This window comes from Saimiri boliviensis, chromosome 10 (assembly GCF_048565385.1).
Source record: "Saimiri boliviensis isolate mSaiBol1 chromosome 10, mSaiBol1.pri, whole genome shotgun sequence".
Classification (NCBI taxonomy): Eukaryota; Metazoa; Chordata; class Mammalia; order Primates; family Cebidae; genus Saimiri; species Saimiri boliviensis.
The window spans coordinates 31756024-31999816 of record NC_133458.1 but is presented as its reverse complement, the minus strand read 5'-3'; the positions used below and the strand labels follow the sequence as shown (position 1 = coordinate 31999816).

Below are 243793 nucleotides of genomic sequence, written 5' to 3'. Positions count from 1 at the left end.
CTTAGGAACCAAACCCTACTCCAATTTGTCTGGAAAATAAGGCATAGAGTTAAAGACAAGACATATTCTCAAGTTTTATGTGTGTGTGTGTGTGTGTGTGTGTGTGTGTGTGTGTGTGTGTGTATTTAATATATATATTAAATGTGTATTTAATATATATATTTAATAATATATTATTTATTATTTAAATTATCTTTAACTTTAAGATTTAATGTACTTGCTTTGCTAAATTTTTGACCTACTTGAAATATTACTCCTTTTTTCTTTTCTATTTTTCCCTTTTGGAAAGAGATTGTCTATCTAGGCCTGTCCCTTGTCCCACAGTTATATTTTGGAATCATATAACTTGTTTAATTTCATAGGTTCCAGCTGGAGAACAAATTGTGTCAGGATGAATCATACCTTGAGTGCCACCCAAATCTGATTTAGATGATATTTAGATAAAACTCTGGATTTTAGACTTTGGAGTTAATATTGAAATGAGTTAAGATGTTGGCGTGTTGGGATGGAATAAATGTATCTTATATGTGAGAAGTACATGAACTTGGGATGCTCAATTATGGAATTGCTATAGTCTGAATGTGTCCTCCCAAATTCATATGTTAAAACCTAATCCCCAATGTGCTATTAAGAGATAAGGGCTTTGGGAGATGACTAGGTCATGAGGACTCTGCCATCATGAATAGGATTAGTGCCATTATAAAAGATGCCTGAGAGAGTTTGTTCAACCCATCTTCTTCTGCCATATAAGGATGCAACAAGAAGGTACTATCTCTGAAATGGTGCTTACCAGATACAGCTAGTGCTCGACTTATGACCACGGTTGGGACCACGGAACAGTCGTAACACGATTTGGTCATAAGTTGAGTAGGCTATATGTACAGTTGAAATGGTGCATGCGGAGATGGTAGTGCTGCCGGAAGCTGGTCTGCACTGTTGTACGCCCAGCTGGGCAACGTTTGCACTGCCAGACGCGGAGCAGTCATGGCTAGCGATTGTGGTCATAAAGTCGAATGGTCGTAAGTTGCATAGGTCGTAAGTCGATCAATACCTGTACTGAATCTGCTGGTGCTTTGATCTTGGACTTCTCAGCCTCCAGACCTGGTAGCAATAAATTTATGTTGTTGATAAATTACCTAGTGTAAGGTGTTTTATGATAGCAGCCTGAATAAACCAAGATACCCTCTAAGAATATGTAGCCTACATTAATGGAAAGAAGCTCGCCCGCCTCTTATAGTCATGTATCCCACTTTTGGAAATAGTGCTTAATGCATACCTGATACTCAGTAAATTAATAGGTAAATGGATGAAAGATTGAATGAATGAGTAAATGTCATTATCTTTGGCAGAGGGCATTTAGCATATTAACTTACATAGTTCCATGGAACAGTTTCATGGGCTGCATTTTGAGGCTTCAATTTTTTAAAACCTCTTCAAGATAACTGCTTCTTATTCATGTCATGCAATATTAATTGTTGTGGCAGAAACATTTAATCAAATTCTCAGTAGCCTCCTCTCCTATGGGCAAAAATAAGTACTTTCCTTCTTTGTGTCTTCTCATGTTTTCAGGCTGTGCTATCATGGGTTTTCTGACATCAGAAATCTCAGGGAATCTTATCACATAGCTCCTTACTGGCAGTGACCATTTGTCAATACACCCCAAAGAGAGATACTGTGTAAGAACCATAAGCACCTTGCATTCTTGTCCTCAGGAGACTAATTCCTGAATTGTGCATGAAAGAGTGTTAAATCACTCCAAACGGGAAATCTGTTTAGCTAGGAATTTTGTGTGTTCCACAATTAAAGCTTCTTTCTTAAGTCTTTTTGCCTATGTGATTTCTATCCAATATTTACTAAAGAAGAAAAAGTGCTTAGAAAATGAATGCAACAAATCTGAATGGTCTTCCCTTTGTCATCAAAATAAATGTTTATTCTTTTGCCATTTCCTTTCAGAAATTTATTTTTTTTTACTTTGAAAATGAAATACTCAGTAAGATATGAATACGCCTAATAGAAATTGGGTATAAGAGGTAAAACATTTTTTGGGATGAGTGACTTTATTGCTTTAAAATACAATGTTTAGAATAATTTATAAATTTTAATCCTCTGGACAGGGAGAGAACAATGCTGTGACTCATGCATATTTTTCCTAATATCTGTCTCTAACAAACGGCTTGTTTATTTGATGACCTTTGCTGAGAGCCTTTGATAATAGGGTTAATTATTAAGACATCGTAAGACAGTGGTGCACAGATGGGCTTTAGCTGATACTTCAGAAAAATAATATCTTCATCTTCCAGCTATTTATCCATAAATCCAGGCCACCTTTCTGTTTTACAAATAACTTACTTTTTAATGCTACTGCTACTTTTTGCTGTGATTAAAAATTGTCCTGCTATTCCTGTCCTCTGAGTAATTGTATAAATAAAAGGCACAAGGTGAAGCGACTGAAATCTCATAAGGGCAATAGCTTTCCCAGAGCAAACATACTGAGTTTTTTAAGGGTCACTTTAAGTTTCTGGTAAGCTTCTTTACATTGTACCACCACAGGTCTGAAAATGAATTAGCTGCTGCATTGAGTCACCTCAGGAAATTAAGTTTCTGTGTTTTTGCTATCTCTGGGACTTGAGCAATAGGTTTCATTTTAGTGAGATGGAAACTATACTACCAGAAATAAGGTTCTCCCTACCATATTCCCCTCGGAGCTATTTCAGGTGATCAAAAATAACTAATAAACCAGGAAAGAAAATAAAACTAATATCACCCAAGGCTGTAAATAAATGAGAGGAAATTATCAAATTGGTCAGCAAGACAGAAAACAAATGTTTGAACCTGTCCACTCTCAATTTTGTATATGTATGAATGTGTGTGTGTGTGTGTGTGTGTGTGTGTTTGTGCTGAATATTTCTATCATACGTGCAAATTTGATCTTTGAAAGAGGCAGAATCACCAAAGCTCTTTATGATTTGCATTTAGAAATTTCAGTTTAGAGTGTCCTACCCTTTTCCAAATCACTATCAACCTATACCCTTAGTTGTGTGACATCATTTTAACATGTGAAAAACTTTTAATTCGGCTCTTGTACTTCAGGATTAAAATGCAAAAACAGATTGATTTAGGCCGAGATAATAATATAAAATATTCTACATTAATATTAAAGACACGAGCATAAATCATTTCACATGTGTTCAGTGACAATTACATGATGAATATATTAACAGTAGTGTTTTCTTATTTTGCACTGATGATATTAAGATGAGAGGTTAAGCAACTTTTCTAAAATCACAGAGTCAGAATTATTGCAACAGAAAATCAAAGCTAGACTTATTTGCACTACGATGGCCCTGGGCCTTATATTATTGCTTTGTTTTACATGGATAGAAAATATGGAACAACTGTTGGAGGAAGAAGAGAGAAGAGAATTAAAGGTGAGCTTTTGATGCTTTACAATTTTAAATAAATGTTTTTATTCATTGAAGCTATAATTACATATTTTTGGCAAATATTGGATATTTGAAGAAGTCTTAGGAACTCTTTAACATATGATATATATAATTGATCACTGATATGTTGCTATATATGATATATAATATATATCATCATATGAAATGTGGTATATATCATATGTTATCAATGATATATATATTATTTATTTAAAATAACAGAGGATATGTGTTCAATTGAGAGATAAAGTTTATAAACTGTAATTTGTCTTTCAGATTTTAGTGCAACATGTTACACAAGATGGCCTCAAATATAGTTGACTTTTTATTTTCAGAAGAGCTTAATACATACTTTTGAATATTGTAAGTGCTCAGTAGTTCACTCTTTTTCACCGTTGCCCTAGCACACACATATATTTTCAGATATTATTTTAATAGTTTATTTAGTAGTGTGTATACACATATGCATTTTTCTAACCCATTTTAAGATAGTTCTTCACTAGTTTGTCTATACCTGATATCAGAGGTCAGGTTATATCCTTTTTGTTGGTGTTTCCTCATTCATTTCATTTTCCTTTTGAATCCTCATCATACTTGTCATTATTGGTTTAATATCCATCTTTTTGGCAAAAAGTCATTTTCTGGAAAATAAGGCCATGACTGTCTTGTTCACTATCATATCATCAGCCTCTAACAAAAGGAATGATATATAGTAGGAATTAAATAAGTATTTAATGAATTGACTTGGTATTAAAATGAAGTATTTTTCTTGTAGACTATAACTGTCCCTAGGATGAGTGTTACATGAAGTCATGGTCAATTAAAACTATAGATATACATATATATATGTGTATATATACATATATATTTATACAATATTTAATATATAAATATATATATTTATATATTAAATATATGTATATATATAAATATATATATAAATACACACACACACACACACACACACACACACACACACATATGTATATATTTCAATGGAGTCTTGCTCTGTCCCCCAGGCTGGAGTGCAGTGGTGCAGTCTCAACTTACCACAACCTCTGCCTCCCGGGTTGAAGTGATTCTCCTGTCTCTGCCTCCCGCGTAACTGGGATTACAGGCGCCTGCAATTGCACCCAGCTGATTTTTGTATTTTTAGTAGAGATGGGTGTCACCATGTTGCTGGGCTTGTTTCGAACTCCTGACCTCAGGTGATCTGCCCGTCTGGAGCCTCCCAAATTGCTGGGATTACAGGCATGAGCCACCAGTCTTGGCCTGTATTTTCAAACAATATCCTAGAAGCCAATGTTGAACAAGTAAGTGATCTATAAATGATATAAAGATGTTTCAGAAAGTAAGTTGCTGAAATTCCAGTTTAGCTTAGGACTAACTTGTGTTTGTAATGCTGTTTATTCTCTTAGAAAATATTTTTGAGCACCAAATATCTTCCTGGAATTTTGTTAGTGGTAAGCATTGAGAGAAAAATAAATAGATTAATTAAGGGATTTAATTCTTCAGGCAGATCAGAAAACCTCTGTAAAGATGAATATTGCATAGACCAGAGGTCTCCACAGTTTGGGTTATGTATACTCATGGAATATTTAGAAAAAGTCTGGGTCTCTTTACATATTTAAAAATTGCCATTAAGATTTTGTCGTATGTTTAAAAAAAGCAAATAATGTTATTTCAGGCATATTTTAAATGTTAACACTTAAAAAACAACAAATATCACATAGAACCTTTACCTTTATAATTTCAGTAGCCTCTAAATACCATAGCACTTAAAATTTTTTTTGATTTAATTTTAAGTTCCAGGATACATGTTCAGGACATGCAAGTTTGTTACTTAGGTAAACATGTACCATGGTGGTTTGCTGCACCTATCAACCCATCACCTAAGTATTAAATTTCACATGCATTAACAATTTGTCCTGATAGTCTTCCTCCACCCGCCCCCCCACCCCCACTACAACAGGCCCCAGTGTGTGTTATTTTCCTCCTTATTCATGTATTCTCAATGTTCAGCTCCTACTTATAAGTGAGAATGAGCGGTGTTTGGTTTTCTGTTCCTGCATTCATTGCTAAGGATAATGCCTTCCAGCTCCGTCCATGTCCCTGCAAAGGACATGATCTTGTTCCTTCTTATGGCTCCATAGTATTCCATGGTGTGTATGAGTCACATTTTCTTTAACCAGTCTTTCATTGATGGGCATTTGGGTTGATTCAGTTTCTTTGCTATTGTGAATAGTGCTGCAGTGAAAATCTGCATGCATGTATATTTGTAATAGAATGATTTATATTCCTTTGGGCATACACCCAGCAATGGGATTACCACAGCACTTTTATATGTACATCTAGCCGTTTAAAAATTCATTAGAAAACTCTTCTTTCAATAAAAATGTTAAATAATTTCTTTCATTTCTTAAATGTTATTGACATTTCATTTGCCTTAGATATTTTTATAATAAAGTAATACACATTTATATCTATTTTTTGAGTTAGGGTCTTGCTATGTTGCTCTGGCTAGAGTACAGTGGCATGATCATGGCTTACTGTAGCCTCAACCTCCAAGGCTCAAGCAATCCTACCATCTCAGCCTCCCAAGTAGCTGAGACAATAAATACACACCATCACAGCCAGCTAATTGTTAAATTCTTAGTAAAGATGGATTCTTACTTTATGCCAAGCTGGTCTGGATCTCCTGGGCTGAAGCAATCCGTCCAGCTCAGCCTCCTTAAGTCCTTAAGTCCTAGCATTACCTATGATCCCAAGATTCTGAGTGCTAAAATGTTTCTCCTGAACTGAGTTATAGTTGTAATTATAATTAATGCACAATTGATCAAATTAACATTTATATAAATCTTCACAAGTATAAATGTATAAAATAAAAATTTAAATTTTGATATATTATATAAAGTATAATTTGTATTATAAATGCAACTATTAATTTTTAAAAGGGACTATATTTTTCACATAGTTCATGTGCTCAAAAATAATTTTTTAGCCATAATTAAAAAATAAAAAACATAATAAATGTTAGCATGAATATGATGAAAAGAGAACATTTTTAGGCTGCTGGTAGGAATGTGAATTAATACATCCACTGTGAAAAGCAGTGGGGAGATTCCTCAAGGACTAAAAGTAGAGCTACTATTAAAATTCCCTAAAGTAGAACTACCAGCAACTCCATTACTGGGTATCTACTTAAAGGAAAAGAAGTCATTATATGAAAAAGACAAATGTATATGCATGTTTATGGCAGCACAATTTACAGTAGCAAAAATATGGATCCAGCCTAAATGTCCATCAATCAAAGTGTGGATAAAGAAAATGTATGTGGTATATGTACACCATAGAATACTACTCAGCCATAACACGGAATGGAAATAATAGCTTTTGCAGCAACTTGGATGGAATTGGAGGCCATTATTCAAAGTGAAAGAACTCAGGAATTGAAAAACAAATGTTGTATGTTTTCATTTATAAGTGGGAGCTAAGCTATAGGATGCAAAGTCATAAGAATGATATAATGAACTTTGGGGACTCGGGGGCAAGAAAGGGAGGGAAATGAGAGATAAAAGACTATATATTGGGTACAGTGTATACTGCTTATATTATGGGTGCACCAGAATCTCATAAATCTCCATGAAAGAACTTATCTGTGTAACCTAAAACCACTGCTTCCCTAAAGCTATTAAAATAAAATTTAAAAAATGATCCTTTTAAAATGTTATAAGACAGGATTGAAAATCCATTCTATTCCTTTCTTTCATTTTTTAAAATAGATGAACACATTATGTTTTCTAGTTAACTTAGTAAATTATACATACATCACATATTTTTCTGAATTACTTTTAAGTTGTTATTATTTTTGATACTGTATCAGCTGATGATTCAATTATGTCTTGCATATTTGATGCAAGCAAAGAGTAGAATACAATATGACTTACAAATGACACCCTGAAAGAAGATTCAACCTCTTCTTTAATTTCTGGAAAAAATATCAAAAATTCACCAAAAATTATTCACCAGCAGTTGTCATTTTACTTCATATTGTAGAGGCAGCTTGTTTAACCTGATTTACTCAGGAAAGTTAGAAAATCCAAGTATTGTTAGTTTCAACATAACTTTGCTAATAAAATAGTTTTGGTAAGACTATTTTATTTTAAATGTTTTGAATGAATTATTATCCACCCCTTGGAGTTACTGATTTTGTTTATTTAATTTATGAGAAATATTTGCTATAAATCATCATTGGAAAAGCCAGTTCTCTTTCTGAACTCACCAATCAAATTAAAATTACTTCTTATTATTAAAATTCTAACTTCATTTCTTATTTTAAATAAACATGTTAATATGTTTCCTGTGACAATCATCTTGAGTCTGAATTCTACCTCTAAGATGAATAGATGGAGGAAGTCTAAACTTTTTCTTTAATAGGTTGTACCATAGATGAAATAAGGTTCCATTGTTTTTAACTTTTCTTACCAACGTTCCTTCTGTTTTTTATTCGTAAGATTGTCCCACAGGAGAAATGCATGAAAAAAGTTGGAAAAGAGAAATTGAATTACATCCTAATTGTAGTATTTTCTGGAGCAGATCAATTTTAGAAAGAGAACATTGACTTGGAGAACTGAAGAGTAATTATTCTAAAATGGTTGTAAAGTTTACTCCTTTTATTTTTGTTTGCAAACTTCCAGGATAAGTGACTTGCATAAAGTCACATAATTTATTGGGTTGGTGCCAAAGTAATTGTCATTTTTGCCATGAATGAAACCACAATTACTTTTGCATCATCCTAATATAAATGAATAAATTAATATTAGAACACAGGTCTAATCAAAAGATTCTGCCATGTTTTGTTCTGTGAAACACAGAAAACAATCAAATGGTTAACTACAGAAAAATTTTGGATATAAGATTAGGAGATAATTGTCTCCCTCCTTTCCTCCCATCCTTCCTTGCTTCCTTTGCTTTCTCATTTTTCTTTCTTTTTTTATTTCTTTCTCTCTCTCTCTCTTTTTTTTTTTTTTTTTTTTTTTGCAGTGTGAACTCTAAAAGGAAAGTTCAAAGGCAGACATGGCATGAAGCCTAATTGCAAGATTTTTTGCAAACATATTAGCTTTAGGAAATAATATCTGAATTTAAATCCCTTAAAATTCTCAAGGTCTTTGTTTCCAGGTCTCTGTATATCTGCAGGGCTGTGTGCAATCTAGACTGCACATGCTTGACCTAAAAACATCTGGAAGTAACACCTGGGACAAAGCAAGATGTGCACCATAGTCTTCTCTCCTCAGTGTGTTAAGATAGAGTTGGTCCCCGGAGTAGCCTACCATCACTTACTCTGAGAGATGGTGGGCTAATTTTGATAGAAGAAGCAGAGGTGGTGGTCAGGAGGAAGGTGACTCTTTGTCATTGCATCAGCAGGCCTTGATGATTGGAAATATCAGGGGGCACAGCCTGAAAAAGAAAGGCTTAATTGGAATCTATAATGGGATCTTGGAAATCAGTATGTATGTACTGAGGAGAAAATGGTATGCTATAATCTACCATAAACTGTATGTGAAACCCAGGCTCCAAATTTTCCAGCCCATACAATGCCCCATAAAGTTTCTCTTAGTTACCTTTTAATTGCAATTTAAATGTATTCTAGAAAAAAAAAAAAAGAAAGAAAAAGTAACTAAAGAAAAGTGGAAATGTAAAACTTTGTCTTTATTAATCTTAAAATATATTTTGATCAACTTGCTATTCTTTTTTTTAATTGCATTTTAGGTTTGGGGGTACATGTGAAAAACATGCAAGATTGTTGCATAGGTACACACATGGCAGTGTGGTTTGCTGCCTTCCTTCCCCTCACCTGTATCTGTCATTTCTCCCCATGCTCTCTTCCCACCTCCCCACCTCCCCGTCCCTCCCCCATTTCCCCCCAACGGACCCCAGCGTGTAGTGCTCGCCTCCCTGTGTCCATGTGTTCTCACTGTTCAACACCCGCCTATGAGTGAGAACATGTGGTTTTTGATTTTCTGCTCTTGTGTCAGTTTGCTGAGAATGATGGTTTCCAGGTTCATCCATGTCCCTGCAAAGGACGCAAACTCATCGTTTTTGATGGTTGCGTAATATTAAAATTGACCGCTCTTCCCTCCTTTGTCTTTTCCATGGATTATAGGATTATTTCCAGGGTTGTGTGGTTGGTGTTACATTTGGCAACTATGCTTAATGCTGTTTGGCTTCTACATTTAAGCATTGAATAAAAATACTTCATATTTCTCAGTGTGTGATTAAACTGAGATGACATCCTAAGCCTCTTCATTACATAAAACCCTAACTTCTCCAGAAGCAACAAATAGAGATGCCAATAGCATATGTTACTTCTCAGCCATATCCTATAGCCTTTTTTCCAACATCTTTTTCCAAAGTTGCCCCTTTTCTGAATCCCTTGAAAGCAATCAAACAACAAAACAATGTGTAATAAAAGATTTTTTAACTTTTATTTATGCTCTGAGATGTATGTGATTTTGATAAATAATTAAATAAAAAGACAAATGGGAGTGGTGCTCTCATGAAAAGCCCATGCCTCTGCCCACAGACTATGTGGCTTGGCCTGGAGCTCTTATTTTATTTATAGACTTCTAAGCAGAATAATTCAAGAATGTCTCTTACTTCAGGTCTTGCAATTTGGACAACTAAGAAAAGGAAGCTAACAAATAAATTTGTCAGAACATGATTCTCAGTTTCACTTATTTCAAATTAAAGGTAAGCTGGATAATAAATTAGGAAAACAGCCTGTAATCAGAAGAGTGACCCCAGTGAGACCCTGTCATTAAAACTTTAGTGTTGAGCCTGCAAACCTCTCTTCCTCTGATTAGGCAATTTACTCCATTTTCACCTTTCTGTCTGCCAAAACATTGAGCGGCAAAACATTTTCTAATTCTCTAGACTCATAAAATGTTGTTTTGAAGAAAAGTAAAACAGAATGGATTATCTTTTTAAGCTATCTATCATAATATAATTAGAAAAAAATGAGGAATTTATAGATAATATTGTAAAGAGGCAAAGGCAGCAGATTTTATTTAGATGAGCAGAAGGTCACAGACCTCTGCTGAGGATTGAAAGCTTGAGGTACATGCCTTTGTTCCTCAGTGTGTGTGGATCAGAGTGTACTGATATCAGTTAACGTGTCGGAGGGGACAAACTGGGGCCGCATTTTCACTATGTTTATTATTGCTCAAGGTCAAAAAGTGACTGTGTGATGCCTCAATTTTTACATCTTTGTGTTATGAATAATTCTTTCCATTACCTTACAAGTTTGTTTTGATGCTGTAATGATGAGACAGTGTTTTGAAAAGTTCTAAATAAATAAAAAGATATTCTCTAACATTTAAATTCTGACTTTGATATTTTAAAACCTAGCTATGTTGGGGCATTATTATTATTGAATGTCCATCAACACGTATTTAATTAACTTACTGGCTAAAGATGATACTGATTCAAGAATTCTACAGCAAATGCAATTATTGAGAAATTTGTATTTATAGCTTTCATGAAAATGTCCAGAAACTACATTTTATCTCCATTAGGGGTGATTGGGGACATTAGAAAGGACTCTATATTTCCTCTCATCTTATTTTCTAGGCCTATATAGGAAGCTACACTCAGAAACAACTAGATATTATAGATTACAGAATCTCTCAGATGTGTTTTCTTCTCTTTTGGTTTAGGTGAACTACAGCTAGGGTGTTTATCAAAAACATGATCATAGTTTGATATAATAGATTTTTCCAGTCGTTTTTCTTAATAATGCAAATAAAATCCCCTAGCATCTTACTGGTTAATCTGACCAGATGCCAATCCTCAGCTCCTAGGAGACATTCCACTGGCTGTGAGGAGTGAAGAATTAAGGAGACAAGGCCAACTTGTCGTAGATACAAAACACAAATAATGAGCAAAGATGAAACACAGTTAGAAATATGACGAAGATATCAGAGGGTCACCTTTCCTTGGACTAAGAACATTCTAAACTGTTTTACGCAAGCTTTAACCTTTCCAGTAGAGGTGTCTATAAAAGAAGTGTTGTTTGTGACCCTCATTCATGATGATTTTATAAATCAAGAAAATATCTTCAACAATGGAAATGTCTTACCGGCTTTTGAGCCATGTTTAGTAGAGTTTGTTTTTCATGCTTTTTTAATTAAGTAATTTGTTCACCTCTAACCTGGCTTTGGATACCATAAATAAAACATGAATATTGTGAAATGTTAGGAAGACTGTTAGAGTAGCAATTTTGATATGTTAAAAAGTAAAATGTAATATTTGACATTTTGTGAGTGGTTCTTTCAGATGCAATTTTAATACGAAATAAGTTGCAAACATAGGCTATATTTAATGAACATTTTAAGAGGGTAATTTTTTGTGTTGTAACCATAAATTGCCCACCTATCAATTGCTTCAAGAAAGCAATAAGTTCTGGTGTTCTATTGCATAGAAGGGTGACTATAATTAACAATAATGTATTGTATATTTTGAAAAAGCTAAAAGAGAAATTTGAACACTCCCACCACAGGGAGTGGATAAATATTTGAGGTTATAAATATGCTAATGATACCATTTTGATTATTATGCAATGCATACATATGTAGAAACATCACTGGGTAACGTCTTAAGAGAAACAGAAAATGGAATAGGCAAACATTTTAAAAGAATTAAAGCAAAATTATTAATGAAGAAATTATAGACATAGAAGATTGACAAGAAGATAACACATATTATGAAATTATAGATACCAAAGGATGGCATTCCTTATTAATCCTGCTTGCTTTTTCATGATTAAATCTGATTACATTTCCTCAACACTAATGGCTTCACCTTTAACATACACTTTAATATACACTCAAATGTTGGTGAGAAGAAAACTACAAAGGAAATTTTAAAAGACTGTGAAATCAGATAAACATGTTACTATGACAGAATTTAAATACATAGAGACAGACAAACAGAGCATTTGGGGTAAGTTATACCAGCAGTGGCATAAATTTGACACCCTCCACTAAAAATAATATTCACACAAAAGAACAATCAATATCTACAAAAAGTATGTTTAAATTCTCAGAAACCAAAATGCAAATGTGCCAGCCAACACACGAAAAGCAATAATTTACTGATTATTAGAAGCTATGCAGGAGAAAAGACAGAAAAGAAAAGGGACTCTGAATAGGAAATGAACCCCCAAATCCCAGTTAGCCTGGAAAGTTCAGCGAGTGCATTTCAGGAGAGCAGTGTTAATTAAGAAGATGTGTGAAGGCTTCAATTCAGAAATGAATATAGAAAGATTATAGAAAATTTAAGGGTTTTGGTTCAGCCTGGGCAAACAAACTGTCATACTAACCAACTGATGCTCTTTTCCACTACCAAGCCCTGCAATGTAGAAATATTGCTGAAACTAAAGTCTGACTGAAAAGAGTAGGAGTAAGGAAAGAAAACATTCAGAAAAGGTGGAACAAGAGAGCAAAGCAGGCAGATCTCAAAAATGCTCATACCAAATTTTTGAAGCCTTCATAATATTAATACTAATAACACAATACTACTGAAGCTATTATTGCCCAGTTTTCTCTATTATTATTGTAGGAAAACCTATCTTGCTAAAATATAAGCAAAATAAAATGATTAAAGTAAAATTCCATCCACAGTTACAAGGAAGAAGATAATAATGATTAGAACAAAATTCCTACAAATAATGAAAAATGAATGTTTCAATATGATCTAACAGGACATAAGAAATATAAGTGGCAAGATAATCAATCAATTGGACTTAGATAAACATAGATGAGAAAAAAGATGGTTGGAGAAAAGGAATATATCTAAGGTGATCTGACGAAACTTGTGAAAGAATTAAAAATAAAATACAAAGTCATTTAGGAAATAAACTCCCAAATACAATTCCAAAAAAAGCAAGCAAATACATTGGGTAATGTGTTAAGAGAAACGGAAAATGGAATAAGAAAACATTTTAAAAGAATTAAACCAAAACTATTAATGAAGAAATGATAGGCACAGAAGATTGGCAAGGAGATAAAATATATTATGAAATTATACCACCTGTAAGAAGACAAAGCAATGAGAAAAAACAAATCATAAAATTCAAAAAAAAGTGCAATAAAACATGTTGTACCTATATATTGAGAGAATGTACAGTGTACTTTGGGAAAGCAAGTAATAGGCTAATTTGAAATAAAATCTAGTAAATTCTTTGTGTTTAAAATACAAAAAAAACCACTTTGGAAATCAGTCTGATAGTCCAAGCTACTAATAAAAAATGAAAAGCAAATCATAACATTTTGATACCATCATTTTTGTTTAAGAATATTGAAAACCATTTTTAAGATACTCAAAGGAAGAGTAATGTAAGCTAAGAATTTTATATCTACCTAAACTGACCTTCATGTATTAAAAACAGTAAGCTGCTAAAATCATTGAGAAAATCAAGAAATGATGATTTCATAAGAACAGCCTTTAAAAATGAATACATCGACTTTCAGAAAACAAAATTGACTGCAGAGCATCTGCATAAATTCAGGTAGTGAGAAATGTGTATGTATCTGTATTAACCTGTAGAATTAAGACTAACTTACGGATATAAGAAAGACAGTATAATATGTAAAGGGCACATATTCTAAAAACATAGCCATGGTATGACTATTTAAAAATAAGGGGAGAAGCAGGCAATATATGGAAAGTAGTATAGGTTCAGCTATTATATTACCTTATAGGAATTAACAAGGAGTGAAAGAATATCATTAACATTTAAATGCCTGAAAGAGAGAAGAAAAGGATAAGAGGGGTTTCTAGTTAATTTTCATTTTGCTTATAGTAGGAAATCAATATGGAATACTTAAGGGTATCATGTAAAGGCACAGATATAAACTAGTAGTTGGAAGGAAAATGCAGACCTTTCCGAATAAGAAAAAATGTATTCCCCTTACCCCCTCAAAGACAGCAAATAAACTACATAAGGAAATACACACAGTAGGACGGAATGTGCCTAAACATATCAAGAAACCTAAAGGGATCAAACAGATAGGTCATGCAACGGTAAATATACGGAAACTGATATGTATATTTGCTATACTGACATGTAAAGTATTCCTTGAAACTGTATTATCACACATAGAGACACTGCATAATGATTAAAGAGTCAATTTATCAAAAAGAGATAGCAGTCCTAAATGGTTGCACACTAATAACAGAGTTTCAAAACCTATGGAGAAAAATCCCAAATAGAACTCAAAAGACAAATGGGCAAATCTGAAATTTCCATGATTACTGGGGATTTCAGCACTCCTCTTCCAGTAGTTAATAAAACAAGCAGACAAAAATTTAGAAAGACTATAGAAGACTTGAACATACTATTGACCAAATTGGCCCAGTCCTCCAGTAGTGGGAATAAAATGAAATATTAAAATAGTCAAAGCAAAATAAGACAGGTCAAGAGTTGAACAATAATAAAGAATAGATATGACAAATGAAACAAATAACAATCTGGTAAACTGAAAACCAGCTATATCAATAATATAGTAAGGGAAAAATACTCTAAACGTAACAGAAGTGTTTAAGATTTGAAGACTGGATATAAACCAAGCCTCAATGGTATGATATATACAAGAAATATATTGTCAACATAAAGATATAAACAATTAAACATATAAGTGTAAAAATCTATGTAATACAAACACTAGCCATAAGAATGTGGCTATATTATATCAGACACAGACAGAGAATATTATAGTAGATATAGAAGAACATTGCATATTGATAAAATAAAATGCCAGTTAGATCAAGTTATTTATGGTATTTATCAGGCTTTCAATATTCTTCCATGTATATGTGTGTATGTATATATATATACACATACACATGTATATTTGTACAATATACTTTGGGAAAGCAAATAATAGGCTAATTTGAAATAAAATCTAGTAAATTCCATATATATGCACATATATATAAGAAAAAAATATAATACAAACACTAACCGTATATATGTGTGTGTGTGTGTGTGTGTGTGTGTGTGTGTGTGTGTGTGTGTACAACTTGTATCGAGTACAGATACTCCTTGACTTATGATGGAATTACATCCAGATTTTAAAAAAAAGATACTCTTTGACTTATAATGGGATTACATCCAGATAAAAATATCTTTAATACAAAAAACATAATTTAAAATGTATTTGATAATCTGATGAACAAATTGCAAAGTGAAAAAAATCTAATTCAAATCATCATAAGTAAGAGACCATCTATAGAAATAATTTACAACTCAATAAAGGGACTAACACTCAATAAAATGATGCAAGATTAGAATATACACTGTATAAAAAACAGGAGTGTCCAACAATTACATTAAATAATGCTCAATGTTAATATTTAACAGAGAAATGTAAATTAATATCACAGTGAGCTAATGTTTTAAATTCTCTGGAACAGACACAATTCAAAAAATTGACAGTACCTGTGTAGGTGAGGAAACAGAGGAGCTGAAATATGTTATACATTGCTGTTGGTGGTATAAAAACACTTTAGAAAAAAGTTTCGTAACACTTGGCAAGTTAAAAATACTCTTAGCATGTGACCTAGCAATTCCTAGTTATTTGCTCAAGAGAAATGAACATATGTATTCATACAAGCAGGATTATTAATAACACAGTGTAGTCTCAACCTGAAACCATCCAAGTGACTAGTAACAAGTGATTAAATGTATAAATTGCTTTACATTCATACAATGGAGTACATCTCTACAATAATAAATACTGATATACTCAACAAATGGGAGGGATTTCGTAGGCATTGTGGTGTGTGGAAACATCCAGACACAAAAGGTGAAATACTTTGTCATTTCATTTAAATGAAATCCTTAAACTGCTGAAACTAAACCACAGTGTGTCGTGTTACAAGAACTCTAGTGCCAACATGTAAAGGTTTTCCATTAGCTAAAAATGGGCATCTACGATAATAACTGCAATAGATTGCAAACACATCAAATATGTTTACATATAAGACTTTCAAATGACAACAAAAATAATTTCTTTATAATTTGGAAAAGGCTAAGGAACAAACTTTTGAATGCTTTTAAACAAAAGAGAAGCTATCAAGCACTTATTCTGCCTTTCCTATATCATCAATACTATACAATCACTAAGAAGAGGTTCCTTTTCACAGAAACATTATAGCTAATACATAAAGAAAATGTGATGGAATTAATGACCATTTTTAAACCACTACAGAAATAATGTATTTTGACACTGAGCATCAATGACTGCTAATATCAAATACAGGCAAACAGAAGACAGCCAGATGTTATATTACTTATGATGGATCTGTGCTCTGACATGTATGAAGTGTCCTTGACAAAAAAATAAATGTGATTCGGCACCACCTCTCTAGCTATCAAATTACAGAAAATATAGGTAACAGAGGACATGTTAGATGACACCAGAAGACTACTATCAGAAAAATTAAACTGTGGAAAACTACAAAAAAATACTGTTTCTTCCATATGTAGATTGCAAGAATAATGTTTGGGAGAATTTATTAAAAGAGACTTAAGAGATATTTCTGTCATTTGCAATGTATGAACTTTACTTGGATTATGATGTGAACAAATGCTTTGTTAAAATTCTGTGTGGCAGTTAGGACAATCAGGAAATATGAATGGTGGCAGAATATTTGTTCATATAAAGAAATGTTTGTGAATTTCAAATTATTCTAAGTATATTGTGGTTGTATTTTTGAAGTGTTCTTAGTTTCTACAAAAATTACTAAAATACTTATAGATATTATTTTATGTTATGTTAGGGATTTGCTTCAGAATAATTTGGTAAGTGGTGTTAGTGTGGTGCTGGTTATACATGAAACAAGATTTTCTATTAGCTGCCAGTTATTAAGTCTTAGTTAATAGGTAGTTTGAGGTCTTTTATACAATTTTCTCTGCTACTGTATATATTTGAAAATTTTTACAGTAAATTGATTTTTTTTTAAAGTAATAGGTCACTCTATTCCTGAAGTCAGGCATGGATTTTAGTTGGTGAATCACTGAGCACCATCAAAACAAAGTGGTAGCTGACAACAGCATATACAACAATATAATGCTAAGTGAATGTCCAACAGATACTTGCAGATGTTATTCACTGCTTTCCCATGACTTTTAAGCAATAACACATTTAGCATCACATAGTTCTCATATCCAGTTTACCATTCATAGAGATCCTATCTGAATTGTTTAAAAAAATGTGTTCTGTCTTTGTTGATATTTCAAAGATCACAGAAGACATAAATGCCCAACTTATTTCTTCTTAGTAATCTGTCTAGTCAGTATGATCATTGCCTTCTTGAAATAAAATTTTATCCATTTTAGTAAGACATTCTGTTCATTCTGACTTAATTGCTTTTTTTTCCTTTATACAATCTTGAAACATAAGTGTTATCCAAGAGTATACCCAGGCAATCTTGTTGACTATACCCTGTGAAAAAACACAAGCCAAATGAAGAAGTCATTTCAGGAATGTTCAAAAAGGTTAATACAGAAAGGCTGTATTTGGCTATTTACCTTTGGGCAGGGAGGAGGAGGATGGTAGAGATGTAGTGGGTTTTCATTACTGAGACCCAGCAATGATCAGATACTCGGTAAATCATTACAGAATGAAAGAGTAAAATACAGGATAATTAATAGTGCCATATATTGAGGAGACAGTGAATATAAACATAAATATATGTTGTAAATTATATTTAGATACTCCTCAATTGTTTCAATAAATATATTGCAGTGAATAAAATTAGCATGATTATTGTGAGACTATGGTGAGGTGAAAAGCTGGTAACAGTTGTTTGAGGAATGATCAGGAGTTAAGAAGGTCTATTCTCAATAGACCAAAATAACCTAATGGGTCAACTTCTCAACCAAGAAGATATATTTTCTATAGATATTTATTAAGTTTGCTTATAAATACCTACAGCTAAATCTATTATTATTGTGAAACTTTCAAAAATTCCCTCTGGCAGAAATGATGTTTTTTCTTTGATCCCTCAAACGTAATTGCCTATTGCTATTTAGCTTCATTCTATTTTGTCTTATATGGCATTTACTAACTCATAAGTAAAGATGAATTCTTTGTATGTGTAATACAGTTCTTCAGTACTGTACTAAATGTCCAAGAAAATAAATTTAATCAAAGAAATTTTACACCTGTGAAAATAACTTCTAATTTTAAGGTCTCCAGAAAGAAGATTCTACAGATTTTCTTAAAGTAAACGAAATAGCTAATATCTGTTTATCTAGTTATCTTGTTTACACTGACGCCCAATAGCAGTTGGCAACTACTTAGTCACGAGTGTTCAATGCAGCACTGTTTACAATAGGAAAGACCTGGAACCAACCCAAATGCCCATCGATGATAGACTGGACAGGGAAAATGTGGCACATATACACCATGGAATACTATGTAGCCATAAAAAACGATGAGTTTGTGTCCTTTGTAGGGACTTGGATGAACCTGGAAACCATCATTCTCAGCAAACTGACACAAGAGCAGAAAATCAAACACCACATGTTCTCACTCATAGGCGGGTGTTGAACAATGAGAACACATGGGCACAGGGAGGGGAGCATCACACACTGGGGTCTGTTGGGGGAAATAGGGGAGGCACAGCAGGGGGTGGGGAGTTAGAGAGAGAGAGCATAGGGAGAAATACCAGATATAGGTGATGGGGAAGAAGGCAGCAAATCACACTGCCACATGTACCTATGCAACAATCTTGCATTTCCTTCACATGTAGCCCAAAACCTAAAATGTAATAAAAAATAATAAAAAAATAAAAACCTGTGAGGAAGGCTGCTAGTTGCTTACTAACCATCTGTCTCTTCTTTTTCAGTAACTGAACCTCTGTGTTATTTTGGATGACAATGTGCCCAGTGGTTAGCAACTACCGCTATAATTTTCCCCTGAATAAATAGGGTTTGCAATGGAATTTAAGTGAAATTCTGATACAGCATCTAAGAAAACTCACTTCCTTCTTTCCTTCATTGACTGTGGACGTGATGGTTGGAGCTCCTAATATATCTGTAAGGTAAACTTGAGAACAGAAGCCAAATGCTAAGGATGGAGGAGGACAGAGATAGAAGGAGACTGAATTGTAGCTTATATTGCAGTTACCATACCTGATATATAAGAGAAAAATAGACACTGAGTTTAAGGCATTGTGTTGACAGGGAGGAAGGGTTTGACTACCCACTAAATGAAATTCCTCTGTAATATGCCCCACATATATTCTAAGAGATAGTAAATCAATTATATTTTCCTTAGAATTATTACTTCCAGCTCTTTAAACCTTAACTTGATGATTAATTTACTGGCTATTAGCATTTCTAGGACTGTTGCAGAATCTATGCATATTTTCCATTTTGATGATGGCTCTGTAAAAGACATAAAAGTACCAGGAGGCTTTCATGTAGAGAAAAGCAATGTGTAAGATTATATAATGAGATATTTTTTATTATGATATGGATAGCTAGTTATGTTATTTGCCATTCAGAAATACAAGAAACATTGCATTATTCTTAAAGACTGAAAGAAAAACTAATGCAACGTTTTTGAAGATAATAACATCAAAAGTAACTATGCAGTTTCTCTAAATATACATTAAGCCTTAAAGACTGAAAATGAACAACATGAATTTGGCTCCTGGTTGCAAATCTCATATTTTTTTTCCAAATTGGAGCCAGATGTTTCTAAATATCTGTCCTCACAGAATATTCACGAAGATTTTTACATGTGTAGTTTTTTGCTGCAGTTTGAAGTTAATTAGATTTTTTTTCTATATTGAATGCAATTAAACTACATACTGGGCATACATAATTCAGACTTTTAGAAAATTAATTCAGTTTAGCTAGTTTATGGATTAGTTGGCATTTAATACATTTTATAAAATCTATTAGAGTTTACAGAAAGCATTAAAGAGTAAATAAAATGCAGATAAGGGGGTTAAAGAAAATATTTCTATGCACTTGATATGATTAAATAGAAGGTAAACTTAGAAAAGAATCAGCTTTATCAATAATGCCTATTCAAAATGATTTGCTTTTTATGGTTCAAAGTTCACTATAAAGGATCTTTGAAGAGTCAATTACATCTGTTAATGATTTTCATATTTTTATCAAGGATGATGTGGTTCTATTAGCGGTCAGGCTGTTAGGTTTATATATTGAAGCATACTTTAATACCCTATTTGAAGATATACCTTGGGCTTCATTTTTTTTTTAATTTGCAAAGTAGTTATCAGAATAATCCTTCTGAACCTACCTCAACAACCAATTTTCTCAGAGTATTTTGTTTTTCTCTGGTAGGTAATTCCATGAAACTATCTTTTATTCTCCTAAAAATATTGGTGTAAAGTCTTTGGAAGGAAATGGAAAGAGTGGATAAAATGAGAATTGAAGTTGACAGCTGGGGACCTAAGGGGATTCAGGACTGTCTGCAAACTACAGGAAGGAGGAAGGAGTTCTCCTTACAGAACAAATATAGAGATGAACTTAATGTTTTCTTGCAGTTTGTTTTTTGTTTCTAGTCTTCAAAGTTGGAAAAGTTTTCTGTTTTCCATTTGCAAAGAATTGGACTACAAAATTGATGAATTATAAATTAAAGTACATAGTTGTAATGTTTAGTTTTATTTTTGAGTTGTGCATTTTATAACACAGGTTATTTACTCCAAACTTACTTGCGCAAGTTTCTCAAGTAGTGTGCCATGACTTACACATTTACCACGGTCATCCTTAAAATGGGACAAATTTGAACATCAACATTTATTTTGAGGCACCAACATTTATTTCCTCAAATGTTGTGCCATGACTTGCACATTTATCACAAGGAAGGGCATGTAGCTGAAGCTGCCTTCCTCAGCTTTCAGGCAGCAATCTTCCATTTACCGTTGGCAGCAATGCAGATTATAAAATGCACACCTGAGCTAAAAATTTGGGGATAATTCAGAAAAAATTGTGAGGTGTCTATCCTAAAGATGATGTATTATTTACACTTATATAGAGGCAAATTAAACTTGAGAATAATCATTAAACATAAAATAGTTCCTGGGATCTGCTATATTCAATTAAATAAATCCAATTCATTTTTCTCCAGTTCTACATCAGCTTGTTGGGGAAGAGTGAGAAATTCTGGATTTGGAGCTTGAGATCCTGGATTCAAGTTCCAACTCTGCAGCTTATTATCTCTACCACTTTTGAGGTACTGCTATGTCTCAGCATAATTCTTATCTAAAAGGGCATGATTGAATAAGTGTATAAATAGCACACTTTCTGTGTTCCCAGTGTTCAAAAGTTCACAAGTATTTTGTTTGTATGTTGCTACTATGAATCAATATTAAGTTTGATGTAACGTTAACCTTAACATTTCAAATCACTTTCTGAGTTACACTTTAAGCCTTGGCTCTAAATGCATTATTGTGAAGTAATATCCATGTGCTAATTTTCTCATTAATTAGTATGCCCTTAGCATATGGCACCATATGCTGCAACGTTACAAAAAATTACCATAGCATAACTTTATTACTGCAAATCATAACATTGACAATGCATGATTTAATAAGCACAGTGATATTTAACAGAACCTTCAAACAATTATTATAGCGTATTTAGTATGCACTTTTTCATAGATTTGTGTGTAGTCTCAAAGACAGTAACCAATTTAGTTATACCAAAAAACCATGTAAGGCATGAAAAATAAGGTCAATAATTGCTGTACATATGTACTTTCTCTGTAGTATTTAAGAAATGTGTATATTACTATTTTCAGGTAGTCTGGTTAAAATGATGTCCTCTAAAATAAAAGATTACCCCCAATCATAGAAAGAAATAGAATATACTTTCTGAAAATGTTTAAGTACAGTTTTGTGCATATCCTAGAATTAATATCTATGTAAACATTTTTTATTAAAAACACGTTTGCCTATTAATTTCTTTTCTTGAAATACTCATTAGATTTTTTCTACAAATATAGGCTTCCATACTCCTGCAGGAGACTGCCACTTTTTATCCTTGCTTTTTAGACATAGATGTATTCTGTTAAAATTAATTGGATATGGTTTCTAATTAGCAAATTGAAAAGTGTGAAGGGACAAGAGTAAACGATGGCATTATATCACTAACCACCTGATATGGTTCGTATGTTTGTATCCTCCAAATCTTATGTTTAAATGTGATTCCTAATGTTGGAGGTGGGGCCTGGTGGGAGGTGATTGGATTAAAGGAGCAGAACTCTCATGAATGAAAGCATATCTCTCATGAGTGAAAGCAGATCTCTCATGAATAAAAGCAGATCTCTCATGAACAAAAGCAGATCTATCATAAATGAAAGCAAATCTCTCATTAATGCACCATCCCCTTGGTGATAAGTCAATTCTTGCTCAGTTAGTTCATAGGAGATCTGTTTGAAAGAGTCTGGGACCTCCCCTGTGTTTCTCTCTTGCGCTCTCTTTGGTCATGTGATGGCAGTTATGTTCCTTTACCTTCTTCCACCAAGAGTAAAAGTTCTCCAAGGGCTCACCAGAAGCCAAGAAGATGCTGGTGCCATGCTTTCTCTATAGCCTGAAGAATGTGAGCCAGTTAAACCTCTTTTCTTTATAAATTACCTAGTCTCAGGTATTTATAGCAACTCTAAAAAATGACCAAATACCATCTGCCATCTTTTCAACTGGTAAGTTCTGTCAAAGTTTGTTGCTTCAGTTACATGAGCCTGTTCCCCAGGTGTAGTCACTTACATACCTCCTGTGTGTCTATATATTATAATTTATACAGTTTTAAATATTTTGTAGGGTAAAATATTGTTCCTTTGTGTGTTTCTATATCCTAAGGGGAGGTGAAACTCCATCTCCATAAACTTTTAATTGAAAAACCCTTAAAGCCAAAGATTCTTTTAAAATAATATATTTTTTAAATAGAAGGAAACAGTCTTAGGAATAATAAAATTTACTTGGTTAATTTTACTTTTGACAGGAATAAAATCCAGTGAGACTCAACAAATTGTCAAGTTACACACCTCAGAATGACAGATTTGGGACCAGACTCTAGATCTCATGTATCTAATGGTGTTCTTTGAACTGCATCCAAGTATTCTTGTTCAAAAAAGAGGAATGTGGAACAAATCAAGTAGGTAGGCATGAATATTTATTATTACCAGAGAGTAAGGGATCCAGAAGTTCTGAGGTGTTATCTCTTTTTGACACTTACTGCCTATTATTGGAATTCATCTTTTGAGTAAGGTATGAGAATGGCATTATATTCTTGCTTAAATTTTGGTCCTTTTTAAATAAATTGTTTAGCATTCTCTGCTACACATTGTATTGGTAGAAAACATAAAGGTTCTGTGTAATATCAACCAACATTCTATCAGTTATGTTTATGTAAATGTACAAGACTAAATTTATATTAAAAATTTAAAAACTAAAAGTAGCCGTGATTATCCTAAAATAGGGCAAATTTGAATATCATCGTTTATTTTAACTAAATGATGATTGGCACAATGACAGACAAATAATTTAATAGAATAGGATACAGGAATAGGTGTACACATGTGCAGTGACTCTTGATTTATGATAAAGATGTAGCTGCAAATTATAGGACAAGAGTGGTTTTTCCCCGTGAATAATGCTAGGTCTAATGTACATACAAAAACAGAGAAAAATCCTCAATCAGTAGTTGACACACTAGACATATTTCAATTCCAGGTCAATTCTGTGTCTAAATATAAATGATAAATAATAAGGCTTCTTAAAGATAATAACAAATATTTTTTATGAATGATTACAATATAGGACATAAACAATACTAACAAAAATATTAGTAATGCTTTCATTAAAATTGAGAATTCCCATTTATCAAAAGACACTATTATTAAGAGAGTAAGAAGTCAAGTGAAATATACCTACTATATTTCAGTAGGTAAATATGTTTTCAATATAAGTAATGGTTAGAAGTTTCATGTTTAGTATACATTAAGAGCTCCTCCAAATGAATAAAAATGAGACAGATGGTCCAATAGAAAAATGTATGAGAGAACTGAACAAACTCTTCACACAAGAGGATCTCCAAATGGCCAATAAATATATTAGAATATGCTTAACTTCATTCCACAGCAAATAAATGAAATCTTAGTACAGTAGCCTGCATATCAACCATAATGACTGAAATTAAAAATACTAATAATACCAAGTGCTCACAGTAATATAGAGCAATCGTATTTCTAATGAGACAATAACTTGTTAAATCTTTCTAAAGGTTAATATATATGTACTCTATAACCTAAGAATTCCATTCCAAAGTATATTCTCAACAAATGTGTACATATGTATGCCAAAGGACATGCACAAAAATGTCAGAGAAGCATTATTTTTTCTATATTTTTATTGTGGTGAAATAACATTAAATTTACCATGATAACCATTTTTAAGTGTACAATTCAAAGTATGAACTATATTTAGATTTTTGAGCAACTGATCTCTAGATATTTTTCATCTGAAACTCTGTACCTATTAAACACTCTCTCTTCCATATGTCCCTCCCCCCATGCTTGGCAACTACCTTTCTGCTGTTTCTATCCCTTTGACTAATTCAAATATTTTGTAGGAGTAGAACCGTATAGTATTTATCTTTTTGTGACTACCTTAATTTGCTTAGCATAATATGCTTAAGTTTGGTCCTGTTGTGGCATATGATAGGATTTATTTGCTTTATAAGGCCAAGTGATCTAATGTGTGAACATATCACATTTTCTTTGTGTATTCAACTGTTGATGAACATTTGATTTGCTTCCACCTCTCTTGTGAATGATAATGCTATGAATATGTGTTTGCGATTATAACTTGGAGATTCTGCTTTGAATTCTTTTGGTAAATACCCAGAAGTGGTATTGCCAGATCACATGGAGCTTCTGTGCTATTTTTTATAGTGACAAAACCATTTTACATTCCCACCAGTAGTGCACAAGGGTTTCAGCTTCTCCACATCCTTGTTAATGCTTGTTCTTTTCTTTTTATTTATTTTTTGATAGCAGCCATCTTAATACATGTGACATTATAACCTCATTGTTGTTTTGATTTTATTTCTCCCACAATTAGTAATGTCAGACATCTTTATATTTATTAACTATTTGTATATCTTTTGGATATTGCTGATTCACATTCTTTGCTCATTTCTAATCAACTTTTATTGTTGTTAAGTTGCAGAAGTTCCTTATAAATTCTGGATACTAATCTCTTATCAGATATATGATTTGCAAATTTTTTTCTTTGTAGATCGCCCTTTTACGCTGTTGACTGTTTCTTTTGATGCATAGAAGTTTTTGAGTATGATGTGGTCATGTTTGTGTATGTTTGCTAAAAGCAGCATTATTTTCACTAGCTCCAAAGTGAAAACATCCAAAATGTCTATTGTTAGTGGATGAATAAATAAGGTGTGGCATATTTATGTCTTAGAATAATATATAACAAGAAATATGAAATAACTGCTGGTAAATCAATAGTGTAAATCTATTCCACAAACATATATTCAGTGAAAGAAACCAGCCAATGTCGTATACTGTATGTTTCATTTATTTAAAGTTTAAAAATAGGAAAAATTAATCAAGTCTATTATAATTCACAGAGAAAATACTGTTAGTAATAAAGGGTCACTATTATAAAAGGGCAGGAGGGAGGCTTCTGGTGTGGCTGCAATACTAGCTATTTTTCTTGACTTTGGTGGTAATCATCTTTGTATACTTATTTTGTGATAACGATTTGAACTCTGCACATTTGAATTGAACATATTCTGTGTGTATGCTACACTTCACTGAAAAATATCAAGAATAATGCTTATCAAGAAATGAAAAGTTGAGTATTATTTCCACAGCCTGCTCATAAACTCTGAAGCTCTAGTCCTTTCCTTATTTAATACGATTTTCAATTCAGACCAACTTTGATTTCTCTGTATCTATTTTTATAACTACACCTTATATAAAATTAATCCTATTGTTGATACCTATTACTATCAGCCACTTCACAGTATCACAGATATTTGTAGCACACGAAGAAAGAAAAATTTGAAACATTTCTAGAAAAAATTTTGTTTAGCTGCATTTATGTCATTTGGAGAAGAATATAATCATTTTTCTACTAAATTACCTACACAGATAATTTAAGGCCTAGAGTGCAATTAAATCAGCTTGGTAGACATTTAATCACAGGAATACAATATACTGAGAGATTCGAGAGTGAGTTGAGAGCCTTATTTGCAGCCTTATTTCTAAAAGGTTCATTAATTTTAAGCCACATTCTGGTGAGTTTGGCTGCCTAGTTGATACTGGGAAAGGAACTGAAGGAAATGGCTTTTATTTACTCTGATCCATCTATATCTGAAATGGAATTATGATAATATTCTTTAGTATATTTTATATCTCCAGGCATCTAGAAATGATTTCTCTGAAGCAGCACCCAGACAAAAATCAAATAGATGGCTTTTTAAAAATTTTCTATCTCAAATAAATAACCCAAATGAACAGAAGTTTATATAAGGAGCCTAAAGACAACATTTAGGTCATCCACTAGCATATGAATAAAATGTGAATACCTAAAGCAACTATTTCTAAGCAAGATAAATTATATATTGGTGTAAATACTAATGATATGGATGGAGATTTTAAATTTTTGTTGAGTTCAAAGTAAATGGTACTATTCAATTTCTCTCAATAGTTCATGTTTGCTTCTATGGATAATATTTATATTTGCTATTTTTTGTGGCAAGTAATAGAAATAATTATGAACTTAATATAGTTTGTGCAGTCCCACATTTTGTTGCCTTATTTTTCACTTGAGTTCATTTCATCTGCTAATACATACTTTGTATTTTTCTACATTTCTATGTTCTTTACTGCAAAAATAACATTTTTGAACAGATAAATATAATGGCACACAATCAAGGTAGAGTATAACAATCTACATGTTGATGCTGTGTTAGAAACATCTTTTTGTAGAAGTAAAACAATATAATTTTCTTAACAAAAATTACAACTGGCTTGATATGTATAATTGTAAATATATGAGGATATTCATTTATTTAAATATCTGAGGTATTTAACAAATTCTTAAATATGGCATTGAGAATTTTATTAAAAAACATGTATGTTGGCATTGGTATGTGATACACATTTAAATAAAATGTACCTAAATTATTGTGTAAAATCATTTTTTACAAAATCTTAGGACTGCAAATGCATTTAATGATGTTATACTCTACCATTTTACTGAAATGACAGATTTTTAAAACTCATTTATCTAGCATATTGCCAACTGTAAAGTACTTGAAAGACAATGATTAAGATATATATCAGAGGCAAATTCTATCAGTTTTCTCCCACTGCAATGCTAATAATAGAGCTTTAAATCAGTGTTTGATTATGTTAGTAAGAATCTGGATAGGCCCTGTGCCTTTAATGTACTCCTCATACTACTTGAGGGGATTTTAATTATTGCTTAGGTAAAAATATAATTTTCAAAAGCAGCAAAATCATATCCTTCAGGCAAATATAAAATAAATGTGTCAAATATTTTATTTAACTCATTTATTAGTTAAGGGACCTGTAAGATGTTCTCACTGGTTCAAAATGCACTTAAGAAGTTAGGGTATTTGTAGTCAATTTATCAAAGAAAATTTAGTATAAGATTGCTGAGTTGGATATGAAACTCTTTAATTTTGAGTAGTTTATAAATTTTGGGGGTCTAGCAGACAAGTTGTTTCCACCTTTATCAGACAAAATCTGCAAAATTAGCAAGTAACTAAGTCTGTGACCATTAACAGTAAAATGAACCAGGCACATTCTCCTAGACAATGCTTGCGTAGCTTTTGCCTTTGTATAAAACTGAAAGGATGCATGACTGACCCACGTATTTGCCCTATTATTAAGTTTTGGAAAATTTTCTGTTATAAGATAGATATGCAGCTTATCTTCATTCAATATACAATTTAAAATGGACAAATAGAGTTTTCTCCACTTAAGAATATTTGGGCAGAAGAGGTAAAATTATTCCCTAATTCAGGTGACAGGCTGCAGGTTATTAAATACCAAGAAGGAAGAGATGTAGTTTTAAGAGGTGCAGAGAACTGAGGGCATTTATACTTCAAGTGATGCGATGAAATTGACTGTAACTAATAGAGTGTGAAATAGTCTCCCAAAGAATGTAATGAAGTCCTAAAGAAAACAGTTGAAAGCAGGAGTGGATGGAGGTCTTGAAAATACAAGCAAAGAAAATCGCTTCATTGGAGGTCGATTTTAAGTTGTTACAAAATGTTGCTGTATCTAAATTTATTATTTTTATTCATGACTGGCCATGTGTCATCTTAGTGCTGATTTACCTAATTTATATGTACTCCAGAAAACAAAATGGAATCACAGAATCCAATACTTATTGGATTCTCTAAATACCAATAAGTTACAGCAAATATTTGCTACTTTGATAGAGTGTTGTCTGGAGACTTGCATTATGGGAAAAGTTACTAAGCTGGTTTCCTTAACCGGTCTCAACACTAATTTCGGGCATAATTGATATTCTTGTCATGTGTCTTATTAAACATAATGGATGGCATAATAGTCTTGTGCTGTGGACAATTACTCCTGAAGGTCTTTACTAAGAGCCTAAACTACTTCAAAACTAACAGAATTAGATATAAATGAGTTTCTGTTATAAACAATATATCTTATATTAATGAAAATAAACTCAGCACATTATAATAAATATAGTGATAATAAATAGGAAGACATTCCTAGGTGTTAAATAAAAGCAAATTTTATATTAGAGGTAGATTATTTGTATTTATTATTAGCATTTCACTAGTATTTTCTTAAAAATGATTTCTGTCATATATCAGTATCTTTTAAAAAATAAATTTTATCATCAGACCATTTTTTCATCTAAAATCTATTTTTTAATTAAACTTGTTTATCTCCCAAGCATGGGTTTAGTGTATATCAGCTAAATTATTTTAGAACTACTTAAAACACACATAGTTAAAGCTGAATAAATCATTAATACTATCAATGTTTCTATGGTCAATGAATTTCCCCAGTTTATCTATATTTAATTCTATTTGACCAGTGATGTTGCAGTTTTCTAGTAATTACAGAAAAGTTGGTCTTGTTTCCATGTTTGATTTAGTAATTAAGCTTGTATTGATTAATATGACTATATACCTGTAGTCTTTTAAATTTATGTGGTATTGAAGTACATTTTTTGGAAGTAGAGTTTAGTATTTATTTCTTTTATATATAAGTAATGCTCTTTTTTATTATACTTTCAGTTCTAGAGTACACGTGCAGAACGTGTAGGTTTGTTACATAGGTATACACGTGCCATGTTGGTTTGCTCCACCCATCAACCCGTCATCTACATCAAGATTTCTCAATGCTATCCCTCCCCTATTCCCCCACTGCCTGCTATGACTCTTTTTTTTTTCAATTTTGCTTTATCTTTTTAAAATTATACTTTAAGTTCTGGGGTACATGTGCAGAACGTGCAAGTATGTTTTTGTTACATAGGTATACATGTCCTATGGTGGTTTGCTGCATCCATCCCCTCATCATCTACATTAGGTATTTCTCCTAATGTAATCCCTTCCCCATTTCCCCACCCCCTGCTGTCCCGCCCCTAGTCCCCCACCCCCCACTATTACTCTTTATAAAAATTGTGATAGTCATGCTCATAAAAGTTTTTTCTATGGCATCCGAAAGCAAACATACTTTGCAATTATTTTAAAATGCCCTTTTAATATTATAGCACAAAGGTCTGTGCCTGTAAGCAGTACTCCACTGTGCATCATAACATTAAGGCTAATTTTGAATACAAAGAGTTATGAGTGGAGTAATGAATCACTTGACTTAATACACATCATTTTTTTTAAATTTATTTTTTTATTGCATTTTAGGTTTTGGGTACATGTGAAGAACATGCAAGATTGTTGCATAGGTACACACATGGCAGTGTGATTTGCTGCCTTCCTCCCCTTCACCTGTATCTGACATTTCTCCCCATGCTATCTCTCCCTAACTCACCACCTCCCACTGTCACTCACCTGTTTCCTCTGCGACAGACCGCAGTGTGTAGTGCTCCCCTCCCTGTGTCCATGTGTTCTCATTGTTCAACACCCACCTACGAGTAAGAACATTCAGTGTGTGTTTTCTGTTCTTGTGTCAGTTTGCTGAGAATGATGGTTTCCAGGTTCATCCATGTCCCTACAAAGGACACGAACTCATCGTTTTTGATGGCTGCATAGTATTCCATGGTGTATATGTGCCACATTTTCCCTGTCCAGTCTATCATCAATGGGCATTTGGGTTGGTTCCAGGTCTTTCCTATTATAAACAGTGCTGCAGTGAACATTCGTGTGCATGTGTCCTTACAGTAGAACGATTTATAATGCTTTGGATATATACCCAGTAATGGAATTTCTGGATCAAATGGAATTTCTATTTCTAGGTCCTTAAGGAATCACCACACTGTCTTCCACAATGGCTGAACTAATTTACACTCCCACAAATAGTGTAAAAGTGTTTCTATTTCTCCACATCCTCTCCAGCATCTGTTGTCTCCAGATTTTTTAATGATCGCCATTCTAACTGGCATGAGATGGTATCTCAATGCGGTTTTGATTTGCATTTCTCTAATGACCAGTGATGATGAGCATTTTTTCATATGTTTGTTGACCTTATGTATGTCTCCTTTTGTAAAGTGTCTGTTCATATCCTTCGCCCACTTTTGAATGGGTTTATTTGTCTTTTTTTTTTTTTTTTTTTTTTTTTTTTTTTTTTTTTGTAAATCTGTTTTAGTTCTTTGTAGATTCTGGATAGCAGCCCTTTGTCAGATGGGTAGACTGCAAAAATTTTTACCCATTCTGTTGGTTGCCGATTCACTCTAATGACTGTTTCTTTTGCCGTGCAGAAGCTGTGGAGTTTGATTAGGTCCCATTTGTCTATTTTGTCTTTTGTTGCCAGTGCTTTGGTGTTTTGGTCATGAAGTCCTTGCCTATGCCTATGTCCTGAATGGTTTTGCCTAGATTTTCTTCTAGGGTTTTTATGGCGTTAGGTCTTATCTTTAAGTCTTTAATCCATCTGGAGTAAATTTTAGTGTAAGGTGTCAGGAAGGTGTCCAGTTTCTGCTTTCTGCAAATGGCTAGCCAGTTTTCCCAACACCATTTATTAAACAGGGAATCCTTTCCCCATTGCTTGTTTTTGTGAGTTTTGTCAAAGATCAGATGGTTGTAGATGTGTGGTGTTGCCTCCAAGGCCTCTGTTCTGTTCCATTGGTCTATATCCCTGTTTTGGTACCAGTACCATGCTGTTTTGATTACTGTAGCCTTGTAGTATAGTTTGAAGTCTGGTAGTGTGTTGCCTCCAGCTTTGTTCTTTTTGCTTAGAATTGACTTGGCTATGTGGACTCTCTTTTAGTTCCATATGAAGCTTAAGGTGTTTTTTTCCAGTTCTGTGAAGAAAGTCATTGGTAGCTTGATGGGAATAGCATTGAATCTGTAAATTACTTTGGGCAGTATGGCCATTTTCATGATATTGATACTTCCTAACCATGAGCATGGAATGTTTCTCCATCTGTTTGTTTCCTCTCTTATTTCGTTGAGCAGTGGTTTGTAGTTCCCCTTGAAGAGGTCATTTATGTTCCTTGTTTGTTGTATTCCTAGGTATTTTGTTCTTTTTCTATCAATTGTGAATGGCAGTTCATTTTTGATTTGGCTCTCTTTAAGTCTGTTATTGGTGTATAGGAATGCTTGTGATTTCTGCACATTGATTTTGTATCCTGAGACTTTGCTGAAGTTGCTTATCAGTTTCAGAAGATTTTGGGCTGAGACGATGGGGTCTTCTGGATATACAATCATGTCATCTGCAAATAGAGACAATTTGACTTCCTCCTTTCCTGTTTGAATACCATTTATTTATTTTTCTTGCCAGATTGCTCTGGATAGAAGTTACAATACTATATTGAATAGGAGTGGTGAGAGAGGGCCTCCTTGTCTAGTGCCAGATTTCAAAGGGAATGTTTCTAATTTTTGCCCATTCAGTATGATATTGGCTGTTGGTTTGTTGTAAATAGCTTTCATTATTTTGAGATACGTTCCATCAATACCTAGTTTATTGAGGGTTTTTAGCATAAAGGGCTGTTGAATTTTGTCAAAGGCCTTCTCTGCATCAATTGAGATAATCATGTGGTTTTTGTCTTTGGTTCTGTTTATGTGTGAATTATGTTTATAGACTTGTGTATGTTTAACCAGCCTTGCATCCCTGGGATGAAGCATACTTGATCATGGTGAATAAGCCTTTTGATGAGCTGTTGCAGTCAGTGTGCCAATATTTTATTGAAGATTTTTGCATCTATGTTCATCATGAATATTGGCCAGAAATTTTCTTTTCTTGCTGAGTCTCTGCTGGGTTTTGGTATAAGGATGATGTTGGTCTCATAAAATGATTTGGGAAGAATTCCCTCTTTTTTGATTATTTGGAATCATTTCAGAAGGAATGGTACCAGCTCTTCTTTGTATGTCTGGTAGAATTCGGCTGTGACCCCAACTGGATCTGGGCTTTTTTGGTGGTAGGCTATTAGTTGCTGCCTCAACTTCTGCCCTTGTTATTGTCCTCTTCAGGGTTTCAACTTCTTCCTGGTTTAGGCTTGGGATGATGGAAGTGTCCAGGAATTTATCCATTTCTTCCAGGTTTACTAGTTTACGTTCATGGAGTTGTTTGTAATAATATCTGATGATGGTTTGTATTTCTGTGGAAATCTGTGGTGATATTCCCTTTATTGTCTTTTATTGCACCTGTTTGATTATTCTCTCATTTTTTTTATTTTTTTTATTTATTTATTTATTTATTTATTTATTTTTTTTTGGTTGAGACGGAGTTTCACTCTTGTTACCCAGGCTGGAGTGCAATGGCGCGATCTCGGCTCACCGCAACCTCCGCCTCCTGGGTTCAGGCAATTCTCCTGCCTCAGTCTCCTGAGTAGCTGGGATTACAGGCACGCGCCACCATGCCCAGCTAATGTTTTGTATTTTTAGTAGAGACGGGGTTTCACCATGTTGACCAGGATGGTCTCGATCTCTCGACCTCGTGATCCACCCGCCTCGGCCTCCCAAAGTGCTGGGATTACAGGCTTGAGCCACCGCGCCCGGCTCTCATTTTTTTTTTTTAAATTAATCTGGCTAGTGATCTATTTTGTTGATCTTTTCAAAAAACCAGCTCCTGGATTTATTGATTTTTTTGAAGGGTTGTGTCTCTATCTCCTTCAATTCTGCTCTTATCTTAGTTATTTTCTGTGTTCTACTAGGTTTTGAGTTTTTTTCATCTTGCTCCTCTAGCTCCTTCAATTTTGACTACAGGGTGTCAATTTTAGATCTTTCCTTGCTTCTCATGTTGGCATTTATAGCTCTATATTTTCCTCTAGAAACTGCTTTAAATGTGTCCCAGACATTCAGGTACATTGTGTCTTCTTTCTCCTTGGTTTCAAAGAACATCTTTATTTCTGCTTTCATTTCATTGTTTATCCAGTCAACATTTAAAGGCCAGTTATTCAGTTTCTATGAAGCTGTGTGGTTCTGAGTTAGTTTCTGAATTCTGAGTTCTATCTTGATTGTGCTTTGGTCTGAGGGACTATTTGTTATGATTTTCATTCTTTTGCATTTGCTGATGAGTGATTTACTTCCAATTCTGTGGTCAGTTTTAGAGTAGGTATGATGTGGTGCTCAGAAGAATGTCTATTCTGTGGATTTGGGGTGGGAGTTCTGTAACTGACTATTAGTTTCTATTATTGTGTGAGAGTCTGAGTCTCTTTATGAGTCATTAAAAACTTGCTTTATGTATCTGGGTGCTCCTGTATTGGGTGTGTATATGTTTAGGATCATTAGCTCTTCTTGTTGCATTGATCCTTTTACCATTATATAACGTCCTTTTTTGTCTCTTTTGATCTTTGTTGGTTTAAAGTCTATTTTATCAAAGACAAGAATTGCAATTCCTGCTTTTTTTTTGCTCTCCATTTGCTTGGTAAATCTTCTTCCATCCCTTTATTTTGAGCCTTTATGTATCCTTGCATAAGAGATGCGTTTCCTGGATACAGCACACCAATGGGTTTTGGCTTCTTATCCAATTTGCCAGTCTGTGTCTTTTGATTGGAGCATTTAGCCCATTTACATTTAGGGTTAATATTGTTATGTGTGAATTTGATCCTGCCATTTTGATGCTAGCTGGCTGGTTTGCCCATTAGTTGATGCAGTTTCTTCATTGTGTCGATGCTCTTTACCATTTGGTATGTTTTTGGAGTGCCTGGTACTGGTTGTTCCTTTCTATGTTTAGTGCTTCTTTCAGGAGCTCTTTTAAAGCAGGCCTGGTGGTGATGAAAGCTGAGTACTTGCTTGTTCATAAAGGATTTTATTTCTCCTTCACTTATGAAGCTTAGTTTGGCTGGATATGAAATTTTGGGTTGAAAGTTCTTTTCTTTAAGGATGTTGAATATTGGCTCCCACTCTCTTCTGGCTTGTAGGGTGTCTGCTGAGAGATCTTCTGTGAGTCTGATCGGCTTCCCTTTGTGGGTAACCTGACCTTTCTCTCTGGCTGCTCTTAGCATTTTCTCCTTCATTTCAACGCTGGTGAATCTCACAATTATGTGCCTTGGGTTGCTCTTCTTGAGGAATATCTTTGTGGTGTTCTCTGTATTTCCTGGACTTGAATATTGGCCTGCCTTTCTAGGTTGGGGAAGTTTTTCTGGATAATATACTGAAGAGTATTTTCCAGCTTGGATTCATTCTCTCCATCCCATTCAGGTACACCTATCAAACATAGATCAGGTCTTTTCACATAGTGCCATATTTCTTGGAGACTTTGTTCACTCCTTTTTACCTTTTTTTCTCTAATCCTGCCTTCTCTTTTTATTTCATTGAGTTGGTCTTTGACCTCTGATATCCTTTCTTCTGCTTGGTCAATTTGGCTGTTGAAACTTGTGCATGCTTTGTTAAGTTCTCGTCTTGTGCTTTTCAGCTCCATCAATTCACTTATATTCCTCTCTAAGTTGTTTATTCTCGTTAGCGTTTTGTCAAATCTTTTTTCAATGTTCTTAGTTTCTTTGCATTGGGTTAGAACATGTTCTTTTAGCTCAGCAAAGTTTCTTACTATCCACCTTCTGAAGCCTGATGCTGTCAATTTATCACATTCATTCTCCGTCCTGCCTTGTTCCCTTGCTGGTGAGGAGTTGTGATCCCTTGTAGGAGGAGAGGCATTCTGCTTTGGAGTGTTTTCATCCTTTTTGTGCTGGTTTCTTCCCATCTTTGTGGATTTATCCACCTGTTACCTTTGTAGTTGTTGGATTTCAGATTGAGTCTCTGAGTGGACATCCCGTTTGTTGATGATGGAAGTTTTTTTCTTTTTGTTTCTTAGTTTTCCTTCTAACATTCAGGCCCCTCTGCTGTAGGACTGCTGAGGTCCACTCCAGGCCCTGCTTGCATAGGGATCACCTGCAGCGGCAGCAGAACAGTAAGGGTTGCTGCCAGTTTCTTCTTCTGCTCTCTTTGTCCCAGAAGGATACTTGCCAGATGTCAGTCTGAGCTCTCCTTTATGAGGTGACTCTTTGGATATATGAGGGTCAGGGACCTGCTTGAGGAGACAGTCTGTCCTTTATAGGAGCTCAAGCGCTGAACTGTGAGCTCTGTTCTTCATTCAGAGCTGCTGGGCGGGTATGTTTAAGTCTGCTGCAGCAGAACTCATAAACCTCCTTTCTTTTTTTTCCCCCAGGTGCTCTGTCCTTGGGAATTTGGGCTTTATTTATAAGTTTCTGTTATGCTGCTGCCTTTTTTCAGGGCTGCTCTGCCCAGCGAGGAGGCAGCCTAGTCACCATCTGCCTGCAGAGGCTTTGCTGAGCTGCTGTGGGCTCTGCCCAGCTGCCATGTGAACTTCCCTGCATTCCTGTTTATACAGGTATAGTTAGAACTGCCTCAGCAATGGTGGCTGCCCAGGCTGGAGTGCAATGGCTTGGTCTTGGCTCACTGCAACCTCCCACTCCCACATTCAAGTGATTCTCCTGCCTCAGCCTCTCAAGTAGTAGGGATTACAGGCACCCTGTACCACACCCTGCTAATTTTGTATTTTTAGTAGAGATGAGGTTTCACCATTTTGGGCAGGCTGGTCTCGAACTCCTGATCTCATGATTTGCCTGCTTTGACCTCCCAAAATGCTGGGTTACAGGCCTGAGCCACCATGCCAGGCCTACACATCATTTTATAACATTTTTGGCATCCTTTTTTTTTTTTTTTTTTTTTTTTTTTTTCAGGAATCCTCCATTTCCTCAGGGAGCTCAGTAGCTTGGAGTCCTGAAACAGATTCTTTTTTTTTTCTGACTGAGTCAATTTCAGTGTCATCTGGATTTTCTAAAATCTGATGAATCCTCCCATCATCATCAGCAGCAGCAGCAGCAGCAGCCTCTCCAGCTATATTGCCTTCTTCATCATGATGTACTTCACTGAAGCCACAAATTCACAATGTCATCTGTATCTTCCTGAAAACTGACTATTGACACCTGGCTGATATTGAAACTCCAGTTCCTCATCAGTTTTCTTGTCATCTTTCCCCTTTTCAGAAGTAAGATATTGATTTTTGATCTCTTGCAACAAGACTGTCTGTATGTTCTTTCTTTTCTACACCCATGTCTCAAGAAAGCTTTCTTTCTTCATTACCTAAGTTTGCTAATTGCCAGTTGCTAGATCCAAGATTGTTGTCTGTGAAGACTGAACACTTCACTCTGTGAGGGTGAGACTCCCTTGGCCGTGCTTATCATTGTGGGATCTGGAAGGGAAACACTGTATCTACTTCCAGTTCTTAGCATTGTTGCCAGCAGCTTGTACTCTGCCATGGCTTGAGCTGGGCATTCCAGAATTGCCTTCACAACTCATTCATTTTTAAGGTATTATAAAAAAAATCATGTAAAGGAAAAGGAAACACTTCTATTTGGTGCAAATTCTCTAATATTAATGTTAACTACTCAAGACATGTGAAAGCATTCTTTAGAAATATTTTACCATATAAGAAGGATCAACCATAAAAAGTCTTCCCTTCTAAAAAATGATGTTATTTAAATATATAGCTGTAATTTCATAATTTTGCATTCAATTGTGATGCAGATACTTATATTTCATTCATCTACACAGACATAGACATTTATATATGCTCATTGTTTTTATTAAATTGTGAAGTACAATATTAAAAGTATGAAACATATAGGTGTTTTCTTCATATTTAAACGTTTTTCTATTGTAACATACTTTTAACTTACTGAAGGTAATCATAAAATATAGCCAAGCAGTTTCTAAAATTTGTAATTATCACTAGAGAAAATATGACTAATTTGAGATGACTCACGAGAAAGATGAATAAATTGTCTGTCATAATGTTATGTATCTATTAAAATGTTTTTAAAAATTCACTGAACACACATTTTAAGTAATTTTCAATTAATAACCATTAAAATGTTAAAAAAAATCTAAATATCTAAGGGACCTCATTCAAGTTATAAATTAATTGTGAAAGATTATCTTTAAAAATGAATGTAATGAAAGTGGCCTCTGAATTATAATACTTTAAATAAGGCATTGGAATAGCCAATTATTTTTATATCTATTTGCAAATTAAAAGTTATAATGAAAAAACAAATCTGGGTTGGGCATGGTGGTGCATGCCTGTAATCCTAGCACTTTTGGAGGCCAAGGTGGGTGGGTGATGAGGTCAGGAGTTCGAGACCAGCCTGGCCAGTATGGTGAAACCTCATCTCTACTAAAAATATAAAGAATTACCTGAGCATGGTGATGTGTGCCTGTAGTCTCAACTACTCAGGAAGCTGAGGCAGGAGAATTGCTTGAACCCACAAGGTAGAGGTGGCAGTGTGCCCAGATTGCACTGCTAGACTCAGGCTGGGTGACAGTGAGACTACATCTCAAAAAAAAAATATCTGTAGAATAATTATTAAACAGATTTTAATGGTTAGGGATAATCTTAAAACCAGAGTGTCACTAGAAAATTATATCAAGCAAACACTGCTTTCCAGCAGCAATAGTATTAGTTATAGGTCTGTACTTCATGACTAGGCATCATTAATTAATAGTTGAAGAAGTGCTATTTGAAAATCAATTTTACTATAATGTAGAATGAGGATAGTATTTCTTAATTTTTTTTTCTGAAATGAGAACATTCTATGTGTTTTATCATTGGTGAAATAATCCAATGTGATTAAGGATATGAGTATTGTCTATGAATGATTTCATATGTAGCGTTTCAAAATGAAATTCAGAAAACACAGTCATTTTATAAACATTTACCTAGCATCTAGTATGTGTACTGTATAAGCATTATGTACCACAAGAACTAAAAATGAAGACAATATTCGGTCTTCATACAAAATGTATTTAACACCTATATATATGAAATAGCTAGAAGTTCTATAAAAACAAGTGATAAAGTAAGTAGATTTATGAATTTATTATCAGAATAAAATTGTGAATCTGTGGTTTGAGAATAAGCACAGTTACATTTAAGCATATTCACTGATTATCCATGTTTTTAAAAATTTAACAATCTTCTGAATATCTTGTTATTATAGAATGTATCAATCTACAGCACATATATATTTACATTTAAAAGGGGTGAAGATGTTATAAGTTTTATCAATCTAGATAAAATTAGATAGCATTAAGCCTCAGCATGGTAAAGTTTTAATTCTGAGGATTATTACCACCACTGAATCTGTCTGAAAGCATTTGTATTTCCTTAAACTGAAGGTAATAAAATTTCTTTTACTTCCAATCAGATTATTTTCTTTTACTTCCAAGAAATTGCAGACTCTTCAAAGAAGCAGGATTCGTGATAAAAAGCAGAGGAAAAACGTTCTATAATGAACAGAGATCAACTTAAAATTGCACAAGACAGTTTTACCTTATTTGTTTCTTTATGATGAAGTCTCACCCTCTCTCCCAAGCCGGAGTGCAGTGGCCCAATCTTGGCTCACTGCATCTTCTGTCTCCCAGATTCACGCGATTCTCTTGCTTCAGCCTCCTGAGTAGCTGGGACTACCAGAACACACCACCCCATCTGGCTAATTTTTGTATTTTTAGTAGAGACAGGTTTCACCATGTTGGCCAGGTTTGTCTCGAACTCCTGACATCAAGTGATCCACCCACCTCAGCCTCCCAAATTGCTGGGATTACACCATTCCCAGCCCCTATTATATTTTTTAGGAGTTTTGTAAGTTAGCTGTTAAATAAAGTTATGACTAAATAAATTATATTTTAAAAATTAATAAACACAACTTTCACTACATGCTAATTATTTTTACCACATTTTACTATTATCTATGTGTTTGAGGCTATCTATGTATTTCTTTCCATAATGAAAGTATTATCTAATTGCATGTTCTATATTCAGTGGTGTAATATTGAGGTACTGTCACTTTTTTCTAAGACCACCATTGTTCTCTGATCACATTAATAGCTTTCTTATTCATCTTCCTTCTTCTTCAGCTTTTGTTCTCCACACAGTAGCCAGAATGATCTCGCTGAAACATAAAGCATGCCATGTAGACTTCTCTAATTAGAGTCTTCTAATAACTTCACATTGCACCAAGAATAAAACCAAAAATTGTTACCCTGGCCTCCCAAACTCTGCATAATCTTTTTCACAGTCAGCTTTCCATAGCACTCTCCCTCATGCTCACTGTGATCTAGACACACTGGCCATCTACTGTCTATAAGATACACGAGCCCTTTCCTATCTCAGCGTCTGCTACTTCCTCCAGTTTTGTTTCCAGCCATCCAGAGTGACTCCTTATCTTTCAGACTCCTTGCATATATCATCTATTCAAAGAGTTCTTCTCTGATCCTCTAGCCAAAGTTGATTTCTATCAGTTACTCTGTCATCTCCTTTTGCCTTATTTCTTTTTCTTTTTTTTTTTTTTTTTTTTTGAGACGGAGTTTTGCTCTTGTTACCCAGGCTGGAGTGCAATGGCACGATCTTGGCTCACCGCAACCTCCGCCTCCTGGGTTCAGGCAATTCTCCTGCCTCAGCCTCCTGAGTAGCTGGGATTACAGGCACGCACCACCATGCCCAGCTAATTTTTTGTATTTTTAGTAGAGACGGGGTTTCACCATGTTGACCAGGATGGTCTCGATTTCTTGACCTCGTGATCCACCCGCCTCAGCCTCCCAAAGTGCTGGGATTACAGGCTTGAGCCACCGTGCCCGGCTCTGCCTTATTTCTTTATCAGAACTTTTTACAACCTGTAATTATATTGTTGATATCTACCATCTATTTTCTTGCTTATTGTCCATATCCCACAGTAGGATGTAAGTTTCATTAGCTCAGACATGCTCTATCTCTTTTTCTATAATCCCATTCCACTGACTATGGAAGGGCAGGTACAAAATGTTTGTCCTTAAAAAGCAAGAAAAGAAAAGAAGGGAAGAAAGAAGAAAATAGCAGGAGAAAAAAATAGCTCTTACTACTATTAGCTTTACTATTTTTCTTACAGATCAGGTTCAACAAATCAGCTCTTTTGTTGGGTCAGGCTGAGCACTGTAAAATATTTTTTTATTTAGTGGTACATTTGGAGCCAATTATTTCTTCATTCTGAATTTTTAATATTAATATTCTGAACATTAATAAATAATTTGCCTTTATTTAGGAGCAAAAAGTTATCTCTAGAGGAAAAAATTCATAACAGAGGCTGAAGCTGTTTCATTTTTAAATGTGAATCAACAAATTTAAATATCCACAAATATAAATTTTAGAAATACCTTTTACAGACAAACACAATGTGTGACTATTAAAGTAAATGCTATAGGACTGACAGAAGTGGAGGTTGACAGACTCAGAAAGAGTTAGGGTGCGCCTTCAGAATGGTGTGGTACCAGGAACCTTTGGTTATGTTAACTAGGTGAGTAATGAATCTCAGATATTTTGTGACCCTCATTCTCCATGAAACAGACTGAACCAGCTAAATTACTTTTTATTCTCTAATCTGCTAATATAGCATACTGATTTTTAAAATACATACTATTACCAGAACATCCTTAAAAAGAAAAATATATATGAATTTTTTCTCTATTAATACTTCTTCTACCAGGTCCTTCTTCTCCGCATACGGATTTATGTAGAGATGAATGCAGACATATGCAAAATTGGGCACTTGTTTTCATCCTGCGTTCCTATGCACAGGCCCAAAGTCCCTTCTATTTCATTATGATTAATTTAAAGATGGAAAATCTAGTGTCCTGGATCACCTCTTCTTTCCATATCAAGTAACTTGCACATGTGAAGGAGATCATGGCAGGTGTCATCTCTCCTAAGACATTTGGAGTTGACCTCAGACTCGCACATAGAAAATCACACACATCTATTACTTGGGTGAGAATTAATTTTTGAAAAAAATTTATTTAAAAGTCATGTGAACACTGGAGTTGTGTAGGCTAGTTTTGAAACAATATGTAAATTTCCCATCTCTTCTTATGCCCCTATCTAGGTCTTTATGCTACTCTGTTTAAAAAGTAACTCAGTTGAAATCAAACATAATTTTCACCTTTATTATATTAAGTATTAAAATGCTCCACACATTTTCTCCAAAAATTGAAAGCTTCTTAGAAAAGCATTAAACTGTTTTCAAACTTTTCTGCTTTTTAAGAACTTTTGCATAGGGTGAAAGTATTTGATGCTATTTGAAGAAATTTACCAGTAATACATAACTTCTAAAATTCTAAATAATTTAGAAATTATGTATTTACTAGTAATACATAACTTCTAAACTTTGCTTCTAAAGCAAAGCCATCAATGGGAAGAATAGTAGAAGCAAGGCAATTTTATAATTGAAGTTATATTTAATATAATTGTTTTATATTTTTTAAAACAATATATCTGAGTTCTAGAGTTATGTTTTAGTTGTAAGAAACAGTGAATTATTTTGGCATAATTTGGTTAACAGGTTGCCTATGAATTTATTATTAAGAAGATAGCATGATGGCACTATAATTTAAGCAGGAGCAAGTTTCAGATTGTTGGTATCCAAAAGTGTAATTGATATTATTTTCATTCAGTTATGCAGTCATAAGTAGGTAAAATTATCAGAGCACTGGCCCAGGAATCAAAGTATTTAACTCCGGCACAAACTGGCTCTGCATCTTTAAGATAAACAAATCAACTTTCTGTGCCTCAGTTTTTAATCTGCAAAATAGAAGGGTTGGATTTAATGACCTCTAAATAATTCTCTTTCAGATTTAAAACTGGAGTATTTCATTAATCTCTTGCTACTCTTTTGGAATAGCTTTAACTCAAGAGATACACATTGAAGCACTTAGGATGATTCGGATAAATTAAGTCTATATCTCTGTATCTATCTGTCTATCTGTCTACATCTATCTATCAAGTCGGTGCAAAAGTAATTAAGGTTTTTGCAATTACTTTTACACCAAATTTCTATCTATATATTCTCTATCTATTCAACCATCCATCTGTCTACGAAGACTGAGACAGAGAGTACCAGAGAAAGGGGGAAAAATTGCAAAGTATTACAACTGGTGAATAGAAGTAAAGAATATTCTAGTGTATATTATAACATTCTTGCACCTCTTTAAAAGGCTGAAAATTTTTTAGAATAAAAAATATGAGAAAGAATAAATAATCCTATCAAACAAAAGAAACAAGCAAAATTTCATATAAATAAAAATATGTCACTTGAGAATTAGTTACAAACACTCCTCAATGCCTGACTCTTCTAAAACTTGGAAGGATATTGTTATGAACTACCTGTTTCTGTCCTTCCAAAGTTCATGTTGAAACTGTGATATAGTTTGGATATTTGTCCCCACCCAAATCTTATGTTGAATAGTGATCCCCAATGCTGGAGGTTGGGTCTGGTAGGAAGTGTTTGAATCTTGGGGGCAGATCTTGGGGGCTTGGTGCTCTCTTTGTGAGAGTGAGTTCTCATGATATCAAGTAATATAAAAGTGTGTGGCACTTCCTGCACCCTCCTTGCTCCTGCTTTCACCACATGATGTGCCTGCTCCCTCTTTAGCCTTCTGCCAAGATTGTAAGCTTCCTGAGACCTGCCTAAAAGCTAAGCAGATGTCAGCACCATGCTTCCTGTAAAGCCCATAGAATCGTAAGCTAATTAAACTTCTTTTCTTTATAAATTACCCAGTCTCAGGTATTTCTTCATAGCAATGCAAGAAAGGCCTAATACAAACCCTCATATGCAATGGGATGACATTAGGTAGTAAAATTTTTGGCAGCTAATTACGTTTAGATGAACTCAGGATGAATCTTCCATAATAGAATTCATGCCCTTATAAAAAGACACATATGTGAGGATCCATTAAAGATATTAAATTTTGCCATCTGCAAACCAGGAAGAGAGCCCTCACCATAGGCTGAATCTGCTGGCATTCTGATCTTGAACTTCCCAGCCTTCAGCACTATGAGAAATACATTTTCATTGATTAAATGACTCTGTCTGTGGTATCTGGTTATAGTAGCTTGAGCTGACTAAGACAGACATTCACATTTCTTACTATTGGAGTAAATCCATATGATGGGTCTTACCATACTCCAGCTGTTTATATGAGAAGAAAAAAACAAAGAGAAGTAAGCACAGTGACAGGACATGCTGTTGGCATATCCTGCCTTGTTCTTCGCCACATGTTGACAGAAGAGGTAAAGGATCCAGAACATATGAGATTTACATTTAAATAAGTATGGCTATAGTTATAAACACAGTCCCATGAATACTCAACAATCCTATTTGCATTGTCATCTCTCAGAAAGGAGTGAGAAAGAAGATGGGAGTAAAGCATGCAGAAATTGGCTTGCATAGTGGCTCAGGCCTGTAATCCCAGCATTTTGGGAGGCCAAGACAGGCAGATGATTTGAGGTCAGGAGTTTGAGACCAGCCTGGCCAACATGGTGAAACCCTGTTTCACCATGAAACTAAAATATAAAAATTAGCTGGGTGTGGTGGCAAGTGCCTGTAATCTCAGCTACTGGGATGCTGAGGCAGGAGAATTACTTGAACCTGGGAGGTGGAGGTTGCAGTGACCTGAGATCGTACCACTGCACAATCCAGCCTGGGCAACAAGAGCAAAACCCCATCTCAAAAAAAAAAAAAGAAAAAAAGAGAGAGAAAAAAAAAGAAAAAGGAAGGAAGGAAGGAAGGTAGGCAGGCAGGCAGGCAGGCAAGCAAGCAGAGACTACCTCCTCACTGTATAGCATCAGCATGGGTAAATAATCTATGTGTTATATTAGTGGCATGGCAAGTACAGTAATCTGATGGATATACAGTGTATGTGAATATCACTTGAAAAGTTACTTAACTTAAAAACTTCTATAACTCTTTGTTTTCTACCCCAGTGTATTAGTTTATTCTTAAAGTACAAAGTCAACTTTAGGTTTTTATTTTCAACTCAAGCTATTCTGGCAAGTTCAATTCCCATATTAGGTGCCCCACTGTCTTTTATACTCACCTCTAGCTTCTTAATATTTCTAATTAGAATTTATTTCTAAAATATATTTCTCAGAAGTTCTGAAGATTTCTGTGTTTTTTTTTTTTTTTTTTTTTTTTTTTTTGCCTTTGTGAAGTTTTAGGAAAAGACTGTTTTTCCCTCTGGCTTAATTCTACTTGGAAAAACATCCTTAGAGACAACTTTAACTGCACGTTTTTATAAAGTCTCTTTGAAAGTTTGTTGGTGAGATTGATAGTTATAGATTATAAATATTTGATTGCAAAAGTTCTGTATTTTTAAAATGGAATAATTTACAGTGATCAAGTATGCAATTATAACTACCTAAAACAAACTTGCAGAGGCAGTTTCTGATATCTTATTATAATCAAGTTATTAGCATTTTGACTTCTCGAAGGAATGTTATGTACTCAAGAAGTACATAGGTTGGTTCTAGGGAAAGAGAGCTATCCTACAATACAGGAAAAGGTAGCATGTTCTGAGTATGGCTAGCTAAGGAATACTACTTAACATGTTGAATATTCTGCAGTGAGGTTTTGTACCTAAGTAGAAACTGTTGAGTCAAGAATACTTTAAAAACTGAAGGAGATTAAATAAATTGTAACATAAGCAATGCCAGATTACAGATTGGCTCAAAAATCCCAATTTTCTGTATTTAACATTTTGAGATTATTGTCAGCCAAGGTCTACACAGATCATTGGAATAAAGATGATGATATAGATGATGATTCTTTTAACAAACTGGAACAAAATTTCAACAGTGGAATATTCCACATTGGAGAAAGAAGAATAATAAAATACATACCCTCTAAAAGTATATGTTAAAAATAATCTATGTTGAGAATTACAATTGCAGAATCAGAGGGCTAAGTTGTTATGAGCATATCTTGGTAATATTGGAAATGACCTACATGGGTGCAAAATTTTATGAGTGTAAGGAGATCTCTGAAGTTGCCTAAAGGGTCCTCAGAGGCAATAGATATAAAGAGGCACTGGAGCTGGTGCCCTCATTTAGTCATAGTTTGGCATGGTTTCTGAAACTGAATCATGGGAGCTCCTAAAGACCAATGTATGTGGTCGAGGGGACAATATCTTCTAACAGATTATCTTGTTTGACTTTATATGCAACCAGTACTATTTGAAAGCAAGTTTTATTAGTTGAGTTTTACATGTAAAGATATCCAGACCCAAGAGAGTCTTGATATTTTTATTTTTTTTTCATTTAGATTTTACTCATTTATTTATACTGTGTCTAGTACAAAATTTTGCCACTTGGATTTGCATTAACACTTTCTCAGTAACTTCAAGGCTTTCAACAATCATGCAAAGCATCAATTTAGAGTCCACAGCATCCTATGAATGGAGCCCAAATTCTTTCAGCAATTTAATTCTTGATGATTGTGTGTTACTGTTCCTTTTTAGAACATTTTACAAGCTTAATGGATGTAATTAGCAATATCTAAATGTGTCTGTATACAAGTGAATTTCTTTAATTTTTTTTCAGCGTAGTAAACTCAACCAAAAGCCAACTAAAATAGGTAGAACCTGAGTCAGAATCTCTTAATAATGAGACCTAGACATGCATATGTTTTAAAATCTCTGTGAGTGATTCTGAAAAGTTTCTTATGTTCAGAAACTTGGCTTTAGAGGATAGAGGAGTGCATGACTCATGCCAGGCTCATAGATTCATTTCTTTTGCTGTTGTCTTGAATGGCTTCTTAGTTTTTGAACAGGAACAGAAATCTCTGTCTTGGGTGAGCTCATGATGGCAACAACTATGGTTTCTTAGAATTCTCTACTGTTATCACAAAGAGCAATGTAGAGAGTCCCTCAGTAACTGCTTGCTACATTTCATTGCCTTACTCAAATTTTCACTGTTATAATTATATTGCAACTAATTTCTTCAAACCGATAAAATGGTCTTATTTTGTATTTTTTTTTTTTAGATTAAGTTTCATGAGTGAGATTCATAGTTTTTATGGCTCTTGGTGCATTTCATCAAATGGATTTCTAAAAGTTACACCAATTAATACTGCCATACAATATAAAAATACAATCATTGTATTGCACCCTTAGCAGAATTGATTACTAGCACAAAATTACAGTTTTATCAATAGAAACACATCTCACTACTTTAATGCACTTTTTCTCACTATCTAGGTTGAACACTTTTATGTTATTGTCCAAGGTTGCACAATATCAAGGGGACAGGATGAACATTCAGACCTACAGATTCTCAATCCAAGTTCAATGCTCTTTCTGTTACATAAGGAGATAAAATTGCCACCCCAAGGTATTTCACATCATTTATGTTTCAGCTTTTAATTAGCCTGAATACTAAATTATTCAGAAAGCTTCTTTCCTTAATAATGCTATTTAATAATTACATATTTTTATAATGGTTTAACTTCTTTTTGGAAGAAATTTAGTAACACATGAACTTTGCATACACTGAATATAAGTGTTCTTCAGGGCTACATGGGACATGCCTACTATGTATGAAGGAAAAAACTCAATATTTGGTGGCAAAATAATTAAGTTGTACTTAGAAAGTAGTCCAGTAGCTCCTCCTTCCCCCTTTTGTTTCCATTTGCATTCCTAGCACTTTAATTCTAGTCTAGTTTTAAATTTAAATCACTCTGTTGGAAGCTTTTGTGTACCACTCCAAATTATCTTAACTGAACATGTTACTACAACCATGATATGGTGCCCTATTCCTTGAAGATGTCCCTCAACCTCACAGGTGCAATCTGACAGTGTCTCATCTTGTACAAGGGCTTTTTCTAACTTTCTGAACCACATCATTTTTGAAGACACAGCTTGAAATTCCTAAAGGGTCTTATGGACAATCATGGATAGACAGCTATGAGTGGGTTTCAATGCTGATGTTCCTATCTTCCATCAGTAGCGGACAGAAGTTACTGGGAAAAATTTCTTCCCTATTGTCCTCTGGGTTGCAAGTTCTGACATGAACTTCATAAACTTCACAATATCTGGCAAGATCATATACTATGTCCCAGCCTAATGGGTAATGAACAAGGCAACTTTCATTTACTTTTTCTGTTTTCCTGCTAACCTCTTCTAAGCCTCAACATCTTGGGTGGGATTACATTTCTTACCTGGCAAACCTTTGTCTATGGCTCTGGCTTTGAGGAAACTCAAGTTAGAAGCAAACATATAGAGAAGAAGTTCAATTTTCTCCAAATTTAGTGTACTATTTCAATGGTACTGAATGGAGACCCAAGGGACCAAGACAGAGTGCTTAGTAGTGAACCTTTAATGAGCCCTGGCATTCATCAGACACAGAACTTTAAAGAGAACTGGCCCCTAAAATTTCTGTCCATCAGGATAACAATTTGGCAGGTTTCCTTGCCCAGTATTAAGAATCTAGAGAAGAGCAAATTGCGGGTGAGACTTCTGTATTCTCTCCTGCCCCACAAGCACCTGCTTCCTGTCTTACATCAAGCCTACTAAAGTTGAATTGTCCGACTGAACTTAATGGAAAGCCCTAACCCTGAAACTGTAAATCTCAGAGCCAAAAGCAAAGCTAGTAATGAGCCCTAGGTGGTATGCTCGTTTGCTTCTTTGCTTCGCAAGTTAAACGTGGCCAAAGAATTTTATCTTGTGCTCTCATTATGCATTTTTATCCTGAATTTGCAACTAAATTCTAAATATATTTTTCTTCTGCGTATTTTTTCCTATGGTGTACTTACTTAGGTATGAAATTACTTATTTTTCCTATAAGGAATCTGAATGCAGCTCCAAACTTCTACTCTACTGATCAAAATAATGTCCAGTTTCATTATGAGCAACAATTATAGTATGTGCAGTAAGAGATTATGTTCATTTTAGAGACTCACTTTAATTTTTGCCTAAAAAAGTACAGTTTTTGTTATCATCGATAATGATTGCTATCAGTGTTCAGATTGCTAGTAAAGTACAAAATAGCGTATGGTTAAAAGTACTTTTTTAAAGTTTCATTTGATTTTTTAAAAGATTTGTAGTGGTAATGAGTATGAAGTTTGGCTTATTAAGGAAAAATATTTTATACAATTAGCTACAAAATAGGAAAGTATATTATTAAACTAGTGTTATTTTAAAATGGACAAGGCGACATGCCTTAAACTTTTACTGGGTCAAATGGAATTTCTATTTCTAGATTCTTGAGAAATCGCCACACTATCTTCCACAGTGGTTGAACTAATTTACACTCCCACCAACTGTGTAAGAGTGTTCCTATTTCTCCACATCCTCTCTAGCATCTGTTGTCTCCAGATTTTTTAATGATTGACATTCCAACTGGCATGAAATGATATCTCAGTGTGGTTTTGATTTGCATTTTTTTAATGACCAGTGATGATGAGCATTTTTTCATGTTTATTGGCCTCATATATTTCCTTTGGAAAAGTGTCTGTTCATATACTTTGCCCACTTTTGAGTGGGGTTGTTTGTTTATTTCTGGTATATCTGTTGTAGATTCTGGATATTAGCCCTTTGTCAGATGGGTAGATTGCAAAAATTTTTTCCCATTCTGTTGGTTGCTGATTCATTCTAATGGTGGTTTCTTTTGCTGTACAGAAGCTCTACCCAAAGAACTATAAATCGTTCTACTATAAAGTCACAGGCACACGTATGTTCATTGCATCCCTGTGTACAATAGCAAAGACCTGGAACCAACCCAAATGCCCATCAATGATAGGCTGGACAAAGAAAATATGGTACATATACACCATGGAATACTATGTAACCATAAAAACCGATGAGTTCATGTCCTTTGTAGGGACTTGGATGAATCTGGAAACCATCATTCTCAGCAAACTGACCCAAGAACAGAAAGCCAAGCACTGTATGTTCTCACTCATGAGTGGGTGTTGAACAACGAGAACACATGGACTCAGGGAGAGGAGCATCACACACAGGGGATAGTTGGGAAGGGTAGGGGAGAGACAATGGGAGGTGGGGAGGGGGTAGGGTGGGAAGGGATAACATGGGGAGAAATGCCAGATATAGTATGCACCAAAAGTAAAATAAATAAATAAATAAAAAGACTTTTACTATTATTTTCCTTCCATTAGATGGACATATCTAGTGTTGGTAAGGCTTACTGAAAGGTAAAATTAGTGTATTTTTTTTGTATTTTTCTTTTCTTTTTTATTTAAACACTAAAGCACCCTGAAGGTAGACTCTTTGATGTATGAGCCATGTCAAGTTGAAAACTATATTTTACACATTGGCCTCTACAGCAGAAACAAGAAATTTGCTAATTAATTTATTGGTAGCTTAACTGTATTTTTAATGTCATAAGCCTTAAAAACTTAACTATTTCTCTGAAAACATATGCAAATTTAAATTACATATGGATTTATTGATTTTCAGTAAGAAAATACCATAAATTGAAATATATTACTATCAAAGGTTATATTTAATTTTTTTTCCTGCACACTGAATTTTTGCATCTGCCCTTAGGCTAAGTCAACACGTTATTAGCCTGTCACTTGTTGATTCACAGAGTCTTACTAAACCTAAATATTTTTGACTTTCAAAACAGAAATTGTCTTTGAATTTTATTCATGGATATTTTATAGTGCTTCTTCAATGTACGTTAGCTATCCTTTTATCATTTTCTCTTAAGATTCATACACAAAAAATAGATTCTAAGCTTGAGGGTTGCATAATATTAAATTATACAATTTTTAAATTCTTATGGAAATTCTTCTCAAGTTTTTTATCTCAACTGCAGTGAACATAACACAACTAGCCTTAAACTTCATACTCATTTCCCTAATGTGATTTCAATGGCAGTAAAGCATAGTGCTTATGAAAGTATAGTCACACTTTCAATTCTGGAGAGATCTTTTAACTTTGCAAAGAAAAAAAAAACTATAATTTGACAAGTACCAACTTCGTCATCAGCTCTGAAGGTATAAAAATGTACCATAGTTTATAAAAAACAATGCAGAGAGGACAAAAATAGCATTATGTAACCTATTTATTGAGAAATTGAGACTGATTGAGACTGTAATACTGTCAGAAGCAGTCTGTTCACCATCTGTTTCATTTGTTTGATTACATTTTTGAGCCCCTAGAGTTAGTCAGGATAATATCACTAGTAATGACCAAGGGGTTATGAACAGAAGTGAACAGAGTAATACATAATTTCAGATAGTGCAACTCACATGGTGGAACCTCTGCTAGCCTGAGTGGACTGTGGATGACAATTTTGCTATAGAGTTTCCTGGAGACACACCAAATTTTATGTGATAGGAAAATAAACTTTTGTTATAAGCCCCTGAAATTGAGGGTTGTTAATGCAGAATAATCGAGGCTGCCCTGACAAATACTGATGGTGGAACCAGAACTAGAAAGCTTTTGTAACAAAAATCTGAAATACAAGCAGAAAGAAACTGATATCAAAGCCTTAAAAAGATGGTAATTCATATTATACAATAGTAAAATGTTTGGCAAAGTGCATAAACCCTTGCATTTTGCAAATCCCTGCAGGGTTTAGGGAGAGAGATCATACACCTAAAACAAAACAAAACAAAATTTAAAAGTAAAAACACCATTAATAACAACAAAATGTGTGGCTTTAGGAAAAGAGAGATTGAAAAATTTATGATTTTGTGTAGTTGTAAATGACTGTGTTTGGCAGGACTTTTTAAGACAATGGGTTCAGGTGGTGGCTTGCTGGTTGGAAAGCAAATAGGTATACTCCACAAAATCTAGGTTGTTCAGTATTGAGAAAGTTATTGTTTTCTGACCCCCAGCAATAAAAGATAAGATTGAGAAAACTTTGAAGACTAAAAATCCAGTAAGATCTTTAAACTGACTTAACTGACTTAGGGCAAAAATCTGATTGGAATGCAGAAAAGCCCACAGCCTCAAAATTTCCTCTCTTAGGCTGGGTATGGTGGCTCATGCCTGTAATCCTAGCACTTTGGGAGGCTGAGGCGAGTGGATCACGAGGTCAAGGGATTGAGACCATCCTGCCCAACATGGTGAAACCCCATCTCTACTAAAAATACAAATCTTAGCTGAATGTGGTGGCGCTCGCTTGTAGTTCCAGTTTCTAGGGAAGCTGAGGCAGGAGAATCGCTTGAACCCATGAGGCAGAGATTGCAGTGAGTCGAGATCATGCCACTGCACTACAGCCTGGTGACAGAGTGAGACTGTCACAAAAAAAAAAAAAAAAAAAAAAGAAAGAAAAAAAGAAAAAGAAAAGATAATGAGGGCAAAAAAGTAGACAGTAAATCTGAAATTTACCTTGGCAAGGCTGTTGGGCATATGAACATATTGGAACTGAGTATAATAAGGCTAGTTTTTGAGAGGTATTATATCTTAAGGCAAACATCTTAAGACTAAGATTCAAATCACTCTCAGGCACAGAACACTTTAGATTAAGGAAATTAGCTGAGATACCTCCTTCATGACCAAATGCCCTCTTCAGACCCGGGCAAGGAGGATAAAGATGGGCTCAAGGTCTACAGAGAACATTGGATAGTTGCTCCTCCCATAGAACATGATTAGAGAACAATTTTGGTAACTTTTCACTCTCATGGCATGAAGACCTTTATAATGCCTGTCCAGTGGGGAAGCAGAATAGATATAGGGCTGACATTACAGTATATACGGAGATGTAAAGAAACAAAATGGTCAGTATTCCCAACTCTCATGGTATTATATTTTCACTTTCTTCATAAATTCAATAGACTACATTACTTTCTGTCTCCCATTCTTCTTCTAAATGGTAGTGACTGTGTAGAAGCTTTATTATGACACTTGATTGTGAACTTGTATTTTTAGTTCATGTGTCTCCACACCAAGCACAATCATACCTTGACTTTATGTAGACACTGCTGAATGTCACTCAGAGATGTCTTTGAACTGGATGTATTAATAGGAATCTCAATCTTTAAGAATTTCCTATCTTAAATCATTCTTAGAATGTTTCCTCAAGTTACATTTCTCTAATTTTTCTTAGGTGCTTGTGCCAAGAACATATAAAAAAGAAGCAAGTGTATCCTATAAATGCAAACAAGTACAGGAATTAATATGATGAATTAAATCATGTCATCAACATGCAATTTTTAGATGCAAGTGTTGATCACAAAAAGCAGTTGAATAATCTACATATTAAAATGAAAAGAAATACAGTTGTTACAAATAAATTATTCTTGCACCAATTGCATTTCTAATCTTGGCGTAATAAAAAGAGATATAAGAAGCTATCCAGACATATTACTTTCCATCCTTGCCCCTATTGATCATAGGTCACTGATACCCAATGTAAATGATATCTCTATGTTCCCATCAGGTGTGTAGGTGGACCTGGCTTTCCAAACTTAGGAATGGATTGTCTGTCATTGAAATCACATTTTAAATGGCACAGGAGAGTCTTTCTTTTTAAAAATATTGTTTGTGATGTAACAAACCTTAACTTGTTGGTTAAATTACTTTTCTAATAATTGCTGTTTAAAGTGGCACTAAGCCTGCATATCAATAATTTAAGGGCTTTATGAACCTTTAATTGGCTGAGCCTCAATATTGATTTCAAGCAATAATAATACATAGTGGTCAAAATAGGGATATGGAGTATGACTGACTGAGTTAATGTCCCACATCCACCGTTCACTACCTGGATGAGCTTGAGCTAGTTACTGAAATTGTCTGTATATTAGATTTTTCACCTATAAAATGTGCAGACTCTTGTTAACTAATTATAAGGTTTTGAAGATTAAACAAGTTATATATAAAATTGCTTACAAAATGTCTGTGATGTACTAAATGCTATACAAGTGTTTGCAGCTTTTATCACTTAGGAACATTTTTGTTCAATGTAAAAAAAAAACTTTTTCCCATATTGTCCACATACAAACTTAAAACAGTAATTTAAGTTTGTATATGGCCAATTAAAATATTTACATTAATTAGATTATCTAGAGTAAATTCAATGTCTCTACAAAAGTCATTCTAAAATGTACTTTTAATAATCTTGTATTTGTTTTAACAATTTTACAAAGAAGCTTAAACTACAATGTAATAAACACATTTCTCGCTGCCACTCTTATATTGGTTAGGGCTGATTAACCAATTGTTCCTGTTTCAGTCAGGAAAGGCCTCGTAATGCTGCAATAACAAAAATCCTTCTTGTATTTCTTGTTTCCAATGTTCTCTGTGGACCTGGACAGCAACCTCTTTCTATATGGCTATTCAGTAATGTAGAATCATTGAGAAACTGGATGTGCAGCCTCTTTGGTCAGAGGAAGAGAAAATAGAGGATCACACCTGTGTCAGTCTTTCAGTGACACAAATCACTTCTGCTCTCACCTCATTATGGGAACATTATTCATATGGACCTGCCTAATGAATTAACATTATTCATATGGCTCGCCCTGTGCATTACCTGCAAAGAAGATGGGTAATGAGAGAAGGACGGGATTTATTTGCTGACCATTGTATCTCTGATTTAGTATAACTTTTTGTCTTCCAAATATATCTCCTTCCTTCTTTCACAATATGAGATCTTTCCTCAAGGGAGAGCCAACAAAGTTAAAAAGGAAACAAAAACTTATTTGAGGTTATAGAAGAAGGTCCATATGGACACTGCTTTAATGATTATATTTTTTAACAGACTCGTGGGGAAAAAAAAGAACAGTGATAATGAAAAATATCACAGAGAAGGTGTGAATGGGGAGAAAGAAAAGTAAGACTATTTATAGCAGATACAGATATATATTTTTTTCCATGAGAATAATGCAAAGTCTAAACCAGCATATATTTTTGATACTCCTATTGTGTGCCATCTTTAAAAGAATATTTGCATTGCACTGAAGCAAAGTCTTCTATAAGAAAGATTTTCTTTAGGGAAGATGGAGAATGTCAAAGTTGACTATAGCTTGCTGGTGCTTGTGTGATAGAACTTTTGTGATATGGATGTTTAAACTCTTCTTTCTATTCACTGAATGGTAATGGCAGACATGACTAAAGCTTTAAAATTCTTAGACTATTATATGCCTTACAATAAAAAATGCATATAAAAATCTCACCTTCTCCCTTGGAAGGCATTTTATTTGACTAAAATAAATCCCAACTGATTATATGTCTGGGCAATGGTATTTAAAGACTAGATATCTATAATAATAAGATGTTATTACCAACATACCAAAGTATTTAAAAGTTTCTTCGCCTAGCTATGGAATCTATTATATCATGTGTGGAGAAAGAATGGGTGCTTTTCTCCTAAGATCAGGACAAAAACAAGGATATCCACTTTGGCCACTTCTAATCAACACTGTAATAAATGCTCTATCCAGAGTGATTAGGAAAAAAAAAAAGAAGAAGAAAAAAAAGAAAGAAAGAAAACAGAAAACAAATTAAAAAGTATCCATAATGGAAAGGAAAAAGTAAAACTACCTCTATTGACAGATAACAGCCTTGTGTATAGACCTTGTGTATTGATGGATAACATGATTTTGGAACCCACATCACCCAAAATACTATTGAAATAATAAATGAGTTAAGCAAGTTTGCAAGATACAAAATCTATATAAAAATCAATTGTATTTCTATATACTGTAAATTAACAATCAGAAAATAAATTTAAGAAAACAATTCTGTTACAAAAACATCAAAAAATAAAATACTTAGGAATATATTTAACAAAACATGAAAATTTTTACACTGAAAACTAGAAAACATTGTTGATAAATTTAAGAATTTCTAAATAAATGGAATGACAAAGATCCTTGATACCAGAGATCCTCAGTATTATTAAGTTGGGCATTCTCTCTAATTCAGTCTACTAATTGAGTATGATCCCTAGCAGCATTCTGGCTAGCACCATGCAGAAAGTGCTAATATAATAATAAGATAGGTATAAAAATGCAAGTAATCCAGAATCAGCCATATTTCAGCTCAATAGACTGCTGAAACATGCTATAGGATGGGTGAACCATGAAAACATGATGCTAAGTGAAATAATCCATCTATAAAAGATTACGTATTTTATGGTTTTATTTATATAAAACACTATTAGTCAGGACAGGGAGTGGCTGCTGACAAACAATTTTCTTTTTTGGACTAATGAAGGTGTTCTAAAATTAGATTGTTGTGATGGTTGCAAAACTGAAATACTGAAACCACTTAAGTACTTATTTTAATGGGTAAACTATTTAGTATGTTAATTATATCTCAATAAAGCTATTAAAGAAAGAAAAGCGGCTAGTTTATGTTATTCATTAGGCATTTTGATGCTTATTACTTTTTTTTTTTTTTTTTTTTTGAGACGGAGTTTCGCTCTTTTTACCCAGGCTGGAGTGCAATGGCACGATCTCGGCTCACTGCAACCTCCACCTCCTGGGTTCAGGCAATTCTCCTGCCTCAGCCTCCTGAGTAGCTGGGATTACAGACACGTACCACCATGCCCAGCTAATTTTTTGTATTTTTAGTAGAGACGGGGTTTCACCATGTTGACCAGGATGGTCTCGATCTCTTGACCTCGTGATCCACCCGCCTCGGCCTCCCAAAGTGCTGGGATTACAAGCTTGAGCCACCGCGCCCGGCCGCTTATTACTTTTATATTTTATGTTAATTAATTTTAAATTCCATGGTATATGTGCAGGATGTGCAAGTTTGTTACATAGGTAAACATGTCTCACTGTGGTTTGTGGCACCTATCAATCCATCACCTTGGTGTTAAGCCCGGCATGCATTAGGTGTTTTTTCTGATGTTCTTCCACTTCCAACCCTTATAGGCCCCAGTATGTGTTGGTCTCTTCCCTGTGTCCATGTGTTCTGATTATAGGTGAGAACATGTGGTGTTCGGTTTTCTGTTCCTGCATTAGTTAGCTGAGGATAATGGCTTTCAGCTCCATCCAAATCCCAGCAAATGACATAATCTTGCTCTTTTTATGGCTGCATAGTATTTCATGATGTATATGTACTATATTTTCTTTGTCCAGTCTATTATTGATGGAGATTTGTGTTGATACTATGTATTTGCTATAGTGGATAGTGCTGCATTGAACACACACATGCATGTATCTTTGTAATAGAATGATTTATATTTCTTTGAGTATATTACCAGTAATGGGATTGCTAGGTCAGATAGTATTTCTCTCTTTAGGTCTTTGAGGAATTGTCATGCTGTCCTCCACAATGGTTAAACTAATTTACATTCCTACTAACAATGTAAAAGTGTTTCTGTTTCTCTGCACCCTGCCATCTTTCATTTCTTGACTTTTTAATAATCACCATTCTGACAGCATGAGGTGGTATCTCCTTGTGGTTTTGATTTGTATTTCTCTATCGACCAGTGATGTTGAGCTTTCTTCCACATGTTCGTTGGCTGCATGTATGCTTTTTTTTTAGAAGTGGCTGTTCATTTCCTTTGCCCACTTTTTAATGGGGTTGGCTTTTACTTTCAAATTTAAGTTCCTTGTAGATTCTGAATATTAGACTTTTGTCAGATGGATAGATTGTAAAAAATTTCTCCCATTCTTTAGGTTGTGTTTTCATTCTGATTATAGTTTCTTTCACTGTACAGAAGCTCTTTAGTTTAATTAGATCTCATTTGTCAATTTTTGCTTTTGTTGCAATGACTTTTGATGTTTTCACTATGAAATCTTTGCTTTGCCTGTGTCCTGAATGATATTGCCTAGATTTTCTTCTATGGTTTTTATGGTTTGGGGTTTTACATTTACATTTTTAATTCATCTTGAGTTAATTTTTGTATAAGGTGTAAGGAAGGAATCCAGTTTCAGTTTTCCACAAATGGTTAGTCAGTTCTTCTAGCACCATTTATTAAGTAGGGAATCCTTTCCCCATTGCTTGATTTTTGCCAGAATTGTCTTTGTTTGCAAAGGATACAATCCTATATCTAGAAAATTTGATTGTCTCAGCCCAAAAGCTTCTGAAGCTGATAAGCAACCTCAGCAAACCATATTTAAAGATAAATGACAATTTGGAAAATATTTTAAACCCTTATAACTGACAAGGTATTTATATTAACTTTCAAAGAGTACTTATACATAATTTATAATAAGAAATACCAATGAAAACAGGTAGATAATATGTACAGGAATTTCAAAGAAAGAAGAAATAGAAATGGGCAAAAATAATATAAAAGATGTGTTTAAATTAACTAAATTTAAAAAAGCAAGGTAAAGCAACACTGAAATACTGTATTTTTGTTTATCATACCCATTAGATTAAAAGGAATAATGATATCTAATAAAAACGGAAATGGATACTCTACTTCATGGCCTGTGTCCGTTTAATTAATGTAAACTCTGGGTCAACGTTTGATAATGACTATCAAAACCTAAAAATGTTCTTATCCTTTGGTCAAGTAATTTCTCTTTTAATATTATAATAAAAAACAATTAGATCACTAAGCAAAAATATATGTACCAACATGTATATGACAATTATATTTAATACTCTTGGAATATAGTATCAACCTAATGTATGACTATGCAAGACTATCTAATAATGTTAAACTTCATTCATACAAAAATATCATGCACTAAATTAAAATGATGCTATAAACAAAGATGTCTATTCTAGTTTCCCTGCAAGTCCCTTGATGGGCTTCAAAAAATTTGCGAATCCAATGATAGCTTATTTAAACAGTTTGTGTTTCTGTAGAAGTATACGTGCAATTAAACAGACATAGGGTCATAGCATCAGTGCCTTTATTTGCGTTTCAAACAGTTCTGTGGCCCATTGTTTAAGGAACCCTGAAGGTAGTGTTCATAATTTATTGTCAATTAACTATCATTTTATTATCACATAACAGTTCTGTGTATAATGTATACACCCACATACATTAAGTGTTCATTGGTAGAATGTAATTTTTCATATTGTGTATCTATTTTGCCTATTTTTTTTCCAGAAAATGCTATATTAACTTTAAGCTTTACAGATAGCTAAGCCTAGACCCACAAGATGGCCATATGAAGTGTTTTTTTTGTTTTTTTGGTAAAAAAGAGAGAAAAAAAGAAAGGGAGAGAAAAAAAGAAAGAGAAAGAAAGAAAAGAATGAAAGAGAGAAAGAAAGAGGAAGAGAAAGAGGGAGAGAGAAGAGGAGTATTGCTTTATTGCCCAGGATAGAATGCAGTCTAAAAATGGGTATTGAAAACCTCTTTTATGCCAATAATTGTGCTTAACAATGGAGACAGGAAGGAATAAAGGAGGAAAATAACAAACAAGCAGCTAACTAATATTTAAACCTGTGAAATGCTATGCAATTACTGAGGAGTGATTTACTTCCAATTATGTAGTCACTTTTAGAGTAGGTGTGATGTGGTGCTGATAAGAATGTATGTTTTATGGATTTAGGGTGGAGAGTTCTATAAACGTTTATTGAATATAGTTTACTTGTTCCAGGTCTGAGTTCAGGTTCTGAATATCCTTGTTAATTTTCTGTCTTGTTGATCTGTCTAATATTGACAATGTGGTGTTAAAGTCTACCACTATTGTTGTGCAGTAGTCTAAATCTCTTTATAAGTCATTAAGAACTTGCTTTATGTATCTGGGTGCTCCTGTATTGGGTGCATATATATTTACAATCGTTAGTTCTTCTTGCATTGGTCCTTTTACCATTATGTAATGACCTTCTTTGCCTCTTTTGATCTTTGTTGCTTTAAAGTCTGTTTTATCAGAGACTAGGATTGCAACTACTACTTTTTTTTACTCTCCATTTGATTGGTAAATCTTCCTCCATCCCTTTGTTTTGAGTCTTTTGTATCCTTGCATGTGAGTTGGGTCTGGATGCAGCATACCAATGGGTTTTGGCTTTTTGTCCAATTTGCCTGTCTGTGTCTTTTGATTGGGGCATTTAGTCGATTAAAATTTAGGATTAATAATAATATATGTGAGTTTAATACTGCCGTTTGATGCTAGCTGGCTGTTTTGCCCATTAGTTGATGTAGATTCTTTATTATGTTGATGCTTTTTACCTTTTGGTATATTTTTGGAATGGCTGATACTGGTTGTTCTTTTCTATGTGTAGTGCTTCTTTCAGAAGCTTTTGTAAAGCAAGCCTGGTGGTGATGAAATCTCTGAGTACTTGCTTGATCACAAAATATTTTATTTTTCCTTCACTTATGAAGCATAGTTTGGCTGGATATGAAATTCTGGGTTGAAAGTTCTTTTCTTTAAAGATGTTGAATATTGGCCCCCACTCTCTTCTGGCTTGTAGGGTTTCTGCTGAGAGATCTGCTGTGAGTCTGATAGGCTTCCCTTTGTGGGTAACTGACCTTTTTCTCTGGCTGCCCTTAGCATTTTATCCTTCATTTCAACCCTGGTGAATCTGATAATTATGTGTCTTGGGGTTGCTCTTCTTGAGGAATATCTTTGTGGTGTTCTCTGTATTACCTGGAGTTGAATATTGTCCTGTCTTGTTAGGTGGGGAAATTTTCCTGAATAATATTCTGAAGAATATTTTCCAACTTGGATTTATTCTCTTCATCACATTCAGGTACACCTATCAGATGTAGATTAGGTCTTTTCACATAGTCCCATATTTCTTGAAGACTTTGTTCATTCCTTTTTACTCTTTTTTCTCTAATCTCGCCTTCTTGTTTTATTTCATTGAGTTGGTCTTTGACCTCTGATATCCTTTCTTCTGCTTGATCAATTCAACTGTTAAAACTTGTGCATACTTTGTGAAGTTCTTGTATTGTGTTTTTCAGCTCTATTAATTCATTTACATTTATTTCTAAAGTGTCTATTCTCATTAGCATTTCATCAAACCTTTTTTCAAGGTTCTTAGTTTCTTTGCATTGGGTTAGAACATGTTTTAGCTCACAGAAGTTTCTTATTAGCCACCTTCTGAAGACTGATTCTGACAATTCATCACACTCATTCTCCAACAGGCCTTGTTCCCTTGCTGATGAGGAGCTGTGATCCCCTGAAGGAGGAGAGGTATTCTGGTTTCGGATGTTTTCAGCCTTTTTGTGCTGGTTTCTTCCCATCTTTATGGATTATCCACCTGTCGTCTTTGTAATTGCTGACTTTCAGATTGGGTCTCTGAGTGGACGTCCAGCTTGTTGGTGGTAATGTTATTTCTGTTTTTTTGTTTTTCTTCAGCAGACGTCCCTCCCCCACAGAGCTGGACCTTCCTGGGTTCAGCTGTGTTTGCTGTGAAACTCTCAACTGTCAGCATTTCCAATTGCTGTTTTTTTGTTGGGGTGGGACCAGCCGAACCTGATCACCTGGCTCCCCGCCTCTGAGCCCCCTTTTTTTCTTTTCCTAATTGAAAGATCGATTCTCTCCCAGATGCCCCAGTTGCCTGCCAAAAAGGCGCCTGGATCTATGCAATTTCCTGTGTGGCAACTGCGCTGGCTGAAACAGTAGCTCCGAGATTCATGGCACTTTTCTGCCTAGGAATCTCCCAGTTTGGCTCCCGGCTTTAGTCCCCCTTTTAATCAGCTGAGTGGGTGACTCTGCCTTCCCAGAGCTCCAAATGCCAACTAAAAGGGCACTCAGTCCCGCATACTGTGCACTGAGAACTGCCACACCAGGACTCCAGCAAAACAGCTGCATTGGCCAAAAGAGTCGCGCTGGCGACACGTGGGGCTCCTCCGCTGGGAATCTCCTGGTCTGTAGGCAACAAAAATTTGTCTGGAAGTCTGGCGACCACTCACTCCCTGCACCTTCACTGGGAGCTACAATCCTGAGCTGCTGGTAGTTGGCCATCTTGGATTTCTCTCCCCATATGAAGTTTTTTTTTTTTTTAAACTGGGGAGAGATGTCCATTTATAAAAGTATTTGCTTGCCTGTTACATGAATATACAAACTTAAAAAAAAAATCTGAGTAGGTACCTCATGTATAATTGGCCAAAGTTTGGTGATTTTAAAGAGGGCTTGTAAGTCCCCTGCTCAAATAGATGTTTAGCCAGCCTCCATTTGTAACTGAAATTTCATTAAAAGATTATTTTGGTTCATTAATTGTCTTCAAAAATTCCTTATTAAAATATATATGACTAGGGAGGAAAGCAAGGGTTTTAAACTATAGCATTTGCATGACTTAAGGCCTTAGAGAAGCTAATTTTAGGAGGTAGAAGTCTTCCAGTACATGCAGCAGATAAAAACATTCCAGAGGTTAGGAGAACTCAGAAGACCAGGATAGGCAGACATTTCTTTATTAATGTAAATTAGGACTCTGCAAGGAAGGTAAGCACCAAGGAGTTGGACAACTCTGAAATAAAAACTATAATTGATTTGCTAAGACTTTAAAGTGACCTTGAAGTCATGGAGATAGACAGGATCATCAGCCTATTGAAGGTCCTTTCAGTCCCATAATTAAAATTTAAGAAGATTCAGCTGGGCCTAGTGCCTCACACCTGTAATCCCAGCTACTCAAGAGGCTGAGGCAGGAGACTCACTTGAGCCCGGGAGGCAGAGGTTGCGGTGAGCCGAGATCATGCCATCTCACTCCAGCCTGGTCAAAAAGAGGGAAATTCTGAAAAAGAAAAAAATTAAGACTCATTACATTTAAAAATTTTTCTCACATTTTATGAGGATATTAACAATTTTTTTTATTAAGAAATGTATACATGTGCCTTTTAAATAACAAATTTCTCCATAGAAAAGAACTGTATAACTTAACATATGTCCAAACATAAGTTCTACACAATTTATATGGTCTGAACTATATTAATATTTATTGACCTATACACTGAATGTTCCCTAGTAATTAAAATAATTATGTTATCTAAAATAGATATTAATTTTACTATTTAGTTTAATCCCTAATAGTCCATAAGAATAAAAGTCTATTGTTATGATGCTCTGGATGCCAGGAAAAATTTTCACTTTTTCTATTTAGTCAGAAAAACTGAAAAGTATTTAAATTTAAATTTTGGTGCTCTTTATTATGTTCTTTTTTCTTTATTACTTTGTACGATTCTAAATACATAACTTTCATCTGTTACTATACTTTTCTCTTTTACAGTTGGACAGGCTAGACTTAACGAATGGTTTGCACTGAACTCTTAGATAAAACAAACAAAAAAGTCTTCCATTTCTTATGCACTTTATATTATATTCTCAAGTAGTTTTAATGTTACTAATATTATTAAGGGTAAACTTTTAAATGACATTTCAGATTATTTTTGCTTTAAAAGAACTATAAATTTGCATTTCTATATCCATTATTTCTTCAAAGAAAACATGAAATATTGCAGATAACAAACAAATAACAAGAATGCCAAACCTAAGACTAACTTTTACTAGTAATAAATCTATTAACTTCCAGTTGGCCATAAGGTGTCATGAGTTTATGACACTCGTGTATATAAAACTTAAGTATGTAAAACTTACAGGTTTTCAACTTCTATTCCTCCCACCTTCCGCTGTGTTTTGACAGACTCCTTTGAGGATCTGATAAAAGCTGAGATTATTAAATACACAAGAAACTTCATATACAATTAGTCAGGTCCAGTTTCATGCCATGTGAACTATGTGGTCAAACAGGGTTCATGCTTAGAACGACCTCTCAATTGCATTACTGTACTATTGTTACTTTCTTGGAATTCTTAATTTTTAAACAAGTAGTCCCATTTTTTTTTCTCTTTTTTTCACTATTGATTTGAATAAACTTTCCTCCCTCCCTTTTGCTGTGCACAGGATTCTATGAATTATGCAAATGGTGCAGCCCAGAGCTCATGGAACTTTGATCTAGGTGGTCTCTAAGAAAGAAAAATGTGTACTTCAGATCTGCTCCAATTTTAATATACCATAAATCTTTATTGATGTCCATGGTTGCTCTTGAACTATGGGGAGAAGAGATCTGAATCTTCTTTAACCCTATCTAAAACGTGTACTCTGTGTATCAGAAAGCATTTGGTCTCTGGTTCAAAGAAAAGAATTTTTTATAGGACTGGCTTCATTTTAGAAAATTCTATTAGTATGATAATATGCTTTTAATCATTTTTATTAGTTTTGAATCAGAGAGAATTTCTCACGTATAATGATACATTTCAAGATAACTGATTTGTATAGCTAGTATTAAAATTAAAGTAAGAGGTCATATTTTTTCAAAGAGCAAATTTAGATGATGAACAATATCTGAAGCTATGTTAGTCTATAATCTCTAAGAATCAAATCCTAAGAAAGAATGTTTTAAAAAAAACAGAATGCTGTTTGGCTTTTAATGATTAAATGAGCAATTTTCTTTTTAAAACATTTTTTCTACTTATTTCGAACCATAAGTCTCAATCACAGAAAACTTGAAACTGTATAAAAGTGTGATGTAAAAATAACTCTTCATTCTGAAATTTACTCCATAATTGGAAATGGGAGACAGAGCAACTTTTCTTCGAATTCTACAAAATCAAGTATGAAAAGTGACTAATGTATCTATGGTTTGAGATTTTTATTATTTTAATTTCATGAGTTGTCCTAAAATTCTAACTGAGTTAATAATAAAATACAGAATTGCATACAAGAAAAAGTGAACATCAGAACCTCGTTTGATTGTTAAACTTTCAGATGTAGCTGAGGAAAAGAACACCTAGTTGACAGGTTTGGAGGAGATGAAAGGAATCTGCCTCTGTCCATTGCTCTGTGCTATAATATGTGGTGCATTTCAATGAACTTTAGGGACAGATGATTGTCACAATTTGATATCTAAACCTAAATCAGGAGTGGTCATATTATTGGGACTTCACACGTCAATGTGGAAAGTGGTTTGACTACTAATGTTGTAGGAATAAAAGAAATTTGAATTTTTGCCTATCCTTCAGTACTAGGAGTTTCTTTGAGGTTTTTAAGTAAGTTTTGGAGTCATGTTTATAATGATGGCATAGGGATTTTTAGATAAGAAGTTACTCTCTAGCTTATCTATATTCTAGAGTCTTAATTTTTCCTGGATTTCACCATTTTAAATTTCAACTTATATTCTGTAAACTTTTATATCTCTACTTTTCCAAGAAATCCTTATGCTTGAATAAATGACTTACAGATTTCAAAAGTTGTTTCTGAATGATGATTGGATAAACTTATCAAGTTATATTTGTCACCTAAATTCTGTTAAATCTAATGCAGAACTGGTTTTTCAAGCTGATTGTCCAATCATAAAGAAGATATCAGTGACAAAATCTATTATACTGAAGTGAGAAATAGTTCAAATAAATTTACTAGAAAAAATAATCATTGTAGTAATCATTAAGAAAATATTAACTTCAATGCATTGATCTACTAAGAAGCCAACTTCTTATAAATTTTATTTCTTATAATCTTCCTACTAGGAAAGGGATAAACTTAAGTCTATACCCTTGAGTCCATGTGCATATTTCCACATGTTAATAGAGACCATATCAGTAAATATTTCTGATTGGCTATTTGATGAGAAAATTCAGACTTTACTATTAAAACAGTTGTATGAACTTCTCTTCCCTGAGGCAGAATTAATAGATTTAAAATTTTGTAGTTCAGAAACACTAATGTTCACCACTTAGAGGTTTAGCTCTTCTTGTAATAGAAACTCATTTTGGAAAATGCTCCTAACTACTTTCAATTGTCTCTCTTTGTTTAAGCAGAAGCATATAATTAAATGCAATATTTGAAAGTGTAAATATGCTGTGATTAGAGTACTCATTGTTCTCTATTTTCATAAAGTAAAGAGACAAATGAAAGGAAATATTCTTTTTGAAGCATTAGTTTTTTTCTAGAGTATACATTCTGAGACACTGCAACTCTAATATCTAACCCAGTCCTCAAAAAATTTAAAGAGCAGGAAAATGAGAAATAAATATATATATGACAATTTATATGTAAAATTGGATTTTATATTTGAAAGCAAAAGCTGTTATATGGGCGTACATTTCATTGGATTAGAGACATGGAGTAGAAAAGATATAAAAAGAGGGTGTGAAATTTCAAAAAATATCTGTTCTCTGTTTAATAAACAAATATTCAGTGTTGTACAATGTTTATTTCTATTAGCAAATTACAAAGCATTGTATTAATCTTCCATCTAATTATATATTCTTAAGTATCATATGTATTATGAATATACACTTTAAATCAGTGTTGTTTGCAGGATTCCAAAAGAAACTTTAATCTAATAGCAATCAGGTCTTATTAAAAAACAGATGCTGGAGAGGATGTGGAGAAATAGGAACACTTTTACACTGTTGGTGGGAATGTAAATTAATTCAACCATTGTGGAAGACAGTGTGGCGATTCCTCAAGGACCTAAAAATAGAAATCCCATTTGACCCAGCAATCCCATTACTGGGTATATATCCAAAGGATTATAAATCATTCTACTACAAGGACACGTGCACACGAATGTTCATTGCAGCACTGTTTACAACAGCAAAGACCTGGAACCAACCCAAATGCCCAACGATGATAGACTGGATAGGGAAAATGTGGTACATATACACCATGGAATATTATGCAGCCATCAAAAACGATGAGTTCACGTCCTTTATAGGGACATGGATGAACCTGGAAACCATCATTCTCAGCAAACTGACACAAGAGCAGAAAATCAAACACCGTATATTCTCGCTCATAGGCGGGTGTTGAACAATGAGAACACATGGACACAGGGAGGGGAGCACTACACACTGGGGTCTGTTGGGGGGAAATGGGGGAGGGGCGGGGGGTGGGGAGGTGGGAAGAGATAGCATGGGGAGAAATGACAGATACAGGTGAGGGGACGGAAGGCAGCAAAGCACACTGCCATGTGTGTACCTATGCAACAATCTTGCAAGTTCATCACATGTACCCCAAAACCTAAAATGCAATAAAAAAAAAAAAGAAAAAAAAAAAAAAAAAAAAAAAAAAAAAATCAGGTGAAAATTTATTTACCTTTCTATTATTTTTTATCTTTTTTTCTCACTAAAATCTAGGTTTATTTTTGAAAGGAATTTGCTTCTGGAAGGTTAATTTAAGTATGATCTAAGAAAATGGGCTTTAGATGAACAGTAGCTGAAAAATATTTTTGTATGTGAAGTGATACTAGAAAAGATTCATATAACTTTGTTGGGTGAAAAGGAAAGCTGGATGAATAGACTGTCGAGAAAATTATTGACAAGGTGTTGTTATAGTCATGAATAAATCTGCTAAAAGATCCAGATTTATCATTCTCACTGAAGACGAAGAAGTTTGAAGATACACAGGATTAAAGCAAGCTCATGTCCATTTGTCATTGTTTTCTGTTTAGTCTGACTATTTTCTCTGTTTTAGAAAAATGCTAATTTGGTAACTGTAACTATATTCTTTAAGTATTACAAAATACTTAAAGAATCAGTTGCAATTTCAAACCCCACAAAACAACAGTACTGTTCTTTATAAAGCCTTGGATATTGCTCTGGTTTTCCACTGATAGCATATACTCAGATTCTTTCTTTCAAAGAAATTGTGTTCTTTCTGTCACTTGATCTTCCTGATATAGTAATAGAATAATTCTCACACAGTACAACAGATCTCCAAGGTTTCATATCTTTATTATTGAAGATTCTGAGATGTTCTGTGATAATTTTTGTATTTATAGTTTATTTTACAATGAAACTAAAAAATACCCTATAAAAACATTTTTAGGATTATGTAGATGACATCTTATAAGATCACCGTCCCAGTTTTAATAGCCATGTTTGAAGATTTTAGATGGCATTTTATGAGCTCACTATTCATAATTTCAATACCGTTGTTTAAATTTTGTTTAAATCCTGTTCATACCAGGCATATTAATTTTCCATGGCTGAGGATAAAATACTGAACTAGGTTTAATGTAAAAATGAGGTAAATGATGAATTGAGGACTAGTAAAAACCAAATGGTATCACAGTGACCTAGTAATGAAAATTTAGTAAGACATGAGGGAGGGTGGTTGATCACAACAATGTAGACAAAAGAAACTCAAGAGAACATGAGATGAATAGCTGTGACCAGTCATCCCATGTATGTTCATTTCTATTGTATTACACCTTTATTTGTGCTTAATTTATAAGCCAGTTTTAAGTTCCTTTTTGTTTGAGAGCTGTAAACAATTTCATATGGAACTTACATGCATTCATATATTTAAAATGCAATAATAATTTTCATCAACTACTAGTGAATCTTTTATATTCTATTTTATCTTACCGGGGCTATTACTTAAGTTTGGAAAGATTTTCATTCTCTTATAAATGGAGCTTTTTTATTCTAATTTTGGAACTGGATCTCTCATCTTCCCACAGTCTGAAGCATCAATTCCAAATTCTCTGTAAATTCCAAAACTAAAATGTAGAACATGAATAGGGTCCAAGACAAAGGGAGTGAAAGGATTGTGTTTAAGCCAATTTGAGTGGGTAATGTCTGTGTTTGTGAAACATTTTGACAATCACTGTATTTTACAAGAATGGGTTTCTAAATATTTTGAGTAGATTTTCCATTAATTTACAAATATGTGTGTGTGTGTGTGTGTGTGTGTGTGTGTGTGTGTACAAAACCCGGGAAAATTACTGGGATAAATCCATACATCTATACTGTTTTAAAGTTGGAAGTCAGAGACACAACTAAATTATTTTTGTGTATAAGTCAAGGTAAAGAGCCAATGTGAATTATGTCACAGCCTCAAGATATTCTATAAGCAAGCAAGGTCATTATGTATAGTTGTGCAGAGTGCATACTGCACAACCCTAGTGATCATCCTTCATATCGGCTATGCTAGAAATATGACTCCTGTGACTAAAAAAACTATGCATAGACACTTTGATTAGGCATACCATTTTTTATCGCAAGTGAAACTATTTTCATTTTAAATTTTTCGTAAATTTCATATTTTTTACAATCTTATGCTGGAGGCCTTTCTCTTTGGAATTGCTGTGCAGACAAGATGAACTTTTAGCTTCAAAAATCAAACTCACTCAGATTGATTTTAATTTATAGTCACTTTGTACCTCTTCTGGTGTGAGTGGTACAACAGAGGTGAATTTCAGTTGTTATATGAGTTGATAACAAAGTCTGGGCATCATGGTGACAAATTCTACTGGTACTTTTCACAAATTATTTCATTTAATTTGAATCCTCACAAAAATTGTGATTGTCAGAGAATTTGGGTGACTTGCCAAAGTTAGTTTAAATAGCAGGTCAGTCAAGCCATAAAACATGTGATTTTGCCACTTTGACACACTGTCGAAAAAAGAGTGTCTTCATGGTAGTAAAAACTGAGGTCATTTTAGTTCAAGAATGATTAACAAATATTCATGATTAACATGCAATCACTCATAAACCCTCAGAGCCTGTGTTAGCATGATGAAATTAATCTTTCAAAATTATTGTTTTTCTTCTTTGTAGACCCATACTGTCCTCTTGTGGAATAAAAACTCTGGCAAAGTTTGGATCTTAACAATGTACATTCTGTTTCACCCCCAAATTATTAATGATTTAAGAAATGTTACCCTACTAATTATGTTTCAAAACATTTAGAGATTATGATAAAGTATGCCATAGTTGGTCTGTTAATGTCTGTGGTGTGATTAAAGTCCTATAAATTCAGGTATCTGAAACTCAGTGGCTACTATCCTCCCTAACCTTTGGGGAATTTCCAAACTTTGCTGATTTCACTCTGTTTAAGACAAAGTAGTCATTTGCATCTGATTTTAGAAAGTTTGAGTACTAAGAATTATTCTAGATCACTTCATAAAAGCAAATTATATTAAAAGTGAATTATATAAGCTTGCTAATTTTATTTGTATTTATAAATATAAATATATTTATAAAATATATATACTTAGATTCTATTAAACAAATTATATAAGCTTGCTAATAATTTTATTTATATTATTTTTATAAATATAATTGATATATTTATAAAATGTATATTTTATTTATATTAAAGTGAAGTATATTATGTAACTAGCTAATAATTTTATTTATAAACAGATGGAATAGAATAAAATTAAGCATACCATTACTACAAACAACAGAAGCCAAGAGGGCTAATCATAGATGCAATGTATCTATTATTCTTAAAATATAGGGCTATTGCTATTTCTGATACAACTGACTTAAGAATATTTAGTTTATAGATATTAAAGATGACAAGATATTTACTTCACATTTTAAGTCCAGAGCAACATTATTTTATTAAGCTACATTTAAAAATATTTAATTGAGGCATTAACAAATGATCAGGTTCTTTAATGGTTTTACAAGTGATATTGTTAGGTTAACAAATCTTGTTTATTTTTCTGTTATTCCACTTATTGAACATATATACTGTACATTTGTACAGGTCACTGGGGAATAGAATGTAAAGAGGAATTACCAAAACAATATCATAGGTCAAAACCGAATAGTCAAAATAATTGAAGAAGTCTTAACTTACATTTCAAAACTTACTACAGAGCAACAGTAATTAAGACAGTATGGCACTGCTATAAGGACAGACATATATGAATGAAAGAGAAATTAGATTTTGGAAATTTCAAAGAGTGTCAAGACCATTCAGCAAGAAATGAGTAGTCTTTTCAACAAATTGTGAGACAATAGATATTCACATGGAAAAAATATACCTGGACTCTTACCTCACACCATATAAAATATTAAAATAGATTATGCTTGAGGAGATGAGAGGAGAGAGTAAAGAGGAATTTGTCTTGCAATTTGGAAACCAGCTTAGCCACAATAGAATGGGGCACCAGGAAGTGTCCTGAGACCTTCATTCCAGGCCAATTCCCAGGCATTTCTAGTCATACCATGAACCATAAGGTAATCTGCTACCTTGAAGGGAAGGACCTCTTGTTCTAACAAAACTCATCACCTGCTGACTAAAGAGTGCTTGGGTCTTGGATAAACACCAGTGGTAGCAAGGCAGTTTTTGCCATGAGCCTTGGGTGAGACCCAGAGCCATGCAAGCATCACATGTGACCCAGGACATTTCTAGCTGTGGTAACCACGGAGAGAGACTCTTTCTGCCTGAGGAAAGTAGGAGGAAGAGCAAAGGAGACTTTGTCTTGCAGCTTGGGTACCATCTTAGCCACAGGGCAGAAGAGTACCACGTGGGCTCTTGGGATCCCTGATTCCAGGCCTTGTCTCATAGACAGCATTTCTGTACCTGCCCTGAGCCAGAAGGGAGTCCATTGTCCTGAAGAGAGAGACACAGATCTGAAAGCATTTACCACAAGCTGATGGAAGAGCCCTTGGACCTTCAGGAAACATTGGTGACAGGCAGTATTCACCATGGGCCTGGTGAGTGGAGGTGAGTGTATAGTTGCCTATAGAGAGAGACTTCTTCTGCTTGAGGAAAGGAGAGGAAAAAGTGGGAAAGACTTTGTCTTGTGCCTTGGGTGTCAGCTCCGTTGCAGTAGACTAGAGCACAAAGTACATCCTTAAGCTTCCTTACTTGACTGGCTCCTCAATGGCATTCTTTGGACCCTTGTGGACTGGAGAGGGGGTTGAACTCACCACCTTGAAGGGGAGAGAATAAGCCTGGGAGGATTCAACACATTCTGACTGAAGAGCTTTTGGGCCTTAAGTAAACATCAGTGATATGCAGGGAGTGGTTGCCCTGTACATTGTGTGAGACCCAGTGCTGTGCTGGCTTCAGGTCTGACACAGCACAGTCGCAGTGGTGGTGGCTACAGAAGTACTTGTGTCACCTTTGTCCCAGTTCTAGACAGCTCATCAGGAGTGTGAGATTCATTTGTTTGGAAAAGTAAGGAAAGAGAACCAGAGTTTTCACCTGATAATTGAAGGAATTATCTCGGATCTTACTTAAGACCACCAAGGTGGTACCTCTAAGAGTCTACAAGACTCATAGTGCTTCTGGGCTTGGGGTGTCCCCTAATGCAAACAGCTGCAGTGACCAGAGACTTAGATAACAACACCCATTACCCTTTGAATACTTGGAAAGCATTCCCAAGAAGGATGGGAACAAAGAAGCCCAGACTCTAAAGACTACAATAAATACATAACTCTTCAATGCCCAGACATTTATCAATATCCACAAGCATTTGGACCAGGCGCCCCCAAACTATGGCGCATGGGCTGCATGCGGCCCCCTGAGGCCATTTATCCGGCCCCCCGCCGCACTTCAGGAAGGGGCACCTCTTTCATTGGTGGTCAGTGAGAGGAGCACAGTATGTGGTGGCCCTCCAACGGTCTGAGGGAACTGGCCCCCTGTGTAAAAAGTTTGGGGACGCCTGATCAAGACCACCCAGGTAAACATGATCTAATCAAATAAAGGAAATACAGCACAAGTGGCCAATCCCAGAGTGACAGAGATATGTGACCTTTCAGACAAAGAATTCAAAAAGCTATTTTGAAGTAGATCAACAAAATTCAACATAATACAGACAGGATATTTGAAAATACACAATCAGAGGAAATAAAAGAAAAAAGTATAAAAAACAATAAAGCATGACTATAATATCTAGAAAATAGCCTCAAAAGAACAAATCTAAAAGTTATTGGTCTTAAAGTGAATGTAGATAGAGACAGTGGGGCGGCAAGTATATTCAAAGGCATAATAATAGAGAGCTTTCCACATCTAGAGAATGATGTCAATATTCAAGTAAAAGAAGTTAACCCAAATAAGTCTACCTTCAGAAAATTAATAATTAAACTCTCAATGATGAAGGACAAAGAAAGGATTATAAAAGTGGTAAGAGGAGAGAAACAAATAAACAAACAAACAAAAACACGCAAAAGAGTTCCAATATGTCAGTCATCCAACAGCCAACTTTTCAGTGGAAACCATACAGGCTAGGAGAAAGTGGCATGAGATATTTAAAGCACTGAAGGAAAAAAAACTTTTATCCTAGAATGGCATATCCAGTGAAAATATACTCCAAACATTTTTCCCAGACAAACAAAAGCTGAGAAATGTCATAAATACTAGACCTGTCCTACAAGAAATGCCACAGAGAGTTATTCAATCTAAAAGAAAAGAGCATTAATGAGCAATAAAAAATAATCTGAAGGTAGAAGACTCTCTGGTAATAGTAAGTGCACAAACACAGGATATTATAACAATGTATTTGTGTTGTATAAACTATTTATATCTTGAGTAGAAAGACTAAAAAGTGAATCTATATAATAACTACATAATTTTTTAAGACACAGCATACTAAGATAGAAATAGCAAAAAGTTAAAAAGTGAGAGATGAATAAAGTTAAAGTGTAGATTTTTAAAAATTTTTCTTTGCCTGTTTGTTTTTGCAAGCAGTGTTAAGCTGCCATTGGTTTAAAATAATAGGTTGTTATTTGCAAGCCTCATGGTAAGCTCAAATCATAAAACCTACAATAGAAACACAGAAAATAAAAAGAAAGGTATTAAAATATACACCAGAGAAAATTACTTTCAAAAAAAGGAAGCAATGAAGGAAAGAAGGGAGGAAGAGAAGACCATACAACAACCATGAAACAAATAACAATATGGCAAGCGTTAGTCTTTACTTATCAATAATAACTTCGACTATAGCTAAACTAAACTCTCCAACCAAAAGACATAGTGTGGCTGAATAGATAAAAACAACACCACACAATCTGTGGCCTGCAAGAAACACATTTCACTTATGAAGACACACAAAAATAGAAAATTAAGGGATGGAAAAATATCCCCTGCAAATGGAAGCTGAGAAAAGAAGAAATAGTTATACCAGATAAAACAGATTTCAAGAAAAGAGCTATAAAAACAGATAAAGAAGATCATGATATAATGATAAAGGGGTCAATTCAGCAAGTGGATGAAGTGTAAATATATATGCATCCATCACTGAAACATCTAAATATATAAAGCAAATATTACTAAAGCTAAACAAAGAGACCCCAATACAATAATAGGTGGAGATGTCACCACTCTACTTTCAGCATTGAACAAATCTACATATCTTCTTGTCAGAAAATCAACAAAGAAACGTTGGATTTAATCTTCACTGTAGACCAAATGGATTTAATAGCTATTTATGGAATATTTTACACAATGATGGCAGAATATATATTCTCCTCAGCACATGCACTATTAATAAGGATAGATCATATATTAAGTCACAAAACAAGTCTGAAAAAATTCAAAAATAATCAAATTATATCAAATATTTTCTCTAACCACAATGTAATAAAACTAGTGTTCAATAACAAGAGGATCTTTGGAAACTATACACACACACAGAAATTAAACAATATATACTTGAATAGCCAGTCGTTTAATAAAAATTTAAGAAGAAAATTAAAAAGTTTTGAAAGAAAAGAAAATGGAAACATAATTTACAAAACCTATGGGATAGAGTGAAAGCAATAGTGAGAGACAAGTTTATAGCTATAAAAGCCTACATTAAAACATAGAAAAACTTCCAATAAACAATCTAGTGATGTATTTTAAAAAATTAGAAAAGCAAGAGAAAAGCAAACCCACAATTAGAAGAAAATAAATAATGAAAATCACAACAGAAAAAAATGACAATGAAATAAACCCAAAAGATTAACAAAATGGAAAAGTTATTTTTTTGAAAAGGCAAACAAAATCAACAGATCTCTAACCAGCTACCAAGATTGTAACATGAAGAAATCTAAAACCTGAATAGATTTAAAAAAAAAAAAAAAGTAATAAGAAGAAAACTGTAATATAAAGTCTCCTAGCAAAGAAAAGTCTAGGATCCAATGGCTTTGCTGCAGAATTTTACCAAACACTTAAAATCTACCAATCCTACTCAAATTAATCTAAAAAATAGAGAAGGGGAGACTATTTACAAACTCATTTTACAAGGCCAGTATTACTCTGATATCAAAAGCAAAAACACACTAAAAGAAAGAAAGAAAAAGAAAGAAAGAAAGAAAGAAAGAAAGAAAGAAAGAAAGAAAGAAAGAAAGAAAGAAAGAAAGGAAAGAAAGAAAAGAAAGAAAGAAAGAAAGAAAGAAAGAAAGAAAGAAAGAAAGAAAGAAAGAAAGGAAAGAAAGAAAAGAAAGAAAGAAAGAAAGAAAGAAAGAAAGAAAGAAAGAAAGAAAGAAAGAAAACCACTAGCCAATATGCCCCTAATGAACAGTGATGCAAAAAAATCTCAACAAAATATTAGAAAATCAAGTTAAACAACACAGTTTAAAAGTAATTATTCATCATAACCAAGTGGGATTTTTCCCAGGGCTGCAAGAATGGTTCAACAAACACAAATCAATCAACATGATACATCACATCAATACAATGAAGGCTAAAACTATGTGATCATTTCAATAGATGCTGAAAAATCATCTAATAAAATTCAACACCCATTCATGATAAAATGCCTCAAAAAACTGGGTATACAAGTAACTTACCTCAACACAGTAAAAGCCATATATGACAGACTCATAGCTCATGTCATACTGAATGGGAAAAAAATGAAAGGCTTTCCTCTCCAATCTAGAACAAGACAAGGATGCCCACTTTCACTCCTGTTATTTAACACAGTGCTGCAGGTACTATTGCTAGCTCCAGCAACCAGACAAGAGAAAAAATAAAGAACATTCAAATTGGAAAAGAAGTCAAATTATCCTTGTTTGGAGATGGTATAATCATATTTGAAAGAAACCTAAAGACTCCACATAAAATGATAGAACTGATAAACAATTTTAATTTAAAGTTTCGAGAAAAAATATCAGCACACAAAAATCAGTAGCATTTCTCTATTCCAACAGTGAACACTCTGAAAAAGAAATGAAGGAAGTAATCCCATTTACAATACCTACAAATAAAATACTTAGGGATCAACCAAAAAAGTGAAAGATTTCCATGATGAAAACTATAGAACATTGAGGCAATAAATTGAAAAGAATGTTAAAAAGGTAGAAAAATACTCCATGTTCATGGACTGAAAAAAATAAATTGGTTAAAATTTTCATACTACCAACAGCAAACTACAGGTTTAATGCAATCTCTCTCAAAATACCAAGGACTTTGTTCACAGAAATGAAGAAAAGAAGAAGAAGAAGGAGAAGGAGAAGGAGGAGGAGGAGGAGGAGGAGGGGGAGGGGGAGGGGGAGGAGGAGGAGGAGGAGGAGGAGAAGGAGGAGAGAAGAAGAAGAAGAGGAAGAGGAAGAAGAAGAGGAAGAAGAAGAGGAAGAGGAAGAGGAAGAAGAAGAAAGAAAAGAAGAAGAAGAAGAAGAAGAAGAAGAAGAAGAAGAAGAAGAAGAAGAAGAAGAAGAAGAAGGAAGAAGAAGAAGAAGAAGAAGAAGAAGAAGAAGAAGAAGAAGAAGAAGAAGAAGAAGAAAGAAAAAGATCCTAGAATTTACATGGAACCTCAAAAGATGCAGAAATAACAAAGCTATCCTGAGCAAAATGAACAAAACTGAAGGAATCACATTCTTGACTTTGAATTATACTCTGGAAATATAGTAACCAAAGTAGCATGGTACTGGCATAGATCAATGAAACACAATAGGAGAACCCAGAAATAAATCCATGCAGAAGATTGAAATTAGACCTCTATCTCTCACCATTTACAAAAATTAAAAAAAAATGGATTAAAGACTTAAGTCTAAGACATGAAATGGAAACTACTAAAAGAAAATAAATTTTGCTTTTCTGCCACAGAGTCTCAGCCAACACCATCACCTGGAGGCTTATGATGTTCATAATTCATAGATGTGAGTTCCAACTGATATGGTTTGGCTGTGCCCTCACCCAAATCTCATCTTGAATTATAAGTCCCATAATCCCCATGTGTAATGAGAGGGACCTGATGTGAGGTAACTGAATCATGGGGGGAGTTACACCATGCTCATCTCATGATAGTGAGTGAGTTGTCATGACATCTAATGGTTTTATAAGGGGCTTTCCCCCCTTTGCTTGGCATTTCTCTTTCCTGCTGCCCTGTGAAGAAGGACGTGTTTGCTTTCCCTTCTGTCATAATTGTGTTTCCTGAGCTCTCCCAACCATCCAGAACTGTGATTCAGTTAAACCTCTTTCCTTTATAAATTACCCAGTCTGAGGTATGTCTTTATTAGCAGCATGGGAATGAACTAATACAATAAATTGTTACTGATAAAGTGAGGCACTGCTATGAGGAGACTTGAAAATGTGGAAGTGACTTTGGAACTAAGTAACCTGCAGAGGTTGGAACAGTTTGGAGGGCTCAGAAGAATATTTTTTTTAAATGTGGGAAAGTGGGGAACTTTCTGGAGACTTAGAGGGCTCTGAAGACAGAAAGATGTGGGGAAGTTTGGAACTTCCTAGAGACTTGATGAATGGCCATGACCAAAATGCTGACAGTGATGTGGACAATGAAGTCCAGGCTGAGGTGGTCTCAGAGGGAGATGAGGAACTTATTGGGAATTGGAGTAAAGATGACTCTTGCTATGCTTTAGCAAAGAGATTGTTGGCATTTTGCCCTGACCTAGAAATCTGTGAAACTTTGAACTTGAAAGAGATAATTTAGAATATCTGGCAGAAGAAATATCTAAGTTACAGAGTATTTAAGAGGAAGAAGAGCATAAAACTTTGAAAAATTTGCAGCCTGATGATGTGATAGAAAGGAAAAACCCATTTTCTGGGGCCAAATTAAAACTAGCTGCATAAATTTGCATAAGTAATGAGGATTCCAATGTTAGTTGCCAAGAAGTTGGAAAAATGTCTCTAGAGCATGTCAGAGACCTTCAGGGCTGCTCCTCTCATCACAGACTCAGAGGCAGAGGAGGGAAAAATTGTTTCTTGGGCTGAGTCCAGAGTCCCCCCTGCTCTGTGCAGCCTCAGAGCATGGTGCCCTGTGTCCCAGATTCTTCAGCCATAGTTAAAATGGGCCAAGGTACAGCTCAGGCTCTTACCTCAGAAGGTGCATGCCCCAAGCCTTGGCAGCTTCCATATGGTGTTAGGCCTGCGGGTGCACAGAAGACAAGAATTGAGGTTTGGGAACCTCTACCTAGATTTCAGAGGATGTATGGAAAGCCTGGATTTCCAGGCACAAGTCTGATGGTAAACCTGTGTTAGGGCAGTGCGGAAGGGAAATATGGAGTCAGAGGCCCCAAAGTCTCCACTGGGGCAATGCTTACTGGAGTTGTGAGAAAAGGGCCACCACCCTCCAGACCCTAGAATTATAGATCCACTGACAGCTTGCATTGTGCATTTGGAAAAGCCACAGCCACTCAACACCAGCCATAAAAGCAGCCAGGATGGGGACTGCACTTTGCAAAGCCAGAGGGGTGTAGCTTCCTAAAACTTTGGGAGCCCACCTCTTGCATCAGTCAGTGTGAACTGGATGTAAGACATGGAGACAAAGGAGATCATTTTGGAGCTTTAAGTTTTAATGACTGCTGTATTGGATTTTGGACTTGCATGGGGCCTATAGCCCCTTTGTTTTGGCCAATTTCTCCCATTTGGAATGAGTGTATTTACCCAACACCTATATCCACATTGAATCTAGGTAGTAACTCACTTGCTTTCAATTTTACAGGCTCATAGGTGGAACGGACGTGCCTTGTCGCAGACGACACTTTGGAATTGGACTTTTGGGTTAATGCTGGAATGAGCTAAAACTTTGGGGGACTTTTGAAAAAGCCTGATTGTGTTTTGAAATGTGTGGACATGAAATTTGGGAGGGGCCAGGGATAGAATGATATGGTTTGGCTGTGTCCCCACCCAAATTTCATCTTGAATTCTAGTTCCCATAATCTCCAGATGTTGTGGGAGAACCCAGTGGGAAGTAATTAGATCATGGGGCCAGGGATTTATCCTCCTGCTACTTTCATGATAGTGAGTGAATTCTCATGAGATCTGATGGTTTTATAAGGGGTTGTTCTCCCTTCTTCCAGCACTTCTCTCTCCTGTCACCATGTGAAGAAAGACGTGTTTGCTTCCCCTTCCACCATGCTTGTACATCTTCTGAGGCCTTCCCAGACATGTGGAACTGTGAGTCAATTAAACCTCTTTATAAATTACCCAGTCTCAGATATTTCTTCATAGCAGCCTGAGAATTGACTAATATACCAACACAAGCATAGTATCTAAAAGGAGACCCAGTTTGCAGCACAAGAGGTACAAAAATGAGCTTAAAACTGAATACTTATTTCAAATACTCAAAACAACTATTTCTATTAGGAACTTTTTTCTTTATTTTTCAGCTATGTCCTAAGAGTTTCTAAAGTTATTTAAATGGTACAATGAGAATTTAATCAAGGTCTGCTTTATATCAAAATTTATGATTTTTATTCAATGCCATATATAGAATTTTTTCACCTACCATCAAACACACTCATGTAAGTAAATTCTATTAGAAAAGCATGTTTTTCAGTGGGTCAGAATATTTTGGGACTTTAGGTTAAAAATAAATAAATGACAAAGTTGAAACTCAGGTTAAAAATACATAAATGACAAAGTTGAAACTCAGTTTGCTGTTTTTTATTTTTAACAGGCATGTGCATGTTCCTACTTCTGTTCATTGAGTCATTTTTGTTGGTTTAATTTTTAAATAGTCTATAAATTTTCCTCTGGAATAGTGCTTGGCTAGTTTGTCAGCCTTGGCAGTGTTTCCTGGGTGAAAAATAGTTTATAGCGTTGGCTTTTAATGTGAGAATCAAATGAATTGCAAACCTAGGCAGTGAATAATCTTAGCACATAGCACTCAAATGACATGCAGTCTGAGGAAAATGTGTAGGAGAAATTAAGTCTTACAGGGCTCCACAGCTCAGAGGTAAAAATATAGAACATTTGGGATTGTATAAGACTTTCTAGTGTATAGTGATTATTGAGTGTTTATGAATGGTTATGTAGTGGATGTGTAAATAAACACATCCTGTTAAGTATAAGATGCCACTGGAGAGAATTCATGAAAATGAAAGCCACAGGAATTACAAAAAATTAAATGATTTAACTCTTTTACTTTTACATTTGTCTATGGACAGTGATATTATAATTACACACAATTAGTTCTGATGTTTTGAAATACTCTTCAAGAACAATGAAAACATCACACTAGAAGTCCAGAGGTTATCAACGAGATGCCTGTTGACAAATTGTGGGAAACACGTTGTTTGTTTTGCATGACAATTTTTATTGGATTGACTATAGTCAGTATACGCATTCTCCCACCTGCTATAGTTCTCATCAGTTTCTAATGTATTCATTTATTAATATCTTTTACCTGGTGTGTGAATAGGGTTGAGATTGTTTACTTCAGTAACTTTGGCATTTCAATGTGATGCCATTTTATTTTATTTTTTATTTCTTTATTCCTCTATAGAAACAAATGTAGGTAATTAGACTGACACATAATATAAGCAGAGCTCTTTTTTCTGTTAATTAATAGTCTTTTTAGTTAACATATCTTTGGACAAAATAAGCCAATTGCATTAACAGTATACTATTCCCTCAGCATGGCTATGAAAAATTTGGTATATATGGTGCATATTAGAAATGCATGCTTATTCAGAAATTTATTTTTAAAAAGGTTACAGAAAATAATGTTAAGCAGAACATAAGGCAGGTTATGAAATTATAGATAAAATTATTTTCTTTTTAAAATATATCAGATCAAAATTTTTAGTAGGAAGTAATTAAAAATGTCAACTATGTTATATTATTATTATCTCTATATTTCTCTACTTTCTTGATTATGTTTGGAGATAAGATTAAGCCAAAAAGAATAATCAGTTTTCATAAACAAATACAAAAATATTTATTCCATAAAAATGTAGAATGATGGTGGTATTAACAGGATTTTTTAAATTGTAAAGATTTAAAGATTTAAATAATTCATAGCTCGAAAGGCTATGAAAGCTAGGTTTCTGGCTAAATAAGATAGAGAAAAGCCATAATTTTAATTTTTTTCTATGTGTATTCTACTTGCATGTTCTTCACATGTACCCCAAAACCTAAAATGCAATAAAAATTTTTTTTTAAAAAAAGAATTATCTATGCCTCTTCCGGGGAGTAGATCAACTATTGAGCTGTGAGGTTTTCTCTCATATATAGTACACAGCCTTGGGGAAAATTCACTCTTCAGTGGCACTATTACTTCCAGTTGTGCTCTCTGTCTCATCAGGAACTAGGCTGTAAACAAACAGCTTTTCCACGATGTCATTCTAAAATTATTTACATAGAAGTTAATCTACAGTATTTTAATACTCTTTGTAAGGGTGCATATCATAAATTAGAAAGATTGAAATTTTCTATTCAAAGAGAAATTAGAGTAGTATGATATTTCTGAAACTAAACAATTGTCAATGTTTCCATTGAGTATGCTAGGATATGTTAAAAAGCAAGTAAGACCCTTATTTTTTTTTCTGTCCTTAAAATTTTTGTATTCTTTCCTATGCTAAAATAAAAACAAAATCATTAATTTTGATGATCAAAATTAATTACATCTTTATTCTCTCTTTTTTTTATTTTGAGACAGAGTCTCACTCCATCACCCAGGCAGGAGTGCAGTGGTGCGAAATTTGCTCACTGCAACCTCCACCTTCTGGGTTCAAGCAATTCTCGTGCCTCAGTCTTCTGAGTGGCTTGGACTACAGGCATTTGCCACTATGCCCACCTAATTTTTTAAAATAGTTTATTTATTTATTTATTTATTTTGAGACGGAGTTTCGCTCTTGTTACCCAGGCTGGAGTGCAATGGCGCGATCTCGGCTCACCACAACCTCCGCCTCCTGGGTTCAGGCAATTCTTCTGCCTCAGCCTCCTGAGTAGCTGGGATTACAGGCACGCACCACCATGCCCAGCTAATTTTTTGTATTTTTAGTAGAGACAGAGTTTCACCATGTTGACCAGGATGGTCTCGATCTCCTGACCTCGTGTCCACCCGCCTCGACCTCCCAAAGTGCTAGGATTACAGGCATGAGCCACCGCGCCCAGCCTTTCTTTATTTTTTTAAACTTTTGGTAGAGATGGGGTTTTACCATGTTGACCATGCTGGTCTAGAACTCCCGACCTCAAGCTATCCATCTACTTTGGCCTCCCAAGGTGCTCGGATTACAGGTATCTCAGAGCCACTTCAGCCAGCCACATTTTTTACTCTTTAATGTATGAATGCAAATGAAACATGTAAATATCTTTTGATGACACAATGTGGAAGATAAATTTTATACTTCATTTAAAAAGTATTAATACCCCCAAATTCCTAATTAAATGCTTTTGCTTTCTCAGTCATTAGTGAAAATAATTAGTGAGCAGAGAAATATAACATGCTTTTCTTTGGGTTGATTTTCATATCCCCACGAAAAGATTGAAGTCTCCCCAGTGTGATCAGCCTCACAGTTTGAGAAACACTGTCCCAGTTAGGTAGAAAATCAGATAATTGCAAGAACAATTTGCAGTCCCCAGGTGATTTTGAAAGCAGAAGTAGACTGGAAGCTATATTATTAAGTAAAATGACAAAATATAATTACTGCCTGAGAGGGCTTTGCTTTTTGAAGCTGTAGTCTTTAAAAATACAAAGGCGAAGGGAATGACTCTCGGCTTGCTTTCTGTCTCTGAACCTGTATCTGTGTTTAGCCTCTTTGATCAGACTGAAGTTGATAAATAATGCTCCTTTTTATAAACTATGTTAGAAGTCACAATAATGAAACAACATATATGGCAATCAATCTTCTGGAGATCTGTATTCCGCAATAGCAGAAACAGTTTGCATATTGCTGATAATTTTTGTGAAAACACATTAAGTCATAAATGTAAAGTGATCACAAGGAATTTTTTTCTTAACTACTTATTGGCTATTCAATAACCAATTTATCAGTTATATTGAGTATTTTGAGTTGACATTTCACTTCTGGTTTGGAATTAAGCTATTTTAAGACAGGAGTCTTCTGATTCAGCCTGTCGAATCATGGACTTATTCCTGTCATCATTCCTGTCATTTAGCTTTGACTTTGGTATTTATGCATGGATGAAGTTTTTATTTTGCAAGGAATTGAACAATAACTTCCCGAGGAATCTAAGGGAAACTCCACTGGTGTTTTACATCTGATATTTCCTACTTCAGGAAATTAATATTTTCTAATTTAGATTAGAAGCTACATTACTAAAGATTATTTGTAGTGATTCAAAGTGACACATATGATTTAAAGGCACAGTCTTTCAGGTTTCACATGGTGTAATTTTATAATTATTTAATTTCTGATACACTCAAACCTTCTCTAATAGTCACAGTATATTAACAAAAGCAATTTCGTTATTTGAACTTTTAATAATTTAACTGGAAAATCAAATGCATTGTTTTAGAGGCAACTTACAAAATACAGTAAAATATTATTTTTAATTGAATAAATAATGACTCCTCAGTTCCATGTCTATCTTTAGTATAAGTATTTATTTGCAAATCTAACAAACATGCTTTTCAAAGACACATAGACCCTCACCTTCAAACTGAACAAACTGACAAAATTTGGTGGTGGGTGGAATGAGATAGTATTATAGAATTATAGAATTAACTCAAAGTATTACTATAAATACGAGATAAATTGAGTTATGTGAGGAAAAATAACTCTCACATTGTTTATATTTTATTTTTCTTTTATGCATATGCATAATTTAAAGAGTTAAAATGTCCCCAAAGTCTTAGAACCTCAAAACTACATTCACCCTTTCCATCTCTCTTCACCCTAGAATCTGCAGAAACTGACATTTCCAACTCTTTGCAACTTCTTGTATTTAGTTCTGTATCATACATAAAATACTTGATACTTCTTGATTTTTAAAAATGTAGAAGCATTACAATTTTAGTTTGAAGACAAGGGTTTCTCTCTTGTATCCCCTGCTCCTCACACTGTCCTCCCTCTCTCTCCCTGTATAGTTATATTACAATTATTTGTCAAACAATGTTTATATTATTGTGACTTTGTAGATATTGTTCACATAAATCTTGTAATATGTTTTTACTGCATTTTCTTTCCTGTATAATTGTTTGGCTTTTATTGATGGTGTTAATAGCTACTTGTTTTTTCCTTTACCTGGTTATCTATACCTATTACTTGTCTTTTAGAGGCTTTTGAGGCTTTCCTCAAATATTATGTTATGCTAGCTATCCATTCATATTCGAGAGTGGGGCATTAAAATGAAAATTGAAAACTTTGTATTGAACTTAGCTTAATGGGCCGGGTGTGGTAGCTCATGCCTGTAATCCCAGCACTTTGGGAGGCCGAGGCGGACAGATCACGAGGTCAAGAGATGGAGACCATCCTGGCCAACATGGTGAAACCCCATCTCTACTAAAAATACAAAAATCTGGGCGTGGTGGTGCACACCTGTGGTCTCAGCTACTTGGGAGGCTGAGGCAGGAGAATTGCTTTGAACCCAGGAGGCGGAGGTTGCAGTAAGCCGAGATTGTGCCCCACTGCACTCCAGCCTGGCGACAAAGTGAGACTCTGTCTCAAAAAAATAAAAAAAATAAAAAAATAAAAAGAGAGAGAACTCAGCTTAACGATTGATCAGCAGATGTAAACACATTTATTTGTTTGAGAGCTGGTATTGGATAAAGTAAGGCCAGCTTTTATAAACAAATAAATCCTAAATGCGTAAAGGCTTAAATGCAACAGAAATTGTTTTACTATTCATGTCTCTGGTTAATGGATTAATGTTCTCTTTTTAGAGACTCAAAACCAGATTTTCTTCATCTTGCATTCCTACTGGCCACAGGATGTTGTAGTACCCCCTATGGCAAAAAGGCAAAGAACACTTACTTGGAAGAGGACATACTACTTTTTCCGTCCTGGGCCTGGGGCTGACACATGTCTGGTCAAACTAGAATGGCCAAAATAGTTCAAGGCTATACATACAGTACAAATTGAGACAGGAAATGCAGTTTCAGCCTCGGTTACTGGTTCCCAATGACAACTCCATGTGGTAGAAGAGTATTAATTTTGTTGGCAACTAGCTGTCTCAAGCATAGGAAGTTTCCCAAAATGTCAGCGTCCTTGCTCAGGACAAGCTTTGCTCAGGGCTGTCCTATATTGCACATTTAGTAAATTAATAGTCTGTGCTTCTTAAACAATCTACATACAAATATACGGTAAAATACAGATTCTGATTCCAGATATCTAGTGATAGAATTTGAGTTTCTGAATTTCTAACCAGGTCCCAGGAGTCATGAATTCTGCTAGTCCATGAACCATACTTTGAATAGCAAAGACCTAAGTTACAACACTCTCCCTTCAGCTATTCCTTTTGTTTATTAGTACAGAGCTTTTGATTACATTTGTCCAGAGAATACACATCATCTTTAATGCAAGCATACATGAGGGTGCTCTTCTGGTTGAGGGTAGGGGTGAGGACCTGTAATTATCTACTGGCTTCCTATGCAGCTTTTCAAATAGACTTCTTATCATCAGCTGCCCTGCTCTCCTACCTTCAGAGAGGGCTTCTACTTCCTGAACTTTGTAGAATTCTTTGGTGCACACCAACTTGTTTCTTTTAGACGTGTAAGGGAAAGAAAATAATATATTCTCTTTATCCTCACAAGGCTTAAGGCTGACACCCCTATAACAAAAGAAAGATTAACAAGAGAAAAGCATATCGCTCTGTTTAATATAAGTTTTATGAGACACAGGGCTTCAAAACTGAAGACTCAAAAACTCAGGGAAAACTGTCTTTTGTTACGGACAGTCATGCAGGAGTGTGATTGCAGGCAATAAATAATAATAACAATTATAAATTTAATATAAATTTAAGTAAAACAATAATAATAAATAATAATAAATTGAGAGAACTTTGTAAAGCCTGTTTTTTCAGATTCTTCTTGGCTTCTGGGTATAAAGCAGGACTCCTCTGGAATGAGGATCTTAGAACCTGTTTTCAAGGCAAGTAGGTAAGAGAGTCTTGTATGACCATGTGTCTAGGGAAAAAGGTGGGAGAAGGTCAAAGAGGGACCTTTCTGCTCCTGTGTTTTCCTCAGTTTGTTTTCCATTTTAAATACTCAGTATGTCAAGGTACCATATTTTGGGGGCATCGTGTTCTGAGTCCCGAGCTACTTAGATTTCTATTATATCTGCTCTCATAGTTACTAGTAACCTAATTCATTTATAACTTCCAAAAGTCTGTTGATATCTCTTGTTCTAATCTCTGTAGTTGAGTATTTAAAAAAAAATAGATATCTTACTGTCATTTAGTAGAATTTCAAAGGGAATCCAGTTAAAGCCTTTCTATTATATAATTAATTATGACAAATTAAAAAATATCAATTGCTTGGAATATAGCAATACCAGAAAAAACTACTTGATAAAAGAAAACAAAAAACTAGAACAGCTGATTCTTATTTTGGCTACATAATTTTTTTTTTTTTTTTTTTTTTTTTTTGTTGTTGAGACAGAGTTTTGCTCTTGTTACCCAGGCTGGAGTGCAATGGCGAGATCTCACCGCAACCTCCTCCTCCTGGGTTCAGGCAATTCTCCTGCCTCAGCCTCCTGAGTAGCTGGGATTGCAGGCACGCTCCACCATGCCCAGCTAATTTTTTGTATTTTTAGTAGAGACGGGGTTTCACTGTGTTGGCCAGGATGGTCTCGATCTCTTGAACTTGTGATCCACCCACCTCAGCCTCCCAAAGTGCTGGGATTACAGGCTTGAGCCACCACGCCCGGCCCTGGCTACATAATTTTTCACTAAGAGCCTCCATGAATTTTCTTTCATTTGTACTACATTATCCTGAGTACTTGATTGTCTGTTACAAATGTGGGATCACTATCTCTCTTTTCTGTTAGCAAGATTCCTTTGTCTTTGTAGTTCCAGGTTAGATTTTTCCATTAAGAGAAGTTGCATGAGGCATAGCAGTCAGAAGTAAAGAGGAAGCTATTATTGTTTGGAGTAGCCGCTGCAGTCAGATGAGCAGGCAGGCAAAAGCTTTATACTGCTTTCCCAGCAAGCTCTTCAGAACCAACCACTTTATTGTTGCAGGCTGAGCGGGCTGGGAAAGCTTCTTAAAGACTTTTAAGAATTGCAAAGCATCCAAGCAAGCTTTTTGTTTTTTTAATTGAGGTAAAATTTAATTGCTGTGAAATGTATAATTTGATGAGTTTTGACGCATGTACACACCCATGTAACAACAACTCAATCACGACCTAGAATAATTTTATCACTCTTCAAAGTCCTCTGGTGTGTCCTTCCAGTCAATTTCTACCCCACAGGCATTCAAACTTTGAATTACCATATAGATTGGATTATTTTTAACTTCGTATGAAACAGGATATACATCTAAATCTAACTTCTTCTTACCTTGATGTTTTTGAAATTCTTGGTGTTGTTACAAATACAACATTTTCCTTTTATTATTAAAATATTATCCATTATATTAATGTCCCATAATTTACATTATAACACTTCTTTAATGCACAGGTATTAATATTCTGGTACAACTTCTCTGGACATATCGTCATTTATCTCGGGTAAATGTTTAAGAGAGTAATCATTTAGGTAGAGGATAAATACATGATTAGCTTTATAAGAAGCTGCCAAACAATTTTTTATCTCTACCAGCAATGTCTGAGAGTTCCAGTTGCTCCACATTTTCAACAAATTTAGTGTTGTCCATGTTTAACTTTTACCTAATCAAGTGTGTGTAAAGTTGTCTCAGTGTGATTTTATGTAATTTGAAGACTAATTATGTTCAGTTAGTTGTCATATACTTATTTGTTATTTACATATCTCCCTTTTAACGATTTGATATACTTCATGTACAGTAGAACTTGCTGTTTTTTAGCAGGCAGTGCTGTGATCTCTGAGAAATGCATAAAATCATGTAACCACCATCAAAGTCAAAATATAGAACAGTAGTGTCACTCCCTCAAAATTTCTCTGTGCACCATTTTGCTACTCAGTCTTCATGCCCTAGTCACTGATTTGTATTGTGCCTCTGTAGTTTTTCCTATTCCAGAAAATAATATAAATTAGTCATATAATATGTAGTTTTTTGGGACTGCCTTCTTTCACTTGACATAATGCATTTGAGATCTATTCATGTTGCTTGATGATCATTAATCTGTTCTTTTCATACCCAAGTAGAATTCTGTTGTATAGATGTATTGTAGTTTACTTACTGATTTCCTAGGTGAGAGACAAGTTTATTTTTTTACCTTTGGAATTATGAATAAAGATGCTAGAAATATCTGATATAGTTTTTAATATAAATATAAGTTTTTCTTTCAACTTGGGTGAAATCATACGGGTAGAATAAATTGCTGGGCCACATATTAAGTATGCTTTATTTTATAAGAAACTCTAAACTGTTCTCTATACTCATTTCATTATTTTGTATTACCACCAGTCAAGTACAGCAGTTCTGGTTGCTCTACACACTCACTATTGTTTGCTATTGCCAGTTTGTTTGTTTAAGTCTATCTGTTTTCATAGGTCAATAATGGCAGATCATTGTGCTTTTAGCTTGCATTTCCCTGGTAACTGAGGATGCCAAACATTTTTCCATATAATTAACTTTTTGTCTGTGAGAAATGTCTATTGAATTCTTTGCACAGATTAAAAATTAGGTTGTATGTTTTCCATTAATAAATTTTTGATAATTCTTTGAAACTCTTAAAATGTCTTTTTGAGAGCAAAATTTACTAATTTTGATAAAGTCCAATTTACCAATGTTTGAGTGAATTGTATTTTGTTATCTTATCTAAGAAATCTTTGCTTAATCAAAGATGATGAAGATTTTTCTTCTATGTTTTCTTCTGGAATCTTTTAGTTTTACTCTGTCTGTGGTCCATTTTGAGTTAACTTTTGTATATGGCGAAAGGTGTAGTTTGAGACTTGTTGTTTTTTTTTTTTTTCCTGGCCCTCCTCCCTTTCTCTTCCCCTCCTTCTTTCCTTTCTCCTTTTCTCCTTCTTCTTTTTTTAGTGTTCCCTTTATTTTGTTTGATGATATCCAATTTTTGTAGTGCCATTTGTTAAAAAACATTTTCTCAATTGAATTAACTTTTTCTGAAACTTAATTTGTCATATATATGTGACTCTATTTCTGGAATCCCTATCTATTCTATTGGTCTGTGTCTGTGCTATGCAACAGTATGCCACAGTAGCCATGTGGGACTGGGATTTTCCTCACTGAGAGGGTTTTAACTATAAATGTAACATCTTTCATTGATGTAGGACAGTTCAGATTAGCTATTTTTTTAATACCTATGGGCAATTTGTGTCATTCAAGGGATTGGGCTGTTTCACCTAGTTATTTGAATTTATGATCAGAGGGTTTTCAGAATATTGCATTGTTATTATATTAATGCCTCTAAAGCCTGCAGTGGTAGCCCCTCTTTTATTCCTGATATTTGTAACCTTCATCTTCTCTTTTTGTTTTTCTTGTCAGCTTTTCTAGAAGCTAGTCAATGTTACTAGTATTTTTGAAGAACTACCTTCTGTTTTAACTGATTTTCTGTATTTTTTTGCTCTTATTTTTGTTCATTTCTGTTCTTAATCAAGCACTTCCCTCTTATTTCTTTGGACTTGAATTTAAGAGACTATGTTAACTTTTCTTCCCAGGTGTTAACTTCTCCTCCAGGGTCCATAAGGGGCATGGTTTCAAAGGTAAGAACTTCCTAGCACTATGCCTTCATCCACCTCCCCATCCAGGACCCTAGAGTTCTTTGTCTAACTTTCCTGCACAAGCTAGCTAGGCAGCCCAGGTGAGCTTCCTTTGTTTAGTTAGTCCACCAAAATCTCCTAGATAGGAGGCTTTGGTTGCAGGCCAGGCAACCAATCCAATATCAGAGTTGAAGATCAGTCACTCCAGAGGAAGTTTGGAAAAGCCCCTCTCACTGGACAAGAACTTAAATGGGGCGGGAGTAACTCTGGGGTTAAATTCCCCCTACTCTCTTACCTATACGGATTTCCCTCTCTGGGATCCCCTCCCATGGCAGCATGGGAGCCTTTTCTCTCTCTTTCTCTCTCTCTCTCTCTCTCTCTCTCTCTCTCTCTCTCTCTCCATGTGCAGACTCCATCTCTAGATCCCCTCCCATGACATCATGGGAGCTCTCTCTCTCTCTCTCTCTCTGCCTAATCACTTTCTGCAAAACTCTCTGGGTCCCATACATACTTAAACAAGCTCACTATGCTGCAAGGGTCCTCCTCCCCATTCTTGAGTGAGTGAGAGCCCAAGAACCTCAGGACACATCCCATCAGGGAAGGTTCCAAACCACCCCCTGCTCCAATGTCCCATGACCCTGATTACAAATTGTGCTTCTTTTCCTAATTTATTAAGGTGGAAAATTAGTCATTGATTTGAGACATTTTTCTTTTTCAGTATAAACATTTAAGTTTCCCTCTATGCTCTCTTTTAGCTGCATCTCCTAAATTTCAGTATGTTGTTTTCTTCATGCAATTTAAAATATTTTTTCATCTGCCATGTGACTTCCTCTTAAATCCATGGGTTACTTGGAAATATGTTATTTGATTTTCAAATATTTAAGTGTTTGCAGATATCTTTCTGTTATTTGTTTCTAGTTGAAATCCACTCCTATCTGAGAACAGACTCTTTATTATTTCAGTTCTTTCAACTTTCTTAAGATTTGTTTTATGAGACAGAATATAGTTTATCTTTGTGACTGTTCAATGTAAACTTGAAAAGAATGAATATTCGCTTTTGTTGGATGTAGTGTCCTATAAATGTCAATTAGGTTAAGTTGTTCAATATTGTTGTTCAGGTCTTCTATATCCTTACCGATTTTCTGTCATCTTGTTTTATTGATTACTGAGAGGAGAGTGTTGAACTCTGGTGATGGTATTAGATGCAGTAGAGCTGTGTAGGCTAGGTTACTCTGAGGAAAATTTAAAACTATTAGAGAATTTTGGGCAGTGCAGAGATATAATGTGCCATATATTTAATAAAAACTGGCTGCTAGAAAAATAGATTCAAGAGAATTGAAGATTGAATCAAAGACACTTGTTAGAAAGTTAATTTTAATTGCCCATGTGAGGAAAAAAAAAAAAGATAACATATACCATGGTGGAAGTTGTGAAAATAGTTGGATTTTTTATATTCTACAAAAATAAAGTCAGTATAATTTAGAAATAAATTGGATGTAGCTTGTGAGAGAAAATAAATTCAAAGATGAAAGCAAAGTTTTTGTTTTGAATAATTTTAAAGGCAATGCTATTAATAGATCTGGGGAATGTTTTGAACAAAATGGGACTTACAGGAATTTTGTAGCTATTCAGTGTGGGAAGCTAATTTAAAATTCAAGAAATCATTAGGCTGTGTGAGTCTGAAGTGTCAAGGAGAAGCAGGGGCTGAGACGCAAATTTGAGGATTATCAGTATATATTAACAGATGCATCTTGAAACTGGATGATGAGAACAGATATTTTAAAATGAAGAGAAGTACAAGAACAGAGCTCTGAGGCTCTGCATTATGAAGAAATTAGAGAAACAATTTTAATAAGGAAGTGATTTATTGCATCTCATGTTCCTTGAAAGGTTAAATATAATGATAATTGAATTAAAATGAACCCTAGATTTAGCAACATGGGGTTATTGGTGACTTCAATAAGAGAAGGTTACCTTCACTATATTTGTGAGGACAAAGATCCAGTTCATACTGGCTTTAAGGGAGAATTAAAAGATAGTTGAGAGAGCCAATAAATTAACTATAATATGAAATAGGTTTGGGGAAAGGAATCAAAGAACTTTTAAAATAAGAGAAATAATGCATATTAATATGGTAAAATAGAGGATGTGGTAGAAAGACAAAGACAATTATAATTCAGGAGAGAATGAGGATATTTGAGGAAGCAAAACTTGAGCAGGCAAGAGGTAGTGAGTTACGGTTCACCACTGCGAAGCAGGCTTTTTTCCAAGGACAAAGTTTAGTTTACGGCGACAGAAGAGAAGACAGGTACAGGTAAGTAAGTAAATACAATAATGGAAATTTGTGAAAATTATCTTTTGATTGCTTCTATTTTCCCAGTGAAATGAGAATCAGTAATTTCCACTGAGTGCACATGTGATGGTACTATGGTCTCAATGTTTGTGTCCCTTCTTAAATTTGTGAGTTAGAATCCTAGTTCCTGAGATGATAGTCTCAGGAGGTGGGGCTTTTGGCTGGTGATTAGGCAGGAAGATCGCAAAATGGCAGTCTCATATATGGGATTAGAGCCTTTATAAAAGAAGACCAAGGTAGTTTGGTGGCCCTTTCCACCACATGGAAAAGCATCTAGAAGGCACCTTCTAGGAACTGGAAAGTTGGCCCTTCCCAGAAACCAAATCTGTCAGTTCCTTGGTTATGGACTTCTCAGTCTTCAGAATTGTGAACAATTAATTTCTGTTATTTATAGGCCACTCAGTATATAGTATTTTATTAACAGCAGTCCAAATGGACCAAGGCAAGTCTTGTGAGATTTAAAAAGAAAAGGGAATATATGAAATACTTATCTGGAGGGGTAAGAGATTAAATGGCCTAGGGATTTGTCCTATGTGTCCAGATAGCATTACAGGCCATTTTAAGAGAAACTCTTATCAACAAATACGACCAGTTTGCATGGCCATTGCTTTTCTCCATCCATGGATAAAGAGAAGAAATAGGTGGAGAATTGAGGACCAGAGGATTATTAAAAAGGGATGAATGGGAAAGTGGCAAGACAGTTGAGAGGATAAGCAAGTGAGTAATTTGAAATATTGATTGTAAATTTCAAGCTATAGAAATGGGATAATAACATGAATAGTGTGAGTGCTTGTGAAAATTTAGTAAGATAAATGGATTCTAATTCTGGATGGGGTGGAAGAAATGAGGAGGAAGACTAGAGAGCTTGAGCTGAAAAGACAGAAAGTGATGATTGGAGAGTGGTAGGTTTGAAACAGACTATGGATGGGTTACATTGATTGGTAAAGACAAACTTTACAGTATGAATATGGTAGTGAGTGACTGTGGTGGAGTTAGAAAAAATTAATTTGCAAATTAAGAGGCCAACATATGAAGAGAATTATCTTTGTGATTTGATATCAACAGAAAATATAGAGGCGTAATTTTGAAGACAATAATTTTGAGTCAGGTGTCAAATCTTCAAGGGATGAGGAGAAAATGTCTTGAGTCATTTGAACTCAGAGTTTTTAGAGAGAAAAAGAATACATTGGAATGGATAATTAGAATAAGATGAGTATCTACTACAACTTCAGGCCCAGTAGTTAGAGGTGGTAAGAAAGGAGACAAATAGCAGTTAAGTGAGCTGTGTGAGAAGCCAGAGGGCATTAGAGCAGGAAAATGTCAGGAATACTCAAAAAAGTTTAAGAATACAGTGAGGTCTAAAGACCAAAACATAGAAAGGTTTCAGGAGTTCAGAAAGGGAGAAAAAACAGGTAGAAAAGAGGATATAGAGCATTCCAGGAATTAGAATGTGGAGAGTGAGAAATAACCCAGAGCTCTGAGATTCCTGGAGATTAATATAAAAAGAGACAAAGTTTAATTATGCTGCATATGGCAATCCAATTTTCCCAGAATCATTTGTTGAAAAGGGTGTCCTTTTTCTAGTGCGTGGTTTTCGATTTTGTCAAAAATTAGTTGACTGTAAGTATGCAACTTTATGTCTGGGTTCTATATTATATTCTATTGATCTATGTATCCATTTTTATATCAGTACCATGCTGTTTTGGTAACTATAGGCTAGCAGTGTAATTTGAAGTCAGGTAGGTTGGTATGTAAATTAGTATAACCTCTGTGGAAAGAAGTATGGAGAGTTCTTACAGAACTAAAAATGAAACTACTATTTGGTACAGTAATCCCACTACTGAGTATTTACCTGAAGGAAAAGAAGTCATTATATCAAAAAGCTACCTGCTCTTGTATTTTCATCACAGCCCTATTCACAATAGCAAAGATATGGACTCAGACTAAGTGTCCATTAATGGATATTGGATAAAGAATATGTGGTAGATATACATAATGGAGTACTATTCAGCCATAAAAAAGCATGAAATAACATCTTTTGTAGCCACATGGATGGACCTGGAGGCCATTATCTAAAGAAACAAGTCAGACACAGAAAGACAAATACTGCATGTTCTCACTTACAAGCAGGTGGCAAGTAACACATGGACATAGAGTATGAAATGATAGATATTGAATATTCAAAAGGTTGGGGGTCTGTGAGGAAGTGGATGATGAGAAATTACTTAATGGGTACGATGTGCATTATCCCACTGATGGATATACTAAGAGCCCAGACTTCACCCATGATCTGATTTGGCTGTGTCCCCACCTAATCTTATCTTGAATTCACATATGTTATTGGAGGCACCTGGTGGGAGGTTATTGAATCATGAAAGCATGTCTTTCCCATGCGTTCTCATGATAATAAATAAGTCTCATGAGATTTGATGGTTTTCAAAAGGGGAATTTCCCTTCACAAGCTCTCTTCTCTTATCTACTGCCATATGAGGTGTACTTTTCACCTTCCACCATAATTGTGAGGCTTTCCCAGCCACATGGAACTGTAAGTCCACTAAACCTCTTTCTTTTGTAAATTGCCAGTCTTAGGATGTCTTTATCAGCAGCATGAAAACAGACTAATACAACCCCTTCACTAAACTGCACTTATATCTCTTAAATTTATACAAATAGAAAACAGAGATAAAGGTTACAATTAGTTTAGGCCCGATGATTCCAAATAGATAGCAATGAAGTTCAGGGAAAGAGGAAATGGAAATAGAGGTTGGCTCATATCAAGAGGAAGTTCTGGACTGGTCCTCACTGGTGGAGGTCTACAGAAGGTAAGTCTAACTTTGAGTATGTCCAGAAAATTTATGAAGGAAATGAAATAATGTACCTGGCATGAGAAAGAGAATTTAGGTAACATATAATACAGAAATTCCTCATATTGTGCTCATAGCATATAAATTACACATCTTTCAGTTTATATTTGACATATTTTCTTTACAAAGGTGAATGTTATATTTCATTAAGAAATTATATTTTCTACATGTGGCTAATTTATAACATTTTATAAATTATTTTAATAATTTTATAACATTTGTGGATGATTTTGAAAATGATATGACACTTCTAAAGATATGTAATATTATATAAAATTTAGGCTGAAAATATTCCAAAACCTAAATCATAACTGATCCATCAGTGTCTGCTCTGTAAGTTGGTTATTAAAAAATAAATAAATCATAAATTCTGAGAGCAAAGTTAATAACAAATATAAAGGCTGTGCAGGAGCCAGACCAGCCTCTCTTCTGATTAACTGAGAGAGATTGATTTAAAATTTATACTATCAAGCAAAAGGCAATTTCTGTGTTATCCCCAGGCAGTTAGTTACGCATTGGTGAGAACATGGCTGTGCTCCAAGTCTCTCCACTATACACACTTACTTTGAAATTGTTAGTTCATTTCATCATCAGTCACCTACTCTTTCATTCAAGAAACATAAACTAGCAATGCAGTTCATTTGTGGAACACTTTTCATACTTCACAAAGTGTGAAACTGAATTCTTCACATTGTTAAATTCAGCTTTATTTTTCACAAGGGAATTGTAGACACATGTAAGGAGAATTGACAAAGTGCTCAGCAGGCGGAGGGTGAACACAGAAATTATTTTCTTGATTCTTCTCTAAGCACAGTACTCTGAAATGATGATTTTTAGTTGTAAACTGTCTTTTTGTTTTCTCCTAATGTAAAGGAAACCCAGGGTTTAAAACCAGATTTTCTAAGCATTTAAGACCATGAAGTTAATATATTGAAAAAAAAAAAAAAACAGTCTCTCATTTCCTCTTTATCATTTGTAACTGCTTCTTTATTCAGTTTTTTAACAGGGATTTCCGAAGCACACAGCACATAGCACACAGACATAAAATGAAAGCTTATGTAAATTTTAGAATGCTCAGTCAGGCCAGGTGAGATGGCTCACTCCTGGAATCCCATCACTCTGGGAGGCTGAGGCAGGCAGACTATGAGGTTAAGCGATGGAAACCATCATGGTGAAGCCCATCTCTACTGAAAATACAAAAATTAGCTGGGCGTGGTGGCACGCAGATGTAGTCCCAGATACTCGGGAGGCTGAGTCAGGAGAATGGCTTGAACTGGGAGGTGGAGGTTGCAGTGAGCCGAGATTGCACCACTGCCCTTCAGCCTGGTGGCAGAGCAAGACTCTGTCCAAAAAAAGAAAAAAGAAAAATTCTAGAACACTGGAATAAAAGGTAGAATATTTTAATTATGTAAAACACTTTCTATCATTTAGAGCCTTGGCTCTTCCCATTATTAAATGGGACTTGTTTAAAAACATTCCAAATAAATGATGTGCTTATAAATTTAATAATCAGTTTGACAAAATTTGAAAAAGAATGCATTCAAGTCATACTTTGGTGTGTAGGGGGAAATGTTTCCAAAGAATCAAGTGAGGAGATTTTTTTCTCCTTAACAATTGCTTTATATTGAAATTCGTTCCTGTATTGAATTGTTTTTTCCTTTGGACTGGTGATCTAATTGTCTGCTGGCATATCCATTATCTTTTATGGTCACTTCAAATAGCAAAAGGATTCATTTCGTATAATTTCATCACTTCTTCTCTTGGACTTGCAACTAGTTCTCCCTAATTGCTTCATTTTAATAGCCTACATATTACACTAGAAAGCTCTAACACCACATTGGTGCAAGGTGACTGTGACTGATGGAGAAGGCAAATTAAAGACCTTGAAAATGATATTGTGTACACCAAAGAAAATTACTTTCCTTGGGGGGAAGCATGAACAAGCAAAGTCTCAAACAGCTAGAATACAGAAAGGCATTACAGGGAGAAAGAAAAACAGAAACGTTTTTATTGAGACTCATGCCATTATTGCAAACTTCCAAAGTTGGTTTGTCAGCCACATATGTGAGATTATGAAACGTATTTTCAAGGGCAGAAAAAAATGCTTTTATTAGCATATCTTTCTATTTGAATAGAATATATGTCAGCAGTCACATCTTCCATGATTCTAAATTATAGAGTATAGTGACACTTTTGAGGATAATAGTCACATTAAAATAATTCTAAATTCCTTTAAGACTATAGCAACTTCAATGAAATATGTCCTTGTGAAATCAACACAAATGTTTCTTTTTTAAGACTGTGAACCAATAAGTATGTTTGATGCTGTGTAGACATCAGCAAAGTGCTGTTATTGTTTTTTTTGTTTGTTTTTTGTTTTTTTTTTTTTTACTTTTTCTTTTTTACTTTTATTTTTTCCAAAATTTCATATACTCTTTCCTTAAGTGACTTGGATGGTTCTATGTCTCAAAAGAATAAATCAACTTTATTTGCAAGCAAAGTGCCTTAACACTGGCTATGCCCACTGGAAATCAAAGGATATATCAAATATTCAAAACTATATTTTTTTGCTTCTCAACAATTCCATGAAAATTTCTATTTGATTATTCAAAACAGGAGTCAGAGCATTTAATGGTGGAATCTATTCTTAAAGCAAGATCAGAAACTTTTTAGCCTTGACTGCTAGCAGAAAACCAAAAGTTAGTTGGGGGAGGAAGAGAAAAAGGAGTGAAAACAAAATCGGAAAAAGAAAACTAAGACAGTAAGAAAGGTAGAAAAAGCAAATGACTTTTTCAGTATGTTAGTAAGTGAATGACACAAAGGTATCATGATGGTACATGAAAGAGTGCCACTGAGATCATTTCATGCATTTGTATATGACACCAGCTCATTCACCCACCAACTTTTATAGTGGGACCAGTATTAGCAGACTATGCTGCATCCATAGAAGGATCTTGGTTTCTAGGCTTTTAAGCTTCTGTTTGATAAACAACCACACAAACAAAGAAACCAAATGTCCTAAGGTAGGTGAGAACAGAGCTTAATACAAGTAAAAATGCAATTGACATCAATGACTGAAAATCTAATTAAAGAAAAGATTAAAAAGACACAACTGGGAGCTGGCAAAGTTAAAATACGAAATTTAACCAGCAAAAATGGGAGAAGATTGAGTTTGAAAAGCATGATGAAACAAATAAGCACTCTTTAAGATGGAATGACTGCTTTAAACAAAGCACAGGTTAGCATAGAAATTCAGTTGTCAGAGTTGAAATTTATCATTCATATTTCATCAGCAACTAATTCTTACTACAAGGAACTAGAGAACTTAAATTTAAAAAGAAAACACTTAATGAGAAGGAAGTGCAGAATTTATTGGTCTCTCTGAATTCATAATATCCAATGGCTTAGGAGGTGATCAGGAAAAAGAATGTGTTAGTTTAAATATTTGTAAAGCAATGAATTACTTGATATATTTAAAGGAAAAAGTGGCAAATCTTTTTTTTTTTTTCTTTTTTCTTTTTTTTTTTTTTTTTGAGACGGAGTTTCGCTCTTGTTACCCAGGCTGGAGTGCAGTGGTGTGATCTCAGCTCACAGCAACCTCCGCCTCCTGGGTTCAGGCAATTCTTCTGCCTCAGCCTCCTGAGTAGCTGGGATTACAGGCATGCACCAACATGCCCAGCTAATTTTTTGTATTTTTAGTAGAGACGGGGTTTCACCATGTTGACCAGGATGGTCTCGATCTCTTGTCCTTGTGATCCACCCGCCTCGGCCTCCCAAAGTGCTGGGATTACAGGTTTGAGCCACCGCGCCTGGCGACAAATCTTTTCTAATTCAAGTTTTAAAAGTTTTTTTCAGTTCAAACAATGATCACTTTTAAGTTACCATTAAGAATTATTTAATATGGCATAATACTACAATTTACTGGAAAACAAAAAATAAACAAGCTAATTCAATTTTTCAGTCAAGTATGTACCAAATATCAACTATATAATCAATATATTTTAGAAGTATTAAAAAAACTATATTCCTAAACTCAGAGAAAGAGTAATAGGAGATGCATAATTTGTTTTACTGGAAAACTGAGTCAAATATTTTGAAAACAAATTTAAAAATATCTTTTGGTGGATTGTTAAAATCTCCCACTATTATTGTGCAGGAGTCTCAGTCTCTTTGTAGGTCATTAAGAACTTGCTTTATGTATCTAGGTGCTCCTGAATTGGGTGCATATGTATTTAGGATAGTTAGCTCTTCCTGTTGCATTGATCCTGTTACCATTATGCAATGCCCTTCTTTGTCTCTTTTGATCTTTGTTGGTTTAAAGTCCGTTTTATCAGAGACTAAGATTGCTACCCCTGCTTTTTTTTGCTCTCCATTTGCTTGGTAAATCTTCTTCCATCCCTTTATTTTGAGTCTATGTGAGTCTGCATGTGAGATGGGTCTCCTGAATACAGCACACCAATGGGTCTTCACTTTTTACCCAGTTTTCCAGTCTATGTCTTTTGATTAGGGCATTTAGGCCATTTACATTCAATGTTAATATTGTTATGTTTGAATTTGATCCTGCCATTTTGTTACTGGCTGGTTGTTTGGCCCATTAGTTGATGTGGTTTCTTCATTTCATCATTGTTCTTTACCATTTGGTATGTTTTTGCAGTGGCTCATGCTGGTTGTTCCTTTCCTTGTTTAGTTCTTCCTTCAGGAACCCTTGTAAGGCAGGTCTTGCAGCAATGAAATCTCTCAGCAATTGCTTGTCCATAAAGGATTTTATTTCTCCTTCACTTATGAAGCTTAGTTTGACCGGATATGAAATTCTGGGTTGAAAGTTCTTTTCTTTAAGGATGTTAACTATTGGCCTTCACTCCCTTCTAACTTGTAGGGTTTCTGCCAAGAGATCTGCTGTGAGTCTCATGGTGTTTCCTTTGTGGATGACTCAACCTTTCTCTCTGGCTGCAGGATTTTTTCCTTCATTTTAACCATGGTAAATCTGATTATTATGTGCCTTGGGGTTGCTCTTCTTGCGGAATATCTTTGTGGTGTTCTCTGTATTTCCTGGATTTGAATGTTGGCCTGCCTTGATAGGTTGGGAAGTTCTCTTGGATAATATCCTGAAGAGTGTTTTACAGCTTGGATTCATTATCCCGGTCACTTTCAGGTATGCTGATCAAGGGTAGATTAGGTCTTTTCACATAATCCCGTATTTCTTGGAGGCTTTGTTCATTTATTTTCACTCTTTTTTCTCTAATCTTGCCTTCTTGTTTTAATTCATTGATTTGGTCTTCAATCTCTGATATCATTTCTTCTGTTTGATCAATTCGGCTGTTGAAACTTGTGTATGCCTCACAAAGTTCTCATGCTGTTTTTCAGCTCCATCAAATTGTTTATGTTCTTCTCTAAGCTGATTTTTCTAGTTAGCATTTCATCTAACCTTTTGTCAAGGTTCTTAGTTTCTTTGCATTAGGTTAGAACATGTTCTTTTAGCTCAGAAAAGTTTGCTATTACCCACCTTCTGTAGCCTGCTTCTGTCAATTCATCAAACTCATTCTCTGTCTTGTTTTGTTCCATTGATGGTGAGGAGTTGTGATCCCGGGGAGGAGAAGAGATGTTCTGGTATTTGATGGTTTCATCATTTTTGCACTGGTTTCTGGCAATTCCTCAAGGATCTATAAATAGAAATACCATTTTACCCAGCAGTCGCATTACTGGATATATATCCAAAGGATTATAAATCATTTTTCTATAAAGACACATATACACAAATGTTCATTGTGGCACTGTTTACAATAGCAAAGACTTGGAACCAACCCAAATGCCCATCAATTATAGACTGGGTAAAAAAAATGTGGCACATATACATCATGAAATATTATGCAGCCATAGGAAAGGATGAGTTCATGTCATTTGTAGGGACATGGATGAATCTGGAAACAATCATTCTCAGCAAACTGACACAAGAAAAGAAAACCAAACACTGCATATTCTCACTCATAAGTGGCTGTTGAACAATGAGAACACAGGGTCACATGGAGGGGAACATTACACACCAGGGCCTGTTGGGGGGTGGGAGGGGCTGGGGAGTGATAGCAGGGGGTAGGGGGATTGGATAGGGATAACATTAGGAGAAATACCTATTGTAGATAATGAGGGGATGTATACAGCAAACCACTATGGCATGTGTATACTTATATAACAATCCTGCACAAGCTGCCCATGTACCCCAGAACTTAAAGTATTAAAAAAAAATACCTCATCCTAGAATGGAATTCAGAATAAGTGAGATCCATCTAGAGCTTCAAAAATAATTTAAATATAAAAATATTAAAATAATCTCATTGTGTTTCTCCTATATTAATGTAGTTCACAACAGATTAGTCAGGGCATTACATTATAGAATGCCCATTACTTTGTTGTGGCACAAGTTTGCAGATAATTCTGACAGTGCTTGCTGAAAGAGTCCCAAGTTATCTGGATGTGTAATTTATGTGAATTGATTTGAATCCAGAATACAAGCAAAGTGAAACTCAAAGCTGAATGAGGTTGATAAAAAATAATAATAAAAGCAATTGTTCACAGTTTGAATTGTACTTTATTTGTTAAATTAAAAAAATATATGGGTTGCATTTTGAAGCATCAGTAGTGAAAATCCATAACTGAACTACATAAATTAAAAATTGATTTAGATGAACCAGGTCTGGCTCTAATGTTCTAATGTCTAGGATACATGATATGCTAAAGGTGTTTAATGACCCATGCACAGATGCAGCAGTGAGAGGCTTTAACAAAATTGGCATTGGCTTTTATTAAATCTCACATGGTCAAATAGCATTTATCTGATGTGAAGAATGGAATCAGTGAATTATCAAATCAACAGATGCTATTTTTTTTTTGATGTGGTAAACCTCTTTGTATTTATAATAGAATAGCTCACTGGAGAACATTGCAACCTCTAAAATTTTGCTGCAAGGTGAGAAAATATCAGGCAGAGACATGTTATTAAAGAGAGAAAATACATCACTTTGAACTCTAAACACTTGTTCTTAACACATGATGCCTCTTAGAGCAACAGATTAGATGACAGATGTATATGATTTATAAAACATTTTCGTGTTTAGGAAAACAAAGTGATAAAATTGAGTTGATGGATGTAGTAACTGTGAGACAAAATCATTGTGTTTCTATGTTAGCCATATGCAATAAAAACTCTAAAATAATGTCCTTTATGTTTTAAACTCAGTAGCTGGTGCTTTTTATATTATTCAGTCATTTGGCAAGTAAATCTTTCAATATTCAAAATCTAAATATTACCGTTGACAGTCAGGAAATTGAGAATTATGATTGCTAACTCATAGGAAGGTGTCAATTGTGTGTGTGTGTTTTAATGTAAACTAAAGGAATGTTGTGGTAGGTAGAAAAATGGCCCTCCAAACATGTCCATATCCTAATCCCTGAAAACCCTTAATATGTTACCTTACATAGCTGAAAGCATTTAGTAGATGTGCTTAAATTAGGGGTCTTGAAAAGGAGAGATTATCTCGGATTATCTGGGTGAACCTAATGTAATCATAAAGGCCCTTGTGAATGAAAAATAGATTCAGGAGAGGCGGAGGCAGAGAAAGAGATATGACAACAAAAGCAGAGGTTTCAGTGATTTAATTGCTGGCTTTTACTGAAGATGGAAGGGGCCCATTAATCCAAGAATAAAGCTAGCCACTAGAAGCTGGAAAAGGCAGGGAAACTAATTTTCCCCTGGAGTTTCCAGCATGAATGCAACCCTGCTGACACCTTGATTTTAGCCACTTCAAAATATTTTTTGCACTGTTTTAAGCCATTAAACCACTAGATTTGTGGTAATTTGTTACAACAGTAAAAGGAAACAAATGTAGTCATTTGCCTTATGGCTATTGTTGTATTTTTGCATAAAGAACTCTCTCATGTTTGTCATCATTGTCCTGCTGTACACTGGAATACATGGAGAATCATCACAGATATGTGCACTTAAATATTTGGTATATTAAGTTCTGTATGTGCCATAATATTCTGCTCAGAAAATTGCTCAACACTTTTTCTGAACATGTTGTGCAATCCTACCGGGAGATTTTTTTTGTTCCTGATTCTTGTATATTTTTTACTTGAGTAAATGAAAGACATTCTTTGTGGTCAACAATTGAACATAGGTGTATACTAACAACATTCTCCAAATTAACACTACAACAACAAATAACACCTGTTTCCGATGGATGCTTGTTCTTTGAAAACCAAACAATATTTTTTCTACCCTTAAAAAAATCAACTTGAAACTAACTTAAAAGCACCAAAGGTATAAGTGTAAATATACACTTTCTGTGGTTTAAATTAGATTGCAATTAATGAGTGAAAATAAAATGTCTTTTTTAAAATGATTGTACAAGCTTCACACCACTTGGCAATAAAGATGAAATTATTTAAAAAATATATAAGATGAAATTATTTTAAAAAATAAGATGAGTGCCCCCCAAAGTTTGCTAAGAGAAGTTATTCCTAGGACATTCACGGAAAAAAAATGGACTTTATGTATTTGGCAATCAATGCATGCTGGCTTTGCCCCCTTTAAATTTCTCAATAACATAGTAAGTCCCTGATAAGGCTGCAAGTAAAGAATCTTATCCAAATGTAACTAAACTTTTCTTTAAGATATTTAAACATGAGTTACTCTTATTTATTGACTCTAAAAAAGTATTGAGCTAAATGATGATCAAACTATTCTCTAAAATTCATGGCAAACAATATAATGTAGTCATAAACTTGGAATTCCAGAAGGCATCCTTAAAATTATTGTGATAAGACGTAATAATTTCAATCAGTTTTATCTTGAGATTATCTTCTTATTCACATTCTAGAGTTGTAAAAACTGAAACACAGGTGGGTTACATACCTCTTCATGATTATTTTATATCTGAATAGTGAAGACAGAATCAGTGGGAATAAAACCAGTCAAAGCCCTTGTATACTCTAATATATTGTTGTTGTTGTTGCTGTTGTTGTTGTTGTCATTTTGAAGTTTTTATTGTCTGTCATCCTATATTTTTTTAATCACATGAGTAAAAAGCTTTCATTTTATTTTAAAGCTAACAAAATTCCAGGGAAAAGTGAAAAGAAACATATTGTGTTTCAAGTGGTTTATGTGTCCCCTGCAATTGTCAAAAATAGTCCTTTTCAATACTGTAAATTAGGGAATGTGATTAATTTTTGTGGTTTTGAATACAAAGTTAATACCAAAGCAGGCAGTTATAATTCATACACTCTAACATAATCAACAATCTGATGGTAACGTTTTCTCTATGTGTATTGCAGAGATGAATTTTCAGTCTTCATACAATTTCCATGATTTCCAATTCAGCATTTTAGAATCCTAATCAATTATTTAGTTAGCATTTTTACTGCGTTCAATTTAATACTTAATTGGTCAAGATAGGGTAACTAGTTAGAGTCTAAACAGTGTATGTTCCAGATGTGAAAAACAGCAACTTTTTATATAAGCAATTTACAGATTTTCTGTGGTTCAAGGCAATGACAGCCATATCCTGCTTGCAGGAGGCAAGTATAGACGGCAGCCTTGAGTCTGTGTTCATTCAGGTCCATCATATTAAAGTGCTAAAGTATAGTAATGGCTATGACAGTTAAGATTGTTTTGTACCAAGTGACTTTATTATTCTTGCAAATATGAAGCTTAAAAATTGTACCATATATAGAAAGTTCAGGGAAATTTGCAATAGTATGATATAGTACTTGTTAGTCATAAATGACCATTTGTGTAAGATAAAATCATGGTAATGGTTTATAAATACATAATAAAGATACTTTCTATATGAGTTTTTATAAGACTTGTGGTGCCACAAGCAGAATTGCTGAAAGTGACCCCACATGCTCACTTTGTGTTGCCTGTAGATTAGCTACCTGAAAGTAGGACTTCCCTTACCAAATTCATCTTCCCATAGGCCTGGGGCTTCCTCTCCAATAGAGGGATTTCTTGAGATCCAAGATCTCCAAGTGTTGAAATACTAGTTCCAGAATATCTTTGGAAATAGAAGAACCCTAAATCCATCAATTCATTTATTCCTTCTGTGATGACACTGTTTCCCTATACTTGTTATATAAAAAAGGAGACTCATAAGAGAGAGAAAACTGAATGATTTAACAGGCTCAGAGATTGAACACTTTTCTCTGTGGAATGATAGGAGGATAAGGGGCTCCTAAGACTTTGCTTGCTGACCTTGGTCATGCATAAATTTTCTCAATAAAGTCTATTCCTTAACTCATGTTATACATTCTGAAATTCATCTAGACTTCCATTCCACTACAGATAAAGATGAAGAAAGGATATAATTTGTACAGCAATACTCTCTGTGATTGTTCAAAACTTAAATTATAGTTTCTGTGTTGAAAAATAGTTACATATTGATTTTTTAAAAATAAATGTTGTTATGTATACTTAAGGTATAAACATGTTGTGGTATACATAAGATAGTAAAGAAATCACTATATTGAAGCAAATTAACAAATCTATCATCTTAGATAGTTACAGTTTTGCTTTTGTGGCAAAAATGACTAAAGTCTACTCATTTTACATGAATGTCTTACACCGTACAATTTTATTACCTATGATCCTTATGCTATATAAATACTTGCTGGTTATTTTAATCAGTTCAAGCTGCTATAACAAATTACCATAGATGAGGTGGCTTAAACAACAGAAATTTATTTCTTATGATTCTGGAGACTGAAAAGTCCAAGATAAGGTGCCAACAAACATGGTGTCTGATTAGGACAGTCTTTCTGATTGCGTAACACCTTCTTCTCTTTGTGTCCTCATATGGTAAAGAGCAGAGAGACAGACAGAGAGAGAGAGAAAGAAAGCAAGTTTTCCTGTCTGTTCTTATAAGGGCGCTAATCCCATTCATAAGGGCTCCACCCTCATGACCTCATTAACTCCCAAAGGCCCCACCGCCTAATACCATCACATTGAGGAGTAAGATTTCAACTGGTGAATTTTAGGGGGACACAAATATTTGGTTCATAACTATGGTTTTTTTAATATCCCCAGTGTCTAATGAGAAGGAGAGTAAGCACTCTGTCTTAATGTGTGCAGCTTTTTACACAAGTGAAAAAAAAAGTTGAAAAATGAATGGGAAATTGTTGTGAGGCAATTAACAAATGAACAATAGAAGGATGCCGCTACCACCTCTAGGCCTTCTGGACAAAGAGATGAGGCAACATGAAGCTCAAGGGTGAAGTCACATGATTACAAGCTGCTACCTTGAAGGAGTTGCAGCCACTGCCTGATCTTGATGACAAGATGATGATAAATGAACAACAAATATCTTGCTTTCTTCCATCTTTTCACCTTCTATCCTCCCATTCAAGGAACCCAACTAGAAATCAAGTGATAAGAGAAACTTAAAAATCTAGCTCATATCAGCTTGCCAGTTGTACAGAGCATTAAGGGACAAGGCAAAGAATAGATCTGAAGGCAAATAGGCACAGACTCTGGGCTGCATTAGTTATTATTGTTAGAATTATTATTGCCAACATTTCAACCTTTCTCCACTCTATTATTAAATGTAATTCAAAGGATTTTTCTTATTTCCTTGGGATCACCTACAAATTAGTTTTTATAGTATTTCATTTTAAAGCAGAAACCATACTTACTAGTTTTAGTATAACCCATGTTGCAAAGTGCCTCTCTCATGGAAAACACTCCTGTTCCAGGAATAAATGAGATTGAATCTGTAAAACCATATTCGTACTTTATAATTAAACCTTGACCATTTCAACTGCTTAGCTGTACACCTACATACCTCTAATTTCATTTTAAACTTCCCCATTTTAGAATAAATTATTATTTTTATGCAAAGCAAATGAGTGTTCCATTTCCATTACTGATTCTTTATATCAGAGAAATTGTGTGATGAAGGGTTATTATCAGAATAGTTTCTAACATTTTTTCTCTTTTTGCTCTTTAGCAGTTGTTACAAATAAATGATTCCTTATATCCAGATACTACTCCATGTGTGATTTTCAAAAGCTAATTAATTTTAACCTTAGTTAGTAATATTTTCTTAATCTCATTTGAAATATTATCTGTGTGTTTAAATTCTGTTCATTGAACAAATAGAAAGTTTCAAGAGTACTCCCCCATCAAACACTTTCTAATTCATAAAATTTTATGTTGCCTTCAAAAAACAAGCCTTATTTTTTAATTTTAAAATGTTTTTTTCAGGGTTTCCTCAAACATAATTTATTTCAAACGCAGTACTATTTGTACATAAGACATTCCACTATAAACCCTCTACCTCTCCAGGTTTTAAATAAAAGTCTGACCTAAAAAAGACACATCTGAATATATTACATTTCTCAAATTCCTCAGCTGTTCATAATAAATAGTGGTTGTGTGCTTAAAACTTTTACAGATTGAAAACCTATTTCGTAATGTTATGATCAACATAGTACACAGTCCCTCTGGTGTTTAGACCTCCTATATTTTACTCCTTGCACAAATACATTGGTTATAATTGTGAGGCTCTTATGTTATACACCAGATATGGAATTTCAAGGATAAAGAGGTCGAAATAAATAGGAGTTCCAATTTCTTCTATTAAATTGAAATTTATAAGACTGATATTTTTTAGAACAACTACAACCCATATTTATGCATTTATTATAAATGAATCTCCCTCTAAAGACTTTTTAATTCCCTTCTTTATTTCTGCTAGGATATTTATAATACCAGGTATGTTTTGAATATTTCCAGAAAATTGCCCACTGTTTCAAACATTACTGGTAATTAGTGATATATAGTGAAACATCTTTCATCATCCTTTTACCATTCCAATTACCATAGCTGTATTTATAGGATAAAGAACAGAGAATCTGCCGGGCGCGGTGGCTCAAGCCTGTAATCCCAGCACTTTGGGAGGCCGAGGTGGGTGGATCACGAGGTCGAGAGATTGAGACCATCCTGGTCAACATGGTGAAACCCCGTCTCTACTAAAAATACAAAAAATTAGCTGGGCATGTTGGCACGTGCCTGTAATCCCAGCTACTCAGGAGGCTGAGGCAGGAGAACTGCCTGAACCCAGGAGGCGGAGGTTGCGGTGAGCCGAGATCGCGCCATTGCACTCCAGCCTGGGTAAGAAGAGCGAAACTCCGTCTCAAAAAAAAAAAAAAGAACAGAGAATCTGAATATTGCCTAGGTGCAAAGCTATGGCTAAGCAAGAGTGTTTCAAGTAAAGCCAGGAAGACAGTAATTAAAGACAAAATGTAAGGCCAAGGCAAGGTCATGGATAGAAAACAGATTTTGATTTTTTTTTTCTTAAAGAAAAATGAAACGAGGAAAAATCTAGAATGTAAGAAATGTATGTAGTAAAAATCAGTAAAATGTTCAAGAGCAAAAACATGAATATTATTAGTAGAGCATGTAAGGGTCTATGTTGCAGATTGCTCTGGAATTTTTTTTTTAGCTTTCTCTAAGTTTGGTTAAAATTTTATATATTGATGAGCAGAAGTTCTGCAGAATGATGATATATTCTGTGTCCAGCTGACATAATGAAGATTTTGTGAAATCACATGTATTTGTAGTATAATCGATGTGGATTCGGCCAAGAAGAGGAACTGGTTCCAGTTACCCTGTTGCTACGGGAGGAGAATCAATCTAATTCTTAAAGAACCAATTGTTTTGTTTTGTTTTTACTCTTTGTGGCTCATATCCTCCGTAGAGCTTTCAATAGGAATAGATTGTGAGCCACAAATGTGAACCACATATTTAATTTTAATGTTTCTGGTAGTCACATGGAAAGAAAGTAAAACAAATAGGTGCTATTAATTATAATAACACAATATTTAATCCAATATATACTATATATTACAATTTAAGTATGCAATCAACATAAATGTTATTAATGAGGTATTTTACTTTAAAAAATTCTGTGTAATTTTTCACATTTTAGTAGTGACTCAAAGTGGGACAATCAGAGTCCAGAATTCTGTGATGAGTAACTAATGGAAGAGGTAGGCCATCTCTGGGATTAGTGGTTCAGGAGTTGTTTGGCAGATTGTCACATGTTAAAAACGCCTTTTAAAGAAAGCAGTTAAAATCTGCTGAAATTCCAAGAAACACAGCGGAGAGCAAGTCCTAATGATGTTAGAACATCTTTACTAATATTCTTTCACAAATGACACTCCAAAATTATGTGAGCTATCTCGGCGTCATCTGGTTAATCTCCTGCTTACTTCAGCTAGTTTAGGTTTCATTCCTGTCAATTGCCATATTTGCTTGCTGCAGCTGCAATAATCAAATACCACAGATGCAATGACATAAACAACAGAAATTCATCTTCTCATACTTCTAGTGGCTAGAGGTCAAAGATCAAAGTGCTGTTGTGAGTTTGTTTTCTTCTGAGTCCTCTTTCCCTTGCAAATAGGCATCATCTGTCTACGTCTTCGCCTCGTGTTTTCCTCTTTGTACACGTCTGTGTCCTAATCTTTTATTTTTACAAAGATTCTAGTAATATTGCTTTGTAGTTCACCTAGATTACCTCGTTTTACCTTAATCGACCTTTTAAAGATTCAGTCTTCAAATTCATAGTCACATTCTTACATGGTTAGGACTTCTACTAAAAAATTTTGGGGGACACAATTCAGAACACAACACTTAAAAAAAAAAAAGTCTTGACAAGTATACTCTCCATGGAAGATGCTGAATTTATGCCCAGCTTTGTGGGTGATTTTACTTTTGAAATTTAGATTTTTTAATTGAATGGAAAAACATGTCTATAACACATATTCAAGTAAGAAGGAAAGTGTCAATAATTGATTATATTTTATAATATTTTTTGAAAGATATGCTGACAAACAGATATGGCTCCAGAAAAAGCACAATAATTGTGAAAGCTGTCAAAAGTGTGGCCTTTCAGGGATTGTTAAATTATCAACCTGGAAGGCCGGGCACGGTGGCTCAAGCCTGTAATCCCAGCACTTTGGGAGGCCGAGGCGGGTGGATCATGAGGTCAAGAGATCGAGACCATCCTGGTCAACATGGTGAAACCCCGTCTCTACTAAAAATACAAAAAATTAGCTGGGCATGGTGGCACGTGCCTGTAATCCCAGCTACTCAGGAGGCTGAGGCAGGAGAATTGCCTGAACCCAGGAGGCGGAGGTTGCGATGAGCCGAGATCGCGACATTGCACTCCAGCCTGGGTAACAAAAGCGAGACTCCATCTCAAAAAAAAAAAAAAAAAAAAAAAAAAAAAAAAAAAAAAAAAAAATTATCAACCTGGACAAGAAAAATAAAGGGCAAAAAGTAAAAGTAACCATTGACTATTTGAAGGCCTGCCATTTTAATGAAGGTATTAGATTATGAAAAAGAAGATCAAAGGGAAAGAGATATAAGAAGGCACAATTTAGTTCAACATGAGAAAATATTTTACGCCTAAGAATTGAAGCTGCCGTAGAATAAGTCATTCATAAAATCAAGTGTTCAGAAAATGAATTATCATAAATCGGGGATTTCTATGACTATTTTATAAATAGCTATTGAGAATCTTCTATGACTTTTTGATACTGCTTTAAGTAACAAGACTTCATCATAAAAACACATGTTTCAGTAAAGTTGGTTAACTAGTATAATTTTAAACAAATTGAACTAGATAAACTTAAATGTCTCTACTCTTTCATTTTGTGATTTCATGAACTTAATCTCTTTTTTTAACAACTCTTTTGAGTAATAATATACATGCAGTAAACTACATTCATTTAAACTCTACAATTTAATGAGTTTTACATTTATACATGTCCTCTAAACCACTATTTTGAGTACAGATTATTTTCAGAAATTCCAAAAGATTACCTGTGCTGCTTTGCTCCTCATTCTCCCTGGGCTCTGGCCCAAGAGAGGATCTAATCTACTTTTTATCATTATAAACTTGTTGTAACTTTATGCAAATGGAATCATACAGAAAGTACCCTTTTATATCTTCATTTATTTCACTTGGCTTAAAGATTTTGAAATTAATCAATTTGTAGTCACATTAAGAAATTTCTTCCTTTTTAAACTGCTGAATGGCATCACATTACTCTATAGATTTATCACAATGTGTTTAGTCAATCAAATGTCAATGGACATTTAGATTGTTCCTTTTTTTTAATCTTGTTGACTGAGCCACTAGGAGTATTCATATGCAAGTTCTTATTTTGACATATGTGTTAATTTCTGTTGGCAAATACCTAGGAGAAGAATGACTCAGTATTATGGTAGCTATATTTGTAACATTTTTAAAAAACAACTTCTAAAAAGTTTTCATCCATAGTTGCATCATTTTATATTTCTGACAATCAATAAGTGAGTATTGCAGTTGATCCTTGGCAAACTAGGTACTGCCAGTTTTCTTAATATTTGCAGTTCTGATGAGAATGTAGTATTATCTCACTGTGGTTTTAATTGGCATTTTCCTCATGATTAATGATGTTGACTATTGTATAAAATTCTTATCCAAATGTATATATTATTTTATGAAGGAGCTATTCAAATATTTGTCAGTTTTTAAATTTGAACTGTTTGCCTTCTTACTGTTTATTCTGTTAATATAGATGTATTGCATATATTTTCTCCCATTCTGCAATTTGCTGTTTAGTTTTCTCAATGGTGTCATTTAAACAGAAAAAGGCCTAAAATCGGATACAGTAAAATTTGTAAATTTTAAAGGTTTACATTTTATTGACCTACCTATTTTACACAATTTTCTCTTGTATTTTCTCATTTTATTTTTGCTTTTATTATTATTTTTAATTAACATAAAATAATTGTACATGTTCATGAGGTACAGTATGATATTTCAAAACGTGTATAAAATTTGCAATAATAAAATAATCAGGGTAGTTATCATATCCATCACTTCAAATATTTATCATTATTTGAAAATCCACTCTTTTCCTTCAATGGCAAAAACCACAATTACTTTTGTGCCAATCTAAGATAAGATAATGTAATCTGCGAATGGACAGTTTGACTTCCTCCTTTTCAATTTGGATACTCTTTGATTCTTTCTCTTGCCTAACTGCTCTGGCTAGGACTTCCACTACTATGTTGAATAAAAGTAGTATAATGAACATCATCATCTTGTTTCCAGTTCTTAGAAGAAAAGCTATCAACAATTTTCCATTTTGTATAATATGGGCTTTTGGTTTGTCATATGTGGCCATATTTTGTTGGGGTATGTTCCTTCTATACCTAACTTGTTGAGAGCTTTTATTATAAAGAAATACTGAATTATATAAAATGCTTTTTCTGGATCTATAGAGATGATTCTATGGTTTTTGTACTTCATTCTATTGATGTGATGTATTATGTTTATTTATTTATGTTTGTTGAATCATTCTTGTACCCCTAAAATAAACCCCATTTGACAATGATGAATAATCTTTTTAATGTGCTGTTAGATTCATTTTGAGAGAATTTATTTGAAGATTTTTGCATCTTTGTTTTTACAGGGATATTGGGCTAAAGTATTCTTTTTCTGTTGTGTTCCTGTCTGGTTTTGGTGTCAGGGTAATGGTGGTCTTACAGAAGGAGTTTGAAAGTATTCCATCCTCTTTACTTTCTGCAATGATTTGAGTAGGGTTGGTAATAGTTAATCTTTAAATGTTTGGTAGAATTTAGCTGTGAAGCCATTAGGTCCTGGGTTTTCTTTAACAGAAGGCTTTTTATTATTGCTTGTGTCTTGTTACTTGTTATTTGTTTGTTAGGTTTTCTAATCATCATGGTTCATTGGTAAGTTGTATATGTTTAGGAATTTATTCATTTCTTCTGGTTTTTCTAATTTATTGACATGTAGTTGTCATAACAAGCCTCTAATAATCTTGAATTTCTGTGGTATTTATTGTAAAGTCCCCTTTTTCATGTCTGATTTTGTTTATTTGGATCTTCCCTTTTTTTCTCTCTCTTAGTCTGGCTATAGATTTTTAAAAATTTTGTTCTCAAAAAAACAACTTTTTGATTCATTCTCTTTTTTTTGTATTTTTGTCTCAATTTTATTTATTATGCTCTAATTTTTATTATTTATTTTCTTCAACTAATTTTTAGTTTGATTTTCTCTTCCTGTCTTGTATTTTACAATGCATTGTTAGGTTGCTTATTTGGTCTTTTTATTTTTGATATATTAATAAATGTTTATTGATATAAACTTTTATATCAGTAGTGCTTTTGTTGTGTTTCTGTTTTTATTTTGCATTTTCTTTTTAATTTTATCAACTCATTGGTTGTTCAGGCACGTGTGGTTTAATTTCTGTGAATGTATGCAAGTTCCTCTTGTTATTGATTTCCAGTTTTATTTCTTCATAGTCAGAAAAGATATGTGATATTATTTTAATTCTTTAAAAAATATACTGTGATTTGTTTTGTGACCTAACACATGGTCTATCCTGAAGAATGTTCTGTGTGCTATTGAGAAGAAGGTATTTTCTGTTGTTTGTTAGATGGAATAGTCTGTAAATGTCTGCTAGATCCATTTGCTCTTAATTGAAGTTTAAATTCAGTGTTGTTGGGTCTTTCTTTTTCTTGTAGTTGATGATTTTCTTTCTACATAATCTGTCCATTGTTGAGAGTGGGGTGTTGATGTCTTCAAATACTATTGTAGTAGACTATACTCCCTCTATAGATTTAGTATAATATAAAGCAATTTATAATAATTGCTTTATATATCTGTATGACCTACTGTTGGGTATATGTGTATATATATGAACACATATTTATATGTGTGTGTGTATGTGTGTGTATACATATATATAAAATTGTTAGATCCTCTTGCTAAATGATCTTTTTGTCTCTTCTTAGAGTTCTTGTTGTAAAGTCTGTTTGATCTGATATAAGTAAAGCCACTTCTGCTCTCTTTTGGTTTTCATTTGTGTGGAACGTTTTTCCATTCCTTCGTTTTTAGTCTATGTATGTTTTTACAGATGAAGTGAGTTTCTTGTATGCAGCATATGGTTGGGTAATTTTTCTTAATCTATTCGACCAGTCTGTATCTTTTAAATGGGGAAGTTAAATTCATTTACATTCACGGTTGTTATTGATAGGTGAAGTCTTGCTTCTTTCATTTTGTTAGTTGTTTCTGGTTATTTTCTATATTATTTCTTTCTTCTCCCCCTCTTATTTATCATTTCCGTTAGAGTTTTCTGTAGCGTTAACGTTTAATTCCTTTTTCTTTCTTCTTTGGGTTCTCCCAGTCAGTTTTATAGTTTCCATGTTTTCATGATAGTGATTATTGTCTTTTTGCCTCTAGATATAAAATTTCCTTGAGCATCTCTGGTAAGACCTGTCTAGTAGTGATGAATTCCCTCAGATATTGCTTATCTAAGAAATACTTTATTTCTCTCTCATTTATGAAAGATAGCTTTGCTGGGGTCATCTATATTTTCTCTTAGAAATTTTATAGTTGCTCATTTATAACTATTATTCAGTTTGTGTTAACATCATTTTAAATTTTGTGTAGGTAAAAAGTCAAATGCTTAATTTTTTTCTCAAATGTTTGTATAACCAGTTTTTGTAGCACCATTATTTGTAAACATATCTCTTTCCTCATTTGAATTAATCTATATTTAAACTTTTCAGAAATACTTAGCTTTGCAGTAAGTCTTGAAATAAGTTATTGTTTTGCCACCTACCACAATTTGTTTATTCACTCATCTATTGATGGACTTTTGAATTATTTCCACCAGTTGGCTATTATGAACATTGCTGCCATAAACATTTCTATACAAGATTTTTTTGTGGAGATATATATGGAGTTATATATATATATATATATGTGTGTGTGTGTGTGTGTGTGTGTGTGTGTGTGTGTGTGTATGCATATGTCTGTTGCCAGTCTCACTCTGTTGTCAGGCTGGGGTGCAGTGGCATGATTTTGGCTCACTGCAACCTCTGCCTCTTGGGTTCAAGCAATTCTCCTGCTTCAGTGCCCCGAGTAGCTGGGTCTATAGTGCATGCCACCACAACCAGCTGATTTTTGTATTTGTCGTAAAGATGGGGTTTCGCCATGTTAGCCAGGATGGTCTTCATCTCTTGATCTCATGATCCACCTACCTCACGCTCCCAAAGTGCTAGGATTACAGGCATGAGCCACTGTGCCTGGCCATGTTTTTATTTCCTTTGGATATATACCTAGGAGTGGGATTGCTGGGATATATAGTAATTTTATGTTTAAATTTGTAAGGAATAGCTAAACTGTTTTCCACAGTGGCTGCACAGTTTTACATTTTCACCAGCAAGGTACAAGTGTTCATATTTCTCCATATCCTCATCAAAATATATTACTTTTGTTTGTTTTTTTTCATTACAGCTATTTGAATATGTGTGAAATACTATATATTGTGGTTTTGACTTGCATTTTCTTAATGAACAGAAATGCAGAATATCTTTTTATATGCTTGTCCACTATTTATCTATTTTTATTTAAAAAAAGGAGTCTAAGTTTTTTGCCTATTTTTTGATTGAGCTACTTTTTTATTGTTGAGTTGTGTTTTTATATGTTCTGGATATCAACTCATATAGTATGTGATATACAAGTATTTTCTTCTGTTTTATAGACTTTCTTTTCACTTCCTTTACAATGTCTCTAGAGGCACAATATCATTAATTTTGACAAAATTAATTTATGTTTTTGCTCTCTGTTGTATGTGTTCTTGGTGTCAATCTTCTCTAAGAATCAATTGCCTTATCTGAGGTCATAAGGAATTATCTCTGTTTTCTCCTAGAATTTTATGATTTGGGATGGTATTTCATTAAGAACCTAATTGACCCTATTTCATTGAGTTATTATTTCATTTTGTGTGAATTTTTGTAAGGTAGGGGTCGAAGTTCATTGTTTTGTATATGATTATCTGATTTTCCCACCAACATTTGTTGAAGAGACTATTATTTTTTCATTAATTGATCTTGGCACTTTTGTCAAAAATCAGTTGTCCATGAATGTTTGGATTTATTTCTGGGCTATCATTTCTATTCCATTTGTCTACATGTCTATCCTTACGCCTGTGTTACACTGTTTTGATTAATGTCATTTTTTTGGTAAGTTTTGAAATCAAGAAGTATGATTCCCTTAACACTATTTCTTTTCAGCATTGTTCTTATTAGTCAGGGTCCCTTGCACTTCCTTATGAGTTTGAGAATCGGCTTTACTATTTCTACCAGGTGTTTGGAATTTTTAACAGGAATTGCAGTAAATCTGTATATTGCTTAAAAATATTGGCTGGGCATGGTGGCTCACGCCTGTATCCCAGCACTTTTAGAGGCCGAGGCAGGTGGATCACGAGGTCAAGAGATCAAGACCATGGTGAAACCCCATCTCTACTAAAAAATACAAAAGTTATCTGGGCGTGGTGGCGCCCACCTGTGGTATCAGCTACTCGGGAGGCTGACGCAGGAGAATTACTTGAACCCAGGAAGTGGAGGTTGCAGTGAGCCAAGATCATGCCACTGCACGTCAGCCTGGCGCCTGGCAACAAAGCAAGACTCTGTCTCAAAAAATGAAAAAAAATAATTGCCATTTTAACAAGATTACCTTCTTTTGGAGATGGAGTTTCTCTCTCTTGGCCAGGCTGGAATGCAGTGGTGCAGTTTCAACTTACTGCATCCCTGCCTCCCAGATTCAAGAAATTCTCGTGCCTTAGCTTCCCGAATTGTTGGGACCACAGCTGGGTGCCACCACGCCTGGCTAATTTTTTATATTTGTATTAGAGATGAAGTTTCACCATGTTGGCCAGGCTAGTCTCGAACTTCTGACCTCAAGAAATCCACCCGCATCTACCTCTTAAAGTGCTAGGAACATTGCTTTGTAATCCATTGGCATGAGATATCTTTTGATAGAATTGTCTTTTTTAATTAAACAAAAATATTTCGTAGTTTTCAGTGTAAGTCTCTCAATGCCTGGTTAAGTTTGTTCCTAAGTATTTTGTTCCTTTGGGTGTTATTTTAAGTGGAATTGCTTTATTAATTTGCTTTTTAGATTGTTCATTGCTGGTGTATAGAAACACAGCCGAAGTTGTGGACTAGAGGTTTTCATTCCAAAGGGAAGAATACTTCTACCAGGAGACAAAACAATATGATTTCATTGAACTGGAGGTACGACTGCTGACTGATCACTTTGAACTCCTTGTGCCTCTGAATCAATAGACTAAAAAGGGGGTTATGATGCTGGTGGAGGTGAGTGATTCTGACTATCAAGGGGAAATTGGACTGGTACTCCACAATGGAGTTAAGGAAGAGTATATAGGAATATGAAACAACCATTAAAGCAGATCTTTCAATTATGTGTATGAAATATATGGATCTATAGTTTCCATTTCTAACAACGGACCTTTCTGGTTTTATTATCAAGGTTATATTGATTTTACAAGATGAATTAAAAAGTGTTTTATCCTGTTTATTCTAAGTTTGTGTGAAATTGATAATATTTCTCTCTTAAATATTTGGTAGAATTAATTAATAAAGTCATTTGGGCCATAATTTTTTTAGTGAGATAAAGTTTAAAATACAGCTTTAATTTATCTAATAGGTTTATAGAAAATTAAGACTATATTCTTGAATAAACAGGTAATTTCTATCCTTAATTTTTAAAAATTTCACAATAGTTTCTTATTTTGTTGATGTAATTCTATGCATAATGTTCTTTTATTTACCCTTTAACATCTGTAGGATGTCCTGTGATATTTCCTTTTTCTCTCCTCAATTGATTATTATCGTCCTCTCACAGTTTGTTCGTCATTTCATATTGCCAGATATTGGCTTTTGACTTTCTCTATTTTTTTCTTTGTTCTGATGTTTGTTGATTTCTGCTGTTGTTTCCGTGTTTCTTTTTTCCATTCTTTTTTTGTCTAATATTGACAGAATTTTAGTTGTTGGTTGTTAATTTTTATAAAAGTTGTATTGTAGCATTAGCATGGAACAATGGAAATTGTCTGGTAAGTAATGCTTTAACTGTATCCCATAGTTATATTTGGTTTTCATTATATTGAAGGTGCTTTCTGATTTTCATAGTAACATGTTACTCTGAGACATGAATTGTTTAGAACTGTTTAATTTTTTAATATTTAGGGGCTTGACAAATAACCTATTTTGAGTAATTTCTATTTTAAATATTTTATCCCCCTTAAATATATTCTGCATAATCAAAATCTTTTCACTCTTAAATGATTTTGTTTATGTCTAACATATATTTTTTGGTGCATCTACCATGCACATAAGAAAATAATATATATTTTGGTGGTGGGTAGTGCTGGTGTAAAAGCTAGAGCAAGTTATCCAGAAGATCCAGCTAACATCATTAATGTTGATGGCCACACTAAATAATGATTTTTTTTTTTACATTTTTAAAATTGTACTTTAGGTTCTGGGGTACACATACAGATCATGCAGGATATTGCATAGGTACATACATGGGAAGGTGGTTTGCTGCCTTCATCCCCCCATCATCTATATCTGGTATTTTTCCCCATTATCCCTCCCTACCCTCCCCACTCCCACTGTCCCTCCCTAGCCCCCACCACCCACTGACTGAAGTGTGTGATGCTCCCACCCTGTGTCCACATGTTCTAATTGTTCAACACCCGCCTTTGAGTGATAACATATAGTGTTTGGTTTTCTGTTCTTGTGTCAGTTTGCTGAGAATGATTGTTTCCAGGTTATTCCATGTCCCTACAAAGGACACAAACTCATCGTTTTTTATGGCTGCATAGTATTCCATGGTGTATATGTGCCACATTTTCTTTATCCAGCCTATCGATGATGGACATTTGGGTTGGTTCCAGGTCTTTGCTATTGTAAACTGTACCACAATGAACATACGTGTGCCTGTGTCTTTATAATAGAACAATTTATAATTCTTTGGGCATATAACCAGTAATAAGATTGCTGGGTCAAATGGTATTTCTGTATCTAGGTCCTTGAGGAACCAACACACTGTCTTCCACAATGGTTGAACTAATTTACACTCCTATGAACAGTGTGAAAGCATTTCTATTTTTTCACATCCTCTCCAGCATCTGTTGTCTCCTTGCCTATGCCTATGTCCTGAATGGTTTTGCCTAGGTATTCCTCTAGGGTTTTTATGGTGTTAGGTCTTATATTTAAGTCTTTAATCCATCTGGAGTTAATTTTACTGTAAGGTATAAGGAAGGGATCCAGTTTCTGCTTTCTGCACATGGCTAGCCAGATTTCCCAACACCATTTATTAAACAGGGAATCCTTTCCCCATTGCTTGTTTTTGTAAGGTTTGTCAAAAATCAGATGATTGTAGATGTATGATGTTGCTCTGAGGCCTCTGTTCTGTTCCATTGGTCTATGCCTCTGTTTTGGTACTAATACCATGCTGTTTTGATTACTCTAGACTTCTAGTATAGTTTGAAGTCAGGCCCTGTGATGCCTCTAGCTTTTTTCTTTTTGCTTAGGATTGTTTTGTCTATGTGGGCTCTCTTTTGGCTTCATATGAAGTTTGAATTTGTTTTTTTTCCAGTTCTGTGAAGAAAGTCATTGTTAGCTTGATGGTGATAGCATTGAATCTATAAATTACTTAGGGCAGTATGGCCATTTTCATGATGTTGATTATTATTCTCAACCATGAGCATGGAATGTTTTTCCATTTGTTTGTGTCCTCTCTTATTTCATTGAGCAGTGGTTTGTCATTCTCCTTGAAGAGATCCTTCACATCCTTTGTTAGTTGTATTCCTAGGTATTTTATTCTCTTTGTAGCAATTGTGAATGGGAGTTCACTTTTGATTTGGCTCTCTGTTTGTCTGTTATTGGTGTATAGGAATGCTTGTGATTTCTGCACATTGATTTCATATCCTGAGGGAATCCTCCCCAACTCATTTTATGAGATCAACATCATCCTAATACTAAAGCTGGGCAGAGACGCAACTAAAAAAGAAAACTTCAGGCCAATATCCATGATGAACATTGACACAAAAATCTTCAATAAAATGCTGGCAAATAGAATGCAACAGCAAATCAAAAAGCTTATTCATTATGATCAAGTATGCTTCATCCCAGGGATGCAAGGCTGGTGCAACATTCACAAGTCCATAAACGTAATCCATCACATAAACAGAACCAAAGACCAAAACCACATGATTATCTCAATAGATGCAGAAAAGGCCTTTGACAAAATTCAACAGCTCTTTATGCTAAAAACCTTCAATAAACTGGATATTGAGGGTACGTATCACAAAATAATAAAATCTATTTACGACAAACCCACAGCCAATATCATGCTGAACAGGCAAAACCTGGAAGCATTCCCTTTGAAATCTGGCTCTAGACAAAGATGCCGTCTCTCACCACTCCTATTCAATATAGTATTGGAGGTTCTAGCCAGAGCAATCAGGCAAGAAAAAGAAATAAATGGTATTCAATTGGGAAAAGAGGAAGCCAAATTGTCTCTATTTGCAGATGACATGATTGTATACTTAGAAGACCCCATTGTCTCAGCCCAAAATCTCCTGAAACTGATAAGCAATAACAGATTTTTAATGCAGTCAAACAACCTTCTGTTGAAAGTAGATACCATCTTGGACTTTCATATCTAGAGAGGAGAAGACAATGGTTGGCTTCAAACTTTCAAAGGACACTGGTACTCTTGTTAGAGTATAATGAAGCTGCCAACTTTAAGTTGAAGCTAACATTCATTTACCATTCTGAAAAACCCTAAGACTGATAAGAATTACATGAAATTGACTCTACCTGTGCTCAGTAAATGGAACAACAAAGCCAGCATGACAGCACATTGGTTTACAGGATGGATTTCTGAATATTTTAATCCCACTGTTGAAAACTACTACTCAGTAAAAAAGATTCCTTTCAAAATATTACTTCTCATTAACAACGCGCCTAGTCACCCAAGAGCTTTAATGGATATTTACAAGGCAATCAATTTTCATGTCAGCTAACAGAACATCTATTCTGTAGCCCATCGATCAAAGAATAATTTTGACTTTCAAATCTTATGATTTAAGAAATGCATTTTGTAAGGCTACAGTTGTCATAAATAGTTATTTCTGCAATCAGTCTGGGTAGAATAAATTGAAAATCCATTAGAAAGAATGTACTATTCTAGATGCCTTCAAGAACAGTCATGATTTGTGTGAGGAGGTCAAAGTATCAACGTTAACAGAAATTTTGAGGCATTCAAGACTTCAGTGGTGGAAGTAACTGCAGATAGAGTTGAAATTGCAAAACAACTAAAATTAGAAATGGAACTGATAATGTGACTGAATTACTGCAATCTCAAGAAAAAACTTAATGGATGACTAATTGCTTCTTATGGGTGGGCAAAAGAAGTAGTTTTTGAAATGGAAACTACTTCTGGTGAGGATGCTGTAACATTGTTGAAATGACAATAAAGAATTTTAGATAAACGTAGTTGATAAAGCAGCAGCAAGGTTTGAGAGGATTTATTCTAATTTTGAAAGTTGTTCTATTGCTGGTAAACTGTTATTAAAGAGCATCGCATGCTAAGAGAAATGTTTCTGAAATGATGTCAATCAATGCAGCTAATTTTATTGTTTTATTTTAAGATATTACTTCAGCCATCTCAACTTTCTGTAGCCCTCACCCAGATTCATCAGCTGTCATTAACTTGAGGCAAGACCCTCTACCAGCAAAAACATTTTAACTCATTGAAGGTTCGAGTAATTCTTAGCATTTTTGGCAATAAATTATTCTTTAATGAAGGCATGCACATAGTATTTTTAGACACAATACTATTGGATGCTTAATAGACTACAGTATAATGTAAACATAATTTTTATATACACTAAGAAACCAAAAAGTTAGTGTGACTTGCTTAATTGTGATGGTCTGGAACCAAACCTGTGATATCTGAAGTATATTTATGTAATAATTACATATATTAGGAACCCAGAGTCAAAATTATGATTTTTAAGTCGTTATATGTATTTTACATAAAGAAAAATCCTGTTTTATACACTCAGATATTTATGATTTCTGAAATTACTTTATTTTGACCATATGATTTTTCTGTCTAATAGTCATTTCCTTTTCATGTGAAAAAATTCATTTAGCCTTTGCTAGAGTGCAGGTCAATTCAAGACTATTCCCCTTAGGTTTTTTAAAATGTGTTTTGTTTCATTCTCAAAAAATACTTTCTTGCCTTTTTTCCTGAAGGATAGCTTCTCTAAATATGAGGTATTGGGTTGACATTTCTGCCTCAGCACTTTAGATCTAGTGTGTCACTGTATTCTAATCACTGTAGTTCTAATGAGAAGTTTGTACTCATTCAAATCATTGTCTTCTCTATAATGTATTCTTTTTAACTGTTTTGATACTCTGATAAAAATACGTAAAATACACAGTTTATGCCCATAACATATCCCTTTGGCCTAACTTGGATTTTAGATGTAGTTATAATGGATAGTTTCCCCATACACGGGACATACACCCATCTGAAGTGCTTATGACCACTCTCTGTTTTGCTTTTTCTTCTTTGTCCCAAGACTTTGAAAGTATGATAGTTTACTCATCAGAATTGCAGGTGCACCAAGAAGGTGGCAGATAATTTAAGTTGTAAAACACCCTTGGAATTGAGATAACTGCCCCACTCTCACATCATTTAAGGAAAAATTCTTAGGTTCGTTTTAGTTTCTCCAAAGATTTTAGTGGGAATGAACCCAAGTTGGATACAGTAATGACCAGCTCAATGATATACATTTATACATTGGATTTTCTTTCATGTCACTCTCTGCCTGATTACTTACACTGGTGTTTTGAGACCGATTTCGAAATAAACCATCTGCAAGTAAATCCTTGTCTCAGGCTCCACTTTCAAGAGAATGTAAGCAAATTGAGGTTAACTTTGTCATGATTTCTGCTTTTACCTGTATCTTCAATATGCAACCAAATAGCTTTCTGGGGCCCACCCTACCACCCTACACAGGATACCACTGTTTACATGTTATTGAGAAGACCTAAGTTGCATCACATTTACAATATGTAGTCTATTGTGCCTGGCTTCTTTCACTAAGCATAATAATTTTGAGATTCCTTTTCACTGTTGCATTTATCAGTAGTTAATTTCTTCATATTATTTATCTATTTATATGTAATATCCTACAGTTAGGATATATCACAGTCTGTCCTATTAATACTTATCCTACTATTTGGTGGGCTTTTGAAGTGCTTCAAATTTTGACTGTTATGCATAAAATTGCTCTTAATATTGATTGACAAGCCTTCTGTATGTATGTATTTTCATTACAATTACATATGTGTTTAACATTTTAAGACACTCGATTGCATTTTCCTTATATCCTATACCTGAAATTATTGCCCCTCTGTACAAAATTAGGATTTCTGTTGGTGAGAAAGAAATGAAAAATAGCTAGTATTTCGTCAATAAAATGATAAGCCATGGAGTATTTCACCACATGCTGATATAGTCTAATTGATGAGCTTTGAGCCACCATGTATATTTATTTTAAAATTGTAGGTACACCACAGAGATTGCAGATTATTTAAGCTGTAAAGTACCCTTAGAATTGAGATAATTGTTCCATTCTCATGTTATTTAAGGAAAAATTCTCATTTTCCTTGTTTATCAGATACCATCCAAGAGTGTTGATAAATTTATACTCATTTGCCAGAACCTCTTTACTTTTCACTATCATTTTTTGATCGTCAGAAGCTCTCTTTAAAACAATCTCATGACAATAAATCCCAACTGAACATCAGATTACACTTTATGTTTATAATATTTTAGAATGTTTGCTGCTGATTTTCAGTGTGTGTGTAGTTTCAGTATTAATGTCAATCAATTTTCATTTATTTCACTTTCAGTTCTCAAAGTGGAATTTTCTGAGTTTCTAAAAGTATGTGCTTTTTCAGGTTACTATACTGTTCTATATAATATACAGATGACTTGCAATTCTGTAGAACAGAAAATCCAGGGCATGTTTATGTCCATGATTGATAGTGATCCCTTTTGCTCTTAAGCTCTACTGTATACATGACCCTAGGGAAAAGCCAAATGAGTGAAGTCTGCCTTCATTCTATACTTATTTCTTGATTTATGTTTTCTCTCTTTCCCTTATGAAAACCTTTACTGTGGAAATACTTTGAGGAGCCTTATCAACACTAATCACTTTAATTATTATTCTATTAAAGGGAATTTGCTTTACCAGAAGTTAGACAAGTAAAGAAATAATAATAGTGAAATTTTAGCACTTTCAAATCAGCTGGAGGAGGAATCCTTAAGAAAATGTAGTGCAAAAGAAGAGAAAGAGGATGATGCTTTTAGAAACATGACATTTGGGAAATTTCCCCATTCTGACTAAGCCAATTCAAAAGAACGTCCTACACTAAGCCACTTACCTTGAATCTGTTTTTGCCTTAAAAACAAAAAGCTGAATATACGCAAAATCAAATGTAATGCACAGTCATCAGCTATTTTTATTTATCAGTGAAGAGTCTTAAATCATCACTAGATTTTAATATCTAGGATAGTATTTTTATCTGATGCTAGATAGTTATTCACTGTCTCTGGATTTAAGGCAACAGAAAGCTGACTGTACATCAGATACAGTAGGATTACAAAAATCAGAATATAAAATAGAGTTCAAATAATAATGTACTGCTTCAATCAAATTCAATTGTATATTTTTTAATCAAAGAAGATTTTGATAAATATTAACTGATTACTTTTATACTATTTTAAAAAACTCATTTGGATGTATCAATATGGATACCTCTGACACTGAAAGATAGGGTGAAAAAGTTTATACCAGAAACCAATTCTTTATATTCTGTTTACTAGACAATGGAGAAACTATCAATTGATTAATACACGAGTTTCCAAATACCAGAATGTGGAAATTTATAAAGCTCCTGGGATATGTGTCACCCAGCAAAAAGAAAATAACTTGTCTGGATACCAAATATAGAAGAAAAATACAAATTTTTTGAAAGTAACATACTAATTCTTTTTGTTTTTTTCTTTCTTTTTTTTTTTTTTCTTTTTTGAGATGGAGTCTGGTTCTGTTGCCCAGGCTAGAGTACAGTGATGTGATCTCAGCTCACTGCAACCTCCACCTCTTGGGGCCAAGCTATTCTCCTTGCCTCAGCCTCCCAAGCAGCTGAGATTGTAGGTGCTGCCACCATGCACAGCTAATTTTTGTATTTTTAGTAAAGACGGGATTTTACCATGTTGGCCAGGCTAGTCTTGATCTTCTGATCTCGGGTGATCTACCTGCCTTGGTCTCCCAAAGTGCTGGAATTACAGGTGTGAGCTACCACACCCAACCAATTATTAGTCTCATACTTGTTACTAATTACTAGTAATGTCATTAGTATGTTACTAATGTCAATTAGTTTGTTACTAATGTCAACATATTTTAGTATGCTACTAATATTTAGTATGTTACTAATGTCAATCTGGGATTTATGCAATTTATTTCAAAATATATGTTGTTGGATTATCAGTGGAATCCAATGAACCAGTTATACAGTTTCCAGGATGCAAACTCTTTCAATAAAAGTGGCATATAATATAGATATAAAATATAAATAACATACATATAAACAATATACATATTGTTATATATAAAGTAGCTCAATAAATAAATGAATCACTAAATAATGGTTTTTTCTGTGTCAGTATACATGATCACATATTTGGCTGATGGCAGAGAAAGTACCATCATGAGATTTCAAGAGTAAATAATCTATGTTAGTTATGCATCACTTTTTACTTTCTTGACTAGTTTTTCCTATGAAAAGGTGCTGATCTCTTCAAATCCGATAGTGAAATGCATGCAAAGAAAATTATTAGTTACATGTGGTGAAACCTTAAAGATTAAATGAGATTATACTCAATCCCTTGAGATAAACCTTAAAAAAGTCAATGGTCTTCATTGATGTTCAATAAAAATGTTAATGTACAAGGGATCAAAACTACTCAGACCTGAGTTTTAGCAGTTTTTGGCAATTGTTTTAATACTGACACAAAATCTATGTGTGGCAAGGAGAATGATACAAGGAACAACAGCATGGTAACCTACTGCAGTTTTATAAAATTACTGTCCATACCACTGGCATTAACTTCATGTTCAATTTGTTTATGGAGTCTTTTTTGTGCCAAGATGGAGAATCTGGCTGAGAAGATATGTACCTGTAAAAAGTCCACTTAGAGGCAACACTTTACAATGACTACAAAGAAAAAGAACAATGAGCAATAAAAGCACATTGTGTTTTGGGGGAACAGGACTTTGTTCCTTTTATTTAATTAGATGACTATCAAATTATGTTGGTAACTAAAAAATAGTAATCTGCCAGGAAAGAAAAAGAATGCTGGTAGTAGAATTCTGCTAAACAGTATTCAAATACACTTTAATCAAAAGATTTCTCAGTTCAGCTGACCTTCATACTTTTTACTGGTACAGATAAAACATACAGAGTTTAAGCTGCAGTTTTCCCTGACTAGTTACAATTTATGTGTATCTTTGTTATATTTAGCTAATACTATAATTCATTGCATGCAGGATTCCCATTTGTCTGGGACCCATCTCTTAACTGATATTTTGAATTAGTAGGTTTGAATTAATTGCCTGATATTTCTCAGGCATCATGATGTAAAATAATCAGAAGGCTTGTGCTGATTGTTGAATTTACTAGCAGTCAAAATAAGAAATGTCTCTATTTCTTAGTGTCCTAGTTCTCTCAGCTGTTATATGTGAATAATTTGCATTACATTCCCTGAAGATAAAATATCATTATAGATGGGAAAATAGCTTTTACATTGCAAAGTGATGTACAAATGTGAGGTCCTATCATCATCATCAACCTGCTGACATAAGCATCTCATTTCAACCACTCAGTGGCTAAACAGAACTGTCTCCTCTTTTCTTATATTGCTGATAAAATCTCATGCATTGGGGATATTTTCAGGACTGTCACCTGTCATGTATGGGATTGGGACAAATGTCACATGTGATAGGATGTGGTTTAAAGAATTATCTGTGTGGTTTGAATCAACAAGGCAGAGAATGGAAGCAGTCCCAAGTTTCCCATCATCCCATGGAGTGTGAGATTCATTCTAATACTACTTATACCTCTGGATCTCTTCATATAGAAGACATTCAAAGAAGGACCTGCTTAGGAAAAAATAAGTAGGCTGTTTGGCATAGACAATTTCTATTAGAGAGTGTTGCTTGCCTAACAGAGTGTCTGGGAAAGCCAGGTAATCTGCGTTGATCAAGGGACAGCTGAGAAACAAAGTCCTTGGGATGCTGCATGCCAAAGAGAGAGCACCACTGATCCTATGATAAACCAAGTTTGGTTTCTCCTCTAGCTGAGATAATAAGTCTGCTGAAATCCAGCTAGCCCTGGGTTTAAGGAACGTAGAGTGAGCCCCTAAGATCTTAAACAGCCCCGATTCTTGTATGATACAGTCTCAGTACTCATTCTCTAAGAAGTGAGTATTTTACTCCTTAAATCACCAAAACTAGGTCTGTAGGAAAGCATCTCTGTCTTCTGCTTCCTGCCAAGCTGTGTCAATCCTACCATCTTTGTAAGAGGTGTTTGGCATGTAGGGTAAGAGTGTAAAAGTGCATGTACTCTGGAGAATGCTGTGACTCAAACCCGGCTCCTCTGCTTGTGCACTCTGTCATCTTCATCATGTTACTGTCTCTGGACCTCATTTGCAAAGTACAAATAACAGAAATACCTATATTACAGATTTTTATAGATATCAAATGATATAAAGATTTGAAGCACTGGGAAGAACACCTACTATATATTATGTACTCAATAAAAGTTGCTATTTTTACAGACTTATACAAATTTGATCACTACGCATTTAGGGTCTTAAAAAGCAACACTTGCTGACTGAGGTAGGAACCTTCCATTTATTGATCACATAAATTGATTCCCTACACTGTGCAAAGCATTTAATCCTCAGATAATTATATGCATATTTTATTTGCAGATTAAAAAAAAAAAAAACCTGAAGCCCTAAACAATGCTTTGAGGTTACTTAGCCAGTAGCAGATGGAGATCGCAGGATCATCTGACTCCAAAGCACTGGCTTGCTTTCTTATTCTATGTTAGAAGCTCTGTTCTTCCTTCAGTTTTCTGTTTCACTTCCTTGTGAGAATGATTTTAAAGCATGCTAGTTTTCATGTGCATGCACAGAGGCACTCTAGGAGAGACATAATTACTGAGAAAAAGATGTGCATATCTTCTTTATAATCCTTATATATCTATAAAGAAAAAAATCCTTACAAATACACATACATATTCCAGTCTTTACAATTCCAATAGTAGATACTCGCATAGAGATAGAAGCAGGCATTCTTTCATTCACTATTGTGGGCATGCACATAAGCATATGAGAAGGTGTCTGTGGGCCAGGTGCAGTGGTTCATTTCTGTAAACTCAACACTGAGAGGCAAAGGTGGGAAGATAACTTTCAGCCAAAGAGTTTGAGACCAACCCAGTAAACATGGTGAAAGGCTATCTCTACAAATAAGCAAACAAAAATCAGGTGTGGTGATGGATGCCTGTGGTCCCAGCTACTCAGAAGGCTGGGATAGGAGGATCATTTGAGCCCAATAGGTCAAAGCCACAGAGAACTGTGATCATGCCACAGCACTCCAGCCTGGATGACAGAGTGACACCCTGTCTCAAAAAAAAAAAAAAAAAAAGGAAAGAAAATAAAAAGATTTGGTGTAAGACGAACTGGCAGATAAAGCAAAAATTGGTCATGGTATGTGAGATTATGCAACTCAAACTTGGCTGTTTAGACCCGATTGTCATGAAAAATTAATTTTGAATCTAGTTTGCTGCTTGAATGTTGAGGGAAGTAGCTGACCAATAACTACAAGGAGTAAGAATCAAAACTGGCTTCTGGGAGAAAGCATGGAGGAGTTCTGTGGAGGACAGTGGGGAATAAGAACAAACATTGCTTTCTGATCTGTGAAGGTTACCAGAAATTAAACAACAACAAAATCCCAGAAAACAAAATCAAGCCTATGGTAACAAAAAACACTCGTCTGTGTGCAGATACGGTCTGACCTGGGCTCTAGGCCTATGTAATTTAAATTCTTTGAGTGAGTTTTTGATGTCGGGGGAGGAGAAAGGAAATGTGAGCAAGGGCACAACACCTCTATGTGAGGAGTGGTGTGTGACCCATTCTAACAACTCCAGTCCAGCAGGACATGGGTAGGAGGATCATTTGAGCCCAATAGGTCAATAGTTTGCTAGCCTTTGTTAGGATAAGTGACGCATATACACCTGTAGGAGTTCAGCACGTGCAGTGACCACAACAGAACATATAACCAGTGGCATCCTTGCAAGACTAACATATCAGCTCACTTGGCGCTACATTCCAATACATATGGGACCTGGAGAATGACAGCTTTTAAGAAAATATAAGGACTTTCTGTGACCCACAATAAAAACCACTGAATCAAAGTAAATGAATGGACTGGATTGGGTTGGTATTCCTGGATCCCAGATACAAAGCAAGGCATTTTAAATTTGCTTGTACACTGACTATATATCCTGGCTTTTGTAGCCTGAAGGACCAATTTTTATAAACACACTGTACAATATGGTCATAAATATTCTTTACAATGCATATATATCTACTTGAGCCAAGGGTCAGAGGAGTCTTCTACTATAATTTAGAAGTCATCCATAAAAGGCTGATAATGAAGGTCTACATCAGAGTCCTGAGATGATAGATAAAACTACATTTCAATATGATTGATTTTTAAAATAATCCTTTGTATTTAATTTAATACAGCTAAAATCAAAATTCTGAGAGGGGCTCCATAGGCTTTGCCCAACTATCACAGGGTAATAGTGATAAATATATGAACACAGGAAGAGAAATTGGCAGCTATTAAGATGCAATTCAAGCCTCAGAAATCCAGAAGTGATAGGTAGGGCAGGATCCGTGATCGTGGTAGATACATACCATGTTAACAATACTTCCTTTAAAATGATGGCTGGCCCCCACTATTAATATAAACATCTTCTCTCTTATTCTTTCAAATAATCCATATACCATGTTTTCAGTTTTATCTCCTGAGGCCCTCTTTTGTGAAATGAATATTCTATTTATTTCAAATAAAACTCTTTTAAAATTGTCACATTATTTATACTAGCATATCCACTTATTAGATTTGTAATAGCTCTCCAGAGATGGTTGCAAACATGCATGAGATTAATTTAAGCATCTACTATTTTTCACACATGTCAAAATAAGTTATATCAGGGAAAATAACGCATATTTCTTACCTGATTAGAATTTTCAGTAGCATATATCATCTTCAGTGAGTACTAATTGCTACTAACTGGCATTTGATTGAAGTGGTAAAAAGGTGGATTCATTCCATTTCACTAACTGATTCAAGTTGGATTTTGGCCAAGTCTTATAAACTAAATATCCAATAATAAGGGAATGATTAATTGAATCTCAGCACATCCATATGACAGAATAATGTGAAGCCATTAAAATGGTATTTTAGAAGAATGCTTATTAAAATTGGGAAATGCTTATAATAAATTTACTATTACCACATGGAGAATAGAATCTACATTCATCATTCTGGACTCTGAAGTCCTGCATAATCTGTTCCCTGCTTAATTCTATTTCCTGTCTTACACATCTGTCTCCCTCAGTATCACAATTCAGTATCACAGTTTATCCACACTGGTCTTTGTTTTACTTCAGGAACATACCCTGAGTTTTCTGCTGTCATAACTTCGCATTATCTGTTCCCCATGTCTGGAATACACCTGCCTACATCTTCACCTGAATGATACCTTCTTTTCACCAAAAAAGGTAAGCACTATATTAAGTATAGTAATATACTAGACTCACTTTCTGTCGTGGACCATCTGGGACGGGTAGGCACGTCTGCCGGGGGTCTCTCAACCTGCAAGAGGGTCCCAATACCTGGAAGAGGGAGTGCGCCTGGAAAATTAATAAAGACAGAGAGAGAGAAAGTGAGGCGTCTGGAGGGCTGATAGGCTGTACCTAAACAGCAAAATTTTATTTTTCAAAGGCCAGGAATAGATACACTTTCTTGGCTCTGGTTTACCTCATAGCAAGAGGAAATGCAAATGTATGCCTCACATGGCCTATACAATAGAGAAGTCAGATATGCAATCAGTGGTTGTAAAAAGTAACAGAATTTCCTGTAATCACAAAGCTTGTTTGCATCCAAACATTATTCACAAAGCTTGTTTACATCCAAATATTATTCAAAAAGCTTGTTTACATCCAAACATTATTCCTCCTGGCTGCAGGTATCTCTGGTTTGACCTTGTTTTAGAACTGAGATGTGAAAAGGTTTTCTGGTTTTGCTCATCAGAATATCTTTTAACCAGATTCTCTTTTGTCTGCTCCTGACTCAACTTATCTCAACTTCCCCATTCAGGAGTCTGAGTCAGAAATCAAAGCCATCCCTTATGGTGGCATTTGCTTTGCAAATATCGACAGTTAAACCATTAGGCAGTCAGGTAAGTAAAGAAAAGGTTAAAACTTATTCTTAAAGAGAGAGTCATAAAAAGGTTAAAAGCAGGAACTGGTTGCTGGCAGGGGGTCACTCGGTCTAGCAGCACCGCATAGTTTTAGGCCCAAACGATATTGTGGTTGATATTAGAAACTGATCATTCATCTTTAAGTTCCTATATTTCCGGATAGCTCGACTGCCTCCAGTAGGAAACTGTGTTTGGGATCAAACTCACCGTATAGTGAGACTCACGCCTTTTGGGGGTCTCACACGGGAATGTTCCCCACAACTTTCTAGTATATCACGTATCTTCTAGTATACTACTTATTAACTTCTCATTATCTGACATCACCTTCCTTATTTTTAGTTTACTTTTCTACACTTCCTACTAAAATGCAAGCTTCTTGAAAGCAAGGACATAGTCTATCTTTTTAAAAAATGTTTTATTACATAATAGGTGTATATACTTAGGGGTTACATGAGATATTTTGATATAGGCATATGATGCATAAGAATCACATCAGGGTGAATGGAATATTCATCACCTCAAGCATTTGTCCTTTGTGTTACACACAATCCAACGTTTATTTTGAAACATACAATTAAATCATTATTAAAACATACAATTAAATCATTATTGACTATAGTCACTCTATTGTGCTATTGAATACTGGATCTTATTTATTCTATTTTTTGTACACATTAACCATCCCCACTTGCCCACTCTCCTTACCAGCCTCAGTAACCATTATTCTGCTCTGTGTCTCTAATGTTGTCTATCTTGTTCACTGTTTTATTCATAGTACCCAGGAAACTGCCTGACACTTAGTAATGGTCCAATATGTGCTTTTTAAATAAATACACCTGTAATCTTTTTTAAGTTTCAAAAGTAAAAAAATCTCATTTTAGAATTCTTAAAAATGCAAAGAAGTAAACAGAGAATTCACAATTACCAATAATAACTTTATCTGGAGGTACTCATTACACCTGTTGGTGTATGTTAGGGCACAGACAAGTAAATGTATAGCAGTTGGAGTCATCTAGCTGCACTTGTGTTTTATTGTCTTCTTTTCCTTATATTCTTCCCTCTTTTCCCTCTAGTAAATCAAAATAAATTTCCCTCCTAGACTTGCAGATAACAGTCGAGTGATAATTTCCTGGGAATCACTCTGCATAGTTTGTCCATGTACTTTTTGCCAATAATAAAAAAAGAAAAAGCAAAAAACAATACTCTCCCAACGAGGAATTTTGGCACTTGTATTTTTCTGCACTTCCAAAATGTGGAATAGAGCACGATGTGGAGATGGTGTTGAATGCTGTGGGGACAGACAAGAAACACAAACACTTCTTCCTTTTTGGTGGGTCAGAGAACACCTATGTTAAGGAGGAAGTGAGTTCTCAGCTGAGACCTGAAGTATATCTAGATCAGCCACACTAGATTCATAAGGCCTGGAACCTGAAGGGTGGGAGAGGCAGGGAATTCTAAACAGAGACAATTACCATATGCTCACAGTCCCAGAGATGAGAGAACATTGAACTTTAGGAGAAATAAAAGCTTTTCCATGTTTCTGAGGCATGATGTGTGAGGGGACATTTGAGGCTTGGGATGTAGGCAGAAGCCTGATGGGGAAAGCTCCTCATTAAGAAGTTTACCTCGAGGGCAATAGAAGCTTTTAAGTGCTTCCAGCTCAGAAATATCATGATGGATTTTGTATTTTACAATGACAATCCTAATTGTTCATAAAGAAAGATGGAAAGGGAAAAAATATTTGTATCTTGTGCACCTATGCAAATATATTTTGTATTTTGTGTGTGTGTGTGTGTGTGTGTGTGTGTGTGTGTGTGTGTGTGTACTTGTACCTAGAAGGAGAAGACAAGGAAACTTATATGTGTTGTGGATTTACTTCAACCATTCAGGCATTCAGTAACAGAACAAAAGGGATGAGTAGGTTGTCCTTGGTAGCTGCTTCTGTTGACACTCTTACTATTTGTCTTAAAAGTTACATTTACTTATTATTATGCCATCATCAAGTTAAGCAGAATGGGCCTCCATGATTCACCTGGCATAGTGGCTATCATAAGGGATGGTGAAAGATTTTTCTCATGTATATCAGGACCATATGCAGCTTTCCTTTTCTACATGCATGGCCTTTTCATACTCAAAAGCACCAGCAGGACTTCTACCTCCAACCCCATCTCACTGTGCTCCAGAGATGCTAAATATTAGTGCTTTTTCCTGGTGACTGTTTCACATGCTGACCCATCAGCATCAATCTTACTGCACATGTGATCCATTGCAGACTGACTAAGCTTCCCTCTGAGTTTTTCTCTGCATCATGGCTTTCAGAATTTACTTGGTATCTCTGGTATCCTGCCTGTCTTTGTTTTTGTTACTTATTTGCATCTCTCCTTGACTCATTGTTATAAATATTCTTTACTATTTTTCTAAGACTGTGTCAAGCAGGGATTTAAAAGGGACAAGGTAGACAATCAGGGTGAATGTGCAAGTCAGCATCGTGTCTTAGAAATTTACATAATTTTTCAAAGTATGGATCAGATTGGCCTATGATTTGTGGGCCACATATAGCCTTTTATAATCCACCAAATATTTACTGATTTCCTTCTATATATAATTAATGAGGGTCAAAGAAAGCAAAAATCTCTTTAAAAGAAAAGCCCATGCTTTTGGTCTGGTGTCGATTTCCTCACAGCTAATCAAAACCTTCACTCTTTTCACGGTTCCTGTTTTGTGGTAATTTTCTATTAATGTTATGACAGATTATACAAACTTTGTCATCATCATTGTTCATTAGGGAAATGCAAATCAAAACCACATTGAGATACCATGTCACGCCAGTTAGAATGGTAATCACGAAGAAAATCTGGAGACAACAGATGCTGGAGAGGATGTGGAGAAATAGGAACACTTTTACACTGTTGGTGGGAGTGTAAATTAGTTCAACCATTATGAAAGACAATGTGGCAATTCCTCAAGGATATAGAAATAGAAATTCCATTTGACCCAGCAATCCCATTACTGGGTATATACCCAAAGTATTATAAATGCACACGTATGTTCGTTGCAGCACTGTTTACAATAGCAAAGACCTGGAACCAACCCAAATGCCCATCAATGATAGAATGGACAAAGAAAATGTGGCACATATGCGCCATGGAATACTATGCAGCCATAAAAAACAAGTTTGCATCCTTTGCAGAGACATGGATGAATCTGGAAACCATCGTTCTCATCAAACTGCCACAAGAACAGAAAACCAAACACCACATGTTTTCACTCATAGGTGGGTGATGAACAGTGGGAACACTTGGGCACAGGGAAAAGAACAACGCTCACTGGGCAAGGTGGGGGTATGGATGGGAGGGTAGAGGAGGGACAGCGGAGGGGGAAGGGATAACACCAGAAGAAATGCCTTATGTAGGTGAGGCAGGGCATGGGGCAGGGGGATGAGGACAGCAAACCACCATGGCATGCAGGATGCAGGATCTGCACTTGTACCCCAGAGCCCAAAGTACATTTGAAATTAAAAAAAGAATAATGTTTCTGAGAATTTCAAATTCATGAAAAACAACAACAACAAAATTTATCATTTTGCAGTTTTAGACATCAGAAATATGAAATGTGTCTTAAGGGTTAAAGTCAAGATGCTCCTTCTAGAGACTCTAGGGGAGAATCTGTCCTTTACCCTTTTTGGCTTTCAGAGGCTGCCCACATTCACTGGCTTGTGATCAAGGCACTCTGACCTCTGGTTCAGTAATCTCATCTTTTCTGAGCCTGGCTCTCTTGTCTCCCTCTTACAAGAATTCTTGTGATTACACTAAACCCACCTAGAAAATCTAGGATAATCTCCCTATCTCAAGGCTCTTGAGTTAATCATATGCGCAAAATCCCTTTTTAGTTGTAAGATGACACATTCGCAGGTTGTGAGAATTAAGCCGTGAACGTCTTGATTGCGTCGGGGACGTTATGATTCTGCCTACTGTGATTTTGTGTCATCAATCAGATCAATTCAACAGGGACTTCATTTCTTTTACTTTTATGCTGTCATTTCCTCATCTGTAAAAGGTAATAAGAGTTCCACAACTCTTATTACCAAGAGTTCTCTTATTACCAGAACAACTTAGGTTTGTTCTGAAGAATAAATGCTTAGAAGGTTCTGGCACAAATCAGATACTTAAGAAGCTATTATTATTATTGTAGTGAATGATATAATTTTACAGTTATCCTTATGAAGTTAAAAATTCTACAATCCATATATATTGATGGACCGTGGTAGGACTTATGAGGCGATATATGAGAAATTAATAAGATATAATACCTTAGTAATTGATTCTAGGTACATATATACTCAAATTATGAACGATATGGTTTTTGAATTACCCTTGAAAAGTCATTAGTATTTTAGCAACTCTAGCAGAAAATGAACAAGTTTTTTGGAACATTGGCTTCTTTTCCCATCTTTGACAAGGTTAAGATATCTACATTTGCATGTTTTTAGCCTAGTTTTTTTCTCTATGGTCAAGAAGATTCTTATGTTTTCTATTTTGATCCTATATCCCCATCCACATCTAGTGAGTACCTGCTTTGTGTCAGCTATGCGTTTGGGCTTTTTGTCAAATAGATTTTTTTTTTTTTTTTTTTTTTTTTTTTTTTTTTTTTGAGATGGAGTCTCACTCCATCACTCAGGTTGGAGTGCAGTGGCTCAGTCTTGGCCAACTGCAACCCCCACCTCCTGGGTTCAAGTGATTCTCCTGCCTTAGCATCCCAAGTAGCTGGAATTACAGGTACCTGTCACCACACCTGGCTAATTTTTGTATTTTTAGTAGAGACAGATTTTAACCATGTTGACTAGGCTGGTCTCAAACTCCTGACCTCAAGTGATTCACCCTCCCAATCTTCCCAAAGTGCTGAGATTATGGGTGTGAACCACTGCACCCAGCCTGTGATGTACTTTTAAGGTAACAAATAGAGGTAGAAACAAGGATAGTATCATGAATTTAGGACAAAGAGTAGAAAGAGACACACACATACATTGAGCTTCATTGGAAAGGGCCTGTGTACTCCACAAAGTGGAAAGAATTGTGGCTAAAAAAATGCAGTAGGGATTCAGAGTAGTAGTCAGTTTGTGGAGGAGATTTTGAGGAAATCAGTTGTAATTCAAATGAAAGGTATTGCTAATGACAGAAGTATAACATTTGGGTAAAGATGTTGAGAGCAAAGAGAATACGTTTCTTACCCTTTGACATTATTTGAGAGATGACAGTAAACAGCCTTTTTTTTTTTTTTTTTTTTCATTACTTTCAGTTGCTAGATTCTATTTTGTTCCATCCAGCTTCAGATTTGGGCTGGTCCTGTGGGGTTTCACTTTTGTTTGAATTCTACATTGTCCAGTGCATGTGTTATATTCTCTTCAAGTCTCATAAACCCACTGAATGTCATTCATGCTCATCAAACCATTTACAGTCCATCTGTCCTCTCCAGCAATCTTTAACCTTCCCTATACCTTTTGTCTCAGCAGAGGAACTGATCCTTCCTCCGTTTAAGTTCACTTTTTCCAACTGTTCAGAAATATTAATCTCACCTTGGATCTACAAACATGTCCTCTAAACACACCTCTACACCTTCAGTCTACAGATACGTCCTCTAAAACCGTGCTTCCTTGCAAGCAGTTGCCCTCTGTTTTCTCCCTTCTATAAACAAACTTTGTTAGAAAGCCTGCAAAACCACTTATTTTCTCTCATTTCCCATTTTCTAGTAAACTCACTTGGATATGATTTCTATATGCCAAACATGCATGTTTGTCATAGAGATTTAAAAAACCATTAGATTAAGAAAAAATCATATAGATTAAGAAAAAATCATTAAATCCAGTGACTGTCCTTTATTTAGCTAGACTAATTTATAGAATGTTAAATTGTTCATGCTTTTCTTCCTTCACCATAGTACATTATTTTATTACCCACTCTTCAGCTCACTGATCATTTTCTTTCTTGCTTTTTTCTACCTCTATCCCAATAGTTGGTGCATTTCGTGGTTTCATCTTTGCTCTTTAACTCATATAGACATAATTTGTGTGTGCTATTATTCTCTTATGCAGATTTTTTAACAGCAATGGACATTCTTAAATAAGCAAAATTAAAAAGGCTAAAGTAAATTCATTGCTAAAGTTTTCTGTGTTTCCTGTTTCTTTAAATGAAGCCAATGACATTATTATTCATTGAGGTGTCCAAATATAATAGCTCAAACATTTCTGATACGCCTTCCTTCAACCTCATATCATTTGGTTACCAAGTCATTCCTATCATTCTGCCTTTGTTAATATGAAATCCCTTTCCTCCACTCCATAGCTCTATCAGTGCAGACTTCTTTTCCCAATTGTCTCAACTATCCCTGAACTGAGAATTCTTGCAATGTCTCACTCTCTACCTTCCTTTCCACAGATTTGAGCACAATATTGTCTACTTTAAACTTATTTCAAATCTTGGACAGAAAAAAATGCTATGTAGGACCTTTACAATATGGCCACTGATATAAATAAATGGTTGTATCCCCTTATTTTCCAATTAAAAAATATTATTATACTTTAAGTTCTGGGGTACCTGTGTAGAACATGCAGGTTTGTTACACAGGTATACTCATGGTTTGCTGCATCCATCCCCTTTCATCTACATTAGGTATGTCTCCTAATGTTATCCCTCCCTAATACCCCCACCCACTGCTATCCCTCCCTTAATCCTCCCACCCCCCAACAGGCTCCAGTGTGTGATATTCCCCTCCCTGTGTCCATGTGCTCTCATTGTTCAACAACCACTTATGAGTAAGAACATGTGGTGTTTGGTTTTCTGTTCTTGTGTCAGTTTGCTGAGAATGATGGTTTCCAGCTTCAACCATGTCCCTGCAAAGGACATGAACTCATCCTTTTTTATGGCTGCATAGTATTCCACGGTGTATATGTGCCACATTTTCTCATCCAGTCTATCATTGATGGGCATTTGGGTTGGTCCCAAGTCTTTGCTATTATAAACAGTGCTGCATTAAACATACATATGCATGTGTCTTTATAACAGAATGTTTTATAATCCTTTGGGTAAATATCCAGTAATGGGATTGCTGGGTCAAATGGTATTTCTAGCTCTAGATCCTTGAGGAATCGCCACACTGTCTTCCACAATGGTTGAACTATTTTTTGTTGTTTTGAGATGGAGTCTTGCTCTGTCACCCAGGCTGGAGTGCAGTGGCATGATCTCAGCTCACTGCAACCTCCATCTCCTGCATTCAAACAATTCTCCTGCCTCAGACTCCTGAGTAGCTAGGATTATAGGCACTCGCCACCACGCCTGTGCTAATTTTTGTATTTTTAGTAAAAACAGAGTTTCACCATGTTGGTCAGGCTGGTCTTGAACTTCTACCTCATGATCCACCCACCTTGGTCTCCCAAAGTCCTAGGATTACAGACATGAGCCACTGTGCCAAGCTTTATTTCCAAATTTTTATGTAGTGGTCCTAATCCCCAAGGTGAACATGTTTGAAGGTGGGGTCTTTGAGAGATTGATTGGATTTGGATGATGTCATGGGGATAGAGGTCCTGTAATGGGATTGGTGCCCTTATAAGGGATGAAGAGATCAGAACTCTCTCTGGGAGATGTGAGGATGTAGGAGAAGGTGACTATGTATAAGCCATGAAGTGGGCCCTTAGCAGAGCCTGACCATGCTGGCCCCTTTACCTTGGACTTCCAGCCTCCAGACCAGTGAGAAATAAATATTTGTTAAACATTTAAGTTACCCAGTCTATGGTATCTTATTATATCAGCCTGAGAAAATTAATACCAGAGATTCTCTTTCTTAATTTGCCAAGGCACATCTTATTTTTAACTATACTGACTTATTTTTTAAAAGTATGCAGAGCTGGCCAGGTGCAGTGGCTCACGCCTGTAATCCCAGAACTTTGGGAGGCCGGGGCAGGTGGATCACAATGTCAGGAGTTTGAGACCAGCCTGGCTAATATGATGAAACCGCATCTCTACTAAAAATACAAAAAAATTAGCTGGGTGTGGTGGTGGACACCTATAATCCCAGCTACTTGGGAGGCTGAGGCAGGAGAATCACCTGAACCTGGGAGGCAGAGGTTGCAGTTAGCCGAGATGGTGCCACTCCACCCCATCCTGGGCAACGAAGCAAGACTCCATCTCAAAAAAAAAAAAAAAAAAAAAAAAAAGCAGAGTTGAGGGATACCACTACTCAAACATCAATAAAAAACTTTCTAAAGCACAAAAAATCGTGAGTTCAGGCAGTGTACCCCAACTGTAAATGCTGGACAAAAGCTCTAACGGACAAAGCAGTTGAGCACCAGTAGCAAGAGGCTGGTTGACTCTGTGACACTCTAGAGGCATGATCATAAACATTTGACAGCACCAGTAGTGGCTCAGAACGGGCTAACCACTGGCAACAGGGGGAAAAAAAATAGTTACTCCCCATTTTTACAACCGGCATTGCCATTTCTGAAACCTTCACCATCTCTCCCTTTCTCTTTTCCTCCTCTCTTCTCTTTTTCCTAAGAAACATGCATAATATTTCTCCACTAAAGGGCTTATAAGCTGCCCAAGGGTCCTTTCTATGTATTGTTCACCTAGACATTTCTTAATTCTCAATTTTTGCCCAATTCATGTACACAGGATAAGCAAAATACCTTCTGTGGCAGATTACTTACCAGGAATCTCCCCCTTTTATGTATGGCAAATGGGATTTTCCAAACATGGGTATTTTCTAGAACCTTGTTACTCTCCCATTGAAAGATAGAGGTGAATTCTGCTCTTTTGGTTACTGGACAGACTTGTAAGTCATGTATATCTAGAAGAATGTGGCTATATATATACCTATATGTATATATGTGTGGGTGTGTATGTATATACTATGTGTATGTATACACACATATTCATAAGCCACACACTATATGACCTTAGAGGCTGGTTTTAAAAGGGGTGCAGAATCTATTTTGTTAGCTGAGACACTCATCTTTGAAGCCCTAGGCTTCCATGTAAGCAGTCTAGTTGTTGAGGCTGTCATGCTGTGAGAAGCCCAAAGTAGCCCATGTGGAGAAACCATAGGTAGAGACACTGAAATTCCATGGAGAGAAAGATAGAGAGAGGGTGGGGTGCTTTTTCTTTTTAGCTCTCAATGACTTCAGTCATTTGCTCTTGTCTTACTACAACAACATGAGACATCCTGAGCCAGAATTATCCAGCTGACCCCAAATTCCTAAACCACAGTAAATGTGAGAGGAAAAAAAATTTACCATTTTAGGCTAGTAAATTGTTTTTGGATAATTTGTTATGTATCAGTAGTAACTGGAACCCTGTCCCAACATAGATTTTATTCATGTGCCCTCTTCCCCATATTGAGAGTAAATGCTGTTTTGTCTAAATCATTTGAGGATTTTCTCATTCTTCAACTCGGTTTAGGAATAAGAATAATTTAATAGTGACTTAGTTATTGTCAATAAGACATGAGGTAACATTTGCTAGGGGACTTCTGAGAAAGAAATGACACATGTCATATAAGCTGTACTTTCTTCTACTATATATTTTCTCTGAGAAATGGTGCTAATTTATGAAAAGCACACTGAGGCTTGCAGAATCAAAAGTCAGAAGGAAGCTGGGTCTTTGACATTGTTGATCAATTGAATTAGCCAACCCTGGAAATGCTCTATCTCATGCATATGAGGGAATATATTCTGATTTATTTCAGAGATTTGATTTGAGTTTTCTGTGATTTGCTGTTAAATCATCATAACTTCTAGAACACCTCAATATAAATGCATATAGTCATGAAGGTGTTATCATCATTATCACTTGCATTATCATTAAGAATAAGGATGCTTGGAATAACTAGAGAAAGAAAAATAGTGAGAACTTACTTAGCAAAATAAGTGAAAACCAGGCAGGGAATTGGTTATAAAAATTTACCAGGCTGCAAAATGACCTGACATATAATCTGCTAGTGCCAGGATATCCAAAGGAAGGCAGTGTTTTTTAATTAGAAAAATCATCAGAAATTATCCAAATGACTAGTCCCCAGGGTCGTGGCCAGAGGGTCTAGCATAATGGGAAAAAAATGAAAGCACACACAGAGACAGCATTCTAATTCTATAAGGTAACCAGAAACATAGGCAAAATGAGGGAGTTACAGTGAAAGAACTGGAGAAAAGTAACTCAAGACATTCACCACATGGTGGGCCATAAGAATTGGGAAGAGCAATAAGATAGCCTACTAGTACTGACTACATGAGCAGGCTGTAATAACTGATCTTAAATTGTGCTTATTTTGTGTTAGGAATTGTTATAAGAATTTCATATTGGCCAGCTCATTTAATTCTAAGCAAAACGCTGTGAAGCAGATGCATTCATTCTTTTCCAATTTTCAGATAAGGAAACAGGTATAGAGAGGCTCATACAGAGTTTGCTTATGGTCCTAGGGCTAGTAGGTACAATTCCGAGGCTTAAATCCCACACATTCCAGTACTAGAGCCTATGCTTTAACCTTTGTACTATAGTTTGAAGATATTTCCATGGTTGAGTTTGTAAGAACTTTTCCTGTTTCTGTGAGGTTTGGCTCAGGAACTAGGAATGAATTAACCCTTCAGGTGGTAGACATCATGGATCAAACTGTGAGAAGATAAGGACTCACCTACAGTGTAAATAAAGCAATTATAACATCCCAGGGAAATGTTCTTATTTTAAACAGAGCCATTTTGAATATAAAATTTCTTATCAGAAAGAATGACTATGTTGTCATAGGAATTTAGGTATTGACTTGTCTCCAGTATGATTAATAAACAATTCATAGATGAAATAGTCTATGAATATAAAAATTATTTGAGGGCAAAGAGTGATTACTTTTGTTCTAATTAGTCTTATAATGTCAGCCTGTTCTGACATAATTTAGTTCTGGCTAGTCTCAATCAAAATATGTTCAGGTACAGTTCGTGTGAAGTGTTAAGTTACTCTCAAATAGATAATATCATCTACAGTAGCATGTTCAAACACTGTCATACTCAATTAGTGTGGGAGCAATGAACACTGAAGATGATTCAGGTGAATATATTGCTTGGCTTTAGAAAATGGCGCTGAGAAACGGATTCTTAAGAATGTGAGTCTAGTAAAAGAAAGAATAGAGAATGAGCACCGACAAATAAGAGATGTGCATTGGCGGAAGGTATTAGAAGTCACAAAAGTACTTGTAGAAAAGGAAATTAGAGCAGAAAAATTCAAAAAGTAACCCTGGCAACAACAAAAGAATGTAAACATTTTTAGAGATAGGAAGAAAGAGAAAAGAAAAGAATCATGGTAACTGAAAAAAAAAAACAAGTCCTTTACATTAGAGAAGTGTGTTTCTCACTCACATATTCACTCATAAACATACTCAGAATAGGAAATCTATCCAGCAATTTCAGCAAAAGATGACAAATTCTTTTACCAAAGCCAAAAAATAAAATGTAAAAATTAAATTCTGAGTAATTTTTTGGAAAAATATTCTGATATCAGGAGTTTGTTTTCCTTTTACTAAAAAGAAAAAAAAAAAAAAACTCTAGAGTTAGAAGTTAACCTTTAATTGCAAGTGTCATTTTACATTCAGCATTACATAATTTGAATAGTCTTACTCAATTTTATAAGCTGCCAATTATAAGGAGTTTGCTTTTAAATGGCCTCAGGCTTTAACTAGGCTAGGATCCTCTGATTTGGAAAGCACATTTCCCATTGAGCATTACCCAGAAATCTGATCATTATTTCAAAAATATCTCATTTTTATGGCCAGAGAAAATCAGATTGAAGAATTTCTGCCAGAAAATGTAATTGTATCATCCAAACTGATGAGGTGGAGGGGTAAAATGTTATAACCATTTGAAAGACAGTTTGCCTGTGCGTTATGCAAAGCTAAACATAGATTTACCATAAATCCAGCAATCACACTCCTGGTTATTTACTCAACACCCAAGAAAGGGTGAAATTGGGCCCAAAGGTGTAGAAGAATAAATGTGAAAGCAGAATTGTGTCAACTCTTTTAAATTCCTAACCATACACTCAGTGCATTTAAAAATTATCACAAATGAAATCCTGATACAGATGTCTCCAATGGTGTATTCTTCCATTTATTTCAGAATAAGTTACTTCAATCTTAAACTCTTCTGAATTATAAGAAAATGGCTTTTTATGAGATCACCAAAATCTTGATTATAAAATTTGACAAAGATGTCACTCACTCTGTAATTACAGAATAATTTCTCTCATAACATACTTATAAAAATCCTAAACAAGATAACAAAGCAAACTCACAGAATGATTTAACATTAAAAAGTATGTCAATGTTATTTACCATAAAAACTACAAAAAAGGTTAAAAAAGATTATCTCAAAATAAGTTTTTAAGATGCCTTTGCTTAATTCAATATCCATTCACAATTTTAAATCAATTATTAATATGTTAGGTGTGCAAAGAATTGTCTTTTATGAGATACAGACTATCTGCAAAAATCCAAGAGCATTCATACTTTGTGGTAAAATATTAAAACTCTTTCTTTCCTTCTACCCTCCTTCTTTTTCCACTTCTTCAGATAGTGCACAAAGGAAAAATCACTCCTACCATTTGTTTTTTTTTCCTTTTTTATTTTTTATTTATTTTTTAATTGTACTTTGGGTTCTAGGGTACATGTGCAGATCATGCAGGATTGTTGCATAGGTACATACATGGCAATGTGGTTTGCTGCCTCCATCCCCCCCGTCACCTACATCTGACATTTCTCCCCATGTTATCTCTCCCAGACCTCCCCACCCACCCCCGCCGTCCCTCCCTTGGCTACCCCCAACAGACCCCAGTGTGTGATGCTTCCCTCCCTGGAGTGTAAACTAGTTCAACGATTGTGGAAGACAGTGTGGCGCTTCCACAAGGACCTAGAAACAGAAATCCCATTTGACCCAGCAATCCTGTTACTGGGTATATACCCAAAGGGTTATAAACCATTCTGTTATAAAGACACATGCACATGTATGCTCATAGCAGCACGTTTACAATAGCAAAGACCTGGAACCAATCCAAATGCTCATCAATGATAGACTGGACAAGGAAAATGTGGCACATATACACCACGTAATACTGTGCAGCCATAAAAAACGATGAATTCGTGTCCTTTGTAGGAACATGGATGAATCTGGAAACCATCATTCTCAGCACACTGACACAAGAACGGAAAATCACACACCGCATGTTCTCACTCACAGGCAGCTGTTGAACAATGAGAACCATTACTTTTGTTCTACATCTCACTGTAGGCTTTAGCCAGGACAATATAACAAAAGAAACAAAACAAAAACAGAAAAACAGGGGAAAAAAAGAATAAAGAAGTAGACATCATGTACATAGAAAAGTAGAAAGAAAATTATTATAATTTGCATATAAGTGGTTATATAGTTAGAAATTTAAAAATCTATGAATTATAATAAATTTAACAAGATTGCTTTACGTACTGTTTTGCACTGTGCTTACAGGTGCTTTAGTAAGAAAGGTGAAAGCAGTAAACACACAGAACTCTGTGTCAGCATCTGGCAGTATTTAGCTGTCATGAGGCTTCCTGAAGGTAAGAATTAAATCAGTAGTTCATGTAAACTGTGCTGGTGTGCAATGTTAATGTCACCCGTCTCACTGCAATGTGAGTGCAACACGATGCTTTACAGGGCTGACAGTACTAGAGTGCGTTCTCATATTTTCAAATTAATGTAAATTCTATCTCATTTTAAATGTAGACATTTTATCACCAGCTTTTTTATCAGCAAGGGAGATTCTCTAGTCTTGGCAATAGCCTCAAGTCTGATTTCAACATTACCCAAATGGTAATGCTGAGAACCCACTCTTCTCAGCAAATGAAATTTTCATCTGTTTTTAAAGCAATCTACAGAGTATTTATCTCTCAGTTGCTTCATAAAAAAGAACTCCCAAGTGGTGATATAAATTATTTTCACACTACCACAGTGAGGTTTAATGACATTTTTAATAAATAACAATATCCTGTTTACATATAATAAAGTATTACCATTTATAGGGCTTCTGCTTTAGATTTATAAAAATGTACTAAATCCGTGATGAAAATCATGATTTATAATTGTTCTATTAATATTTCTGAAAGTATTTATGGTAAGAAAGGTTAGTGATTGCTGCTGGCACTGTGGTAGCAGAAAGTTAATGATTCTCTTGTCTTTTAGTGGAGTTAGACTGTAGTTCATGTGTAAAACAATACCTCCAGGCTGTGCTTTAAATGCTGAGCTCATTTATCTCTCATCAGTTAGGTAAATGAGATGCGGAAATGCTCCTGGTTTCTAAATAACTTTTTATACACTACTGAAAGCCTTAAAGGGTACTAAAATGCTTTCTCTCGTTAATGAAATTTCACTCATATAATCTGTTCCTTAGTCTAAGAGACTATTTTTTTTTTTTTTAGCCTCCTGGCAGGCTGCAGATTTCACACTAAGTATGCCAATGTTTATAAAGTTCACTTTTACTACATATTTACTTGTTTATATGAGGATAATTTCAAAATATATGTATCATAGTTATGTAAAGGGTTAACATTAGGGGTAGCTGAGTGAAAAGTATACTGAAACTCTTTATGCTGTCTTTTCAACTCTGGTAAATCTGAAATTATTTGAAAAGAAAAATCTAAAAAATTACACACCAAAATACTCTCCTTTTACCCCCTCCCCCAAGATAACAGTATCATTCTGATTAGTACATGTTTTTCTTATTTTATTATTGTAATGTGAAATGCTTTCAAATTTACATGTCCTGCATCTGTGACAAGAATAAGTTTTGAAATGTGTAGTCAAGAAGTTTATAAAGATTTCCACAAAAATATGCCTAAAAAGTAGCTACAACCCAAACATTCCAACTACCACCCTACACTTCTTTCTCATAAATCACTATCAATACCATGGTAGTTGAAGACCAAAAGTAAATAACATTGAGTTGAATGTCTCTGTGTAATCTATACTATGATCCTCAAGGGCATCCTTACTGTGCTGGAGAGAGCACAATGTCTTTCATTCACAGTAAGACAGAAGATTAATTTTATTGCTGTCCCTCAACCTTTTCATGATTTCTATTCCACAGACAAAAACTCTCAGGCAGAGAGACTCACATTAGAATTCACACCATCAGCTTTACCAGTCTCAGACCTTTAGACTCCAGACTAGTATGATGGCATTGGCTCTCCTGAGTCTTCGGATTGCTGATGACAAGCTGTGGGACTTAGTCTCCATAAGCCAAATCCCTATAAAAAAATTCTGTGTGTGTGTGTGTGTGTGAGTGTGTGTGTGTGTATCAGACAAGATGTACATAGATAGGTGAATGTGTGTTTGTATGTATGCATGTATATTGATATGATTCTATTTCTCTGGAGAACCCAGACCAATACTGAGATGATTAATAATTAAGTTATAATTAAAATAACTCTGAGCTTTTTTAATATGCTGTTTAAATATATTTGAATGAAATGGGTCAGAGATTGTTTTGGATTTTAAACCAAGGATGAGTTATAATTTGGTGTTTGTTATGATTTTCTTTGGAAAAGTGTTATGTCATTGAGTCAGTTAAAAGTGAAATTTACCCATAATCCTTGGTCAAGGGTTTTATAACCCTCCCATCTTTGAATTACTTATAACTTACTTTAGAATTATTGCTCCTCGTGTAACAGAGCTATAATTAATGAGGTTTACCAAGTCTATTTATTGAGTCTGTATATCTAGGGGGACATATATTTCCATATAGCATCTAATGTTCTAAAAATGCTTGTCTAGGTTATTGGGTTCCCACATCAGTCATTCTGTTTCCATATGGAATTCTGAAATTATCATGTCTATAATTTACTGTAATTTCAATTATAGTACGTACTGGTGGAATCACCTGACTTTTCTTATCTTTTTGCCTAAACATCCTTCTTAGGAATAATAACTTCTCAGGCCTGAGCTGAATTCCAGCATCCAGAGCTAATCTGAGTCAGGTAGATGAGCCTGTATCAATAAGACATGAAATTAGAAACTAATGGCAGACAGGAAAATATGAGCTCTTGGACAAAGAGGGACCTTCAAAGATGACAAAACTAAATCAAAGATGGAGATACAGTATAAAAATTAAAAAGCTGGCTTAGCTACAGCTACAGAGGACTTGCAATGATGTTCAGTGAGATTGATCAGAAAGCATCAAAGGTGCATAAGAAACTCATTCATTAAGAAACTCCCTGACAAAGGAATCCACTCATAAGACACTTGGGCTTTTACCCATGGATAGTGAAAGAGATAAGGTATGGCTTTGAAAATGATATTATTAAATATTGACCCTTCTAATATACTCAGCAAGACCTAATTGTGCATTAATTCTAACTTGCAGAATGTTTTGTTTTTCAGAAACAATAACATAAAGCAGTGAACATTAGTAAAATTTTAGGACAAACAGTATGAAAAGTATACAAGCGTATATAGCACTTTTTAATAGTTTTCCTTATTTAATTAAGAAAAAGAGCAAGAGTTATATTTCCTTAAGTGCCACTTTCTTTGACAACATGTTTTAATTAGTAAAAGAATGGTAGAATATGACAAATATAGAAGATAATTAATTCAGGCATAGAAACATGTTAAATGTTGTATCTAAAACTATTATTTATGAATTACTAATTTAGAAAATTTTGACATTGTGTTTAGGAATATTAAGCCTTTTAAGTAGTATTTCTTAATTTATAGTTACTTACACATTCCACTAAGTATGAAGATTTAGAAGAATATTGTTTAAAAATATAGATGACAAAGATAATAAAGTTGCACTGTTCATGTAGTTTTGGAACTCAGAGTAGGAAAACACCAACGTGAAATAGTAGAGTTTATTTCAATGTTTTAAAGTCCTGCAAGCTTCATTATGTAGCTATTAAAAAGCAATTTTTTGTTCATATTACTTTGACCATATCACCTTAGGCCTTCCAAGGGTGTTATCCTGCCAAGAAACAAATTAAGCATTTATTAGAAGGTCACTAAGGCATCATTACAGGAGTAATTGCTCAATATAGGTTCTCGCCATTCGTTCATTTATTACTCTCTCTGTCTCTTACAAGCTTTATAGAATCATGGATTTTTAATAAGTCTTGCACTCTGTGGTGATCTCAGATTTGGCATTGCTCCTATAATTTGTTTCCTTTTTGATTCTGACAGCTTGCTGTTTACAAAATGATAAGTTCTCCTTCCTACAAGAAAGCCTATAAAATGGCCTGAAAGATGGTATAAAATTGCTGGCAATGTAGAATATGGATTATTAACAATACTCATTCTTTGTCTTTTCTGTGACAATTACATTCCTTCTTGTCTTTATCATCTTACAATGTCCAAATTGTAAGTAGATTATGTAGCTTTATAGTAAACCACAATGCCATCCATAGGCTCATTCTGGAAAGCTTCTGTACTTTCCACTAGTGTGGAAACTGCCCAACATGGAACTCCCTCCACCCCTCACTAAAGGCCCTACCACTGTGGCTCAGACAAGTACTAATTTCCTGATGCATCATTATGTTCTTTTTTCACTTTTCTGAAAAGGAAACTCACTGACTTTACATATAAGGTTGTTATTATGCTACTAATTTTTTTTTTTGAGGCGGAGTTTCGCTCTTCTTACCCAGGCTGGAGTGCAATGGCGCGATCTCGGCTCACCGCAACCTCCGCCTCCTGGGTTCAGGCAATTCTCCTGCCTCAGCCTCCTAAGTAGCTGGGATTACAGGCACGAGCCACCATGCCCAGCTAATTTTTTGTATTTTTAGTAGAGACGGGGTTTCACCATGTTGACCAGGATGGTCTCGATCTCTCGACCTCGTGATCCACCCACCTTGGCCTTCCAAAGTGCTGGGATTACAGGCTTGAGCCACCGCACCCGGCCGCTACTAATTTTTATATGAAAATAATCTCCTTATGAGATAGTGCAGCATCTTTTCATACAGATGTAAATAAATGTGGTAAAACTAGTTTACACTCTCATTTTCTAAAGCATTAGCACTATTGCATGATAAACAGTGCCATTTTATACAAATATTATAATGTATAAAAATGATGTTTTAATGACTTCCTCTAAATTTCTTGAAATATGGGACTAGTTGCAATGTAAAAAGAATCCAAGCATAGACAGAGTAATGGTTTTATCATTAAGATTCTGTATCATACAGTACAAAGAAATTCTGTTGCTGTGCTTTGCATTTCAGAACATCAAACAGTTGAATACTGGTGGTATGCAGCTATGAATAATGCCTAAAGGTTCTCTTTAACTGTATGGTCTAGGTTGCTTTGAACAATGATATGTGAACAGATGCGACTTGTATTATTTATGAACTGAGACTTTTGAACCAGCCATAATCCATACATTTTTTTTCTCTGCCACAGTGATATGGTTTAGCTGTGTCCCCACCCAAATCTCATCTTGATTTATAGTTCCTATAATCTCCACAGGTCCTGGGAGGGACCTGGTGTGAGGTAATTTAATCATGGGGATGGTTACCTTCATGCTGTTCTCATTATAATGAGTGAGTTCTCACAAGATCTGATGGTTTTACAAGGGGCATTTCCCCCTTTGCTTGGCATTTCTCCTTCATGCCACTATGTAAAGAAGGACATGTTTGCTCCCCTTTCCAACATGATTGTAAGTTTCCTGAGGCCTCCCCAGCCATGTTGAACCTCTTTCCTTTGTAAATTATCCAGTTTTAGGTATGCCTTTATTAGCAGCATGAGAACAAACTAATACACAGTGACCAGGAAATATTCCAGAAAATATCTTCTTTCTCAGCCCAGGTCCCAAAATAAGAATAACTTAGAGAAGAGCCCTTAGCTAACCTGCATAGGACATAAAATGTGAGGAAAGAACTAACCTTCAGTGCTTACATCATTAAGTAGTTTGTTGTGCATCTTAACCTAGTATAAATGAATGTTCCCATAAGGGGAAACACTTAAATATGTGGTATTTGTTTAGGGTCTGACTGGTAGATAGTAAATAAATGATGACTGGACATTGGAAAGCAAGCAATCTATGCTATGTAGTGGTGAAAATGTTGGTAATATTGTTGCTGTGATATCTTGGAAGGCAGGTGAATAACTAATGAACCTTCAGCTTTGAGGGAAGAAGTTGGATGTGCAGGATTAGGAGCATATATTGATTGATACTGGCTATATTTGGTGATGTATTAAAAGAAAGAGATAAAAAGAGGAAATGATCAGTTTTCAAGTAGAAATGAAAGATAATACAGAAAATCACAAAATTAGGGATCTGTGATGTTGCAACAGGCAGATCCTTCTCAATTACCAAGTAAATAAGGTAAAATAAAAGTGATAGAAGGTATTTAAAATAATTTGAAAAATTATTGAGATGTCACTGAATATTGGATATTATTTCAATATGAATGAGATTTAAAATATTTGAAAATAATAAAATATTGCAAACAATTTGGACACTGAAGTCTATTTGAACCTCAGCCTTTCTGCTCAGATCCAATTAATGCTAGGAGTACAATAATGATACTTAAAAACTTCGAGTGGATTAAAGTGGTGTATATTAGGTCCATTCAACTGAACAAAAAAGCACAGGGAAAAAAAGGTCAAAGGTATCCTTTCCCACTGTATTAGTTTTTCATTGGCACTGTAACAAATTACTACTAACTTAATACTTTAAAACAGCACAGATGTGTTATTTTTACATCTCTCTTGGTCAGAAATGTAACATTGATCTTATTAGATTAAAGTCAAGCTATCAGCAGAACTGGTTTTTTTAGAAGTTCTGGAGAAGAATCTGTATCCTGACTTTTATAGCTTTTAGAAGCTGACCTAATTCCTTGGCTCAAGGTTCCCTTTTTAAAAACCTACAGTGGCCAGTTGGGTCTTTCTCAGGATCCTGACTTCTGCTTCTATTCTCACATCTTTTTATCTGACTCTGCCTATCCTGCCTTTGTTTTTCCTTTGAGGATTCTTGTGATTACATTGGTCCACCTGAATTATTCAGGACAGTCTTTCTGCCACAAGATCCTTAATCACATATAAAAAGTTCCTTCTGTTATATAAGGTAACATGACCAGAGGTTCATGGAATTAAGATGTGGATCTCTGGGAAGTCATTATTCTGCCTACCATAGTGAATAAATAATGAATGGATGTTGGAAAACATGAATAAAATCTATCTTTTGTAGTGGTGAAAATGTTGCTGAAGTTTTTGCTGTGACAACAAAACAGGACAATACCTAATGAACCTGTAGAGCTAGGAAAACAGGTTGGAATTTTCAGTATTGTATCCAAAGATTTATGTCCATTTCACATGCAAAATATATTCACCTTATTTATTCCAATATCCTTAAAAATCTCAACTCATTACAGAATCAACTTAAAGTTGAAAAAAATCTCATCTAAATTTTATTAGCTCAGAGTTTCAGATCTCATTATCCAGATAATTGAACTCAAGTATGGATCAGAATCTGGGTAAAATCCATCCACAGGGAAAATGTTTATCTTTAGACTTAATGAAACTGGAAAACAAGTTTTCTGCTCCTAAAATATAATGATGGGAGAGGAATAAGACACCAGTTATAGATACTCACATTCAAAAAGGAAGACAAGGGAAGAATAAAGGAGTTACCAATTCCAGTCTCAAAATCTCAGATGGAAAACTTGATTGAGTTTAAAGGCCTGAGAATAATCCCCTGAGACTACTGGTTCTGTCCTTATAATTGTCCTTCCTTTTTCATGAAAGGCAGCACAGTAGTTGAGTAGTTTTGCCAGCCTGTTTTCTGCTCTCAGAATTTTGGAAGACAACACCTTTTCATTACTTCATCTTTCTATTCCTTTCAGTCAAAGTTGGCTATGTTTCTGATGAGCCTGTTATACTCCTCAAAATTCTTCCATCCTATGCTCATCGCCTAATTCCAAAGCCATGTCTACAGTGTAGGTATTTGTTACAGCAGCAACTCCCTTCTTGTATGAAAATTGGTTTTCATTTCCTGTTGGAGCAAATGTTAGTTCTCCTTTCAGTTCTTTAAGGATTCTCCATACTGTCTTCCATAGTGGTTACATTCCCATCAGCAGTGTAAAAGTGTTTCCTAAAAAGGAAATATGAATGATGTGGTAAACCATATCCATCACAGCATCTATTGTTTTTTGATTTTTAAACTATGGCCATTCTTGCAGGAGCAAGGTGGTATCTCATTTCGGTTTTAATTTGCCTTTCCTTGATATTTAGTGATGTTGAGCATTTTTTTCATATGTTTGTTGGCCATTTGTATATCTTTTTTCAAGAATTATCTGTTCATGTTCTTTGCCCACTTTTTAATAGTATTATTTGTTTTTCTCTTCTCAATTCATTTGTGTTCCTTGTAGATTCTGGATTATTAGTCCTTTGTCAGATGCATAGATTATGAATATTTTCTCCCATTCTGTGGGTTGTCTGTTTACTCTGTGTATTATTTCTTTGGCTGTGCTGAAGCATTTAAGTTGAATTAAGTCCCACACATTTATCTTTTTTTTTTTTTTCACTTGCTTTTTGGTCATGAATTCTTTGCCTAAGAACATCTATAAGAGTTTTTCTGATGTTATCTTCTACAGTTTTTAGGTAAACTGGCCTCAGGTTTTAGGTTTAAGTATCTGACGCATCTTCAATTGATTTTGTATAAGTTGCGAGGTGAGGATCCAGTTTCATTCTTCTACATGTGGCTCGCCAATTATCCCAGCAACATTTGTTGAATAGGGTGTCCTTTCTATCACTTTATGTTTTTGCTTGCTTTGTCAAAATCAGTTGCCTATAATCATTTGGGTTTATTTATGGGTTCTCTGTCCTGTTTCCATTGGTCTGTGTGCTGATTTGTTTTTTTTTTTTTTTTTACCAGTACTGTTCTGTTTTGGTTCTCTCTTCTGTTCCATTGGTCTGTGTGCTGATTTTTTTTTTTTTTTTTAACTAGTACTGTTCTGTTTTGATAACAATAGCCTTTCAGTATAGTTTGAAGTTGGGCATTATAATGCCTCCAGATTTGTTCTTTTTGGTTAATTTTGCTTTGGCTATGCAAGCTCTTTTTTGGTTCCATATTGATTTAAAAAATTTTTTTCTAGTTCTGTGAAGAATGATGATGGCATGTGGCAAATAAGAAAGGAGGAATTATCTACAGGTTAGAGCTAGAGCATAAGAGACTGATGAGGCCTTCAATGGAGAATTAGGGCCTAATTATGATACATTTCATAATCAAGTGTAGAGGACGTTGCATCGTAGGCAAACAGGTCACAGATTTTCCATGCATAAGTGACTTACGCATGGAAATCTAGAACTAAAAGACTGCTGCTTCTTTCATCATTTTCCATTAAATGGAATATTTACTGTGAGTTTCCATTTGATGCTTCATCATCATATATTAAGAGCATTGGAAGCAGACAAATTGAATTTTAAGTTTATAGATTTCTGTACCAAGAGGAATGGCATCCAAATCAAATGAAAAGACAACTGATCATCATGCTTAGACATTAGACTTTGTGACTGATGCAGAGATTAAGTAGAATTTTTGGTTTGTCCTCATGCTCTGAAATGTAAAAAAGGGGCATAAACTGCATATTTAGTAACCCAAAGGGCAAATTGTTATAGTCTTTGATGTTACCTGAAAACACTCCTGCTTCTTTTCCTTGGCGAATTGATAGGCTTACACTTACTTTCTACTTTGAATTTGGGAATGGTCATATTTCTTGATTCGACCAGAAAAAGTGCAGGGAGTGCATGAGTCACTTCAAGATGGACATTTAGCCAAGTTATCACACTAAACTCTCTCTTCCTTCTGAGGTGGAAATGATTTTCCAGTTAGTGGCTGTTTTACCACTTTGGGTCCACAGTGAAGGTAGCTTGGTGCAAGAGCCCCTAGCTAAATTATACGGGACATGAGGTATGAACAAAAATGAGCAGGAAAGAAAACTTTGCGGCTTGAATTGCTGAGACTTTAAGGCTTTTGTTTGTCTTTTGTAACTGTAGCATGATAGAGCTCATGCAAATATCATTGAAAAATATCATTTTAATTTTTCATATGAGACCACATGGGACAATAAAAATAATCAGTGTGTCCTTGTCAGTCATCTCAATGGGCTACCTCAAGTTGATTTGAAATCTGAGGGTAGACTGAAAAAAATTTAGGTTTTTGAAAAATACATGTGTAGTTTATAAAATATGGGTCATAATATATTTCAAATCTACTTGCTAAGATGTCAGTAGTTATGTTTGTATAGTTTGCCTTTTTCAGATCCAGTTTTCTCACTGCTTCTGAGCCATAATTCTTTGCAGTTGAGAGAATTTTTAAAATTTACCTACATAAAAATATTAGATATTATAAATTTATTTTGATTTTTTGCTGCAAAATAAAAATTGAGTTTTCCTTTTCTCATCCAAATTGATATGTTTTCAAATATAATGCTTGATATCTTACATTTCCATATTCCTCTGATTCTGATGACAGATAGAAATGATCAGCCTATTTCCAGCTCAACAGTTTCTTATTAAAGACAATAAATGACTTCTTATTGTGTTAGCTGTGGATTCAACTTTTATGTTAAAAACATGTGATTCAAATTTCTGCTTTATCTTCACTCCAGGTCCTGACAACCACTGTTTACTCTCTGCTTTCCAGTGTTCAATTTATTTTATTTTTAATTTTTATTTTATTTGTATGAATGTATGAGGTGAAGTGTAATTCTGTCACATGGATATATTGCATAGTGGTGAATTCAGAGCTTTTAGTGTGTCTGTCATCAGAATAACATATATTGTACCTGTTAAGTAGTTTCTTGTTTTTCACCCTTCACAGCCTCCAACTCTTCCAAGTTTACATTGTTATCATTCCACACTCTATGTCCATGAGTATTCATTATTTAGTTTCTACTTATATGGTAATTGACTTTCTGCTTCTGTGTTATTTCACTTTCAGCCTTCAGTTCCATCCATGTTGCTGCAAAACACATGATTTCATTCTTTCTCATGGCTGAATAGTATTCTATTGTATGTGTACACAACACATTTTTTAAAAATATAGTAATCCTTTGATGTACACATACAGTGATTCCATATTTTGCTATTGTGAGTAGTGCAGCATGAACATATGAGTTGAAGTATCCTTTTGAAGTAATAATTTCTTTCCCTTTGGGTAATTACCCAGTAGTGGGATTGCTGGATCATATAGTAGTCCTATTTTTAGTTCTTTGAGAAATCACCTCACTTTTTTCCATAAAAGTTGTACTAATTTACATTCTCACTAACAGTGTATAAATATTCCCTTTTACCTGCATTCTTGCAAACTTCTGTTAATTTTTGTTTTTTTAAAATAATTGTTATTGGTATAAAATGTTACCCCACTGTGGTTTTCATTTGCATTTCTCTAATGATTAGGGATAATGACCTGTTTTTACTGTGCTTGTTGGCCATTTGTGTATCTTTAGCAAAATGTCTGTTCATGTCCTTTGTCCATTATTTAATGAGACTATTTATTTATTTATTTGGATAAGTTCTGTGATTTTCTTGTCAATTTTGACCATCAATCCTCTGTCAAAGGTATAGTTTTGCAAACAGCTTTTATTCTGTAGACTGTCTGTTCATTCACTCTATTGATTATTTCTTTGGATGTATACCAAATGTATCTAGTAGACGTTTCTGGAATATTTTATCCAACGATTGAATATAAATTTTTATCATAAGAACATGTAACTTTCTCCAAGATACATAATATGTAAGGTTAAAACAAATCTCAAAAAATTTTAAAAAATCAAAATAAGTATCTTCTCAGATTATAGCAGAATATACTAGAAATTAATACCAAGAGGAACTTCAGAAACTATAAAAATATATGGAAATTAAATAACATGCTCCTGAACAATTTTTGAGTGAATGAAGAAATAAAGACCAAATTTAAACATCTTTTTGAAATGAATGAAAGTGGAAATACAACATACCAAAATTTCTGGGATACAGCAAAAGCAGTGCTAAAAGAAAAGTTTATAGCATTAAATGCCTACATTAGAAAAGAATAAGTCAACAACCTAACCTCACTCCTCAAGGGAGTAGTAAAACAAGAATGAACCAAACTCAAAGTCGGCAGGAGAAAAGAAATAACAAAATGAGCAGAGCTAAATGAAATTGAGACCAAAAACAGAATATGAACGATAAACATAACATAAAATCAATTTTCAAAAGCATAAAATGGATTAACTGCTAGCTAGACCAACCAAGAAAAGAATAGATGATCTGAATAAACAAAATCAGAAAATCAAAAAGGAGACATCACAGACTACTATGAGCAACTACAGGCTAACAAACTAGAAAACCTAGGAAAAATGAATAAACTCCTGGAAACACAAAACTACCCAAGCACAAACCAAAAAAAATAGAACTCCTGAACTGATCAATAATGAATGAGATTAAATCTGTCATAAGAAATCTTCCAAAAAAATAATAAAATCCCAGGACCAGGTGGATTCCCAGTTGAGTTTTTCCAAACATACAAATAACTGATATTAATCCTCCCAAAATTGTTCCAAAGAATATGGGAGGAGGGACTTCTTCCTAACCCATCCTGTGAGTCCAGTATCATCCCAATACCAAAACTAGATGAGGACAACAACAAACTGCAGACCAATATCCTGGACGAATATAGACAGAAAATCCTGGACATAATACCAACAAAATAATTCAGTGGCACATCAAATCGATAATACACCGTGTATTTGTTTATTTTAGAAACCTTATTTTAGACTGTACTGAAAGATTACTTATCAGCATCCTATAGTCACCAGTCAAGACTACATGTTAGTTGTTTTATTTTTTCGTGTTAGTTTTATCATTTTTTTAATGGGTTTTGTTGAAAGCTGTGAAGGAAAAGAATTTAAAAATCTTTCTTCCTTGGTTCTACCATAGTTATCTCTTGGAATTAAACCCAAAAGTATTAAAAAACCATTAATAAGCAGAGATTTTGCTCTTGAGCATATAAAGGTGTTAAATAAATTCATCTGTGTTTCATAGAAAATCCCAGACTGAAGATAGTAGTGATTTTATTAAAGTTGTTTCACAACTTATAAAAGTATAAGTAAAAGATGTTAGTTCAATATATATAGGAGAACAAATTATTTTTAAGCATGAAGAATATGCTTATATTCTATCATTTGAAATACCACTTGTAAATTCTTTTACATCTCTCTATCTGAATCCTAAAGTTACTTTCTAAATTCTCAATATTTATTTGGTCATGGTGGAATTATTAAATTAAGAAATTAACTTTTTATTTTAAAATTTAGATATCAGCAAAGTCAGATTTTTTTTATTATTTCTAGGTAAGAACTTAAAGAAGTTTCTATGCAGAAGCTCTCTCTTTGCCTGCTGCCATCCACATGAGATGTGACTTGCTCCTCCTTGCCTTCTGCCATGATTCTGAAGCCTCCTCAGCCATGTGGAACTGTAAGTCCAATGGAACTCTTTCTTTTGTAAATTGTCCAATTTGGGTATGTCTTTATTAGCAATGTAAAAAATATTAGTCCGTTTTCATGCTGCTGATGAAGACACATGGCTGGGGAGTCTTCACAATTGTGACAGAAGGCAAGGAGGACCAAATCACATCTTGCGTGGATGGCAGCAGGCAAAGAGAGCTTGTGCAGAGAGACTTCTGTTTTTAAAACCATCAGATCTCAGGAGACCCATACACTCTCATGAGACCAGCATGGGAAAGACCCACCCCCATGAATCAATCATCTCCCACCAGGTCCCTCTCACAACATGTGGGAATTACGGGAAATACAAAATGAGATTTGAGTGGGGACACAGAGGCAAACCACATTATTCTTCATATAATTATTCATATATTTTTATTCAGATACTGAGAATAGGCTCAGTGATTTACTTGGCATACTGAAAGTCACACAGTTGTTGGTAAGTGATGGTAAGTCATGGAGCTAGAATTCCAGCCCACTCTGTTTTATTCAAAACCCAATTCTGCTGACTGCTATGCCTTGATTCCCCCTTTATCATTATTGAAAAATAAGTTTTTAAAAATATTGAACCTGTTCAGCATGCTATGTTATTAATAGCTCAAAATTCAATTCTTACCATATTATTTCAATATAAAACAATATAGTACTAATATCTACCACTTAATGTATAATTAATAGATAACAGCTTCTGTACTATGTGATATAATATGCACTCTTAAATCTTAATATTTTTAATTACCATTTGAAGAAGTAGATAGTGGTTTTTATTCACATTTTACAGATGAGAAAAACAGCCTCGAGATGGGAATATATTATTCTTGGCTAGCAAATGGCATAGATATGATTTAAATACAGAGCTTTCTGACTCTAAAAGTATTTACCACTTTAGTTTCTTGCTTGTTGGTTTCATGAAGTTATATATCACTTAATAATTCTCACAATGAGAGAAACATATTCCCTTTTGGAGGCTGAGGCAGGTGGATCACTTGAACCCAAAAGTTTTAGACAATCCTGGGCAACATGGCGAAACCCCATGATTGTAAAAACTACAAAAATTAGCCAGGCACTGTGGCCTGTCCCTGTATTCCCAGCTACCCAGGAGGCTGAGAACAAAGGATCACCAGGGCTGAGGAGGTTGAGGCTGCAGTGGGTCATGATTACGCTACTGCACTGCAGCATGAGCAACAGAGTGGGACCCTGTCTTAAAAAGACAAGCAAACAAAACAAACAAACCAAAAAACCTGCACCAAACGAAAACATATGCAAGAACTGAGAGAGGAAGTTCCAGACATGAAACAAACTGAATACTCTGACGGATAGTTGCTAATAAGCCAAAATTCCTTAAATCAAGATTTTCTGAGCTGTATATTTGTGTTAAATTCAAAGACTAATATTAAGTGCAAAAATCACAAGCATTCCTATACACCAGTAACAGACTTAAAGAGAGCCAAATCAAGAACGAACTGTCATTCACAATTGCTACAAAGAGAATAAAATACCTAGGAATACAACTAACAAGGAACATAAAGGACCTCTTCAAGGAGAGCTACAAGCCACTGCTCAATGAAATAAGAGAGGATACAAACAGATGGAGAAGCATTCCATGTTCATGGTTAGGAAGAATCAACATCGTGAAAATGGCCATACTGCCCAAAGTAATTTACAAATTCAATGCTATTCCCATCAAGCTACCAATGACCTTCTTTACAGAACTGGAAAAAAACAGCTTAAACTTCATATGGAACCAAAAGAGAGCCCGCATAGCCAAGTCAATTCTAAGCAAAAAGAACAAAGCAGGAGGCATCACACTACCAGACTTCAAACTATACTACAAGGCTACAGTAATCAAAACAGCATGGTACTGGTACCAAAACAGAGATATAGACCAATGGAACAGAACAGAGGCCTCAGAGGAAATACAACATATCTACAACCATCTGATCTTCAACAAACCTGACAAAAACAAGCAAAGGGGAAAGGATTCCCTGTTTAATAAATGGTGTTGGGAAAACTGGCTAGCCATGTGCAGAAAGCAGAAACTGGACCCCTTCCTGACATCTTACACCAAAATTAACTCCAGATGGATTAAAGACTTAAACATCAGATCTAACATCATAAAAACCCTAGAAGAAAATCTAGGCAAAACCATTCAGGACATAGGTGTAGGCAAGGATTTCATGACCAAAACGCCAAAAGCAATGGCAACAAAAGCCAAAATAGACAAATGGGACCTAATCAAACTCCACAGCTTCTGCATGGCAAAAGAAACAGTCAGTAGAGTGAATCAGCAACCAACAGAATGGGAAAAAATTTTTGCAGTCTACCCATCTGACAAGGGGCTGATATCCAGAATTTACAAAGAACTAAAACAGATCTACAAGAAAAAAAACAAACAAGCCCATTCAGAAATGGGCGAAGGATATGAACAGACACTTTACAAAAGAGGATTTGAAAGTTTAAGACACCCAGTGGATGACATGGCCCGGTGATTTGGAGTTTTGGTCATCTATAAACGTGTGGGTGCAAAATGGCATACTAGAGACGTAGGTAATCACCCAAACATCTGTGTCAGTAGGCTACTTGGTTCAGTAGTTATAAAAAATTATGGAGCTAAACTGCCTGGGTTCAAACCTCTTTATAGGTAAGTGACCTTACACTTTTCTATTTATGCCCCAGATTTCTTCATCTGTAAAATTGGTATGATAATAATAACAATAAAGGTTCACAGATGATTGGTATTAGAATTAAATGAGTAATGTCTGAAAAAATATGTGGAATTACATATGGAACAAATATTTGCTAAATAAATAAATAAAAATAAAGTCTTCATTGATGACCCGGAGTGGAAGTGGTCTCTCTGTCTTCTTTCTTCTGAATATATTGGAGTCCACTCATGGACGTTACCAGATTACCCTTCCTTTTAATCACTTATTCACATACCTTTTTGTTATGGTAGGTTTTAAGCTTCTTAAGAAGAGAGATTTGTTTTTCCTACAGTCTCAGAATATTGCCCAATAAGACTCATGCATAAGAGAATCAATGACTCTCTAGAGGCAGGAGTGTGACTTCTATTTCCTTTCATGAATGGGAACATTGCTGATCATTGTAACAATATTACACCATCTGTCAGAATACAGTGACAGTTAACACGGGTGGAAATTGCTACCTTCTGATGTAATCATTTAGTGCTTTCTATGTGTATGGTAGATGAAGCAATATGCCTACAAAGTTGTCTGTGTCCTAATCACTAGAAACTTACATGGCAAAGAGGACTTTAAAAATGTGATTAAATTAAGAACACTGAGATGAGAGATCATCCTGGATTATCCAGGTGGGCCCAATATGATCACAAGGATCCTCATAAGAGGGATACGATAGAAGCAGAGTTCAGAGAGGTGCTATTGCTGGTGAGGAAAATGTGCCAGGGGATGCAGGGAGCCTCTACAGGCTGAAAAGAAAAAGGAATAAATTCTGTCTTGGCGTCTCCATAATAAAATCACTCCTGCTCACATACTAATTTTCAGATTTTTGACCTCAAGAACTATGTATGCTACATTTGTGTCATTTCACACCACTAAATTTATGGCAAGTTTCTACAACAGCAATTGAAAATGTATAAAATCTGCTTCTGGAATAAAAGAAAATTTTAGAAAAAAAGATCAAAAGAAAAGAAAGAAACAGGATGCTTTACTATAAATAAAATCTCTGGTTGGTGTGAATAAAGGAGCCAAAAATTATAAGACAGAAGAACTGATTATCACAACTGATGATGGGCAGGAAATAACATGGATTGTTGCAAACAAAAATTTAAAACAAGTACATTAAGTATTTTCTTCTTAGAAGTTAGTAGAAGTTTATATAAAAATTACTTTAGTATGAGCATGGTAATGTAATAAAAATAAAATCAATTTGGTTTATAAAGAAAATGAAATAAAATTAATTGATTATAAAAATGCAGGTGTCACAAACCAAGTGCAGAGTTTCTTTTTATAAACACAATATTGGAAATGGTAAGTAAACGTTTTAAATTTTTATTATAAACTATAATATGTAAATGTTTCTATACATGCCTCTCTTCCCTTGCCTGCTGTCTCTGATACCCGATTTCAAACTGAAGCAATTGTATTTAGGGTTGTTGTGAAGGGATAGCAAACAGAACAGCGCTGGAGGAGATGATACTGTCAGTCTTGTTTTAATAAAGTGTCTTCAGAAATGCTGAACAGAAGCTTTAATAGCATTCCTGGCAATAACCATCTCTGTTCCCCATGTATTTTGAATCAGATTTAATTTGAATTAAATAGAAATAAAAACTCTTTACCATTACACCCTAATGACTGTAATTTTCTCTCAAGCTGTTAACTTACAGACACAGTGTGCTGCACCTTCGAAAGAACATCCCTATGCTTTTTAAAATTGAGTCTCAAGACTAATGTTTTAAAAACTAACTTATGCTCAAAGGATGAACTTAACTTTAATACCGGGAATTAATATTGAATACAAGCCTTTCTAACTTCTTCAAAAGAACAGAAATTTCCAATTTAGATGGCTTCCTTTCATTACAATAATTCTAGCTGGTCTATTGATATCACCCAGTTTGTCTTTTTCAGGGCTGTAATACTCCTGTCAGCATCTCTGTGTGGAGCATTTAACTCACCACATAGCTGTAACCCTGATTGCCAGAACCAAAATGTCTCTCCATTATGACTTCAAGGAGCTCAAGTGTCTGGTTCCAGATGGTATGCAAATTGGTCCCTTTCCACAGATACAGATGTCACCATGCCCAGAGTTTGTTCGAGTGTCTACATCCACCCCTGCTGGGAGTATAATTTGCTGGAATAACTCTTTGGCTTACCTGCCAATGATCTGCAGGACGTTGACTCATTCCCAGATGACAGCTTTTAAAAATACATCTTTATATGTATCAGAATGACAAAGAACCAAGATTCAAAATTGAGGCTGAACATACATTTTTTAAATATATGTGCTGAATGAAACATACACTAGTTGAAAAAAGAAATTTGCTAACAAATTAGGATGTTTGCTAAAATGACATTTCACCAAAATTAGAGCTCTAACGTATCTTTCCTCTTCTTGTCTAGAAGAATATCAGTTGTTCATGGCAAATAAACCAGGGGAACTGTTTGCTCCCGTGTACCACTTCTTTCATATGTAAAGGAAGGCAGGAATGAAAGGAAGAAGCATCAGTGTTAATGAAAGTTACTTGGCCTACCTAAAGATTTTTAGAATCAATAGCTGAATTTAAGCCCTATATCCTAAGTTTTCCCTTTGTTAACATCTAAAATATATATCCACTTTTAAAGATATTTCTTTTGTTCCAGTTCTAGCCTATGGAATGCTGGAGTAGGATAATAATTTTTTTTTCTATTTCCATGCACTTTATGGTCATCCTATGACCTAACAGATTATTAAAATAATTATATATTCAAAAATAGGAAGAAAATTTTAGTGTAAGACTAATATACCTGGGAAGATAAATCAGCTCCAAAATAAAAGTGTTGATACTACAGACCAATAAAAAATAGTTTAAAATTGTTTACAATTTAAAATTCTCCATATCACTGTCTCCTTTATTTAAAAAACACATAAAGTCTGAGAGTATTTTAGAGACCCAAGCATAATCCTGGGAGTGAAATGTAAAGCTACAACAGAAGTCTAATTATATTTTCTGTGTTCTTATCATTTCTCTAAAATATGCTTCAGTCTTTAGCATGGACCTTAGTCTTCAGCATGGACAAATAAAGCATATAATTATGCTTTTGCCAGGGTTGTAAAATTTGCCATCTCACTAAATTATTGCAATGCCACCAAAATATTTTTAGAAATTATCATAGAGAAAATCCAACAATTATATCCTACACTTAAGCCAATAGATTGGTGTACAGACATCTCTTAGTGGAATTTGTATGCTAGTTTAAATTTGAGGTATAATATTTGGTATTTAGGAAGAAATGAATCACTATGTTTGTATGGAAACTATGAACTTAGTCCCATTTTATAAAGAATATGTCTAGAAAGAATTAACTCAATAAATATATTTTTTAATTTCATAAGCAAAAACAATATTCTTTTATTTGGATATTTAAACTACTATACATTATTGATGCTAAAAATGATCTACTGTAAGTACAGTATATTTTTTCAAACAGTCAAAACATATCTAATAAAATAAATCACAGTTAAGAGATTAAAAGAACAATGTCGGGCTTGGTGGCTCATGCCTATAATCCTAGCTCTTTGGGAGGCTGAGGCAGGCAAATCACTTGAGGTCAGGAGTTCAAGATCAGGCTGGCCAACAAGTTAAAATCCTGTCTCTACTTAAAACACAATAATTAGCCAGGCATGGTGGCACATGCCCGAAATCTCAGCTACTTGGGAGGCTGAGGCATGAGAATCACTTGAACTCAGAAGAAGGTGGAGACTGCAGAGAGCCAAGATTCCACCGCTGCACTCCAGACTGGCAACACAGCAAGACTGTCGTCCTGCCCCCCTGGAAAAAGGTAAAATTCTACTAATGGATTAGGAAAAAACAAACACCCAGGTTTCTAGTCTAATTTCTAATTTCATATGAGCTAAAGGTAAATTATTTGATTTTATAGTAAGACTGTAGGAAACTCTGAGAGTCTTAACTTACTTATCTGTAAATTGTAGAAAACAGCGGCCTGAAGAAGTCGATAGACACATTACGGTGTTAGACCAACCATAAGTACTTAGTGATTTTTAGCTATGGTGATGTTGATGATGATGGAGTATCATAGATATCTAATAACACTACATCTATAACAGATGTTTTTGTCCATTTGACTTTAATACATGATCATTCTTATTTTAAAATACCATCTTTTGGATGGTTCTGCTTTCTTTGCCTCACTGTCAAACATATTTTTGTGGCTTTTAGACTCCTTACTAAAGTACATGAATGTCCCTTTACTGCCTTTCTTAATAGGACTTAGGCAGCTCTGGCTGAAAGTACATGTAAATTTATATTGTGCCCTCACTTTCTATGTCTTTTTTAATTTCACATTTTAGTGTCCTATTTTTCAGCACAGTACAGTTGCATGTTCTCTTTATTGTTCACTGGTGAAAATGGATATTCACTAAGTCCAGCCTCCAACTCCCATCAAGTTATCTTATAACTAATGAGTTATGCTCAGATAAGAGAAAAAGTTTTTCCTAAAATTAAAGCATAAAAATTTGATTTGGTTATAACAATTGCATAATAGAGATATACTGTTCTTCAGTTTGCCTAATATCATGCGAAAGGCCATTGTGAATATAAAACAAATTAAAGGCTTGCTTTTAAAAAGTTGGAAAAACTAGATCAATTCTTTCTACTCTGTTCTGTGGGATTTGCAGTGTTACTGATTTTTAAACACTAGGGCCATCAACATCAATTAAAAAAAAATTAGAGTCGTTAAAAAGTACTTTGGAAAGCATAGTCAATATGCTGTGCTTATTATACCAACAGAACTGTTCTTCTATATGGTTGTCATAGATTTCATTTGTCATTTGATATAAAGGCAACAATTTGTAGTAAATGTTAGTATATGTTTCTTAGGCCACCTTCTCCTACCCACCCTCTACCATTTCAAGAAAATCAACACTATCATGTTCTGTTCAGAAAACTTAGAGGGTTTCTATTGTTTTATACCACAAATTACAATTGATATAGATTATCAATACTTCTTACTCTATGTTCTTCTCTACCTCTTATATGATTACTATTGCATTAAAAATTGAGGCTTATGGAGACAGCTGCTGTAAATTAGTAACAATATTAATATTCTATGCCTCTTAAATTGATATAATTATGATTGAGATCCTCAACAGCCCATGTATAGAGAAGATAAGTTCTGCACATCTATATTGGCATTTAAACAAATTAAAGTTTATGACTATAGAGGCTGCTGAGAAAGCTTAACTCGTTAAGATCAACCTTGTGGGAAGAATCCGTTTTGAACAGTTATTTCTAGAAAAAAAAAAACACACTTTAACTTTTTTCTATTGTCCTAAAATGGTAAATACAAAACATTCGAAAGGAGTGATTTTCTTTAATTTTGACTATTTTATTATTATTATTGTTATTTATAGTTCTGTATTTAGTTGTTTTTAGTTTCAAACACTGAGAACACAGGGCCTTTTGTAAAATATAGTGACAGGTCTTTCACTAGGTATTATTTTTATTTTAGCATCTTGTCCCAGACATTTTCTCCAGAGACAGTAATAATAGATCAACAACATTTCACCAAAATCTTAAGACTATGTGCCTATGGAAGGAAGGGAAAGGCAGTGATGGTGAAAGATGAAGGAGAAACACAATCAAATAAATTAAAAAAGGAGTCACATCTTGTAATGAAGGTGATATGTCATAAACTAAGCAGTAAAATTTACGTAGTTTCATGCATCAAAAATTCAAATGAATAAATAAGCAAACGCACAACTTGAAATGGGTAAAAATAGCACTGAAACAGACACAACCAACAATGCCAGTATACAGGTGTCAAGCCAACCTCCCCATTGTGGTTAAACCTTAAAAATCATTTCATAGACATCTAATATATCATTATTTCCCACAAATAGATTAGCAGTACGAGTGTGCAATCAAATTGAAAAGTGTACATTTTTACCTATTTAGCATGTTTATTAGTGTTTTCTGTAATTTTTGTTTTTAAGATATATTATTTTTTAAAGCACTAAAACCTGCCAGTAAGATGTTTCAAACATTTATGCCATGAATTTATTTTTGGTGCTTTAATAGGAATGACTAAATTAGCATACCTTTTATCTATTATGTTGCTGTACCTTTTGTGTTAATTTGATGTTTGAAATTTCAAGATTAATATATTTTGAAATAATTTATCCATTAAACAATGCATATAATTTTTTGGAATGACCAGAATATAAGAAAAAAGCCATGAAGCCAGGGATGTATTCATGAAAGCCAAAATTACCTTCTGCAGAAGACTTTTTGTTTCTTCACTCATTTTTACACTTTACAGAAACTTCAGAGCCTGGGGAGATGGGTCAGGGAAGGCATATGTACTTCAGGCTTGCAGCCGTGGATAGAATTTGGTTTTATCTTTTCTTTTGTTACAGTGATATTTTTACTAACTATACGCGTCTCCTCTCAGTAAGCAGCTTGTATCTACATTTAGGATGAATCAATATGGGAATGCTTTAATAACTATCACCTTTGACAACTTCAGACTGAGACTAAAGTCTGAAATCAGCTGTCTGTAGAGGTTATGTGATCTTCCCTTAGAATTTTTAGGAATACTTGGATAGGAAAATTTGGTTTGAAGAGAAAGGAAGGAAAGTAAGGCAGGACAGAAGGAGGGAACAATAAAAGGAATAAAACAAAACCCTCAAATAACTGAAAACTATACTTTCTGTGGTAAGCCATTAAAGGAAGTGTTAGTTTTAAATAGTGAAAAAATATGGCACATCTTGGTTACAATTGCAAGATCATCTAAAGATAAATCATATAGCAATTGAATCTGTGTTTCAGGGAATATGGGTATCTACATGCCAAAATGTGTATTCCATGTTTCAATGTAATTGGACAAAATACATTTGACATTTTAACAATTAATCATTACTCTTGCTGCAATTTTTCCGGGTGTTCGGAACCACTTTAAATGTTTAAATGTTTTATGTGGGAGCTTGGAATTATTTTTTAATCCTCATTTTCACAAAAATGAAACTCAATCTCAGCAAAATTAAAGCACTTCCCAAAGTTCTCACTGAGGAATTTTAGATACTTGTTAGAAGCCGGCTTCAAACTAAGTATTCTAACTCCAGAAGTCCTGCTCTTTGCCACTATGATATAATTTTAGAAATATGTTCCTTTTAGCTTAAAAATCGTATTTGAAATCTTCAACTTTGATATCTCATTATTCTAGGTACACACATCTGTAACCTCTATTTCTCTATACCCCAATGACCTACTCAGAATTTGATAAAATTTAACTGTACTTACTTTTTCTATAAATGATATTCTAATAGCTGATGTGTTGAAAACATTTCACACCAAATTGTCCTCAGTATACTTCACTATAATGTCATGGCAGCTATTTAGCTCTCCGAAATGATTATAGCATTTAAGTTTGACTATTATCAATTAGATGCTGAATAGAATGTTCTGAATCTAAAGTACATGTGAAATACTAGTTATTAAATAAATGGATTTGAAAGACTCAGTTATGCATCCTAAATTCTAAGTTTCATACTTGTACACTCAAAATCTACTAAGAATATGCAAGCCTAAGAGAATATTTTCTCTTGATTCTTTTATTCTGTATTTTTCCACTAACAATGCAGACAAGGTACATGTTGCAGAAAAGGTGTCAATAAAACCTAAGGATCACGTGAAGAGGCTAAATATGTATTTGCAAATTTACGTATTCTTCCAAATATAGAATCACAGTCTGTGCAGTCTGATGTGGGTATTTTCTTTTTCTTTTTTTTTTCTTCAATATATTGGCTTCTGTTTTCTGAAACTGTATGACTGCTTATAGTCAGAATTCCAGATTTGTTTGATTTCTGTTTAACCTTTTTTGAGGGAAATAGGAAGAGGAGGGACTATTTATGAGTAATTGAGCAAACTGAATTTCATGCAGTGGAATTTTCTTGTGCAACCACATAAACAGGGTTATATTTGTTACAATAAAGAAGAATGACAACAACAAAATTTGATCACTGATAATTTAGGAATATTAAATACCCCTGCCTTATGAAATAATCTCATTCATCTAAAAATTAATTAATGGTTTGAGAGAGACTTTCAAAATCATCAAGCAGTTTCTTATGCCATTATGATATTATCTTGTGAATATGAGCATGACTAAGCAATGTATTGCCTTTCATGGTATAAGTAAAAATCCAGCATTACTCTATTACTTCATTGTGTAGTTCAGTATGATAATTAGAAATGTAGGTGGTTACAATTTACAATAGAATCTCCATTTGAACTTGAAGCTTCTTTTCATATGATGTCAGCAATTGAATGTGGACTAGTGATACATCTTAGTTGAAACATCTTACCTGTTTTTGTCAGAGTTTAAGACAGATGCTTTAATGGCATAGGCATACAGTTTAACTGAAATCTCACCAAGGTGTTGCTAAAAATCTATTTGGTCTTTATACAAAAATTAAAATCTAGAGAAAATTAGAATATTTTCTTACCTACTTCTAGGCTTGGAAACCAAATTGGGTCAACAGCATTCAAGTAGAACTAGAATTTAAGGTAATATTTTCAGGAATAGTCTTATCTCCATTTCTAAGGAAGAACTCATATATGGAAGCATACAGATAGAAAATTATAGTTAGAAATATTATGGAACTATTTTTCGTCTGTAATGGAGGGACCCTGTGTCAGAGACACTACGCTCTTCTACCCAGCACTCACTGTCAAAGCTGAGAACTAGGTTTTCTAGAATCCTCTTAAGTATATGGTGTTGGTTTAAGGTTTGCCAATGAGAGGAGCTTAGGTGAGATTTAGAAGCCATTACTCTTGGGAACCAAGACATTGCAGTCATGCTGTTCTCCAGCTAACTCCTTTTTGGTAGTAGACGGTGAATGTAATGACTTCTTAGTATTCTCTACAAGCTCTGCCTTCTCTACCTCCTCCAGTTTGAAACCATTAGCAACTGTCTCTCCATGCCTTTGGCTAAGGTACTCCACACCTTTCCTCTAACATATCCTTCTACATTTCTTTAAGCTCAAATTCCTTTATTAAATTTTTCCCTGAAAAATTGTAGTGGCTCTAGTTCCTTGAATATACCAGGATTAATAAAAGTTTCAGTACCATAAGTGCTTTGGTGAGTACAGACTTAAGTCGTGAAATTAGAATTAATCATCTGACCTGATTCGATTGAAAGGCATAAATAATCTCATTTTCTGATAATTAGGATATGATGAAGGCCAATATTTTAAAAATATGTATACTTGAGATGCTAGAAAATGTTTCGTGCTCAAAGTTAAAGAAGGTAGGAATGATGGAGTGGATTTATTTTATGTAACCTGATCCCTTATTCCTAACTAGATCCCCTGAGAAAATCAAGAGGACAACCTCTTCAGCACAGCCTTGTGAGACATATTAGTGAGGGAGTTTGCTTCTTAGGTCTGTCTTAATATGTTACCATACACTTGGCAGTTTAAAATAACAGAAATTTACTTCTCACAATTCTATAGGCTAGAAACCCGAAATCAAGCCATTGGTAGTGCTGTGCTCCCTCTGAAGGCTCTAAGGCATGGTCTTTTCTTAACCTCTTCTTGATGCTGTTTGCTGTCAATCCTTGGCACTCCTTGATTATTTGGCATTGTAACTCCAATCTCTGTCTCTGTCTTCTCATGGCCGTGTTCTCTGCATGTCTCCTCTGTGTCTCTTTTTCCCTAAATCTCTCTCTAAGTACCCCAGTCATTGAATTTGAGGCCCACTGTAATCCAGTATGAGCTCAACTTAACTCAATAATATTTACAAAGGTTGTATTTCCAAATGAGGTCACGTTTACAGCTCTTCAATGTGTTTTTGTTGTTGTTGTTGTTGTTGTTGTTGTTGTTGTTGTTTGAAATTCAACCCGCACAAGGAGGGAAGCAACAGCACTTCAAAAGGCATGGCAGAGGTTATTCTCTACAAGCAAAGCACAGTGGTAGGAAATGCTGTTATCAAAATGAGATTACTAAATATAATGAAATGATGGAATTTTATAATGGTGGGGCCATACAGTGTCACTTAATCACTAGAGACAAGCTACATAGAGTGAGCCTAATACATAGCAGGACGAGAGTACTACCAAGAGTGGTTTGACCCGCAGGGATCTTGGACAGTCTTTTGCTAGTATATCATGAAATTCTCGGGATTGCCTTGCTGTCCTTTCACCTTATGCCATGATTGTAACTTTCCTGAAGTCTTCCCAGCCATGTGGAACTGTGAGTCAATTAAAACTCTTTTCTTTATAAATTACCCAGTCTCAGGCAGTTCTTTATAGCAATGTGGAAACAGACTAATACAGTAGACTTCTTAAGGATTTACATAAATAAGGTTTTATAATAGTCATGGTTCCACATGTTATTTCCAGAATTGAGCCTGTTCACAGGCCCAGGAATCTTTAAGAGAAAAAGAGTTTAGGTCCTTAATGAAGGGCTCTCTTCCTGTGCAGTAAATAAATAAATACAATTTATTCTCCCAATTGCTTTTCTAACTCTCTCTAAATGAACTATGGTCACATTTTTTAGTGATTGTATATTGAAGAAAGGATGATACTCAATAGTTAAGGGTTTTATTGGATAATAGGTATATACTTATGCTCATTTTTGTGATATGATATGATACAATATGATGCCATACCATACCGTACCATACCATACCATACCATACCATACCATACCATACCACACCACACCATACCACACCATGCCACGCCACACCACACCACACCACACCATACCATACCATACAATACCATACCATAACATAACTTACCTCTGCCCACCAGACTGAGTCAGGCAGTTGTGTACTCATAAACTAACTCCCCTACCGCCACTTCACTCAGAAAACCCCCACAAAACCCAAAAACATTACTGCCTTTTTCCACCAGAGTTCAAAACTATGAAAGCTGAGATGGCCAGAAGGTCAATTTTGGCTCCTTATACCAATGAACTACTCTACAAATAGCAGGGATACTGCACTGACTGTAGAATTTGATCCCACTTTACATATTATATGTGAAATAAATATGGTTAAAATGGTGACTATAGATGCCAAGTTGAAAAAGGCACAGGCTATGCTTAATTTCCTGGTGGATCTCTCTCTCTCTCTCTCTCTCTCTCTCTCTCTCTCTCTCTCTCTCTCTCCACTCCCTCTCTCTCTCTCGCCATATATATATATATATATATATATATATATATATATATATGCACTCCCTGTGAAGGCTGGAAAGCATTGCCCAGAATCCCCTTCTCTATATGGTTCTGGGTTTGACTTTGCCAATAAAAGGAAATTCTATGAAGGTGTATATGAAGTAGAAGCTAATATTCTTAGAAAGTTATGAAAGTATAAACAGCCATTCTGTAGACCTTCCATGAGCTCTCATTTTGCAGTCATGGTGGACATATTTGACAGTTTGGAGATATTTCCATTAGCTCTCATTTTGTAGTTTTAATGAAACAGAGTAGAGCCATCTCAGACTTCTCCATGAGTCTTGGCTTCTACAGTCACTCCCATATATTTTTCTCCTATTTTTCAGCTACCACCTTCCAGAAAATTCATATCAACTCTTTGATGTTTATTTCAACTCTAATTTTTATTTAATTCCCTGATTCTGCTAAAATCTGTAGTAGTTCTGTTACTCAACAGTACCAAATTGACAAAAGCTTTGAACTCTGCTCTTTGAAGAGTTAAAAACAAAATTGTTCTACTTGAAAAAATTGAAGGAGTCATGAAAAAATACTTTAATTTAAAAATAGTGACTAGTGCAGTGGATTAAATACTGTCCCCTCCCCAAATTCATATCCATCTGGAGCCATAGCATATGATCTTATTTGAATATAGAGTCTTTGCATATGTTAATAGTGAAGGATCTTAAGACGAAATTGACCTAGATTTAAGGTGACTGGTGTTCTTAAAAGAAAAGGAGAGGGCAGATACACTCACAACGAAAAGGTGACTTGAAAATGATTGAAGTAATGCAGCTACAAACTCGGGACACTAAGGATTGCTGAGAGCCAACATCAGGTAGATAAAAGCAAGGCAAGCTTCTTCCTTAGAGCTTTCTGAGGGAGCTTGGCACTGCTGATACCTGGATTTCAGGCTTTTAGTCTTCAGAACTGTGAGCAAATAAATGTCTGTTGTGTTAAGGCACCAGATTTGTGGTAATTTGTTACAGCAATCCTAGGAAATAGTGCAGCCGCTTTGAAACAAAGCTTGTCAGAAAGAATTGCATACCAATACATGTATTGGTATGCAATACCCTCGTGCATCATGGAACACAGAGTATGGAATAAATATTTGATAACATAAATTCTAGAACTTTTATATTGTGAAAATAATACAAAGTGTATCATGTCTTCAAGATGTGTTACACAAAAGATTTTGAAAATGAAAGCAATCTTTTTACATTACATTGCACTAATGTATAATATACCACTGATCCAAGTATGTTCACTAAAACAGGAATGGGTAAAGTACAACCTGGGGGTAAATTCAGCCACCTGCTTTTTAAATATTTTGTAAATAAAGTTTATTGGAACACAGGCACACCTATTATGAAAAAGTTGAATGGCTGTCAAAGAGATGGAATGGCGCACAAAGCTGAAAATAATTATTATCTGGCTCTTGGAAGAAAATAAATTTTCAGCTCTTGTATAGAACTGTAATTGAATATTTAAAAAAACTATTTCATTATACATGGTTTGTGTGAAAATACCTGTTAGTGTTTCAGCATTATTGAAATTATAACATGGTTCAATTGTGGGCTTTTTTTTCCATTGTTCAAGAGATTGCAAATTATTGTCTTTGGAACTGATTTGTCATTGTCCCACAGTCTTCATCTAATTACTGTAGTTGCAGATAAATGTTTGTTGAATTCAGTTTGTTCGTTTAATCAGAAATGTGTCAGCTGTAATATATGGTTGAAATGTTAGTATTAATTATATACTGAAGTGTTAATTATAGGTTTGCAATTGTACCATCAACACTAGGATAAGCATATTAATTACAGAGATTCTTGAATCTGTTGACAGATATGTGCAGATAGAAGCTGTTAAGTCAAGATAGATCTTGTTGATATTAGTGCAAGGAAAATCAAAGATGCTTGCTTATTTATCAGCAAGGATTTGGGGCTGAGACCTACTGGGGAGTGGAAGAAAACTCATCATCAGGCACTTGGGATTGTTCCTTGAAACAGAAACAAAATTAAGCACCTTGCACCACACAAAGCAGATATCCAAGGGGCAGAACTGTGACAAGAATTAGGGCAAGACACTAAGAGAAAAATTCAGTGGGAAAACAGAAGAAATGAAATTAAAATCTCTAGATGAAGAGGAAAAAATTAAGTCAAGCATAGGCTGACTTTATCTGTACCATGTTTCCACCCTAAAACAAACACAGTGAACGTTAGAATGACCTTTCTTTATCTGGTTATTGTTTGAACAGGTCTCACTGTAGTGCCCAGGCTGGAGTGTAGAGGTGTGAACTCTGCTCGCTGAAGCTTTGACCTCCTGGGCTCAAGTGATCCTCCCACCTCAGCCTCCCAAGTAGCTGAGACTCCAGCTGTTTGCCAGAATACACAGCTAATTTGTGTGTGTGTGTTTTTTTCTTAGAGAGGGGGTCTCATTATGTTGCCCATGCTCCCAGTCTCTGTTTGTTTGTTTTTTGTTTGTTACAATACAAGCTTATAGGTCCTAAGACTCTAAAAGTGGAATTTGGGATTTGTATGCTATGAAACACCCAGTCATGTTGATAATCATGCAGGTTTGAGATTCACTAGAATATAATTATTCTAAACTAAGGCAAGAAAGTTAATATTTTACCACAGATATTTGGGGTTTGATATCAGGACTCTCTCTGAGACTGACATTCTCATTAACATCCCAATTCTCACAATTCTTCTTCAATATTTCCCTTGGACTGTATTCTTGTTTTAGTAATCATCTAATTGTTCCATCTGTGAATCCTTGTTTGGTTTTTGTCTTTTTTTTGTCCCATAAACTTTCAAAATTTCTAGACCTCTGTATGGCAACAGATACTGCTGGCTGCAGATAAATTTCTCTGACTCAGGTTGTTGAAATGGGTTTTCATGAAAATCCCATTTTGGGCTTATCCTTTTGTCACTCTAATGCTTCTTTTTGCTTTTTCTTCTTTTTGCAAAACCCTACATATTATGTTTTCTACAAATGGCTAATTCCTTCAAAACCCTCCACAAATAATTCTGGGTTATTTGCAGACTAAATACATAGAATCTCCTTTTGAAAATGACAAACTCAGCCTCTTTTTTTCTTTTACTATACCTATTGATTCAAAGTTTCTTAATACGTGCCTTGAATTCTTCAGGTGAAAAAAAAAATGCCAGGCGTGGTGGCTCATGCCTGTAATCCCAGCACTTTGGGTGGCCGAGGCAGGTGGATCACCTGAAGTCAGGAGTTTGAGACCAGCCTGGCCAACATGGTAAAACCACATCTCTACTAAAAATACAAAAATTAGCTAGTCATGGTGGTGGGCACCTGTAATCTCAGCTACTCGAGAGGCTGAGGCAGGAGAATCGCTTGAACTTTTGGGACAGACGTTGCAGTAAGCCAAGATTGTGCCACTGCCCTCCAGCCTGGGTGACAGAGTGAAACTGTGTCTCAAAAAACAAACAAACAAACAAAAATGATTATATGAACACTACTGATTAATTTAGTTGTAAGTGTAGAATATTTGTGATAGATGTGATTTTACAAAGAGACTGCACATGTTTAATATATACAAACTGGGGAGTCTGGACATACGCGTATACCCATGATTCTATCACCAAAATCAAGTTAAAAAAATATATCTATCACCTTCAGAAATTTCCTTATGCACTTTTGTGTTTTTGTGGTAGTGGTATGTGTGTAAGAATACTTAATATGAGATCTAACCTCTTAACAAATTATGTTATTTTATTTATAATTAACACATAGTATTATAATGGTACATATTTGCGGGGTACAGTGTGATGTTTCAATACATGTATACATTGTATACATGTATGCATATGTGATCAAATCAGGGTAGTTAGGATATTTATCACTTTAAACACTTATTATTTCCTTGTAGTAATATTCAAAATTCTTTCTTCTAACTATGTTGATATATACACTACATTAATATTAACTATAGAAACCCGTCTGTGTAGCAGAACACTAGAATTTATTCTTTATGTTTAATCTGATTTTGTACTTGTTGACCAATCTCTTTCCATCTCTTCTTCCACCTACTCTCTCCATCCTCTGGTAACCACTATTCTAGTCTCTACTTCTATGAGATCAACTTTTTTAGATTCCATACGAGTGAGATTATGTAGTAGTTGTCTTTCTGTGTCCAGTTTATTTCACTTAACATGGTACTCTCCGGGTTCATATATCTTGCCACAAATGATAGGATTTCATTCTGTTTTATGGTTAAATAGTATGTCATTGTATATATGCATACCACACTATGTATTTATTTATTGTATGGAAGGGATCTTGCTATGTTTCCCAGACTGATCTTGAACCTGTGACCTCAAGAGATCCTCCCACCTCAGTGATCAAAAAAGAAAATTAAGAAAGTAATCTGACTGACTATTGTGAAAATGTCCATACTATCCAAAGTGATTTACAGATTCACTGCTATTTCCATCCAAATCTCAATGGCATTTTTTACAGATATAGAAAAAATGATCTATGAATTAAAACCACGCACACACACAAAAACAACAAAGTAGGTAAAGTGATCTTGAGAAAAAAGAACAAAGCTGGAAGCATCGCACTTCTTAATTTCATATATATTACAAAGCTACAGTATTTAAAATATGATGGTACTGGCATAAATACAGACATATAGACCAATGGAACATAATAGAAATTCCAAAAATAAACCCATGACTTCTTAGTCCACTAATGTTGTTCAACAAGGGTGCCAGACATACACAATGGTGAAAGGATAATCTGTTTAATAAGTGACATTAGCAAAACTGGATATCCACATGCAAAATAATGTAATTGGATCTCTAGCTTACACAGACATACACAAAATCATCTTAATAGACCTACAAATAAGGCCTGAAAATGTAAAACTCCTAGAAGAAAACGGGCAAATGTTCATAACATGGGTCTTGGCAATGGGTTTTTGGATATACCACCAAAAATAAAAGCAACAAAAGCAAAAATAGAGAAGTGGAGCTATATAAAACTACAAGTTTATGCAAGCATAGAAAATAATAAATAAAGTGAAAAGGCAACCCAAGGAAGGAAAAAAATTGCAAACCATAAATCTGATAAGGGGTTAATATTCAAAATATGTAAGAAGTGCCTACAATTCAATAGCAAAAAATAAATAACCTAATTTTTAAAAATGTACAGAGGACTTCAATAAACATTTACTAGAAGGAAAGATGTATTATATATTTTGAGAGAAATTTTAACAAATTAATAAAAGAGTAGTTACTTTTGACTTATAATGGAAAATTTCACAGAGAAACTAACATTTGACTTGGTTCTTACAGAATATCAGCAACATCAAAAGTGGTTTGAAAACGGCTCTTTTAAATAGAGTGACAGAAAGACCAATATGAAGAAAATAAGCCACAAAAGTTTACAGCACATAATTAAACAAGACAACAAATAAGATATGTTGAAAGGGAATTAAGATAAAGTAGATTGGAACCAGATTAAAATACATGCAAATATATCTAAAAGTATTCAAAGCACAGTGAACAACCAGCAGCATATTTTGTTTTGGAAAATGACATCCTTTAATTTTAGAAGATGGCTAGGAAAATGAAAGATACTTTTTAGTATTACTATTCTTCAGTTATTTTTCACTCCTTCATCCTGGGTTATTGTGTTTTATGTTTTCTAAATATTCCACCTTTCCTGTTCACTTAACCTAGGTAATTTCTTCAAGTTCTTTGAATTTATTGACCTCAAACTGGGATTCCACTGATTGATTTTCAGATTTTGCATTATGCTTAGGAATAGAGTTTTGAGAGTCATACATTTGAAATTCCATATCATAATTATTGTATTTATTCATCATCTACCAGTTGTTCTCTTGCTGGTTTTATTACTGACCAACTACATATCTTGATTTCAGACAACTCAATCAGGGACAGCTACCTGCTCAATAATCGTCTTGGAAGGACCAGAAAGTGTGTCCTATGTGTGGAACTTGGCCATTGCTCATCAGAGGCAGTCAGTGTTCTCTCATGTGTTTGCATCCAGTTTACCACATTCTCTCCTCAGCCGTAGAAGTATATTTCTCTTCATTTTTTACAGTGAACAGGATCTCCTCTCATGTCACAAACCTCTAATTTAGTTTACATCTGTCTCTTCAGCTGATTATGAACAGTGGTAGAGCTCCTCCGCGGCCTTTGGAAGCTTCATTTCAGGTGTGAGGATACATTCCATCAAATGAAGATGATAACAGTCAGTGTTTTTATTCCAGTTCTGTTTTCTTCAGTGCAGGCATTGTTATGCTTTTTATAGATTGTTACTTTCTACCAGGGAGAGCCGAAAACTGATAAGAAATTCAGAGAAGAATGTATTAAAACTTGGCGGTGTTCTCCAATTTGATTCAAATTTCAGCATATGTGCCAAATGCTTTCTACGTTTTGTAGTTTGGGATATGGCCATTTACAGATTCTGATGATCACCTTATTTCTTATATTTGTTTTGAGTTCCTGCTATAAGCCTTGAGAAGAGAAATAATAAAAACATTTCTGTTTCATAGTTTTTAGTGGAAACTCTAAACTGGGTTTATAATAGCTATTTTTTACGTGATTCTCCATGTATTAGAATGGGTATTGGAATACTTAGGTAATAAATAATTGCTAACATTATTAAATTTTGTATACATGTAGCAGAGATCAAACCTCTGATTGTCTTTATACTCAAAACACCCAAGCCAATTCAAACTAAAATTTACAATGAAGGTACATTCTTTACAATAGGCTTTGATATATTTTCCAGTATAAGCAAAGCCATTATATTCATGGGAAAGGTCAATTATACTGTAAAATATGTTTAAGTCAATCCATTACCCAAATTAACTATGCTAAAAATATACAAAGTATTCTTAAGGGGAAATATATAATATGTAATTTTTGAAACAATAAGTTCAAGAATTTACATTATGATGTAAAATTTGAATAAACAACATATCTGAAGTTACATACCCTGAGGGTAAGATTATTGTACTACAGAAATTAATGTTTAAAATGTGATTCTGGTCCTAGAGATTCTCATAACTGGCAATTAGGAGAAATCTATTTAACAACCCAAGTCTTCATTTCATATTCTAGAAAACAAATGTGAACAAGTCGTTTAAAAGCTTGATCCACTTTAGAGACTTTGTAAAGAGAATAATAAAAGAATTTCAGAATTTGTGGGACAGTTATTTTTCTTAAAATTTTTTGATGGTGCTTATTGTCTTTCAAATTTGTTATATTGGAAATCAAATATTGAATAGTACATACTGAAAAAAATCAAAATGAAATAACTGCACATCACAGATATGACACTGTTCAAAAATTAACATTTTATAATCACATGATTGCAAATTTAACTGAAATTCGGATGAAATTACTTTTATGTATTTTTCTAGAAAATACATAAAACTGACCAGAAATGGTCAAGTATTGGAAATTTCCTGTTTTAAAGCTAATGTTCCTAGAGAAGACATATTTTTTTTCCTCTTTCTCACACACATACACCCAGATGCTTACATACACATTAAAAAAAATAAGATAAAAGAGTACGTAGCATCTGATCACCCGAAAATAAGTATTGTTTTATTAAAGTGCATTTCCTTCTCATCATATATTTGTGTGTTTGCTTACTGTCGATTACATTGGGATAATATTTTATGTAGTTATATATACGAATTTTTATAATTATGTCTTGGACGTTATCCTATGTCAGTTAAGATTCTTGAAATATGACAAATTTTTTATTGTATTTAATAAAATAAATCATGGTAACTTTTAGTTGACTTTTTGGCTTAAATGTTTTTCTTTTTTTTGCAATTGTATAACTTTATTTGATGTATTTGATGATCAGCGATTAGTTCACAATCACATTATATATATATATATATATATATATATATATATAATTGCACTTTAGGTTCTGGGGTACATGTGCAGATCATGCAGGATTGTGGCATAGGTACAACCACATTAACAGTAAACTTTTGAAAGTGGTAACAGGTAAATTGGTAGGTAACCAAAGCATGGAAGTGATTTGGTGAATCTTCATCTTCATTAAGTTTCCTGGACAACCTCACATGGATATGGTGTGGAACATCCTATTTTTTTGACCCAGACAGCTTTGTTGAGACTGGTATCAATGCGCACATCTGGAGTTACCATCTCCCTCGTGGAAAATTTCCGAATCTCTTTGAGTGCCTGGGGGGCATGCTTCTTGAAGCCCACTCCATGGATGCGCTTGTGAATGTTGATGGTGCATTCTCGGGTCACCATCTCCTTGATGGCAGAACAGTCTTTTTTCTTCTGGACCTTTCTTTGTGGGAGCCATTCTGCTTGGTCCAAGTTGGAAAGCAATTTTATTGAAAGACTGGCTTTTTCAGTTTGAGTAAGTCAATTAATACAACTATATATATTTTCCTATGAAATAGCAATTTTTATAAACAATTATGATAACAGGCATAAAGTTAAAGTTGAAAGTGTCCATGGTAATATGTTCTTCCATAATAATACCATTTCCAGTCTCATAGTGTATGCACACAAAGGAAAGAGAGGAGCTTTTTATCATATTCTTGGCATTTATCTGTTAGTGCACTAGGGCTCATTTTACACTTTCTATTTTAATACCTAGAGAATTCTATGAAGACAGACATTGTCCACAGCTTTCAAATGAGGAAGCTGAGTCTTCAGATGTTTCATACCCTCTAAAATAACAGTTTTTTATGTGACAGAGCTAAAAATTAAACTGATCCGGAAACCCCAGTTATTTTCTTACCAAATCTACATCAACCTAGTTTTTAAAAATCCTTGTGCTAATAATACAGCTCAACTGCCTGATGAACATTCCTAGAGGCTCCTCTTCAGGGAGAGCAGTTTTCTGATCTTTGGAATATATATGGTCTGGCAGATTCTATGTGAACTCTCCTTAGTATCATTTTATCCTTGATCCATTGATACCCTATTATTTTGACATCTCTGCTGTCTAAGAAGCATTAATCATTAATTAAGGGACAGATATTAATCATTAATGACTGTCATATATAGGAAAGTAGAAAGCCTGTGATAGCAAGGGAGCAAATACTGGATTTTGACACAATTTAACCTCCTCCTTCACCAATCCCACATACAATCTTTATCCTAGATATATAATAGAGAACTGGAGACAAGATTAATTAATGAAAAATAATTCAAGAGGAAAAACAATGTTGGGGAATAGTAACCACTCCATCCTTCATATGGCCTTATGAATGCCTTTATGTATGCTAACATGTTTCTACCTTCTAAATATTTCTTTGACTGAATTGTAAATCAGCTCATTTAATATATATATATATATATATATATATATATATATATATATCACTTACCATGAATATTCTCATGCAAAATAGGTAAAAGAAAATCCAAAAAAAGATAAACATACCTACAAACTTTCCATTCAAATCTAATATCTGAAACTGCATTAAACATAAATATACCCTAGTATATGTTTGGCTTTTTCAATAAGTAGATGATGAATATATAGTAGTCTGCAATATGAATTAAATCTTAAGAAGATATTGTCCTCTTTAAACAAAACCTATTTCACTTTCTTTTCTAAAAGTAGAATGTAATTTTACTTTTCCCCATAGTAACCTACTTATATGTCTAAGGAACAGGATTTAGCACTCTTCGTAAAAATAGAAGTAATAAATGTGTCACTATTATCTTTAATAATTTTTAATAATATTATTTTCATTAGAAAACTTTCTGTTGATATGGTGAAAGTACAACTTGAGCATATGTCCAGAGAACAAAGGGCTATTAAATATTACTTACTTCTGACTTACAGAGAGCCCCATGAGCTCAACTCTTTGAAATTAAACAGATGTGGATTCAAACACTTTGTCTATCTGTCTGATCTTGTAATTCCTGTAATGTAGGGGTCAGAGTGTCAAGGTATTGCAAAGATCCAAGAAAATGATCTGTAAAAATAATTGCATCTCTCAAATGTCTGTACAATGGTAGGGATGCAAACAATTTGCTTCCTTTCCCATTCACTATACGTTTTTATTTCCTCCACCTTGTTCCAGTCTTTGTGAAGAACTTACTGTATGACACTGGAGAGGTCAGTATGTGTATTTATTTGTGCCTTAACTATTTCACCTGTTCCCACCATTCACTATAGACCCTCTCAACTGTACAACTTTTATGGATCAAATTCTTTCTTTTAAAAATGCATAGGGCAGTAGAAAGCCTGGGCCAAAGATAGCAAGGGAGCAAATATTGGATTTCCACGCAACTTAAAATTATTTATTTTGATCTTTTATTTCTTTCTCCAGTATTGCCTAGAGTTAAACCACTACTTTCTCTCAAATTAAAAAAAAAAAAAAAAAAAAAAATCAACTGGTTTGCGCCTGTGTCTTAGAAAGCTAAAATCAGGAGACATTTTACTACAAGAAATGCTTCCTAACAAAAGTAGTCACTAAGTAAGTTTATGTAATTCGGTTAAATATAAGCTATCAGGAAAGGGAAGAACACATATCTGGGTAAAGTTATGTGTAGGACATCTGGCTTGATCTACTGTTGACTGTTGTGTCTTGGGGAATTTGTGCTTGGTCTGTATATCTGTGCTTCATTCAGTCAGATTCATTCTGCAGATGTTAATTCCACACTTAAGGTTAAAGTACCTACAAAATACACTAGAAGGTAAACTTAATGAAGGTAGGGAATTTTTTCTGTTTTGTTCATCAGCAATACCCCAGAATCTAGAAACATCCCTGGCATAATTTAACGGTATGTATTTGTTAGATAAAGCAACTTTCTTAAAGATAAACTTCAAATTTCTTAATATGGTTGACAACATTTTCCTCAATGAAGTCCCTGTCCAACTCTTCAGAGTAGTTTCATGATAACCCTCATGCTCTCCCATTGTGGTTCAATCATACTTGGTTCATTTACTTCTTCAGATATGTCACTTCTCTTCTTGAACTATTTTTTTTTAATCTGGAATACTTTCTTATTTCACTTTTACTCCTGATTTCTGCTTGGTAAATTACACACAAAGTTCAAGTTACAGCTCAAAGCATCCTCAGGAAAAACCTTCCTAATCACTACGAATACATCATTCTGTGCCAACCATCCCATAAAATGTATGCTCTTAAATTACTTGCCTTAATTCTGTCTTCACCATTAGATTAAAAGCAGCAAAAATTAGGAGCCACATCTTTTTTTGTTCACAATTCGTACTTCACTATTAAATCCCCAAATTTATGTGTAAAAGTGAGAATTAAAATGCAATGAGTCTAATGAAGTAGGTGTATTAGAATAATAGACCTTTTTAGTGGAAGAGAGTATTCAAAATTAGACAGAAATTGATGACACTGTTAGAATGGTTTCCTCAACATTCTTAAAGAAGATTGATAATTCTTAGTATTTATATTATGTTTGTTAAGTTTTAATATTACTACTTGCTAATTAAAAAAATAATTTTGAATCGTTACTTCTCTCTGCATGTTCTAAAAGAATTTCAGTAGAGTAATTTACATATCCACTATGGACTACTATGTAGCTATAAAAAAAATGAAATCATGTCCTTTGCAGCAACATAGATGGGGCTGGAGGCCATAATCCTAAGCAAATCAAGGCAGGGATGGAAAACCAAAGGCCACATGTTCTCACTTACAAATGGGAGCTAAACATTGAGCACACATGTACATAAATGTGGGAACAATGGACATTGTGGACCACTAGAAGGTGGATGAAGGAGGAGGTTAAAAAGAAATTTTAAAAACCTACTTATCAGGCAGGCACTATGCTCACTACCTGGTAACAAGATCTACACTTTCAACCTCAGCATCACACAATATTCTCATGTAACAAATCTGCATGTACCCCCTGTATCTAAAATAAAAGTTGAAATTAAATAAAAAACATTAACAGTAAAAGTAAATAAAAAATAGATCAATTATTATCTGTTTATTGAAGGTTTGAAAAATAATGCCACTATCCCTATCTGAGACTAGTGCTTGTGAGTGTAATCTCTCTCTTCTTTTTCTTTAATCTCTTCTTCCTCTTTCTACTTCTTTAAGTAACCATTTTTTTCATTGATTACAGAAATAAAAATTGCAGATATAAAAAAATCAGTTTCAAAAGTGAAATACCTATTGCCAAATCTTCTTCCTGGTGGAAATGAAGAATTTCTTGTGAATTATTGAAAACATTCTATTTATATATAAACATTCCAAAGGAATACGTATGCACTATATATGCATACGTATTCCTTTGGAATGTGTATATATGTGGTATGTGTTTGTAGATATTTTCAAATGGTGGTAATCCAGATACATAAATAATGCATATGAAATTAACAGATTTGAGACATCTGTTTAACTCTCTGTCTCCATGAATATACATAAATTTATATTAAATACATATCTGCACATATGTATAGAGCTATATAGACACACAAATATACATACACAAATGTACACAGATACATGCACAAACACATAGAGTATAAAGTTTCTGGCACAGAGTAAGTTCCATATAAGGATTAATTGGCATTTTCATTCTTATCATCAGATCATACATTTCAAAATACATATTTAAGTCACATGTTTATTAGGATCTATAAAATGATCATTCTTGCATATCCCCTTGGGAATGTAAATGGATACAAATTCTTGGAAAGGCAATTTGGCAAAATTTTAACTATTCAAGTAGCAATTAATTCTAAACATATACTTTGATGTCCATGTATAGTTGTATGCATATAAATGCTTTTTTGTTATCAGTTTCAATAAAATATACAAACAACTTAAGTGCCATTATAGATATCATATATTTCTACCATGAATTATTATCCAAGCCTTAATAAAACTGCAATAAAAATGTATTTGCTACTATGTGAAGGTATTCAAAGTGTATTTTAAGTGGAGAAAGTACAAAATTATGCATAGCATTTATTCTATTTGTCAACAAAATAAAAACGCATACCTGCATATGTGTCAATATCTGGTAACTGAAATTTTCTGGAAGGAAAACAAACTATTATGACAGTAGTCTTAATGAATGCAAATAGGATCTTTAATGAGAGATTTTATTTATTTTACATATTGTTGTGAACATATATATATATATATATATATATACACTTTTAAAATCAGATATACTTTTCATAATTAAATAATTCCAACTATCAAAGTAATTTTTAAAAAATTGAAACTAACCAAGAGCCTCTCAGGTGAAAACAGCTGAAATTTCTAACTTGTGTATCTCAAAATATGTACTTACAAAGCAGTTTGGCTCATATTATAGGAGCACAGGCGTTGAAATGCAACTCTATTCATTTGCTCTAAAGAATGAGTTTTTACTACATCACGTAAAGAAGATTGCAAGGTTAAATATTTATAACAGGCTGTTAGGAAAACACTGCCTATTGCTATTCAAATTTCTTTTTCAATAATATCTGTCTTAATTGCAAGAACATGTGAGTTTGAGCAACATTAAACTAGCAATAACGTCTTCAACCGGAGTACTTTATTTGTGAAAGAGGTATAACCTAAATTGCTGTAGCTATAGCTACAGCAACATACATGTCTAGTATTTTCTTTGAATTATCATAAAAAATACTCTATTAAGAATAGTAAATGGCCTTTTAAATTTCTTTTGAGTAGTAATAGCATTTGTTGGAACAAGATGGAAAGGAAATGGAAACTGATTTCTGGATAAAATAACCCCAGGAAATTTTTACAGTGTCATGTTTTTACACTAAATAATACAGACACTAGAGAGGTGAAAAATTTCAGCTAGATACCAATAATTATCATTTTGAACAAATGTCTCATCATCGTATGTTATCAGTATGTAAGATCATCACATGGTCCACAAAAAGATGATTTGATCTCACCGATATGTGCCAAGGAGTGATATAAATTCTAGGAAGATAATAGTTAACAAAACATAAATAGTTCTTGCTCTAATGGATACTACAGCCTGAAGTATTGATGTGGAGTTGGGGGAATGGGGGTGGGAGAGTGGTTGCAGGGGTGGAAATGCTTTCAGGATGAAACTGTTCCACCTTAGATTATCAGGCATTTCATTGTCATGTGCAACCTAGATCCCTCACATGTGCAGTTCACAATAAGGTTCGTACTCAGAATCTAATGCTACCATTGATCTGACAGGAGGCTGAGCTCAGGTGGTAATGCTCACTTGCTCACCTGCCACTCACCGCCTCCTGTCCTGTCTGGTTCCTACCAGGCCACAGACTGGTACTGGTCTATAGCCCAGGAGTTGGGGGACCCTGTTGTACAATAATATCCTAGGCCTTCACATTCACTTACTACTCACACACTCACTCACTCAGACCAGCTTCCAGTCCTACAAGCTCCATTCATCATAAGTGCCATATTAATCTTTCATATCACAATTTTACTGTACCTTATCTACGTTTAGATATGTTTAAAGACACAAAGCTATCCATGTGTTACACTTGCTCATGGTATTCAGTAAAGTAACATGCTGTATAGGTTTGTAGTGTAGACGCTATAGGCTACACCACGTGTCCTAGGTGTGTAGTAGGCTATACCACTTAGGTTTGCATAAGTACACTCTGTGAGTTCACATAACAACAAAATCACCTAACAACACATTTCTCAGAACGTGTCCCTGTTATTAAGAGACACATGACTGTACTTTGTGATCTTTTTAGATGTTCTTGTGGCAGCCTGCCTTCTGAATGCTGATCCTTTTCTGTGTTAGATATATGTTATTAGCCCCAGATATTTTTCATCCAATTTTGGTTAAAATTAGAGTGGATATCTGAGGCCACAGATGCCAAGCTAATATTTGGTGATAGAATTTTAATAATAATATTAAGAAGCTATGCACACAAGTGCTTTTGACCATGCCCAATCACGGATTATCCATTGCTTTCATTTACAAGATATATAGCAAAGCCTAGCAAATATTTACATGGCAGTTACTATGAAATTCAAGAGAAATCTGTACTTAGTCTTTGTCTTTCTTCTTGAAAATGTTTTTTTTTTTTCTAAAAAGGGGGAAAGATCTTTTCCACAATATGAAAAAATTTGAATAGTACAATTACAAGCACAATTAACCAGCAACCTTGAGATTTTACATGCTTATTTTAGAAAAGTACAACTTTTAGGATTATAAAAAACTGTTCATTTAAAATGATAAACTTTGTTTAGCATATAGATTGATTTTTGCACTACTCATGATAAATAGCATGATTCTGACCTTTTAATCTGGCTCTGATTAATTCAACTATTCTAAAGATGCTGAGTGTTTTTATAGCCTGGTTGACTTCAAGTAAAATAAATATGGCTAACTAATCCAATTTTGAAGCATAGTGGTGTATAGTGATTCATCCATAAGATTGTTAAGGTTCAAGTTATAGTATATTTTAATTATGCACCTGAAACATACCGGGTTTTAGCAAATACTTTCTGAATGAGTGTACAAATGGCCATAGGAATATGAAAATAATAAAGGGCTACTGAAATAGGAAAGATTATTGTTTTTGAACAAGTAGGGATATATTTAAAATGCTGAATAAGTAGGAGTAAATAATGGGTACATATCAACATAGTAAATAATGGGAATAACATACATTGGACACTCAGAAATGTAGGAGTGTGGAAGCCAGGTGAGAGAAGAGAAATTGCCTTCTTTTCTACGTATACATTGCAGAAGGTGCAATGTATACTATTTAGATGATGGTTACTCTAAAAACACAGACTTAAACATTATGCAATATATTTATGTAACAAAACTGCACTTGTACCCCCAAATCTATAAAAAGAATAAAGCAAAAATAAACTAACGAGTAGTGATTTAATTTTTATTTAGGATTCGTAATACATATGTATCTACTGCAGTGATTTTTGTTGCCAAAATGTTGGCCCATGAATAGATGCTTAAAATATGTTTGAGTCTTTCAATAAACTAGCACAAGCTGGTAAAATCCAGAATATGAAGGATGACAAATTTTTCTGCTTTGGAATCCTAATTCTACCTCTATGGTGAGCATTAATATAGACACAGACTATTGCAGTTACTGAATATAGTGGATTATAAGAGAAAGCCACTTCTAGAAAAATAGGGCATTCATCAGAATATCCAGACAGGACTCATTGCTATTGTAAATGGCAGAAATACCAGCTGGAACACACTTAGAGAAATTTGTGTCTTACCTAACTAAATTTTAGGAATCATAAACCATTAGCTATTCTCTGCAATGTCTAAAATGGATTTGAAAAATATCAGATGCTGACTATTCTCTGCAGTTTCATCTTGGTACTTTCTCTCATTATTCAGACTTCTAATGGTGGACTACCTAATCTATTATGGTGGAGAAATGTGGCATTGGTAGCTCTCAGGCTAGTGTGTTTTCGGTTTTGCTATGCAAGGGATAATTCACATCTTACTTAAGCCCTTAGTTTTAAAAAGTCAGTGGAATACACTTATTAGTCTGATTTTGCCTAAGTGACCCCAAAATTGCTGGAGTTATTGGGGAGCAATTACTGATAATTCTTTCTACAAGGTGGTTAGAGTCAGGGGAGACATGCTCCCCCAAATAGGGTGCTAGGCTATTTCTGGAAAGTTCAGTAATTAAGCAAATTTATCAATTTGAGAGCATTAGCTAGAAACTGGTTATAATTTAATATAAAAAAGTAATCTACCAGGTTCTAGAACATTCCAAATAATATAAAAAGCGGCTGCCCAAAATCAGCTCTCTCTCCCTCTTGCTCTCTCTCTCTCTCTCTCTCTGCACACGTGTGGCAGAAAGAGGGAGAGAGACTGATTGATTTTATGTCTTACTGATTCTGAAAAAAAAAAGTATTTACCAGGAAACATAAAGAAGAAATAGAACTCCTATTTGTAATGATAACATTGTCTACATTTGGGCACTGTTGATATTTTGGGCAAGATAACTTTTTTTGTGGGGGATGTCTTGTGCATTGTAGGATACAGCACCCAATCCAAATGTGTGTGGCAGTAAAAAATATGTCCAGGCATTGTCAAATGTTTCTGGGAGTGAAAAATCACTCTAGTTGAGAACTTCTAATTTACATGAAAATCCAAGAGAATCTTGAGACAAATTATTAGAATAAGGACAGTTAATCAAGTTTGTCAATGTAAGACTGATTTTAAAAATTAATTGTATTTTCAAATGTCAGAAAAAGCAAAAAAAAAACATAATTCAAAAAAATGGCATTTATTATACTAATAAAATATATGCGCTATCTTAAAAACTACAAAATCTACAAAATGTTTATGGGGAAACACCCTATTCTGGAGTAATTCAAAAAGACCTAAATAAAGGGAAATTTGTGTTTATTTGTAGATAATTACTCAAAATGATGAATACATCTATTTTTCCTAAATTAAATTATAAAATTTAAAACATTCTAATCAAAGTACCAACTAGGTTTCCACAGAACTTGAAAAGCAAATTTTAAGAATATCAACGATGCTCCTGAAGAAGTATAAAGGGGAGGATGTGTCTTTTTCAGCCCAAATATAACAAGGCTATATTAAATTAAATACAATATGGTATTGAAACAAAGATAAAAAGATGGAGCAGCTAGAAGTATACTGGAAACACAGTCTTAAATATTTGCAAATTTGAGATATGAAATAACTCAAATGTCAAATTAATGGGACTCTGGAAATATGTTGGGGCTACTGGTCATCTATAGAGCAAAATGTAAATATAAAACCCATATAATCAATTCCAGATAAATTAAGTATCAAAATATAAAAATAAAGAACTTTAATTTTAGATGCTGAAATTATATTATTGATCAAAGATAGTGGATAAGTTTTTATTTAAAAGTTGAAAAATAGTCCCTAAATAAATGATTGATCAAATGTAATATAATGAATGTAAAAACTGTACAATGAACGATGTTATACAAAGTGAAAAGCTATGCTCCAGACTTTTAGGAAAGGTTTACAATGAACTATACACAATGAAAAATAAAACATGACTAAAAATTATAAACTAGTAATTTATTATAGTAAAACCCAAATAACAAAAAGTGCACAATTTCAGTAATAACTAGTAATTTAAAAGTGAAAACCACAGTGAGAGAAAATTTTGTAACCAACAGACAGGAAAATGTCATCAGTCTGAAAATACTAATGTTGATTTATATAAAGTGTTATGTGTGAATTTCATACACTCCAGGTAAATTGTAACAAGAATTTTCAGTATAAAGTTGGTAATAGCTAAGTAATATGAAAATATGCAAAACTTTTAACGAGGCAATTCCTTTCCTATAATTATTTTTGAACAACTCGTATTAGTCTTTATTTAGGGTTCAGAATAGTTCCTTTTACTATTAAAAGTAATCCATTATTCATAGTGTCAATATATTTGGTATTTTTATGTTGCAAAAAGCCTAACATATGCATGATCTAGTTTTCTATCTTTATTAAATTTATCAACATGCTGTCTTTGCCAAAAAGACTTTGAATGCTTTCTTTTTATTTGCCCTTTGGAATGAATTAAATTGTATTAAAGTTATCTGTCCCTTTTATGTTAGTAGTGTCACTCATGACAGAGTTGAGAATGTATTTATATTGCATGTGGCAAAATAATTTCTGGTGATTTTTCTAATATATTCTGTAGATATATTTTCCATTCTACTTTATTTTTTTCTTTCTTCTGCTAAATTAGCTTAGCTAGTGGTTTATCTATTTTGTTTTTTCCTATTTGCTTTTTCATAAAACTACATCATAGATTTATTTATTGTTTTTGATTTTCTGTTCTCTAGTTCATTAATTTCAGCTTGTATATCACCCAGTTTCTTCCTCCAAGTTTTTTAACTTTTTTGGTATGCTTAAGTTCATGGGTTTAATGGTCAATAAATTTTCCTCTTTTCTTAAATTAGTATTATAAATATGTAAAGCTGCATATTTTTTCTTTTCAGAGCTATATGGTTTCCCTTTTCAAATTTAATAAGGATAGAAAACTAGTGATTCTAGTATGTGATTTTTCAATATCAATGTTTTCTAAATATTCTAATATATTGGTTTTGATTTATTGTTTTATTTAAATGTGTCTTAAAGCTGTTTTTAACTTTTCCATTCTGTTTCATTTTTCCTATGAATTTCTACTTTTACTGCACTGTAATCAGAATGTCATTTTAATATTTAGAAAAAATGTTTTTTTGTACTAAACACATTGAGATGGTCATTTGTACTTCTGAAAAAAAGATTGTTTTCTATTTTCATAGTATAAATTATAAAATACCAATTGATCTTTCATATATTTCACTTTTTTATTTAATTTTCACATGCTGATGAAAATAAATTGACATCTTCTAGTCAATCCTTGTTTCTGTATTTCACCTTGCACTTACTGTAGTTTTTAATTATGAAGATTAAACTTACATTGTTTGATTTAAAAGTCATTTAAAAATCTTCTCATTACAGCTATCATGATCCTATCTCAATTTTTAACTTTTTTATTCTTTTAAGCTTTTACAATTAATACTGATACTTATTTGGGAGACAAATACTTATAATTGATATTCATTATTAACTTTACTCAATTTCTGAATGTCCTTTTTGTCTTTGGAAAAGTTTTCTTCTCTTAAATTCAAAATTTCATTTTCCAAATATATCTTTGACCATCAAGTTTTAGCCATTTTTCATATTTAACAAATATTTGGCTTTTCTTTGAACAGCCAGAGCTGGTTAGTAACGTGTGTGTGTGTGTGTGTGTGTGTGTGTGTGTGTGTGTGTGTGGTGTGTATACATTTGTATATAGATATAAACTTGACCTAATATGCTTGGCCTTGTTTTATATTATGTTTCACTGTTTACTTCTTTCTTTTAAAATCGAAGATTTTAAAGGAAGACTGTCTTTGTCTTGTTTTCTATGTTTGTTCCCCTTCTGACAGCGTGGGAGGCATTTATACTCAGTGCCTTGCTTTATTTATGATTGTATTTATTAATTTTATATGTCATGTTAGCTTTTAAATAGTGCCTCTGATATTTCGGTGTAAATAAGGAAACCATGAAGAAGTAGCAATCTCTCTGTCCTACTACTTCTCATCCTGCCCCTAGCTTTTGTTTGGTTTAACAGCAGAATTTCCTATGGTGGGGCATGGAGGAGAGAACTTTAAAAACATTATGATGACCTTTAAAAATATTATAATGCAGCCAACAAACATATGAAAAAATTCTCACCATCACTGGTCATTAGATAGAGATGCAAATAGAAACGACATTGAGATACCATCTCACACCAGTTAAAATGGTGATCATTAAAAAATCAGAAGTCAGCAGTTACTGGAGAGATTGTAGAGAAATAGGAACACTCACACTGTTGGTGGGAGTGTAAATTAATTCAATCATTGTGGAAGACAGTGTGGCTATTCCTCAGGGATCTAGAACTAGAAATACCATTTGACCCAGCAATCCCATTACTGGATATATATCCAAAGGATTATAAAACATCCTATTATAAAGACACATGCACACGTATGCTCATTGCAGCACTATTTACAATAGCAAAGACTTGAAACCAACCCAAATGACCATCAGTGTTAAACTGGATAAAGAAAATGTGGCATATATATGCCATGGAATACTATGCAGCCATAAAAAGGGATGAGTTCATGTCCTTTGCAGGGACATGGTTGCATCTGGAAACCATCATTCTCAGCAAACTGACACAAGAACAGAAAACCAAACACCACATGTTCTCACTCATAAGTGGTTGTTGAACAATGAGAACACATGGATACAGGGAGGGGAGCACCAAACACCAGGGCCTGTTTGGGGGTGGGAGAGCTAGGGGAGAAAAAACAAGGTGTTGGGGCATCGGGAAGGGATAACGGTGGGAAAAATATCTAATGTAGATGACAGGAGGATGAATGCAGTAAACTCCCATGGCATGTGTATACCTATGTAACAATCCTGTATGATCTGCACATTACCCCAGAACTTAAAGTATAATTAAAAAAATATTGTGATGTATGAGTATCACCCATAAAAGGACAGGGTAAGACAGCTGAATAGAAGTGCCCACTAATCCCAAACTTTGGGACAGAATGGATCTATTTTATTCACTATCTAGTGGGGTAGTATTCCATTGATATGAAAATCTTGATGGAATTCAATGTTTTATACTTATAAAATCTAATTATATTTCATAATGTACTAATTATATTAGTCTGTTCTGACACTGCTGTAAAGATACTACCCAAGACTTGATAATTTATCAGGGAAAGAGGTCCAACTGACTCATAGTTCCACATGACTGGAGAGGCCTCAGGAAACCCCCAATCATTGCAGAAGGCAAATGGGAAACAAAGACCTTCTTTACATGGTGGCAGGACAGAGGAGTGGGGAGTGAAGGGGAAAGTACACATTATAAAACCATCAGACCTTGTGAGAATTTGCTTACTATTATGAAAATAGTATGGGGGAACCTCCCCCATGATCCAGTCATCTCCTACCAGATCGCTCCCTAGACACGTGGGGATAAAGGGGATTACAGTTCAGGATAAGATTTGGGTGGAGATGCAGCCAAACCATATCAGTTACATTCCTGGGACTCCTTTAAATGGGCCTATTTTCTATGAGGCACCTTGCATATAAGAGCTTTCCCATGGTACATTATGTAAAGTACTGGAGATGGCCACAGACCATAGAAGACCCACTAGTGCTGGCAATAACCTGTGGTGCACCCATTGACCAGTCTTTTAGGTCTCCATTCTACCCGCAATTATCACTATTAAGGTAGAGGAGAGATTGGGGAAAGGGTGAGAAAGAGGATGTTAAAGGCCGTATAGCTGAATATTTTAACAGTTTTCAAGTATTCTTTTTTTATTTTAATTTTTTCATTTATTGATTTTTTTATTGCATTATAGGTTTTGGGATACAATGAAGAACATGCAAGATTGTTGCATAGGTACACACATGGCAGTGTGATTTGCTGCCTTCCTTCCCCTCAGCTATATCTGACATTTCTCCCCATGCTATCTCTCCCCACCTCCCCACCCCCGTCCCTCCCCCATTTCCCCCCAACGGACCCCAGTGTATAGTGCTCCACTCCCAATGTCCATGTGTTCTCATTGTTCAACACCCGCCTATGAGTGAGAACATGCAGTATTTGATTTTCTGCTCTTGTGTCAGTTTGCTGAGAATGACGGTTTCCAGGTTCATCCATGTCCCTACAAAGGACACGAACTCATCATTTTTTATGGCTGTGTAATATTCCATGGTGTATATGTACCACATTTTCCCTATCCAGTCTATCATCGATGGGCATTTGGGTTGGTTCCAGGAATTTGCTATTGTAAACAGTGCTTCAAAGAACATTCATGTGCATGTGTCCTTATAGTAGAATGATTTATAATCCTTTGGATATATACCCAGTAATGGGATCGCTGGGTCAAATGGGATTTCTATTTTTAGGTCATTGAGGAATTGCCACACTGTATTCCACAATGGTTGTACTAATTTACACTCCCTCCAACAGTGTAAGTGTTCCTATTTCTCCACATCCTCTCCAGCATCTGTTGTATCCAGATTTTTTAATGATCACATTTCTAACTGGTGTGAGATGGTATCTCAATGTAGTTTTGATTTGCATTTCTCTAATGACCGGTGATGATGAGCATTTTTTCATATGTTTGCGGGCCTCCTGTATGTCTTCTTTTGTAAAGTGTCTGTTCATATCCTTTGCCCACTTTTGAGTGGGCTTGTTTGTTTTTTTTCTTGTAGATCTGTTTTAGTTCTTTGTAAATTCTGGATATCAGCCCCTTGTGATATGGGTAGACTGCAAAAATTTTTTCCCATTCTGTTGGTTGCCGATTCACTCTAACGGCTGTTTCTTTTGCTGTGCAGAAGCTGTGGAGTTTGATTAGGTCCCATTTGTCTATATTGGCTTTTGTTGCCATTGCTTTTGGCGTTTTGGTCATGAAGTCCTTGCCTACGCCTATGTCCTGAATGGTTTTGCCTAGATTTTCTTCTAGGGTTTTTTATGGTGTTAGGTCTGATGTTTAAGTCTTTAATCCATCTGGAGTTAATTTTAGTGTAAGGTGTCAGGAAGGGGTCCAGTTTCTGCTTTCTGCACATGGCTAGCCAGTTTTCTCAACACCATTTATAAAACAGGGAATCCTTTCCCCTTTGCTTGTTTTTGTCAGGTTTGTCAAAGATCGGATGGTTGTAGATATGTTATGTTTTCTCTGAGGCCTCTGTTCTATTCCATTGGTCTATATCTCTGTTTTGGTACCAGTACCATGCTGTTTTTTATTTATTTATTTATTTATTTATTTATTTATTGATTTTATTGCATTTTAGGTTTTGGGGTACATGTGATGAACATGCAAGATTGTTGCATAGGTACACACATGGCAGTGTGCTTTGCTGCCTTCCATCCCCTCACCTGTATCTGTCATTTCTCCCCATGCTATCTCTTCCCACCTCCCTACCCCCCCTCCCCCATTTCCCCCCAATGGACCCCAGTGTGTAGTGCTCCCCTCCCTGTGTCCATGTGTTCTCATTGTTCAACACCCGCCTATGAACGAGAATATACGGTGTTTGATTTTCTGCTCTTGTGTCAGTTTGCTGAGAATGATAGTTTCTGGGTTCATCCATGTCCCTACAAAGGACGTGAACTCATCGTTTTTGATGGCTGCATAACATTCCATGGTGTGTATGTACCACATTTTCCCTATCCAGTCTATCATTGTCGGGCATTTGGGTTGGTCCCAGGTCTTTGCTATTGTAAACAGTGCTGCAATGAACATTCGTGTGCACGTGTCCTTGTAGTAGAATGATTTATAATCCTTTGGATATATACCCAGTAATGGGATTGCTGGGTCAAATGGGATTTCTATTTTTAGGTCCTTGAGGAATCGCCACATTGTCTTCCACAATGGTTGAATTAATTTACATTCCCACCAACAGTGTAAAAGTGTTCCTATTTCTCTACATCCTCTCCAGCATCTGTTGTTTCCCGATTTTTTAATGATCGCCATTCTAACTGGTGTGAGATGGTATCTCAATGTGGTTTTGATTTGCATTTCTCTGATGACCAGTGATGATGAGCATTTTTTCATATGTTTGTTGGCCTCCTGTATGTCTTCTTTTGTAAAGTATCTGTTCATATCCTTCGCCCATTTTTGAATGGGCTTGTTTGTTTTTTTCTTGTAGATCTGCTTTAGTTCTTTGTAAATTCTGGATATCAGCCCCTTGTCAGATGGGTAGACTGCAAAAATTTTTTCCCATTCTGTTGGTTGCCAATTCACTCTACTGACTGTTTCTTTTGACCTGCAGAAGCTGTGGAGTTTGATTAGGTCCCATTTGTCTATATTGGCTTTTGTTGCCATTGCTTTTGGCGTTTTGGTCATGAAGTCCTTGCCTACACCTATGTCTTGAATGGTTTTCCCTAGATTTTCTTCTAAGGTTTTTATGGTATTAGGTCTGATGTTTAAGTCTTTAATCCATCTGGAGTTAATTTTGGTGTAAGGTGTCAGGAAGGGGTCCTGTTTCTGCTTTCTGCACATGGCTAGCCAGTTTTCCCAACACCATTTATTAAACAGGGAGTCCTTTCCCCATTGCTTGTTTTTGTCAGGTTTGTCGAAGATCAGATGGTTGTGGGTATGTTGTATTTCCTCTGAGGCCTCTGTTCTGTTCCATTGGTCTATATCTCTGTTTTGGTACCAGTACCATGCTGTTTTGATTACTGTAGCCTTGTAGTATAGTTTGAAGTCCGGTAGTGTGATGCCTCCTGCTTTGTTCTTTTTGCTTAGAATTGACTTGGCTATGCGGGCTCTCTTTTGGTTCCATATGAAGTTTAAGGTGTTTTTTTCCAGTTCTGTGAAGAAGGTCATTGGTAGCTTGATGGGGATAGCGATAAATCTGTAGATTACTTTGGGCACTATGGCCATTTTCACGATGCTGATTCTTCCTAACCGTGAACATGGGATGTTTCTCCATCTGTTTGTGTCCTCTCTTACTTCGTTGAGCAGTGGCTTGTAGTTCTCCTTGAAGAGGTCCTTTACGTTCCTTGTTAGTTGTATTCCCAGATATTTTATTCTCTTTGTAGCAATTGTGCATGGCAGTTCGTTCTTGATTTGGCGCTCTTTAAGTCTATTACTGGTGTATAGGAATGCTTGTGATTTTTGTACATTGATTTTGTATCCTGAGACTTTGCTGAATTTATCAGTTTCAGGAGATTTTGTGCTGAGACAATGGGGTCTTCTAGATATACAATCATGTCATCTGCAAATAGAGACAATTTGATTTCTTCCTTTCCTATTTGAATACCCTTTATTTCTTTTTTTTGCCTGATTGCTCTGGCTAGAACTTCCAGTATTATATTGAATAGAAGTGGTGAGAGAGGGCATCCTTGTCTAGTGCCAGATTTCAAAGCATTCTTTCCAACTTAATCAAATTTTATTTAAAATTTACGGTTATTTTTAATTTTATGGATATATAACACTTGCACATATTCATGGGGTACCTGTGAGTTTTGACACATGCATACAGTGTTCAATGATCAAATAAGGGCAATCGGGATATTTACCATCTCAACATTTATCATTTCTTTGCATTGGAAACATTTCAAATCTTCTTTTCTAGCTCTTTTGAAATATATACTAAATGATTTTTAACTGTAGTCACCCTATTGTTCTATGACATGCTATAGCTTATTCCTTGTATCTAACTGTATTTTGGTACCCAGTAACCAATACCTCTTCATCCTCTCCCTCCCCACTGTGGCTGTCAGACTCAGCAATCACCATTCTATTCAGTACTTCCGAGGAACAATTTTTTAGGTCCCACATATGAGTGAGAATATGCAATATTTGTCTTTCAGTGACTGACTTATTTTACTCAATAAAATCTTCTTCAGACTCATTCCTGGTACCACAAACAATAGGATTCTATTGTTTTTATGGCTGAATAATATTCTACTGTGTCTCTATGCCACATTTTCTTTATCCATTCATCTGTTTATGAATACTTATGTTGATTTCAGATCTTGGTTATTGTGAAGCTGGCTGAAATAAACATGTGAGTGCAGGTACTTTTTTGAGATAGAATTGAAAGCATGATATAAAAATATTTCCTGAATGTGTTTTATATTTTATGTAACAACAGTAAATATATATATATTTATGTATATATATATTTATATATATATAGATGTATGTATATATATTTAAATATATATATACATAAATATATATATATATTTCTATAAACTATTTTCTTTAAACTGAAATACTAGAAATGTTAGATCTAAGTCTAGGGAATCTAAATGTACAGGCTTTGTGGATAACCAAGGAGTAGGTGATAGTAGGTGATAGTGCTCCTCAGGCCACACATTTTATAAAAACTTTTTCACATATTCGCTGTTTAGCACAGAATCACAGCAAATTATACTGGCAGATTTTTTACTTCCACAAATGTACTCCAAATGGAAAAGATGAATTCTAACCATGCTTACTAAATCATTTTACTTACTAATCATACTTTAATACTAATTCAATTAATTGTTACTGGTAAGTACTTTTTCTAAATCACTAGCAATATTTGGAAAGAACTCCTAGAAACCACTTTACGAAACAAAACTTTAAAAGGTAATTATTTTCAAGGCCTTTAATTCTTTTAGAATGCAGGTCAACTTTGACAGGAGACATCATTCTCTTTACCTGAAAAATAGCTGTCTTAATCATTTCCTTCTGAAGACAAGCGACAAACAATAAATTGTTATTCTACTCAAGTATAGCTTGTTTCTTTTACTTTCTACTTAAAATATTTTAATATTAACAGGCCAAACTGTAATATAAAAATCAAAAATGCACAGTGAGCATGAAATGATAGTTGTAGAAAACACCATCACTATTAGTTTGCATTCCTCTCTCCATCTTCTTATCACATAAACAACACTCTGTGTAAATTGTTTTAACGCTTGTCTTCCCTATGCTCAATGGATTCCTTGACAATTAGGAATTGGCTTTTATGTCTGAATTCTGAGTGCCTAAAAAAAATTCGATAGATGTGAGTGGAAAAAGAAAGAGAAAGCATAATAAAGGAAACTTTCATGATTGAAAGAAAATAACCTTACATTAGCATTTCAAGAGAAACCTCTCATTGTTTAGGACTGTTGTTTTATGTTTTAATCCCCAATTCATTTATTAAATGTCTAAAATGGACATGTATGGTTGAAAGAATAGTTAGATATTCACTGTGAGGCTTTGGGTGTGGGCGTCTTCAAATATCTGAATACATTGTTAGCTTTAAACATGATACTACCTTATAATTTTATATGTTGGTAATGAGAATAAAAATATTGGATGTTTGGTCTAAAATCACAGAGATAATGTAATTAACACTGGTTTTCTGAAGTTTTATCTGTGCCTGGCAATAGAGTCACTACATTATATGGATTATCTCAACCTCCATACTGATCCTATAATGGAGGTTTAGTTTAGTTTAAATAGTTTTTGCCATTAAGCTATAGGAGCTTTAAGTAACTTAAGTAAGTGATAGAGCCAGGATTTGAATCTGAGCAGCCAGAATCCAAAGCCTACATATTTAGATTAGATTGGAATGTTATATAAATAAAAGCTAAGCCTTAAAATGTTGAGAGCAATATAAAATAATGGAAACATTTCGTGTATTATATTTTACTTTGTAAATGTAAAGCACTGGATTTAAATTTAATATTTTGTATATTCTAGGGTGTTATATGACATTTCAAGAGTGAACAGAGTATAGAAAAAACTGTATGTATTATTCAGACAGGTACATGTATATAAGAAACATTTAATTAATAACTAAACAGCCCTCAATCGAGCAAATCTGGTACCTACTTATCTTTATTTAAAAGGTAAATGCACCATACTCATATTAGCTAGCTTTTTATGATGAATATATAGAAAGGAAAAACATTTCTGCTGGTATGAAAGAGGTTTTTTGAAAACTTCTGGCTTTGGCTTCTTCCTGTGACAATATAACTTTTCATAGTCCATTTCTTCCTGAGTACAGTTAGAAAATCTAGGTAGGTACATTCAACACAATGCAAACAGACAATCAAACGTGCTAAAATAGTAAAGAATTCAGTTAAAGCTGAAGTGACTCAAACAGCTTTTGACTTGAAGCAATGGAGCTGGAGAACAAGGGAAGCCAAAATGTTCTAAAAAGAGCAGATGCTGGTCACCATTTTCTGTGTGGTGGTCTTTCACAAATTAATATACATTTTTTCATAAATAGCTGATGTTTTGGACTGCCATAGTAAATTATATTTGGTTTGATTTTATTTTAAATGCCAGTACTAGAAAAATTAATTTATATATGTCAATCGTATTTTCTATCCCATGGTTTTGCTGAACTTTTAAAAATATTTCTCACTAGATGCTTTCCTACTTTCTGTGTTGTTTGCTAAGAAGAAAAGTTTTATGTTTTACATTATGATCAGCATACCTTTATTTATTTTGCTTTTTATATTTTATTTTTTTGTTTGTCTTATTATGCTTTAAGTAATGGGATACATGTGCAGAACACGCAGGTTTGTTACACAGCCATACATGTGCCATGGTAGTTTGCTGCATCCATCAACCTATCTCTACATTAGGGATTTCTCCTAATGCTATTCCTCCCCTTACTCTCCATCCCCAGACAGGCCTCAGTGTGTGATGTTCCCTTCCTTGTGTCCGTGTGTTCTCACTGTTCAACTTCCACTTATGAGCGAGAACGTGTGGTGTTTGGTTTTCTGTTCCTGTGTTAGTTTGCTGAGAATGGTGGTTTCCAGCTTCATCAACATCCCTGCAAAGGACATGAACTGATTTTTTTTTAATGGCTGCATAATATTCCATGGTATAAACTACTAAAAATTGTTACCAAGTTTCAATATCCTCAGGCATGACTGAGACTAAGCCACTGTTAATTCTTCTCTTTTACTATTGCAAAGCAAGTCCCTCAGATAAGGCAATTAGAACATTTTGGAAAAAGGAAGACACAGTTCCATCAAATAAGAAAGGAAAAACTGATTCTTGTATTACTAATTCCTTAGGGCAAGATTGCTGGATGTAGACAGTGTGTGCTTTGTTTCAAAAAACTGGAAATCAGCAAGTTTTCAAGATCAACTTGCAGGGCCAAACCCCAATTCCCAATTTTCTAATTCATCTTGTCTAGCAATATGCCTTGTGCTTCTTTGGGGACGTAGAGACAATCAGAACAGAAGTTTAGCATCTTAAGGTGACAGTAAAAAGTGTTAATAAGCAAGTGACAACAATCATGTAATTATAAGAATATTGCTACAGTTGGCCGGGCGCAGTGACTCAAGCCTGTAATCCCAGCACTTTGGGAGGCCGAGGCGGGTGGATCGCAAAGTCAAGAGATCGAGACCGTCCTGGTCAACACGGTGAAACCCCGTCTCTACTAAAAATACAGAAAATTAGCTGGGCATGGTGGCGCGTGCCTGTAATCCCAGCTACTCAGGAGGCTGAGGCAGGAGAATTGCCTGAACCCAGGAGGCGGAGGTTGCGGTGAGCCAAGATCGCGCCATTGCACTCCAGCCTGGGTAACAAGAGCAAAACTCCGTCTCAAAAAAAAAAAAAAAAAAAGAAGAAGAATTTGCTACAGTTATCCTTCTATATTTTCAGGGAATTTCAGATACTGCTAATATTGAGAATTAGCATTAAATATATTTAAAAGGTCAGGGGTTCTTTAATGACAAGATTTTAAAGATTCTGTTTTTAAATTGATAAATTTCCCATTTACTTACACATGTACTCTTTTTCTTGATAATATATACATGTGTTGACACTTAAATATCCTGGAAATCTCTAACCAGGATTATAAAATATTTTGCTTTGTTGTAAAATAAGATACTCAGAATTCTATTAAATGTGCTTAATAATTTAAAGGTTTATATATAATAATTTTGCCATTATTCAAAATTTTGAATGGCATTTATTTTCATGAACTGATGAATTATTTCTCTTTTAAATATAACATATTATTTTTGTTTTAGAATTCTATAATGTCCTGAAGTTTTGGACATTTTACCTACTAAACTATACCAAAAGTCAGTAAATCAGAAGCTTCCATACATAATGGAGAAGGGAATATTTAAAAAGTAAGAGTGCTGACCACAATCCCCAAAAGAAGCAAATAAGAATTCCATACTGACAGGTCTCTGGGAAGAGCATACCAGACCACATTGTATTTTGTAGTTCAGCAACATGTAAAACATCACTTGCTGTCTTGAAAGCATTCCACTGGGAATAGCAGCAATGGCTTGCTGACAGCCTCATCTTGTAATATCATGGAAATATCCTAGGTTATTTCCGAATGTTTATAGGCATCATTTAAAGGCGTGCAGCTGTGTTTCTACCTGTGCTTTCCACCTATCACACTGTAATTGCTTGAGATTAACACTCTCTAAGAGGAAGTAAGGACTCTTAAGAGATGTATTTGGCCCTAAATTAACCAGAGATGTGCATAAACCCACTCATTTTCCCATTAAGAAGAAAGCCATAAAGGAATGCTCCTCTGCTCTTGGCAGATAGTGAAAGAAACTCGTGAGTTACTCCCAAGCTGCCTTGCCCTAATCCTATAGAAAAAAATGCTGATCTATTTCTTAAATTTACAACACTTAAATTATAATACCTTTTAAGTAAAGGCCAACATTATCATCAGGGAAAGATGGGTTAACTGTGTTATCCATTATGTAACAAAACACCGAAGGTGAAATATTGCATTTAGAATTTCCAATGAATCAACAAAGATTTAAGATTTAGGTTCCATCTCCCAAAATTATCCAGTAAACTCATTAAGTCTTTTGAGGAATGGTAAAAGTATAGGCAGAAAAGCAGACTGGCAATAATTATAGCTTTATACATATGCTTAATTGGCAGGTGAGAATTCCACCTGAATCACCCAGGCACTAGTACATATACTTAATTAGAATGAAACTCATATCATGCATCATAATGTAGCATGATTTAAGAGTTTCATTAAATGAGAATTTTAGGTTTTCATCTTAAATGTGAACATAGCTAAATGTTATGATTTAAAGTGAGAAATAAAATAGATATAAAGCAAAAAAGAATAGGCCAGATTCATGAGGAGAATGTTCTCCTTACTGCCATTTCAGTTCCAAAGTAGGAAAAACACCCTTTTGTAACTACATCTTGTGCATGTATTGCAGTTGAAATCTGTCCGAACATTTCCAGTGCAAAACAGGTTACCTAACTATCTCTGTAAATATATTAGGTTTTATTTTCCATTTCATGGTATTTACATTCCAGAAGTAAACCTAGAACCCAGGTGAGAACCAGCCATTATTAAATTAATATTCTACACCAGATACATCCTTTCTTTTCATTGCTTATTTCTTCACCCTCTGTATATCTGGAAATTGTCTCTCCTTACACTAAACAAATAGTAGTATTTCCCAAAACTCATTGAGTGTCTTTGGTTACTCTCTTTATCCACTTGGAGATTTCATATAGTAAATTCAATCCGTATCTTTATGGGAAAGATTTATGCATTCTGCTATGATATATTTAACAAGTATCCTCTATCAGTCAAGTTCATTAAAATGTCTGACATAGAAGCTGCTCTGTCAAGCTTCTCCATTTTCATTAATGGTACTGTGATTCTTTTTGTTTCGATAGTTTGAGGAGACCCTATTTGTAAACATAGACTAATTAAATAAATCACGTATTTTTAAATATACACTATTCACATGCCATTTTGGCTCATTAAAAGGAGTAGAATAGAATTCATTGAAGAATGAGGGTGAAGAAAACTCAAGCCTAATAAGATCTCTGTAGAAGTTAGGCTCTGTAAATCTTATATTTAAAAGGTTTAAATAAGTGCCATGGGAATAAGGAATCGCAGATTGAGACCAGAGAATCAAGGGAGGCTTTTTACAGAATACACCATTTGATTTGGGGTTATGAAAATTAAGTAAAATGTTAATAGCCAAGGGAAAATTGAGAAAATATTTCAGGTAAAGAGTGGAGTTTCAACCTAACCCAGAAAATTCAAAGCATCAGGAATATACTAGCTGGAACAAGGGCCAGTTGATAGGCATTAACAGAAGGCAAGATGAGAAAGAAATATTGGAAGTAGGCTGAAGACAGTCTCAATTATTTACTAAGTAGTTGACTTTATGAAATAATAATAGGGAGTTAAGAAAGAGAGGGGTGTATTATAACATCTTTTATAATCATGTCTCTGGCAGTTGTCATGGGTTGAATTCTGTTCACCACAAGGATGTTGAAGTCCTGATCCCCAGTTCCTGTAAATGTAATTTTTTTTGGGAAATAGTTTCTGTCTTAGTTCTGGCTGGGTATCATAGTATCATGACTGGTTATCACATATTGGGCTACTTGAGACAACAGAAATTTATTTCTCACATTCTGGAATCCACAGTCTGAGATCAGGTGCCAGCATTGTCACATTCTGGTGAGGCCCAGAATTCTGACTTCTTCCTGTGTCCTCACGTGGCAGAAAGAGTGAGTTAGTTGCTCTCTGGTCTCCATTATAAGGGCATTAATCTCATTTATGAAGGCTCCCCCCACCCCCCATGCTTAATTGTCTCCCAAAGGCCCTACTTTCAAAAACCACTCACATCCATCAGGGATTAGATTTCAACCTATAGATTTTGAGAGGATATAATATTCAATCCATAACAATGTCTTTGCAGAGGATCAAATTAAGATGAAGTCATTAGTGTGGGCCCTAATCCAACGTGACTGGTATTTTCATACAAAGCTAAAATTTCTACATAGGAATACATATAACAGGAAAGATGGTGTGAAGACGCAAAGAAGACGTCTTCTGTAAGTCGTAAAATATCTGAGGCTACCAGAAACTAGGATTGTAGCACAGAACAGATTCTCCTTCAGAAACCTGAGAAGGATCCAGGGAAGTCAGTACTTCTAGATTTCAGAACTTTTACACAATAAATTTATTTTGTTTGAGCTCCCAACTTTTGATACTTTGTTTCAACATCCCCAGGAAACTAACAGACATCATGTAGACCATAGATGTAAGGGTCTGAAACTAGAGGCAGAAGAAGCTGGTAAGTATAGTCATGCATCAATTAGCAATGGGGATATGTTCTAAAGAATGCATTTGTAGGTGATTGTGTCATTGTAAGAACATCATAGAGGATACTTACACAAACTTAGTCTACTACACACCTAGGATATATGATATAGCCTATTGCTCCTAGGCTACAAATCTGTATAAGATGTTACTGTACTGAATACTGTAGGCAATTGTAACACAATGGTAAATATTTCTGTAACTGTACATATCTAAATCTGCAGTAAAAAGACAGTATTTTAATCTTATAGAATGACCTTTGTATGTGCAATATTCTGTCACTGACTAAAACATTATGCAGGGAATAATGTTTGACTAAAACAATGTTTGACTAAAACAGTTATGCAGGCCATGACTGTAATTGTAATACAATCCTCAGCAATGATTCAACTTACAATTGTACGGTGGTGCAAAAGTGATACACATTCAGTAGAAACCTTATTTTGAATTTTGAAGTTTTTATCTTTTCCCAGGCTAAGGATGGTTTTTCCATACTCTCTTGCAATGCTGAGGGGTAGCAGCTAAAGCTGCTTCAGGCCACAAGATTATGAGGGTAAACAGCCAATATTCTGCAGTGTACTGTATTGCCAGGTGATTTGCCCAAATGTAGGTTAATGTAACCATTTTGAGCACGTTTAGTGTAGGCTAGTCTAGACTATGAAGTTCAGTAAGTTTGGTATATTAAATGCATTTTCAACTTACTTTTTATTATCTTTATGATAATGTAATCCTGTCATAAATTCAGGTGCATCTGTAGTCTGGGAATAAGTGATGATATCACAAGATGTAAGAATGGAAAAGGTGGTCTATATATGAGAAGCATTTTCATTTATTTATTTAACTTTTAGTTTAAGATCGGAGTACAAGTGTAGGTTTGTTACATAAGTAAACTTGTGTCATGGGGATTTGTTGTACAGATTATTTCACCATTAGGGCATTAAGGATAGTACCCATTAGTTATTTTCCTGATCCTCACCCACCTCCCACCCTCCAACTTCCAAAAGGCCCTAGTGTGTGTTTTCCCTTCTATGCATCCAAGTGTTCCCATCATTTTGCCCACACTTATAAGTGAGAACATGAGTTATTTGGTTTTCTGTTCCTGTATTAGTTTTCTAAGGATAATGGCCTCAGCTCCAACTGTGTCACTGCAAAGGATATGCTCTGTTCTTTTTATGGCTGCATAGTATTCTATGGCCTATATGGATCAAGCTAGAAAGCTAAAAGCCAATTTTGTGCTTTCTTTCCTTACTTCCTCTACAATTAATTTATCAATAGTCTTTTCTTTTCAAGTTTGTACAAAACTCTCTTTATTTTATTTCTAAAGATGCATTTTGTTTCTATTAAATTGTTTTCTTAGAAAGCCCAGGAAGAACCACAAGAAGATCTTTCATTTTATAAAGCAAAATTCAGTGTTAACATATATGTGTAGTACATTTTATTTTATTAATATTTTATATTATCATACTTTAAGTTCTGGGGTACATAAGGAGAACATACAGGTTTGTTACATAGGTATACATGTATCATGGTGGTTTGCTTCATTCATCACCCCATCATCTACATTAGGTATTTCTCCTAATGCTATCCGTCCACTATCCCCTCATCCCCTTCTATTTCTCCCCTAGACCCCCAACCCCCGATAGGCCCCGGTGTGTGATGTTTCCCTCCTTGTATACATATGTTCTCATTGCTCAACACCAACTTATGAACAAGAACACTTGGTGTTTGGTTTTCTGTTCGTCTATCATTTTGCTGAGAATGATGGTTTCCAGCTTTATCCATGTCCCTGCAAAGGAACTCATCCTTTTTTATGGCTGCATAGTATTCCATGGTGTATGTGTGCCATATTTTCTTTATCCAGTCTGTCATTGATGGACATTTGGGTTGGTTCCAAGTCTTTGCTATTGTGAACAGTGCTGCAATAAACATACATGTGCACATGTCTTTATAATAGAATGATTTGTAATCCTTTGGGAATAAATCTGGTAATGGGATTACTGGGTCCAATGGTATTTCTAGTTCTAGATCCTTGTGGAATTGTCACACTGTCTTCCACAATGGTTGAACTAATTTACACTCCCACCAGCAGTGTAAAAGTGTCCCTATTTCTCCACATCCTCTCCAGCATCTGCTGTCTCCTGATTTTTTAATGATTGCCATTCTAATTGGTGTGAGATGGCATCTCAGTGTGGTTTTCCTTTGCATTTTTCTAATGACCAGTGATGATGAACTTTTTTCATAAGTTTATTGGCTGCATAAATGTCTTCTTTTTAGAAGTGTCTGTTCTATCTTTACCCACTTTTTGATGGGGTTGCTGTTTTGTTTTTTTTTTTTTGTTTTTGTAAATTTGCTTAAGTTCTTTGTAGATTCTTGATATTAAACCATAAAAACCCTGGAAGAAAATTGACATTACAGGAAAAGTTGTCACCATGAAAATTGAGGAGACAAGTGAATAAAGAGAATCGCAGTTTAGCAAAAGCAGAAACACAGGATCATAATTCTGCCACTAGAGCTACCACTAGTTTTATACGTCAATAGAATACTTCCCTTCTGTCCACAACTTATCAACACATCAATGAGGCTATTAAATAAAAATAAGAACCTACACCTTAAAGAATTGCAAGTCTCAAATTTTATTTAAGAATTGCAAGCCTCAAATTTTATTTAAGAAGTATCTAGGGAAACCTGCAGACAAAAAGAAAAATAAAACCATGGATGCTCAGGGAAATTTTAGCCTCTGACATATTTAGCTTGAGCAAACAGTAAACATTCTACCTTCCCACAATATAAACATAAAACCTCACATTAAAGACCTATTTTTTTCTCAGTTTTTTTTTCAACCTGATAATTGTGTTTAGCTATAAAAAAGAATGGCCATTATTAAAAAAAAAAGTCTGAAGTGAAAAATCAAGCATCAGAACCAGACTTAGCTATAACAGAGACTTAGAAATTATTAGACCTGGAATTTTAAATTACTATAATTAATGTGCTGAGAATTGGAATAGAAAAAGTGAAAAACATGAAAGAACAGCTGAGTATATAATCAAAGAGTTAAAAAAACACACTAAAGAATTGAAAGAATATGTTAGAATTTTTTCAAAAAAAAAAAAAAAAACCCCACCAAAATGAAGAATTCTATTGACAGACTCATCAGTAGATCGGACATAGCCTACAAAAAGTCACTGAACTTAAAATGATTTCAACATAAATTTCTCAAATTAAAAAGCACAGAGAAAAAAGTGATGTAAAAAGAAACAAAATAATAGAAGAGAACATACAAATACTGTGGAACAATTATAAATGGTATATCATAACACATGTATAATTGGAATACCAGAGGAGAAGAATCAAAGCAAAAAAAAGACAAATATTTCAAGTAATAATGACTGAACATTTCTTAAAAATTAATGAGGTACCAAGCCACAGTTCTAGAGGTCAGAGAATATCTAACAGGATAAATACCAAAACAACAACAACAAAACAAAAACAAAAAACTAAAGTTAGCCCTAATATATTCAAACTGCAGAAAGGCAAAGACAAAGAGAAAATATTGAAAGAAGGCTGAGGAAAATGCTTCCTCATCTACAGAAGAACAAAGGTAATAATCATATGAGACATCTTTTACAAGGAGTAGAGTGAACAACAAGTAAAGACTAGAATGACACATTTAGTGTTAAAAGTGAAAACACATCAACCTAGAATTCTGCACCTATTGAAATTATCTTTCAGAATTAAAGAAAAATATTATCTCAGACCAACAACCATTGAGGGAATTTGTCACTGGTAAACATGCATTGCCATTAAAAATTTTAAAATATTTTTTTTCAGAGAGAAGGAAAATTATGTAGGTCAGAAACTTTAGTCTATATGAAAAAAGTGTTAGAGAAAGAATAAAAAATGGTAGCATAATTTTTCTTATTGTGAAATAATCTAAAATATTGATAACAGCAATGTATTCAGGGATTATAGCTTATGTTGAATTAAAATAAATGAGGCAATGTCATAAAAGAGAAAAGAGATGAATTGAGAATATCCACTATAAGAACCTGTATTGTGCATGAATCAATAAAATATTATTTTAAAGTGAACTTGGAATAGTTGTAAATATGAGGAGACTTCAAATATTTCATAAAAAATGGAATTAAAACATAAAAATAAATTTTATTTTTCATTAAATACAAGAATCTTTTGTAAGCAGTGATACCAGCTATTTAGTCCATCTCTGAAGAATTGTGGACCCTGAAACTTAATGATGTCAATGCAGTTTTTAAAAAATATTATTAATTGGAGACGAATAGGCACCCTTCAAGGATTTGTTGACATTAGGAAAGAAAAATAAGTCAGCAGTAGCTACTTCAGGACTGTAGGTTTGATGCCTAATGACTTCCCATCAAAACTCAAGAATTGTCCTATTTTTGATGAAAGGAATGAGCAAGAGCATTGTTGTCACGGAGAAGGACTCTTTGGTGAAGCTTTCCTGGGCAATTTTCTGCTAACGTCTTGGCTAACTTTCTCAAAATACTCTTAGAATAAGCATTCTCAAAGTGAGCAGATTTTTTTTTATTCCATAGCCCTCCAGAATGTTAACAAACAAAATAACTTGAGCATCTCACAAAACTGTTGCCATGGCCTTTGCTCTTGACCAGTCCACTTCGACCTTAACAGGAACACTTTTTACCTCTTGGTAGTGATTGCTTTGATTCTGTTTTGTCTTCAGGATCATACTGATAAAGACATGTTTCATCTCCTGTTTCAATTCTTTAAAAAAATTCTTCAGAATTTTGACCACAGTTGTTTAAAATTTCCAGTGAAAGTTCTGCTTTTGTCTGATGCTGATCTGTGCACAGCAATTTTGGCACCCATTGAGTGGAAAGTTTGCTCAACTTTAATTTTCCAGTCAGGACTGTTTAAGCTAACCAACTGACATTTACTTATTTATTTTTTGTGCTGTTTTCACAAGGTATAAACAAGATTAATGTTTTTCTAAAAAACTGATGTGTGTGGTCTGCAACTGCAGGCTTCATCTTCAACATCTTCATCTCATCTGTTCTTCAAATGATTTGTCTATTTGTAGACTGCTGATTTCTTTGGGGGCAACAGATAAGCAAATAGATAATGACTTATCTATTTGTAGACTGCTTTAATCTCTTGGCTATGATGAACAGAATTGCTGTCATAAAGGGCATATGAATCTTCTTTGATATATTGTTTTCAATTTCTATGGATATATACCCAGAAGTGTAATTGCTGTATCATATTGTAGATTTATTTTTAGTTTTTTGAGACATGACTATATTATTTCCCATGACAGCTATACTATTTTATATTCCCACCAATAGTATATAACGGTCTCAATTTCTTCACATACTTATCAACACTTTTTTGTCTTTTTCTTTTTTTATAGTAGCCATCCTAATGGGTGTGAGGTGATATTTCATTGCGGTTTTGATTTGTGTTTCCTAAATGTCCTGATGGAACAATGGATAAAGAAAATTTGTCATACATATAAAACAGAATACTATTTATCTTCAAAAAGGAAGAAAGACTTGTCCTATGCTGTAGTATGGATGGACCTTGAAGGCATTATGCTAAGTAAAATAAGCTAGCCACAAAAAGACAAATACAGTTATCTTAGATCCTGTAAATAAAACTATGAAGAAAATAGACAATCCACAGCTTATGTTATAATGAGGAACAAAACAACAAACAAAACATTAAAAATGCCAAATGATCATAAATGCTGTGCAGTTAAATAAAAATGGGCTATGTGCTGAAAACAGCTGAGTACAACTATAAACTGAGTTATCAGAGATTATCTCTCTGGGGAAGTATGTGGTGAACATCTTTAATTGCCAACCTAACAGTAAATCTCCTGGCACTTCTTTCCTGAAAGAGTACTGACTATACTCATCTATTCACCCTGGACATGATGCTTGAATTCTCTAGTTTGCTGAAGTACAATCTGGACAAGAAAGTAGAAGATGAGCTGAGAAACTTAATGAGTACCTTGATATCACAGGGCTATGTAATTAACTAGCATTGTAATAGTCTTTTTTCCAGAATTCTTATAAGTGAAAGAATTAAACCCATAAAAGTTACTCTTAAGTGTACTTTCATTTATGGCAATATAAACATAGATAATAAAGGTAGCATTTAATTTTAGGCACAGATCAAAAGAAGGAACCAGCTGTAACAACGACAGAAAAAAATAGGTTCCACATGGAGAAAACAGCAGGTCCAAAGGCCTCTGGCTGGAATGAGTTTTATTAAAAAGAACATAATGTGTTTGCAGCTTAATGGGAAGGGTGAGAGTAAAGGAAGATGAGGATAAAGATATAGTAGGATCCAGTTTAGGGGGGCTTTGTCAGACAGAATAAAGTATTTGACTTAATTCAAGCACACTGTAACCATTAAATGGTCCAATCTAGGGGAGTGGCATTCTCTGTTTCATATTTTAAAGAAATTATACTGAAGGAAAACAAGTTGAACCACTGGTACAGCCTTGCAGAAATCTAGAAAGTAGCTATGGTGTTGTGGATTTTTTAATAACAGTAGAGAATAACAAAAATTTAAAGATGTAATATGCATTTTGCTGGATCTATGAGACTTGAAAGGGAGTTGGATATATGAGTAAAAGAGAAGACTGAAGAATGACTCTTTAGTTTTTTGCTTGGCCGTTTAACAAAAAACATTCAAGTGTTTAGATATAAGAAGAATATATAAATATTACATAAAATAGGTGTATCTAGTGTGAAATAAATGAAACCTCTGCTTTGGAATTGAAACATTTTGATTCTACAAAATGCTGTTACTAAACAACTATTATAACTTTGATTTTGTGCCACTGATTAGGGATTAAAGATATATATGTGAGATGTAACACCTACTTAGAAAGGAATCATAAACCTAAGAGACAGTTATGTAAATAGCTATCCTGAACTGTAACAAATTTTCCTATAAAAAGCCTATATAAGAACTTATGAATATGTAACATAGTAACTGCATAATTGTTAAGTCTTTTGTTCAAGATTTAAATTGGAAACTACTTTAGAGAAGGTCATTTTTTTTTTTATTTCCTTGTTGCCCTCACAGTACCAAGAAAAAAACTGCAAGGCATATAATGATAGTCCAAAATACAGAGGTTTGGAAGTGTATAGCTGTATATTTATTTAATAACAAATGCATGCTTTCCAATAGAGGCGTAAAAAGCAATAAACTTTCTGAGCATAAACTTTGTCAGTGCTTCCTTGTTCTTTTGCAAAGCCCAAAATAATAATCAGGAGAAGAATGGCCTCTTCTGCAAGGAAAACACTACAAAACAGTTGGTACCATTAAACACAATTCCTCCATCTATAAAACAAGGTAAATGACTAACGATAAAAGTCTAAGTAAAAAGATATGTGTTTTATGTATTAATATTTGGGTAAAATAAAATTTACTCAGGTTTTTATACTGATTTATAACATCTTTCTTTGAAAAAGTTCTAAATTCTAATTTAACTGTCTGTTTAAATGGGTTAAAATAAAGCTGTTCAAGACAGGCCTCTGTATCCCACTAAGACCAGAACCACCAGTGCAGATGTCCTTCAAAACAAGAATACAGCCAAGTATGCAAATATTCTTTCATGCTGAGAGAGGACATGCAAGTGACCTAATCCTCTGGCCAACTGGCAATGGCCATGTTGGTGGATTCACTGATTTTTTTTTCCTTTTTGCTAGAAGGGAAGATAAGAATATTCTTAGATAAATAGATACACACACACACACACACACACGCACACACACATAATATAGTGAGATACACACACACACTATATATAGTGAGATACACACAAACACGTATAGTTACATGTATTGCTGCATAGCTTGCTTGTTAATTTTAGTAGAAGGAAGGCCCAAAGTTAATCAGCTTTGGCCTCATTATCACAGTTAGTGGAAATCATTAGAGTTGGCTTCAGGGAAAACATGGATAATTTGTCCATCCAAGAAAAGGAATTAAACATTGCAAAATAAAAACCATAACACTGCAGTGTAATGCGATGAAAAGACTGAATTGTACAGAAATGTTGTAGTTCTAAACAAGAAATGCACAAAGTAACATATTCCTAAATTAAATTATAAATTTTCTCGATCCTTCAGAATTCAAGTTAGTTATTTTGTTAAGAACCATGACATTTGTCATGACCTTAAATTAATGGTTTTGTTCTTTTCCATATGCCTTGCTTTTCTTTTTCTTAACATTTAAACTACTCCTTCATTCTTTGCTATAAAAGGCATTTACAAAACAGATACTCTTTGCAAGAGTTTTAGAGAAGTTCACAGCCTGAAGCACTGAACTCTATTTGGTAGATATATAATGGAATGTTTTAATTTCTAACCTGAAGCAGCTTACCCAAAGATTTAAAATGCTATGAGGATTAATCCATTATTGAAAATCGCTTTTCAGACAGACCCATTTAAGAATAACCCTAATGAATAAATGTAAGGGTTTTTGTTAGGACAGTTATGTTAAGGTAAAAGCCTATTTTTGCATTTGACCCAACTCTGACATATAATCAGTCCTCACTAAACCCCAGTCTTCTTTATTTAAGAAGTAATCTTCCACTACTTAAATGCAGTGTCTGTGTTCTCAATTAATATACTTCTGTCAAATTTACAGTTACTCCATAGAGCAGGCGTCCCCAAACTACGGCCCGCGGGCCGCATGCGGCCCCCTGAGGCCATTTATCCGGCCCCCCGCTGCACTTCAGGAAGGGGCACCTCTTTCATTGGTGGTCAGTGAGAGGAGCACAGTATGTGGCGGCCCTCCAACGGTCTGAGGGACAGTGAACTGGCCCTGTGTAAAAAGTTTAGGGACGCCTGACATAGAGTAACATGAAGGCAACCAAATAAATATGTTAGGAGATGAGTTATAATAAGGTAATCAGGTAAAAATCTGTAAATATGAGTATCGAAGTCATATAAGTGGTCATGCATGGATCTTCAATTAGTCATATTTATCTGGATTTGGGACTAGCTGGAAGTATGTCCGAATCTTGGATTTCACCTACTTGGTGTGATAACTTCAGCAAGTCCCTAAGACTTGTTTCCTCATTTTTATTGTCTTTCTCCAATTTTCTCTTCCCCACCTTCTTTCCTCTCTCTCTCTCTCTCCTCTCTCTCTCTCTCTCTCTCTCTCTCTCATTCCTTACATATTATATCATAGAGAACTGCACAGTGAAATAGATGGCATATCTGATAATGATAAGTGCTATGGGGAAAACGATAGCAAGGAAAGAGATTGAAAGTGCTGAGAAGGAACGTTTGCTGTTTTACACTAGGTGATCAAGGAAGTCTTCGCTTATTAAGACAATGGCAAGTGAACAGCTCAAAGGAGTCAAGGTGTAAGGTTTATCAGGCTATTTGGCAGAAGATCATTCTAGAAAGAATAAGCAATAAAGAAAATCTATGAGTTAGGGAATGGTTGATGTGTTCAAGAAAGAGACAGAACTAATCAATGAAGCTAGAGTGAAGTGAACTGGGCAGATGATGCCAAAAAGTTAAAGGATATTGAATTACGTGGTACAAAATTAGGTAGTCATTAGGTTGCTGTGATGACTTTAAGCTATCTGATTCTCATTTAAAATCCAAAGCAGGGTTTCGCAAAGAAGAGTGACACATTTTAAGTGATTAGCCCTTGCCTCGACACTTAGAACACCCTCTACAGGAACAGGGGGAAAAAATGTGAAAAATGGTGATGGTTTAAACTTAGGTGAAAGCAGCAGAGGTGGTGAGAATTGATTTCATTATGTTTGCATTTTGAATGTATTTATTTTTAATAGTTAGATTTTTGGGGGTATTTTTATACTAAAAGATTGAGCAGAAAATACAAACATTATCAATATGCTGTCTCTCCATATCCTGGCAGATTCCCCCATATTGATACCTTACGTTAGTATATTACATTTGTTAAAAATGCTGAAAAAAATGATAAATTATTATGAAATACAACCCATAATTTAGATTTTTGTTCTAAAGTTCTATGGGTTATAAAAATTATCAACTATTACAATATCAGACATTAATTTGACTGCCCTAAAAACCCTCATAATCCACATATTCTTTCCTTTCTTCTCCCTGACCCCTTATTAATCACTGATCTTTAATTGTCCTGATAGTTTTGCCTTTTCCAGAATGTCCTAAAGTTGTAATTCTATAGCATGTTACCATTTTGGATGCTTTTTTGATTTAGCAATATATATTTAAAGTTTCCCCATGTCTTAAAAAAAAAGCAGTGGTTTTGAGGTAGAATTGATGTAAAATAAACTATACATGTGTTAAATATACAATGTGTTAAGTTTCTATTTACCATGTTAACCTTTTAGTGTACAGTTTAGTAATATTAAGTACATTCATATTGTTGTGCAATGGGTCTCAAGAACTTTTCATCTTGCAAAACTGATCATCTGTGCCCATTATACAAACTTCTGATTTCTTCCTCCACCCAGCCTCTGGCAACCACCATTATGCTTTCTATGTAGGGGACTATTTTAGATATCTCATACAAATTTAATTCTATAGTACTGAAGTTGTCTCTCCCAGACCTAGAGAATGTCTGGCACATAATAGGTTCTCAATAAATAAATATTAAGTAGATGGCAATGGCTAGAGTAATAATGAGAGAATAATATTAATAAATATGGATCAAAATAGTTCACATATTACACACTAACAGTTCAAGGTACTGATACTTAAAAACATCTTTTAAAATTGGAATAAAGCTTAATCTTTCAAAAGTTATAGTAACAGAAAACAAAAGAATGCACCAACAACAAAAAAGCAGAGATCAACTCAGTAGCATATTAGTTAATCAAACAGTATCTTATAAGTTCTATTACATATTCATAAACCTAATTGTTTTACTCATTTTCTTCACTTTTAAATGCTGACCTGTATAATGTCGATTTCAAAGTTTCTTTTAATAATTTTTATATTATATGAATGACTTTTCCAGCCTCTCTCTAATTTTCAGCTAAGGTGTGTGGCCAGTGGGAATGACATGTATTTTTAAAAGAATGTTACAATGTCACACCATTTAGCAAATAAAGTACATATCCAGGGGTCAACATAGAAGTGGCATGAGGTTCTGTGGCACTTTCATATGCTATGCACCTCCACCTTTTATAATTTAATCAGTTGCTGCCATCAGACAACATGAGCATATGGATTTGGTGTCAAGTGCTTAATATTTTTAATTGAAATTCTGATAGAAAAGTTACAAGTGTTTTTTTCTCACTAAATGCTTGCTATAAGTTTATGTGCATATTTCTCATAATTACTTCATACACAATTTTGTAGTGTGTTGACATACAAACATGTTTCTGAAGGCTAGCTATAAAGTCATTGTTTATGTTTACAGTATTAATACATTCCCACAAATTATTTAGCTTGTATTAAAGAAAATTTCAAAACCTAAACATGTGTATTAAAAATTATCTCTGACATTTAAAGTAGGTTCAAGAGCTGAAGTACAGCAATTATTGCAGCCATATGGAACCATGGCATAATATGTAGATTTTATTTTTAAGTCAGTTGCTACACATACCCAGTGAGTGATCATACCACCCTAGTTGTAGTCAGAAAATGGAAATTTGTTACAACTAGACTTCTAGAAATCTTTTCTTTCTTTTAGGCTATTATTTAATGAGGTTTATAAAATAGCGTTCTGTCAGACTGCTCTTCTGTACCCCAACAAAATAAACTAAATAACAACATAAAACAAAAGATATAGCAGTGTTGCGCTTACTAAAATTTGGCTTGAATGTTACTTTATGGTAATAAATGGCAAAGAATGAAAGAAGATTCTTCCTCATTAAAAATTCAAGTGATGCATGGTAGAAAATAATTGAAGGAAGAAAAAATACAATAAAATATGTGCTTAATAGAGGTAAGAATAGTAAACTATTATTAAAACGTGATTTTTTTAATTTAAAAAAGCAAATGCAGAGAAGTATTACAGTATAGAGGTTAATAATCAAAGTTGAAATGATCACCTCCTATTTATGTGACTTAAGACATGAAGAATCTGTCAGTTATATTAATAATTCTGTCTCAAAAATATTTTGAAGATTTATATTTACATGTAAAATGCTTAAAACAGATTGGGCATGTCATACATGATCATTAAAAGTTAACTATCAGTATTCTTAAGATGCTTTGGATGCTTAATTTTGGAGATGTAGAAGAATATTGATCCTGGGTTGAGTGGTTTTTTTTTTTTCTTTTTTTTATTGCATTTTAGGTTTTCAGGTACATGTGAAGAACATGCAAGATTGTTGCATAGGTACACACATGGCAGTGTGATTTGCTGCCTTCCTTCCCCTCAGCCATATCTTTCATTTCTCCCCATGCTATCTCTCCCCACCTCCCTATGCCCCATCCCTCCCCCATTTCCCCCCAATGGACCCCAGTGTGTAGTGCTCCCCTCCCCGTGTCCATGTGTTCTCATTGTTCAGCACCTGCCTATGAGTGAGAACATGCGGTGTTTGATTTTCTGTTCTTGTGTTTTTGAGAATATAAACAGTCTTCACATAAGTGGGTGCACAGAAAATTGTATCTCAAAGAAAGTTGAGGTTTCAGGAATACTGAGAAATCATGCTGAAGACATATGTAGGAAGGGATGGAAGAGTTCCTTTATAATGATATGGGTGTTATGGAGGACACAGTGTATAGATTTTTGTAGACAATAGAAGCGTTCATCTCTGAATTAAGGACAAGAAAGCCCATAGCTCTGTGACAATGACAGCATATTGCAGGGACTTGTTCTTCAGGCATTGATCAAGAGAAACAAGCACAGATCAAGAGAAACAGGCATATTGACCAACTTGGTTGATTTTCTCCCTGACATTCTTTGGGATAATAGTGCCCATTTGAACTTTACAGAATATGTTTGAAGCCTTAAAAAAAGTGTCCTTTGGTTAGAAATGGAGCCAGATACTTTCCCTGATCCACAGGCATTTGTTTGTCACAAATGGTCCTGTGGCAGCTGGGGATGTATTAAAAGAGCCCATGGGAGTGAGGTCTCAGTTGAAGACTGGTGGTTTCAATCAAGTTAAGACTCTGAAAATTCTTCATTTGGATTCTCCTTAGAGCATTTTGGGATGATTAAATAAGTTAATATATGTAAAGCACTTAAAACAGTGCTGAAATATTGTAAGCAGTCAAAAAAACAACTTGTTTCTATTTTTGGTTCTTTATTGGTTTTTTAAAATAAGATCAATGTGAATTATATCAAATGACCCTATCATATATCACCAGGAAACCACAAACCTATGAAATAGAAGGTTTTCAGAAGAATCAGAGAAATATTTTACCAAAAAGAGCAAACTTACTGTAAAAAAGACTTCCATTTTAATCTTGCATCCATTTCCAAATTTCAGCGTGACCTTGAGCTGGTAAGTTGAACTCTTATGGCTTAAGCAACCTCATCTATGAGGTGGTAATCATCACATATTTCTATACCTCCTAAAGGACTCTTAGGGCACATGAGCCTTATAAACTGTAAAGATGCATTTATTAAATATACTTATAAGTAAATGTAATGCCATTTCTACCAATTATTAAGAAATTGAAAACTGTACTTTTTCTTATTATTTCCCCCAGGAGTAAAGACAGCAGGTGAATTGCTAGATTAATAAAGATTAACTGCTTAAAATCTTAAATTGAATAAAGATTACTAAAGAATCCTACAAGAAAATATCCTTTTTCTTATATACGTGTATGTTGTATATCTATATAGTTCATTTACATGGTGTTTTATAATTTTATTTCTATTGAAATTTTATTTATTTTCTGATTATCCCTTCAAATACTTAGGGTTTCTATTGCTGTCAATAGAAGATGGTCAAACTGAGTGCACTGAAGCCAAGAAGGCTAATGGTTCTGTAGTTAGTGACACACAACAAAATGTTGTTTCTCCAGAAAAAAGCAAAAGCACTCCAGTTGAGAAAAGCTGGAACTATTTAAAAGGAAAATACATGGGATAAATAACACTCTACTGTATTTTTAATTCTGTTTGTAGCTTCCTGAAAAGGTTTATAGATAATGTCATACACTATCTGTGAAATGTTAGTGGCAGTGCTTAGAATAATATAAATTTGACTTAATTTAGATTTACCCTAATTCTCTCTCTCTGAATTCTATAGAAGATTAAATTAGAAAAAGGAGAAAATATTCAAGCAATTTTAAGATGAAAACTTTTTTTTTTTTTTTTTTTTTTTTTTTGAGACGGAGTTTCGCTCTTGTTACCCAGGCTGGAGTGCAATGGTGCGATCTCAGTTCACCGCAGCCTCTGCCTCCTGGGTTCAGGCAATTCTTCTGCCTCAGCCTCCTGAGTAGCTGGGATTACAGGCACGCGCCACCATGCCCAGCTAATTTTTTGTATTTTTAGTAGAGACGGGGTTTCACCATGTTAACCAGTATGGTCTCGATCTCTTGACGTCGTGATCCACCCGTCTGGGCCTCCCAAAGTGCTGGGATTACAGGCGTGAGCCACCGCGCCGGACAAGATGAAAACTTTCTAAGGAGATTCTCTACCTTTGTCATAGGAACTGCCAGGACTCCTAACCAAAAGACAATGTTATTATATCCATTTGAAAGAAATTACTTGAAAAATGTTAAGCTGACCTCAATGTAGATTTGAATATTAGATATCCATTATGATAAAAAGAAAATAATACAAAAAGAGTACACTCATTTAATTACACAAGGTATTTAGGCACAGACATAATATTTCACAAATCAGCTCACAGATCAGCTTCCTACTATTTTAAAAATGTAGGCGAAACAAAAAAAATGTCTTCACAGAAGTACAAAAAAAAAAAAAAAAGGAGAAAAAGTTGTGAGAAATAAGGGAAGAACTAGCAAGAAGTTTTCAAAAAACGTAGCTTGGAGACACAGTTACCTCTGTGGTTCATCTGGTCTGTCTCACTATTTCCCACCCTGCTGAGGAGCAGAGAATTTCCTTTTGTGCAAATCTCTTCTTCAGTTTTAAATAGTTTCATTTCCCTTTCTATATTCAATCTACTTTAAAATTGAAGCAGCTGCCATTGTGCTGTTCGTAGGCACTGGCAGTGATGATGTCTCTTGTCTGTCTAATCATTGCTTGTTCTTTTGGCAACTGCAGTGAAAACCTGTAGCTGGTGACCTTGTGAAACCCTTTCTTTCTTGTTTGTCTTTTAAATTCTTGGACATTGTTATTGTAGTTATTTTAAAATCTTGTTCTGGAAAGTCTTGGGTCCCTCCTAGGTCATGTTTCCTGATAAAATACTGAATGCCCAGCTGAATTTGAATTTCAGATAAAAACTGCATAAAATTCTAGATTAATGATGAATAATTTTTGTAGTATAAATATGTTCCATGTATTGCATGGGATATTCAATGTTTATCTGAAATTCAAATTTAGCAGGGTGTCTTCTGTCTTCTATTTTATTTGGCATATATGACAAACTGACCCACAAATTTATATCTACAGATTACATCATTTTTGTATGTATAGTTGTCTTCCTCTTTAAGTGTGTTTATTTATTTTACATTGTGTGTTATACATATTAGCAAAATTATGGAAATAGTATGGTCTCATATGAAGTTATCCTCTCTCAAAATAGTACACTTGCTTCTGGCAGTTACTTTGAGAGACTAGCAATTCAGTAGCAACTTAATCAGATTTCAGAGATTGCATAGTTTTAAAGCTGAGCCTCAGTTCTTTTGAGTTTCAACTACTCATTGATTATACTTATCTCAAATCAAGATGGTCTCACCAGATTGCCATCTCTGAACTCTGATTTCTGCTTCCTAACATAGAAGGACTGTTTAAAAAGTGTTGTTGTAATGTTGTTGGAAATACTTAGAAGTCCTGAACTTGCCTCTCTGGGCCTTTATCTTCCCATGGATCCTGGGCTAAGTCTTCTTCACAATCTTATTTATTTTATGCTTCCAAGAAGGTGTTTTTGTCTCGATATTCTAAATTGTTTTCAGCAAGAGGTTTAAACAGTAGCCTGCCTTTACTAAAACAAAGTCTGATATTCCTTAATAAATTCTTCTTAAAGATGAGAGATAAATTCAAAGAAAATGTAAAGGGGAATATAAATGAAAGTGATATTCCTTTCTGGACTATCCTAGATTATATAATATAAGAAAGTGCCTGATTCAATGCTGGGTCCTCTACCCTTATCCAATCATTAAGAGCAATGGAGAATATCAAATCCTGGTCAAATACAAGTTCCAGACTTCAGAGGCACACTTTATAGAAGTTTTCAAAATATTTCATTTAAAAAAATCCTCTCATAATTCCTGAACCATCACATTGAAATAGTTTAAATATCTCCAGACTGGCAGCAAATATGTTAATCTTTCAGCTGGTTTGTTAATGATGAGGCAGTGTTTGTGAGGATTTTATTTAATTCTCTTACACCTGGTTGAGTGAATGATCTTTTTTATAATAAAAATTGATTGCAACTACTCTACAAAAGTCATTATATATTTTCTTATGAATTGATAATTTACTTTTATAAATATGCAGGGAACTTAGGTTTTTATTTTATATATGATGATGTTTTTAACATTTTGTGAAAATATTCTGCATAATACATTCTGTGAAATGTTAGGAGCTTCAACAGGAATAGAACAATTTTTACATATAATTTTTAACTTAAAGATAATGTATTGGAACAATCTAAGCGTGTTTATATTAATCTTAAATATAAAGCCAAAATTCAGAAATGTTTCTATTCTATAAAACAATTTATCAATGAATTGAACCAAAGGTATGATGAGCCCATGTATTGAAATAAAATTTAGAAATCAAATAATGCTATGTGTTATTAGTCTGACAAAAACATTGTCAAATATGTTACATCAAAATTTAAAATTGTACCTTTTGAACCAATAATTTAATTGAAATGTTTACTATATAAAACTTAGATCATCATCTTCAAAGAGAACAAAGTGTTAATATTGTAGACCTTCCAACAAAAATGTAAACTGATTATATTATCATTTGAAAGCAGTATAATATTTGCGTGCAAAGGAAAAAGCACAGAGATTTGAATGCAAAATTTATATTGTAGCTTCTAGCTAATGACAAGGATGGTAACTTCAAAGTAGAAAATTCCAGAAATGAACACAATAAAAAATAATAACAATCAAAATGCCTACCATACCCTTAGGCATTTGGATAAGAAATAATGCCATTCGTCTGTCTGGCAGAAGATATGTTTCTGGTAATAAGTTTTAGATGCTGAAAGCAAGATGATTATTTATCAAAAAAAGATAGTTTTTCAAGCTCCATTGGTAAAAATGACTACATTTTTAGTTGGGAAGATACAAGAAATTATGTCTTGTAAGTTAAATAATTTTCCAACAAGCTCAAGTAAATAAGTTCAGTTGAAATTCAAATATCCCAGATATTGTTAGCTTTATTTCCACAGTAAATTTCCATTTTCCCAGATTTTAGTGACTATTCTTTTGTTCCTAGTTGTATCTTCAGTGGTTTGATGAAACTGAATCAGGGGCGATCACTCATGGTAGGTATGGATCTCCTTACCTTTGGCCTCTGCATCATATTTTGGCCTATCAGAAACAGTGAAAAGTCAAATCTAAGACAAAAGCCATCAGATGGGGTAAGAAGATTCTTTCAAGACTCAGGTCTTGAAAGATATACACCAATTCTGTCAAGCTCTCTCTCAAAGACTGGGAACACAATCATATTTTTTTCATAAGTATCTTCCTGAATTTGATACACTGGTATTTAGCCATTTGTACACCATTCTTACCATACAATGATAAATTTTCTGAGGTGAAAAGCTATAGCTAACTCCTTTTTCTCTGCAGATGACTTGAACAGCACTATTTTGACAATTGCGATAAAGGCAGATTGCTTTAGAATTATGTGTTAATTTAGTTATTATTTTCAAAAGTTTAACTTTTGAAGTATGTTTTAATTAAATGTTATATTAGATATTGGTATCAGAATTTTAAAACCAAATTACTGCTTTTTGAAACCTCAAGACAAATTATACAATGTATTCTATATATGTGCTTTATATTGTTATTTGTGTGCACATTAAAATAATTCTGAATTATTTCATTTGATATATTGCATTCTATGTCTTGAATTTTTTGCTTCCTTCAAACATGCATGCACATAAAAATAAAGCTTAAACAACTGCATGGATGATCCATTTACGATCTTTTGATCTTTCTGGAAGTCACTCACTGAATTTCACACATGCAGAATAAACAGTTTTTTCTAAGGCACTGATGTGGTCTGGAGGTGCCCACCATCAGCCGTGGTCAACCCCACTCTGTTCAGCATACCTGTGGAGAATGAGCTCTTAGGTCGTGTCTTCTTCAAGCTGTTGGCAGGCGAAGTCCCAAAGGCAGCAGAAAACTTTTGTGCTTTGGCACTGTAGAGAAAGGATTTGGTTATAAGAGTTCCTGCTTTCACAAAATTATTCCAAGGTTTATGTGCCAGGGTGGTCACTTCATGCCGTAATCGCTCTGGTGGCAAATCCATCTGCGAGGAGAAATTTGGTTATGAAAATTTCATCCAGAAGCATACAGGTCCTGGCATTTTGTCCATGGCAAATGTTGAACCCAATAAAAATGGTTTCCAATTTTTAGTCTGCAATGCCAAGACTGAATGGTTGGATGGAAAGCATGCAGTCCTGGACAAAGTGAAAGAGGGTGTGAAGGTATGACTGTTGCAGATGTCATGGAATGAGAAGATCAGCAAGACAATCACCATTGCAAACTGTGCACAACGCTAATAAATTTGACTTTTGTTTTGTGTTAAACAACAAACCATTTCTTCTGTAGCTCCGGAGAGCCCTCATCCACCTCATTACTTCATCTTTGTGCTCTCACTGCAGATCTTTAGGTTTCTAAAGCCAAGTCACAGTAGTTAAAATTTGTTGCAAAAAAAAAAAATGCTTTGCTGCCAAAATACTTGTATATATTGTGAATTTTAAAATAAGTGGTATGCATCCTTATTTAAATGAAAACTTAAATCATAAATAGATTTTCAGAATGATAGCTCTAAATATGAGAAACTAAATCAACAGTGTATAGTATCATTTTGATGACTTGGAGAATGTGTATTATTAGGTTTAAAATAATTCTATCTTCCATGAGACTTTTTAGAAATCCAACTTTTTACTTTTTAATTGATTTGAATATTGGGTGAGTAGCTATAAAATTAATTCATGAAGTACCCAAACTCCAGCAAAAATAAATATTATGAAATAATCTGAGAGACTCACTAATAATATGTCTTGATGTTTTTTGATAAACAGATAATGAATATTATTTTTCTTACTGTTGTATATGGTTGTTATTTAATAATATGGATGCTATATTGAGGTGTTTCAAAATATTAGACTCTATAGCAAAATTTAAGATGATATCGTTTTTTGAATATACTGTAATTTCCTGTTTTAAATTTTTACAACGAATGGCTTCTTGGTCAACTATTTTGTAGTATGTCTCATCCATTTATGTCCACATATAGGAAACAAATTTATAAATTTTACTGAGCTTTAAATATAAGAAATTATTTAAAAGTTTAAAAAGTGTGTACTAGAGCAAATTACTTAATATTTCAGGACCCCAATTATTCCAGCTGTTAAATGGAGTAGATCAAAAGATCGATTAAATGTAATGGATTCCAAAGAATGCCTGGCACATAGTAAGTACTATATAATTAGACTTAAACTGCTAAGATTAATTATAACTGTTATTAAATAAATATGTATAAACTCTACCTATGAAATAAGTATGGTATTCAGTTTTTTTCCAGAGTTTTATTTCAAATATAGTTCTGAGGATCTCCAGAGTTATTTATATTTGTCATTGAATCAGTTTTCTCATCGTCTCCTGGGATAACCAGCCAGGAAATTGAGTGTTCTGATTAGGCTAGATTCTCAAAACAGTGACCATCTGATCTCATTTTCCTTCATCATTCTGGCCTCATTCTCAGGACAGAACAAGACAAGCCATTATCCCTGAAACTCAGTGGTTCCAGCATGATGGCCACTTCTGATACATGTTTATGTGGATAAACACAGTTCCTTGAAGAATGAATAATAATACTGTTTTCAGTGTTTTAACCAGGGACGGCCACAGAGACTTCCCTTGTGTTATAACTTTTTATAATTAATCATCCTCAAGTCTTCAGTGTGTTACTAATGCTCAACTGGTATTTATATTTTTTCTAAAGGTGGGATGGGAGGCGCTTTTCTTTATTAGCTGCACTATTTGTGAGAACCAACATTTTATTTCTATATCCTAGACTTGAATTTGATTACTCTAGGGGACTCTCACTTTCTGTACGATGAGTTTCCCCTTAAGAAAAAATTGCTAACTTAATTCCTACCTATATCTGATTGAGACTATATGAGATAAATTTAAATAAGGATGTATTTGAATGCGTTTATTTTGTTTTACATTTAGGCCCTTTACAGGGAGAAAACCATGCTATCAAACCACATAGTTTCCAAGTCACAAATCACAATGGGGAGGGAGCACAGCTAGAGAACGGACCTAACTCCTTGTGATTAGGTACCAGGCCAAACTGTCCTGTTAGATCATTAAATTCAGAGTATGTTGCATTTTGTAGATTTGAACACTAACACATTTTAAGATGGAAATAATTACCAAAAAAAAAAAACAAAACAAAACATTCTTTAGGGAAAAGTACACATTTTTAAAGTCAATACAGCCCCTAATCCTGGATTGTTTATGAACCTCTGTGAGCTGAACTACTCCTGTTTTCAATGATGACATGTAACTTTACCATAAATACATTTCAGAGGCTTTTCTGTTTTGAGCCGAATTAGACAATTATTTCTGATTCCTTTATGTAATTTGAAACAAAGCACAGTAAAACTTCATGTTCATTTTTAGTATTAAAGGTCATATACTAGAAATGTTATTTTACCAGAATAAGAGTGGTGAAGAAAAGTTGTCACATACAATACTGTAAAAGATGTAACTAGCTTACAGTTATTTTTGTGGCTTTCATTTTGATATCTTAAATTACAGATTCCTATCTTTTGATATAAACAGTTATTACTTAAGAACTTAAAGTGGACTTAAGAAATGATTTTTTTTAAAGTGCATTTGGGCTTTATAATATTAAGAAATTAAATTATTCCATTATATCTATCCTTCTATCATTATCCTTCTGTCATTAGGGTCTATAGACATTTGATGGGGGAATATATTTTGAAAGAAGCACAGAGATTAATCAACATGGATTGATTTATTGAGAGCAGTGTATAAATGCATTTTACAAATTAATAAAATATGAACTCAAATTGGAACAAAAAGACTCCTGCTTAAAAATATCACATGGTTTTTTCCAGATGCCTAATACACGTATGTGTGTAAATATATATGCATGTGTGAAGATAGATAGTTTGACTGACAGATAGACAGATACATACTTTCCTTTGGGTCCTAGGCTCTGAAACTAAGAGCTGTTTTTCTCATAGCCACTTCCACTATTTGTGCCATAATCTATGGAAAGAAATTTTTTACAGTACCCTATTGATCCTACATTAATTCACTGAATTCTTTACAAACAGGTTATTTATATTTGTATTTGTTCATAAATTTTTTCAAAGCAATTTATTAAGTGCTACTGTGTTTTAGGTTCCTACCACCTGTTACTACTACAAAAATCATAATAACACATATCCTCTACTGCCCAGGAGTTCAGAGTCTATCAGAGTCTATCCGTTTGTGGATATATATATATATATATATATATATATATATATATATATATAGAGAGAGAGAGAGAGAGAGATACATATATCTAAATAAAAATATATGCCAAGTGCTATGAGAAAAAGACCAGAAGCACACTAATTGAAATGAGGACTTTTGGGAGAGGTTTAATCATTTGGTAATGGGGCTAAAATTTGAATTACAGAAAGGTTCCACTTTCCAAACACATCTTGTTATAGAAAATTACACACATACTAATTTTGTGGGCAGTCTGGTCAGTAAGAAAAACCAAATCCAGATTTGTCATGAGAAAGTCTCTTTTTTAAAAGAAAAAAAACATATATTTTGTTCAAAACTGTTGAAGTAAATGATATTAACTAAGCCAAATCTGCAAGTTGAATCTGGCAATATCAAGACTTCTTGGGTATCATCAAGGTAAAATCTTTAATCATTTTTAGTGTGCTTCAAAGAAAATTTACATAGTACATCAATAGTGGTATTGCCTCAGAGGAATGATGCAATGGAAACATTGTAAATTTCCAGTGACCCAGGTAGCCAAACGTCTTTTTCATTATCTCAAATAAAAGTTCAACATGACATCCAGGAATCAAGACCACACAATCATTGACAAAAGCCTTTATAAACTAAATGAATAGAATCCTAACTACATAGAAGCCTGATAATGATGAACCATAGTTGTTTATCTCAAAATAGGGGCTGATTACTTTTGGCATAGTAAGGAGTTTGAGCTTTTATTATTATTGCTTTATTCCATTAAACTCTCATTACACCAACAGAAAAGAAAGTCAATACTAACTTTACCAATAAAATTTAGGAAAAACATCAAGAATAATTATAATGATTAGTCCTGATCTTAACCAAAATTGAATGTGCTATCAAAATAAGTATCAGAAATTTCAATTATAAAGATAAAAAGGGTAAGGATAGAAAAAATGTAAAAAGAAAGAGAATATATAATGGAAGATGTTACAGTTTGGCCTTTGATATCAAAAATAGATGGCACAGAAGAGATCCTGAAGGTAATCTTTCACCCTAGAATAATTTACACTAGCAGATGGTTGCCACTCTTAAGTATATTGATATTATTTTAGGAATAAAGGGGGAAATAAGAAGCAATTAAATATAGGTAGACAGTGATAAAAGAGTGAATTTGGGGTTTGTTCATATTTGTTTATAGGCTACTGAGTATTGTGAAGAGGGATCTGGGCTCAAGCAATGAGCCATAGATTCTCATAGTGACTGTTTCACCAAATGAGCGTATTACCCTGAGACTCTCTTATATCAAAACAAAAGTTACTAATTTTAGTTGATCTGTCTGCTGTGGAAGACTTTATAAGCATCAAAATAATTAATGTACGTATACCTTCAGAAAGAAGAGGTATTATGAGCATAAGTATTACTCATAATTGTTTCAGTCCATGCTCGTACCCTCATCGTTTCTGGCTACACTGCAGTGATTTTCTGTCTTTAGTCCTTCACACTTTTTATCTGGTGACTCTTTTTCACCTTCATTCTTTCCAAAATCATCAGGTGGGTCAAAAAAACCTGTAGAGATTGGACTATTGTTAGGATGGATCTGAAGGCTGTGTTTAAGTTCCTATTTCAGTAACTTTCTCTTAGAGTTCAGTGAGAAAAAGACTGACAGACTATTTATGGGTGTGTTCCTAAAGCCAAAGCATGTCACAAAGAAAACCAGGCTGGGCACGGTGGAGCACACCTATAATCCCAGCATCTTGGGAAGCTGAGGCAGAGCAGATTGCCTGAGGTCAGGAGTTCAAAACCAGCCTGGCCAAACTAGCAAAACCCTGTCTCTACTATAAATACAAAAATTAGCCAGGTAAGGTGGCAGGCACCTGTAATCTCAGCTACTCAGGGGGCTGAAGCACAAGAATCACTTGAACCTTGGAGGCGGAGGTTGCACTAAGCTGAGGTTGTGCAACTGCACTCAGCCTGGTTGACAGAGCAAGACTCTGTTTCAAAAAAAAAAAGAAAGAAAGAAAGAAAGAAAGGAAGGAAAAGAAAACCAAATCCCCCAACTTCTGGATAAATAAAGCATAATCATTTGTGTACATGAGTCTTAGTATTTTATGTTCACCTGTACGGGGTATCATATACAATACACTTATTTTACAAAGAAGCAGTTTGATGTCCCAAAACTGTTATCTATAAACAGAATATTCTCCCTAGGTATAGTTTAGAGAATAGAATAAAGATGTATGTGTGTATGTGTGTGCGCGTTTCTTTCTTTTTAAAGTAATTTCCTTCAGGCAGCAGGAGTCAAAGTCAAATCAATCTCTGGTTATTTTTTAAGTGACTTTGCTTGAACAGGATAGAACAAATTTGTTGAATATTCATTATACATTACCTTTTCAATATCTTTTCTTTTTTGTAGTCCTTTCTCTTTAAGGTTTCAAAATTTTAATGTCATACCCAGAAACTGATAAGAGTGCTGGACAAAGTCAAGATTCCAGTGCTGTGATCAATGGAATGTGAAGTTCCTATTTCCTGTGTTGAAGTGTATAAAGGGTTAAAATAGCAAACACTTACAAATTGGAACAGAGGGTGTCTATAAAGACATTTAGCAGTTTTTAAAAGCAAAACATGAAGTTACCTTAAAAACAAGTAGTGATAATGGGTTAATTAGCAGTAGAAAATTGGCTAGCTATTAAATATTTCTGAGAAGAAAGCATGAACATAAAAGAACAAAAGCTGAGCTATAAAGATATTCTCCTTTTTAATGTCTCCAGTTCAAAAACTATTGGTAATCTTTTAGGTGTTAGGAAATGGTGCCATGGAGAAAATAGTCGAAGTAATTAAAAGAGGATCATTACAGAGAAGCATGACCAGTTTGCTTTATTCGCTGATGATCCACCAATTTAAGAAATGCTGAATTGAAAAGGAATTTAAGTGTTGACATTCTCTAAGTTAATATTATTGATAGCTTAAAATTTTATTTATTTAATTAAGTACAGTAATCAGCATTACAGGAATAAGCTGTCTCACAATTTCAAAGAATCCTGAATTTTTAATTATTAACTCATAAAAAATTATTTCTTGTAAATTAGTTCAACCACTGTGGAGAGAAGCTTGAAGACTTCTTAAATAACCTAAAATAGAAATGCCATCCACCCCAGCTATTCCATTACTGGGTATATACGAAAAGGAAAATAAATTGTTCTACCAAAAGACACATACAATTGTATGTTCACTGTAGCACTATTCATAATAGCAAAGTCATGGAATCATAGTCACCCATCTATGGTGGATTGGATTTTAAAAATGTAGTACATATATACCATGAAATACTACACAACCATGAAGAAGAATGAAATCATGCCATTTGCAGCAGCATGGATGCTGCTGAAGGCCATTAACCTGAATTAATACAGGAACAGAAAATCAAACACCACGTTTTCACTTATAAGTGGGAGGTAAACACTGGTTAACTATGAATACAAACATGGGAATAATAGACACTGGAAACTTAAAAAGAGGGGAAGGAGGGGAGGGAGAAAGTGCTGGAAAACTACCTCCTGGGGACTGTGGTCACTACCTGGGTGATGGGATCAATCACACCCCAAACCTCAGCATCACACAATATGCCAATGTAACAAATGTGTCCACGTGCTCCCTGAATCTAAAATAAAAATTGAAATAAAAAATTTATTATAGCTTACATGCAGTGAATTTCTAACTTCCATATATTAAAATTCAGTCATAGGTATACATTATGTGTTTTCACAAATGCATAGTCATGCAACTTCAACCACAATGAAGATACAGAAGAGTGCCACCATTCCAGAGATACTATTCATGTTGTCCTTCTGTAACTAAACTCACTTTCTTCCAACTTTAAATCTTGGCAACCACTATAATTCTTTCTATCCTTATTGCTTTACCTTTGCCATGAACATACCAATAGTTGAACAAATTAAAGTTATTATTAATTACAAGAAAAGAGAATGCACAGCATAGGTAACCATGAGGCTTGTTAGATAGTTGATAAAAAGAAATTTGTTTTGAGTTTGGGTTTTGGCAGGTAAATTTGGAGAAAGTCTAAGGACGCAGGGTTTTGATCCAAGCTGAGTGCTGTCAGAAAGCCGAGCATTCTGCAACTGGGTAGCTCGATAAAGCTTACCTGTGTGGAAGACAGATTAGATGGAGTAAGAATAAAACTCAATTGGTAAAGAAGCCAAAGTCACTTATTTAGACAGATATAAGAATGTTTTGTACATGAATGCTTAGAGTAACACTGAAGTCTAGCTCGGGGCCTAACAGCAGTTTCTGGATATTGAAAGCCACAATTTTTTGGTCACTTTCATATAAATGAATTTGGCATAAGCCAAAAATTTGATTGTGGCTGGCTGCTAAGTTTCCTCAATGACCCAATCTAAACTTTTCTCAGACAGATATTCTTCTGTTTAACAACCTCCAAAACCTTTCCAGGTCACTCAGAGCAAAATCCAATGTCCTCACAACGCACCCATAAGGACCTAAATAATCTGTTCTCTGTGACTGCTCTGACCTCAAATTTTACTAGTCTTTTCCTTTACTCACTCAGTTCTGAACACCAGACCTACTTGCTGGTCCCGAATCACACTGAGTGGTTTCTTATCGCAGCGTATTTCCGATTGCTTAATCTATGCCTGGAATGATTTTCCCCCCAGATATGTGTAGGGTTTAGAGTTTTTGCTCTAATAGACTTTCTCATCATGATCTAAAACAGGTGCATCCAATCTTTTAGCTTCCCTGGGACACATTGGAAGAATCATCTTGAGCCACACATAAAAAACACTAATGATAGCTGATGACCTAAAAAAAAAAAATCACAAAAAAACTCATAATGTTTTAAGACAGTTTACAAATTTGTGTTGGGCCACTCAAAGCCACTCTGGGCCACATGCTGGACAAGTTTGGTCTACAACAGCCCCTCTATTAAAAAGTGCAACATGTCTCAATGCATCAATGCACTTCAACACCTGTTATCCTTTTTTCATTTATTGTTTTCCAAACCATTTCTCTCTTTTTAATATATAATACTACATGGTATTTTTATGTATTATTTTCTATAAACTCCATGAAGACAAGAGTTTGTGTGCATTTACCTCATTTCTGTAAAGCCAGCTGATAGCACAGTGCATGGTACTCAAATGAATAGCTGTTCACCTAGCTAGAGATTATCCTTTCTGGCCTCCCTTGTAGGCAACTATGGCCAGGTAACTAAAATGTCACAAGTGGAACATGATCCAAAGTAACATGCAAACGTTCTGCATCACTTGCTTCAAAGAGTAAGGACTGCATTGAATTTCCTCTGTCTTTTCCGGAACACAAATTAATGAAATCTAGCTTCATCTCACAGATTGTAAAACGTGCTAGTGGATGGAGACACAAAAGAGATGGCTTATTAAATTGACTGCTTACCTAGGGACTGCTATGTAAGAGAGATTCACACATATCTTTTGCTTAAACAATTGTACTTTGTGGTCTTGTTGTTATAGTAGTTTATCCTTCACCTCCAATATTACGTATGATCTACTCACTGTCTTTATTTAGTGCCCTCCAAAGTTATTCCTACAAATATTTGCAATAAAATTTGATTATCTAAATTGGAGAATTTATAAAATTTCACTTGACATTTATAGGTATCTCTAGTTCACTGGCAGCAATAACCCTCTTTATACAAATATCTGTAATTCTTGAGTTTTGCTATAGATTAAAATTTCTGAAGGAAATGGCAGTGCTAAACAGAATCCTGTGTGAGTTAGAATATATAGCACCTAATATATTTTTTATTTTTTAAATGAGAAGCCTCATGCATTTTTGTTAGTCATATATCTAATAGAGAGATAAGATTTGATAATAAAAATAACAGAGACATTAATTGAAATGTTAGTCCAGCTCATGTATAATATATCCTTCAGCTAGTATATTTTTTTGATTTGTAGAATTTGTTTTGTAGTTTAGTAACTCATTAAAAAATACATTATTTCACATTATTTTCTTTCATACTGCCCAGTTAACAACACAATTTTTTGTACTTTTAAAAACCAAACTGATGTGTTTTAATCGTATAATGATTAAAAGACACAAGCCGGTAAATGTGTTATTATAGTTAATACATATGTGCAGTATCAACATATAGCTGATCATGTTGATGTTGCACAACTAGATTTTTATTCTATGACACTTAGCTCCGTGATGTTTACTTTGATTTTCTCTTTTAGTATATTATTCTGAGCTCAAACATTGGTTCTATCACTTTATATCAATATTCACATTAAAAAAACTCTTTGTTATTCACATTTGGAAAATATGGGTAGCAATGACATTGCTTCACAAATTTTAGAGGGATAAATAAATAACTGATTTTGAATTAAGAAATTTCACTTATTAACATAATGAGTAGGAGTAAATTATTTAAATCCTTATAGCTGCATATTACTCATTTGTGTACTGTAAATCTTAATAGCGGTTAAGATGAAATAACATAATTTACACAAAATGCTTAGATTAATACCTTATTGGTATCATTTGTCTGTGTTTCCACCCAAATCTCATTTTGAATTGTAATTCCTATAATCCTCATGTGTGGTGGGAGGCACCCAATGGGAGGTAATTGGATCATGGGGGTGGCTTCCTCCATGCTAGTCACAAGAATAGCATGTGAATAGATAGTAAATTCTCGTAAGATCTGATGATTTTATAAGAAATTTCCCTCTTTGCTCAGCTTTCATTCTTCTCCTTCCTGTCACATGTGAAGAAGGATGTGTTTGCTTCCTTTTCCACCATTATTGTAACTTTCCTGAGGCCTCCCCAGCCATGTTGAACTACAAGTCTGTTAAACCTCTTTCCTTCATAAATTACCCAGTCTTAGATATGTTTTTATTAGCATTATGAAAATGAATTAATATACTTATATATTGTCTGTTACAGTAATCTTTAGTTATTTTATTATTACTCTGTAAGAGTCAATTTGTTGAACAAACCCAGATTTCACTATTTTTTTTGTGATAAGCAGAACTATCTTAATAGTAAATACACAAATGTGAAAGTTTATTACTATAAGTCAAAAATTTTAAGTAGATATTTCTTTGAATATTTTTTTTAAACATTAAAATTGTAAATAATTTAATGGAAGTTAATCATTATTTGTATTTTCTTTTTTTTTTTCTTTTTTTTTTTTTTGAAACAGAGTTTCGCTCTTGTTACCCAAGCTGGAGTGCAATGGCACAATCTCGGCTCACCGCAACCTCTGCCTCCTGGGTTCAGGCAATTCTCCTGCCTCAGCCTCCTGAGTAGCTGGGATTACAGGCACGCGCCACCATGCCCAGGTAATTTTTCTTTTTGTATTTTTAGTAGAGACGGGGTTTCACCATGTTGACCAGGATGGCCTCAATCTCTTGACCTCGTGATCCACCCGCCTCGGCCTCCCAAAGTGCTGGGATTACAGGCTTGAGCCACCGCACCCGGCCGGAAGTTAATCATTATTAATTTGAATTAATTCAAATTATTAAACTTGAATTTAATAATTTGCTGTGAGTATTCATTTATAATTCATCAGCATTTACCTAAAATGACACTTGATTTCTTCCTACTCAGCTGACTATCTAAATCTTTACCCTCTAAAGGATATAGAAAACCAATGTCCTACCACAATAAAATAGTAGCTATAGCAATAATAGTAGCAATAAAATAAAAATAAATGTCAATTCTACCATGACTGACTTCTAACTAAGAATTAGTTATTATGAGACATTGCATAAAAGAGAAAATTAAGTGATAGTCTGAATACTATAAAAGTATAATTAGGCAAAAAGATAAAGCCAAGAGTTCTCTGCTGTCAATTGGCCTACGTGTCTTTTAAAGCTTAATGTCCCCTTTAAATGAGATCACAGCTATGACATTTCATATCCTCTGGCTAGAGATGTACAATTAATGCAATTAAATTTTGCATGCATTTAATGTTTGATATTTTCTTCTCATTTAGTATACTCTCCCTTATTTATATCCTAATAGGCTTTTCATGTTTCATTGAGAATTAGAACAATGAAATATATTTGCATATATTCTCTTTGATCTTTATAAGATCAATCATAATTCTAAAGATTGCATCTGTCTTTTAAAAAGAAAAAGATAAACTCATAGGTAATAGGTCAGAGAAGCTACTGAAAAAATGCATGGGAAGTTTATAATGTTAGATAAAAATATTTGCCTCAAAATTGAAATAAGAAAACAAAATTAAGAAGGGATCAAGATGAAGAGTGAGGGATAAATTAAGTTGCAAATGTTGTATATTATCGGTATAAGAATGATCATGGTGATTTATTCAGAAAAAATATTTTTTTTTTTTGCAAACACACCAAAATATATTTCTAAAAGTAGTAAGTCAGCATTTTGTCTCATCTTCCTTGATACTTCCTTAGTGTGGTGACATTGCATCAGCTGGACATAAGATATTTGGCTCTGTTGAACACTAGAAACAAAGATGTAAAAGGTTTCTAAGGGTGTATTTCCTTCTATAATCTCATACCAAAAGAATCATTTAAAATAGCATGCTTCCAAAATTATTTTTAAATATTTCTTTCAAGAAACAACAACAACAAAATGACTATTTCAGACAAGTATCTGAGCATTTTTGCTACAAAGTTGAATTCAGAAAAACTAGCTCAACAATTCTAGCAACTGGCAGGCACCAAAATAAGCAGATTTCAAGCTTATGACTCTGTATAGAAATGCAGGATATTAATACTACTGTGTGCTGCTGTTCTTGCTGATAAGCAGACTTCAAAGTATTCTCTGATTGCTACATTCTTGAGGCATTGTCACTGGAGGACCTTCAGCAATTCTCTTCTGTCCCACTACTCTAATTCATGGATCTGTTCATTAGATGTAAGATCATTTTCTTTTGAAACACAGAGAAAGAAAAGAACATTTAAAGCTATGTAATATTATTTTTGTTTCACACAAAATTACAAGACATATTCAGGTATGTGGGTGAATAATTAGTTTTATTTGATTGGCAAATAATCCCCTTCTAAGAAAGTATTTAGACAAATAGATTAGAGTACATATACGCTTGTTCCTTGAGTCAAAAAGTTGACATTCCATGACCTGAGTAATCTATTTACAGCTTAAACTCTTATAAACCTTTAGCCTTCCCCTAGTTACAAATCTCACTTCCTCCTGTAAATGTACTTCTGCTCAGTTAGACAAGTACATTTCAGTGTTCTTTTGCCCTTTCGGAGCCATTTGAAACTATTTTCCTCTCACAATATGCTCTACTACATCTGTTTTTTAAATTCCAAACTATTTGTAAAGCCCTCTGTTATATTACTCTTATTTCATGTATCACTGCCTGTAGAATGTAATTCACATTTACTTACTTGATAGGTTTTTTAAAACATGTTTTAAAAATGTATAGTTTCATAGTATTCCAACCACTATAGAACTTATTGCGAAATTGGAGTCAGTCTTCTCAAACCCTGTACCTGCTTTATCCATTATGTTCATCTAATATTCTAAGTCCTTTGTTAGGAGTTCAACAATTTTCAAATCTTTATTGGTTGTCTTCACTAGCAGATATCATCTCAAGTATTTTAAATACTTGTTTTCCTGTGTGGCTTCATCAGGGGTATTCTGGAACAAGAACACACAGGTATGGACACAATATTCATTGCCAATGTGAAGATTTAAGTGACATCAATAGTTACAGAAAAAGAATCCAATGATTCCTCTTATTTCTGAGTTTCCCTATATTTTCTTGCTACAGGCATGCTTTGAAGATATTGTGGGTTCAGTTCCAGACCACCCAGATAAAGTGAATATCCTGAAATTACAGGGATGTTTACCTGAATATATTCCTGGGAAATACATGGCTCAATTTTATATACCTGAACATCATCTAGTTACACTAGTGTTCCAAAGTTGCCTTAAAAGCATTCTTCCTAAGACTTTATAGTAATTAAATTAAAGTGATCTTGAATGCATTGAAGTATTATTTGCTTATTTTGGAGGTTTCTCTTTCAAATAGTAATGAATTATTGTGGTATGTCGGTGCCTTTCAGGATAATAGATTACAGTAGACAGCTCAAATAACTAGGAACTAATTTAAAGAATACAAGTAAAGGATAGTGCCATCAAATATATAAGACAAACTTATTTTGTTATTGTAGAATATTTTTTCTCCATGTAATTAGGAGAGGAGTCCTAAGGTAATAATGTTTATGGTACACAAGAGTCGCCATTGAGGTGACATAGTTCTCATCAGGGCACTTACGAGACACACTAGATATTGTTTTTGGAAGAGTTCTAAATCCTGTAATTTTTAGATATCCACATTCCTAAATGCACTAGTTTGAAGAAGTTGATTTCAAGTATTTCAAGACATATTTGCTGTATAAGTATTTATTTGATATTTTTTATGCTTAGTATTACATAGTAAAAACAAACTAGTGAGCCAACATTGCTATTAAATTAGACATCAATTATAAGTCTCATAGAAAAACTGAACTTTAACAAAAAGCTTTGGGGAAATAAACAACATTATTTGTGCTTGAAAAAGTGGAGGATCATCTAAATGTTACTATAGTGTATTTTATAACCATCTTACAATTGTCTTTCATTTTTACTTGCAGTGAAACACTATTGCAAGCTGGTATAAATATTCATAAATAAAAGAGTAGAGATAAAAATGTATGTGCTATATAGAAAACTTTGAATTTTTCGTTTACATTATTCATTAACTACAGATGTAGCAATATAATGGAATTTGGGATTTGCCACTGTAGTTATGTGCCCCATATTTCTATGTGACTACACAAACTACTTAAGCAGTATACAAGCACTTAAAAAAAAATGGAAAATGTGCTGAATGTTCAAGGTTGGATGAGCCGTACAATCTGTCCAAGAGCCTAAGAAATTTATTTACCAGGAAACAATCATAAAAAGAAAAGTCTTTGACATTTTACAAAATCACGTAATTCCTGGAGCTTTTCAGTCCATTTTCCTGAGTGAAGTTGGCCACACAATAGATAAAATGATTATTTCCTTTTTAATTTTATTAATTTTGGAATAATTTTATGGAAGAATCTTTTGTTTTCACATAAGGCTATCAGCTTTTCTAAGAGAGAATAACTTGTCGATTACCATATCTAATGAAATCATATTGCTCAATTCTATATCAGATCAATTTACGTAAAACTTAAATGCTACCATCAGGGAGAAAAGAAAAAGAAATCATGGTCTCTGTCTTTAAGAAGCTACTATCTTACTGTGGAGATTAGGTACAGCTACGTAGTTCTGTGCTGCCTTCAGTACCATAAATAATTTTAAAATATGTAATATTTATTAGTATTTCAAGTTAAAATTGTAGAAAAGAATAAAACTGGCTCATAATCTCACTGTAAGGTAATAATTGTTTATATTAAAAAATAATATATGCCCATGATATGAAAAATTCCAAGGTAAGAAAAGTTATAAATTATTAGCAAAAGCTCCTCTCTTTTCTCAATTTATACTATTTCTGCCCACATGTAACTATTACTAAAAGTTATATTTGTAATTCTAGAATTTAAATTTATCTGGTAACATATTTGTATTTACTTCTAAAGTGATACATATTATTTAAAATTATACAAAATTTATACTGTATGCATAGTTTTGTATCCATTTTTTCTACTTAACAGTATGACTTAAAAGCTGTCCTTTTTCAAACAGATACTTTCCCATTGTATTAGTTTATCAAAATTTCAGCAGTTTGTGTGTTTTTCAGATTGGCTGTGATAAACGTCTTTTAATATGTTTCTTGGATAAATCTCACTAAATATTCTGCTAGGATAAATGTTACATCAGCTCAGAATTGTTATTATACAAGATTTTAGGCACAGCTCCATTAGGTAATTAAATGTGCCATTAAGTAAACCCTATCACGTTAGTTGTGGGACAAGTTGTCTCCGTGCAGTGAATGCACTATTAATTTAAACACTGTGGGACATCTTACTGGGTATTTTCTATTGGAAACAAATTATTTCCAAATAATTCAAGAAGAAAAACTGCAGAGAGGATTCTGATTGTCCTTATTTAATTTTTTGGCCTATTGTTGAACTGTTCTTGGTGTCCAAGTTCATGAGATTAGACCTGGGTTCACGCCTGAGATTATGTGGGGTTGGCAGCTGGTGTTAGGCTCTGCTGAGTCAGAAGAGAATAGTTCTACTTCCCTCAAAAGGAAAAAGATGCTATGAAGAAAAACTCTCAATATGTCTTTCACAGAGGTTATATGTTCATTTTTAAAACACACTTTGTCATGACAAAGTGTTTGCCCTTAAAATAGTTAAGCCTTTAAATTATGTCCAGTATAATACAATAAACCCATCATTTTTTTTAGTTAGAATTTTTCTCATGTAGCCATTGAAATTGAGAAATGCTATTTCTATCTTCAAATGTCCATGGAGGAAAAGAATGCTCAACTTTACTTACCATATAAGAAAAAGAATGAGAACACCTTTTCAAGATAGGATTCACTTATCTGACAGGTAAGAGTGGTAGAAAAATAGTGAGCGTGCTTTGTATAGCTTTGCCCTCTGTCAAAGGTGCCAAGACTTTCTCTGTTTTGCATATGGCAGGCTTACTGGGTTCAGAAGTTTAATGTTTTTAAATTTCAATATAGGATGAAGATAATAGAAACCCATTAGTCTTCAAATTAAGTTGTATAATTATATCCAACTTTCATCGATAATAATGCTCATCTTTGATCTCTATGTATCTGATAGCTGGATCTCATTTATAAATTTTGAATGAACCCCAGGGTCCCAAGGTGGCTGAATAGAAAATGTCCATCAACGACAGACTGGATAAAGAAAATGTGGCACATATATACCATGGAATACTGCACAGCCATAAAAAACGATGATTTAATGTCCTTTGTAGGGACATGGATGAATCTAGAAGCCATCATTCTTAGCAAACTGACACAAGAACAGAAACAAAACACTGCATGTTCTCACTTATAGGTGGGTATTGAACAATGAGAACACATGGGCACAGGGAAGGGAGCATCACACACCGGGGTCAGTTGGTGGGGGAAGTAAAGGAGGGACAGAGGAGGTTGGGGAGGGATAATGTGGGGAGAAATACCAGATATAGGTGACGGGGGGTTGGAGGCAGCAAACCACTTTGCCATGTAGGTACCAATGCAACAGTCCTGCATTATCTGCACATGTACCCCAGAACCTAAAGTACAATTAAAAAAAAATTTGAATGAACCCTTAAAATCTCAATACTATTTTGTTATTTAGAAACTCTGAGAAATAAGTACAAATATCAGTTTGAGCACTAAAATACTAGGTGGAACATTTGGGGCTTTTGTCTAAGTGATACCTTCAGTTTAAGAACATTTTTACTGAAATAATTCCATTTCTAGAGGAGACTGTACCAATTTCACTGTATCACAGCCTAGTTTGCAGTTGCTGAAGGAATTCCAATATTATCAGGCATCAGAAAGAGATTTATCTGACTTAAACCAGTGTAATAAAAAGTTAACAATATACTTTTTTGGATTTTAATGTCTTTAGACTCAATTTTAGTTTTTGATATTTTTATAATTATGTTTTAGGGAACAATGATCTCATTTATGGACTTTAACTGGAATGCAATAATGTGAGGAAATAAATATTCAAATTTAGTATATTTTAATAATGCTGACATTTTACCATTTGGAGTAATTTTTTTGGGCATTTGGATTCATCGCATAACACCATCTCAGAACACATGGCTGGATATATTTGCTGTAAGAATTAGATTAGGGTGTGATTACTTTTGTCTGTAATGCACTGAGGCTTTGGGATAAAAGCTGAGCATACCATCAGTAGTACGGGGAGCATTCACAATAAACCCTATAACTAGAGTCACAAGAAGAACCACACTGTGAAGGTGAAAATCTTACTTTTATTATATATTGCTGAACAGTCTCATCTCTGGTTGACTATAGGATCAGTTGTTAAGCCAAATGGGTTAAGAGAGCCAGAAGATACAGAAAGTTGAGGGAAGGAATCCCTAAACTCATCTCCAGAGAGGAAAAATAAAACATGAGAGGAACATATTTGTCCTTGCCTCCTGTATCCCAACCTCCAGGCCTGACTCTTACCCAAAGAGGAATAATTTCTAGAGAAGGGGCCATCAATTTAACTGGAAAGAGTACAACAGGGAACTGAGCAAGAATATTCAGCTCAGCTCTGGCTTTATTTCCTGATGCTGCTGTTCTGAAATTGCCAGCTTCACTTCTCGGCCATGTAGTAAGATCACTGAGGCAGCTTCACTTTCTCTGCTGTTTAAACAGCTGTTAAAACTGCTTTGAATTCAGAGAGGAGGTTACAAGAAATACAACTGACTGCAAATAAGGATGTGTTTAAGAGGTAAAGTTTTACAATATCCCCAGGGATGTTTTGTTGCTAGCCCTCAAAATATGCTGAATAAAACCAGGCAATTCAGCAACAAAAGCATCTTTCTGACTTGGGACAAATACAAGCAGTCACCAAGGGGCAGGAAACAGTGGTCACAAACAAGCTACCATTCAATATGGTATTTGATAGGGTGTTTAGGGGCATATACTTGTCACTTGGCTCTAAAGAGCTTAGATACAGTTTTTGGGAATTTGTGTGTGTGTGTGTGTGTTTTTAACGGTATCTAAGCCCTTTAGAGCCAAAAGACACATATGAATTTTTCTCCTCCTATGTTTGACTAGCATATTGGTTAACTTTGACCTTCACCTCTGCAATGTGGTCTCAGCAAATCAAAGCTTTGTCTATTTCAACCTACCACAGGTGTTTTTTAAATCATTGTCACCATATATATCATGCTTCCAAGAAACCAATACTACCAGTGTCTTATATCCTTCTTTGAGTCTATCAGAGCTCATGATTTATTATAATTATCATACACATGATTTAACTATTTTGAATAAAAATTACAAGGTTAACATTGGAATTTTCAGTATGAAATGTCTTAGCAAATGATAAAGTTTTCATTTACCACTGAAGTTTTCTGAAACATTTCTTCATTTCTGTTACTATCTGTCTCTCCAGCAATATATTTCCCAGAGCATCAGTGCATTTCCTTCAAATTAACAAACTGCACACGTGTAACCCAATATAAATAAGTGAATATTCCAGTGTGTCCAGAGTAACTCGATGGCTTGAGTCAGAAAACAATATTCACAAATATAGCATGCCAATTTTAAATAACTACATGGGCAGGACCACAGCTATTTCTTTTTCTGTAGTATTTGCATTTCTAAACATATTTTTTCTTTGAAAAGATGGATAAATATTATAACAAAGAAGTCTATCAGACCACCAGAAATCACAAGCACATGACCAGTTTCAGCACTGATATAAATTTCCCTTTGTTCTCTTGCCCAGCCTTTCCAAAATCCTGTTAAAGTCAGTATAGGCTCAAAGCTGATCACTTGTCTAGTTCTTACAAATTATTTCCTTAAAAGAGTGAACATTATCAGACAGCTGCAGTAGTTTAGCTTACAGGGAAACGTAGAATGTCATTTTCAAGGTAAGTATGCAGCTGTCTTCCTGTCACTTAAGGTTTTTTTTTAAAACAAATCTAATTAAATGTCTACCAACAATAGTTGACAGAATAATTCTTAGCATACTAATGAGAATTGTCATAAGGCAACAAAAACATAATTCTAGAGTTTGCTTCTTGCTAGCAAACCTGCAAGTGCTTATTCAAAATAAAATATGTAAGTGCACTGTTGATGAAGATACTTATGGTATATATTAAATTATTTTCTTTTACTGATTTTCTTTTGGTAAACCAAAAGTAAAATTTTAAGCAACATCTGCCCTCAAGCATCTGAATGGACTTCTCCTCTTGGTTTGGGGCATTCCGAAGTTAACCTGAAAAACTAGTTAAGGCCATCATGGGAATGGGCAACTGGATATGCCTCATTGTACCCTCCTTTTTTTTGAAATTAATAATAGAACAAACAATTTAAGTCTTAAAAGAAACATTTAAAATCTATTCTCTGAAGCCTACTACCTGGAGGCTTCGTTGTATGATAAAACCTTGGTCTCCACAGCCCCTTATCTTAACCCAGACATTCTTTAAGTTGATTCTAAGTTTTTAAAAATAACTCTAACTCTTTCAAACAACTGACAATCAGAAAATTTTTGAATCTCCTTTTTCCAGCCGTCCCACCTTTCTGGACTGAACCAATGCACATCTTACATGTATTGATTGATGCCTTACGTCTCTCTAAAATGTATAAAATCAAGTTGTGGACTGATCATCTTGGGCACATGTTCTGAGAATCTCCTGAGAGCTATGTCATAGGCCATTATGGTCACTCATATTTGGCTCAGAATAACACTCTTAAAATAATTTACAGAGTTTGACTCTTTTCATCAGCTCTTTCTTAACAGGAAACAGAATACTAATTAAGATATGAAATATGAAATTCTTGAGTGAAAAGAGAATTATCTGGACTTCTGAATTTATTCATTTTCCACAGTTCTCCAATGTATGTCATCTATATTTTTTCATATATATATATATACATATACATATATATATATATAAGTTATATGCTAGCAAAACCCCTTCAAATGCCAAGTGGATGTAATTGTAACAGGCTTTCTTTCATCTTATTATTGAAACTGACCCACTTGTCCCATAGAACTATGTTATGGTTCTTTTGAATAGACCTAGATATTGATCCTTCCAGTCTTAATACTTAAGAAAGTTAGATTTGTTTTATCTGCTGTCCGTTCTCAGGAAACCAACTGTCAATCCTCCCAGATAGTATATAGAGGCTGAAACTCACCAGATCACTGCATTTTGACAATTAGATGTTACACCCCCCCACACACACATCATGACTGCCTTGGCCGCCTGCTTTCTGTTGACCATCTCCTCTGGCTTATCATTGCCTAATTCCTGTTTTCCCACAAATGGTTACGATTTTCTTCCCTGCTATATAAACCTCTAATTTTAGATGATCAAGGACAGAGATCTGAGACTGATCTCTCATCTCCTCAGCTGCAGCACCCAAATAAAGCCTTCTTCCTTAGTAATACCAGTCTCAGTGTGTGGCTTTCTGTGTGGCAAGCAGCAGGACCTAGACTAAATTCCTGGTGTTTCGGTAACATT

General features: G+C 34.4%; 1 long non-coding RNA gene across 2 annotated transcripts; it reads left to right on the top strand.

The window, feature by feature from the left end:
• Positions 1 to 212: 212 nt before the first annotated feature.
• Positions 213 to 159965, top strand: LOC141580045 (uncharacterized). Of its 2 annotated transcripts, XR_012512035.1 has the most exons (9): positions 213 to 3428; positions 10106 to 10193; positions 19359 to 19553; positions 21617 to 21721; positions 23488 to 23644; positions 78776 to 78872; positions 116714 to 116910; positions 119516 to 130564; positions 144794 to 159965. It is a non-coding gene; the product is annotated as an uncharacterized LOC141580045 (long non-coding RNA). The 2 variants fall into 2 exon arrangements; XR_012512036.1 differs by lacking the exon at positions 10106 to 10193.
• The last annotated feature ends 83828 nt before the right edge of the window (positions 159966 to 243793 follow it).